The sequence below is a fragment of the Solanum lycopersicum genome, chromosome 10, assembly GCF_036512215.1.
Source record: "Solanum lycopersicum chromosome 10, SLM_r2.1".
Classification (NCBI taxonomy): Eukaryota; Viridiplantae; Streptophyta; class Magnoliopsida; order Solanales; family Solanaceae; genus Solanum; species Solanum lycopersicum.
Genome location: NC_090809.1, coordinates 1256490 through 1535171, shown reverse-complemented (window position 1 = coordinate 1535171; position 278682 = coordinate 1256490). Strand labels below are relative to the sequence as shown.

The 278682-nt window shown below is 33.0% G+C and overlaps 38 protein-coding genes, 6 long non-coding RNA genes, 3 other non-coding genes and 2 pseudogenes across 71 annotated transcripts in view; 27 read left to right on the top strand and 22 right to left on the bottom strand.

Moving 5' to 3' along the window:
- Positions 1-7574, top strand: part of LOC101246187 (myosin-2-like) — an 11552-nt gene extending 3978 nt beyond the window's left edge. Inside the window, exons 10-25 of one of the 4 annotated variants that reach the window (XR_003248359.2) lie at positions 424-527; positions 642-780; positions 1253-1371; positions 1489-1641; positions 1724-1813; positions 2238-2315; positions 2714-2869; positions 3147-3347; positions 3462-3667; positions 3746-3881; positions 4547-4676; positions 5037-5150; positions 5229-5332; positions 5490-5559; positions 6065-6268; positions 6749-7574. Coding sequence is in view for 2 of the 4 variants with exons in the window: in XM_004248230.5 (XP_004248278.1) it covers positions 424-527; positions 642-780; positions 1253-1371; positions 1489-1641; positions 1724-1813; positions 2238-2315; positions 2714-2869; positions 3147-3347; positions 3462-3667; positions 3746-3881; positions 4547-4676; positions 5037-5150; positions 5229-5332; positions 6062-6268; positions 6749-7225 (2414 nt within the window). In the remaining 2 variants the exon portion in view is untranslated. Of the gene's footprint in view, positions 1-423; positions 528-641; positions 781-1252; positions 1372-1488; positions 1642-1723; positions 1814-2237; positions 2316-2713; positions 2870-3146; positions 3348-3461; positions 3668-3745; positions 3882-4546; positions 4677-5036; positions 5151-5228; positions 5333-5489; positions 5560-6061; positions 6269-6748 lie in introns of all 4 variants that reach the window. The other 3 variants (XR_003248358.2, XM_010328845.4, XM_004248230.5) reach the window with 3 other exon arrangements.
- Positions 7575-8006: 432 nt separating this feature from the next.
- On the bottom strand, positions 8007-8080 carry TRNAF-GAA (transfer RNA phenylalanine (anticodon GAA)). The gene has a single exon. It is a non-coding gene; the product is annotated as a tRNA-Phe (tRNA).
- Positions 8081-8975: 895 nt separating this feature from the next.
- Positions 8976-13752, top strand: LOC101243644 (flocculation protein FLO11-like). Its single transcript, XM_010328848.4, has 6 exons — positions 8976-9193; positions 10887-10951; positions 11049-11078; positions 11157-12024; positions 12333-12602; positions 13470-13752. Exons 1-6 carry the CDS (start codon positions 9071-9073, stop codon positions 13533-13535), a joined length of 1422 nt encoding a protein of 473 aa, XP_010327150.1. The 5' UTR covers positions 8976-9070; the 3' UTR covers positions 13536-13752.
- Positions 13753-15172: 1420 nt separating this feature from the next.
- On the top strand, positions 15173-22226 carry LOC101246478 (cyclic nucleotide-gated ion channel 4-like). Its single transcript, XM_004248231.5, has 8 exons — positions 15173-16429; positions 17766-17981; positions 18851-19164; positions 19250-19358; positions 20089-20325; positions 20600-20686; positions 20821-21086; positions 21837-22226. Exons 1-8 carry the CDS (start codon positions 15920-15922, stop codon positions 22084-22086), a joined length of 1989 nt encoding a protein of 662 aa, XP_004248279.1. The 5' UTR covers positions 15173-15919; the 3' UTR covers positions 22087-22226.
- Positions 22227-25362: 3136 nt separating this feature from the next.
- LOC101246766 (uncharacterized) lies at positions 25363-31326 on the bottom strand. Of its 2 annotated transcripts, none has more exons than XM_004248232.4 (5): positions 31016-31326; positions 28593-29949; positions 27442-27711; positions 26647-26802; positions 25363-25945 (listed from the first exon to the last, which is right to left on the bottom strand). In XM_004248232.4, exons 1-5 carry the CDS (start codon positions 31027-31029, stop codon positions 25826-25828), a joined length of 1917 nt encoding a protein of 638 aa, XP_004248280.1. In that variant the 5' UTR covers positions 31030-31326; the 3' UTR covers positions 25363-25825. The 2 variants fall into 2 exon arrangements, with proteins under 2 accessions (XP_004248280.1, XP_069146207.1); XM_069290106.1 differs by having other exon boundaries at positions 28593-29943; positions 31016-31322.
- Positions 31327-32026: 700 nt separating this feature from the next.
- Positions 32027-40655, top strand: LOC101243934 (uncharacterized). Of its 2 annotated transcripts, XR_743404.4 has the most exons (15): positions 32027-32159; positions 33108-33358; positions 33469-33497; positions 33585-33687; positions 34164-34335; positions 34914-35096; positions 35504-35661; positions 36033-36309; positions 36445-36659; positions 36792-36890; positions 36988-37496; positions 37777-38540; positions 38876-39074; positions 39796-40191; positions 40275-40655. XR_743404.4 is itself a non-coding variant. In XM_010328849.4 (14 exons), the coding sequence occupies exons 2-14, from the start codon at positions 33172-33174 to the stop codon at positions 39964-39966; spliced, it is 3066 nt and encodes a 1021-aa protein (XP_010327151.1). In that variant the 5' UTR covers positions 32027-32159; positions 33108-33171; the 3' UTR covers positions 39967-40655. The 2 variants fall into 2 exon arrangements, 1 of the variants encoding a protein (XP_010327151.1); XM_010328849.4 differs by having other exon boundaries at positions 39796-40655.
- A 388-nt stretch (positions 40656-41043) lies between these two features.
- Positions 41044-47400, bottom strand: LOC101247071 (FACT complex subunit SPT16-like). Of its 2 annotated transcripts, none has more exons than XM_004248233.5 (2): positions 46948-47400; positions 41044-44535 (listed from the first exon to the last, which is right to left on the bottom strand). In XM_004248233.5, the coding sequence occupies exon 2, from the start codon at positions 44507-44509 to the stop codon at positions 41327-41329; it is 3183 nt and encodes a 1060-aa protein (XP_004248281.1). In that variant the 5' UTR covers positions 44510-44535; positions 46948-47400; the 3' UTR covers positions 41044-41326. The 2 variants fall into 2 exon arrangements, with proteins under 2 accessions (XP_004248281.1, XP_010327152.1); XM_010328850.4 differs by having other exon boundaries at positions 41044-44530; positions 46948-47183.
- A 1013-nt stretch (positions 47401-48413) lies between these two features.
- LOC101247371 (universal stress protein PHOS34) lies at positions 48414-51537 on the top strand. 2 transcript variants are annotated; one of them, XM_004248234.5, is made up of 3 exons: positions 48414-49389; positions 49912-50000; positions 51279-51537. In XM_004248234.5, the coding sequence occupies exons 1-2, from the start codon at positions 48672-48674 to the stop codon at positions 49953-49955; spliced, it is 762 nt and encodes a 253-aa protein (XP_004248282.1). In that variant the 5' UTR covers positions 48414-48671; the 3' UTR covers positions 49956-50000; positions 51279-51537. The 2 variants fall into 2 exon arrangements, with proteins under 2 accessions (XP_004248282.1, XP_069146310.1); XM_069290209.1 differs by having other exon boundaries at positions 48513-49389; positions 49912-49995.
- Positions 51538-51941: 404 nt separating this feature from the next.
- Positions 51942-52051, top strand: LOC112939942 (U6 spliceosomal RNA; annotated as a pseudogene).
- Positions 52052-55174: 3123 nt separating this feature from the next.
- LOC112940099 (uncharacterized) lies at positions 55175-56369 on the bottom strand. 2 transcript variants are annotated; one of them, XR_003243916.2, is made up of 3 exons: positions 56230-56369; positions 55978-56126; positions 55175-55492 (listed from the first exon to the last, which is right to left on the bottom strand). It is a non-coding gene; the product is annotated as an uncharacterized lncRNA (long non-coding RNA). The 2 variants fall into 2 exon arrangements; XR_003243915.2 differs by having other exon boundaries at positions 55202-55501.
- LOC104649503 (zinc finger protein HD1-like) lies at positions 55786-57319 on the top strand. Its single transcript, XM_026027719.2, has 2 exons — positions 55786-56447; positions 56995-57319. The coding sequence occupies exons 1-2, from the start codon at positions 55912-55914 to the stop codon at positions 57101-57103; spliced, it is 645 nt and encodes a 214-aa protein (XP_025883504.1). The 5' UTR covers positions 55786-55911; the 3' UTR covers positions 57104-57319.
- A 4417-nt stretch (positions 57320-61736) lies between these two features.
- LOC101247664 (uncharacterized) lies at positions 61737-63570 on the bottom strand. The gene is made up of 2 exons (XR_011211940.1): positions 63198-63570; positions 61737-62362 (listed from the first exon to the last, which is right to left on the bottom strand). It is a non-coding gene; the product is annotated as an uncharacterized lncRNA (long non-coding RNA).
- A 5516-nt stretch (positions 63571-69086) lies between these two features.
- LOC101248241 (pentatricopeptide repeat-containing protein At4g22760) lies at positions 69087-72731 on the bottom strand. The gene is made up of 2 exons (XM_004248236.5): positions 70694-72731; positions 69087-69627 (listed from the first exon to the last, which is right to left on the bottom strand). The coding sequence occupies exon 1, from the start codon at positions 72593-72595 to the stop codon at positions 70862-70864; it is 1734 nt and encodes a 577-aa protein (XP_004248284.1). The 5' UTR covers positions 72596-72731; the 3' UTR covers positions 69087-69627; positions 70694-70861.
- Positions 72732-73613: 882 nt separating this feature from the next.
- Positions 73614-78507, bottom strand: LOC101244232 (G-type lectin S-receptor-like serine/threonine-protein kinase At4g27290). Of its 2 annotated transcripts, none has more exons than XM_019215889.3 (8): positions 78028-78507; positions 76858-77745; positions 76422-76547; positions 76198-76322; positions 75908-76118; positions 75470-75707; positions 75230-75380; positions 73614-74315 (listed from the first exon to the last, which is right to left on the bottom strand). In XM_019215889.3, the coding sequence occupies exons 1-8, from the start codon at positions 78395-78397 to the stop codon at positions 74007-74009; spliced, it is 2418 nt and encodes an 805-aa protein (XP_019071434.1). In that variant the 5' UTR covers positions 78398-78507; the 3' UTR covers positions 73614-74006. The 2 variants fall into 2 exon arrangements, with proteins under 2 accessions (XP_019071434.1, XP_025883638.1); XM_026027853.2 differs by having other exon boundaries at positions 76858-77729; positions 78028-78506.
- Positions 78508-82714: 4207 nt separating this feature from the next.
- LOC109121373 (G-type lectin S-receptor-like serine/threonine-protein kinase At4g27290) lies at positions 82715-87887 on the bottom strand. Of its 4 annotated transcripts, XM_026033152.2 has the most exons (9): positions 87254-87389; positions 87031-87104; positions 85190-85947; positions 84933-85079; positions 84663-84820; positions 84010-84220; positions 83662-83899; positions 83431-83581; positions 82715-83207 (listed from the first exon to the last, which is right to left on the bottom strand). In XM_026033152.2, the coding sequence occupies exons 2-9, from the start codon at positions 87066-87068 to the stop codon at positions 82899-82901; spliced, it is 2010 nt and encodes a 669-aa protein (XP_025888937.1). In that variant the 5' UTR covers positions 87069-87104; positions 87254-87389; the 3' UTR covers positions 82715-82898. The 4 variants fall into 4 exon arrangements, with proteins under 4 accessions (XP_025888937.1, XP_019071693.1, XP_069145800.1 ...); XM_019216148.3 differs by having other exon boundaries at positions 87031-87887; XM_069289699.1 differs by lacking the exons at positions 87031-87104; positions 87254-87389 and adding an exon at positions 86659-86768.
- A 2053-nt stretch (positions 87888-89940) lies between these two features.
- On the top strand, positions 89941-90553 carry LOC101248520 (calcium-binding protein PBP1). The gene has a single exon (XM_004248237.5). The coding sequence runs from the start codon at positions 89941-89943 to the stop codon at positions 90436-90438; it is 498 nt and encodes a 165-aa protein (XP_004248285.1). The 3' UTR covers positions 90439-90553.
- A 1867-nt stretch (positions 90554-92420) lies between these two features.
- On the top strand, positions 92421-95664 carry LOC104649504 (G-type lectin S-receptor-like serine/threonine-protein kinase At4g27290; annotated as a pseudogene).
- A 1263-nt stretch (positions 95665-96927) lies between these two features.
- LOC101251823 (calcium-binding protein KRP1) lies at positions 96928-99244 on the top strand. The gene is made up of 2 exons (XM_004248335.5): positions 96928-97410; positions 98399-99244. The coding sequence occupies exons 1-2, from the start codon at positions 97061-97063 to the stop codon at positions 98436-98438; spliced, it is 390 nt and encodes a 129-aa protein (XP_004248383.1). The 5' UTR covers positions 96928-97060; the 3' UTR covers positions 98439-99244.
- A 1365-nt stretch (positions 99245-100609) lies between these two features.
- Positions 100610-105067, top strand: LOC101245803 (probable NAD(P)H dehydrogenase (quinone) FQR1-like 1). Its single transcript, XM_004248313.5, has 4 exons — positions 100610-100808; positions 103084-103177; positions 104263-104525; positions 104620-105067. The coding sequence occupies exons 1-4, from the start codon at positions 100786-100788 to the stop codon at positions 104849-104851; spliced, it is 612 nt and encodes a 203-aa protein (XP_004248361.1). The 5' UTR covers positions 100610-100785; the 3' UTR covers positions 104852-105067.
- A 7613-nt stretch (positions 105068-112680) lies between these two features.
- Positions 112681-116982, top strand: LOC101264865 (transcription factor bHLH123-like). The gene is made up of 7 exons (XM_004248292.5): positions 112681-113389; positions 113528-113888; positions 114553-114666; positions 114845-114910; positions 115189-115254; positions 116190-116240; positions 116463-116982. Exons 1-7 carry the CDS (start codon positions 113040-113042, stop codon positions 116613-116615), a joined length of 1161 nt encoding a protein of 386 aa, XP_004248340.1. The 5' UTR covers positions 112681-113039; the 3' UTR covers positions 116616-116982.
- A 951-nt stretch (positions 116983-117933) lies between these two features.
- Positions 117934-119804, bottom strand: GH3-20 (GRETCHEN HAGEN 3-20). Its single transcript, XR_011211939.1, has 2 exons — positions 119088-119804; positions 117934-118986 (listed from the first exon to the last, which is right to left on the bottom strand). It is a non-coding gene; the product is annotated as a GRETCHEN HAGEN 3-20 (long non-coding RNA).
- Positions 119805-125108: 5304 nt separating this feature from the next.
- GH3-7 (indole-3-acetic acid-amido synthetase GH3.6) lies at positions 125109-127956 on the top strand. The gene is made up of 3 exons (XM_010328855.4): positions 125109-125931; positions 126083-127011; positions 127117-127956. The coding sequence occupies exons 1-3, from the start codon at positions 125597-125599 to the stop codon at positions 127701-127703; spliced, it is 1851 nt and encodes a 616-aa protein (XP_010327157.1). The 5' UTR covers positions 125109-125596; the 3' UTR covers positions 127704-127956.
- LOC101247372 (gluconokinase) lies at positions 127736-130255 on the bottom strand. Of its 4 annotated transcripts, none has more exons than XM_019216138.3 (5): positions 130112-130255; positions 129054-129171; positions 128919-128966; positions 128520-128599; positions 127736-128418 (listed from the first exon to the last, which is right to left on the bottom strand). In XM_019216138.3, exons 4-5 carry the CDS (start codon positions 128584-128586, stop codon positions 128015-128017), a joined length of 471 nt encoding a protein of 156 aa, XP_019071683.1. In that variant the 5' UTR covers positions 128587-128599; positions 128919-128966; positions 129054-129171; positions 130112-130255; the 3' UTR covers positions 127736-128014. The 4 variants fall into 4 exon arrangements, with proteins under 4 accessions (XP_019071683.1, XP_010327154.1, XP_025883483.1 ...); XM_010328852.4 differs by having other exon boundaries at positions 128924-128966; positions 130112-130245; XM_026027698.2 differs by having other exon boundaries at positions 128924-129171; positions 130112-130245.
- A 743-nt stretch (positions 130256-130998) lies between these two features.
- LOC104649506 (uncharacterized) lies at positions 130999-133068 on the top strand. The gene is made up of 2 exons (XR_011211942.1): positions 130999-131664; positions 132699-133068. It is a non-coding gene; the product is annotated as an uncharacterized lncRNA (long non-coding RNA).
- A 1626-nt stretch (positions 133069-134694) lies between these two features.
- Positions 134695-136655, top strand: RPL8 (ribosomal protein L2). Its single transcript, NM_001247186.2, has 2 exons — positions 134695-135266; positions 136177-136655. Exons 1-2 carry the CDS (start codon positions 134827-134829, stop codon positions 136517-136519), a joined length of 783 nt encoding a protein of 260 aa, NP_001234115.2. The 5' UTR covers positions 134695-134826; the 3' UTR covers positions 136520-136655.
- Positions 136656-137304: 649 nt separating this feature from the next.
- Positions 137305-140570, top strand: LOC101251519 (uncharacterized). The gene is made up of 2 exons (XM_004248334.5): positions 137305-139581; positions 140386-140570. The coding sequence occupies exons 1-2, from the start codon at positions 139226-139228 to the stop codon at positions 140438-140440; spliced, it is 411 nt and encodes a 136-aa protein (XP_004248382.1). The 5' UTR covers positions 137305-139225; the 3' UTR covers positions 140441-140570.
- Positions 140571-142677: 2107 nt separating this feature from the next.
- LOC101247665 (probable histone H2A.1) lies at positions 142678-144042 on the top strand. The gene is made up of 2 exons (XM_004248320.5): positions 142678-142962; positions 143659-144042. Exons 1-2 carry the CDS (start codon positions 142774-142776, stop codon positions 143866-143868), a joined length of 399 nt encoding a protein of 132 aa, XP_004248368.1. The 5' UTR covers positions 142678-142773; the 3' UTR covers positions 143869-144042.
- Positions 144043-145786: 1744 nt separating this feature from the next.
- LOC104649483 (uncharacterized) lies at positions 145787-150402 on the top strand. Of its 7 annotated transcripts, none has more exons than XR_011211938.1 (6): positions 145795-146042; positions 146485-146884; positions 147403-147645; positions 148555-148603; positions 148707-149895; positions 150190-150402. It is a non-coding gene; the product is annotated as an uncharacterized lncRNA (long non-coding RNA). The 7 variants fall into 7 exon arrangements; XR_743410.4 differs by having other exon boundaries at positions 146480-146884; XR_743409.4 differs by having other exon boundaries at positions 145795-146689; positions 146812-146884.
- A 2994-nt stretch (positions 150403-153396) lies between these two features.
- LOC101255144 (formin-like protein 5) lies at positions 153397-160820 on the bottom strand. The gene is made up of 8 exons (XM_010328857.4): positions 160397-160820; positions 159427-160303; positions 157650-158322; positions 156917-157562; positions 156627-156829; positions 155434-155669; positions 154098-154955; positions 153397-153717 (listed from the first exon to the last, which is right to left on the bottom strand). The coding sequence occupies exons 2-7, from the start codon at positions 159565-159567 to the stop codon at positions 154104-154106; spliced, it is 2751 nt and encodes a 916-aa protein (XP_010327159.1). The 5' UTR covers positions 159568-160303; positions 160397-160820; the 3' UTR covers positions 153397-153717; positions 154098-154103.
- Positions 160821-163426: 2606 nt separating this feature from the next.
- TRNAA-AGC (transfer RNA alanine (anticodon AGC)) lies at positions 163427-163499 on the top strand. Its single transcript has one exon. It is a non-coding gene; the product is annotated as a tRNA-Ala (tRNA).
- A 434-nt stretch (positions 163500-163933) lies between these two features.
- Positions 163934-166227, bottom strand: LOC101249865 (photosynthetic NDH subunit of lumenal location 3, chloroplastic). The gene is made up of 3 exons (XM_004248328.4): positions 165881-166227; positions 164998-165284; positions 163934-164188 (listed from the first exon to the last, which is right to left on the bottom strand). The coding sequence occupies exons 1-3, from the start codon at positions 166143-166145 to the stop codon at positions 164090-164092; spliced, it is 651 nt and encodes a 216-aa protein (XP_004248376.1). The 5' UTR covers positions 166146-166227; the 3' UTR covers positions 163934-164089.
- An 822-nt stretch (positions 166228-167049) lies between these two features.
- Positions 167050-169614, top strand: LOC101251227 (uncharacterized). The gene is made up of 3 exons (XM_004248333.5): positions 167050-167201; positions 167946-168516; positions 169233-169614. Exons 2-3 carry the CDS (start codon positions 168055-168057, stop codon positions 169383-169385), a joined length of 615 nt encoding a protein of 204 aa, XP_004248381.1. The 5' UTR covers positions 167050-167201; positions 167946-168054; the 3' UTR covers positions 169386-169614.
- Positions 169615-171897: 2283 nt separating this feature from the next.
- On the top strand, positions 171898-175924 carry LOC101264073 (transcription factor ILR3-like). The gene is made up of 5 exons (XM_004248289.5): positions 171898-172303; positions 174315-174377; positions 174966-175043; positions 175126-175288; positions 175432-175924. Exons 1-5 carry the CDS (start codon positions 172173-172175, stop codon positions 175690-175692), a joined length of 696 nt encoding a protein of 231 aa, XP_004248337.1. The 5' UTR covers positions 171898-172172; the 3' UTR covers positions 175693-175924.
- Positions 175925-176942: 1018 nt separating this feature from the next.
- Positions 176943-181626, bottom strand: LOC101262259 (probable galacturonosyltransferase 12). Its single transcript, XM_004248284.5, has 6 exons — positions 180964-181626; positions 179803-179858; positions 179456-179611; positions 178259-178849; positions 177852-178154; positions 176943-177500 (listed from the first exon to the last, which is right to left on the bottom strand). Exons 1-6 carry the CDS (start codon positions 181184-181186, stop codon positions 177216-177218), a joined length of 1614 nt encoding a protein of 537 aa, XP_004248332.3. The 5' UTR covers positions 181187-181626; the 3' UTR covers positions 176943-177215.
- A 1398-nt stretch (positions 181627-183024) lies between these two features.
- On the bottom strand, positions 183025-187145 carry LOC101243746 (uncharacterized). Its single transcript, XM_010328859.4, has 5 exons — positions 186966-187145; positions 186760-186857; positions 185596-185695; positions 183924-184106; positions 183025-183313 (listed from the first exon to the last, which is right to left on the bottom strand). The coding sequence occupies exons 1-5, from the start codon at positions 187020-187022 to the stop codon at positions 183191-183193; spliced, it is 561 nt and encodes a 186-aa protein (XP_010327161.1). The 5' UTR covers positions 187023-187145; the 3' UTR covers positions 183025-183190.
- A 1275-nt stretch (positions 187146-188420) lies between these two features.
- On the top strand, positions 188421-191410 carry LOC101256039 (polyubiquitin). The gene is made up of 2 exons (XM_004248264.5): positions 188421-188658; positions 189894-191410. Exon 2 carries the CDS (start codon positions 189894-189896, stop codon positions 191265-191267), a length of 1374 nt encoding a protein of 457 aa, XP_004248312.1. The 5' UTR covers positions 188421-188658; the 3' UTR covers positions 191268-191410.
- A 1318-nt stretch (positions 191411-192728) lies between these two features.
- Positions 192729-195316, top strand: LOC101247963 (protein translation factor SUI1 homolog). 2 transcript variants are annotated; one of them, XM_004248321.5, is made up of 5 exons: positions 192729-192916; positions 194101-194196; positions 194485-194690; positions 194786-194839; positions 195011-195316. In XM_004248321.5, the coding sequence occupies exons 2-5, from the start codon at positions 194160-194162 to the stop codon at positions 195053-195055; spliced, it is 342 nt and encodes a 113-aa protein (XP_004248369.1). In that variant the 5' UTR covers positions 192729-192916; positions 194101-194159; the 3' UTR covers positions 195056-195316. The 2 variants fall into 2 exon arrangements, with proteins under 2 accessions (XP_004248369.1, XP_025888940.1); XM_026033155.2 differs by having other exon boundaries at positions 192799-192916; positions 194151-194196.
- Positions 195317-195873: 557 nt separating this feature from the next.
- On the bottom strand, positions 195874-201419 carry LOC104649484 (DDRGK domain-containing protein 1). The gene is made up of 9 exons (XM_010328860.4): positions 201135-201419; positions 199779-199925; positions 199025-199130; positions 198330-198433; positions 197610-197711; positions 197374-197535; positions 197014-197070; positions 196396-196432; positions 195874-196281 (listed from the first exon to the last, which is right to left on the bottom strand). Exons 2-9 carry the CDS (start codon positions 199896-199898, stop codon positions 196067-196069), a joined length of 903 nt encoding a protein of 300 aa, XP_010327162.1. The 5' UTR covers positions 199899-199925; positions 201135-201419; the 3' UTR covers positions 195874-196066.
- A 2083-nt stretch (positions 201420-203502) lies between these two features.
- On the top strand, positions 203503-206387 carry LOC101257902 (COBRA-like protein 10). The gene is made up of 3 exons (XM_004248269.5): positions 203503-204236; positions 204373-205815; positions 206078-206387. Exons 1-2 carry the CDS (start codon positions 203645-203647, stop codon positions 205794-205796), a joined length of 2016 nt encoding a protein of 671 aa, XP_004248317.1. The 5' UTR covers positions 203503-203644; the 3' UTR covers positions 205797-205815; positions 206078-206387.
- A 1241-nt stretch (positions 206388-207628) lies between these two features.
- LOC101254845 (rab GTPase-activating protein 22) lies at positions 207629-217585 on the bottom strand. 2 transcript variants are annotated; one of them, XM_010328861.4, is made up of 14 exons: positions 217080-217585; positions 216081-216304; positions 215065-215160; positions 214801-214904; positions 213602-213783; positions 213390-213470; positions 213077-213199; positions 211900-211988; positions 210471-210576; positions 209904-210001; positions 209491-209748; positions 208903-208986; positions 208421-208488; positions 207629-207896 (listed from the first exon to the last, which is right to left on the bottom strand). In XM_010328861.4, exons 2-13 carry the CDS (start codon positions 216192-216194, stop codon positions 208468-208470), a joined length of 1356 nt encoding a protein of 451 aa, XP_010327163.1. In that variant the 5' UTR covers positions 216195-216304; positions 217080-217585; the 3' UTR covers positions 207629-207896; positions 208421-208467. The 2 variants fall into 2 exon arrangements, with proteins under 2 accessions (XP_010327163.1, XP_010327165.1); XM_010328863.4 differs by having other exon boundaries at positions 213390-213467.
- Positions 217586-220019: 2434 nt separating this feature from the next.
- Positions 220020-222148, bottom strand: LOC101252926 (uncharacterized). The gene is made up of 3 exons (XR_011212116.1): positions 221735-222148; positions 220959-221024; positions 220020-220422 (listed from the first exon to the last, which is right to left on the bottom strand). It is a non-coding gene; the product is annotated as an uncharacterized lncRNA (long non-coding RNA).
- Positions 222149-227940: 5792 nt separating this feature from the next.
- On the top strand, positions 227941-232864 carry LOC104649485 (homeobox-leucine zipper protein PROTODERMAL FACTOR 2-like). The gene is made up of 8 exons (XM_026027800.2): positions 227941-228366; positions 229391-229807; positions 229919-230020; positions 230442-230642; positions 230738-230924; positions 231366-231631; positions 231708-231803; positions 232138-232864. Exons 1-8 carry the CDS (start codon positions 228319-228321, stop codon positions 232477-232479), a joined length of 1659 nt encoding a protein of 552 aa, XP_025883585.2. The 5' UTR covers positions 227941-228318; the 3' UTR covers positions 232480-232864.
- A 500-nt stretch (positions 232865-233364) lies between these two features.
- Positions 233365-242669, bottom strand: LOC101253629 (uncharacterized). The gene is made up of 16 exons (XM_004248255.5): positions 242238-242669; positions 241444-241584; positions 240199-240290; positions 239890-239986; positions 238824-238867; positions 236886-236974; positions 236521-236612; positions 236292-236438; positions 235886-236033; positions 235715-235791; positions 235018-235089; positions 234746-234793; positions 234527-234654; positions 234277-234433; positions 233941-234151; positions 233365-233719 (listed from the first exon to the last, which is right to left on the bottom strand). The coding sequence occupies exons 1-16, from the start codon at positions 242355-242357 to the stop codon at positions 233673-233675; spliced, it is 1710 nt and encodes a 569-aa protein (XP_004248303.1). The 5' UTR covers positions 242358-242669; the 3' UTR covers positions 233365-233672.
- A 712-nt stretch (positions 242670-243381) lies between these two features.
- On the bottom strand, positions 243382-247733 carry LOC101256529 (tryptophan synthase beta chain 1). Its single transcript, XM_004248265.5, has 5 exons — positions 247293-247733; positions 245690-246046; positions 244215-244657; positions 243990-244084; positions 243382-243671 (listed from the first exon to the last, which is right to left on the bottom strand). The coding sequence occupies exons 1-5, from the start codon at positions 247626-247628 to the stop codon at positions 243496-243498; spliced, it is 1407 nt and encodes a 468-aa protein (XP_004248313.1). The 5' UTR covers positions 247629-247733; the 3' UTR covers positions 243382-243495.
- Positions 247734-251330: 3597 nt separating this feature from the next.
- On the top strand, positions 251331-259505 carry LOC101248430 (FHA domain-containing protein). Its single transcript, NM_001347204.1, has 11 exons — positions 251331-251434; positions 252989-254021; positions 254633-254661; positions 255563-255629; positions 255875-255932; positions 256715-256807; positions 258177-258291; positions 258380-258427; positions 258524-258569; positions 258664-258734; positions 259124-259505. Exons 2-11 carry the CDS (start codon positions 253026-253028, stop codon positions 259158-259160), a joined length of 1560 nt encoding a protein of 519 aa, NP_001334133.1. The 5' UTR covers positions 251331-251434; positions 252989-253025; the 3' UTR covers positions 259161-259505.
- LOC104649486 (septum-promoting GTP-binding protein 1) lies at positions 259162-264261 on the bottom strand. The gene is made up of 6 exons (XM_010328866.4): positions 263383-264261; positions 262524-262644; positions 262287-262383; positions 261484-261523; positions 260763-260846; positions 259162-260386 (listed from the first exon to the last, which is right to left on the bottom strand). The coding sequence occupies exons 1-6, from the start codon at positions 263677-263679 to the stop codon at positions 260222-260224; spliced, it is 804 nt and encodes a 267-aa protein (XP_010327168.1). The 5' UTR covers positions 263680-264261; the 3' UTR covers positions 259162-260221.
- A 1711-nt stretch (positions 264262-265972) lies between these two features.
- On the bottom strand, positions 265973-269243 carry LOC104649487 (ankyrin repeat family protein). The gene is made up of 2 exons (NM_001347208.1): positions 268959-269243; positions 265973-266447 (listed from the first exon to the last, which is right to left on the bottom strand). The coding sequence occupies exons 1-2, from the start codon at positions 269217-269219 to the stop codon at positions 266190-266192; spliced, it is 519 nt and encodes a 172-aa protein (NP_001334137.1). The 5' UTR covers positions 269220-269243; the 3' UTR covers positions 265973-266189.
- A 96-nt stretch (positions 269244-269339) lies between these two features.
- TRNAM-CAU (transfer RNA methionine (anticodon CAU)) lies at positions 269340-269411 on the top strand. Its single transcript has one exon. It is a non-coding gene; the product is annotated as a tRNA-Met (tRNA).
- Positions 269412-271938: 2527 nt separating this feature from the next.
- LOC101252125 (uncharacterized) lies at positions 271939-275205 on the bottom strand. 2 transcript variants are annotated; one of them, XM_004248337.5, is made up of 3 exons: positions 274918-275205; positions 273289-273339; positions 271939-273202 (listed from the first exon to the last, which is right to left on the bottom strand). In XM_004248337.5, exon 3 carries the CDS (start codon positions 273149-273151, stop codon positions 272651-272653), a length of 501 nt encoding a protein of 166 aa, XP_004248385.1. In that variant the 5' UTR covers positions 273152-273202; positions 273289-273339; positions 274918-275205; the 3' UTR covers positions 271939-272650. The 2 variants fall into 2 exon arrangements, with proteins under 2 accessions (XP_004248385.1, XP_004248384.1); XM_004248336.5 differs by lacking the exon at positions 273289-273339 and having other exon boundaries at positions 274918-275058.
- Positions 275206-278682: the final 3477 nt, after the last annotated feature.

Sequence of the window (278682 nt, the reverse complement as noted above, 5' to 3'; positions counted from 1 at the left end):
GGATGCTGTTGAATGTGGAATACAATAGGTATCTGCTTGGTGCATGAAAGTTTGAGTTGGAAAATTTGGAATTTGAGCATAAACTAGATGGAGTAGAGTAGATTATATCAAGTGACTGGAAACACCTGCAACACTGTCTTTGAATGAAATTCTTTGAGTTCTATGTACATATATGTGTGCTTTTTTCTTTTTGGTTCAAAAGACCACCTGACATAATATTAGGCATTTCAACTTCTTTGGCTTTCGATTATTCTAGAAGTGGGACCACTGTTTCTTGGCTAGATGTGTGATTCAATACTCTACAGCTCTGAATAATTCTTTTTTGTGTCTCTTTTTTAAAAGGAGAGGTGGGTGTTAAACATTGAAGTCCTTGAAAGATTTTGTACCTTCACATTCAGAACATTTGTGTGATTCTTTTGGCAGATAAACTTAAGCTGAAAGGTGCTTCGGAGTACAACTTTCTCAACCAGAGTGATTCGTTAGAGATCCATAATGTTGATGATGCAAAAAAGTTTCATATGCTTGTGGTGAGCTCAAGGGATCAGATTGGTTAATTTAGATTTTAATTCTATTGCATTCAATTCAAAGTAATGTAGGATCATTTTGTTGTTATTAATTCCTTTGATGTACTCCCTTTTCAGAAAGCCCTAAACACTGCGGGGATTTCTGAAAGAGACCAGGAACATACTTTTCAGATGGTTGCTGCAGTGCTATGGCTGGGAAACATAACATTCCAAGCAATTGGCAATGGAAACAATGTTGAAGTTGTGCAATGTGAAGGTGAGCTATTTATGTGAAGTGCAATTTTGCTAATTTTGCACTATAATGTTCTTTCTCCTTTGAGACAGTGTATTGTTTTGTCATTGTCAGTTTTGCTACTTTTCCTGGACTTGTATTTTCAACTGCAAGTTTACTCTTTTGTAATCATCTTTTCTCTGAGCCTTTGAGGTTCTATTTTAAGGTGTTTTTTCACTCTTTTAGGCCATGAGCAGGTTATAACGTCATAAAACCTTTTTTTAGGCTTTATGGGAAATTTTTTTGCTTTCTCAAGATAATTCTTTTCTTTCCCCTTTTTCCTTGTGTTCTTCCATTTATGACTATTTTGATTTTTGTGTCTCTTTCATGCGAGGATTTTGAATTATGCCTTATTGTGCTAGTTTCCTGATACAGTTTTTATAGGTTTTTTATAATTGTGCTTAACTGGAGGTACTAAAGCTAACATGTTTGGTATTTTACTATTCTGGTGTTGCAGCCGTTATAAATGCTGCTAGTTTGATGGGCTGTAGTGCTAATGACCTCATGCTAGCTTTATCAACCAGGAAAGTACAAACTGGCAAAGATAAGGTTGTCAAGAGTTTAACCATGCAACAGGTTCGTTACTCAGTTGTATGGGCTCTGCATCAAATACGTTATTTTTGCAGTTTTGATTTCGGAACTCCTACCTTTTCTTTCAAGAACCATAACGGAATGGTTTTAACTCTGATTCAGGCAATTGATACAAGAGATGCAATGGCCAAGTTCATCTATGCAAACCTGTTTGACTGGATAGTGGATAAAATTAATAGATCTCTTGCAATGGATAAAGAGAAGACTGGTAGAAGAATAAACATTTTAGATATTTATGGTTTCGAATCATTTGAGGTAAATTGATTTTCAAGATGTTGTTACTATTGTAAAACATAAAAAGATATCTGTTATCCCACTTGCCATTTTTTCTTTGCAGAAAAATAACTTTGAACAATTTTGCATTAACTATGCAAATGAGAGGCTCCAGCAGCATTGTTACCGACATCTCTTCAAACTTGAGCAAGAAGTAAGCACATCAGCATGCTTCATAGTTACTGACTTCTTGTTTCTTCATGCATTTTCTTTTGGGATAATGTTCTTATTTCTTTATTCCTTTCAGTTACTCACTTCTTTTTACATAAATAGGAAAACAAAGAACTAGGCTTTTTGCTGACTTTGCATCAGCTGATTATAATATAAGTGGAGTTTTTACCTTGTAAAAGAAAGAGTGAAATTTTTCATGAAAACTGGAGTGAGAAAGTCTGATCTCATATTTTAGGACCTCGGGTGCTGTCTGCAAATGTTGTTATGTTGTGCAGACGAAATAAAGATCGTTGTCAGACACTTTTCTCTCTGATTTGTGGCATATCTGAGCCTTATTCTGACTCCTGTAGATACTTACTACAGCTTATGTCAGATAGTGATCCCAAAACTGATGTATTGTAATTCAGGAATATGAATTGGATGGAATTGATTGGACAAAGGTAGATTTTCAAGACAACCAAGACTGCTTGGATCTATTTGAAAAGGTATGTCTGACTTTTGGGTCTTTTCTTCCACTCATTTTGCATTCAATAATGTTCATTGTCTGCTAAATTTCTTTGCTTCAGATTACTCTTCTAACACTTCAGCACAACACAGTCATTATCTTGTTTTGTTTTCTCTTGTATTGTTCTTACTCTTTCTCATATTCAATTGTTGATTTGGATAAGAAGAGACACTTGTTCCCTTATTAGAAAAGAAGAGACACTTGTTCATTCTGATAATCATAATTTTGATGGTCATCATTTACACACGCTATATTCTCATATTGTAGAAGTTAAAACTACTTCTTGGCAGTGAAGTTGTGAAAATGCTAACATATTCAGTAGACGTTCTTATGATAAATCATCACCTGATCTTTGGATTCTAATGATGCCTTCTGCAGAAACCCATTGGGATAATATCTTTATTGGATGAAGAATCAAATTTTGATAAAGCGACTGACTTGGCCTTCGCCAATAAGCTTAAGCAGCACCTGAAAGCTAACCCTTGCTATAGAGGAGATACGGAAGAATTTGGCATTCGCCATTATGCTGGAGAGGTCAGTTTCTTTCAGAAATGTGTCCTTTTTGGCGTCAGTCTTGAGAACTTGTGCCCTATGATATATATGTAGTCATGAAAGATAATTTCCTTGCTTGAACTGAGACTCGTGTGAGGAAATTAAGGTTTGGAATCTGATGCATTAGAATTTGCAAAAGGGTAACAATTGATGTTTCAGGAAATGAAGATCAATAAGCTTCTTTCAAATATCTTTGGTATTGTTGCTAGCTTTAAACATTTCTGTTTTATCATTGTAAAAGTTTTTTCATCTTGTTTAGGTTATCTATGACACAAGTGGTTTCTTGAATAAGAATAGAGATCCAGTGCATCCCGACACTATTCAGCTACTCTCATTGAGCAGTGAAGACTTGCTCAAGTTGTTTGCCTCCTCTTTTGCTAATCAGTCCAAGAAAACAGCAAGTTCAAGTCATATCAAGATATCAGACTTTCAGAAGCAAACAGTTGCTACTAAATTTAAGGTAGTAATGCCATTTTCTTAATTTCTTATAAGCATTTTATGTTAAATATTTGAGAAAATAACTGTGTTATAATGCTGAAAAAATAGTCAATATTGTCTTTATCAAATCTTGCAGGATGTGTTGTTCAAATTGATGCAGCAGTTGGAAAGTACTGCGCCACACTTCATTTGTTGCATAAAACCGAACAATAAGCAGGTTCCTGGCATGTACAGCAATGATCTCGTCTTTGAGCAGCTCAGAAGCTACAGTCTTCTTGAGGTTGTTCGGATCTGTAGATCTGGGTATCCTACTAGGATGACACATCAAGAATTCTGTATAAGGTGAAATGTGTGCTCCTCGCTGTACTGCTAAGTTTCCCTTTTGGATGCGTTGTGATTTATACAAATGTGGTTATTTAGGTATGGTGTCCTCCTTCCAGAAGACCATGAACGCAAAGATCCCTTAAGCATGTCTGTTACCATTCTGCGGCAATATGACATCCTTCCTGAGATGTACCAAGTTGGGTTTACAAAGTTATATTTTCGGGCAGGACAGGTAAGTTTTTTTTTTCTTAGTTTCTCGAGTATACCTATGTTTTCTTTCTTTATAAAAAAATATTTTGATTGCCATAAATCATTGATGCAGATGCAACTTGTAACTTATTTAATCATAGCTATTACAGAATTAAGCAAATAAAAATTGTAATGTCTCTCAAAAATTAATTAGCTACATCACACGAGAATTTCAGATTTAAGAAGCACATATGACCTCATATATTTCTGCAAATAGTCCCATGATATTAGAACAATGAGAAATGACAAAAGATGTGCTAATAATTTTTCTAGGGAAAATGCACAAGTACCCCTTCAACTACCCCTGAACTTATTTTATAAGTAATTTTCTATCCCTTTTCAGCCTACGTGGCACTAGCTTGAAAAAAAAGTCAAGCAGTGTTGGGCCCACAAGATAGTGCCACGTAGGCCAAAAAGGGGTAGAAAATTACTTATAAAATAAGTTCAGGTGGGTAATAGGACTTTAATATAGTATAAGTGTGTCTCTGACATTTCAGGCATAGGTTGAGGGGGTACTTGTGCATTATCCCATTTTTCTATGATAAGTGCTAAATTTGGACTTCCAATGAGGCAATGGGTGTGCATGTTACTAAAGAATAAATTTCCTAGTCTATCAATTTTCTGAACTTCTATCATGGCGACTTATAGATTGCTGTGCTGGAGGATGTGAGGAAACAAGTTCTGCAAGGCACTCTTGAGGTGCAAAAGTGCTACAGTGGTCCTCATGCTCGTCGTGACTTCCATGAGCTCAAAGGAGTAGTGATCGTACTTCAATCATGTAAGGCTGAACGTTTTGCAGCAGTTCATTTTTAGAAAGAATGTTGTTCAACCTTCAAAGAAGTTATTAATGAACAGAATTTTCTCTCGCCAGTTTTATTTGTACATTACTTCTGTTTATTTCAAACTATTTCTCTTTTTCAGTTAAAAAAAAAAAAATAACTGCTTTTTCAAAATTATTTAGTCGATAACTTCCAAGTTCTTGAGAAACCAGTGATTCCATATCCAAACTCCTTTCTCTCATTTCTTTCTTTCTTCGTTCCTTTCTTTTTAGTGGGAATAAGTTGATGTCATGGAATTTTCTAGAATTTTTAATTCGAGGTAGTACGTGGTGATATGATGTCAAAATATTTTATTGTAGTTGTTCGTGGTGAAATTGCTCGAATGCAGTATAAGGATTTTCTGGAGTCTAAACAGAAAAACGCTAATAAAGAAAATGATGAGCAGCTGGTGGCTGCTCTGCAGATACAATCAGGTAAAGTTTTTTCTTTTGGCATCTAAGGTTACGAATTTCAAATATGGATTTGTTTGCCTAACTTTTCTTTTCTTGCAGCTATTCGTTGCTGGTTGGCTCATAGGCAACTTAATCAACTGCAGAAGTCAAAAAAGTTAAATCAAGACAGACCAAAACCAGCCAAAAAGACTACGGAGGTGAAGGTAATCTGTTCGGTAGATGATCATCAATGTCTTTATGTGCAAGCTCTCTTGTGTCAACTTCTGTTTATCTAGATGGTCCCTAGCATGAAATAGTTTATCTTTTTACTAAAAGCTTTTCCATAAGTTCTATTGTAACTTGTCTTCTTTCTTCATTCAGAATTCTAGTATCTGCTTCAGGATTAATATCTTTAAGAATTTGGTGGCCTGTTGCGTGAAGCCAGTTTTAGGTATCTTTTCCCCCCTTTTAGCAAATCCAACTTTAGGTGTTCTGATACTTTTCCTATATGAAAAATAAAAAAATGTTTCTTAATGTTTTATCCTTTCTCAAGAGGATTAAATACTTAGTCCTGAAATTGTTGTGTGTTTGATTCTTTAAATTAGAAGGTAAAAAGTGAGAAAAATGTCTGTTTCAATGCATAGGAAGGCTCTTTTTTGGTTTAGTTGTTAATCCTATAGTGCATCCCCTAAATCAATTAATTAGCAGCCAAAAAAGAAGGAAAAAGTACAGTTTGTGAAGAGTAAATGGTGGACCCCAAACCCCTTTCTCTACCTTATAATCCACTCTCTTTTTATATGTTCTAACTGCCCGTGGCTGTCGCGCAAAGTGGAGTCTAATTTTAGGAACTAATCTGCACACTCTGGAGGCAACAAAGTAGCATATCTAACACTTCACTTTGACTTTTGAGAGTAAGATTGACTCTGTAGTAAGCCTATTTCTTTTAATCTCAGCAGGACTTGCCTGCAGAAATTTTACCTTCTGTTGTCGAAGACCTCGAAAGGCGGGTTTTGGTGGCTGAGACAACCCTTGAAGAGAAGGAAAAGGAAAATGCTGCCCTAAAGGAGCAAGTGAATCAATTGGAGTCCCGATGGTCAGATTATGAGGCCAGGATGAGGTCGATGGAGGAGATGTGGCAAAAACAAATGGCATCATTGCAGGTTAGTAATATCTCCAAATCCGTGTGATCATAGAGAAGAGAGAGTTTTTCTATTTTGTTGTGTCTTCTTACTAGTGCTGTAGTCTAATGATTCGGGTTTATGATAGAGAGATGTATTAGGTCCATCAGATTCCGATGCAAAATCAGCCATATGAAGCTCTCTGTAGTTCCTAACCATAATCCTGCTTTGTCAATGACTTGAAATCTATTATGATATAACGAACGTTCATCTAGTCATGATGCTTCTTCGGCATTGAACAGACAAACATATCTCCTTAGCCCAGTGGAAGAGGCACTTGGGGCCTGGGAAGCAAACAAATAAATCTGAGCAGAGTGTCTTATTCAGTAGTTGATATTTGGGCCGTTAATGTTATTTTAATTTGCTTTCGGGTGTAGAGTGTATGCATATGTTCTTGATATTCCATATTCATGAACGATAAATCTGCTAACGTCTTATACATCAAATGCTTTGCTTTGGCAGGCAAGTTTGGTTTCAGCCAAGAAGAGCCTTGGTGTTGACAATTCTGCCAGTCACCCTGGAAAACTTGAAGGTTCCCCATCTCCTTGCGGTTATGAATCTGAAGACACTACAACAACTATGGGCACTCGCACTCCTGGGGGCAGCACTCCTATAGAATATGCTAGCAACGGTGTAGATTTTGGAGGTATTAGAGAGATTAATGGTGGTTTATGTGTAGTCAATTACCTTAGCAGGGAGTTTGAGCTACGAAAACAAAATTTCGATGATGAAGCCTTGGCAATTAGTCAGTTAAAGTCAGGGCAGTTACAGTCTACTAGTCCTGCAGAAGATTTTCGAAGACTCAGACACAAGTTTGACGAATGGAAGAAAGACTACAAGGCTCGGTTAAAGGAGACAAAGTCGAAGGTACACAAGCTTGGTTATTCAGAAGCAGAGAAAACTCGTAGAAATTGGTGGGGTAAGAAGAGCAAAAGATAACTACTACTTCTTCTTCGTCGTCTTTTCTGTGTGAAAAATGTATAGATAGAAACTCATTTTCCCAACCATGGGTTCTTAAGCATAGCAGACTTAGCGGAGACCGGGGAACGTAGTGTGCTCCTATTCGAAAGGATCCACTCCCTCCTTAGATAGTTCTAGTCCTGTTTGTGATTATGTTTGTTTGTAGACACTATGTTAGGTTCATGAACATACATGCATAGAGTTTTGCAGAACTTGTGATAGATCAGTTGCAGCTGCAGAAGAGTGATGTATTTTACAACTCAAATGAGTATTAAAAATTGATTGCATTTTGCTTACTATTACTAATATATTTCTGGATCTTCATTCACAGCTATTTTGATTTGATGCACTTGAGTCGAGGGTCTTTTCAAAATAACTTTTCCACCTTCACGAGGTAGGAGTAAGGTTCGGATATACTCTGCCTTTCCCATATTCCACTTCTGGAATTACACTAAGTATGCTGACACCTGTGCTGATGGGACGTAGTAGGTTTCTTATGTGGAGTAGCGAGGTGTGAATAAGGCGGATAAGTTTTACTCCCTCCGTTTTAAAAAAAGAATGCCTTTTTTTGGTCTGTTTCAAAAAGAATGACCTCTTTTTTTTTTGTAACATTTTAAAATCAGTTTTTCACGTGACATGTAAAATTTTCTTTATACTCTTAAACTTCGTGTCACGTGAAAAACTTTCTTTATACTCTTAAACTTCGTGTCAACTCAAACTAGGTCATTCTTTGTGAAACGGAGAGAGTATATTCCATGATTGTCGGTGAATGTGGATCGAACACGTGACCTTCAGATCTTCAGTCTGACGCTCTCCCAACTGAGCTATCCCCGCTATATGTTAGCTTATTATTCAAATTAATAAATATTTATAACTAAACTTAAAATAAATAAGCAAAAATTATGTCATGTCACTTTGAGTTTGTAGTCCTCATTTTTTTCTAAATGAAGATTAAGACGTCTAAATATGAATATATATTTATATATTGAGTTTTGTGATATTTCAAATCAGAATATTAAATAATTAAGACACTTTGTTATTCAACATCTTAATTTAGTCATAAACATTTGGGAGTACAAGTGTATTCTTTTTTCTTTAGTAAAGGTAGACTAAGCGAAAAAAATCTTCTGATTCTCGTTGAGAGTCATTCTGTGAGACGTCTAATAGTCTCTAACCTAATAGTCTCTAACTTGGTTTTCGAATCCTTAATTTCAGCCCTAAGCACAAATAGAGATCTACCACAAGTCTTACTATATAACTGTTGACTATCAAACACGAGCTCAAACTAATTAAAAAAAAAGGTGATACACGAAACTCAAAAATTCGAAGTAGAAATATACATCTTACTTGTTATCAAGCTCATCCAAAAGAAAAACATATGTACCATTTAAAGTAGTTTACTTCATCCGTCTCATTTTATGTCACACCTTTTTCTATTTTAATTCATTTATATAAAAGTGTCACTTAGAAATAATTTAATTGTAAAATTCCTCTTTTACCCTTAATAAAATTATTTACAGCTACACAAATACCTAAGGATCATTTTAGATCCTAAATTTGAAAAACCTTCCCTTTTTTCTTATACAATGTGATAAGTCAAATAATGTCACATAAAATGAGACGAACGATTAATATTTTTCGATGTGCCAAAAATAAAAAAAATAAATAGAACTTTGAAAAAGAAGAGGATTATATTGTACTGTTTTGAAACTTTTAAGGACCTCGTGGCAATTTGCTCTTTTAAATAAATCCCTCCAATTTGAAAAGAAGGCCAAAAAGTTACCGGAGTTGACAGTAAACTGGCCGGGGATTTCACAGATTCCGATGAAGGCTCAAATGGGTCTGAGAAAATCGTCAAACAAACTTCTCACTGCAGATCGTGGAGCCAATAGGATTGAAAATTTATACAAGGAACACAACGAACAGTTCGATCACTGGGCGTTTCTGGTATTTCTCTTTAACGACTTTTTTTTTGTTTAATCCTCTTGGTGTTTGTATATTTTTTTGCTGAAAATGCGGGGTTGAGATCCCATTTCACGTAGTTGAAATGGGTTTGTATAGAAAAAGAGAATTGAAATGTTTTCTGGTATTTCTCATTTGGAACTTGCTTTGATTTGGGGTTTCTTTGTTTGTGTTAGCAGCATTCATAATTTTGCTTCACTTAGCTTATGAATCATTGTGGTTTTAGTATTGAAACCCATTTTACGTCGTTGAAATGGGTTTGTATTGAATAATAAAATGGAATTTTCTATGGGATTTCTCATGGGTACTCATCAACAACAACATAGCTAGTAAAATTCCACCCAAAGTGGGGTTTGGAGAGGGTAGAGTGAATGGAGAACTTACCCCTACCTCGTGGAGGTAGAGAGGTTTTTTTCCGGAAGACCCTCGACTCAAGTGAAGCAAATCAAAGAGTAACGGAAAGGAAAAACGGCGGTGGAGAGAACATGAGAACTAGTTGGAAAGCAATGCAGTGCATACATGCGAGGAATAATAACACCAGCAACATAGGGCAATCACCTAAAACGTAGTAAACAATGGATGATAACACATACCAAAAGCCAGAAACTACATGAATAAGACTAGTACTACGAAAAAACCCGGTCTTTCAGGCTACCGCCAAGCCTTGTTCCGTTGGAAATCAAGCAATCTAAAGGGTACTTGTTTACTCGAAAGCTGTTTTGGCCTAATTAGTCTTTTTTTTCTGGTTGCTAATTTGGGTTCTTTGTTTGTGTTAGCAATGGTTATGTTTATCTCTCATGTACAATAGCTTTCGGAATCACTGTGGTTTTGGGATTAAGACCTTGTTTGGCTTGTTGTAATTGTTGTTGAGATGTATGTTGTGTGGTGGATGTTATGGGTTTCACCTGGTTGAAGTGGGTTTGTATAGAAAAAAAGAATGGAAATTCCTCTCGCATTTCTTATTGGTACTCACTTTATTGAGTTGTTTTGGACCAATTCTTAACTTGTGTTAGCAGTCCTGCTTTTACATCCCTCATCTCTCGGTAGCTTACGTGTTGCTGTGGTATTGGTTTAGGTTTATGTTCAGACTACCTTTTCTTATTTGATTGTCACCAATGGTACCTGTTCATTCAAAACGTTTTTACAAAATTGTTCGTTCGCCATGAACATAGAAAAGAATAATTATTTAGTATTGGGGTGAAATAGGTTCAGATAGAATGGAATGTGGGTATATAAGATGTTGAATGCCTTGAATCGGACCCGTTACAAACAGAAAGGACGGGGGTCTCACTGTGGCAAACCCTATTTTTTGTAATTCTGTTTTTGCCTCTCCATAATAAAACTGCTCCCTCTCTTCCCGTGGACGTAGCCAATTTATTGGTGAACCACGTAAATCTGTTGTCTTGTTTTTCGCGTTTATATATTTTCTCGTATTATCTCAAATTCCGCACAACATAAGATTTATATAGTTAGAGTTAAACCAGTTTGGGATTGATGTGTAGTTGTTTGATTGATTTGTTATTTTGCCATAATTTCTCTTTTTCTGTCACCTTGTAAGTGTAGCTTAATGTGGCCATACTCCATAGCAATTGAAACTGTTACAATGGTTTGTAAGGGCCTTTGGCATTTTAGTTATGTGGTTACGGTTGTGATGGTTTCCTGATGCTGATATCCGCAGGATCAAATTGAGGCCCCTGTGTGGGTGGATCTTACCTTGGAATGTAAGTCCGCCTATAAAGACATGTGAGTGGCTGTATGGGTTTGTTTGTGTTTCTCAACTTTATGCTGGTTTCTTGGGGAATTAGTTTTTCAATCCAGCATTTTCATCTTTTTGTTGCAGGGACGAGGAATGGTTCCACATAAGCCATCCGTAAGCAACTTCTGTTTTTGCGAACTTGTGCAGTTTCACTATAGTATTGTGGTATCTCTAAGTTGAATGAGCTTTCAGGTTTCACCAGGCTTCTTCTCGAGAGTTGAAGTCAGCATTTTCTCACTCTGGAGAAAGTTCCATAAACCTGGAGCATGGCATTCAGGGATCATCTTCTCCTAAGCTCCCACCTTCAGTTTCAAGATCAAGAGGCAAAGATTTCCGAAGCAGACAGTGGAGTCAAGGAGATCAGACTCTTACTTTGGATAAGAAACATCATGTAAAGCACTTAAGTAAAGGGGGTTTAGAAGCTGATAAAGTAGTTGAGCATAAGACAAATAAAAAAAAATTAACAAGCTCTGCAGCTTTAGACTCAGATTCTGCTTGTCAAGCTCTGTATTCCAGGGATAAAAAGATTAGCTCGAATTCTTTGGCTGCCTATAGTGACAAAACCCGCTCAATAAGCAGCAGCATTACATCAGAGCATGGTGAAGAGTGTTACAAGCAAGAGTTATGTGTTAGCGATTCCTCAAGCACCATTACATCTGAAGCTTGTGGACAGAAGTCCTTTGAAGTGTCTGGTCCAATACTTGGTCAAACTACTGGGCTATTGTCATCTCTAAGAGTAAGTCTGAGGAAAAGTTGTGTTACAAGACAAGCATCAAGGATGGAGGTAAATGTTTGCAGGCAACCAGAAGGTCGGAAATCTTCCTCAAGTAAATCGAGTGTAGGATCTTCTTCAATTCCCTACAAAGAAAGGGAAGGCGAAACTGAGAGAGAAAGTAAAGAGAAAACTCCAGAAAGCAGAAATGTAACTACAATTGTAGAAGCGAAACAGGCTAATAAGTCCAAGGTTCCTGTTCAAGCTCATAACAGAACTTCTATCCCTAAAATGGTTACTGGAAGAACTGTTTCTTCGTCTGTTTCCAGTGAAACTAGTAGGCCAAAGGTGAGAAACCAGAAAAGTCGTTCAAAAGCTTTATATGGAAAACTTCCTCCTCTTTCTTTTTTCATCATTCCACAACTTTTATATTTAGAAGATTATGTTTTGGCCAGGAAAACTTTTACCTTCTATTTTACTGCCAAGTTTGGGGATTGACAGGGGTTTATTTCTAAGTGTTAAGCATTGTAGCTGGACAAGCATTTTTATAAATTGACTTCCTTCTTCTTGGTGGGAGGGGTGCATTACTAGCGTTTCTTGCTGCATTTAACCATTGATAAACTGATTTGTTTATTTAATTGTGTGTGTTGTTATAGGTTCATCCGACTAATGTACAAAGAAAAGCATTGGTTCCTCAAAGAGCCAATGGACGTGTGGCCTCAATTTTGGTCTCAAAGCCTAGTGAAAGAATTGGAAGTAGCCATTGTAGAAGGGTTGTGAGCAGTGGTAAGGAGAATGATGTTGTCAGAAAGGGTATAAGCCAGAAGTCAGTTGTCAAAGACAACCAGGGGTGTAGTACAAAATTCTCAAGTTCCAAAAATGAGAATAAAAGAAGCTGCCAGAGCACAAAGTCGAGTGGTTTTATGGTAACGTTTTTACTCATAGCCGCTTATTGTTGCTCAATATTTCTACTTTTTGACTGGTATAAAAGATAAAGAACATTATCAATAGTTTGAACTGTAAATCCAAATTATTGTGGTGGAGCTTAGTCTGAAGATATATTGCAGAACTTAGCGATTGTATTCATCATAGTTTAGTAGCTTCTGGCTTTATTTCGTGTTAAGAGTGCAAGAGTCATAAACATGCCATAGACATTTCTAAATTCTATGACTATAAAATCAATGATATTAAGGATAAAACGAGACATTTAAACATAATCTAAATATAGAAAGGTGATCCGTTTTGGGAGACTATAAAGGGAAGTGTTTCACATAAAATGAGACACGAGGGAGTATCACTTATTAGGGGCTTTTGACTAGAAAGCCTGAAATGTAGTCTAAGAAAATGTTAGATTTGGTACTGGTTTCAATCTCAGCGTTCAATTAAGTCTCTGGGGGGATGACTCACGTAAGAAATCCATTCAATGTCATCGTCAGTCATTCTGTTGCTACGTCTTTTGATCATCAAAGTTCTTTTAGCCTCTTTTCCTTCTCATGTTTTGCTACTATGTTGTTCGGACTCTTCAAAAATGTTGCTGCGCCCATGTCAGATCCTCCAAAAAATGTACTAATTTTTGAGGATCCAATGTGCACTCGGTGCCTTCTTTGAAGAGTTCGAGCAACATAATTTTGCTATGGTACATCCTTTTCATTATTCACTATGTTTTTCCTCCGAACTTTATAATCATCAGCGCCACTAGACATGCCAATATATTCTTGATATATTTCATCCCCTTATCAATCATTCTCACTAACTTTTTACCATTATTGTGATCTGAAATATTTTCAATGCAGGTGAATCTACATAATAGAAAGGAAGTCCCGGATCGTGCAAATGTAAAGAAGAAGGCTTTCTACTGATAAAAGATTGAACCTGTATGTAAATAGTACACACTCTACCTCTTGCATTCTCTGCTAAGTGTGCAATGAAAATGGGTAAATGACATGTATCAAATTGATTTTGTGATGTTCATCTTTTTGCTATGCTGCAATGTTACTATCTGGTATGTAGCATGTTGAGTGACAATTTTTGTTGCATCTTAATTTTTCTATTCAGTGGTTGATCAAAAGCATACAATATGTGTTCCTTTTCTAATCTATATGGTTTGTGTGTTCAATATGGACAAGGGTTGAGAGAGGGGCGAGTCGATTATCCTCTTTAATTTTAGGCCAAATACATAAACAGATTTCTAAATTTGTTGGTTTTTTCCCTCAGGTACCTCAACTATGCTATTTTCCTATTGAATCATTGAACCACCCATAATTTGCTTCTTTTAAACACCGCTGATTGATGTGAAACTAGATTTTGTGAGGGTATTGATAGAGAGGATACATATGATGTTCCAGAACTCATTAGTTCAACTGATAATGAAAATATTCGAGAATAATTGTGTTTTACTTAAGGTCATTTGAAGCCATTAGAAAACAAATAAGACTAACACGTAGTTTGTCTTCATTCCTTCAATCAAAATCATGTACAATACGAACACAATTGAGGGTATTTACAATAGAAAAGTCTATCAAAATCAGCCAACAGTGTTTAAAAGGAACAAATTATGGGTGGTTCAATGATTTAATAGGAAAATGACGTAGTTGAGGTACCTGAGGGGAAAAATCCAACAACTTTAGGGATCTGTTTATGAGTTTGGCCTTAATTTTAACTTTTCACGTAATGTTTGTTAGACCATAAGATTAAATGATGCTTTGATACATTTTACATATTTTTAGTTTAAGAGTACAGGTTTTTAAATGTCATTTTTACTTTATTTAACTCTATATTAAGTTAAATCAAACAAATAAACTAAAACAAATAGATTACTTATTTGTTGCCCTCACTTTGTACCAAATGAAGATCAGACAAATAAATTAAAATGGAGGAATTGCTTATTTATTACTCCTTTTCTTTCAAAAATAGGTGTTACTTAAGTAAAAATAAAGCTTCTCAAAATAAGCGTCACTTTAAAAGTTCCCGATAAAAAAAATTCGTACTACTATATTCTTCCAACTATACCTTTGGATTGAATACTTCCTTTTTTCTTAATAATTCTTAATTTTCAAGAAAAATCTAATAAATAGGGCGATTTTTTTTTTTAGCGTGAAATAAGAAACTTTTTTTCTGAAAATATTAGGACTAACCTAACATGAGAAAATTGAACCAAATACACTCTATACCATGTTATAGTTATAGTTCATGTTACTTTGAATTACACACTCTTAGCGTATATAAGTTAAAACTCACTCGAAAATCTTTAGGTGATCTCTTCAAGTACCTAACGACTCTATAAATAATTGTTATTTTTGTGAAGTGATATTTGATTTTAATAGTAATGTCTGTACTTGTAGTAACGTTGGATAGTGTTTTTTTCTTCTTCTTCATATTAATTGATTTTGCAAACAAACAAAAATAAGGAAATTTCTTCGAAATTGTGTTTTTTCAAACTTATTTGTGAGTATATGACATAACCTCTGCACCTTCCTTCAAATATTTGTTTTTTTATATACAAAAAAATATCCCTATTTTTGTTTCCTTTCCCCCCTCTTTGTTTTTCCAATATTACCCTTTTTCTTATTTTTTTATTCTAGGTTTAATGACCATATATTTGTAACTCACTGACTCGACTAATTCAGATTCGCATTGCGTAAGGTTCATAGAGGGAAAATACTCCAGTACTAGGAGTTTCTCCATTCCCAAGACTCAAACTCAAACTCAAACATCTAATTACGAATAAAAGAATTTGTTTGTCGTATATGTATATATAAGTAAACCAAAGTTTTTATTCTTCTATTTTTGAGTTTCATTAATTGTTGATACATATAGTGTACTACAAATTACCAAGGGTCAGTTTAGGTATTTTATCCAATTTGTCTTCTTACTTTATCAAATATTCCAAAAAAAAAAAACTACAATTATTTGTTATCTTCTTTTTATATACCTCTCAAACTCTGCATAATATTCTCTTCTCTTCTCCGACTCCCAATATTAACCCTTCTCTCTTCAATTCCGCGAATTTTTAATGGACGTTCTTGTCTAAAATCTTGTATTTCTATCGAAAACGTTTCTTAGATTGTATTTCATAAAAAAAAAGTTCACGTGTTTTTAGTAATGACACCCTTTTTGACGCAAGAGAAAAAATACATATATTAATTTCTAGCTAGTAGTACAACGCGTGTTTTTAATAGTGACACCCTCCAAACATACACAAGAGAAGATCAATACACGTGTTTTTAGTAGTGATACCCTAAAAATGTCTAGTCATCACGAACATACATATGATATTAATACTGAAGATGAAGATGAAGATGAAGAAGTGCTAGAAGAAGACGAGTACTCCCATAGTGAGTGTAACAAAACTATTGATCATGAACCATGTAATGATGGTGGTGATAGTCGTGATGACAGAAACAATAGAGTTGGATTAAACATGATATTCTCAAGAAGTAAATTGATAGACCCTAAAGCACAATGGGTTAAAGAATGGAATAGGGTTTTCTTATTAGTATGTGCAATTGGTCTCTTTGTTGATCCACTTTTTTTCTATACAATTTCTATAAGTGAAAGTTGTATGTGTCTTTTCGTCGATGGGTGGTTTGCCGTCGCCGTGACGGTTTTACGGTGTATCAACGATGGTTTACATGTATGCAATATGTGGTTGCAATACAAGATGATGATACATAGAAGAACAAATAATATACCATACTTGAAGGCTAACAAAGGTTTCTTCTTTGATCTCTTTGTTATACTACCTTTACCTCAAGTAAGTTATACACCTCTATCTCTTACTCAATTTTCTCGTGATCAGAAATAGATTCAGAATTTAAGATGTTAAATAAGTTATCGTGTATATATTAATTTTTTTTTTGTTTGTGTATGTTATATGTATTATGTTGTTTCAGTTTATGTGATTATATATATTTTTTTTATTGGTCTAGTACAAAAAAAAAATGACAATTTTACAAATAGTTATAGTGTATATGTTGAACTTTTTTTTTATTTTTTGTATGTGTGTATGTTATATATGTATTATGTTGTTTCAATTTACGTGATTATTTTTAATCTGGTACAAGAAAATGATAATATAGAAATAATTTTATTTAAAGTTACAATTTATACCCTTAACGATAAGCTTTTTTCTTGTATAAGATGTTATAAATAGTTGTCGTGTATATGTTGAACATTTTTATTTTATTTTTTGTATGCATGTATGTTATATTCATTCTGTTGTTTTAATTTATGTGATTATTTTTAATCTGGTACAAGAAAATGACAATATAGAAATAATTTTATTTAAAGTTACAATTTATACCCTTAATGATAAGCTTTTATTATATAGGGACATATGACCATATTTTCTTTTTAATTTGTTGTTTATAAATTTGACAATAAGTTTAGCTTAAATTTTTCACTTTATTATTAACGATAAGTTTTTTTATTTTGTCTATATTTGTATGTAATTCAAACGAAAAATAATAAATTCAGTTGAATAATTTACATACCTTTTAGTTGCAATTATTAGTACTTGAATTTTGATAGCTATGTATATATTTTTGGATTTTAGCATGAATTATTTACTAAAAGATGACAAAAGAAAGTGCATGTCATCCATTATTTTTGTTGCATGTGATATTTTAGTAACTGTTCAAAATATCGATGGATGCGTATATAATAATTTTTTTGAATAATTTAATATAAGTATAAATAATATATTTTATCAGATAGTCACACTTTTATATAACATCAGAACAGATTAGGATATTGAAATTCAAATCTCACAATCGCATGCTTTATTCACATTAAAAAATATAATAAATTAAACTTTTAAATAATATGATTATGATATACTTAATAAAAACGTCCCATATCTAATAGCGTAGCCTTTTAATAGCGATACATCACACACATATATATACCTTATTTGTTCTTTATAATTTTTCAATAAAGAAGATTCACTTGAACCAGATACATGATACAATTCATCGATAACTAGTATACATAATTCTTTATATTATCAATATATATATATATATATATATATATATATATATATATAATTTAAATTTATTACATGATTAATTAATTTTCATTTTTTGCAGCTAGTAATGTGGGTAGGGATCCCAATTCTATTGGAAAAAGGATTAACAACAACAGTGATGACAGTTTTATTAATTATATTTTTATTTCAATATCTTCCCAAAATATATCACTCAATTTGCCTCTTGAGAAGAATGCAGAATTTGTCTGGCTATATTTTTGGCACTGTTTGGTGGGGAATTGCACTTAACATCATTGCTTATTTCGTGGCATCGCACGTAAGTTTTATACACTGACAATATATATTTATGATTTTTACATGCATATTATAATAATTATCGTAAATAAACATGATATCATAATCAAAAAAGATCAAGAAAATAACATGTTATAATAAGTTAAGTTGCTTTTTATTTTTTAAAAGAAAAATCTTATACGTGTATATAACTTAAATTCTCAAACAAAATATAATTATGTGTACATGATAAAAGGAAATTTATTAGGTTCTAAAGTAAATGAATTATTCTTTAAACTATTTAATTAGTGACACATTATGTGGTAGCTAATGTTCATGTGTTTTACTATGGTACAAATAAAATTTTTAGGACTTCTGTTTCGTTTTATATGATATTATTTATATTTTTATTTAAAAATTTTTATTTTAATTTGGAAATTACAATAGAATGTAACCCATGTAGCCTTAATTTCCACTTTAGAAATTCATGAACTTTAAATTAAGTTCTCATTTTCTTATTATAGACTTAATTAATTATTATTTTTTAATTTACAATACTGTTTATATACTCTTTAGTCTCAATTAATGTGATACCTTTCAGATTTCGAGAACTAATTTTTTTAATTTGATCCTAAATTCAAACATATGAAATCTTTTAAGATTTTTTATTTTTTTTTACATATTCAGAAACAACATAAAAAGTACTATAATCCTAATAATTGACGTGATATAAAAAATAATCACAATAAAAAAAATTCATTTGACTCTCGAAATTCATATGCATGTACTTTAGTTTAACTCTCGTACTCTGAACCTGAACATACAGAATTTGACACTCAAATCTATAGTTCTTGAATTCACATACATATACGTTTTTAGTTTGACTTTCGTACTCTGAATCCAAACACGCAGGCTGTGGGAGCATGTTGGTACTTGTTAGGTATTCAAAGGGCAGCCAAATGTCTTAAAGAACAATGCATAGTTACAAAAGGTTGTAACCTAAAATTGTTGGCATGTGAAGAGTCAATATATTATGGAACAAGTGATTTGGTGAAGCAAAAAAATAGATTAATGTGGGGAGAAACAATTAATGCAAGATTAACTTGTCTTAAAAATGAACAAAATTTTGATTATGGAGCTTATAAATGGACTGTTCAACTTGTTACTAATGAAAATCATATTGAGAAAATACTACTACCAATATTTTGGGGACTCATGACTCTAAGGTATGTGCTAATTATTTTATCTGGTTTTGTTGGGACTTTTCAAAAATATTTTTTTAATTCGCGTCGAATTCGAATTATTGTGCAGTACATTTGGAAACTTGGAGAGCACAACAGATTGGCTAGAAGTGATTTTCATAATCATAGTTCTTACCTCTGGTCTAATTTTGGTCACCATGTTCATTGGCAATATCAAGGTAAATTTAATTAATTACCACGATACGCATATTAATTGATGAAAATAATTTTAGAAATAAGTAATTAATGTTAAGAGTACAATATAATTGTTTTTTTACATGTTAAAAATGTGAATAAGTAAAAGTGAATGAAGCCGAGAGTATTTCACCTCATCTCGAGAAATTTTATTTTTATAGTATACTGAAATTACAACAATAGAATAAAGGAGTTTAAGTTTTATGTATTAATATAATAATAAAAGTATTGATAGAACCACACTTTGTAAAATAATTAGAGTAATTCTTTTTCATGATTATAATATAAATACTCTCTTGGTCTCACTTTATGTGACCATATATATTTCCTTTTGAGTTTGTTAAATTGAGAATAATTTAATAAACTTTTTAATTTATTTCATTTTACTTGTAAATTTTAAGAATATCTTATAACTATAAACTTCAAAAATAAATAAATTATGTGTTAATGAAATCACATATCGAGTCAGACCTGATCATATAAAATGAAACAGAAGAATGAGTTACATTATCAGATCACTCAAAGAATATCTGCAAGTAATAACTCCTTCAACATAAAAAATTTGTAATCTTGAAAACCAGACAATTAGCCATATGATTGACATAAAACTTTCTAACGCTAACACGTCCAATGATATATATAACTTAAACTCTTGTAAAAATTTTTATGTTATCGTTTTTCTATCACAACTAATATTAATCTTGATATATGTAGGTGTTTTTGCATGCAACAACATCAAAGAAACAATCAATGCAACTAAATATGAGAAACATAGAATGGTGGATGAGAAGAAGAAGGTTCCCTAGAGAGTTAAAGCAAAGAACTAGAAATTTTCAAAGGCAAAAATGGGCTGCAATGCGTGGTGTTGATGAATGTGACATGATTAGAAATATTCCTGAGGGTCTAAGGAGGGACATCAAGTATCATTTGTGCTTAGACTTGGTCAAACAGGTAACGTAACGGACTGATAACTACTCCTTCATCATTAATCCGATATGAGAATATGACTATCCAACTCATCTTGATACACGAAAAAGATATATATACATATATATGTATGAGTCAATTTGACCTACGTATATACTTCAGATGACTCATGAATATGTATACGCGGGTCAAACCTAAATATTATTGAACGAATCATATTTTCATGGATCATATAGTTGCATATTAGATGATATTATTGATATTATTATAATGATATTTTACACTTTATTATTTTTAGGTCCCTTTGTTTCAACATATGGACAGTTTGGTTCTAGAGAACATATGTGATCGTGTCAAGTCATTGATTTTCACTAAGGGGGAAACAGTAAGTTTGAGTCATAGCAATGAATATCAAATTTCTAATATCTAACTATTTTTTTTAGTTAATTTATCGCTCCAAATAAAATTAATGATAAATTTTACTGTTTAGCTAAAAAAAAATTTAATTTTTTTTTTTAGGTATCTAGAGAGGGTGATCCAGTACAAAGAATGTTATTTATTGTAAGAGGACACCTTCAAAGTAGCCAATATTTACGAGATGGTGTCAAAAGTTATTGCATGTTAGGCCCTGGAAATTTTAGTGGAGATGAACTTTTGTCCTGGTGTCTCCGGCGACCTTTCGTCGAGCGGTTGCCACCGTCCTCCTCCACGTTGGTGACCCTCGAGACCACCGAGGCCTTCGGCCTCGAGGCCGAAGACGTCAAGTATGTGACACAACATTTCAGGTACATCATCGTATTTCAGTTACGTGTTCAACTGAATTCAATATATTATCTATGTGTTTTAAGAAGTATACATTTTATTTGTGATGGAAGAATATAAGCGTAACAAATTTATTTTGAAAAAATTTACCCGCACTAGGTATTTTACATCAAGTCAATATAATTTTTATTATTACGTGATTTAATGAAGTAAAACACATGTCAATTAATTATGATTAAGTAAAATTAACTATAAATTTAAACACGTGCCATGCATGTATTGACTTGATGTAAACACCCGATGCGGATAAATTTTACCCGTTATAAACTCATCTTAAATCTATTGCATTTTTCTTGTAATGGATCGGTCATAATTTTGCTTTTTTTTTTCTTGTTATGCATGTGAAAAATGATGCTTATAAAATAAATTCAGTATTTTCTACGCAAAACATAAAATATATAATTTTTTCACCTATAGATATAGGTAAAAATCACAAAACTTTATCATTTTTCCCTTTTTATATGAAATATTACTAAATATTTTGAGTTATTAACTACGTTGACTTATATAGTTTTAAATATATAACTTATGTTCAACTATACACTTAGAATATGTAGTTCGTTATTTATTGATGGATTTTTCAAAATTTTTATCATTTTTCCCTTCACATAAACTTGTATTAGATTCTGAATTCATAATTTCAAAAGTAAATATATATTAATTATATTTGACGTCAAAAATTTTATCGAGTTTAAATTTTGAATCCGTCTCAGATATACATTTGTGGATGAGAAAGTGAAGAGAAGTGCAAGGTATTATTCACCAGGGTGGAGAACTTGGGGTGCTGTTGCTATTCAATTAGCTTGGAGAAGATATAAACATCGTTTGACACTTTCTTCTTTGTCTTTTATTAGACCAAGAAGGCCATTGTCTCGTTGTTCGTCGCTCGGGGAGAATCGTCTAAGACTATATACTGCGTTGTTGACTTCACCAAAACCTAACCTAGATGATTTTGATTTTTAATTTTTTTTTTTAAAAATAAATAATATAATAATAAGTCATATGTACTTATGTATATTTATAATTAGGTTGTGATTAACACTTAATGAGATACTACACATGATGGTCTCATGATATACATGAATTTGGTTATTTTTTGTGCATGTTAGTATGTTTTGATTTTTTTTTTTTGAGTATGGTTGATGGATTTACTTGAAATTTTGTGCATGATTTTTTTTTTGACAAACCATGATCTATGTCATATTTTGGCCACTCCACAAGAAATTATGAGATTTTCATATTTTTCGTGTGTATTAGACAATGATTTTTTTGTTATATGATCTCGAGGAACATGTTTTTCATAACATTAACTCAGTAATGACTGGGTGTGACAATACATATAGTCTCACCATAATCCACATTATTCTTTTATCATATAAGGGTCGCTCAAAAGGAATTAGGCGATTTTCTCAATTTTTTGTGTGTATGTCAACAATTTTTTTTTGGTGGTATGACTTTCGGAAATTCTTTTAATTTTTTTTATCGGACCCTCCATAATGATTTTGGGGAATAATATGTATGCATGACTTACCGTGATCGACTCCATTTTTTAGCATTTAAGGCCACTCAACAAGAATTAGGAGATTTTCTCAATTTTTCGTGTGTGTTAGTCAATGAATTTTTTTGCCATATGAATTTCAGGACAAAAAATTTCAAAACATTTAAGTACCTTCTATAATAAAATGGGAAATAATACTATAAATTTACCATGATCCACACTATTTTTTTTCTTAGTTTTTCGTGTGTGTTAGTCAATGATTTTTTCAAAGATATGATTTTCGATAATTTTCTTACCAGTGAAAATAATACATATATCCTCACAATGATCAATGCCAATTTTTTTTACCATTTAAGGGCTACTCAACACGAATTAGACGAGTTTCTAAGTTTTTCGTGTATGTTAGCTCATGAATATTTTGGTGATATGTCTTTTGGACGATTTCTTTGTGAAACCTTTATGGACCCATACGTAGGGAGTTAGGAGAGTACTACGAACAATCTCACCATTTTCAGAGATTCAGATATTTAGGGTTCAATTTATAGAAATTAGGCTATTTTCTCACTTTTTCATGTATAGCTCATGAATATATTGGTGATATGGCTTCGTGAAGAGTTCTTTGCAAAACCTTTACGGAACCCTCCATAGAAAGTTAAATGGAATAGTATGTATAGCCTCACCATTTTCAGAGTCCATTTGGCCATTTAGGGATCATGTTTTTCTGCAAAACTTTTATGGAACTCTCCATATGGAGTTGAGGGAGTAGTATCCATAGTCTCACCATTTTTTAGTCTTTTTTAGGCATTTAGGGATGAATTTACAGAAATTAGGTGATTTTTTCAATTTTTTGTGTGTGTTAGCCCATGAATATTTTGGTCATATTGCTTTCAAACGATTTCAATTTGAAACCATTAGAGAACTCTCTGTAGGGAGTTGGAGGAGTAATATGTACAGTCACCAATTCGAGAGTCCATTTTTTATATTTAGGAGCCAATCTATCATGAAAAATTTTGACAAAAGAAAATCTGTAATCCTGAATCACAAAAAATCCATGGACTATAGCACACGAAAATCACTAGAGTGTAGTGATACCTATTTTGGGGCTCATTTGACCTTAAAGATGAGCTAGTTAGCCCGTAGGACCAATTACCTCTATTGCTAAGGTCTTCATGGACGTCCATAAAAAATTTAGACAAAAAAAATCCGGAATTATGAATTACAAAAAATCCATGGAAGCACACAAAAAATCGTGAAATTTGTTTATACCTGCTTTAGAGCTTGTTTGACCTTGAAAATGGGTCAGTTTGCCCTTGAGGTCTAACTGACTCACTTGCAAAGGTCTTAACGCACATCCATAAAATAGTTCGACCAAAAAATCCAAAATCCCGAATTACGAAAACTCCATAGACTATAAAACACAAAAATTAATAAATTCTGCTTTACCTCCTTTGGGGCTCGTTTGACCTTAAAAACGAGTCGGTTTGCCCATGGAGACATCTGAGTCCATCGCTAAGGTCTTAACAAACGTCCATGAAAAATTTTGACAAAAAAAACTAGAATCTCGAATCATCAAAATTCATGGACTATAGCACACGAAAAACAGAAAAATCTGATGAAACCTTCTTTAGGGCTCGTTTGATCTTTAAAATGGACAGTTTGCCCGTGGGATCAACAAACTCCATTGTTAAGGTCCTAACGGACGATCATGAAAAATGTTGGCATGAAAAAATTCGAAATCCGAATTATGAAAAATTTATGGACTTTATCACATGAAAGTCGATAAAATCTGGTCATACCTACTTTGTGGCTTGTTTGACCTTGAAAATAAGTTGGTTTGCCCTTGTAGATTAACTAGCTCTATTGCTAAGGTCTTAAGATATGTCCATGTTAAATTTCAACCAAAAAAATATTGACTCCTAAATCACCAAAAATCCATAAGTTATAGCACATGAAAAACATCAAATTCTGGTTACACATGCTTTGAGCTCGTTTCACTTTAAAAAATGGGTCAATTTGCCCGTAGGTACCAACTGACTCCATTGTTAAGGTCTTAACGAATTTTCATGAAAATTATCTGCCTAAAAGAATTTGAAATTTCTAATCACCAAAAATTCATTGAATATAACACATCAAAATCGATAAAATCTAGTTATACCTACCTTAGGGGCTTATTTAATCTTGAAAATTGATCAGTATTTCCGTGGGGATTAGCTGGATTCATTTAGAAATTGTTCCTCAGATACTTGCAAATGATTTTGTGGAGGTTTTTGAAAAAAAAAATGCTTGAAAGCCATATCATCAAAAAAAATCCAATAATGTAAAAATATATCAAATTTTGAGAGTATTTTATAGAATCAAGTAAAGCTCAAACCTCTAGTCAAGGCATCAATTTAACCCATGAAAATATATATTACTCAATCCACCTGTATGATCAGATTGGACTGTGCATATATATATATATATATATATATATATATATATATATATATATACATACATACATTGGCAGGTCATTTTTGGCCAATTTTATGACGGTAGTGTCCGAATCAACTTTACACACATCTCAATTAATCATCGCACACTTGCTATAACAACAACCAAGTATTTCTATCCATCAAAATTTAGGCAGTTGGAAAGAAATCACCTTGTGCCTTTTCACCTCCACACTTGGATTTGAATATGAAACTCGTGGTTCATCTTCAACTTAATTGACCACTAGGCTATACCCACGGGTCCAATCATTTGAATATATAACTGTTGGATTAATATAAAATGTCCCTTCCAATTCCTTGGGATACATAATTTCCATGCATTATAGCCTGCATGAGATATGGCTCAACCTCTAAACATTTAACTTAGAAGAATCCTGCTAGTTGCTCTCATCAATTTCAATTTTTAATCAATGAACTAACCACACCTTAAATCCCAAATACTCTCATCAATACATTCTTGATAAGTACTTATTATCGTCTCACACTGTGACGAAAAATAAATAAGAAACAATGATATCAAGGTTAGAACTAATCTAATTGTAAAATCTAAAACGAAAAAGAGTGAAAGGTATACAATCCTTATTCTCTAAAGCCAGATGCTGTGTGTATATTTCACTTATCTTCCCTTTACTATATATTACTCCATCAAAATTGTGGGATTGTTTTAGGTAGGCTGGGTGGGGCGGGGAAGCGAGCAAATGAGACACCTTTTTTATGGCGCCATCAACCCTCCAATTGTGTGAAAGAGAGACTCTGCCCAATCGTCTTTGAAAAGCAACTTTTGCAGTGTCTGTAGCACGTCGTATTCAGGGTCCAGTTTCCGCTGCCATCCCTGTAGGAAGACAGAAAAGCATCATGGTATATGTTCAAACAAATTATTACCCTAAGCTTTTCGTTCTATTAGCATTTGGAAGAAAAATAGGGGGAGGATGAATCATGTAGAATAGGGCATGGGAAGAAAAATCTAGAAGGAGAGAGGAAAGAGGAAAGTGGGATACGTTAAATCAAAAGAAGAATAGATCAGAGATAACATCCATCTTTTTTCTTTTAATAATCATGGTATCCGGCCTCAACTAATTCCACGGAAGCCTGCCACCTTCCACCAGTAACAAGTACTAGGTAACTCTGTCCACCAAGGCTAGGACAAATGGGAAGAAATTACCTAGTGTTTTTGTGTTGGGATTTAAACCTGAGACCTCAGGGTTCTCAACCCACTTCATAGACCACTAGGTCATACCCTTGGATGCTTCTCAAGCATCTACTTCTGTGGTTGGGTTATCAATAGAAAATGTAGTATGGGATAATTATTTTGGGCTAGCTTTACTGATAACTAAATTTCAACAATCACATTCGGCAGATTTTTTATCAGAATCCAGATAATACTTGAGAAAGATAGACGCAGACATTCCCAGAACACATAATAGATCATAAGAACCATTAAAACAGGATAAGTTAATATAGGAATATAGCAGACAAGTCTGTGCAGCGCTGAGTTATCAGACGGTAAAAGCATCAAATAAGGCCAAAAGGTACCTCCAACACCAAAGTAGTCACAATCACAGTGCAAATGTTGCCATCAATGTTCACCCGATGACGTCTAACTTGCTCAAGCAATTGTTGCATGCAATCTGCCGGATGAATGCCATCCCCTTCAGCTGTCTTCCAGAAGTCAAAAGTTCCCTCCACATCCTATTACCAAAATCTACATTATGTTATTCAACAAAGACATGAATCTAAAAAAATTTGGGGTTTTTGACATAGTTCACTAAAGAGACTTAAAAATGAGTGTTTGTATCTCATCAGACATATAATAAGTGGGACAAAAGCTTTTACAATTGATTCTCATCTTCACAGTTCACACAAGCAAGCATCATGGAGCTGCTTCACTTGGGACGTCTTTCACCTATATAACTGTGCATCTCCTCTCTTTTTAAAAATTCTATTATTTTTATGGCATATGTACATGCTGCATCAAAAAATTTGCCACAGATACATGGTGGTGTGGTAGCACCATCCCGTGCAAGGAAGACAAACTTATAGAAAAATGAATCACTTGTAAGTATATTTGACATATTCATATATGGACCTAAGACAAGATGATAGAGGATGGCTTTTATGCTTCCTTTTATTATCCCTGAAAGAGGTGTAACATATGCACTGCACTTGAAGTCAAGTTAAACGAAAATGCAAGATGCGAAGTAAGATACCGATTTAGCTTTTCCTTCTTGGACAATTAATCGACTAATGAGAATCAAGTAATCAACAGTCTGCCAACATTGTACAATTATGGACTTCATCATTCTTTTACAGCAAAAAATAAGAAAGCACCTTGATGAATTCCTCTGGGTTCGGACAGCTCTGTTGTTTAGATAGTCCAAGAGTACTTTCTGCAGCAGTGCGGCCATCTCGAAGTGCCACAGCCTTAAAGAACTCCAGCAGGAGGAGTCTGTCCTTATTGGATAGCTCAGCAGTCATACCCACATCAAGGAAGACCACATGAGGTCTCGATTTGAAAAGTCCTTTACCTGAAGCTCTGTCTTGCGGTGATCTAACAAGAATGTTCCCAGGATGCATGTCTGCATGTATGAAATTATCCACCTGGAATTAAATGGTATAGTATCAAAAAGAGAGAACAATTTTAATGACTATGTTGCAAAATTGAGGAATTGTAAGATCCCAATGGAAGAGCATTTTCCACTTCCCTAAATAATAGGAGAAAAGAGTAAACAATCTCAAGTTGAAGACTGTAACTAAGAAAAGATTAGTTTGACAGCTTACGGACTTCTTATACAAAACCAAAAAAAATAAAAATATGAGGCAGCTAATGCATAATTGTTCAACAAAGGAAGATCTTCGCTTTACTGAAAAGCTGCTCTCAGCAATTAATGAGGTCAACATGTTCGATAAATTTGGTGACTAACCCAGAGAGTTTTGCTCATTATTACCATCACAAAAACTCAAGCCACAATTGCAAAGTTGATTTAGGTATTTAGTTTATATCAGAAGTTGATTTACAACAACATAATACCCGAGTAGTCCCATGAGTTGATTTATGCTGTACAAATTTATTAAAGCAATAAGAAATTAAGAGCTCACAATGAATCTAATCTCCATTTCTGAGGAATAGTATGTTATAATGTTCAGATATTCTACATGATGCCCTGATAAAATGACCCTTTTTTTGTTGTTGGGTATGTTAAACCCCAACCCCAACTAATGCTCCTGTGCAAGAGTCAATGGTGGTCCTTTCTACTTGAACATCACGCCTCAATATCGAAGATAAAGTATTCTTTTCACTAGGAGATCCTCCATTTTCTTAGCAACCAATCTTTACCTATGTACTTCGGTAGTTTTACTTTCAGTCACGTTTCTATTGGCATAATCCTTCTTGAATTACTTTTTTTAATCAAGTAAAGTATTTCATTATTAATTAATAACCAACTTCGACTTTACCGTATGGCTAAATTACACAGACATACCAACATCATCTTCAGTAGTGCATGAGTCCCAATGTGAGCAAGGGCACTTCGGATGCTCTCACGTCCTTCAAACTCTTTCATAGGTTCTTCAAGCTCTTCAATGTAGCGCAAGATATTTTCACCGTCTTCATAGGTTTCCACTAAAACTGCAGGATGCACCAAAGGATATAGAGGTCTGGGAAATGATACATCCTTCCATCTGCGGAAGTTGTATATAAAACGACTCAAGTTAGCTGCTTCCCTAGAAAGATCAACTTGTGACATCATAAAGATCGCAAACTGCTGTATGCTTTCATCCAGTCTCAACCACTTCAAAGTTGGGAAGACCTTTGAAACTTTTGCAAACATGTTAATTAGTACAAAATCCCTCCTGATAGATTCACCAACGCCTGGGTGCCTAACTTTGACAGCGACACGAATGGGTTTAACCCGCTGTCTAGGATATCGGAATTTCAAGGTTGCCCGATGAATTTGAGCAATACTACCCGATGCGACAGGCTCCTCCTCAAAATTCTCGAATATTTCAGGCAGCTTCCGTCCAAACGCCTTCTCAATGCTTCTTTTTGTGTATGCATAGCTATGTGCTGGTGCCTTTGAGTGGAGTTCAGCAAGTTCATTACACATATCATCTGGAAACAGATCTGGCCTTGCTGCTGCCCATTGACCCCACTTAATGAATGCTGGACCTGCCTTCTCTAGAGTTCTTCTCACAGCACGAAGCCACGTCTTCCTAAACTCAATACCAAAGGAGTCAGCAAAAGGAGCCATTAGCATACAAGGGGTGAACAACAAAGCTAAGTATACTGCCCTCGAGAGCAATATCAAGCCCTCTAAAAGCAAGAAGATAAATGAAGTCAAGTAGATATGTCCATCCTTTGCATGCATGTAGAGCGATTCTGGGGATGTGAAACCTTCTGCTTCTGCAAGCACACTTTGATTCCATGCTAGCTGTCCAATAAGGAAGGCCAAAATGCCAGGAGATACCAGATGTGAGCGAGACAAAGCAAGGCTCATCACACATGTAACCCTACTTATTGGTGGAAGTATTGTTCCACAGCTTGAATGAATTTGAAGTAGCCGTTTCCAGGCAACTCGAGCATGGTGTGAGACAGTCTCATTCGTAAGGAACAAACAGCTAGCTTTCGAATTGCACGTCTTCCATAAGGTTCCTTTTGCCTCATAGAAAGTGCTGGAGGTAAATCCTCTATGACAAACTCTACATTGTGAATGTAATCTGGAAAAGATAAAAGAAAGTCCGGTAGGGGACGTTGTCCAGACCACTGAGTTCCTGGCCTTGGTGCTGGCAAGAAGGGAATGAGCAACCCTTTCAACACTTCCCTTCACCAAAATTCTGCACCTGACAAAATAAAACTTGTATTAGAGCAGTTGCTGGCGATAAATTTGGAACGATGGCAAATATTTTTCATATAACATGTTCCTTGTTGAAATATTTTTCTATTAGAAATGGTAAGAAAAAAGGAGGATAGGGAGCTCACCCAATATCAACCTTCTTGAAATCATTTCCAGTGTACAGTTACCTTATGGTGTTGAAACTTTTCTCTCCAAGAAAATATTTTCTACCAAAAGGGGGAGAATAACTACATCACTTACTTATGGGCCGTAGTTGTTTTATTTTTTAGAAATAACAGATTCTTACCCCGCATCACCTGCCTCATCAAGACTTGAACATTGTTGTGAACGAATATCATCAACACTATCACTAGCTCTACCTCATAGATTACCATACTCATTTACTTTATTTTGTCTAAATTATGAAAATTGATCAAAAAAGATTTTTTAAGGCAAACATATTTCTCATATCAATCACGATCTGAACCCTTTTTTTTTCTATAACCCTGGTGATATGTAATTACGGTTTACTAGCCAGTGGATTAAGTAAGACTTAGCAAGTGGGCAAGTTAGTTACATGGTGGTTAAAGAAGTAGTTAAAGGTGTTAGAAGGCACGTGAAAACCTCGTGACTGTTCCGTAAGTTAGTCCCCAACTTACTTCATTATCTCTATTTCATTTTAGTTCATATTATGCCGTGTTTGAGCTAACGCACACGCACCTCAACTAATTGAACAGGATACATATGCTATTGAGATAACCCTGTCCATCAAAGACTCAACAAAATGAGAAGAAACCACATTGTATTTTTGCTTCCCTGGGCTATAAACCTGAAACCTCATGTTTCCCAACCCACTACATCACACCCTTAGGTACTAAATGGCAATATGAACCTTATACTCCCATCATCATAATGAAAAACCATAAAATAAGCAATTAATCATCCTTATTAAGTCCAGTTCTAGGCATAATTAGAAATACACAATTATAAGCAATATAAAGAGATCTATAACTTCGGAAAAAAAAACATTTTTTTTAATAACATAGACAAGTGAAGTAATATCAGAAACGTACCTTGATGCGGCCATTGATAACTGATGCTGATAGGTCTTCTACGATACAAAGCTGATTGATACACCCGCATTTTTCACCTTCGACACAAAATGTATCATCGATGAATTTTCGAAACCGTAAGTCGATGGATGAACACTACAATAGTGAAGTAAACGACACCGTATTGACCGGAAAAATCAGCTGCACCACGGTGGTTTTGGGTTGTCGCCGTCGAGGAGAAAGTGACTGAAAAATCTACCGGGTTGTAAGTGTGTTTGGCAATCGACCCGATTCTGAATCCCAAATTTTCTTTTTGAACATTTTACTCAACTAGCCATTTTTAACATTATTTAATTTATATCCGTTTTAATGTCCGATACCTGTATTAAATTTCGATTATTTTAAAATTGCATCGATAGAACCTTAATTTTAAAAATTATTTTAAGTTACGTAGTAAAGGGTTGTTTCATAGGACATATTAGATAAAATATTATTATTATTATTAATCTTTTGACGTATTTATTTAGGATTGTTTGGTAAAAAAAATATCCTAACTTGAAATATATATATATAAATTCATCTTTTCTACTTAAAAATTAAAATCTTCAAACAAAATTTTAAATCAAAATTTGTTTGCACAAAAAATACCAAACCTCAAAGTATATTTACAATTTCAAACACAATTTGTTGCAACTTCAAATTACATATATTTAAAAAAAAATAGAAGTGAAAAAAATAGCCACTTTTGAAGCACCATTATTCGAAAAATCAATATTATTACGATTCACTTTTAATTGTCATGAACTTATTATAATTATTTTAGAGTTAAATTATAATAACTTTAATTTATATTTTATGATGTGTTTTTATAATATGAATTTCTTTTATAATTTATAGTATCTTCTTACAATTTTGAGTATCTAAATTTTTATTTGTAATATCAAATCAATATAATGTAATTTAATTTTAAATTAGTCAAATTAATTTTTTTAAAACGCAAATATATATAAAAAAACCTATGGAGTTAAATTTACAAAGTATTTAATATTTAGCCCCTTCATATAATATATAAAAATAAAACTTTAGAAATATGAAATTGGGATTTTCCAAGCCTATACCCTTCATCAATTGAGCAGTTTCCGGTGAGCAAGAATCACTTTTTCCGGTAAGATTCCCGTCGAAATTGTAATGAAAATTAATGAGTTTTTGAAAACCCAAATGCAAAATACAGTTGTTTGGTAGCATGGAACTTTTTTTTTTTGATTTTGTGATATATTTTTTTTGTCTGTGTTGCTGTATAAATGCTCCTTCATTTTGGGTTTGGGGCATCTAGGGTTGTATTTTGTACTACTTAGTATTTACTGACAGTAGTAAAGGTGTTGGAGTTCTTCAATCTTGGTTTTATAATTGCTTGCTAAGGAAAGTTATGTTTTTATTTTTTGGATAATTATGGTGTTTGGGCAGCTTTCATTTTGCGCAGCTCGACTAATTCTAAGAGCGAAACAGGTATGAAGTAATTGTCTACCAAGGTTAGAACAGATGGAAGAAATCGCCTAGTGTTTTTTTTTGTCTCGGCTCACGGTGCTGAAGTTATGATTATATGGAAAATTCTTCTGTATACTGGATATGAGAAGCAATATTTGGATTTATACGGAAGATAACATTTCTATTTTAGACATATTAGGTTCCTATAGGATTGTAGATTGGTGTGTTAGCTCTTTTCGTTTTTGTTTACTTGTAAATATGGTCAGCGTAAAACCCATGTACTGATTTTTAATATATACAACTTGTTTCCTTCTCATTTAAAAAAAAAAAGGAATTTTTGTTGAATTAGTAACATTTGGTTTGATTTTCTAGTTGGTAATTACTGACATTAATAGAGGCGTTGATGTTCTTCAATCTTGATTGTGTAATTTCCTGATGATAAAGTTATGTTTGGTTTGGAATTGGTCTGCGTAAGAGATATTAAAAGCAATTGTTGTTGAATTTGTATCATTTGGTTCTTCAGACTATTTTTTTTATGTAGTACTGTAGTACATTTGCCACTCTTATTAATATTTTCTGTTCAAATACGTTAAGCTTCTTATAATGCTTGTTGCTCTTGTTAATCCAGTTAATCCTTTCCGACGATCAGAGACTAAACTTCCAATTATTGATTACTACTGAAAACCAGCAAAATGAAAGACAAAACTCCTCTGGGGTCTATGGAGAAGGAAGCAGAATCAAGGCAAAAGAGAGAGGTACTAGAAAAGGTGGGTCAGGTCATTGCCTCAATCAATGATGCCAAACACGTTGATCAAGTCATCTGTGCTCTTCATTCCCTCGCCCTTCGTCTTTTCCCTCTTGACTCCCACTCCCTCGCAGGTGTGTTCTCAGTGTTAAATAAACTTTTATGGTTGATTAATGTCTCAATTTCTGTCTAACGAGTAATGTTATATTTACTTAATCTTCTTCTAATTTTGGTCAATGTATAGGTAGCATTAGCGAGCAGTACAGGGAACAGGTATGTAGCTAATTTTTTCTGGACTATATTGTTATGTTTTCTGGGTTTTCTTTTCGTGTAATGATTTAATTGTTTTTTTCACTCAAGTTAACAAGTACGAGACTCCCGGATACACACGAGAGAGATGAATGGTGGCAGATTTTCTATAAAGGCCCTGCTTTCGCAACATTGGCTAAGATTTTGTTATATGGTGAGGTTGATAATCCTGGTCATTTAGTCAAATGACAGATCTCTTCTTTAAAACCCCAAGAGGATGTTTCTTTGAACTGTTTTTGTTTTTGTTTTTGTATTTCTTTTCTTGGTTTTCAGAATTAATTGTGAGGTGTAACTTCCGTATCCTTTGATTCATGTAGTTCGTTATCTTTAGTTTTTTTTTAAAAAAAAGAGACCCCGGAGAAAAAAATTCTACTTCTGGAATTGGTTTTAGGAAGTAATTGTGAATGAAATTTTTACTTCCTCTAATCTATGTTGCTCATTGTGTTTGTTGTATTCAGTTCACTCTTTGTAGAGTTACATAGACACATTTTTAGAATAATAATTGTTGCAATGATGCTTTTGTGTAAATTGATATGATTCCTTTGACAGAGAGCCTGCTTAGAATTATCATCTTGATGTATTGGTTGGTTTCTTAGTATGACAAGTCTAATCCTTTTTTTTTCTTTTCAGATGTGGCTTATGATTGGCTGACATGTCTCCCCATTTCTGCAAGGATGCACATCTATGATGTGTTCTTTTTGAGAGGCCAAGTTATTGAGGTTGTTCAAAAGTTAGCTCCTTGTCTACAATGGAGAGGTAGTAGTGATGATGACAACTGTTCCGTCCACTCAAATGCTGAAAGGTAGCAAAACATCTTCCACTTTGTGTGTATGTGGTTCATAGAGTACCTATTCAGTACATTCTATCTCTCTTTGTGGCAAGTTCTGGTAAAGTGAGAATGCAGTCTTAACAATTCTATGCTGTCATATACATACACATGAGATAGTTTTTCATTGGCTTTATTTCATTGCATTATGTTTCACTAAGTCAGACTATGAAGAATAAAATCGCTGTCTAGAAATGTGCAGGTGGAAAACTGTTAATATTTAGGCAGTTATCACTTCAGAACTAGCAACATGTTGTTTTAAATTTTAATTGTAGTCCCAAAATGAAATTGGTGGGAAGCTATACTATAAATATTATGTGAGTGGTTTTATTGTTGGTTGTTAGCACATTGCTTTGTTCTGCCCATAATATCTTTTCTGTTCGTATGGTAGTGTTATTCTGTCTCATTGTGGTGCTAATGTGTTATACTGAGCACTGATGTCTAATCATACAAGACTATGTAGACTTATTTGAATGGTGCAACACTCTCCCGTCTGAGATATGCTCACAAAGTAATGGCTTCCTTACTTCTCATCTATTAAACTCTTACTGCAGATTGCTTGTGCTTTGTTTGCTTGACAATATGGGAGTTACTCAGATTGCTCGAGAATTGTCTACCTACTGTCAGGAAGATCTTGCCCATGAAGAGCTCAAGCAGATTATATCCCTGGTGGTCCAGCTCCTTACATCTATACCTGATAAAGCACACGCAAGAACCCCAAATGCATTATCATCATAGTATCCTTTTTATTTATTTTTTTGGGATAAAGTTCCCTCTGACTAGATTGTCTGTTTTCATGCAGTAAGTACCTGTTGAATCTATTATGATGTTAAGTTGAGCTCCTCAAAATGAGCTGGAAGTTTTTTCAATAGTCTTGTGTCATGGTCAGAGAAAACAAAGCCAAAGCTCTCTCCCCCCCTCCCTGTCCTCCCCACGCTTGTGGGTTGTAAGCGGTTGTTCACTTTACAATTTAATTTCGTTTTCAATTCCTCTTCCTTCTGATCTGGCAGGGAACACTACTTGTGCCAATTACAATTTTCTTTGAAGCTTCATGGTTGCATACGTACTGTAGTTTCCTTCTCTTTGCTATTTATTCCTTTTTTGCCTCCTTGGTCTTGTTCCACTCTTTACCAGTGAATTTCAGTGTGTTCTTCAAGCATATCACCGCTCAACTTCTTGCGGGAGCACAAGAATGGGACAAGCTTTTAGATGGAGGAGATCACATTGATAAAAACAACTTAGGTGGTGTCATGCTGTTAATGGGTGAAGCATTTGCTCGCATTAGTCGGCGAGGATCAACAGGTACATTTGATCAACACAAGCAAATTGTTCAAAGAATCATAGTCCCTTTGTCCCAATTTATGTGATGCACTTTCCTTTTTAGGTTGTTCCAAGAGGAACGATACCTTTTTATATATATAGAAACAGTTTAAGTTTAAACTTCTGATTTTACTCTTAGTGAGATGATTTATAGCCACAAAAAATATCTATGGCTTGTTTTAGACCACAAGATTCAAAATTTCGTTGTTTCTTAAACTTTGTGCTCTGTCAAGCGTTTCGACTTGCATGACATAATTTGGGACCCGGGTGGGGGGGGGGGGGAGTACTTATGTATTTGTAAAAATAGTTTGATATATCAGTTTATAAAGTGGAATCAATTTCTGGAACTGTAGATGTGCTGTTAGGTGTAGTGGTTCCTGAAATACATAAACACGTACAGAGCTTCTTACCACCAAATTCGGATGTCCCTATGGATGAAGCATTTCAATCCACGCCTGGTCTGCGATTCTGGTTAAAGATGATGGAGTCAATAAAAGACCCTTACTCCTTAGAAAGAATGACCGAACAGCTACTCAAACAATTAGCAGCTCAGAACACAGGAGATATTGAAGCTCACTGGATTTTGTGGATATTGTTTCATCAGGTTTTCCATCAACAAGCCTCAGTTAGGTTGTGTATATTCACTATGCATTATATTATTATAGAATTTGGGTTCCTCTTTAATGTCTTGAAAAGATTGTTAATCTGGGATAGAACATCATGTTTTAAAATTGATGTATCTTTTTGTTCAATTTTCTCTTTCAGGTCCATGTTTCTTGAGAAATTCTTAGTGTGGAAAGTATTCCCTAGTAAATGCTTGAGATGGATTCTTCACTTTGCTGTTTTTCAGTGTTCCCCTGAAAAGTCCTCATCAGTAAAATCCTGTAACCTCCGTACTCTCTCAGAGACTCTTCAGCGTCTTGTGAAGACTTGGTCCAAACGGGATTTTGTGCAATCAATTCCAATTGAGCAGCAAGCCTGTATTCTTTTTCTTTTCTTGTAGCTGTAAATTTTGCATCTACTTTTTTTCTTTTGGTTGAGAAAAGTTGTAAGATGTGTATTTCCTTTAGGTTCTACTCCATATATTTATGTTTCCTTAATTTAAGATCCAGATATAACTGCTGCCTTAGGCCTTTGCTTAGAGAAGATGTCTAAAGAAGATTTAGATGCAACCAAGGATGCAATGCACTGTATTCTTGAAGGAGTGAGCTGTAAAATTTCGCTCTTACTGCTATTCAACAATATCTTTCTGGATGAACATTAACTAGTTGATTTAATTCTTCTTATATTTTTTATGGTTGCTAACAGGTAGGTTGGGAAGTACTGACCATTTGATTCGAAAAATGGCTAGCAGTGTTGCATTAGCATTTTCCAAAGTAATTGACCCCCAAAATCCTCTCTACCTTGACGATAGTTGCCGTGAGGAAGCTATTGACTGGGACTTTGGTTTATTAACCCCAGAAAAAAGATTATTGGCTAGGCCCACAGACATAGATGGAAATAAGGGTTGTTCAACCACAGCAGCTGGAAAGGTCAATATAGCTGCCAGCAGACATGATAATAAGATGACTAAAAAGAAGAAATTATTTGGATATGAAGCTGTTGATCCAGATGAGATCATTGATCCAGCATCCCTAAATAATGAGGTTGACTCTAGTAAAGATGATGATGATAATGCAAGTGAAACTTCCGAGTCCTCGAATGACTCGTCTTTGCAGCCATATGACTTGTCAGATGATGGTGCAGATCTAAAAAGAAATTTCTCACAGTTAGTGGATGTGATTGGAGCACTAAGGAAATCTGATGATGCTGATGGTGTGAGTTCAAAATTCTTATATCCATATATCAGACAATCTGTAGAGTGTTAATTTTGTCATCCTTCTAAGAAATGAACAAGCTTTGATGCCCTTTTTGTTTCTATGAATGATCTGTACCAGCGTATAGTAGAACGAGAATTGATCAGATAACTATAAGCTTATAGTTATCAAGATTACTAAAAATAATTTGGTCTTTAGTAATACATGTGCTCCGAGGTTATCACTGAAGTAGATAAAAAAGTTCTCTTGTTTGCCATTTTGACGTCTTTCCTCTTAGCAGATTGACCAGGCTATTGATGTTGCTGAGAAGCTTGTACGAGCTTCACCTGATGAGCTCAAGTTTTTAGCTTCTGATCTAACCAGTATCCTAATACAACTTCGCTGCTCTGATTCAACTATTGAAGGGGAAGAAGAGTCTTCTGAAGAGAAGAGACAAAAAGCGATTGTTGCTTTGATTGTCACATGTCCTCATGAATCTCTCAGTACACTAAATAAATTACTATATTCACCAAGTTTAGATATCAGCCAGAGGTTAATGATACTTGATGTAATGACGGAGGCTGCACAGGAGCTCGCAAACACAAGGATTTCAAGACTTAAACAACGGTCGAACGCTCTTGTATCATCCATTGGTGATGAAGCATGGTTCATGCCAAAACCTATTGGTCCTCCAGGAGCTGGCCCTTGGAAGGAAATTTCAACACCAGGGACTCCTTTTAACTGGTCTCATGGTTATGAGAGAGAACTTCCCCCTAAATCAGGTCAGATCAAGAGAGGAAAGACACGCCGTTGGAGCCTTCATTCAGCTTTACCGGTAAACCAGCTTGAATGGTCCCAGAATAAGTTTCCCCAGTATGCAGCGGCTTTTATGCTTCCAGCCATGGAAGGATTTGATAAGAAAAGGCATGGTGTAGATTTGCTTGGTAGAGACTTCATTGTTTTGGGGAAGTTCATCTACATGCTTGGTGTTTGTATGAAGTGTTCAGCCATGCATCCAGAGGCATCTATTTTGGCATCTCCTCTTTTGGAATTGTTAAGATCAAGGTAGTAACTCTTATATATGATGTCAGAGAATAATACCTTCTTACACAACTACCCCTCTAAACTTACAAATGTCTAGGAATAGAAGATGAGTTGTTACTGGAGAAAGAAAAATCTTTTCTTTTTAACTTCTAAAAGAAACTGCGTCCTTTATCCAAAAACTAAAAGAAAAAAGAAAAACTGTTATCTTTAACTGAGTATAAGTGACCTGACTCCATTTGTAATTGTTGGTTGGAATTGGACAATGCACTAGTTTGTCAGTGGGAATTCCAGTTCTGGTTCAATTTTTCCGTGTACATTTAGATGCGCTCTTAAGATTTCCCTCTCTATACTGGCAGGGAGATATCTCGTCATGTGGAGGCTTATGTTAGGAGATCTGTCCTGTTTACTGCTTCATGCGTACTGATTTCTCTTCATCCCTCCTCCGTGGCAGCTGCCTTGGTTGAGGGGAATTCTGAAATTTCAAAAGGACTTGAGTGGATTCGCAATTGGGCACTTCATATTGCTGAATCTGACATTGATAGGGAATGCTACACAGTAAGTCAAACGATCTAAATGTTCCCCTATAACTTCTGTTCTGTTTGCTTTATGCACACCTACAACTCGGTAGATTGTTAGCAGACTATGTTGTAGTCTTGTAGACACCACTAGTACCTTCCCCCCATTTCCAGGTACATATATACATATTTCAAGTCCTGATAGAGACTAAAGTCTTAAGTCTTCAAAGGCAAGTTTCTGTAATTTGTTTTCTGAAGGTGCTCATAAACTGACGGTATGTTTTTTTTTTAAAAAGCAAAAAAAAAAAAAGAGAAGAGAAAAGGCAGCCCGGTGCATGAAACATCCTGTGTTCATGCGGGGTACGGGGGAGGCCACATCCTAAGGGTGTGTTATGTAGGCTATCTACCTTGACGCAAGTATCCGAGGCTGATTCCATGGCTTGAACCGTAGCCTATAGCTCACACAGAGACATTGGGTCTTAATAGTGTGTCTGGCATAAGAATTATCTAGTATTGCTTGCAGGTTACTTAGTTATGATTACACTTTGCTTGTCCGGATAAATCTTCTCTTTTCTTAATGTCATTGCTTTTATGCTCTAACTGATATATCCAAGGTGTAGTTCTTGTTACCATCAATCTCTCCTTTTGAACAGTCTTCTAAACTCTGCTTGGTTTTGTTTTCTGGTCTCATAACCTAACACAATGTTTGAGTTTTTCTTTTCTGCTTTACATAGCCAACCTAATTTCTTCTAATTTTGCAGCTGGCTATGACTTGCCTCCAACTCCATGCTGAGATGGCGCTACAGACTTCTCGAGTACTTGAATCACCCGAAAACTTACACGGATCGAATAAGAGCAGTCTACCATCAAATATATTGAGGGGGGCTATCAAAATACCCAGTTCAAATGGTGGCATTCTTAGTGCCCCTTAGATATTATTGACATGCCTATCCTCCAGTTCCATCCGTAAATATCCAACCTCACCTTCATCATACTTGGCATCCGTCAGTACAAACGATAAAATGACTCTGCCTTTTTTCTATCTTTTTATGGTTGTTGCCATTGCCATGCAAGTGCTTTTACTCAATGAATTTCAGAACCTTACTAGGCCCCTGCTCAAGCTGTCTGATGCATCTCGGATAGTCTGGTTCAACAAGGTAAGTTTCTTGGAATCGAAAGGATGATACATGTTCTCGTTTTCTTTTAAGACCAACTTGTCATTTCGTGCATCAAAATGCAGCACAAAGCTTAGCAATGCTGAAATTCATTGGTTTGAGATCCTAAAGTTTGATAAATGTTGACATGTTAGCAACCTCCATTCGATGTAGCTTGCTGATATGATCCTGGTTAGCCCCGTTAACACAGAAATCATCGCGGAAGGATCAAAACGTCTGTTGTTTTCCTCTGAAAAATATGACTTTTGTGTGTTCTGTTTCCTTTTACCATATTGGTTTAGTATTTGTTTCCTACAATGGATGTCTTGTTTTTCCTTTCTTAGAATGTAATATTTGTCAAGCTGTATTTCAATTTTATGCTTTTCCCCTGCGTTACTCTTTTTAGCTGTTAAATGTAATACTAAAATATTTATGCCATTCATCACTAGTGTCACGTACATTGTTAATTTCAACTTCTTTTTTATACATTCACACTCAAAATTATTAAATCGCACGTGCTTCTATTTATAACAACTAAATGAGATCTAAACATCAAAAGTGAGTATAATATTACCACACTACAACAACCATGAAATTTTCAGACAAACGTCGTCACTATCATAAATTAGAGATTAGAGTGTGTAGTGTTAGCTTAAAGAATAGAAGTGGTCACATTCTAAACATTAAATGCATCGATACAAACTGATGCATGAATTGACATGTTCAAATGTCATTAAAGCTATAGAGCTAATTTCACAATCAATTAGCTTCCCAAATCCCAAGATGTAATGTGCAAACACAAGTAGAGTAACATTTCACTCTGAAATCAAGATGCAGATAATTCATGACCAGAACTAAGGAGAAGTTTCCAGTTGGAATTCAATATGAGAAGTTTGCGCGCACAGCCAACTGTAAACGCATACATAAAAACATGATATCTAGCTGAACGAAGGTAAACAGAAACATTTGAACCTGAACCTAGTCTGACAAACTCCACCGGCGTCTAACAACCCAAAGTGGAGTGCAAAGAGAAACAATTTAGAAGTAATATACAAGAGAAAACTGAACTTGATAACTAACTAAAACTTCCAAGGAAGACCTACTTGTAATGTTCTAAGACGGAATTGAATCAGCAAAACTACCTGAACTTCATTCGCTTAGAACCAGCAGAACTTGGACCGGATCGGGACTTGCCAAAGTTCTTCTTTCTCCTCCTCTCATCCTCACTGTCAGGTTCATCTCCTTTCTCCCTATCTGCGTTGCTTGCCTCCTTCTCCAACTCTTCCCATGTTTTGCCTTTTTCTTCCTCCGAGTCTTCATCTGAGTCTTCCTCTTCTTCCTCGGAATCCACCAGAGATTCACTATCAGAGGCTTCGTCTTCTGAATCTGACTCAGGTTCAGCGTCTGAGGGTTCATAGCCTTGGTCTGACTCCTCCGAATTTTCAGATTCTGAGTCAGAAGCATCTATGTTTAAAAATTCCCAACCACCTTCATCTATAAACCTTTGGGGATCTTCAGTTATGGTCTTCAGTACTTCACGCCAATTCAGGTTCATCTTGCTCTCATAATACTTGATGTCAGTTGTGTCAAGCCACTCCTTGATGCCATCAAGTGCAGAGACAGGAATTGAATCTATGCGCATGACATCACGCTTGAAGTCCTTGAAGACAATTGCCATATCAAAATTCTTCTGCCCAAATCCAACTCTCTCCAAGTTGACAATCTCAATATCACTTAAGGTTATTACGAGAAATGGGGTCTCTATCAGCTCAACCAAACAGCTTGAGGTTGGCACAATGAATGCTGATGATTTATAGGGCACCCCATGGAACCCAAGTTCTCTCAGAGGTTGATCAAACTCCAGGTCAAGTCCTTTAAGCTGGGGCTGGCTCCACACATCATTCACCCGGTTCACAAAATTCTGAAAGTCCATGTTGAATTTGTTCTTCCGATCTCTTTCTCTCTGTTCTTCCTCAATCTCATCTGGGTCATAGGCAGACCGCTTTCCACCTCCTAGTGTTTGCACCACATCCATTACCTCAACATAGAATTGCACATCCTTGGTTTTCTTGTTTCCTACCATTATGTGGTTATGCAGATGAAAGTGAAGAAGGGTAATCATCTCCTTCTCTGCTGGCTGGAAGAACGCATGCTTGATGTTGCCAAACATGATGTCAACACGCTCATCTGGTCTTGAGGTCGAGTACCGGAAACCATTAACATGAGCTTCCAATGTACCCGGAAGCTTTCTTGCACGACCACCAAAAGAGGGACGAATCGATAAGTCAGACAGCCTAACTGGTTTGAATTTATTCCCTGCAAGTACAAGCTTTTCCTGAGTCACCAAAGTTGCCCTTTCGGCTCTCTCAGACTCCCTGGCCATGACATTACGTCTAAGAGTTTTAATCTGCTGAACCACTTCACTTATGTGCCTTGGATCCTTGGAACGAAATGAAACTTCCTTCAGGTAAATAGCACTCTGATTCTTAAGAGCATTTGCATCAACAGGTGTAAAAGGGGTACCAGGAACATTGAAAATGACACGGATATAACAGTTACGGTTGGTATCCTGCTGGCTTGAAACAGTCTTAACAGTAGCCACATGGAAAGGAACCATAGTACCATATATTGGTAGAAGAATGGCTTCATTCTTTTGGTCAACCTGAATAGTCATATCCCTAGGAGGTGGTAGATCATTGATGCTCTTATACGCAACAAGGTCACTTGAGGCCTTAGCAGCACCCTTGTTATTCCCCGTTAAAGCTCCTCCACCAGCAAGACGACGAGCAGTTTCTTCATTCTTCTGACGGGCAAGTTCTGCTTGATGCTGCCTTCGGAGCTCTTCTTGGTTGTTTGACCTAAGTGTTGCCTTGGAATACAAGGCTTCCATCCTGCTTGAATCAGCTTTCACTTTAACGTCTTCCTCATCTTCCTCATCTTCATTGAAAGAATAGGCTACATCCTTCAAGGCTTTAGAGCTCAAATGAGTAACCACATCATGGCCATCATTTGTGACGATAACCGTATCTGCCAACAAAAGTGAAAAATTCTTACTCTTCTCAGTGGTGGTCCCAGCTTGCAAATTGTGGAAACCAAGTGACACGTTGAAAACCATTCCTGCTCTCACCACCTTATCATTCTTAGCATTGATGATCAAGCCAGACTCCCGGAACTCAAGACCAATCCCAGTCCCAGCAGACTTTGTCAGGTTGCTAACAAATTCAGGAGCATCCCTCTCAACCACTTCTAGAGCTGTTTGATACACGGAGCTAAGCTTGTTTCCAGGCTTCAATGCACCAATAGCTGCCTCGTGAGCTTTAAGAAGAACCTCATAAGCCTTGTTCTGCGTCGAAGTTGAATCAATGAGAAATGTTCTGGCAACATTTGAACAGTAACTGTTGTATCGTGATCCAACTGCACATATGATGACACTGGCAGAATCATAGTACAATTGTTCATCATTGCTTGTAGCACTAGGTCTAAGATCGAAATTCCCACCACTCTGGAAGATTGGGGGGTAACATATATCAACATTCTCAGCTTTCAGCTTCACCTTAATTTTTGCAGGTTCTAGAATAGCCTTTTCTGTGTCATCCATTAATAAAGAATGAGTTACTTTCTTCTCCTCATCAATAACTTTCTCAAGCTTTGGAACAACAAAGTTCTTCATTGCAGAAGCAGTCAAATATGCAGCTTTCTTCACATTTATTATCTCATTCTGTTCCTTCACAGCAAAGAGGTCAGCCAGCCCATTTGAGATATCACTAAGAGTAAGGCTTGAATTTCTCATCTTATCGGTCCATATCTCCAGGAGTTTTCCTTCAGGGGCCTCTCTTGCAATATATCCAATGACGACTGAACAATCAGGACCATATGACTTTGGCTGCATACAGATATTGTGAAGCACATTGTCCATTTGAGTAGTCCCATCCTCATTTTTCGCCTTCACATGCAGGATAACGTCCACATCCACAGCCTCTTTAGCAGCAGATTTTACAACACTAAGCAATGAGGCTTTCTTCTGGCTACACAGAAAATGTATTTGCTTGTCTCCGAAAACCATAATCGTCTCAGGAAACTCATAACCTAGCAACCAAATATTTAAAGCTGAGGATTTCAAGTATCTCAGGTCCTCCGAAGGTGGCGGTGTAGCTATAGCAAGGACATCAGAAGAGGCCCAAAGGTCATCCTTATGTTTGTGCCAGTGTGAATACAAGGCCTTCAGTCGCTTACTGAATGTATTCAAGTCAATTGTATAAGCATTTCCACCTGCTGAATTCCCATTTGAAGGTGCTCCATTTCCAGTTCTCTCTTGCACCATGGCCGTGTCAACAATTCTTGACTAACCTAGACAAGAAAAAAGAAAATATTCACATGTAAATTATTTAACAATGAAGAGGCAACATAATATGCACTCACACGTCTGTATACAGTGCCAGCTGATACTATAAAATTGCTGAAATCTCATTACTCTAAAAGAACTTCTCATTCAATGAGACAATTGCTACTATTTTAAAGGAGCATAATATACCCCCCCCCCCCAAACCCAAAGAGCTACCCGCAATGAGTTTAAACCAGCCTTCTTATAGTTACTTTGTTAGCAACAAAAATGACCAATTGATTCTCCACGCACAAGTCTTAAATCCAGGATAAGACGGTAAAAATTACATGGGAACAAAAAAAGAAAAACAGAAAATAGAATTCATTAATTTGACATCACAAAGTCTTAATCCATGATCTATAGGAAAAGCTATTTCTAACTAGTTTATAATTTATAATATGAACTTATGAATACATACATTAATAATTCTCTGCAACCCTCAACTATTCTCCTTGAGTTGTCCAAATGCACTATCTCATCCTTTCTACAGACAAATTTTCCTCCAGAATTTGTCAACTATGATTTGAACAAGATAGGGATACTTCATCATTTTTGATAGCAAACACCGAGGAGTAGATAGATTATTAGCTATATGTTCATTTGTATTATACATTAAAATTCAAAAGTCTATTCTCATTGAAATAGTTCTCAGGCACTCTTGAATATAAGTTTAATTCCGATGGTGTCGCAAGCCAGCTTTTCAGGCATTTCCTAATATAGTAGTATGTCACCCTCTCATTAAAATCTTCCGCATAAAAACATTCATTTGCTTGATCCTGAATTTTCTTTCCATATGCTGGGGAAGGTACCTCACCCTCACCTTTCTAGACATATTATTATATCCTCGGGTCAAGCACAAACAGAAGGAGAGAGAAAAGGTAAAAAAGAAAGAGGGGAAGAAGTCTAGTGATAGTTCTAACTAACACTTCTTTACTTGACTTTCATTTTTTGAGTGCTCTCTTCGTTCTATTGTTTGGATTGAAAGAAAGAAAAAAAATTCCGTTCTTTCTCCTCTTTACTTTTTTTGTTTTATCCCTACGACGAACTTTGTCTATGACCAATGGCCCACTTACTAAATAGGCATAAAAAAGCTATCAGAAAAGAACAAAAAAAATTCACCTAAAATTGAACTCGAGGAATTGCATTTTACCAGAGAGTTTTTAGAAAGGTTCTCCATTGGTATTGTTTATTTTTTTTGAAACTGATACTACATTGGTAACTCAAAAACAGAAAGAATAAATATATGTGCATACACGAGAAGGGCCCAACTACTTCTTCATTACAGGGGCAGAATACCAGTGCAACTTAACTTTGACAGCCAAAATGAATTCTAAATCATATTCTTCAGTTTATTGCCCTTATACATCCCAATTCCCAATCACCTTAAAAGAAAACAATGTGTCGCCTCTAGCACAACGAAGAGGTCCATTGGCACTTTCTTCTATTACCAAAATTTAAATCCTTTAAGTTCCATAACTGTTTATAACAAAGGAAACAAAAGGAACCCAAGTGCTTCTATCTATCAAATTTCTACATCTCAGATTACATATATTATTCTCACAATACCTAATTCTCTGCGGATTCCTAACAAATTAAAACCAACAAACTACTCACTTAAATATTTTAATTATCATGCTTAACTGAAAAAAGCAATTTTCAATAACTACAACAACAAAGTGCCTCCATATAAACCCCAACAGGTGAGGTTTACGGATGTCAGTCTACCTTGCAGGATAGATAAGTTGTTTCAGCTAGACCCTCGACTACAATGGCGGATCTAGGGGACATAAAGGTGTTAATACAAAGCTCCTCAGTAACAAATACAAAGTACATATAATGCATTTCTTCATGTTTTATTTATATAGATTTTGAATCACCTAAGCACAAAACTAGATGTTGACTCGTGGTCCAGGTTCAAAACCTAAGCACTACATTGCCACAACTCAGCCCAAAAAGAGATAAAAATTAAGCAGTAATAACAAAGAAACATAAAAATGAAGCAAAAAGAAGCAATTTTTAACTATATATTAGGAAAAAAATGCATGCAAACACTCTCATTCGGAGAATCGAAAAGGTTCCATCAATCACCGCCTGATATTCTGCACTTCAATTAGGGTTTTGCAAACAGAGACATGAAAGAGTGGTACTCATATCTGTCATGTACTACTTTTGGTGAAAAAACGTTACCTGGTATCTATAACTGATAAAAGACGGCAACAGATATCTAATGAATCTAACAAAAAATTAACCAAGTTGTACGAAAACTGACCTCAAAACCTCAAGACAGAGCAAAGGAAATCGATATGCAAACAAAAAATCAAAACAAAACGAAGGCAAAATGAAGAATTTTGAGCAAAAAAATGGAAGAAAAACCATACCTTGTTCGATGAGAAAGATGAAAGAGGAGAGTTTGCTGCTTCAGTTTTTTTAGGGATTTTTTTGTGAGAAAGAGAAGAAGGCCGACTGGATGCTTCTAGAGTTCCATTTTAATGGCGGATATGTACAATTACTGTTTTGTCCTTCTAGAGTTCTATTTTAATGGCGGTTAGACACAATTACATTTTTGTCCTTAAAAGAAATTAGATTTTGTGAAAAAGCAAAATCGGGTCACGTGGGAAGTGATTAGATATGATTCGACACAGTTTTAATATATCAAGGATATGATCCTAGATATGAAGATGTTTGATGTTGAGAACGGAAATAAAATATCTGAAGGTAGTTGAATGTTGACGTGTTATGTGTGAAAGAGACAAGGCTTAGCCTTTAATTTTCTAATATCACGCTATTGAAGAAAGAGAATTATAATAGATGATTAGGTGTTGACTTGACATAGTATCAATTTATCGAGGACGTGATTCAAGATATGAAGATGTTTGAGGGTTGATAATTGTAACAGAAGATTAGTTGATAGTTGGATGTTGATGCGCTATGTGTGAAAGAGGTAAGGCTTAGCTTCTCGCTTTCCTTGTCACCTTTTTTACGAAAGAGAATGTATGAGAGCTGATTAGATATGACTTGACATGATATCAACTTATCGAGGACGGAACTTAAGATACGAAGATATTTAAGTGTTGATAGTTGGATATTTGATGTGCTATGTGTGAAAGAGGTAAGTCTTAGCCTCTTGCTTTCATTGTCATTTCATTGACAATAAAAAACAACAAGAGGTGTTTAGATATGACTTGGTACAGTATCAACTTACCGAGGACATAATTCACGATACGAACATGTTAAAGAGTTAATAATTGAAATAAAAGGTTAGTAGATAGCTAGATGTTGACGTGTTATATTGAAAGAGGTAATTAAGACATAGCTTCATCCTTTCCTTATCTCGTTATTGATGAAATAGTATTATGGAAGGTGTTTAGATATGACTTGACACAATATCAATTTATCGAGGATAAGATTTAAGATAAGAAAATTTTTGAGTGTTGTGAACTATAATAGAATAATAGTAAGTAAATAAATGTTAGACGTGCTATGTGTAGAAGAGGTAACGCACTCCTTTCCTTTTATTGCTATTGATAGTACTATTACGTCATTGAATAGTATTTTTAATATATATTCAATGTGTGTTGTTATCCGTCGTTTTATTTTCTATGTATTTTGTTATTTGATTGTTATAATTTTCTTACAGTGCTTCGATAATATTCATTTCGAATCGAAAATATGTTTAGAAATAAAATCTCTATATCTACCGAGATAGAAATAAACTCTAGGCATATAAAAAGATGATTGTTGCAATGACGAGAGTCTATTATCTACCACAAGTAGACGTAAACGAGTTTTCGAGAAAAATTAAAAAATAATGTGTATCTTAGTTCAAAAACGATTTTTTTCTTCTAAGAAATAAAAGTGAAAAGTGAGAAATATCATTATATTTTAAAAAATCAATACAATTAAATAAGCACTATTTTAATTAATTTGATTCTTTAAATTTTTTTTAAAAATCGAACTTAATTGATTTGATTTTAATTAAAAACCTACTCAATGAGACCCCTAGTTATTACCATCAAAGAGGGACACTAGCAGTCAACATAGAAAAAAAAGGTCATTTCAATTGTAATTTTAAAAACCCTAACCCTAGCTCCGATCAAACAGAATGCAGAAACAGCCACCGCACACGGCGGATTCCGGCATGCCAAACCTCGCGAACATCAAAATCAAGTGTTCATCACCACGTTTTCCACCACCGACAACTCCTTCCGCCACCGACACTCCGACCGCCGGTGCGCAGCGCAAAATTGGAATCGCCGTTGATCTTAGTGACGAATCTGCCTTCGCCGTCAAGTGGGCTGTCCACCACTACCTCCGTCCTGGTGACGCAGTTATCCTTGTCCACGTCCGCCCTACCTCCGTACTCTACGGTGCTGATTGGGGTTCTGTTGATGTATCCATCGCCGATACTGATAACATAGAGACTCAAAAGAAGCTTGAAGATGATTTTGATGCGTTTACTTCTGCTAAGTCTTCTGATTTGGCTCAGCCACTTGTTGAGGCGCAAATTCCGTACAAAATTCATATTGTGAAGGATCATGATATGAAGGAAAGGCTATGTCTTGAGGTTGAGAGGCTAGGATTGAGTGCAGTTATCATGGGTAGTCGAGGATTCGGGGCTACTAAGAGAGGAAATGATGGGAGGCTTGGAAGTGTTAGTGATTACTGTGTTAGGCATTGTGTTTGCCCTGTTGTGGTTGTGAGGTATCCTGATGAGAAGGATGGTGGAAATGCTGCTCGTAAGGGCGGAGTTCCTGTGGCATCTGCCTCAAAAGAAAACGAGGAGGAAGGCGAGTACCATGATGCTTGTGATGGTCGTCAAGGTATGTGCAAAATTCATCCTAATGTTTGCTTAGTTATTTTCGGGTCTTTATATGTAAATTTATGCAATTTGCTGCTGGTTATCAGTTTGTTCCATTTTCTAATTGAAATGAAAGACCCTTTCATGTTTTATAATGTAAAATGTGGCACACTGCTGTCAACTCTGTGATTTGGCTGTGTGTTATACCAAAAGGAAAATTAGGTGGGTACTCCCCAAAATAGTCACATTCAAGAAAGGTAATGCCTGTTACAGTTTATGCATATGATTTTGACATGCAATAGAGTGCAGGAAATCCGTGATACTTGTAACAATTATGATATGTTTGGCAACAATATCGTTAGAGTATATAGCTTTAAAAGTTCCAAAATGTGAGTGCATTTTTGGAAAATGGAATAAATGACTCGTGTTGAAATGGGAACTTGAACTGAAGCACCCTCTTGAAAACTTAGTATTACAATGCTCAAACATGTGTTCTGAATCCTGAGGTCAATTTTGTTTTAAATTGTCATTCTCCATGAAGCAGGATCACAACCAGCCATAGGAAAAGGCTCGAGAACTGACAATTGACTTAGAGTTGCTTAAGAAGTCCTTTGAAGAGACAGTGAACGTAAGGTACAGTCATTACATTCATCTTAAAGTTCATTACTTTAGTCTTTAGATTATTAAACATTGTACTTTTGATGCTTGCGCCACTTACAAATGATAGTTGTATTGCTTAGGAGTAGAATTTAGGGCATGATTCATTTTTGGGGCCTATCTCTTTTTGTATGAGACAGTAAGGTTCTTGTTCAGTTACTTTTTACTCTTAAACATAAGTTTGTAAGAGGACTACAATTAGATGAAAGTTACACATATTTTCCCATTTGTTTTTTTATTATTGTTTCTCCCTTATTACCAAAAAAAACTTTCTTCCTATAAATAATTTAATTTGGCACCCTAGTGGCTGCTTCTGGTTTTAACAGTTAATGGAGTAGCTTTCTTAGGACTAGGTTGTGTGCTCCACCCTTGTAACCTGTAATAAGCTAAATGCTTCCTTGGTCAATGGATGAGACTATCAACCATGGTTTCCATGACAGATTTGAGGAAGATGTAATTTGTTGATAGCTATCTTTGTTGTGAAAGTTTCACTTTGGGAGAAAATAAAACATTGTATGATGTTGAAATAACAATTTTGACTAAGGAAACCGTAGCTCAACCTTGAACCAATTCATTTTGAGTTCCCAATTTTTGAACTTTAGGTCTTATGGAATTTTTCTAGTGTTCTCCTAAGCTTGATTTGCCTTTTGAATTGGTGGTTCGATGTTTATGAAATGCAGTTTAGCCACTATAAATTGGTTTTTTAGATTTGTGGGTGAACTGTGAAGTCAAATCAACTTTGTGATGTCACCAAAGATTAGATAAATGAGCCATGAATCATTTCTCTTCACTGAGATTTTTTTCAGGGCACATTGTGAAAGATTTTGGAGGAAAACAAACAATTCAAAATATCTAGGTTCGACGTTCCTGGAGAGTCAAATGATATATGAATATGTTACACAAAATCTATTTTGGATGAATGGAATAATAAACAAAGATTGTTATACATAAAATCAAATTGGATGGTTGAGATGTCAAAAAGGCCTTTCCTTTATCCAAGAGATAGTAGGTCTTTCAAGACAATTTGGTTTTGTCTGTGCAGATCGCATGAGAGAGTTGCAAACCAGTGCAACCAAGTAGCTATGTCTTGATATCTTATGAGTTATGCAATTAATATTCTAGCTGTGTCATGCATTATACATTTGAACCTTGTTTTTAAATCAATCCTCTACTCCCTTCCCTATCGACTCTATGGTTATTTGATGGTTCTCTTTGTTAACTGGGACTTTGATACTCCCGCTTCTTTGGTGACAGATTCCAGGTGCGGAAGTTGGGTTAAGCAATCCTTTTAGCCGACTTATGTGAAAACCACTTGGTATTTTGTTATATCCGGAGTCTCATCTTCTTTAACTGAATTGTGGTTTCCTGTCTTTCAGTTTAGTTTACAGTAGTTCGCTAGATGATGTTGTATCTCTAAAGATTGTTGTCTTCATAGAGTTTCACTTAAACCTGCCCCTTTTTATCACTTCTTATCTTTATGGTGCAAATATAAAATCTTACTTTTAAGATGTAATCTCTATGCTGCTGTTGCCCAGAACAGTTGGTTCTTGTTTCTGTTTTCGCTGTTCTGAAGGCAATGCATACTTTGCCTTCCGCAAGTTCTTTATTAAGCTTTATATGAATTTAAGCGTCTATCTGTGTAGACCTAAAGTTGGAAATAATCAAACAGGCTGTCACTAGTTTCTCTAGAATGTACTTCCAAGTAAAGAATTGAGATAAGAAAGGGATATCATCATTTAAGAGAAAGTGCATGGGCAGAGGGGATGTACTTTCCCTAGTTAATAATAACCACAAAGTTTGGTCTGTTGAAACATTGAAGTCTTACACTTGGAAAACAGTGGTCCTATTACTCCTTTCCCTCATACAACCCCCCATCAAAATAAGACAAAGCATGGGGTTTGGTTGGGTGGGGTGGGGGTCGATTTTGATTTATATGACATCCGATAAAATTGGAACGATACAGAGAAGATTAGCATGGCCCCTGCGCAAGGATAATCCGCACAAATCGAGAATTGGTCAAAAGAAAATATCAAACACATTGTTTGATTTAGGCTATCTAATTTCACAAATAGAGTTTAGTGAAGGTGGTGTGTGTGCAGCTTCACTCGTGCTTTGTAAAGGTAAAACGATTGTTTCTGATAGACTTTTCGCTCGACTAATCATATTATTTTGATTATTCACAAAATTTAAGGCAAAATAAATTAGAACAAGAGAGAGCCTTTAAAAAGATGTCATTGTTTGGACAAGCTCCCTTAAAGTAGTTATTAATAAGTTATCCACTTTATACATAAAAGTTGAACATAATCCAATAAGAAATTAAAAGTTCAAATATATGATAAATTGAATTATAATTTGAGGTTAGGGGTTACAAAAATTAGCTCAGAATTTGAGCTAGCGATTGATTTATTTATTTATTAACTTAGATCATTATTTCCAATTCATTCTAACCAATCAAAAATTAGGTTAGAAAAGCAAACTAGATAGAAATAAAATTTATATACATATTATTTTCTTTCGATCCCACTTGATCGTTTAAATTCAGTTCGATCCGTTCATTTGATGTTTTCTAATTGAGCAACACGTGGTAGAAGTCTAAGTGCTATTTTATTCCCAATTTTGTTTTATGCAGAATATAAGGCTCACAATAAATTCAATTGAATGAGCATAGTTCATGTATATGATGGGTTCCTAAGGGACAAAATAGAAAAGTCATTGCAAATTTAAAAAACAAAATCAAATGTGCTTTTTACTTTTCTTAAAATTTTGTATTCAGTTAAATACGATCATATAAATTGAAATGATAAAATAAAATTTATACAGTCTTATATATTATTTCACATTACTTATACAAATATAAATAATGTACCTTATGTAAAATAAATAAGAAAAAATATATACTCTTCAATTATCGTAAATAATGGAGATAGTCTCATTGGTCTTGATGCAAAGCACCTCTTATCCACAAATCAAAGAATAAAATAATATACGAAAAGTGATAATATTTATCTCTCTATTATCAAAAATAAGTTATTTTCAAATAATTCTCAATAAATATATTCATCCAATCATACTTTGGAACTATAATTAACTCTACCTTATCAAAATTAATTATATTTACTCATCACTCCTTTTTAAAAAATACTTTATTTTATTTCAATTTACGTGATACTTTTCATTTTTTAAAAATTAAACAGTTTAAATTTGATTAAAAATTAATTTTGAAATATAAATTATATATTTTTAAATTACGTAAAAAGTACTATAATTCAGAATGATTGATAATTCAAAATGTTCAAAAAATTTATAAAATATTTACTATTAAAGATAGATTTATTCAAATTTTGATATCCGAAAAGTATCACGTACGTAAAATTGAAGTCGACAAAGTTAAGCTTTGTCCATGTCAGCAAGGCTAGAATCTCGAGGAAGGAGAATTATACTCATTTGATGCCACATCAGACATGTTCACGTGGTCTAAAATTCCATGTCATCAATTAAAATAAACAAAAAAAATTGTCCACCAAGTATTTTTTTATTATTCCTCATCCCATACAAATTAAAATCATAAATTTTAAAAAATCTTATCTTGTGACTATATATTACTTTATAATTTCTTCTTTTATAAATAAAATTATTGTACATCATACAATAATTAGAAATAATTTCTTTATCTTCACGAGATAATAATAAGAATGGTGTCATTCTATTCTTTCTATCGATAATTAAAACTAATTTTTTTATCTTCACGAGATAATAATAAAAACGGTGTCGTTTCATTCTCTCTATCTTTTTTTTTTAATTAATCCAAGATAAGATAGAGCATGTAGATTAGGGTTAGATTATTTTGACACCCTTATCCAAGTCAATTCTTTTTCCCTTTTGTCCCCTTATCCAAAACAATTGTTTTTTTTTTCTTTCAATTGTAACCAAAAAAATAAAAAATAAAAGTTTTTTTATTTGGCTAATAATTCAAGAATCAAGATAATAATAATAATAATATAAAAGGCCCATACTCCAAAGATAGATATGAATATATATTTTTTGGATTATGGGTAGAAGGTGGACTTCACATGGTTCAATCTTTTATGTGGACTAAAAATGGCCATGTAAGCAAATGTGACTAGAACTTAAATTCATTGGTTATTATATGTTTATATTATATTATATTATATTATATTATATTATATTATATTATATATAATAATAACTTAGGCTATACATAGCCCCTTGCATTTTAAAAAAAATATATCCTTTCAATTTTAGAGTAATGAAAGCTACCAATTATCTTCTTTTAGTTTCAATTTACATAAAGATAAAATAAAATAATAAAAATAACATACATAGCCTCTCTCACAATAAAGATGATTTTGAATTTTTAGCCATTTTGAGTTATATAATTATATTAAGATAAGGTTTAGGCTGAATTTATTAGATTTTGATTGAATTTATAATTCAAATTGTATATTTGTTTCTGATTTATAAATAGTAAATGTATCTTATATAATCTTTTCAATAGAGATAAAATACGCTAGATGATTTCTTTTTATTTTATTTTTAATTTTGGTGGATAGAGTTATTTAGTACATGTCGCTGATAAGACGTGATACCTGATAGATACTTCGTAAAATTAATCGAGGTATATGTAATCTTGATTGAATAGCGTGATTATAAAAAAAATACCTACTATAATCTTAGTACCTTCAATGGAAGTAAAATAAAAAAATTCTAATACGATTTATTTTGAATGAGCTTTATAAGACACGAGTTATTAGGTAAATATAATACTCTTCTTTTGCTAATTAAATTTATAGTGTATGTTTTGATTCTTATGTCTACTTTATTTTAAAGTTCTTATGAATTGTTTGGTTATTTTGAATTGAATAGAAGAAGCTATTTTGTGGTTGAGATAAGTTTGACATATTCTATGAGATTAACTATTTAACCTTTTTACGAAATAATTAATCACAAAACTGATTAGTATTTTTTATCAAGTATAGTTCAATAATTTTACATTTTATCTCAAGATTGTTACATCATATTTTATTAACTAAATAAATCTTTACTTCTTTGTAGTTCAAATTTTTTAATTCATACCCTCATTAATTTCAATAATCAACACAAAATTGCTAGCTAATAGCATATTCACGATCTGAAATCAAGTCACGAGCGAGCAATGATTGAAATGGAAATGCTAAAATTGACAAATCAATCATATAATTTATTCTTCAAACTGAACGAACTAACTTGCTCAACTCTTGATCTGTTTTTCATTACCGAAAATGATTCTTAAGATCAAAATCACATCTTGTATCTTGTTGATTATCCCTCAAATAGAATGACCATGACCTGCTTAATCCCCGATCCACCTCTAATTACTGAAAGTGATTCATAAAGTCGGAATCACATCTTATATCTTGTTGATTATCTCTCAAACTGAATGAATTTCACCTACTCCATCTCTTATCTCCCTTCAATTACTAAAAGTAAATTCAGAACATTGAAATCATATATTATATCTTGTTGATTCGCTCATTTAACAACTATCGTAAACAAGTACTAAACTCAATATCGAACCCCTAACACGAAAATCTCCTTTCTATATCCCATTATCATTTTCATACTGGCGATAACTCCTTCACGTAAACTCAATAACTTTTTTCAATCTCGAACCAAACACCAAACAAATACTCCATTTTGGTAAAAGAAAAACTTTCATAACCCACCCCACCCCCACCCATGAAAAATATCAAATATATATATACTAGTATAAAAATAGTTGCAATTTTCTCTCTATTCAAAAACTCCAAAACCCCCAATTTTAAACATTCCTTTCAAAAAAAACCCTAAAATTGTTTGAATTTTTTGATTGATAGAAAGAGAAGTGAAGATGATGAATTGTGAGTTATGTGGTGAGAACAAATCAATGATGTATTGTGAATCAGATCAAGCTAACCTTTGCTGGGATTGCGATTCGAAAGTTCATTCTGCTAATTTTCTCGTAGCTAAACACTCGAGAAATCTCCTTTGTCATTCATGTCAAAATTCAACTCCATGGAATGCCTCTGGTCCAAAGCTTTCTCCTACTTTCTCTCTCTGCAATTCCTGCATCCAAAACCCAGATCCAATTGAACAAATTGGGGAAACAATCGAAGAAAATTATCAAACCGAAGCGGATAATGATGAAGATGAATACGTGAGTACTGACAGTGAAATCGATGATTATGACGATGAGAATCAAGTTGTTCCTTTATCTTCTTCTCCGTCGAGTGATTTCTCTCCCTCGCCGTCGCCGGTGCGTTCGGTGAGTTCTTCCGGCAGTTATGGAGATTTATCAGCTATCGGAGATTACGGCGGTGGCGCGACGGCGGCTGATAATTCATCTCCGTGGAAGCGAGTAAGGGAAAGTGATTGCCTACATTTTGAGGTAATTATGTATTTAAAAGAGCGGAACAAAGCTAGAATTTTAAGTTTATAAATTATAGTTTTTACGGGATAGTTGATTTTAAAATATAAATACGAAGTTTACGAGTTATTGAGTTTTGTCGAATGCGTAAGTAAGATTTTGTAGTTCCGTCTATACATCGACGATAACAATATAGAAAGTTTAGTCTCACGAGTGATGTTTGAGAATAGTAAAATGTACATATTATTAGAGAGGTTGTTTTCGATAGACTTTTGAGTCGAATGCATTTGACATTCTTTTTCTTCAAATAGAAAAGGAAGGTGATGTGATTTGGTATTTGATCTATCTTCGGATTGAACTCATTTTGATCCAAACAAATTTTAGGTGAACGAACTCGTATCAAATATCGATGTTTAGTTTCATGTTAGACATCAAGTTTGACTTCAGTTCGTTCAATTGTCACCTCTAGTCCGAGGACATTAATACATGCATGTGCGTTTGCAGTTTATATGTTGAATCCGTCTCATTATTGTGATTTTTCTAACGTTACGATTAAATACGATTACCGGATGAAGAGGCATGTTCGTCGAGTTTGTTGTTGGAAGAGAACAAGAGAACATCTTCATCCATAGGGTTCTTGAGACCAATGAAGGTGCTTCGAACCAATGATTACTAACATACTCAGTGTAATTTCATAATTGAGGTCTGAAATTATATCGTCGTTATTATGCAAAATCTTGTTTCTCTACGATCGATCATTTGACTACAAAGAGAAATACACAAATAGAATTATACATTTTCCTTTTCATGCTTCTTATTTTTTTTCTTCTTGATTCTCTTTGTAATTTTACTTGGAAGAATTAGTGAACCAAGATCCATTCTTTTCTTGGAACTTCCAATTGTGTTTATATTTTTTTCCTTTTCTTATTTAACCGTATCGCGTAGGGGGAATCGGTTCCTCCTACCCTCCACCCCCGAATTGAGATCTCAGGTTCAGAATGAAAGGATCTCATTCATCCACCACAATCGTTGGTGATCTTTAAGGACTCAATCATATTCAAATTTAATGTGTCGCAAGAGAGAAGTGTTTCCTAGCTACGAAGAATGAATTTCTCTATTTTCAAGTCTCGAATCAATAACACAGGGTTAACGATGAAAGAGTCTTATGCATCTCATTACATTCTTAGGTGATTGAGGGTCATTTAGATTTAATCATTATTAAAATTTCTATTTTCAAGTCTCGACCTGACGCCACGTATTAAAAATTGAAAGAATCTCATTTGTTTCATCACATTTCTTAATAATTTTTAGGAATTTAAACTTAATGCGTTTTTCCTATAAAAAAAAAGTTTAAAAGTGGAAGAAAAAATGAATGGTGATACACGGTTTCCCCAAAAAAGATTTTTCGTGGCATAGAATTAGTCAATTTGTGGAATTTGGAAGACAAATTTGATTAGTCAAATTTTTTATTTAGAATTTTGAAATTTCTTTTGGTAGCTTTATTTATCTCAGAATTCAATTAAATTTAAATTTATATGAAAAAAATTTCAATAAAAAAGTAAAATACTTCATAATGATAAAGTAAAATACTTCGTAATAATGACAATTCGTACTCAAAATTTGAATCGGATAGAGTTTCAAAGTTGAAAAACAATATTTGTATGCAAAAGGGGATTCTCTTAATTTATTAGATGGTTATATCGGGCTTTTCTTTGATCAAAATTGCTTTAACGATATTGAATTTTGAAAAAGATCTTTTGTTCCTGTACTATTTAATAATATATTTTAAAGGTATATATGTATCCACATGGACATCATAAATTTGTATCATTATAATAAAAATGTGTCCACGTGGATACATATATATTTAAAATACACTATTAAATAATGCTGGAGAATAAAAGATTCTTTTCAAAATTAGTCGTTACAATAATTTCGATCAAATTTAAATATATTTCAAATTCTTTTCCCTTTAGAGTAGTATAACTTTTAATTATTTCTCATGTCATATTTTACATTTCAAAATATAGTTGGTTAAATTTATGAATGAAACAGAACATCGAATAAAAAACTTTAAAGGTCATAGATTTAAACAATATGATATTTATCCATTTTCTATTTATAAATTCAAATTTGAAATACTGAATTAGAACGGTTTGCCTAAGAGTTAATTAGTAACTCGTTATATATTTATAATCCATAATCAAATATATATATATATTTGGTCGTCTCAACAAGTCTGGATATCTAAGACTAAACTTTATAGCGAGACCTTATTATTTTTAGTTTTCAACTTTATCATTTAGAGTTGATATACCCCTTGTTATAAAAGTGCTCATATATGCCCTTACCGTTATACAAACGGCTTACATATACCCCTACCGTTACCAAATGACTCACATATATCCTTTATTTAACGAAAGTTAAAAATTTAGTTTTATATTTATATTTATTACTTGTAATTTTTTTTAAAAAATTATTTAGGAGTATATATGATTCTTCTATCAAAGTTCAAGGTATATTTAATTATTTTCATACATAAATTATTTTGTGACTTCTTTTATTATAATTATTTGAGTTTCTTATTCTTATTTTGTTTTTTTCTTTCATTCCTTGGTTTAAAGAAAAAAATTTAAATTATTTTTTTTTGTGTATTGTAATTTAATTTTGTATTCAAAGAAAAAATTTGGTTATTTACAATAATTTTGCAAGAATATTAGTGAAACATAAATAAATTTGATTATCATAATAATAAATATAAATTAGTCATTGAAACAAAAAAAAGTCAAAAAAAATATATTTGACGAGTATTAAATTTACTCATATGGGATTGTAGTTTTTAGGAAAAAAAATTAAAAATTTAGATTAATTTTTTTTTTCATTTCCGTTAGAGGAAAAGGGTAACGAAAAAGGGTATATGTGAGCCATTTGTTTACAAGTAGGGGTATATATGAGTCACTTTCATAACAAGGGGTATATCAGCTCTAAATGACAAAGTTTGAGGGATATATTAGACCCTTTTTCCTAAATTGAATAGCTATAACATACTAAATGTGATTCTACGAGTGAAGTTCGAAAAGGTTGAATGTACTTCGACTTTACAAAGTAAGAATATAAACAATGAAAATATCCAACGAAAAAAATTTAATGTAAAGTTGACTCAAAAATTTAAAAAGTTTATATCATTTGATAAGTTGAAGTAACGATATAAACAGCACACAACAATAGATTTTGCATAATATAAAAGGTTTTACCGTTTCATAGACTTTAAAATGTTCAATAATCGTCAAGATATAAGTAAGTCAATAAAATAAGTTGTCACCTAAAAAAGAATGCTATAATTAACTTAACACGCTTTCGTTTCTCAATCATTATAACTATACTTTGCATAATTGTGCTCCATAGCAAAAAAATATGTATATTTAGCTATACATATACAAAAAAAACAGTAATATAATTCGCTATAAATTTACAAAGAAATCAATTGTATAACTCACTATACATACACAAAAGAAAGTAGTTGTATACGAAAAATCAATTGTATAATTTGTGTATGTATAAAACGAGAAAGAGAGAAAGACAAAAGAAAATTGGGCAGAGAAATATTTGTATTGTATAATTATAAATGTATAGAACGAAGAAATATGTATTTGCATGTATATATATAATTTTCTCTCGTTTTATACTTACAGAAACACAATTTTATACATTTCGTTTCTGTTTGTATAAACAAAAGAGATGAGAATAACGAGTGAGATTTAGAAGAGGGAAACGAAAATATATGTATACGGAGATTGTCGAAGCTCTGTAGGGCAGAGTGGGGCAGGGAATAAATAGATAGTTTTCTATGCAGGGCATAGTACAGTTTTTGTGAATGTAAGTTGATTTGCCCCACACCTGCAACATACCTGTGTATATGTCACGAGATGTACTCTCTTTGTCTTAATTTACGTGATATTTTTTATTTTTTGAGTGTCAAACAATTTAAATGTGACTAGAAATTTATACGTGGAATTTTTAAACTTTTTGAAATAAAATTTACATATTTGTAAATAATGAAAAAGTACTATAACTCACAATAATTGACAATTCAAAATACATACATACATACATATATATATATATATATATATATATATATATATATATAAATATGGTCAAAGTTAGACTTATTTGAATTTCATAATTCAAAAAGTATCACATAAATTGAGACGGAGGAAGTATTATTATATTCATGATTACGTGTTTAACATCTGGTGAAAAAATCAACGTATTCAAAACTGAAACAAAAACGGCGTAATCAGCATAGATCGTCGTGAAATGAATCAGATCTCTCTCCTCTAAATTTAACTTGGAGAATAGAAAGAAATCTTTTTAGGAGCGGGTTGTCTCATGAATGAACAATGTTATAATACGTAAATTCGAATTTAATCAAATTTTAATATAGATATTGAATATCGAATTTAAAAAAAAAAATCTCAAAAAAAAACAGTAGTGCTGTTTTTGTCAATTATATTGTCAATCAATCAATGCATGCCTTTTTCCATGATAATATGCTTTGGATTCCAACTTTAGAATAATAATACTAATTTAGGCTTTTGGTAAAGGACATATATGAGCAATTCACATCACATAAAATAGTAGAAAAATTATTTTTATTTTTATTAAAAGACAAACGAAGTTTCCTAAATTAATATTGTCGATTTAAAAAATATTTATTTATTGCGATGAATAATAGAAGAAGAAAAATCTTATTAGCGGCGAACTATCTAGTTACAAATTACCAATAAATTTCTATTTGATATTCTGTGTTAAGTCTCCCATTAGTCGTAGGATGTGAAATTGATTTTTTTTTTTTTGAAAGTTGCTTAAATAGACCTATTTTCTCAAAATTATATTTAAAAAATAGTGAAAAATTTTACTTAGTTATGAAATATATTAGTATTAAATGTAGCAAAATGCACAATAATAGTGAAATACGTTATATTCACGCACACAACGATAATATTATACCTTATATAAGCACATTTAATAAGTGTGTTCCCATAAATATATTATCTCTAACTAACTATATTCATGCAGATAATAAATATATTCACAAATATCAATTATAAAATCCCAAATTATCACTATATTATATAAAATTTAAAAACTACCACTATTTAAGATTGTATCATATAATTTTTTATAAGTTAATTCTCACTTGATAAGCTATCTTTTGTTTACCTAATTGTTGGACACATGCAAAGGAATGTTTATTGGTCTAATCATATAATAATTAAATAAATAACAATATGTACTGAATAAAATTTTAAATTTTTAAACGTTGTTTATTATCAAAAAGAATTTTCACATATTATTACACACTTATTAAAAATCACTCTGAAACAAGGCGGAGCAATTAGTACATGCTCCTTATTTGCTAATAGAAAAAAAAAAAAAAACATAGCTAGGAATTAGCATTATAAATTAATAAGTCCCTAGTCATGTTATACAAATCTTAACTTTTTTTTTTTTAAAATATTAGTTTAAACCAACCACCCAAAATGAAAGGAAAAAAAAATCAGGTTAGGAAATAACTATTTGAATCCATCCATCATTAATCCAGGACTTAATCTAAACATGAGTGAACAAAACTCCATTTGATTGAGAGCTCCATCTCCATCCAAATCTCCTTCAATCAACATGCAAAGAAGTTCTTCATCTTTCAATTCACTTAATCCCATCAAGATTGTGTTCCTTTTCAAGCTTTCAAATGTGATGAGCCCTATACTTACATCCATTAGCATGCAAAAACCATTGCATAGTTCTTCCATGAATCTTTCAACCCCCAATGTGTCAATCATTGAAGGAAAATAATCTTCAAAACCAAAAGGGTCCTCATAATCAACCGCGTCCATGCACGAGATCATAGCTGGTGGTGGAGTTAGAAATTCTGAAAAGAGAATGAGTTGAAACAACATAAGAATGCCATGCCTGGTGAAATTAGGTATTATGTATGACAAGGGAAATTTAGAATTATACAAGAATATCACACTTGAGATTAGAGCAGAGTTGAAAATTCTAACAAGGGAAGTTATGAAATAACGCAATAACATCACACTCAATAAGATTTGACCAGAGTTGAAAACTCTAACGAGAAAAGTCTTATAATAATGCAAGAACAACATCACACTCAATAAGATTTGAGCAGAGTTGAATATTTTGATAAAGAAAGTTAAAATAGTGCAAGAACGTCACACTTAATAAGATTTGAGCAAAATTAAAAAATTTAACAAGGGAAGTCAAAATAATGCAAGAACGTCACACTTGATAAGATTTGAGCAGAGTTAGAGTTAAAAATTCTAACAAGAGAAGTTAAAATAATGCAAGAACATCGCACTCAATAAGATTTGAGCAAAGTTGAAAGTTTTAACAAGAGAAGTCAGAATGATGCAAGAACATCACACGTAATAAGATTTGAGTAAAATTGAAAATTCTAACAAAAAAAAGTTAAAATAATGCAAGAACGTAAGATTTGAGATGAATTGAAAATTCTGACAAGAGAAATTAAAATAATGCAAGAACTCACACTTAATATTTTAACAGAGTTAAAAATTCCAACAAGAAAAGTTAAAATAATGCAACAACGTCACACTTAATAAGATTCGAGTAAAGATAAAAATTCTAACAAAGAAAGTTAAAATAATGTAAATAAAGCTACACCTAATACGATTTGAGTAGAGTTGAAAATTCTGACAAAGGAAGGTAAAATAATGCAAGAATGTCACCTTTTACCTCTGCAATAACAGCTTCCTTTATATCAAACTTGAAATTCGAACTGATCGAGCTTTCTACGAAAAAAAACAACAACATACAACAACCTTACACCTTTTTACTATACTGCAAAAGCTTCCCTTATGTCAACAAAAAAAAAAATTTTGGCCCTTATTGCGATATATGATTTAATTGAACCTCGATAAATGTAAGAGCCAATGTAAAAATAGTCCTTTTATGTGACGAAAGAGATGGTAGAAAAAAAGAAAAGCTGGCAAAATAGACTATATATATATATTGTGAATGATTAAATTTATTGTTACTAACCACAAAATAATTGTACGACAATATATATGATGATTATATTACTTATATATATTTATATATGATTAAATATGTTATATATTTTTGTTGCTTATAATTGCTATAAAGTTCACCTTCCTGGAAGTTACATGGAAATTAGTGGAATCATAGATCATTTGAAAACAAAATTAATTTGTCTTGTGATAAAAAAAAAAGTTTTGTTTTTTTAATTTTTAGTGAGTATTTTGTACTGAATCATTCTTTCTTTTTATTGATTAATTCAAGATGATAAAGATGTTTGTGGACAAAATTATATTGGTCCCTAAGTTATAATTGAAATAGAACGAATCTCAAAAGATTATATTATCTGAATTTGGATTTTTTTTTTGCAAAATATTGATATAAAGTTGAAATCATTATTAATGTATCAATTTATGTGTAACACATGCATTAATAGTACAGAAGTAGAAAATTCTACAATGACGTGTCACAATATAAAAACAGTAGAATAATATATATAGATATAAAAAGATCGAATTCATAAATAAATTTTTATTTTATTAGGTTTTTTTTTTTTATAATATGTTCCTTTTAAACACTGTTGGCTGATTTTGATCGACTTTTCTATTGTAAATGTCTTTAATTGTGTTTGTATTGTAATGATTTTGATTGAAGGAATGAAGACAAACTGTGTTAGTCTCATTTTCGAACAGTTTTACAATCAATTGGACTAATATGTTCTGAACAACATATGTATCTTCTAACAATACTCACAAAATATGGTCCCACATCAGCCAACAATGTTTAAAAGAAACAAATTATGAATAGTTCAATGATTCAATAGGAAAATAACATAGTTGAAGAGAAAATCCCAACGAGTTTAAGAATATGTTTATGTATTTGACATAATAAAAATAATGAGAATCGATCTGTAATATACATGCATAAAATAAAAAAAATCTTGCTTAATTAAATAATGTATTTTTATATATGTATATATAAAGAAATGTCATTTGACACCCCTTACTACTGATTAATTATACAAAAATCATTTATGTAATCGGATCAATTTGTTAAGTATATAGTTAAAGATAATTAATATAGTTCATAACTAGATGTCTTGATAAATTTGCACGCATACAACTCAATTAATTGCACAAGGTATACATATGATTCCTCTAACTAACAAAAATATAAGATAGTTTCATCCCGCGATATTTGGATAAATAATAAAAAATTAATCACACCACACCGTGTTTAAGTTGATTTATAGCGTCTTTGACCAACTCACATTGTAACTAATTTTACGAAATACTAGCCAGTTTGTTATATTTCACATGCATAGGTATCAAATAACTTTATTTCACAAATAAAAAAATTACATTTGAGAAATTACTTAATACTTTTTTATCCCGTGATATTTGAAAGTTAAAATTTATATGATTCTTTAAATCACTTAGATGCAAAATAGAATGATTTTTCTTTTCCAACAAAACTGACAGAATTCAATTGAACAAAAGTGACCATGAAACTAACTGAAATATGAACTAACAAATAATTAGAAGGCAACTTCTTGACACACATGATCATTTTTTTTTTTGATTTGTGTGTGTTATTCTTGTCGAATATCTCAGAAAAAGACTACTCAAGACTTAAGGACACATAATAAAATAATTTAATTTGTTTTCTCTGTATCGTTTCAATTTTTTCGAATGTCCCCAAAGAGACTACATGTGACACTTTGGGACATAGAGTAGAATGTGATTATTTTTGTTTTTCATTTTCTTTTGAAAAGACTAGTAAATAGAATATCTAAATAGTAAAGATTCCCTAGCACAAACTTCTAAAAAATGATTAGACAAGACATCTATTATTAGTTTCTAAACGTCTCAAATTTGAGTATTAAATATAAAAAAATATTATTTTTGATATATAGTGCTTTAATATTAGTCTTATTCCGTAACGTTGATCCTTTAATAGGGATTTTATTACTTTAAAGATGAGATTTAATTATTTGATACAACTAATTAGATCGAATCAGTTAAATTTTTAAATAAATATCGAACATCAGAAAAGAGCAAGAAAACGATTGAATAAGAAATATGGTACCACATCAGGCCAGAGTTTATCATTAATGGAAGTTTCATTGAGGCTTCCTCCATGATTCATTTTTCTAAATAAACACGTGCGTAAAAGTGGATGATAAGAATTATTCCGTAAATTTTGTCTTTTTCTAAAATTTTAGATATCTTAAATTTTTTTGAACCGTTGATAAATATTTATTTATATCGATATTTACATCAAATTGTATTACCCGATAAGCGTGTTAAATGATAAGTCAAGCTATAACTACATATAAATTAGTCGTAGTTGAGTCATAAAATTGTATATAAAATACACTTGTTTTGTAAGTGAGTAAATTTATTTCTATAATACATATATTCGATTTTAAATTTGACCTCAAAATTTTATAGTGCACAAATAGGCACTTTAACTATCCTATCTTTCAATAAATAAACACGCGATTTTTGGAGCCAAAGTGCGTGAAATGCAAGCGCTCCCAAGTGTATTAGTGAGTCAATCAGTGGCTGCCAACTAACTAAACATTTTACATGTCTTTTTTTTAAAAAAAAATAAAATCTTACATGTCATTTTGAAACTAAAAAAAATTAAAATTAATTTTAATCAATATAAAAGAGATTTATTAAGGGTAGAATTGTCTTTTCAACATTTTTTTACCTTTATGGGCCTAAAAAATTATCCCTCACTCGTGCAGAATGCATTTCACGCATTTTGCCAGGTAGAAATCGTGTGTTTATTTATTGAAAGATGGGGTAGTTAAAGTGCCTATTTGTGTACTATGAAAGTTTGAGGTCAAAATTAAAATTTGTAGCCAAGTTTAGGATTCAATATATGTATTCCTAAAAGGTATGTAGAATACTTTTTTCCTTGTCACACGATGGTAAATCTGTTTCTTGAAGATCTCGCTTATAAAAGATGATTTAAAACAAAAAAAAAATTTAATATACTAAGCTTTTACTATGCGCATAATCCAAAATAAAATCCATATCGAGTCTATTGCACCAAGTATTACTTTACATTTCTACGAAAAATTATATATTTTCAATTTTGTAATCACACGTACGACTTTGTACCATTGCTCCAAAAATCCCTTTTTCTAAAAGATAACTAAACAATGATGGAAAAGTAAAAGAAAAAAAAAGACAAATTTACAGATTCAATTGATATTTCTTAGTAGTACATGGATTTGGTTGAAGATAACTAGAATTCATGGTCTTTTTATAAAACTAGATATTCGTGCATTTAGTTAAAAGACATAATATATAAATATATGTCATTTAATTTGACTTTAAATCATATTTATGTTCTTCAATTTTGGGTGTGCATAAGGAGACAGTTAAATTTACGTAAAGTTGAACAAATAGAGACAGATGGATCGCCCATACGCGGTCAACGAACTCATACTAATGCTAGGACTTGTCGCAAGCTAATTCGGAAATGAAAGAAGTCTACCGAAAGCCCTTGGTACTTGTCTGATCAATCATCCTACCTGACAATCCTACCGAAAGCCATTTTTCGTCCTATGTGTGTGTGTCACGTAAGATTCATGTGTCTATTTGTTCAAGTTCATACAAGTTTAAATGTGGACTTGTGCCTATCCAAAGTTGAAGGGCATAAATATGAAATAAGGTCAAGTTACAGAACACGTTTATATATTATGCCTAGTTAAAAGTTGAGTTGTTTAATAATTACCTAGAGAAGGATCAATTTTCGCTAAGTGTATTTTTTCCTTTTTGCAATTATCCTATAGCACTTTGACTAATTTCATAAAATACACGCTAATCTGCTATCTTTATTATATAGCTTTATCTATCAAAACTCGAACATTTTCATCTCCAAAAGAATTTAAACATTAAGATTTTATAATTTTTATTAACCCATTTCATTGATTACAAACTTTTCTCCTAACACAATTGACATAATTAATAAAAATAAACTAAATTGAAATTTTAACTCAAATAAATTGGGAATGTAACTTGTGACATTGTTGAGAATTGGGACAATGAATAAAATGAAATTTCTTTTTGTTCTTTGTTTTCAACAGATAAACACTGAAGATTCCCTGGGACAAACTTCTAAAAAATAATTTGACAACACATCAATCACTATAAACTATAGTATAATTAAAACGTTTTTAGTTTGAGTTTATTTTTTAAACAAAAAATTCATTCTTAATACATAGTATTTTATTCTTAAATAGGACTTGTGTGATATGATTGATTCTTTGATAATGAGTAGGTTTACATTTTTTTTTATAGTCAAATTAATTAAATATCAAAATAGATAAGATTTAAAAAGAAAAATAGAATAAAGAATCTCCATTTTTTAAGGTTCGTATATTACATTATTTGGGTCTAACTAAGCTTCCTTCAAGATTAACTTACTAGGGTTAAATGATAGGTTTAAGATATAACCATATATTAACTAATCATGGTTAAGTCATAAAATTATGTATAAGGATATTTGTCTTTGTATTTAATGTTTGACATAAATATCGAGTGTGAGTGAGTAAAAACAAGTTTATATGAAAGGTCTAGTTAAAAAAAAATTCGTTATTAGTCGACCGCAACTCTTAACGTTGCATTAAGATATTGCCTCAATAAATTGTGGGTATAATATATGAATGTCATTTAATTTAGTCTAAACTGACATTTATGTATAAATATACATTCAAATTTGTAAAAAATTGAACGAATAAATACATCGTTCTATGTGACATCCTACATGACAATTTTGTATCCTATGTGGTGTTTTATGTATATTATGTTACGTTAGATGTATGTATCTACTTATACGGTTTTATAGCACAATCAAAGTTTAAATGTATAGATATTAGTTGAAATTAAATTTAAAAATATATTTACGTAAAACACCTAAAATGTAACTAATTTTTAACTCGAAAACGTGAAGTTGGAATCACTAGTAATTATGAATTAACAAGTGCAACTTATGTTGCAACTTCTAACTAACAGGTAGATTTTAAATTTATTAATTGACGGTATAAATAATATTTATATAATCAAATTATTTTTAAGTATTTAAAGGCAATTAATATAGTTTATTATAATTATACTAGATATGAGAATTCGTGCTAGCATGAATTCAATATATGTTGTTTTTTCAGTATCAATTTATGTAACACAGCTAGAATTCAGAGAATCGTTCAAATCTTTATGTGATTTTTAAATATCATAAATTATTAATTATTAATTATTATAATTTATAGTACTTTCCTTTAAATATTTCAAATAATATAATATTAATCCCTATGTCCTAATTTATATGGCACAAATGAAATTTCGAAAGTCCATCAAATTTTTATATATTTTCCATACATATGAGGTTGTTAGTTATTGTGATTTACAGTGGGTTTTACATCATTTTAGATAAATATTACATTTTCTCAATTTATGCGACACAATTAGAATTTCGAGAGTTAATTGAATTTTTTGTGTAATTTAATATTTTATATTATTAATTATCGTGATTTATAAGACTTTTATGTTATTTCCAAAATATCCAAAAAGACTAAAAAAATAAGATAAAATAAATTAAAACGAAAGAAGTACAAAACTTACATAAATGCCTTGACAAGTAATAGACAGGTCGATCAAGAGGTACCTGCTTCTAGACTTCTCTATATAGTAAAATAAATATTATTTGGATCAACTAGAATACCTTTGATTAATTCTACGAGATACTTGCTTCGTTTCACCGATGTAACACAAGTACAGGGTAACTTTATAGATGAAGAAAATCACCTTGTGTTTAAGTAGATAATTACGATGTCTCAATCATCTTATGCACGCCTTAACTAATTTTACAAGATACCTGCTAATCTATTACAGCCTTACCGGATAACTCACTGCAACAAGAAAAGGGCTTTAGCGGCAACAACAATCGCAACTATATTGTTTACCTTCAACATTGAGAGTGCACACATGAACGTGATATCTCAAGTGACACAACTAAACACTCCGACTCTTCTCTACTGTGTCTTGTGGACATCAGATACTACTGTGATATATAAATTTTGGAGGTGCCTCGATGATTCTTTTGCTGTTGCAATTGAGTCAAAATACAGTGTATCATATACTTTCTTAGGAGGAACAACAAAAAAATATCAAACTCTTGCACAAGAAGATTTGTATCCCAAAAGCAAATGAAAGCAAATAAGTGGTGTAAAATTTAAAGAGGGTGCGGACAAAGAAGGAGCTGAGGGTATATCGGAAACCTCTCTACCTTCCAAGGTAGGGGTAAGGTCTGCATACACGCTATCCTCTCCAGACCCCACTTACGAGAATATACGCTATCCTCTTCAGATCCCATTTATGAGAATATACTAGGTATATTGTTGTTGTGGGCCGAGTAAGGAAACTAAGGAACTCCGAGGGGTTCAACTACCATGTAAGTGGGGATCAAAATGTCAAGAATCACAATCATGTCTTAACAAACAAAGACGGTGCTCTTGACAACTATCAGACTGAACTACTTGTAGTTTTTAGCGCACAAACCCGAGATTATATGATATGAAGATTCTAACTTACATTGATTCAACGCGTCCCTCAGATGACACATCATGTAAATTTTATACATTCAAACGATACTCTTATCATATATATTCAGCAGAATCATATTGTTGGCATGAATGATGATCTATTCACTGATTCTGGCTTCTTTTGAGCAGTCACAAATATATATATGACCACACAGACACACTTACAAAAACTGACACTACAAAGAAGAGAACATTTGGTGGGAAAAGAACAGAAAATGAGTAAAATTATTGCACAAAGAAAAATCTAACCAAAAACTACAAGAAAACTGAGATGTAGGTAAAATTTTGGTTTGAATAGGAAAAACAAACACTAAATTAGCACAACTCAATGAAAATCAAATAGCAAACCCCCGAAATTTTACTTCAGCAGCAAAGTCACAGATGAAATTCACCAAAAAGAGAAAAGGGAAGAAGGACAAGAAGAGACCAGCATGCAAGAAAAGCTAGAAAAGTAAAGGCCTCATGCATATTTACCATGATAAGATTTACTTAACGCTAGAAAAGGACTTCGTAAATAACGATCAATAAGAATGCAAACTTTGAAGATCTATATAGTCAGAAACATACCTCCAATAAACGGTCATCTTCATCAAGTAATTCCCCGTTGAAGCAAATGGTGGAAGGGAAGTCATTCTAACCAGTCATCGCATTACTTTTCTATCATGGATGAAGTTAACAGAGTTCACATACACTAAAGTGATACAGTTGGAATCACGTCATTGCAAAGAAGACCTCCTAAGCTTTTACTTCTTCCATCCAACTGCAACCAGGCAATTTGTTGTATCCCTTTTCTTCAACACCTTTTCTCAACCTCTCAGCATCATCCCACCTTCCCGAAGAAGCATAAATATTTGCAAGAAGAGAAAGATATCCAGAACTGTCAGGTTCCAACTCTATACAACGTGTCGCTGCGATCTCTCCAAGCTCTAAATTGTTATGCAAACTGCAACCAAGAAGCAATGCACCCCACACACCAGCATGAGGCTGTATTGACATGCTTTTAATCAACCCATGTGCTTCTTCTAACCGCCCTGCCCTACTTAAAAGGTCAACTACTATAGCGTAATGGTCAACTGAGGGAGAAAGACCATACTTCTGTAAGGAAATAAAACAACGGTATGCTTCTTCTACCATTCCAATGTGACTGTAGGCAGTCAATATCCCTGTGATTGTGACTATGTTTGGGTTAATTTCAGCATTCATCATCTCATCAAACAACTTGATGGCATCATTAGCCCTACCATTTATTCCACATCCCAGTATCATGGCAGTATATGCTACCAAATCTTTCTTTTTCAAGCCGTGGAACAGCTTGTGAGCTTTATCAATACTTCCACATTTTGCATAAAGGTCGATCAAACTAGTGGCCAAGAAGTCATCCATTTGAATTCCAGTTTCATGAATGAACGACTCAATCCAAGAACCAAACTTTAGATCTCCCAGCTGAGAACAAGCAGAAATAGCACTTGCCAAAGTCATTTCATCAGGTTGCAAATCTAATTGAAGCATTTCATTGAACAGCTGCAGAGCCTCTTTTGCCCGGCTGTTTTGAGCATAACAAGCTATCATGGCATTATATACTACTTGATCTTTCTTACGTAATTTTCCAAAGAGTTCCTCAGCAGATTCAACATCTCCATTTTTTGAGTATCCCGAAATCAATATGATATATGAAACATTATTCTTTTTGTCCATTGCCTCAAAGAAACTGCGTGCAAACTCTATCTTCCCACACTCTATATATCCGCTAATCATTGCATTCCAAGAGGCAGAACTTCTCTCCGGCATCTGTCTAAACAATGCATTTGCCCGCTCTATATTCCCCATCCTCGCATACCCAGACACCATGGAGTTCCACGAAATAACATCCTTCTCCGGCATCTCATCAAAAACACTTTGTGCCATTGTTAAGTCACCAGATTTGACATATCCACCTAACACTGAATTCCACGATACAATATTTTTCTCAACCATCTCATCATCAAAGATGCTCCGGGCAAAATCCATATTACCTACTTTCGAGTAAAAATCTACTAGAGCTGTCTGCACATAAACAACATTACAAAAACCATACTTAAAAACTTGTGCATGAATCGATATCCCACCAGACCTATACAAAATCCTTGCACAAGCCTTTAAAGCAGACGATACAGCAAATGTACTCGGACTAAGTCCACATCTCTGCAGTTCTCCATATAAATTAACAGCCTCCCTGAACTGACAATGCCTAGAATAGAATCGAATGGTAGACGCCACCGAGAACACATCTAAATTTTGCAAATGACTGAGGACTAGTTTAATATAGTGTGAGGTATAATAAGTGCAACTACTTGCAGAGTTGATTATCTGCTGAACTAGCAAGGACTCAAGATCAAAAAGACCATTAACAAGTATTGCAGCATGTATTTGCTTTGTTTGATTCATTTTCATACGCTTAGCCAACAACATAGCAACTTTAGACGCCAACATCGCTAAACATTTAGGGTTTTGGGCAACAAATGCCCAAAATCACAACTTCGAAAGCAGAAAATTCATAGTAATAATTTCGTTTTCCGAATAATGTAAATACTTACATTTTTAGTTAAATCTCTGCCTGGTTGCTTCTCGGAATCTGCAATAAAATTGTCAAAAAACATTGTTGCAGATCTTGATTATCAGATCTGTATTTGGAGCTGTCTGTAATGGCGGAAACATGACGGGTCTGAAATCGGGTCAAAAACGACCCGGATAGAGGTTGAAGATGAACTCTTGGGGTTCCAAAAACTTATATAGTTTTGGGCATAAATTACGTAAGCAAACATATATTAGTTAATTATTTAACATAGCTATAATTTAATAAATTACTTTTCGTCGCTTATATATAGTCATATTTTTGTATGACACGTCTATAATTCGATTATCCATGATTCGTATATGTTTACCCTAGCTATTTATATACGATATGTTTATTTTATCAGTATATGATTTGTAAATACATTTGATTTATACAAGTTCTGATGTATAAAATTTAGAATTTGTATATATACTTACCATGTTTGTATTGGCGAGTGAACTAGACAAACGAAATTGTCTAATCAAACGAAACCATAATTATGAAGCATAATTAGACAAATTATATCTAACGAGACTTATAAAGTTTAATCTCTCTGATATTTATAAAATTTCCTCAAAAAATAATGGGCCATAGTAATTACTTTTTGAGGAAGTTTTGCACTCGTTGTCGTTCAAATGAATTGGTGTTTTATTTTTAAAAAAATACTTGATGTAACACATTAGAGTTTCAAGCGAATGTTAGGGATATCGAAGTGATAAGTATAATTTCATTCTAAACCAGAGATATTGAGTCCAAATCTTGGAAAATGAGACACCTTTGATTGGGAGCTTGTAAACTCCAAAATGGGATTTATCTGATGCAATCAATTCGATTAGCTCTCAAAATATATATCGAATATGAGATAGAAAATAGAAAAAAATTGGACAAGAGATCTTTTTCTTTTAGGTACATCATTCAATTTCTTCTGCCACGATTTAACTGAATTTAAAAAGTATCTAACTATTATAAACCCAATGTTCCAACTCCTCATAATAGGCCAATTTCTTATGTACATTACAATATATAAAGAATGACTAAACAAAAAATGACAATTTGGTGTACTAAGCTACTGTTATGCGTGGAATCTTAAGAAGGGTCAAATCACATTGAGTCTATATATTGTACGCAATCTCACCTTGCTTTTCCTATTTCCATGTTTTGAATCCATGACCTCCTGGTCGCATGACTGAAACTCTTACTATTGCTCCAAACCCCCGGCAAGAGCCTATTGTCGTGACTTGAACCCTTGACCTCCTGGTCACACGACCTTGCGAGTTTATATTTTGTCTATCTTGCTTCAAGAATTGTTAGTGAAAGTTGATTGTCAGTAACACATCTTTCATCAGTTGATTCATTTGATTGATTAGTTGAATCCCTCTCTATGAAGAAACCAGGCTGCTTTGGTTGAGGCAATTCCACACCATCATTGCTTAACCAGAAAACTGCTGATGCCATTGTAGGTCTATCTTCTGGGAGTTTTTGTACACACAATAAACTTACTTGAATACATCTCAACACTTGTGATTCAACATATGAGTCTTTTAAACATTCATCCATTAGTTCCAATGCATTGCCTTCATTCAATAGTAACCATGCCTGAAATGGTTTTTTTTACGAAAAACATAGTTATACAAATGCATTTCGTAAAAAAGAGGCTACAACGTGCCTCGGTCATCATGAATCATACATTTGTATCAGTAAAAGAGAGGCTATGTGGACTAGTACAATGCCTTAGTCTCGTCTGCATTATGAGGATTCGTCATGAATTGACTAGTTTTATAGTGGCTTCTAGGTTCTAGCCTACCGCGATCCTCTTCCTTTATGGGGGTTTGAGACCGGTAATATGAGTAACCTCAGGCAGGTCAAGTTTTCTGATGGAAAACAGGCTATAATATCTACTAGAACGCCTGTGAGGATTCGTCATGAACTGACTCGTTTTATACTGGCTGCTGCTACCCTGCTGCAACCCTCTTTGTGGGAGCTTGGGACCGGCAGTGTGAGTAAGCTCAGGCGGTGGCTACTACAATGCCGTGGTCATCATGAATTATACATTTGCATTAGTAAAAGAAAGGCTATGTTGACAAAAACGCCTCAGTCCCGTCTGCATTATGAGGATTCGTCATGAATTGACTAGTTTTATGCTTGGCTGCTAGCGTATTGTGACCCTCTTACTTTATAGAGGCTTGGAAATGGAAATGTAAGGCTATAACTACTACTACAACACCTTGGCTCCAACTGTATTATGGGGCTTGGGACCGGTAATATGAGTAACCTCAGGCAGGTAAAGTTTTTTAACGAAACAGGCTATAACAACTACCACAACGCCTCAGTTACGACTGTATTGTGAGGATTCAACATGAATTGACTAGTTTATACTGGTTGCTACCTTGCTGCAACCCTCTTCCTTTATGGGAGCTTGGGGCCGGTGATGTGAGTAAGCTCAGACATGTCGAGTTTTTTGGAAAAGAAATGATGCTAAAGGATAAAAATTTAGTGCTATATGTACTTACATGTCCCAAAAGATTATGATGATGACTCAAATGATGAAACTTCCTGTTCTTTCTGCCACTGACAATTTCGAGTAAAAGCACGCCAAGGCTGAAGACATCAGATTTCACTGAATATTTCCCATCGACAGCATACTCCGGAGACATGTATCCGCTGCACAATGCATCAAATTTAAGTTGATCAACTTGTTGATTGTAACAATCAAAAGAAAAAATCTATCACAGATGGTTTATAAAACTTACTATGTTCCGATTACTCTCCTTGTTTTACCTTCCATTTGGTCCGCGCCAAATATTTTAGCTAGACCAAAGTCAGAAATCCTTGGATTCAAGTCAGTATCCAACAATATGTTGCTGGCTTTCAGGTCCCTGTGTATAATTCTTAATCTCGAATCCTGATGCAGATAGAGAAGGCCTCGAGATATTCCCATCGCGATTTCATAACGATTACTCCAAGAAAGTGATTCTTTTCTGTTTGGATCTGCAATATATAAAATGTCAGTGAAAATCCTCATTCATTCATTTCATTAGTAGGTTGCTCAGGTTGTCCAAAGATGCCTCCGCGCCCATGTTGGATCCTCCAGAAGTAGTGCATCTTTTGAGGATCCGACACTGGTGCAACATCATTTTTGGAGGATACGAGCAACATAGTGTAAAGGTGACTAGTCGAGAGAACCGGACCAAAAATGAAATAGTCCAAGCTATTGTTTGGCATATACTCATATATCAGCATCCTCTCTTCTCCTTCAAGGCAACAACCTAAAAGCTTGACAAGATTCCTGTGTTGTAGTTTGGATATCAGTATCAGTTCGTTTTTCAACTCTTGAAGACCTTGTCCTGAGTATTCCGAGAGCCTCTTCACCGCTATCTCAGGTCCATTTCGTAGTTTCCCCTGAATTATTTTTCAAAAACAAAGTGTTAACTATGCCTTTTTTTAAGCTATAAATTCGACGATGGGATAGTTATTGTACCTTATAAACAGGCCCAAAGCCACCTTCTCCAATAATATTAGCAGAAGAGAAGTTCTTAGTGGCGTTAGCAACAGTAACTAAATCGAACAATGGTAACTCCATATCGTCTGCTCCAACTTGCCTACCTGTAAAATGAGCAATCAATTGGTTTACATACATTAGTCTGATACAAATAGAACGTTAGCAACACGATCTTTTGATAACGATGAATAGTAGTTGTTTACCTTTAGTCTTTTTTCTTCTGTGGAATAATGCACACCAAGCTAGAAGGCTGAGGATACAAGTCGCGGCTACTGCTGATACGATTGCAGTCAGCCTTGACTTCTTTTTCTTTCGTTTCTTGTCTTGATCTGTCGATAAGTAAGTACATAATCAATCAGAAAATTCCAACATTTCATAACAAATATGATTCAGATTCATGAGTTCCCAACAGAAATTGTAGACTAAAAGAAACAGGCAACGCTCCGTCTTTGAGTGACAGAGAACAATGCACCAACACACATCCATAGATGTTTTTTCTGTTGACTGAAGATACCACGAGCTAACTATCGAGACTTTTGACTATCTAGATACATACTTGCTGAAATTTTACATACATGTTTTTCGCCACGTTCCACAAGATCAAGTTAGAGAAACGAAAAAACAGTAAGTAGTTATTACCTACTTCTGAAGCAGCCACTCTTACAAACAGGTCCTGCTGATTTGGACTAAGTTCTCTGATATCGATGAGGTCTCCGAACCAGAGTAAGCATCCACTTCCACCATCTCGAACATCCATATTTGAGTAGGCTGTACAGTTACAATCAGCCAAGCACAACTTTCTGCATTCCTCAAGTCCAATGCTCTCGTTAAACCATGATTTCCGCGTATCAGGCACTTTAATCCCTGTAAACTTCCTAAATCCATCTTGCTGACACGCCAACGGAGTCCTCCTAACACATCCACTAGACCAGTCAGCTGCATCCCATTCCTGTGGATACTTAGGCACGAAACCCCTCAGACAGTCACACGGGGGCGAGTTGTTAATAACACATCTTGCATAAGGACCACACAACGCGAAACGATCACAGTTATCAAACTGTGCTGTCAAATAAAGGAACCAACTCTGCGTACGATCGATCCAGGTATAGTGATTTATCAATCCTCCAGGGGTTAGTACCACCCTGGTGAGCATTGATCCATTCTTAAGATCATATCTGTAATATACTTCCTCCTGATTCAGTACAAAACCGAACGTAAAATACGTATTCGGTTGCAAACTAGGACTCCCACTAAATGCTAAACCATTCCAGGGACCTGAACTAAATGCAATTGATGAACCTTTCCATACAAATAACTGTGGATACCCCTGAACATCCATCCTGTCAACAAATTCACCTATTCCAGGATCATCAGGACTCTTCCACGACGACATGTACCAATCCATGCCCGTTACCAAGTTCCGCCCAAGCTTCATTCCAGGTAACAGAGTATCCCCTGGATAATCGAAACTCTGCCAGGCGAAAAACTCAGGCCTGTTTTCATTTTCTTCCCTGATGACAAGATTACCTGATATCAGATTACATTAGTTTAACTCCATATGTTTAAAAGTATACTAAAAGTACTATAAATTGCAGTTCTCATATCAGTATCGTTAAAAAAACATGTTAAAATGTTGATCAAAGTTCATTCAGTTTAATTCTCGAGAAACAAAACATGACAACTATTTCAGGACTGAGCTTCAATTCCAGGCAACAGAGTATCCCCTGGATAATCAAAACTCTCCCAAGTGACAATATCAAATCAGATTAACTCAATATTTTTTCAAAAACGAAACATGACAAGTATTACCTGAATCTAACAATCTTGCTATTGGATTCTTCAAGATTGTTGATGAATTCGCTGACCAAATCGTCACGTTAGTACTATCAACAAGTACTAATATTCCATCAGGATTGATCATCAACACACCTGAACTATCACTCAACGGATTATTTCTATTAGCAACCCAAACAACAGTTCCAGTTGATATTTTCTTGTACCATATACCAACATATCGATTCGTCGAATTTCCAGGCCTGAAAAATCCAAGTTCATAAACACCACCTGATGAAACAATTGTGTCACCATCTTTAATTGATTTATCAATAGTTATGGTGTCTAATGCTAGTACAATTGAAAAAAATTTGAAGTAAATGAATAAAAAAGCTAGAAATTTCATGGATTCAAATTTTTTATGTTATAAAAAAAACTTTATAGTATAATAATTGATGGGACAAAAAATTGTATAGTATAAAGTGTTAGGTTGAAAAATGTTTCATTTCTTGGATGGCAACATGTTTTAATATTATTAGAAGTAATATGTCATTAAGACATGTCTAATTAATATCACTTTTGGTCCCTCCATAATTAATAAATTCTATTTTGGTCTTTTATTAGATATATAACTCGACATATTTAACCTTCAGTTAGTCGAAATGTTTGATTTTGATCCTTTTATGTAGGAAAGACGTTTACTTGGGTTTGATGTGCATGAGCAAAGTTGTTTTTTTTTTAGAAGAACCAATTTTCACGAGGTAATGGTAAGGTCAGTGTATTTGGACTATTTTTACAAGTATACTGCTCTAGATATGAAATAACGATAAAAAGTTTAACATAACGTAGGAGTGATTATCAGAATTTTTACTAATGGAGTTCAAAGTATAAAATTGTAAACACACGGGAAAATGAAAGGGAATTCAGTATCTACTATATATACTTTAAAAATAATTATAATCATATATAAACACTATAATATTCGTTTTGGATGAACCTCTTGGCCCTATGTAGCTCTGCATTTAGTAATTACATGACAAAACGATTAATAATTTTGAGAATTTGTAAATAATTCGAGAGAGAAGAGATCAGAAGTGCATATTTCAAGTGAATATAAGGTTAAATGTGTTTAATAAAGTATTACATGGACCAAAAATAGAATTAATTAATAATTCAGGGACCAAATGTGCTATTAATCAATCAAATATTATACTATATGAATTAAGGTCAATAGCTGCTGCTTTAATTTATTTTTCTTTGATCATTTGAATAATCTTATTTGTATTAATGGGTCAAATTGCAAGTATTATTTTGACTTTGATATTAATGAATTATAACTTTTTAAATTTAATTAGTTGAGAATTGAAGAATATAGTCGGCTATAAAGTTAAGAAAATTAATTTAATATTAAGTTTTTCTTATTTCTATTAGCAATCGTTTAATTAGGAAAAGGAAATTGCTGATAATCGAATTGTATTTTAATTCAGATAGAAAAAGAGAATAGAGGATAATTAAGATGTGAAATTTGTAAAAAAGTGATAGTGACTATGTATTTTGTGGCTACAAAAATACCGTAACGTATATATGTGAGATCAGAAATTTCAAAAGTCTTATTTTTTTTTGTTAAAAGAATGTGTCTATCTGTGTTTAGTAAGTTTTTAAGTCCAATATTTATACGCTAAATTGTCATTCTACTAGAAATTTAAAGACATATTAAAAATCACAAGATTCAAACGATATATTGATATGTAAATAAGCATTCTTTACATTAATATCACAAGTTTTAATATAATTATTATATGGTTAAATTTTGTATCACGTTAAACTAATATAAATAAATCAAACATTATGAATTATTTTTCTTTCTTGATTATCATGTTTCATCAAATAGCGCCTCGTAAAATAAAATAGACAGAATAATTAACTAGTAAAAATCGCTCCCTTCATTTTATTTTAACCGTCATTTTAACTTAAAAAAATATCTCAAAATTATTATCACTTCGTTAATTTTAGAAATAGATGAAATAATTAACTAGTAAAAATCACTCCCTTCATTTTATTTTAACTGTCATTTTAACTTAAAGAAATATCTCAAAATTATTATCACTTCGTTAATTTTAGACTAAAATTAACAATTATATGCAATTATATCCTTATCAATTAATACTACTAACTTCATAAATTATATATATCTCATTTTCATAATAAACATAAAAATATATAAAACCACAATTAAAATGGAACATGAAAATTATTAATTTTATCATTTCTAGTATGTGATTACCATAATGGATGTTTTTTTTCTAACCCAAGAAAAATAATTTCCAATAAAAAGAACATGACTTTTTTCTTGCACACATTTCAAAAAATTTACCTTATATAATCTGTTGGCATATTTTTTTCTATCTTATAATTTTTGGAATAATTCATATTTGACTCTATTTTTCACCTTTTATTATTATTATTATTATTTCAAAGACTAATTTTCTAATATATCATTGATTCTTTTTAATAGTGAATTAACTTAATAGTTAAGAAAAACTAAACTTCCTTCATTTAAAAAAAATAATTCTATTTCCTTTTTAGTTTGTTTCGTACAGAATGATTCATTTTTATTTTTTTTGGCAATATTTTAATTTTAATTTTTCACGTAGCATGTTTAAGACCACGAGATTAAATGACATTTTGATACAATTGACATAACTTTAATTTACAACCACAAAATTAAAAGATCTTTTTTTCTTTTTTTATATTCCGTATCAAATCAAACTAGGTCATTCTTTTCGAAACTGGAATAGTATTTAATTAGAAAAGAATGTGAAAGAAGGATGAAATTTTCAAAGTTGTACACCTTTGACTTCCTAGTCTATACAGTACAAAATCATCCCCTCTAGATCTTATTCATCTTCTTAGTCTTTTCCTCCTCCAACAATCATTTACTTTTTGGAGGCTATTTTTTTTCGCTCGACGTTTGATATTTGATTGATTGATTTATGTATTTGTTCTTTTTAGGTTATTATTTGGATTTTGTTTTTATTTTTAAAAGATACGCAGATATAACGATAGGAATCGAAATTTTGTAGGATTCTGTAAGACGATTTAGATCTATTTTAGTGTTCTTGAAGAATAATCTGCCCTAAACTGAAACTCATGTTTATATAAAAGATAATATATGAGAGGCATTTCAAAAATTTCATAACTTCGTGGATATTCGTAAAGAGATCAAGATATGGCTTCCTACAACTCAAGAAATTCTTCAAATCACGAAAAAAGATAAAGAGAAGTACATATATGATATAGTTTTTGGATGACATGTGCACTAATAATATCGCAAAAATACGATGAAATATCTGTATAATACTATTTACGATAATTTAAGGGCATATTTTTTTTCCCCTATTTAAAATAATTCAACTTTTGATATTTTCCTATGTGTATAGATTGTAGTGCTGTCAATTTGCAATTGGACCAATTTTATTTAGTTGCATCTTTTTGTTTGTTTTTCACATTCTCTTGTTGTCCATACTTGCATTTTTTTTTCCTATTTAAAAAATATTATTTTCATTTCAATGGCAAGCATGACAATTAATTGACACCATTTTCAAAGTCTTTTTGTTGACCAATAATTTTTTTAAAAAAAAAAAAGAGAGAGAGAGAAGAAAACAAATGTGAAATAAGAGATGATGATAAGAAATTATTATGAAATGGATGATAATTATATATTATTACTTTTATAGAAGATAAAGAGGATCTATTGATTTTTAATATTTTAGGTTGAATGTAACTAATGAAAATTATTAAATTGGTATTAGAAGATTGTATTTAAAATGTGGAGTTGATTTGAACTAATTTTGAAATAAAATTGTGTGTGAACAATGCTTCTTTAAAAGTAATATGCATATACATAAATCATAATACACTATAACAATAATTTATCGAGTTCGTAAGGAAATAAAAGTCGAATTGTGACAATAGGCTGATATTGTTTGTGCAAAATCCTGTATACGCTACTGTCTGCATCATGTAAAGTAGAAGTTATGAGTTATGAGTAATTCACAAGAAAGTAAAACTGTGACAATAGGCCGATATTGCTTGTGCAAAATTCCGTGTACGCTACTGTCTATATCGTGTAAAGTAAAAGTTATGAGTAATTCATAAGGAAGTAAAATTGTGACAATAGGTTGATACTACTTGTGCAAAATCCCGTGTACGCTACTGTCTATATCGTGTAAAGTAAAAGTTATGAGTAATTCACAAGGAAGTAAAAATGTGACAATAGACCGATACTGCTTGTGCAAAATCCTGTATACGCTACTATCTATATCGTGTAAAGTAGAAGTTATGAGCAATTAACAAGGAAGTAAAACTGCGACAATAGGTTGATACTGCTTGTGCAAAATCCTATGTGCGCTACTGTCTGTATCGTGTAAAGTAAAAGATATGAGCAATTCACAAGGAAGTAAAACTGTGACAGTAGGCTGGTACTGGTTGTGCAAAATCATGTGTACGCTACTGTCTATATCGTGTAAAGTAGAAGTTATGAGCAATTAACAAGGAAGTAAAACGTGACAATAGGTTGATACTGCTTGTGCAAAATCCTATGTACGCTACTGTCTATATCGTGTAAAGTAAAAGATATGAGCAATTCGCAAGGAAGTAAAACTGTGACAGTAGGCTGGTACTGCTTGTGCAAAATCATGTGTACGCTACTATCTATATCGTGTAAAGTAAAAGTTATGAGCAATTTATAAGGAAGTAAAACTGTGACAAATAGGTCAGTATTACTTGCACAAAATCCTATGTACGCTATTGTCTATATCGTGTAAAGTAAAAGCTATGAGCATTTCACAAGGAAGTAAAACTGTGACAATAGGTCGATACTGCTTGCACAAAATTCTTTGTACGTGCTATCGAGCGTCCAACAAAGTGACGGTTACATCGTTGACAGAACAAGGTGTTTGGTCACTCCAAGAATATCCAGTGGCATCATCTATGTTCCTTTCTGTGAAAAAACCTGGTGGTTTTGGTTGTGGTAAAATGCCTTCATTTGTCAACATCAAAACTACAGAAGACATGTTTGGCCTGTCCTCTGGACTTTGTTGAACACATAACAATCCCACGTGTATCGATCGTTGCAATTCTGATGTATGACATGATTCAACCAGGTTAGGATCGATTATCTCCGATGATCTTCCTTCCCTATGTAGCATCCATGCCTGAAAATTTAACATCCTTTATGTGGCACGTGCAAATTGTAGTTTTAGAACTATATTGTATACACTTATCGTTACATTGTGTTTGATACATACGAGGGCTAGCTAGTGTATTACTCGAAGATCAAATGCTTGCATTCAACCTCAGTCAAGAAAATATCATTGATTCATGCATACTTTCTTGGCTACGAGTCAAATGATGTCGAGAATGAACTATGGTACTTACATGTCCAATGAGGTTGAGATTGTGGTCTGGATGAATGAATCTTCTGTTCTTCTTTCCGCTTACAATTTCTAGTATCAATACGCCAAAGCTAAAGACGTCTGATTTTACTGAGAAAATCCCATCGACTGCATACTCCGGGGACATGTAACCGCTGCATAAAATTATTCATATGATTACATAATCTAGACAACAAAAATATCATGTAATGACCCAAAATTTTGACATTCTTACTATGTTCCAACCACTCGATTTGTATTGTCTCCCGTCTCGTTCCCTCCAAAACTTCTGGCCATCCCGAAATCTGATATCTTCGGGTTCATTTCAAAATCAAGCAGGACATTACTAGCTTTAAGGTCTCTGTGGATGATTCTTAGCCTAGAATCTTGATGAAGGTACATAAGTCCTCGAGCAATCCCGTTGATGATGTTGAAACGCTTAGGCCAATCAAGTAATGTGCTCCTTCTTTGATCTGCCAGAAGATTTACACCGTTAGTGTATAAATAAGAGGTCTCAGTCTCGGATATGAAAACTAGTTGATGCATTGAATGAAACGGTTTGCATTTCATGTGTGAAACTAACCGAAGATGAATAAATCCAGGCTTTTGTTGGGCATGTATTCGTACACCAGTATCTTCTCTTCTTCTTCGATGCAGCATCCAAGAAGCTTCACAAGATTTCGATGCTGAAGTTCCGCGATGCAGCTGACTTCATTCTTGAACTCATCGTTTCCTTGTCTGGACGTTTCAGAGAGCCGCTTGACAGCTACTTCCTGTCCTTCTTCTAGCACTCCCTGAAAACGTGCACTTACCGTTTGAAGTTCCAAGACAGAAATGGAAAATACTTTAATCATATCAAAGTGTATCACTTGTGTTCTATTCATTACTTGTCAATCTATGTTTTCGTAACATCTTGTTCACCAATCGACATAAATTAGACTCACGACTTCTTAATCGATCTATTATGGCACTGGCATACATATTGATATCCGTAATGATAAAAGAAGTGTCATGGATTTTCATATGTTCGATATCCTCTATGCATTCTCAATATAGAGCACGTTCGATAATGATCAAGTGACATTGCTTAGACCAACCAATGACTATTCATGATTCCTTAATTGAATCGATTCAATTTTCTCCCATGAAGTCAATGGATTAGCTAGTTCGACCCAAAAATTGAGATAACGAGTGTTATTACGTAAATAAAATTTGCTTCTTTGTGGAAATTCTTACCTTGAAAACTTTCCCAAAGCCGCCTGCTCCAATCTTGTTCTCAAGTGAAAAGTTATTGGTAGCCTTCATTATTGTGGACAAATCAACGAGTGGTAGCTCCAAAGCTTCACGGCGAATTTGATTGTTTTTATCTTTGTTATTGCTGTCGTCCAATTTCCCTACAACATTTTTCATACAAGTCGGCCATTTCAGACAGCGAAGCTGAAAAGAAGAGCAAATCATAGCGAGAAATGACATTATCTACTTCAAATTTGTTATGTTATAGCTTACTTTTTTCTATGAGCATTGTTTCCGCCCTCTTTTTCTGTCTACGAAGAATCAGGCAGACTCCAACCATTAACAGAATCGCTGCAATCGATAATGGCAAAGCAATTGCAAGTATAATACTTTTCTTTCGACTTGATCCATCGATAGGACCTGCAAAAGTTCCCATCCGAAAAGATTAGATACGTATTCAGTACCTGTTACGATAGCTTTAAAACACAAACATCGATCAATCAATCCAATTGTATCAACGTCTTACTTACTTATCTCGGAAGCAGCCATCCTAATATAGATATCCTGTCCTGATTCCGATAGCTGCCTGAGGTCAACGAGCTCCCCAATCCATAGCAAGCATCCACTTCCTCCGTTTCTGATGTCCAGACTAGTATATCCCATACACGAACAATTTCTCAAGCAAACTAACTTGCATTCGTCGAGTGTCATAGTCTCGTTAAACCAAGAGTACCGAGTATCTGGCAATTTGACACCAGTATACTTTATAAATCCATCTTCTGAACAATTCAATGGATGATTTCGAACACAACCACTTGACCAGTCAGCCCTGTTCCAATCATCCGGATGTTTAGGAACGAATTTATCCAAACAACGACACACAGGATCGCTAAACATTGTGCAAGTGCCATATGCACCACATAATTTGTAAGTGTCACAGTGATCTGCATCCGCGGAATGGTAATTAACCCAACCCTCTCTCTTTTCTATCCAAATCATACGCATCGCATTACCATTAGGCGTTAGCACTAAAGTAGTAAGCAAGGATTTATTTACTAGTTCGTATTTGTAGTAAATTTCTTGATCGTTCATGACTAGCCCAAAAGAGGTGACCGAGTTGTTCACCATGTTTGGTGCTCCACTCCATCTAAGACCATTCCATGGCCCGGCTCTATAAACTACATTAGGACCTCTTCTCATAAGGTCCTGTGGATAACCTGTAGGATCACAATGATATGTATAATCCCCGGGAGCAGGATCATCGTCACTTTTCCATGACCGAAGATACCTGTTGCAGACATAATTAAACAAAGTAAAATAAAAGTGTGAACTCTCTAACAGCTCAACATTATTAGATGTAAAATGATCACAAACTCAACGTTATCAAGGCGGTCAGCTGCCATGGACTCAAGTCTCATGTAACAGTCCACAAACCACTGACAGTTGACCTCGAGAGGAGCCTGGCCAAAGCGGATAATCCATTGACACTTATATCTTAACCATTACAACCTCTCAGACATGTTGAAAATATAATTAAGTAAATAAAACAGTGCTCACACTAAACAACTTAATTCTTCGTCTTTTAAACGAGACAGTCCACACAATTCAAAAACTTACCTTTCCAAGCTGGTCACCCAACCATAAGGTGTCCTAGAAGGTCGGGCCAAAGCAGACAATACCTTGACAGTAGTGCCATTACAAACTCAAAGACCAAAAAGGAAAAAATACTTGCACAAAGCATACTCGCTCTAACAACTTAAAATCTTTTATACGAGACAGTTCACACAATCCAAAATCTTATCTTTGCAAGCCGGTCACCCAACCATAAGGTGGACTAGCGAGTCGGGCCAAAAAAGACAATACCTTGACAGTTGTGCCATTACAAACTAAAACACCACCCATTATCCCCCCCCAAAAAAAAAAAAAACTTACACAAAGGGTACTCACTCTATCAACTTAATCTTTTAGACGAGACATATCACACAATTCAAAAACTTACCTTTTCAAGCCGGTCACCCAACCATAAAGGTGGCCTAGAGAATCCCCACAGTTAGGCTCGAACCTAAAACGCAGAGGTATTTTGCACAGCCTTAACCGCTGAAATTTCAACCCTTATTGTATCAAGGTTGTTCATCGGTTACTATATATTTAAAAAAGAAATTGATATTTAGTAAAAAAAAATTCAACGAAGGTTGTTCATGTGACCAACTTTGCCATGTCATAACTCCGCCCCTAGACAATACCTTGACAGTTGTGCCATTACAAACTCAAAAGACAAAAGAAAAAAGAAAAAACACTAACACAAACCGTACTCGCTCTAACAACTTAATCTTTTAAACGAGACAACGATCACACAAAATCAAGAACTTACCTTTCCAACCCAGTCACTAAATCTCTTCCAAGTTTCATACTTGCTAACAAAGTATCACTAGGATAATCAAAACTCTGCCACAACAACAAATCATCATTTGCATCTTTAATCACAAAATTCCCTGTATCCAACAACTTAGCAACTGGATTTTTCACACTAATTGATGAAAAATTAGTACTCCAAATAGTGTCATTAGTAACATTATTAATCAAAACAAGATAACCTGGTTCAACAATTTTCAAGATTCCAGAAATACCCTTCACTGGAATTTGTCTATTTGCAACCCAAATTGGTGTTAAAGCTGAAATCTTTTTGTACCAAATGCCAATATAACGATTTCTTGATGAACTATTTTTGCCTGCAGAGAAAAAACCCAATTCAAAGGTTCCATCTGATGAAATTATTGTTTCACCATCTTTGAGAATTTGTGAAGTTGTTAAGGTATCACTTTGAGACTCAACTTTTTGGAACAAGGGTAAAATTGTAAAGAGAAACAACAAAATTTTGTTCATATTTTTTGATCAAAGATTTCAAAATATGAAAAATTTTGTTTGTATTAAAGAGGTGTTTGTCGTGGTAATACTATTTTTGGTCTTCTTGTTGGACCAATTGACAAGTAGTTCACACCTGGTACGAGACGGAGCTAGGTGGGGTTTATGAGTTTTGGATGAGCTTACTGATTTTTTCGTAGATTTTATATATATGTTAACTGGTGAACTCTTAATAAGATTGATTGATAGTTTAGTGGTAAGGAAGAGATCGTGAAAATATAATTTTTTTTTCATGCTAAATTTAGAATCTTCAAATTCTTAATCCCCATTTCGTCTAGGACGGAAATTAATACAATCTATTCCACTATTATTATGTGTGAATAAGTGTATTTTATTATATTGATAGTGTACATGCACATGGATTACGATATGTTTTCCTATCTTTTAAAATAAAAATACTATTTTCGTGATGACGTAATATATAAATATATTGTTTAACTTAGATTATGTTGACATGTATGTTTTCTAACTTTGAGTGTACACAAGTGGACTTTTTAAATATGTACAAAATTTGAATAAGTAGTCTCACATATCGTATATGACATTATACACGTAGCCACACTTACATAGAAGATGAAATTTTCATGTAGGATGTCACATACGATGAATCTATCGATTTATTCAATTTTATACAAGTTAAGTGTTTATTTATTTACACTCAAAATTAAAAATACATAGATGCTAGAAGAACATATTATATATCTTTCGTAATTAAGCAAAATCTCATCATTATCTGCAAATCTGAGTGAAAATAACACTATATTTTCGAAATTCTCTTGACTCAAAGATTGCATGAACAACCTTTTATTTTTATTCGATATCTACTATTAGCTTTTCAGATTGATTTATTTAGAGAGATTTCACTTTTGAAATTAAGTTTTTTATATTAAAAATAATTTTATTTTCATAATTTGGAGAGTAAGGGGGTGGGGGTAAGAAGGATTTTGTCTAATTGTGGGTCCAATTGATAATTAAATATGATTAAGACTAATTAAGTTAAAAGAACAAGAAAATGATTACTATTTGAGTCATGACTTTATATTTATAAAATTTTATTAATTCATTCATATTTTTTTTAATAAGAAATAAATGCAAATGACTAAAGTTACACTTTGTCAAAATCATATTTATTCATACGTTGAATTAGCACTAATTGCACCAAAAAGGATTATTTGTTTACTATATAAATTAATACATATTCCACTCATGATAGCAACGTGAAAATTAATTAATATCAATGGAGTACCTTTTTAACTATTTTACACAAATGACAAATATTATATAAATAAAAATATGATAATTTTCTTCTTTTTTTAATTGAAAAAAACATGACGAATGTGATTACGGGGAATTAAATTAAATAATTAATAGTGAAAGAAGATATTTGTTGAAAATTATCCACCAAATTACCTTGACTTTGATTTGGTCAGTAAATTTGGAATTAATATGTGCTTTATATATATATATATATATATATATATATATGTGTGTGTGTGTGTGTGGAAAAAAGTTGATTCAACAAAGTAAAAGATTTCCCATATTATATAATAATCTAATTCAAAAATACTAATTAAATCGAATGTTTGAATTGCAAAATTTAATAAATATTTGATGATAATTCAGATAAAAAATTTATATACTTGATAGTTTAGATATAAAAATATAACAATTCGTGATTCTTAACATGTGTTATTGATTGAGAAAGAAACTAATAGTTTAGAAGATTTGTGGGTTTTTTTATAACAAAAATGGATATAAACACATCACGACTCGTATAATTAATTATCGAAAATCTTCAACCACATTTTAAATATTCTTGCTTAGCATATTTTGTGGTCAGATACATCACTCAATGTCTCGAAACATAGTGTATATTCCAATACATCACGTGAAGAGATGTATCCGACTAATACATCACTCCGATACATCACGTATATCTCGCCCGATATATCGCGTAAAGTGATCTATTCGAGAACACGAGAGAATGAAGATTTTTTTTATAGTTTTGTCAAATGGTAGGAAATTTCAAACAATATTGTAAAATAAGTTGTTTATTTAGATAATTTTCCATAAATTAACGGATTAATTAGCATCTCTTACAAATGAATCTAATCTAATAAACTATTTTCGACGACCTCAAAAGGGCTAATTAGCCCCTCTTTTCTGAATAAGTCATCAAGTGAATTTCGAATATCGAATGATTATATATGAAAATAAGAATAAAAAATAATTTTTTTCAAAAGGACGAAAATACCCCTAATAGGTAGGAAAGGAACAAACTATCGAAATTGGGTGGCAATTTCTTTCAGATCAAAAAAGCAACTTCGCGTTAAGCTCACTGTTTCTTAGTTGTATTCCCATGGCTTTTCCCCTTCCTAGAAGCCCCTCTACACCATCCAAATCTCTCCTATATATTATTCTCCACACACCCTTTTCCTCAAACAAGATCAATTCTTCATTTTTATCTCCAATTTTTTCACTTTCTTCAATGGCTAATTCTACTTCAAGAAAATCTAATTTCAATGATTGTTTGCCTCTTATGGCTGAAAAACTTGGTGGGGATGGTTTAATAGGTGAGTTATGTAAAGGGTTTCAGCTATTAATGGATAGGGATAAAGGGGCCATCACATTTGAGAGTTTAAAGAAGAATTCAGCTTTGTTAGGGTTGCAAGATTTGAGTGATGATGATCTTAAGGGTATGGTTAAAGAAGGGGATTTTGATGGTGATGGAGCTCTTAATCAGATGGAGTTTTGTGTTTTGATGTTCAGATTGAGTCCTGAGTTGATGGAACAATCTCAGTTTTTGTTAGAAGAAGCTCTGCAGCAAGAGTTTGTTGATTCTGACTTTTCATTCTAAATATAAAGATTGTGACTTTATATTGTGTTTTATACTTTAACTTTAACGTAGACATGTAATACATTGCAAAAACATATACAGAAAGTTGAATTAATGGAGAAACAGCTTGTTTTAATCAGTTCTCTTCACAGTACTTTTTCAGTTTTCCTAATTATTGTAATCATGTTCCACTATTTGTTGCGTATTATGGATGAGAAAAACTAGGCGGGGATGGTGGTTCGATTGGCGAACTGTGTGAAGGGTTTTCGGTTATTGATGGATTGGGATAAAGGGGTCATCATATTTCGTAGTCCAGTTTTTGTTAGAAAGAATCTCATCACCAAGAATTCAACTTTTCGTTGTATCTTTGGTTTTATACTTTTCTCTATGTAAACATATAATACATTGCAAAAATATATACAGAAAGTTGTACAAATGGAGAAACACAGGTTTAATCAGTTCTCTCAACTGTCTCTACTGATGAGTGTTTGTTACCTATTTTATCTGAGAAATTATGTGGGGTTGGTTTGATAGGCGAGCTTTGTAAAGGGTTTCTGTTATTGATGGATAGGGATATACAGAAATTTGTGTCTATGGAGAAACAACTTATTTCATTAGTTCTCTCTACTGTCTCCGCCAATGAGTCTTGTTACTTGTTTCCTTATAATATAAACATTCAATATCCGAAGCTCAATTTTCCATAAATTCTAAGCTGGAACTTTTCTTAGAACTTTCCGGTAATGAACACAATGAGGATATGAAAATGAGCTTTAATGAAGAATGGGGGATTCATATAGCTGACCACTTGTTTAGGATTGAAGCGTAGTTGTTGTATGCAAAATCTTTCTCTTTCTTTCTAGTTACGATGCTTCTTATGAAAAATCACTAGTATTGCAAGTCAATGACATTTATTTCTCAGCGTGTGGAATATTGGTATATGTAATTAGAATGAGTTGAGAGTCAATGAGTCAATATCTCACTAGTCACTATCCGCAGAAGCAAAGAACAAGCTTACAATAAAGACCAAGTAAGTGGCATTTCATAGTTGTTGCATTGATGAACTGATAGACATGCCAATCAAGAATAACACTGCTGGTTTAATAAAATGATAGCTGTCACTTTTACACTTCAGTCTGATAAAGTTCTACTCTAAGTGACTGCAAAATCTTGTGGCTATTATCTCACCGAGATAAGAGCAGAACCGCACATTTTATAATAAATTCTTATAGTTATACACTGAAATGTCCTACAAGTTTTGCTCAGCCTTCAATAGTCTTACTAACAAGAATGCATCACTTACTTTCATTGAGTAAATCATTAACAATTCTGTTACTATTAGACTTATTTGAGTCTATGTATTGTGATTGGGAACACTCTATAAACCCATGGGAGTCCTTCAGTATATTCCTATTGAGCTAGTTTACTCTGTTTACTGGGGAAAATATGTGCAGTAGAGCTATTCTTCTTTCTTATGAGAAATCACAAGTATTGCAATTCAGAGACATTTATTTCTCAGCGTGTGGAATATTGGTATAATTGGAATGAGTTTAGACTTTCGAGTCAATGAGTCAATATGTCACTAGTCACTATCCGTGGAAGTTAAAGACCAAGTCAATGGCTAGTTGTTGCAGTGACGAACTAGTAGACATGCCGGTCAAGAATATCACTGTTGTTGAATAAAATGATAGCTGTCAGTTTTACACTTCAATTTGGTACAGTTCTACACAAGTGACAACAAAATCTTGTGGTATTATCTCACCGAGGTAAGAGCATGCCGACACATTTTATGATGAATATCTTATTAGTTATGCACTGAAATGTCCTAAAAGTTTGCTCAGCCTTCAAATAGTTTTATTTACAAGAATGGTTCACTTACTTTCATTGAGTAATCATTAACAATTCTGTTACTATTAGACTTATTTGAATCTGTGTATTGTGATTACATAAAAACTCTTTTAACTTGCTATATGCAGAATCTTATAAAGATTATGATCCAATTTCAAACTGCTATTCTTGTAAGCTGACGTTATAAACCCATGGAAGTTCTTTGGCTTATTTCCTGTTGTGCTTGTTTATACTGTTTACTGGGGAGAATATGTGCAGTGTCCCATTGCATCAGTCGATCTCAAACTCTAATTGATGGCGAGAGCTTAGCTTCTGAAGAGGGAACTTTTGAACTTGGTTTCTTTAGTCCAGGCAGTTCAACACACCGGTACTTGGGCATTTGGTATAAGAATATTCCCATCATAACTGTTGTTTGGGTGGCAAACAGGAAAACCCCATTAAAGATCGTACCGGAGTATTCACGATAAACAGCACAGGCAGTATCGTGGTTACCAGTAGGACTAGTGGTGATATTTGGTCAACAAATTCATTCAAGGATGCTAAATCTCCTGTTTTACAGCTTTTAGATTCAGGGAATCTTATCCTAAGAGATGAGAAGGGCACTAACTCAGATTTCTATCTGTGGAAGAGCTTTGATTACCCTTCTGATACACTGTTACCTGGAATGAAGCTTGGATGGGATTTACGAACGGGTCTTAATCGACAACTCTCTTTGTGGAGGAACTCTGATGATCCCTCCCCTGGAGAATTACGTAATGGGATAGAGCTTCATGAATTTCTCCAGGCAGTTATATGGAAGGCCACCAAGAAGTACATCCGCAGTGGTCCATGGAATGGAGAACGATTTAGTGGTGCTCCTGAATTGAGGGTGGATCCGGTATTCAATTACAGCTTTATATCTAACAAAGATGAAATGTACTACACCTACCAGCTGAAAAACAAGTCTGTCATTTCAAGGTTGGTTTTGAATGATATAAGCTCTTCTCGACAGCAGTATGTGTGGGTGGAAGCTGATCAAGCCTGGAAGCTCTATGCATCAGTGCCATGTGATTATTGCGACATTTATGACCTTTGTGGTGCGAATGGAGTTTGTGTAATCAGTGACTCACCTGTTTGTCAATGTTTGGAAGGTTTTGAAACAAAATCACCAGATAGCTGGAACTTGATGGACTGGTCGGAGGAATGCATTCTTAGCAAGCCATTTAGCTGTCAGAGTAAGGAAGTTTTTTTCAAATTCTCTGAGCTGAAACTGCCAAATACCACCAATCTTGGGTAACTGGTACTATGAATCTTCAAGAGTGCAGGGAAGCATGCTTCAAAAATTGTTCGTGTATGGCTTACTCAAACTCAGATGTTAGAGGACAAGGAAGTAGATGTGTCCTGTGGTTCCACGATCTGCTAGATATTCGGCAGGTTCCAAATGGAGGCCAGGACCTGTATATACGAATCGAAGCTTCAAAACAAGGTGCGTGTTTTGATAAAGTCTTTTTCCCTACTGATAACTTTTCATTAAACAACAAACTTGGTGAAGGAGGATTTGGACCTGTTTACAAGGTAAACTTCCAAATTTGAGTATTCTGGTTGGCAGCATTACGGCCTGAACTTCTGGTTTGGAGGTTTGCTTAGATGCAGTGTTTCTTGTTCTCTCGCTCTTCCTGTCTGCCTTCTTTTTATCTTGTAGAAGAAGGGCTGGGAGTCTGTATGTGTGAGACATTGGATTGAGAAATTCGTCGGGTTTTTTCTAGTCGAAACTTAAATTGGGTAGTCAGTCCTCACTTTTCCAACATATTTGGCGCATTTGACTTTCTTATAGGACATTTATTTTGTGTTCTCCAAGGGAACAAAGAATTCTCAAGAACTTAATATATTCTTATTTTGGACGTTGCCGAGGGAATACTAGTAGATGGACAGGAAATCGCTGTGAAGAGGCTTTCCAAGAGTTCTGGACAAGGATTGAATGAATTCAAAAAATGAAGTGAAGCTGATAGCAAAACTTCAGCATCGAAATCTCGTAAAGCTCGTTGGAAGTTGTATTGATGATGAAGAGAAGATGTTGATCTACGAATACATGGCTAATAGGAGCTTGGATTCTTTTGTTTTTGGTTTGTATCTTTAGAGAAGAGTTCCTATAGCTATCCTGTTAGCCCTGAATGAAAGTTTTAGTTAGAGAACTGGACTAACTTAACTCTAAACTGCTAGAGCGAACAAGGCGTAAACAATTGGGCTGGTCAAAGTTCTTCCAGATCATCGATGGAATTGCACGTGGGCGTCTCTACCTTCATCAGGATTCGAGATTGCGAATTATGCACATAGTTCTGAAAGCAAGTAATGTGTTGCTTGATGCTGAGCTGAACCTAAAGATTTCCGACTTTGGTTTGGGAAGAACCTTTCAAGGAGATCAGTGTGGAGACAACACAGACAGGGCTGTCGAACTTTGTAAGTTTAAACAGTGCCATAAATTACATCCATGACACATCCATATCTGTCATGTAATTTTATTAGCTTATCATTTGCAGTGGCTATATGGCTCCAGAATATGCGCTATATGGTCTATTTTCAGTAAGATCTGATGTCTTCAGTTTCGGTTTGCTATTGTTGGAAATCTAATCGGAAAGAGGAATAGATGCTTCCGTCATCCACATCATCATCACGGTCTTATAGAATATGTAAGATTTGAAGAAGTTGCAGTTTCTTTGTTGTTTGAATAATTCATAAGTGGGAACAAGTACTCCAACTTTGAGAGTATACATCTAGACACCCTTAATTTGGTCTGAACTAATTACTTAAACGCTTCAACGCGTCCTCACTATGTCTCTTGGATACCTGATGTTGCTGACACAATGGACACGAGTTGAAACGTCTAGATGTGCATACACAAAGTTGGAAGGCTTAGTCGCCAGTTGAAGCCAAGTTTGAACGTTTGTTTTTGTAACAAAATATGCTTTCTTTTCAGGCACGGAGAATGTGGATGCAAGGGACACCCCTCGCGTTAGTTGATTCCTCGTTAGAGGACACACACGATCTTATGTTTGAAATATCGCGGTGCATTCATGTTAGTCTGTTATGTGTCCAGCAGATTCCAGAAGACAGACCAAATATGTCGGTCGTGGTTCTGATGTTGAATGGAGAGAGTATACTACCACAGCCAAGACAACCTGGTTTTCTGAAGTTACTTCTATCAGGTCTGATACTGACTCTTGCACTGCAAATGAAATCACATTGTCCTCGTTCGGGGCTCGTTGGAGAACGTCTAACGTTATTAAAACTTGTTTTTTCCCCCTCGCTTTTACTTTATTTGATAACGATGATGACATGAGTTGAGCTTAAATGAAGCAGTAAGGATTCAGATAGTCGATCCTAAGTGTATTCGAATTCTAAATACAATCTTCCATTTATCTACCACTATTGTTCTTGGTTTTCATTGTGCATTGTCAATTGTTGTTATAGTTGGGTGAAAGTCATTTTCCTCATCGACTTTGAACAATAGGTCATTTCTAGTATCGTTTTTTCACTTAAATTTTATTTTCTTCATCGAGAAATGTTTAAATGATCTCGTATGACCACTTATCATTTGAACCAAAAAGAAATTACTCCACAAAGATTTCATGTTTTATTTACATTTATTTATATGTATCTTTTCGTAATAATCTCCTAGAAAAAAGTCGTATAATTACAATAACATTCGTAATGGATTATAAAAGTCAAAATTTTCAATCAGATAGAATTTTGTGCCGTCGACGCTATTGTACTCTTTTCCACAAAGAGTTTCAAAGATGCTGACTTTTGATTCTAACTTTTGTCAATACTCTTCAACAAAGGTTAATGGTGTAAAATATACCTAAAATATCTCGATTTTTTGAGCTTCAAACGTTAACATAAGTGTACGAATTCTCTATCTCAACTATCATCAACTATACTCAAAACATATATCAACAATCACTTATTCCTTTTTTCTTAATTGAAATATCACTTTTATTCAATAGTAGTAAAGAATAATTAATAATTAAAATGCATCTGACAAATAACTAATATCCGATATGAAACTAAAAAAAATATATATAAAAATATTTGGCCTTTCAAAATATTGACTTTTCATTGCTAGATTTTAGTTTTAAATGTAAACATGTATATTGAAGACATACAAAATTCTCTTTTAGACATCGCATTATATTTTGATAATTTCTATTTAGTCGCTAAAAAATATTCAAAATAGAGACGAAGTTAGGTGTAGTTTAGACATATCTAGAAGCTTTTTCGTAGATTATATATTTGTATTAAAAAAATTAAATGAATATATACGTAATTCACTGCTAATGAAATAACCCCATAATCTTATTCACGCTAGAGTTGTGGGTTGAAAGTTGGAACCCCCTTTCCTGGCTCCGATTCTGACTATCAACGCTAGCTGCTATATTCTTTATCACACCGTTTCAAATTTCAACATTTATATTCCTTTTTGTGTAACCGATCTTTTAAGTTATGTTATATTATAGGTTTTTAAAAAAAAAATCTAAATAAATGACGTCGTTATAAGGACAATTTTAAAATGACAAATATACCCCTAGTGTGTGATAAGACCAACATTAGAAATTGGGAGGCAATTTCTTCAAACATACTGTCAGGCTTAAGCCAAAGCAAAGGCAATTTCGCGTTAAAGACTGTATCTTTGCTGTATTTTCCATGGCGTTTTCTTCGAAACCCCTTTGTACCGTCCAAATTTCTCCTTTATATACAATTCTCCACAACCCCTTTTCTTCATCAATCAATTTTCTGACCAATTCCAACTTTTATTTCTTCAATGGCTACTTCAAGAAAATCCAATTTTAATGATTTTTTGCCTCTTATGGCTGAAAAACTTGGTGGGGATGGTTTAATTGGTGAGCTGTGTAAAGGGTTTCAGCTATTGATGGATAGGGATAAAGGGGTTATCACATTTGAGAGTTTAAAGAAGAATTCAGCTTTGTTAGGGTTACAAGATTTGAGTGATGATGATCTTAAGGGTATGGTTGAAGAAGGGGATTTTGATGGTGATGGAGCTTTGAATCAGATGGAATTTTGTGTTTTGATGTTCAGATTAAGTCCTGAGTTGATGGAGCAATCTCAGTTTTTGTTAGATGAAGCTCTTCATCAAGAATTCAACTTTTCATTGTAATTTTCCTTGTACTTCCTCTAGTATAAAAGATTGTGACTTTTTAGCTTTTGTTATACTTGCACATTGAAGATATATATACAGATGACACTTGTTAGTTGTTTGCTTATTGAGTTATCAAATGATTGGTTTACTTCTCTTGCTGTTTATGTCTTTGTTACTTTTGTTGTTGTTACTGTTACTTTTCTGAATGCACTGTTAGCTATGTTTTTCTTCACTGTCGTTTTTCTTTTTTCATAACTACTTTGATTTGCTACACTTGAGACGAGAGTCCGTTGGAAACAACCTCTCTACCTCCAAATGTGTAGGGGTAAAGTTTGCGTACACTCTATCCTCTCTCAAGACGAGTTCATTGGGTATGTTTTAGTATGTCTGTGTTACCATCTGTGTGTTTCTTTTGAGCTGGAGTTTTAACCAAACTTAGGGAACTATAGACTATATACTATTGTTACCTTGATAATGATATTTTGCTAATTGTTAGTATATCATATGAAGTTCTTATGTATTGTTAACGACTATTCTTGTAAGCTAATGTTATAAACCTATGGATGCTCTCTGTCTTATTCCCTATTATGCTTGTTTACTCTGTTCAATGGGGAGAACACATGTAGTGTACTATAGTATCCGTCAATCTGAATCTCTAAGTGATGGTGAGAGCTTAGTTTCTGAAGGGGGGGAACTTTTGAGGTAAGTTTCTTTAGTCCAGGCAGTTCCACAGACCGGTACTCGGGCATTTGGTATAAGAATATCCCTAGTGTTAGGACTGTTGTTTGGGTTGCAAACAGGAAAACCCCACTTAAAGATTGTACCGGAGTATTTACAATAAACAGCATAGGTAATATCATGGTCACCAGTAGGACTAGTGGTGATATTTGGTCAACAAATTCATTCAAGGATGCTAAATCTCTTGTTTTACAGCTTTTAGATTCAGGAAAACTTATCTTAGAAGACAAGACGGGCACTAACTCAGATGTCTATCTTTGGCAGAGCTTTGATTACCCTTCTGATGCACTGTTATCTGGAATGAAGCTTGGATGGGATTTATGAACGGTCTTAATTTCAGCTCTCTTCGTGGAGGAACTCAGATGACCATTTCCCTGGAGAACTAAGTATGGGATAGAGCTCCATGAATATAGGGCTCCAGGAAGTACTTCCGTGGTGGTCCGTGGACTGGAGAGGGGTTTAGTGGTGCTCCTGAATTAAGGTTGAATCCGGTATTCAACTACAGCTTCATATCTAACAACAAAGAAGTGTACTACACCTACCAACTGAAGAACAAGTCTGTTAGAACGTGGGTTGAAGGGAGACCCCTCGAATCAGCTGATTCCTCATTTGAGGACTCGAGCTCTATGTTATAGATATTGAGGTGCATTAACGTCAGTATGTCATGCGTCCAGCAGAGTCCAGAAGACAGTCCTAGTATGTCAGCCATGGTTCTGATGTTGAAATGGAGAGAGTTCACTACCACAGCCAAAACAGCATGGATTTCTGTTAGATGTGATACCAACTGAGTTTACTAGTAGCAGACCTGATTCTTTCACTGCAAATGGAATTACGTTTTCGCCTTTTGAAGCTCGATAAGCTGACCTCTAACAACATCCTCCATTTATTACCATTATTCTTGGCTTAAACGAAGCAACATGGACAATGAAGATTCATATAACCGACCTCTACTTCCTTGGGATTGACGCGTAGTTGTTGTTTGTTATTGTTGGTTTTCATTGTGCATTTGTCATTTCTTGGTAATGTGAAATAAAGGAGGAAACAATACATTTTTGGACCTTCCTATTAATTCACAAGTTAAAGCATATAATATTTTTCTTTCTTATATAATTGCATGTAATATTCTTACCTTTCTAGCATGTTCCAAACACATATAAATGTTGAGTAATAATTTTAACTTCTAGATTTTCATCTTTAACTCTTAATAAGATAAAATTTATAAATTTATAGTCGAAGAACAGTTTTACAACTTATTTTAAGTCACAAGTTTCAAAAATTTGCTCTATTTAATGTGAATTCACGTCCGAAAAGACATCATATGTTGACATCATATCATAATTCAACATGTTTTTATTTTGTTTATCATATTGGATATTTCTTCTTTGACACCTACGATATAGATATGAGGTATTTGGTCTTCAATATGAAATGTGATTTTCGATTGTTTTTATTAATACATTTTCCTTTCTTCTCAAACTGTCATGATTTGGACTCATCATGCTATACTCGTTGAAAACAGAAATGAGATATACTATCACATAAAATAAAACGAAAGAATTTCTATATTTAATAATATTAGAAGTATTTTACAAGTTAAAAAAAGTACAATCAAGAAAAAAAGAAAAGAAATAATTGATAAGTTTGGTAGTGTTGCAAGTGCAAGGGAATAATAAATCATGGGGCATGTCAAAATTTCCATACCTAAAAAAAATCAATTATTATTGCCTTGTTTTTCCTCATATTTAGACTTGGTTGAGCTAGTCATAAGTATCGTGTACTTTTTCGATTTAATTTATTTGATACGTCATTTAAAAAGAAAAAAAAAGTAAGATAAATAAAGTGAAATAGAGAGAGTAATGTAATTAGTTTTAGGTGCTAAAATATAAATATAAAATATATATTTTTCATTTTAACAAAAAACCAAACATATTTATCTATCTATACAGAAAATTATATATTTTAAACTTTTGACCTTGTTTACCTATATGATTCTTTTTTTTAACTTGAAGTTTTGTGCATATGCAAGCTAGGATTAAAAGATAAAAAGATTATTTACTTTCAAAGATTATTTTTGTAAAATCTTGTTTGTGTCATTTTTCTATTTTTTTTTCACTTTTCTCTCCTATTTTCATTTGTGATCACTTAATAACTTTTTTGATTGGTAGTTACATATCGTTTCATAATATATCATGTTTTTAATTGTATAATATTATTTCAATAAATACAAATAAATAATAACATCATTATTATATATTGTCACACATTACCAATCTAAAAAACAAACTTATAATGTCATAAATATTAAAATCATAGAAAAACGAATGAAATAATTAAATAATAAGATGAAATAGGTAAAAATCTCGAATTTTCAACAATAAGAACGAAAAAAGTTTCCTTAAAAATGAATCGTGCAATATGCCAATCTAATTTAAAGGGACATACTTGAATTATTCTTTTATTTCCATCCTAAAATTTAGAACTATAAATTTCTAATCCAACCTTCGATGAGACAACACGAATAAAAATGAACCCCACAATGAATCGAATTTAATTAACAGTCTTTAGCGACCATAAATATAAATATATGAACTTAAAAAGAGAGTTGTGGTTCTACAACTCTTAGCTCTCAAATCTTCAATTCCAAATCGAACATGGCTACCAAAATTTACATAGTGTAAGTAAAATTGCTAAATTTTCAGCTGTTTATTGAAAAAAGTTTGATAATTATTTTGTTTTACATGTTGATTTTGTGTTTAAATCGGATGAACTTCAGTGTTTTTAGTTGATTCGTTTTTTTTTTTTTGTTGAATTCAATTTTGTTACTGATTTAGCGTTAATGATGTTAATTACACATGGAAATCATCGTTTTTTTTCAATTTAGAGTTTTAGTGTATTAATTGAAGGATCAGATTTTAGCTTAGCTGCTGTTGAATTTGGGTAAATTATTTGTTAGATATAGTGAGATGATAAAATTGATTTATTTTTTGAAAAATTAATAAATTATTAATTTTTTTGTAGTTTGATATTAATGGCAGATGTAGTAATTGATTAAAATTGTGCGTTGAATTGATTTTGTTTGATATTAAAGGTGGATGTAGTGTTTGAGTAGCTGATGTGGTTGTACCCTGTGCCTCAGCTTGAAATTATGTGTGAAGTGGCGGATTCGGGATTTAGAAGTTGTAGGTTTTGAGTTTAGGATGTGGGTTTTGGAGGATCCAGGATTTAGACGTTGCCGGATTTAGATGTTGTGGTGGGTTCTGAGTGCAGAGTGAGGGTTCTGGTCTTCTGAAGGATTGAGGATTTAGACGTTATGGGTTTTGGAGGATCCGAGATTTAGACGTTGTAGGTTGTGAAGGATACCGGATTTAGACATTGTAGGTTGTGAAGGATCCGTGATTAAGATGTTGTGGTGGGTTCTGAGTTCAGAATGTGGGTTCCGGAGTATAGAGGATTTAGACGTTATGGGTTTTGGAGGATCCAAGATTTAGACATTGTAGGTTGTGAAGGATCCCGGATTCAGACGTTGTGGGTTCTGAGTACAGAGTGTGGGTTCTGGAGGATCCAGGATTTAGACGTCGTAGGTTTGAGTTCAGAGTGTGGATTCCGAAGGTACCATGATTTAAACATTGGGGCTCTGAGTTAAGAGTGGGGCTTTTGAAATATAAATTTAGCTTTATCTAAACTTGTTTCCCACTTATACCTATTGGGTTTAAAAGGCATAGGTTATGCCGAATCTGTATAATCTTTCTGGATCTGCCACTGGATATACAGAGTTGAAATAAAAAATGATGTATGATAAGCTCCCTCACCGCCACAATGTAATAGCAGGTGTAGTATTAGTCATATTTGCTTGACATTAGTGATCTAAAGATCAATCTTAGAAGTCTGGCTGTTATTTTCTCTGGAGTAGTTCCTGGCTATGTTGCTCGGACTCTGCATAAATGTTACTGGGTGCGTGGTGGATCCTCCTAAAAGAGTGCATTTCTGGAGGATCCGACATAGGTGAAGCTGTTTTTGTCGAGTCCAAGCAACATAGGTTCCTGGTACGTCAAATTGTTTAATCAATGAGGGGATGCGCTACCCCCCATCAACTGTAGCAAAGAAAATAATATATTCAACTAGTTCAGTGTAGTATTCATATATTATAGGACCCATCCAAGTAGCGAACCTACAAAAATCTAGAAAACAAAAGAAGTTAAATTTTTAAACAAAGTCATGTGAAGTTAGATTTGCCAGATAGCTACCACTATATGGGTAATAGGTGTTTAATCTGAGATTTAAAACCATCTTGAATCAAATTCCCTTTAGCATTTTTGTTCGTTTATGGATTTGGTTACCTGAGTGTTTAAAAATGATTGCATAAACTTAACGAAATGTCTATCCTAGAATTCCACATCTGGGAAAGAAACATTCCCATGTTTTCATGGGGATTTAGTGGTTTTCTATTTTTTGGTTCAGTGATTTGATGACAGTCGGTGTTATTGTGTCCACAATTCTACATTCAAGATTATCTTCCGGCAATATATCCCATTCTAATGCCAATGGAATCAGAGTTCTTCGGAAGTTTACTCATGCACTCCCCTAGATATGCCTTGTATCAAAGAGGATATGGCTAGAGTAAATGTTTTTCAGCCACGTGGTACAACAATAATGTCAATATTACCGAGTTTAGAACCTAAGGTTGTAGTCTTAGCTAGAGTTGCAGGGAGGGTTGACTTAGAAAATAGAGATGAATAGCATTTGGAGTAAAGGGATCAGGAACTAATATATGAAGTCCGAATGAGAGCTTTGATGCAACATAACAAGTGTCCGGAGGACAAAACACAGTTTAATCTGAGTGGAAGAGGGACAGATTGCTATCTTCTTATAATTTACAGTAATATGAGTTACTACAAGCTTTATTTCTCATCCATTGAATAGTGATAGCTGAAATTTTATTTCTTCAACAGATATTATTCAACGTATGGGCATGTGGAGAAGCTAGCAGAAGAGATAAAGGAAGGGGCAGCATCTGTTGAAGGAGTTGAAGCTAAATTGTGGCAAGTAGGTGTTGCTTTGTCTTTTCATATCTTTCCGTTTGGAATGGAAAATACATAAATCTGATCTCGAGAAAGTATCTGCAAGTCTTTTGTCATCTAAGATAATGAGCGAGGAAGTACAATAAGTTGGTAATCTTAGTTATCACTTGGGTCAGTTGGACCATTTTTTCTACAGTTAGTTAGAAGGGTATTTTTTATCCATTTTGCTAGTTGGAGGGGTATTCTTTAGCCAAAAACGTAACTGTGGGGGCATTTTTAAGCCAAAAACATAACGGAGGGTAAAACTGAGCCATTTTGATTAGTTTAGGGGTATGTTTGGCCCTTTTCCCTTGATTTGGAAACTAAAGCGGGAGTATAAGAATCAGTTAAATTTGACTAGCTTTGAATTATCCTTGTTCTTTAGTATAAATGTTTTGGTACTGGAAGGTGCAATATTGCCGGAGCTTAACTTAGCATGGCTTTCTTTTATATATACCTGTAAGGGAATAAGCTTTATTGTGTGAAAGTTATTGTAATGGAACTCCATAAAGCTATCGGACTCGTTCTTCCTTGAGTGGTTGTGGACAGGCTGTTTTACCGAACCATGCAAATGAGCAAATCTGATTTCTGGATAAGAAAAGTTTGCTCAACTTTCACGAAACTAAATTGAGGGGCTGAATGTAAGGTCCATATTTGAGTGAACCATATTGGTGTAGGCTGATGAAGGAACAACTTGGTCTGTGCTAATTTTCAAAATTGTTTCTTCAGACTCGGTTCTTATTCATTTTTGGTTGTTTTCTCCCTTTTTCCCGTCTCTGTCAGTAAGGAACTGAATAAGAAGTACACAAACATAGAAATAAGGCAAAGCTTAGAAATGTCCAGTGCCAGTATTAAGGCGACGGAATGAATTGGCCTATGCAATCTTTTACCAAGTTTCTGCCTATAAGTCAGTCGTCAAGCTTAGAAACTGCTTGTTATTGATTTTTGGAGATTTCCCGCTTTCATGTGATAATAGCAACGGGATCATTTTCTATGTCGTCGGAATCCTTAGCTTTGCACATGTCTTAGTTATATTCTTCTGTTAATGAAACATACCATTTTGTGGTACAGGTACCTGAAACGTTGTCAGAAGAGGTGCTAGCGAAAATGAGTGCACCTCCAAAGAGTGATGTGCCTATAATAACACCACAAGAACTTGCTGAAGCTGATGGTTTCGTTTTTGGATTCCCTACAAGGTTCGGAATGATGTCCGCTCAGTTTAAAGCATTCCTTGATGCAACTGGAGGTCTATGGAGAACACAACAACTAGCTGGCAAGCCTGCAGGCATATTCTATAGCACTGGATCCCAAGGCGGTGGACAAGAAACAACACCGTATGATCTTATTTCACATAAATTCATATGACTAAACATGATAAAACTGTCGTTCTCTTCCTTGTTATAGTTTTTAACCCGAGGTACATGATAGGTTGACTGCTATAACTCAGCTTGTTCACCATGGAATGATATTTGTACCCATCGGATACACATTCGGTGCTGGCATGTTTGAAATGGAAAACGTGAAAGGAGGAAGTCCATATGGAGCTGGAACATTCGCTGGTGATGGCTCGAGACAGCCATCTGAGCTTGAATTGCAGCAGGCACATCACCAAGGTAAATACATCGCTGCCATCGCCAAGAAACTCAAGGGTGCTGCCTAATTTCTCCTGCAAAGATATTCTTCTAATACATGATTTATCTGTGTGATTGTCAAAGTCTACTTCTTTTAGTTGGGTGTGGAATCTGTATGTATCTGATTACTCTGTAATTGTGTGTGTCAAAAGTACAAAATATATGTGTTTAATGGTTGCAAATACAACACAACTTGAATATTGTTTATAGTGAGTGATATATTGAATGTAAAGTCTTGTCTCTCATTGCCTTTTGGATTTGATGTTCAGAAGATGGAGTTATGTTTGATTATGAAAACATATTTGAAGTTTTGTGAGAGAAAGCTCGAAAAGTGTTACCTTGTCAATTTCTCATTCGTTAAAAGATTGACTCATCTATGTCATTTTTTGTTTCAGAACAGACTTATTCACGTCATTATTTATTAATCGAAAACAGTTTCGTTTTGCAAAATCATTTTCTACCCGTGGTCAATTATGAATCAGTCATGTCATTAATCAAATCATCTTTTTAAAAGGAGATCATTCAAATTTTGAGAAAAAGCTTATCTATATCCTTCGTTATAAGTTTGGCTCATCTATTTCATTTCAGTTAAATTTGTCTATGTTGTTCAATGGACATAACTTGTTCACTATTTTGTTTTGGTCATAGGGTTACAATTTAATTATCAACCCACAAAAAGGACACTAGATTAAATTGTTATGATGTAGAAGTTTTAATTTAGTTTAAGCTGACATTTATGTTCTTTAATTTTGAATGTGTATAAATGAATATTTTATACTTATATAAAACTTATATTATGTTATGAAGGACGCATATTATGTCATGTTAAATACATGTCTAGTGTTTGATTTTGTACATGTTTAAGCGTCTTTTTTAGTATATTCAAAATTGAAGGGTATATATATATCTGTTGAGATAAGTTGAAGGACACATTTATATATTAGAAGGAAAATAGCCACAGTTAAATGTTAAATAAAATGTGGGCAAAATATTTAACATTTGAATCACATGATATGTTTGAGACAACACGATTAAAAACATTTTGATAGATTATAGATATGCATAAACTACATAAACGTACACTTTAACTTGGCATTAGTTGACATATATGCCTTCCACTGTGGAAATGTATAAGTAGGTACTTTAACTTGTATAAAATTGAATAAATAGACACATTGTTCTACGTGATATCCTGCACCATAATTTGTGTCCTACATAGGACATGTATTATGCCACGTAGTGAGGATGCATGTGTTCAGTTTTACACAAATTTAAAAATCTACTTGTACAATCAAAATTAAAAGACATCAATATCAGCTTAAGCTAAATTAAGTGATATATTTATATATTATATGTGACTTGAATATCGAATTAATAACTTCAAAATAATTAACTAATATTTGATAGCAAAAAGTTTAAAAATGGCTATTTACCTACTTCAAAATCAATGATGAAGATTATAGAAAGGGGAGATTTTTGTGGAAAATAGTAGGCCATATATCCCTAGCTTTTTCTATTTTCTACATATATATAATCAACTTTCATCATGATGATAATATATATCCCTTTTACTAATATCAAAGTAAAACCCTAGATTAATCATTAAAAAGAAGACCTTATACAACTACAAATTTCATAAAAAAATTTATAATATTATATATTAGAAGAATCAACTATATATGTGTTGTGATGATGTCTGAATGAGGTGATCCTCATGAACAAAAAAAAATAATGATGTACTTTTTTTATATTTTTTTTATTTTATATTCGACAAAATTTAAATTGTATATGCAAAGTTTTTTCAGGGGTAACACTTTCAAAAGGATTTTTTGCTCGAACCTAAGATGATATCTACTATTAAAAATAAAAGGATCTTGACCATCTCACCAGAACTGATCATATTGGTGACAAAAGAGTGTTATTATTCCTTATATTTTCTTTTATATTATACTATCATTTCTTGAAGAAAAATAAAAAAATTCTTGTTTTCGTTTATAAATAATATTTTAATATTTTGAATATTAATTATCATGACTTACAATTTCTTTTAATGTATTTATAAGTGTGCATATTCAAATTTTTTTAATGTATTTATAAGTGTGCAAATTGAGGAAATTTTTAAAGATTTTATATCTGAATTCGCACCGAGTAATTTTATAAATATTAGACAACCCAATCATATATTAATGGTTGTCTTTGTCATAGGTGAAAGTTAAAATTACCATTCTTTGAAGTATTTTAGAAATCTTTTGGGCCACACATGTTCTAAGTCCAAAATTTTCTTTCCACCAATTTTCTTATCATTAATTTCTTTGACATATTACACAAATTTCTTTTCTTCTACATAAATTAAGCATGAATATGAATATTGATTGACAAATAAATAGAATTTTGAGAGAAATTTATTTTCTAACTTGACCAAAAAAACAATCAATTAGGATGTCTAAAGTACCTCCCGAGATCATATCCGTAGTTTTCTTTTAATATTACGCTATCAGATCACATAAAAATACAAGTATTATTTATAATAATCAAAATTTATAAAATGAAATAATGAGATAAGTAACGCACTCCGCTACAACAAGTGATTCAAAAAGATTCTTCGTTTTTCCCCAAATTATATTCTACTTTTTCCTAGATAGTCAACAAGACATATTACTTCTTCGTATATTCAAGTTACTTCTATATTTTTCCCTCGAGATCTTTATAATTCGAAAAATAAGCCTACTTTACACACTTTCACACTAAACATAGCAAAGGTATAATATTCACTCTTAACTTTTTAGGGGAAAAAAATATTATTTGCAAAATTCAATTTTAATAAATTTGATTGATAAAAATAAAATTCTCCACTCTCTCCACTATAGTAGAGATTGTCAAATCAATTTTGAAGTACTTAATGGTTTGAAAATATCTTGGCCTTCCTTTTACTTAGCAAAAGTCAAATAGGTACTCATTTATTTTAATTAAGTCTTGAGTTTAAGTTTTAAATATTAAATCATATCATTTAAAGTTAAATTATCGACATAAATTTAAGATATAATATATAAATATATTTTGTAACTTGCCGTTGACTGATATTTATGTCTTTTAATTTCGATTGTGCACAATTAGACACTTAAACTATTCAAAAAGTTGAACAAGTAAACATGCATATCCTACTGACGTCCAATGTGATAATTATGTATCCTTAATTACATCTTATGTGTATTACGTCACATTGTATATATGTTCAACTTTTAAATAGTTTAGGTGACTATTTATACACACATAGAATTGAAAATAAATATCAGTTAAAAATCAAATTAAAGAACATATTTATATTCTACGCGTAAATTTAAATTTATTATTAAAAGAAACAAGAAAAAGAAAATCAACGGATATGTATAGTCTTATAATGTGTACGTTGAAATCATGAGCTGTGTGAATGTGATAAATAAACAATGAGGTCCATTTGAAAATATTACGAATAATTAATAATTGATGGTCAATTATATGACGGTGAATTTATTTATAAAAATTATATGAATGTGCGCTAGCGCTAGCGAGTTAGCCCAACAACTTAGTGTCTTGAAGGGGATATGTTGTTCAGGTCGATTAGAAGGTCCGAAAATAGCTAGAACTGAATGCGGAAAGTATGGAAAAACATCTCGTAATATATTTAACCAGAAAATAGATTATGCTTCTGTGGAAGTATCTACTCGTTACGGAATCTCAGGTGTCTCTACTTGTTCACCTGTGTCGGTTTGGGATACGGTCAGTTCACCGGGAGGATCGCCCTCCGAATTCGAAGTGTTCGAAGGTGTTATCATACGAAGAAAAATGCATAACATATATTGAGACGATTATTGAATTTTAAACAATGTTAAAGATAGTTGAAAACACACACACAAAAAAAAAGATTTAATTAGACAAATATGTCTATCATATTTATTAATTCTTTAATATAGTTTGAAATAGTTATATATTGTCTTACTAATTAATAATTTCACATCAGATATCAACTTAGAAACACGTATTTTCGTTTTTAGATACACTTAAATAAAAAGAAAGGAGAGCGAGACGGGATAAATGCGAACGAAATTCACAGATCTATGTGAATTAAGATATATGCATCCGTAATACAAGACACATGTCTCTGAAATACCAGATACATATATCTAGGTATCGGTATCCAGATACAAGAAGGGAGAGAGGGAGAGTCCCGCGCGAGAGCAGAAAATAGCGAGCAACACAGGAGAGAGGCGAGCGAACGAGCGAAAAAGTGAAAAACATGTGAATCAACTTGAATAAAGTGTATCCAGTTTAAACTACATCTAATTTTTCGATATCTATATATTTAAACGTGTCAAATACATGTATCAAAAGTCGGAGAAAAAGTTACAAGGAAGAATGTTGGAGTCACTATCAGGCTCTGACTCTTAGGTCTTCAGAGTAGGGCCCAATAAGCGTGCTACCGTGTGGGGTCCATCTATTTGACTTAACAAAATTTCAAAATCCTAAAGTCAAAAATATGTAATTTTAATATTATTAAAATAAAATAAATAAAAAATTAGCCATAAGGTATTAATGAAGAAATAGGTAGTAACTTTAGTTTGTTTTTTTTTTTTAACAAAGGGTGAATTTGATGAGGACGGAACAAGCAGAATTTACAGGCTTTTAGGTTGATAAGTTTCTGAAGATTCGACGTATATAACAATTTAGATAAATCTAGCATTAATTATAATAAAGTAAGAAAATAAAAAGTTTTAGAAGTTAACAAATCACAAGTTCACACGTTTTGATAAATTTGTGTTGCCTAAAGCTCAAAACATTAAACAAAATTGATAAACTTTTAGGTTAACAAATTTCTCGTAACCCTACTAATTACTATTGAAGATTCTGATCAATACTTTCAGGGGTGGCTCGACGGTGTTAACAAAAGATATCCGCCTTAGAATATCAAATTTAAGAGGTCTCATTTTTAATAATAATAGGTTATAAGTTATTATTTTTTTTAACAAATATTGAATATTATTTGTAGAAAAAGTAAATTTTTCATGAAAAATGAAGGAATTATTAGAAAAAACTTGACATATATAGAATATTATATCTCATGAATAATAATTTAAAATAAGAATGGTTATATTATTAATTGAAAACTAAGAAATCAATTATATAAAAAAGTTATTAATAATTCAAGTTTAAGGCCCCGTTTTTTATTTTTGCTTTAGGCCACTAATATACTTGAACCTCTCCTGAATACTCATTCTGTTCATTTTTACTTGTCATAGCTTAACTTGATATAACATTAAGAAAATAATTATTGATATGTATTTTTCGAACTATCCCGTGTTAAATGATGTCTTGGAAAATAAGTACTTTAATATTGACGATAAAATATGGAAAATAATTATTATTTTTTCTTGATATGTCTAAAAATGAAAATTTATTTTAAAAATGAGTGACAAATAAAAACGAACTAAAAGAGTAATAGTTTTCTTGATCATAATTTTTTTTCAAATATTTTTAATTTAAAATTAATATATCCCCACAATTTTCTTGAGAAAAGATAATATGTTCACTCTTTGCAATATCATCATTCATTAACAGATTTTCCTATTCGTTCAAGAAAATCAATTAACTCTAATCGAAAATTTATATTGAATAAATAGTTTTTTAATTAACATTTTAATAAATATGACGTATATTATTGAATTTTTTTCATTTATTTATTTTTATATTTTAAATAAAATTTCTGATTCCGCCTTTCATTGTCAACTTCTTTGTGGACTACTAATATTATGTCTTCACTCTTCAATGGACTCAAATTTAGTGGCAAAAGATATTTTGTATTGACTTTTTCCACTATCCTCGAAAAGAATAAATTATTGACTTGTTAATTTATATTTGTTAAGATAAATTTAAAAATTTACAAAAAGTTTTGGCCATAGTATATAGTGGTGAGTTTTAAATTGATCCTTTTTGATAAATTATTTTTTATCAAGTATTTAGTCATCATTTTAAAGGAAATTCAATTATCTTTTATCAAGTATTTAGTTATAATTAACTAATAAATTACATAATTATTTAAAGGGAAAAGGGTCTGATATACCCCTCAACTTTGTCATTTGGAGCTGATATACCCTTCGTTATAAAAGTGGCTCATATATGCCCTTATCGTTATACAAATGACTCACATATACCCCCGTTGTTACAAAATGGCTCACATATATCCTTCATTTAACAGAAGTTAAAAAATTAGTTTTAAATTTATATTTATTACTTCTAATTTTTTTTAAAAAATCATTTAGGGGTATATATGATTCTTCTATCAAAGTTCAAGGTATATTTTAATTTTTCATACATAAATTATTTTTTGACTTCTTTTATTATAATTATTTGAATTTCTTATTCTTATTTTTTTTCTTTCATTCCTTAGTTTAAAGAATAAAAAATTAAACTATTTTTTTTTGTGTGTGTATTGTAATTTAATTTCGTATTCGAAGAAAAAATTTGGTCATCTACAATAAGTTTTACAAGAATATTAGTGAAACATAAATAAATTTGATTATCAAAATAATAATTATAAATTAGTCATTGAAACAAAAAAAATTCAAAAAAGATATGTTTGACGAGGATTAAATTTACTCATATGGGATTATATTTTTTAGAAAAAAATAACAAAAATTTAGATTAAAATTATTTTTTTTTCATTTTCGTTAGAGGAAAAGGGTATATGTGAGTCATTTATTTACAAGTAGGGGTATATATAAGCCACTTTCATAACAAGGGATATATCAGCTTTAAATGACAAAATTGGGGGTATATCAGACTCTTTTCCCTTATTTAAATAGTTCTGCAATATATAGATAGAACTGATTTTTTTTTTTAAGAAAAATTATATTTATAAATATATATAGTATAGAATTTTCTACCACATTATTCTCGATGTTGGAGAAAATTAATAACAAAAGAGTCAAACTAAAGGGAAAGGACAATTATTTTTTTTAGCATATAAAAATAAAAGAGTTTAATTAAATTGTATACGAAGTAGAGTTGTAATTTAAATTGTAAAACAATGACTAATTAATAATAATTGAATTTAAAATTTAATATATGAATATATTTAAAAGAAGAATTTAACATAATTATATTATTTGAACATGAATTATAAGGTTCCGATGAATTCCATATTTAGACTTCTATTAACTTTTTATTTCTAAGATTATAAATTTTAGGGGAAAAGGTCTGATATGTATTTGAATTTGATTGAAATTGTTGCTACGATGTCAGATTTTATAGAGGACATTTTATCCCTACACTATTTAATAATGTATTTTAAAGGTATATATATGTCCACGTAGACATCATAAATATTGCATCATTTTAAATAGTAATGTGTCCACGTGGACATATATATACCTTTAGAATATGCTTTTAAAAAGTGCATGGGGTAAAATGTCAGTCATAAAGTTTGTTATCGTAATAACAATTTCGGACAAAATTAAAATATTTTTTAGACCCTTTTCTCAAAATTTTATACTATAAATAAAATTATAGATATTATACAAAAAAAAAAACACAAGAGGGTTCATATCTTGTTTCCTATTGAAATATATGTATATACAAGGTTAAATTTTCTATATGTATATACAAGGTTAAATTTGATCTAAAATTTTCTTACTTTTTTTTAAATATATATTTTAAATAAAAACTCTAGCTAGTACATACAATAAATATTAATTTTTGAAAGATAATACCATAAAAAAAAGGTAAAATGTAACAAAGAAGTAATTAATTGATGTGTGGCTAAGGATGGAATACAATAATAATTATTTCCTAAGAAAGAATTAAGTCTAATCACTCATCAAAAGTCAATCAAAATTTTGGTCATTTCTCAAAGTCTTTCAAAAAAAAAATTCAAAATAATTTCATCCTATAAATAGCCACATGAATTGAAAAGATAAAACAAAAAATTCATTTCAAACTTTTTATTTTTCCAAATCTTTTATATATATAAATAAATAACCTAAAACCACAAGTGTAAAGCAAAGAGAGAGTTCCAGAATAAGAATCTTGATTCAATACCACAAAGAAAGAAAGAAAGAAAGAAAAAAGGTAACACAAACAAATTTTCTCTTCTTTCCTACACTTCTTTTTATCATTTCTCGAAAATCGCGAAGATAATTTTTCGATAGAAAAGCTGCTATCTGTATTGAAAACGTTGTTTTTGCTATGGCGGAAGAATTTCAACTAGGGGGAGGGAATTGGTGGGAAAATAATACGTCCACATCATCAAGGAATAGGTTCGATAGTAGTGGTTCATCCATTACACCTACAACTTCCACATCGGCCACTACTACTGACTATAGTAGTAATTGGCCGATACAAACTAATCATGTGGACATCAAACCTAGGACTTTCTTGGATTCTGTGTCGGTGTCTCAATCTTCCGATCATGATGATAAGGGTGAAGGAGGAGGAGGAGGTGGCGGCGGCGTTTTATCTTCTCATGATTCAAATTTTCAAATTATGGGTTTGGGCCTTACTTCTCAACCACATGATTGGAACCATCAATCTTTATTGTAAGTACTATTAAATTGCGTGATCATCTAATTTATATATATATATATATAAATAAAAATATATATTTTTAATTACTTAGTTATATTATGTTTTAATAATTTTGTCATTTTTATTTTTTTTTGTTTTCTCCTTTTTAGGAATTATGAGGATTCTTCGTCACAAATGAATATTAGGGGTTTTTCATTAGATCAAAATAATTCAATATTTAGTCATTCATCAAATTACGAAGTAACTGATAATCATCAAGTGTTGCATTCGTCTACGACGAATTCTTGGTCTAAATTTCCTCAATTTCTCCGAGCATCACCTTCGCCGGAGCAGCCTCCATTGCCGCCACCGGCGCGGCCGTTGCCGCCACCTCACAGCCAGCTGCATTTCTCAAATAATACTCCATTTTGGAATGCAAGTGCAGCTTCCATGAATGATGTTCCTTCAAGTTTATTTCCTTCTAATTTGCATAATATTCCTAATAACACAACAATTGATGAGAAAGCAAAGGTAATTTTAATTTTACTTTTTATTTATTTATTTTTTCGATGCGTTCGATATCTATTTTAAAGTTTCGTCCGATTTGAATTTGCCTTGTTAAAAGGGAAAACGCTTTTTATTAGGGTTTTTTTTCCATTCATATGGTTCAAACCCGATAACTTTGACTATATTTCATCACAATTCTTGTTGATAATTATAATTATCATAACAATACTTTAGTTCGATTCTTTCCCTCTCGATGTATATCTGATATCTTTTTCATAGACTAAACACGTTTATATTTTTGGGTGGGATGAGATATTGAACCACTTGTACATTATTTGTTGAATTGTGAAATCATATCACTTATAAGTTTAAATCTTGTACATTCGTAATTAATTCTGTCTCAATATTAAGTAATTCATTACCACATGTGAAAATCTTATAATCTAGAATTAACGAGTTCAGAACATATAAATATGATTTATTGTATATTCACGTATATTTTAAGTTTCATTTTATTTTTGTGATACTATGTATAAGTTATTTGATTCGAAAGTAAAGAATTCAGTTAAATTTATTTAAGATCTAATAATTGTACATATAAAACCAATAAATTTGATTATTTTGTGATTGTTTATTGTTTTTATAATTGATTAATATAATTTTTATTCTTACATTAATTTTGCTACAGAATATGGGAGATGTTAGAGATATAAATAGAATTATATCAAAGAAAACCACCACTATTGAAACATCAAATAAAAGACCAAGGAATGAAACTTCAACTCCTTCTCCGATAATTAAGGTATATATACTGACAGTATAATCTTTTACTTTATATTATTAACAATATTCAATGTGCGATAATAAGTCAATTATTATTTTTATCATATTATTCTGAGTGCGTGTTATGATTAAAAATATCATTTTTATTTTTATAGTACCATATGTTATTTTTTAAAAAAAATAATTTAATTTTTCAGGTGAGAAAAGAGAAAATGGGAGACAGAATCACTGCACTTCAACAATTAGTCTCACCTTTTGGAAAGGTAAAGCACTGAGACTTATTTTATTTTTCATTTTCTTTTAGTATTAAATCAACGTTTGAACGTAAAAATTATGAAATTTTAATTAAAAAAAGTGTAAAATAATATTTAAAATTTTAAAGTTATGTTTTTGACATAAATATAAATTAGAGACATTATTTTTAAATATTTGAGTGATTTTTTTTATAAAATCAGCTTTTTCAAGTTTTTTATAAATTAGTATAATATTTTTTTCACAAAAAAACATTTTATTTTAATAATTTATTTTTTTCTTTCTCCAGACAGATACAGCTTCTGTATTATCAGAAGCAATTGAGTATATAAAGTTCCTCCATGATCAAATTGGTGTAAGTTTTCTTTGTCAAGAGCTTATATTTATTTATTAATTCTTTTTAACGACGTGTTTAGTACAAAGAAAAATATTTTTATTTTTATTTATTTACTTGTGTTTAATATGTAAATAAGATATATTTTATTTTAAAAAAATATTATATATAATCTCGACAAATATTTTAGGATGGAAGGTAGGGTGAGGGGTGGAATCGCCTTAGGCTAAGGATGGTCTGGTGCATACTCTTCGATATAAATTAAGTGGTGTACGTATATTATATGTTAATTATTATGAATGTGTATTTAATTACGCACACTCTTAACACAATTGAAAAGAAAATTTGACTATTTTTCGTTAAATTATTGACTCTGCCACTAATTGACGGGGATGAGGGTTGTGTAGGTGGAAGTAAAGACCTATGATGTGTGTTGGAGAGTAGAGAGAATACGATTAATGTAAAATATTTTATTTGTCGAATTAATTATTTTTCTATAAAAAATATTTCCAAAAGTTTTGACCAATTAAACATAAATTAAACGATTCTTCCACACCAAATACACAAATTTCTCCTTATATTTATTTTCTTTAAAATTTGATATGTGCGTAAAGTGTGATCATCTCATGTAAAAATCTTAATTGTTAGTAAAATTATAATTTTAATAATTTTATCATTGTTATATCAAAATACGTTCTTTTACGTATGCAATCTATTCTTTATCATGAATCAAACACGTGTTTTTTTCATTTTTATATAATTCATTAGTGGAACTATCGGAGTGATCTCAAATTCAATACCTCTATCTTATACTATAATATTACATTCAATTATACGATTGTCTCATCTAAAAATTTAAGCGATTAAAATCTAATTTTTAAATTTATTTAATTATATTATAATTATTGAGTACTTTTTTTCATTTCTTTCTATTTTTTTTTAAATGTAAATTACAGGCATTAAGCGCCCCATATATGAAAAGTGGAGCATCCATGCAACATCTTCAGGTAATTAAAAATATATACGTGATCAGATCATTTATAAGATAATTAAAATAAATATATATTATTCACGTAACAATAATGTAAAAAAATTAAATCTTATACATCATATTATGTTTCTAGGTATATAACTTAAATCTTTAATTACCGTTAAGGATTATGATAAGTGATCAATCACTTATATATATATATATTTCGTTCTTAACCAGACGTTTCGAATTGTTACAGAGTGATAATAAATCCGAAGATATCGGAGAAGGAAGAAATAAAGATTTGAGAAGTCGAGGGTTATGTTTGGTACCAATTTCAAGTACTTTTCCAGTAACTCATGAGACTAATGTTGATTTATGGACACCTACTTTTGGATCAACTTTTAGATAATTTAATTCCGTCGCAAATAGTTGCGACAGACGAACATTTCTGTTGAAAAATTCAACGGAAATATTCGTGGAGGGAAATGAATGGACTTATTAGACGGATCCAGAATATGAAATTGACTATTCATTAGTTGACATCTAATGTCCTTGGCATTGAACTTGTTGAGGTACCCCTCGAATTGCGGATTAAAAAAATAGTAATTTTTTCTTGTATGTTGTTTGAACTCTTCAAAAATATTGTTATATTCGTGTGAGATAGAATACGTAGTGGACAATATTTTTGAAGAGTACAAACAATATAATTTTTTTTCTTTTTAGTTTAAATTGTATATTATACCATCAATATAAGGAATAATTTCTACATTATCGAATCATTTTTATCTGTTACATAACAAGTAACATGTCTTATTGATAATATTATAAATTCCATATATATATATATATATATATATATATATATATATATAAAGAAAAAGTTGAAAAAAGATGATGATGAGAGGAGATTAATTAAAGTAAATAATGGTGAAATTTTTTTAAAGAAATTAAAAGGAATGGCACTTTAAAGTGATTGGACCAATTTTTCAGGCAAAATGATGCAGCTTTTGGCCAATATTAAGGACCATTATAATTTATAGGTATATATATTATTGTATCGTAAAAAAATACACGCCAGTCTCAAATAAGTTTAAAAAATTAGAAGAGATTTTATCGCGATTGATTAATTTTATGTTGTTTAATCTTTTCTATTATAATAGTGCAATCTTTTTTTCTTTTTCTTTTGGAGAGAATTTAAATTGTTGTTTGTAGCTAAATAATATTACTATAGTATGAGATGATTGGCATAATAATAAAAAGTAGCTTTAATTTAATTTTTACCCCTTTTTTACATAAAAGAAATAAAGGAATAATAGAATTTTTCACAGAATAAAGTTGTGTGTATTGATTGGAAATCTACAACTTTTTATAGTTGTTTATATGTTTGGAATATGTTAGTGGAAGTCAGAAGATTTATGGCCCATCTTAAAAAAAAGTAACGATCGATTTGACATGATCACGTCGTTAATTAATTTTTTTAATTTCTTATAGGCCTGTCCTTCGAATTAATAATGTGTGACATACTTTAACGACGTACGCAATACAATCTATGGCGACGTTGAATTCACCAAAACAATACAATATGATGCATTATGAAACTGTAAGTGATAGAATCTATGTCGACATTGAATTAACCAAAGTAATACGATATAATACATGATGAAACTACGTAACAACCATTCAGTTTCCACCAACGCTTCAATTCATGATGTTATTCCATTGCATGCTTCTAGGTATACACGGGAGCGAAGTAGCTCGACACAACGATCAAACTTCTATTTAGGTATACATGGTAGATCAAGAACGTAATCCTGTTGGTGAAAATTCTGTCTCTGTCACGGCCCTGTGGAGTAAGTGACGGATAGTTCAATTCGTGTCGTTCCATGCTTACTTCCAGGAACCCATTTAGGACACACGGGACTAAAGTAGCTCGACACAACGATCAAACTTTTATTTAGGTATACATGGTAGATCAAGAACGTAACCCTGTTGGTGAAAATTTTGTCTTTGCCACGGCCTTGTGGAGTAAGTATAGACGGATAGTTCAATTCGTGTCGTTCCATTGCTTACTTCCAGGAACCCATTTAGGACACACGGGACTAAAGTAGCTCGACACAATGATCAAACTTTTATTTAGGTATACATGGTAGATCAAGAACGTAACCCTGTTGGTGAAAATTCTGTCTCTTTCACGGCCCTGTGGAGTAAGTATAGACGGATAGTTCAATTCGTGTCGTTCCATTGCTTACTTCCAGGAACCCATTTAGGACACACGGGACTGAAGTAGCTCGACACAACCCTCGAATTCAATAGCTCAACGAACGGGGCAACGCATCGTGGCGTCTTGTATTGGTTGATGGAAGCTCCTAATAAGCTAGTACAACAATAGTCCATGAGCTTGTCAAAAGTACCTGTTTCCACTATCCTGATTTCAAGAGGCCCAATGGATTTGTCAAGAGATTCTTCAATGGTGAGGCAACAATCTTCAATGACTGAAGGAGGAATCGGGGCAGAGACGTTGACGTTTAGCTCCAAGAACAGGACAGAATGGCCTGGAATGGTAGCAGTATCCGCATAGCTGGTGTAGTCGACTACACGTGCATCGAATGGCATCAGATTGATTTCTGCATTATCTACTGCATTTTGTAGATCAAATTCATTAGTTTTATCGAAATCAATGGTCAAGATCACATTTTCTCGGCGTATAAAGTTGAATTGAGGCGCGTTGTTCTTGTATCCAGCAACACGAAGCACATAACCCACCCTGTATCTATACAGTCCTGAAACGATACATCCAAGCATTAGCAGACATGTTGGAAAGATATATCGAAAAAAAAAAAGAATGTGTAAAAGAACATTTCATTTGGCAATGAAAATTTACCAGAATACGTGGTAACAACGAGCTCGTACTCCTGGCCAGTCTTGACATCAATCAAATCGACCAATTGTTGTTCGTCTTTCACATTAAGCAGTGTTGGGAATGGAGATAGAATCGATGAATTCATTGCTCCTGTGAATTGGCAAGAACTCGAAATAGGCCATGGTCGGAATGAGTGTGTAAGATACTTCACTTGGCTTACAAAGGGGGGTTCAAGTTGATCCCAAAGAAACATTCGGAGGAAGCATACGTAGAACTGACAAGAGGGAGGCTATTGCTGTAATAATCGAGCATTGGTATATATCGAGACATGGCTTCAGTCACGATTAAGTCCATGTACTTGGTATTAGGCCACAGCCTAGTTACAATCCCTTCCCATGAATCGTTGCTGCATTCAGCCTCGATGAAATCAGCCCAACTCCGAGTCTGGTTTCTCTTACTGAAGGATCAGTAACTTTGTTCGTAATGGTTCCTGTTCGGATATCTTTACATAGTTGAGACCAGTGATCCTCCAAGAATCGCATAGCACGAATGAAGGCAGATGTAAACAGTGATCCAACATAAACGACTTCTCTGTTTCGACAGAGGCCACAAAGCATTTAGGAATCTCACAAAAACTACATATATATAAATCGAAACTAAAACGAGGCAATAGCTAGTAATCTACTAATTTTGATAAGTTAAAAAGGAAGGACCTTAAAATGAATTCAGATACAGGCTGGGAGCATAGGATTGGAGATGTATCGCCATTGGCTATACGATTGATATCGGGCTGAATATCTTCATAGGTGATAACAGGTACGAATTTCTTGAAAAAACGTCTCTCTATCGGTATGACCATTGAGATTAAGGCGTTGCAAGTACTCAACGTTGGCATTTCGAGTGAGGATTTCATGAAGAACTCTCTTTTGGACTTCATCAACATTGGTAGTCACCTCTTCAATAAACTCAAGATTCTTCTTGTTTGCCTCAGCCATGTTTCTTTCAAGGACCTGCATTGTATCGATCACATTAGCGTCTCATGGACTTTTCAACGTGAATTCGAATTTAGTCAGCAATTAAAGTGCATATCTTTTGCATCATGTCAAGCGCAGCGACTCAAGTGCTAGAGGTCAAGTTAAAGAGTACATTTATGTATTATGTTTTTTTATATTTAGTAACAGTTTGTCATTCAACTTTGAGTATTCATAAGTCGACACTTAAACTTATATAAAATTGAACGAATAGACACATGAGTGCTATATGTGGAGAGTCGATCCTAGAATTTGAAAACTTTGGATGCACCAAATATGATCTCTATGTGCTTAAAATAACAAGAGTGATATAAGCTCTAGCTAGATTCCAACCCTAGTATCAGCAACACAAGAACACTCATATGCTCCTTATGGATGTACGATTAGTTTTATCGAACCTACTTTCTGTCAGTTTCTCAAGATAGATATACATATGATTTTTTTCAAACTTGATAAAGATGGGTCCGCCTCTATATGACATAATACATGTGTATTTTTTTAAAAATGTCCTTTAATTTTGGGAAAATGCATAAGTACCATCAACCTATGCCGGAAATTTCAGAGACACACTTATACTATACTAAGTTCCTATTACCCCCTTAACTTATTTTATAAATAGTTTTCTACCCCTTTTCGACCTACGTAACACTATCTTCTGGGCTCAGCGCGTGTTGATTTTTTCTTCAAGCAAGTGCCACATAAGCCGATAAAATTATGCATAAATCGTGTTTAGTGATATCATTTTATGAGTAAAATTATGTTTCTTTCTTATAAATGGTTGAAATTACTATATTACCCCTACTCTTTATGCATCGCTTTCAGTGATATAGTTTTATGAGTTAAATTATGTTTCTTCTTATAAATAGTTGAAATTACTGTATTACCCCTACTCTTTATGCATAAATCACGTTCAGTGATTGCGTTTTATGAGTAAAATTATGTTACTTCTAATAAATGGTTGAAATTACTATATTATCCCTACTCTTTATGCATAAATCGCGTTCTGCGATAGCGTTTTATGAGTTAAATTATGTTTCTTCTTATAAATGGTTGAAATTACTGTATTACCCCTACTCTTTATGCACAAATCGCGTTCAGTTACTATTTTAAATTTGTCTTGATTAATTCTTACATGTTTGTTTATGACAATCTTAATTTTCTTGTCATATTTAGTTGCTCATATATTTGGTAAAATAAATTAAAATAAAATTTGATTTTGACTCTCCTTTATTTAAGAAAAATATATTTTTTACTCCTAATTTTATTTCTTTACTTGTTTATATTTGAAAATGATATAATTCCTAAAATTTTCTGATTTGACTCTACTTTAAAATAAGGAAAATAGTATATTAATTGATTCCTTTAAATATTTCTTTTTCTTGTTTGTCCCCCCACCCCACCCCCTTTGCTATATAAATAGGTTTCCCCCCCCCCCCCCTCCCTTCATTATTTCACACTCTCACATCTTGATATTCACTCACTTCTTTCCACAAGAGCTAGACTCGTTAACTCTCTCATTATCTCATTGCTCTCTCTCTCTCTCTCTTGAAATACTAAATATTACTCTCTATTCCTGAAAAAAAAATTAAGAACTTTAGTAAAACTTTGCATCATTCTTTAGGGCATTGTTGTGTTGCGGTTGTGGATTGAAAACCTCGCTAGATACTTCATTGCTGATAAAACTTTCTGCATAATTGGTTAGCCTTCTTTACTATTTTAAAATTTCGTTCTGCATAATTATCATTGTTGTGTGTTGGAAACAAAAAGGAAGCATCCAAGATAGTTCTCTTATCCTCTCTCCCTATTTGTGGTAATAGGTCTTCGTCTATGCTTTGTCCTTTTTATTTCTTATGTGTGTTATTTATATATGTACATATGAAAGCAATTTGTAACTATGAGCATTTTATATTACAATTATTTTTTTCCATTGTATATGTGTTACATCACCCTTTCTAGCAGGTTTCAAACTTAGAGTTTAAGATGTTGAAGAGTCACCTAGAAGAAATTGTGGAAAAAGTTTAGTCCATTTTAATGTTATATATATATATAAAAAAAATACTTATTTTTCGTTAGTTTTGCTTGTAATGTTTGTACAACTCTTTAACTCCATAAATATAAAATAAGTTTAAGGAATTATATGTTAATTTGTAAACTTATTTGTGTTAGAAAGCATGCCTATAGGATTTTAATCTGTTCGATAAAACGACTTTAGATCTAACTAAAAAGAATTAAACAAAATAAATCATCTTTGTTTAATTTACTTGGTTGATCTTGTCTAACTAATGACTTCAAGTTAATTTCCGCCTTTATTTTCTGCATGTGTTTATCCTTAAATCTGCAAAATAATTAATATTTCTGCATCATAATTAACCCCTCTATTATCTAAAGTTGATACTAATTATTTTCTGCAGCTAATAAAAAAATAATGTTCTAAGAAATAATTTCTGCATCAATAATAAATCTACCGTTGTCCTTAAAATTATTTTTCTACCTCAAATAAATAAAATTTGTTCTAAAAAATAATTTTTGCATTAACAAATAAAATTTGCTACTTTAAAACGTTCTCAACTAAACCTTTTTTTTTTTTGCATGCTAAAGACTTTCTTTTAAACAATTTGTTGTATTTATAATATTTCGCTATTGCTTTTGAAATAATTTTTTTGCATTTTGTAATCACTTTTTTCCTTATTTTTAAAACCAATTCATGACTTCCTTTTTCCATCTCTGTAATAATTTTGCATCTCTAAAATTAGTAAAGAAGTTATTATGTTTGCTCCTTTGTATGCTCACACCCTTAGCATGAAGACCTTTTACAATTATGTGTTGCTTGCAAGCATGTCTAATTACCGTCTTGTTTGTGTCTCTATCAATACGACCATTGAGATTATGGCGTTGCAAGTACTCAACGTTAGATATTTCGAGTGAGGATTTCACGAAGAACTCTCTTTTGGACTTCATCAACATTGATAGTCACCTCTTCAATAAACTCAAAATTCTTCTAGTTTTCTTCAGCCAATGTTTTATAAGGACCTGTAAATGTATCACATTAGCGCTTTACAGACTTCTCTGCGTGAATTCGAATTTAGTTTGGTGTAGGTATGCACATGGTCTAGTAAATTAGCGACTCGACTAAGATAGATTCAATATCGATAACAACATAAGCGAATCTAAAATTTGAACTCTGTGTGTGTTAGATTCTACTTCATGATTCTTATCACAACTCATTCGATTTACTATGTCCAAAATCAATTACTTATGCTTACTTATAGTAAAACTTTCAAACTCATATACAAGGTCCGAGCTAAAGCTATTGAGTTCACATAAACACATTAGTCACACACTAAAAATCACTCTTCGTTTGACACTATTTGACTTCACACAGTATTTAAGAAAAAAGGAAGACTAGAGAAATTTATAGTCTAAAATAATCCTTAGATATTTGTGTGATTGTTTTATTAAAGATAAACTGAGAACTTTAAAGTTACATTGTTTCTAATTATAGTAAGATAACATTTTATTTGGACCAACTAAAAAAGATAGGTGTCACATAAAATAGGACAGTAGGAGTAAATAATAAAATAAGGATTAATCAAGATGTATTTCTATTTGTCCAAGTCATTTAACAGATCCAAACAAACTGACATGAACAATACGATTATAAAACGATTTATTTATAAAAAAAAATTAAAAACAGGCCAACATATATACAATGTAATTTCACAAGTAGAATAAAAAGTAGAATATACGCGAACTTTATTCATATCAAATAAACAAATCTGAAAAGAAAAAAAATGTAAACTAAACACAAAGTTCACCAACTGATCTTCAAATAATGATTAGATTTCAAGTTAACAACAAAATTAAACTGAGAATTAGTAGTAATTTTTATTTTAAACTAAGAAATAAATAAAAAGATTTACCAGGAAACTCTCTAATGGCTTTGCATTTAACAACTTTTTTTTTTCTTTGCAATGAATGGGTTGGTAAAAAGGTTTTGTTTTATTTTTTAAATATATTACTTTTTTTCTTGCAACGTGAAATATGAGTAAAACATCCACATCTCATTGATATTTTAAAAATTTATCTTAAATATCATATATTATATTTTTTTTTAAAAGTAGTTCGGTATATATTATATTTTATGTTAGTAAGATGCGAGGAATGATTGTATATCAAAAGGTGTAATATAGACAATCTAATCTAATGCAAGTATTAGTGATTGATTTTACGATTCGAACTCATGACCAGCGAATAACATTATACAATTTTAATATTATCTAATTAGTTGATTATTTTTGTTAGTTAATTAATTCAAACAAAAATCATTTCTCTTTATAAAATTTGAAAAATTGCTTGAACTCATTTTTGTACATAAACTTTTTTTTTTCTTAGAGGTCTTGAATTTGATGGATTTACTTCTAATTCTTTCCCAAGCATCTGGTAATTTAAAATTAATCAAACCCCAATATGAATATCAATCGCTGAGTGAAAAGAAAAAGACGTAATACATATATTAGACCCTAAACTTTGCTTCAAATTTTAACTTTGACCTCCAACTTTCATAATGCACAAACAGACACTTTAACTATTCAACTTTTAAATAAATAAACACATGAGTCCTACATGACACAATACACGTAGGACAAAAAATGATCTGTAGGATAACATGTAGGAATATGTGTTTATTTGTTCAACTTTTAAATAAATAAACACATGAGTCCTAAATGACACAATAAAATTAAATCGCGTAATTTTTAACCAAGAAAAAAGTACAGAAATTTACCAACCTTTTATTCTCTTTGGATTGAACAGACTTTGCAATGGTACATACAAAGAAGAAAACTCAACAGCTGAGATGTCAATAGCTGTACTAATCATATCACTAATCTAATATTAACATCTTGTAGAGCAGTTAACCACTCAACTAATACACTACACTAGCTACCAATAACAAAATAATATTTTATCTGAAATATGCCATAAATTGTGTATAAAGAGTGAAACACATGATAATGAAGATAGATCTGTCAGGAACATATGTATAAAAAATGAAACCACACTAAACAGATAGGAAATATTATAATTGCAACTGTTGATAATTGTATGATGATCAAGCCATGTTGTTATTTTTTATTCTATGTTGATTTGTGAATTACTTTTCAAGGGTCAATGTTGTATGGCTTTAGTCTACTGGTAAGAGCGCAACGCGTGGATCTATCTGTGAGTTCATCTGTGCTCAAAAGTCCATAATTATCAAAAAGATTATATGTGTCCTTAAAGTTGTATGTCTTTGAAGTTCACTGAAACATATTTTTCTACTATCAGAGACAAGTTTACATACTGAATTCAGTTGAGCCCATAGCCATAGTCAATACACTCCATCCGTCTCTGCTTTTAAAACATCCTCTATACAAAGCCACTTCAACCTTCCTCCACACACACAATATACATTATGTTCACCTAATAGCAAATCTTTGACGCAGTCAGGTCTTTATTAATATGGAAAGAGCCATACCTGAGGCATCAAAGAGCCCGATGAAGGCTACTGAGGGTAGTATAGTGGAGGAAAACAAGAAGGCTCTTCACTTCATTGAAGAGGTCACGACCAACGTTGATGAGGTCCAAAAGAGAGTTCTTGCTGAAATCCTCTCTCAAAATGCCAACGTTGAGTACTTACAGCGCCATGATCTCAATGGTCATACTGACAGAGAGACGTTCAAGAAAGTCATGCCTGTCATCACCTACGAAGATATTCAGCCTGATATCAACCGTATAGCCAATGGTGATAAATCTCCAATCTTCTGCTTCCAATCCACCTCTGAATTCTTGACAAGGTTTGTCTTTTCGAGATGTGCATCTCCGTCTCAATGGTGTATGATTATAAAGTACACAATTCACATTCTCTGTATCTCATTAACATGTTCTCGTTCTTGCATATGTATCCTTTGTCTTTAATTTCTGCTGAAGTGCAATCTTTGTGTGCAGTTCTGGGACGTCCGGAGGGGAGAGAAAATTGATGCCAACAATTCAAGAAGAGATTGGGAAGAGATTTCATCTTCGTGGCCTTGGGATGTCTGTGATAAGCCAATTCGTTCCAGATTTGGAGAAGGGCAAAGGAATGTATTTCTGGTCCATAAAGTCTGAAGCCAAGACCCCAGGAGGATTACCAGCTCGCCCTGTTTTAACAAGTATGTTCAAGAGTCCTTATTTCAACAACAACCGTTTTAGCCCCTATGCAAACTATACCAGTCCAACTGAAACCATTCTCTGCCAAGACTCTTACCAGAACATGTACTCCCAAATGCTTTGTGGTCTCTACCAACGCAAAGAAGTCCTCAGGGTTGGCTCGCCCTTCGCATCTGGCTTCATCCGTGCCATCCGGTTCCTAGAAAAGCACTGGTCTCTACTTTGTAATGATATTCGAACGGGAACTGTTAACGCCCAAATCACAAATCTGTCAGTCAGAGAGTCAGTGATGAAAATCCTCAAACCTGACCCAGAGTTAGCTGATTTCATCGAGGCTGAATGCAGTAAAGACTCATGGCAAGGGATCATCGCTAGGTTATGGCCTAACACCAAGTATGTGGATGTTATTGTAACCGGAAGCATGTCACAGTATATACCTACCCTTGACTATTATAGCAACGGCCTCCCTCTTGTCTCTTCCATATATGCTTCCTCAGAGTGCCACTTTGGAGTCAACCTGAACCCCTTTTGTAAGCCCAGCGAAGTCTGTTACACCCTTATTCCGACCATGTGCTACTTTGAGTTTGCACCAATTCACAGAGACAATGGACTCATCAATTCTATCTCCAAGTCTAAGTCGCTTAATGAGAAAGAACAGAATCAATTGGTCGATCTGGTTGATGTCAAGATTGGCCAGGAGTACGAGCTGGTTGTTACCACATATTCAGGTACTTTAAAATGCCAAACAAAATGCTCGACTCGTTTATTTTTTACAATTTGTCTGTCCAACATGTCTGCTAATGCTTAGTTTGCTTGAACTTGTGCCAATTCAGGACTCTATAGATACAGGGTGGGTGATGTGCTTCGAGTTGCTGGATACAAGAACAACGCACCTCAATTCTGCTTCGTATGTCGGGAAAATGTAATCTTGAGCATTGATTCCGACAAGACTGATGAAGCTGAGCTACAAAATGCAGTGAAAAATGCAGTGCACAATCTGATACCATTTGATGCAAATGTAGTTGAGTACACCAGCTATGCCGATACCACCGCCATTCCAGGCCACTATGTCCTCTACTGGGAGCTCAGTCTGAATGGCTCTACACATATTCCTCCTTCAGTCTTTGAAGATTGTTGCCTCACCATTGAAGAATCTCTAAATAGTGTCTACCGCCAGGGCCGTGCCTCTGACAAATCCATTGGGCCTCTGGAGATCAGGATAGTGGAAATTGGGACTTTTGACAAGCTCATGGATTACTTTGTTAGCTTAGGTGCTTCCCCTGACCAATACAAGACACCCCGATGCCTGAAATCTGCACCCCTTGTTGAGCTATTGAATTCGAGAGTCATGTCCAGACACTTCAGTCCCACATGTCCAAACTGGGTTCCTGGTCACAAGCAATGGTACAACATGAATTGAATGGCTAGTTTCGTGTTCCAGACCACAAGAACTATAATAACGAATTAGCTTTTTTTCATTGATCTTCCCCATACACAAGAATGGTATAACATGAATTGAATGTCTCTTTGCTTTTGCTATAGTCACAACGCTCTTGAATGAGAAACATCATTACTTTCATCTAATTTTTCTTAGATTTGTTGTTCAGATGTATGTCTTGCTATCAAAAATGCAATGAAAAATTTATATTACAATAAGAAATTTTTTTTTATCACAGACTTCTCTTTAAAGTGATTCATCTTCAATTTAATCCATTCCTTGTAGACTTATGATCAGACGACAAAAGTTCGTATGGTTTTCAATATGGAGTCAGGATCCATAGTAGCATCAACCTTAAGTATCCCTTCTGCTTCATCAATCTGAAGCAACTCCAGTTGGGTCTGCAAGAGCGTTGCAGGCATGAAATGCTTTCCCTCAGCTGCTCTCTTGACCAGCCGAGCGGCAAGCACTTCAGCCCCAACGTCCAACAACACGAATTTAACAATACTCGCATAAGAACCTGGTTCATAATTTGGGTCTGCAGATCTAAGGATTTCCCTGTACCGCTTTTGCAGAGCTGAGCAAGCAAGAACCAGTGTTTCATTGTCAACTAATCCTCTTCTCAGTGTATTCCGCAATGCTTCAAGCCATGGAACACGATCTTCCTCTGAAAGAGGTATCCCATTCTTCATCTTCTCTGTTTTGATCAAGCAAATCGTCAATAAATGCACCCCTTGGGAATATGATCTCATTGATCAGCTATGATTTGAATTAAGAAGTCATGATCATAGTCCTTACCTTTGTTGGACTCTGAGTGATAATCATCCGCATCAAGAAAGCGGCCATGAACAGCTCTTCCAAGCATCTCACCAATTGTTCTGAGCCAGCATGCATAAGAATTACTTAAAAGTTCAGAACTTGAAAATTGAATCAGGAGATGTATCAAATCGGAATAACATGTTCAAATAGGCTTGAAGATTTTCTTTTTAGTAAAGGTCTCCTAGGAAGAGTAAACCATTGACTATCATGTATTGCATTACAGTGATCCAAATCATTTTTCCTTGCCAAGTAAAAAAGATATCTTTGCTTCTATAAAGTTATTTGTTAAGGTCTAGTTCGACTCTACAAGCAGTTAGAAACTGATCAATGACCTATACAATTCTTGTGGTTAAACCAAATTAGTATGCAACTTGAAACCTTACGATTTTCCAGCTCCGCTGACACCCATAAGTACAATAGCTTTTCCTGTGAGGTAAGACATTCCATGCAAGAGGAGAAGTTTCATCATATCATCCATAACAAATGAAAGAAGAATGGAAGGTGAATACAAACCTTTGTAGTCAGATGACATTTTCGGAAAACTTACGACACAATTGCAAGTGCTTGATGTTGAAAGGATTAGATGATTAACCCCTTCAGATATTCCAAGGTTTTGTGCATCTCTCTGATCCTAAAATACAGAAGATACCAGCAGTACATCAAGAACTAAGATCCAGTTAAGCTCTACCTTTCTCAAAATTGCCACAAAAATGATGTACTAATATCAGCAAGTCGAAATCAAAGCTCTCAAGAACATTTTAAACCTGATCTTTTTAGGAAACAAAAGGAGAATAATAGCAGCATGCTTTCAATCCAAACAGGCTGTGATAGTAGAAAAAAACTCAGTAAAAAATCACAAAAACTCTTTCTCCGATCAACACTAGAATTCCATGCATTGTACTCCCCCTATATATGCAACAAATGTTTATCTTAGTCACAAACACCTCCATGATAGAGGTTGACACAAGAAAATATACATTTTTACTAATAAATGTGGAGTCCGGACCAGCTTGTCCACACCTCAGACATACCGAATAACTCTATGAATCCTAAGACCTAGTAGTTCTAAACTCACTATATTGATCACCAGGCCTATCGATTTTTTCAGTACCCAAACTTTGATTTTCGACTTGGTGTAGTTCAAAGCTACTACCAACAACAACATACCCAATATATTTCCACAAAGATAGAGTGTACGCAGACCTTACCCTATATCTGACCTGAGAGGAAACACATAATAACAAAAACAACACACAGTAACAAAGTAATACGATTATCGAGGTACAAGGAATCAACCTATAGTAAAAGAAATCAAAGGACAAGAAACTACAGTTCAAAGATTCTAGCTTTGTCAAAATTTCAACTTCAATGATCAATGAAATTATAAAAATTCCCTCTTTTATGGTCTTAATTAGAAAAATATTCAGAAAATATTGTTAAACTGATTAACCATAATGATGTATTTCAACTTGATAAAAATCATAAAATTAATCATAAAAATTGGATTTAATGATTTCTTTTAACAAAAAAAGAGCTGAAACAAAATCCATAACTCGTATAAAAGAACTTACAAACGGAATTTCGCCGGAGAAATGAACGGAGATTGGTTCGCCGGCAAAAGCAAGATCAAGTCTTTCGCCGGCAAATAAAGAAGAAATGTGAAATTAATTTGTATTTTTGGGCCCCTTTTCTATCTAACTTGGGCCTACTATCTTAAATCCAATTGGAGCCCACCAACTTTAAAGTAGTGTTTACTGTCCGAGCAAAAAAAATCTCGTTAGTTAAATTTCACAAAAAAATTTAATGATATTTATGTTCTTTAATTTTACGTGTATTCATGGACATTTTAAACTTGGATTATAGTATTTGGGGTAAATATTTTACTTTATAAAGAAATGAGTCATAGTTTCTAAAAACGATCACAAATATCTAGAAGTTTGTATTGTCATTTTACAATAAACGTATTTCGTGAAAAGTTATAATAGTAACATAACTAATGTATGAATCTGAAAGAAGAAGAAAACAAATTAAAGAAAAATATCATTAATTTGTATTTATATTTTTAGAAGCTACTATTACTAGTTCTAATCGAAAAAAATGACTTCGGAGAGCAAGCTCAAATAAAAAAATCCTATATAAATTTTGTACAATAAATTAGAACTGAATTTCATATTTATAGGTGTTTCTAAAAAAATATAAAAGTTCGGGATAGTTATTAAATTTTTAACAATTTCCAAATAATAAAATTTGGCTCAAATATTACTTCCTCTGTTCCATTTTATGTGACGCTTTTCATTGTTCAAGAGCGAAACGATTTAACTTTGACTGGATATTTGCATATGAAATTTTTAAATTTTTTGAAATGAAATTTATATATTTATAAATTGTGTAAAGATAAGTCACAATAATTGATAATTCAAAATGTTAAAAGGATCAATTAAAAAGTTACGGTCAAAGATACACTTGTTTAAATCACAAAACGCGAAAAGTGCTACATAAAATGAGAAACTTTTTCTAATATTTAAGAATATAAATTGATTGCTGAATAATGACAAATTATATGAACAAAACACGCGATTAACAAAGAATGATAATATCTAACTACATAAATGATATCAAAACCAAAAAAAAATACAAAACACTCTCTCTCTCTCTCTCTCATCATTTCATTCATTCATGGCTTTTCTTCAATATTATCATCAATTTCAACTTATTTTACTCATTTTCTTCTTGTTGTTGTTCATCTCTTTTTCACATTCTTCACCTATCTCTATTCATGATCTTTTAAAATCCAAAGGCTTACCATATGGTCTTCTTCCAAAAGAAGTAAAATCTTATAATTACTCAACAACTAATGGGCTTCTTGAAGTTTATTTAGATGGGCCTTGTTTGACTAAGTTTGATACAATAGCCTTTTATGAGAGTTATTTAAAAGCTAATCTTACTTATGGTAGCCTTAATGGTGTTCAAGGATTTTTACAAGAAGAATTATTTGTGTGGCTACCTGTTAAAGGAATTATTGTTGATGATCTTAATTATGGGATTATACTTTTTGATATTGGATTAGCTCATAAACAACTTTCACTTTCACTTTTTGAAGATCCACCACATTGTAATCCAAATGGTAAATATTCCTCCTCCCTTTGCTCTCTTTTCTTTGTGTAGTTATAGTCGAATCTGATTTGTTTGAAAATGAGACGTAGTTATTATTATAGTTTATCTATTTTACTATTATTGTTATATATCTATTTTACCTTTGAAAATAAGATAGATAACTTGTTATAGTGAGTCAAGTTACGATGATAGTTAAAAATCGATGTGATGTTATGTTTTTATGAATTCGATTGAACTTAATATTTTTTTATTTTTTTTATATTGGATGATGCTTTAAATGCCCTCAACTTACTTTCTCCTTTATGAATCTGGATTTTTTTTAGGTAATTTCGATTTTTGATCATGGTTAGTTTTAGAAATTTAATTTGAATTGAACTTTATATGGTAAATTCACAAAAAATTGTGTATCACTTCTGTAATTGAAAAATAATCACTATTATAAAGTATTTACTCTGTTCATAATTGTTTGTCGAGGTAAGGTCATGTACTCTCATCAAAAAAAATTTAATACAAGGTGTAATTTGACTAATATAATCCTATTATAGCAAGAATATCAAAATTCTACATAACTTTTCAATTGAATAAAATGGAGTGATTATTAAGGATAGAATTGGAAAAAAATGACTAATTATTTCTTTATTGTTTAAATTGACAATAAATTTTGGACATCTACTTTTAGTATACCTGTCAAACAATTGTGAACAGAGAGAGTATCAAATTTCATATGCGAAAATACTCCAACATAGTGAAATTTCCCAAATAAAATTTGAAACTTCGTAATAAATATTATCTTTCAAATTACATGTCTAAAAAGTAGTAAAGTTGTTTCTTATATTTGTACTAGTACAAATTGATTTTATATCATGTGAACTATATTGTTTATTCAAGTGAAATAATACTATGTCACTTATTTCGAAATTTTTTAATAAAAAAAAAAGGAAAAGTTTCTAGTCCAATTGAGTAGTCAATTTTTGTGTTGTCCATTTTGTGTCTTTTTTTTGTGCCATAGACTGAACATTACACTGCATTTTGTTGAATTTACAGGAATTCTGAAAAAGAAAACTGAAACAGGACACAGATTTGAAGCACAAAGATAGAAAATGTTGTCTTGTGATTTAGATATTAACTTATAACATATTAGGCGTGTTTCTCATTTGATGTTTGATATTTATTTTGAAAAAAAATTATAACGAAGGTAAAATATTTAATTTCTTTCCAAAGTCAGACTTCATGTCCTGACAACTACTGCTCAGATCTTATGATTAAGAATGACGGAATACTTAACACGCGACTGTAACTTTTTGATAGTGTATTAGTTACATATTGGTTTCTTGAAATTGTAGGATATATAAGAGTCTCTATTTAGATGAATGGTTGGTAGAGAATTTGGAGATATAAGATCTATTGTTGATTAGATGGAGATATATGCTAATCTTCTAAGTATTAACTTTGTATATCTTTTGTTTATTTGGTTGTTTGGATCTTTTATAGATTGATTAGATAACTTCAAAGCAAAGGATCTCTTAAGATCCTAACTCTCTTAACAATGTTTTTCTATATATGTATTTATTTTTTCTGAAATTTAGCGATCAGATTAATTTGAATTCACATTACATAGATTGACTTAGGGGAAGTGTTCCCGACTAATAAGTTTTTTTTTTGTTTTTTATATTTAAACTCGAGATATATGATGAAGATAGAAAGATTTTGATCATTCCACCACATCGTAGATTGCATTGATACTATGGACTACTAAAAAACCTAAGACACTAAAAACAATGGGTATGGAATTATTGTTATTCTTTTAATTTTTTTATATGAGGTTTTGGATTCGAATTTTGAAATATTTTAATAATAATCTCACTTTACTCACCTCTTTAGTTGATTAATTCAACACAAATTCAATTAGTCAGGTTAATAAATTTTGATCGATCGATTATTAACCCAAAAAATAATCTAAGCTATTGGTAATTGTATTATGTGAATTTATAATTATTAAAACAATGCAAGTAGATGATTTTCTTGGTGTAAATTCTTAATTAACCAACACTCTACCCCTTAAAACATAATTGATTTAAATAAGCACTCTATAAAACTTACCAAAATACACGAAGTTTTAGCATCACAAGCCAACAAAACTTCAAACAAAAATGTAGAAAATTTGCTTACACAATTAATATGTCAAACTTAATTCAGACTCATATACAACAACTTCAGGCATGAATAATTTTTAATAGTATTATTCCCGTTTAATTCTTAAAGGGCTAAACTTACAAAAGTTATATACTACTTCAACTATGACTTAAATAACGATTAAATATTCCCGTGAGTCTTGAACCTGATCGTAAAACGGTTAAATTTACAAAAAGTTGTATACTTTAGGTATGATTTAATAACGATTAAACATTCCCGTGAGTCTTAAACTTAATTCTAAAAGGGCTAAACTTACAAAAAGTTAAATACTACATCATCTATGACTTAAATAACAATTAAATATTCCCGTGAGTCTTGGACTTGATTCTAAAAGGGCTAAACTTACAAAATATTTGAGTCTTGAACTTGATTCTAAAACGGCTAAACTTACAAAAAAGTTATATACTCCAGCTATGACTTAAATAACGATTAAATATTCCCGTGAATTTTGAGCTTGATTCAAAATGGCTAGACTTACAAAAAGAGTCATATACTATTTCAACTATGACTTAAATAACGATTAAATATTCCCGTAAGTCTTGGACTTGATTCCACAAGGCTAAACTTACAAAAAATTTGAGTATTGACCTTGATTCTAAAAGTGCTAAACTTACAAAAAGTTATATACTTCAGCTATGACTTAAATAACAATTGAATATTCCCGTGAGTATTGAAATTGATTCTAAACGTCTAACCTTACACAAAAAGTTATATACTTCGGCTATGACTTAAATAACGATCCTCAAATCGATAACGGTGCACTTGCTCCTTGCCAAAATGGACAAAAATATTGGGCCCTGATATCCCTATATGGGCTCAAAATCATTCTTGGACCAAATTTCTTAAGCCCAAATCATAACTAGGGCAACACATTACCCTCTAAAAACCCTAGTATATCTTCTTCTTCCTATCATTCTTCTCAAAACCCCTCCGGCGAGAGAGTGTAGAGAGAGAGAGAGTAGAGAGAGAAACCGGCGAAATGGGTCGTGTGATCAGAGCACAACGTAAGGGAGCTGGGTCAGTTTTCAAATCCCATACCCACCACCGGAAAGGTCCGGCCCGATTCCGTACTCTCGATTTCGGCGAGAGAAATGGGTACCTGAAAGGAGTAATCACAGAGGTGATTCACGATCCAGGGAGAGGTGCACCACTTGCGCGGGTAACATTCCGTCATCCTTTCAGGTACAAGCATCAGAAGGAGCTTTTCGTTGCCGCTGAAGGGATGTATACCGGACAGTTCGTGTATTGTGGGAAAAAAGCTACTCTTATGGTTGGTAACGTGTTGCCTCTTAGATCTATTCCCGAAGGAGCTGTTGTTTGTAACGTTGAGCATAAAGTTGGTGACCGTGGTGTCTTTGCTAGGTGTTCTGGTGATTACGCCATTGTTATCAGTCACAATCCTGATAATGGTACCACTAGGTATATATTATTACTCAGTTTTGTTTCAATTATATATTTTTGAACCCCTAATACATGAACATAATTTTGTTAGTATGATTGAAAAAAAATGATTCTTTTAGCTAACCTGACTAGTTTAGGATTCATGCAGTGATGAAGCTAGAAATGTTTAATCTATACATACTAAAAATATAATTTGGCTTATATAGTGGCTACCCGTAACTATACGTCACTACGCCTCTCGATTGATATGGTGTAGTTGATTTGATTAATTGACTTGATAAATGCTTCTATTAGTCAAGATGATGGTTAAGTTTCAACTTGTGGGAGAAAATGGTTTGGTGTTAACCCCTTTTATGGTGATATTGCCTATGAAATGTGCATCTGCTTAAGAGTGAAGATATGGTTCGTTGAAGTCGGTTGCTATCCCGAGTTATGTGATACAGTGTTGTGTTTCTATTCAATATGTGGATAGACTAATTTAACGTGAAGGTTGTGCTGTTGGAGTAGGGGAAGAAGGTTAACTGTATCAAGTTATCTTGTCCCTAGTAATTAAGCTTGGTTGGCGATGAGAGAAGCTTTTTGTTTTCCCAAATCATATCCATTGTGTTAAACTATTTTGTAAGTTTGTCATTGAGGTGCACTGTCGTGAGGGTGAAGAAAGACTCGGAAGTGTATTGTGAAACCTGTCTTTGTATGTGTGATATGTTTTATCTGGAAAAAAGAACGCAAGTTGTAATATGTTTAATGGCGTGATACACTGACCTTATAGGTGTTGTGTTCTGTGACTAGTTAGTTTCATGAACGCCTAGCCTAGTTAGATTGTTGTCATGCTACATCCTATCTATTAGTTCTAACAGATGTTAGTTTTATGGAATGTGGTTATACTAAGGCCATGGAATGTGATTATTCAAATTTGAACTCTCGACAGGGTGAAGCTCCCATCAGGAGCCAAAAAGATTGTGCCCAGCGGATGTCGTGCTATGATTGGTCAGGTTGCTGGTGGAGGGCGTACTGAGAAACCAATGCTTAAAGCTGGTAATGCTTACCATAAGTACCGTGTGAAGAGGAACTGCTGGCCTAAGGTTCGTGGTGTTGCTATGAATCCAGTGGAGCATCCCCATGGTGGTGGTAACCATCAACACATTGGTCATGCCAGTACAGTCCGTCGTGATGCACCTCCTGGACAAAAGGTTGGTCTTATTGCTGCAAGGAGGACTGGTCGTCTTCGTGGTCAAGCCGCTGCTACTGCAGCCAAGGCTGACAAGGCTTAAGCCATTCACTTGTTACTTTTCTATCTTGTTATTTTATCCTGATCAATTTTTGAGTATTCAGTTAAAAACCCATTTTGCAGTAAAGTTATAACATGCTAAATTTTGTTGGGATGTTTAGTAAGTTTTGTTTTCATGATGATCCTTGTTTGGTGCATTTTATTACCTTTTCCTCTCATGTGTTTTACAGTTGGACTGACTTTAGTCTGGTTTTTCGAAAACGACTTCTCTATCTTTCATGAGTTAGGAATATGATTTGCGTACACTATTTTTTTCTAGATCATGGAGTATGTGGTAATCCATGGAATATGGACTTTTTAGATCATACTTGTAGAATTATATTGGGTATGTTGCATTTGTGGAACTATGAATTGTTTTGACTCAGCTTAAAAGCTGGTCAAACTGACTTGAAAGTTGGTTTTTGACTTATATAACTATTTGATAATACTCGAAATAACTTATTTTAAGTTAAGAATAACTTATTGCTGAGGTAGGGATGTTTTTTTTTTAGCTTATAAGCTATTTTAAGTTGATCATATTTTTAATTTTTGCCCTTAATATTTTTATATAATCTCCAAATTACCCACATAACCCAAACATATCTTTCTTCCATTTTTTCCTTTTCACGTGTGGATGATAGACAATTACTATTACTAATGAATGAAAATAAAATAAATTTTAAATCTTTCAAGTGATCTATTCAAATTATATAATATTAAAAAATATAAAATAAGTTGCACATATAACTTAAATAAAAATTTATATTTCTCTTATAAATAATTTGTAATAATAAATAAATATGTGAATGATAGACAATTATTATTACATATGGATGAAACTAAAATAAAATCTTAAATCATTCTTTGATCTATTCAAATTATATATCTTTAAAATTTATAATAAGTTTATATTCATCTTATAAATAATTTGTGATGAGAAAGAAATATGTGAATGATAGCAAAATATAATTATTTATGGCTATAAAATATAAATTAATTAACTTTTATTATGTTAACAACTTTTAAGGGTATTTCAGACATTTTGATTTAAAAAGCTGTTTATCAGCATTTATTTACCAAACACATCAATAATTTTACTTTTTTGAAGTTGTTTTTATTAAGCCCATCCTTCTATGTATGTTTCTTTGTATGAACATTTAAGCATAAGGAATATTTTATAGATGAAAATAAATAATTAGCCATGTTTCTTTTAAGTTTATTGGTGATAATAATGGATATTCACTTGCTCTATATAAATTATTATCTTGCACTTTTATTAAATTAATTAATAAGCTTTCTGTCGGCCGGCAAAGTTTATATATAATTAAATTAATGTTATAATTGCATTTAGGTTTTTCTTTTCCTTTGTTTCAAAAGTGGTGTTCAGGTCAGCTTAAACACATCTCAGCTATTTCATCGGATGTTTGTTATCGTTCTTTAAAACAAGCATCAGAAATTGCCATATTTTCCTTTTTAGTAGGTTAGAAATCTCATATTTATTTATGTATCTCTATAAAAAAAAATGATAATGTATATCAAAACTATGTCTAAAACACACTTTTTATGACTACGTGACATACAAAAAGAGAAAAGTGTATAGTCAAGTGACATGTATCGAGGGAAATGTTGCTCGAACTCTTAAAAAATGTTAGCTCCACAACCATTTTGAATCAAAGATCCAACACATATTGACATTTGTGACGAGTCCGTGGTAAGTAAAGTATGTATTAAACCAATAATTTTACACCACAATAAATAATGTTTGGCTGGAAACTCATCAACCATCCTTGTTTATAATGTCTCCACATTTCTCGCACAATCATTTGAGCCAAACTAACATAAACATTTCCCAAATCGAAACAAAGAGAGAAAGAGAAGAGAGCGCGTTGTACAAAGAGAGTCGGAGGGAGGAAGTCTAACAGAGAGAAAGAAAAATACACACATTTACTGCTATCTTTACACACATTTTAACACTTTCCGACAATCTATCATAAGATATTTTATCAAACACCTTTCCGAGGTAATCTATTTTACGCGTTTTTGTCAAACACTTCTCCACCAATCTATCATATACACATTTTATCAAAGTATATATATCTTTCCTGCAACATTTTCTCAAACACCTTTCCCGAGGTAATCTTTTATTCGCATTTTATCAAACACATTCTATTATACACATTTTATCTTTATATCTCTATCGCAAGACATTTTATCAAACACCTTTCCGGAGTAATCTATCCTACGCATTTTATCAAACACTTTTCCGTGCAATCTATCACAAGGCATTTTTACGGCAATCAAACACCTTTCTGGAGTAATCTTTCATACGCATTTTATCAAACACTTTTCCGTGCAATCTATCACAAGGCATTTTTACGGCAATCTATCAGAAGACATTTTATCAAACACCTTTCCGGAGTAATCTATCATATGCATTTTATCAAATACTTTTCCGGTCAATCTATTATACGCATTTTATTCCGACAATCTATCATATTATCGAACACCTTTCCGGGGTAATCTATTATACGCATTTTATCAAACACTTTCCGGGCATTCTATCATGTACATTTTATCAAACATCTTCTGTGCAATCCGTCGCACACATTTTATCAAACAACTTTAGCACAATTTCACTTCGACATTTTATCAAACAACTTGCGTGCAATCATTATTTCTAAGTTCATACATACATACATACCTGGTAAATATGAAGTTCTTCGTTGAACTTGTATCGTGTTGTGGCTGTTCATTAAAACGATCACATCGAACTGAAGAAGAAGAAGAAGAGGAGATCCTTGTACCTACAGCTTCTGTAGCATCGTCTGATATTAACACCATTATTACGTATAAACGAAGGCGACGGAGAAGACGAGGATCGGCGAGATCAGTTGGTTCATTCCCTCAATGGAAACCGTCTCTTTACTCTATATCGGAAGATGCAGATCACGTTCTACCGCCGAGAATGGTGGCAGCTGATTCCGGCACGAATTTGAAGAGGAAGACCGCGACAATTGCTTCGCGGCCTGTCAATCAACTCCCTCATAACCGCAATCGTAAATCCAGGTATAGAGGAAGTTGATTGAAATTATTTTATACATGGATAGAAGATATATGAAATGTTTTGAGTATTTTCATAATAGTCAAACAAAATTAGGATCGGTGTTATAGGTATATACGGTAGATGTTGAATTCATTCTTCGATTATTTTATGTGTTTATTTCTATTGATTTTGAACTTCTTGTCAAAAATTATGGTTTCGCCTCTAGCAACAACTATTGAAACTCGGAATAATATGCACATTTCTTTATCTTTCTTCATTTAAATATGTGACTTAGTTTGTATGTCACGAGAGGGGAAGGAGACGCTATGCTATTAATTAAGTTTGAACCTTTCGCCTTAACAGTAGAAAGACACAATACATAAATATGCCCTTGTGTCTTTCAACTTTGATGTACAAAAATAGACACTTAAACTTGTATAAAGTTGAACAAACAGACACACATGTCCTACATGTCATCCTACGTGTCATTTTCTGTCATACGTGGTGTCATACGTGTATTGTGTCATGTAGGACTCGTTTACTTATTTATTTAAAAGTTGGATAGTTAAAGTGCATAAAAATCGAAAATTGACCAAGTGAGCTGCCCTTAACGTTGAGAGTTAGTTTCACTTGATGCATCGGACTAATGATGTTTTCTCTTGTGTTTCTTTTAACCTAATTAGTCACCCCCGAAAGAGAATGATGATGGAGATGTATTGCGGCTTTCTCTCATTCATTTTATCTTAAATAAATAATATAAATTAGTCGGATCAGTAAAGCTCGACGATTTTTCTAATTTTCATTTTGTTGATTTTTTTTCATTTTAGGTTCTCAAGGATAGCTTGCCTTGCTGCAATGATTCCAGCCCCTTTCTTGATTTGATATTTGGACTAATTAATCCACCTTTGGCTCTCTTTGTTATTGTGAAATTTCATTTAATTAAAAACACTTGTATTATAATTATGGTGTAATGTTTTTTTCCCATTAATAGAAATCACACTCTCTATTTATATATCTATCTATATTAATACTAAGAATGTAATATTTGAAAAAAAAAATAGATATTCCAAAGCTATATTAGTTAATTATATATAAACCTTATTGAGAATATATTGTTTAATAAGTTGTGAGTTGTTACTACAAAGAATATGGTGAAGTCGATTGAGTTATTTTGTTCATTTGTTGATTAAAGATTTCGAGTTTGAGTTTTGAATATGAAAAAAAATAGAGAAAGATTCCATCTGAGTGGATGTAATAATTCAAATTAAATTAAGAAATGAAAACAACAAGCAATGAACAATTAACGATTCCTAAAATGAAACAAAAAATGTTAACAAAAAAGGAAGAAGATTAGGGGGATCAGAAGTTCATACTAAGAATGGAAATGAGAGACTCTTTGCTCAATAATTTGCATAATCCCTGAATCACACATCACTGTCTTTTTTGAGAATTGTTCTCATGTCCATTACTCAATTAAGATCCCAAATTAATCTGGTCCTTATGCTTGTTATCGATCTAATAGCTATTATCAACCTCATAACTACTTATATGATCTTGATATCTACATTGAGATGAACTTGGTTTATCATAGCGAGCCTTACATAGCTTGACTATGAACTAGATGACTTTAATGCAGATACTAAAATATAGAAGAAAAAAAAGGTTCTTGAGTTATTGATCCATGAGTTACATCAACTATTTATATATCCTAAACTCAGTATCATGAAATTCACGTAAAATTATGTGAGATAATTTTATAATGGATGCAGTTCAAAATAATTATTTTCAATGTGAAAAATTCATTTTAGACAAAAACACCTTTTGTTGAAAATGCACCACGTTTCAATTTGCGATATTTTTATCTGAATTTTATTTCTATATTATAATCAAAATTTGAGTAATTTCAACATAGTGAGCTGAATTTCAATGAATTGCAAATGTTTGCTTAGTCTCTCTTTTGGGCTATGTTACTCAGACTTTTTAGAAATGCTGAAAGGTACATGCATTTTAGGAGAGCCTAATGTAACATACTTAAATTAACTAGTTCTTGTGTTATGCTTTCAGATTGAAGCTCCTATTCAAAGCTCGAACGTGATGCTTTACTCGAACCTAGTATACAAGTTTCATATCTTTGTGAAAAAACCCCATTTTTTTTAGCCTAGAGTCTATCAAAAACAACCTCTCGATCCTACAAAGGTAAGCATAAGGTCTGTGCATATATCCTACCTTCCTCAAACCCCACTCATCAAACTGCAATGATTATTTTTGTTTCAAAGGAAAGCTTGATAGACCGTTGGTAGAGGCAAAGTTACGATTTTTCCTAAAGAGATCTGAAACATAAATCTACATACATAAGGAAATAAAGGGGGTTTAACATTTGTTATACGTCAATAAATACATTTTTGACTTTATACGTACTTGTGAAAATGCAATGTAAAGACTGTGTGTAATAGATCCTTGTGATCTAGTTATTTGTCGTTTTGTTTTTCCTTATTATTGAAATGCAATTTAAAATGGTTATTCATCTACGAAATAAACGCCTAAGAAAATACCCAAAAAAATCCAATTTGTTTAGTCGAAAGTGTCTAATAGTAATATGTTCATGTAAATACTCAATCAGAACATGTCATATTTCAAATATCTAAATAAATTTTACTAACAAATTTAAAGAGTTATCGATCAATCCAACCAATTTCTATTTATCTTAACCAATGCAACAAAAACGGACAATCCATCAAGGCGATTAATACTACTTTCTTCATTCCAAAATAAGTATCGTTTTAACTTTTTCAACGTCCATACAAAAGGACACAAAATATCATCACTCCTATCTATCACTACTTTATTTTAGTTCAAGATTATAATTAATAATAATCATAAGGATTTTATAAAACATTTATTCAAAAAGAATTTTCATTTTAATCATTTAATAATAATGGCAAACATATCGTAAATAAAGTAAACTGATAAGGATATATCCGTCTCAATAAAAGCCGAACTCTTCATCATCGATCCTTCTAATCTCACCGTTAATTCTAATCTAATCCAACGGCTTAAAATCACGATCCGCGTGATCTACTCCTATTGGTCCAATTCAAAATCCTCCATCTATATATAAACTTCACAAATTCCTCTCAATTCGCAGCCCAATTTTTGCTCTCAAAATTTGAACCTACAAAAATTTTCTCCATTTTTATAGCAAATTTCTTCCATAAATGGCTGGTAGAGGCAAAACCCTAGGTTCAGGAACAGCAAAAAAGGCTACTTCTCGTAGTAGCAAAGCTGGTCTTCAGTTTCCGGTTGGTCGTATTGCTCGGTTTTTGAAAGCCGGGAAGTATGCTGAACGTGTCGGTGCCGGAGCTCCGGTTTATCTAGCTGCTGTTCTGGAGTACCTTGCTGCTGAGGTTAGTTTCGTTGTTTGATTATTTAATTGTGTAGTTTTTTGTGTGAATTGATTGTTAGGGTTTCGAATTTGTTAGATCTAGTAATTTTAATTTCGGAATTCTCCTGTTTCTAGGGTTTGAAATTCTTTCGTTTTCGGTAGATTTTTGTCTCTGATAGTTTTAATTTTGAAATTTGCTTCTTTAATTGTTCAATTTTTGTATAAATCGATTGCTAGGGTTTGCAATTCTCTCGTTTAAGGTTGAGTTTTAGCTCTAGTAATTTAATTTTGTCATTTGCCTTTTAAATTTTTGTCTAAATCAATTGCTAGGTTTGGGATTTGAGCTGAAATTAACCTAATTCGAGCTTTAAAGAGCGCATTTTTAAGGAACAGATGGTTTGAGAAGCCAAAAAAAATTATAATTCTGAAATTAGTTTCTACTTTTTTGAACCTCAATACAGAAATTGTTTCATTGGGTATGTTGTTGTTGAGATTTTGTTGTATAGAAGATTATTGTTTGAATCAAATCATTACAGGAAGAAAATTGTATTTCTGTCTCTTCATTGTTGCTGCTATACCTGAATAATGTTAGATCTGTTGGTAGTATTTGGAAGCAAATTCACTGGTGTTTGTATGGGGTTGATAGATAACTTGATATACCAATTAGTTTTTCGTTCTTCTTTCGTGTTTCTAATTTTCCAGTGTTTGTTATTTGCAGGTTCTTGAGTTAGCTGGAAATGCAGCAAGGGACAACAAGAAGACTAGGATCGTTCCGAGGCATATTCAATTGGCAGTGAGGAACGATGAGGAACTAAGCAAACTTCTCGGAGATGTAACGATTGCCAATGGCGGTGTGATGCCCAACATTCACAACCTTCTGCTTCCAAAGAAAACCGGTGGTTCAAAGCCATCTGCTGATGAAGATTAAACATATTCAAGACTTGGTTTTTCTTAGTTTATAGCTCTTTGTTCTTTTTCTGGAATAGTATTAAGGATTTGCTAGTGTTTCTTTAGGTGTTTAGTAGATTTTGGGGTTTATGTTTTGTTTTTGTGTATACACAAATGATTTGAGCAATGAATGAAAACATCAATGTGTTCAAGACTCGAATTTCTTATAATTGACGAAATGTGAGTGTATGCATCAAATCGAATGAGTCGATGTAATTGAGCTTAGTTTGATTGTGTATCTTGACATGGTTAATGGTTCTTGTGTTGATGGAAATCTTTCTTTATTGCGATTTTTATCATCCATCGAGTTTTGAAATGTGCGTCAATGAACTTGAGTTTCAAGTCTCTTGATTATATTATCCGCGGTATATACATATAAAAAATTTGAATTGGGGGAGTCAATGAGAAAGAGCTTTGTTCAAGTTTGTATCTTTGACAAGTTTGATGGTTTTTGTATCGATGGAGATATCTTGTTATCGCGACTTGATTGTTCGGCGTGTATGCAAGTTTATACTACTCAATTACTCATTGTAGTTATAGTTTGTTATAATTGTCAGTTACGACTAACATTATACATTAATGACGTGGGATGACCTTGAGTTTGTATAATTAACACATTCGTATATGTATAATTTGCCAGAATATATAAATACATATGTGTAACATACAATGATCTAATTGATACACATCTAATTTACCTCTCTTCCACTATCTATCGTTTTTCGCTCGTATGTATATGTATAATATACAATTATCTAGCTGATATACATATATAATTCACCTCTCTTTCACTATTTGTCCTCTTTTGCTCGCCTCTATCTTTTCTCTTTCAATCTCGCTTGACTCTCTTCTCCCTCTCCTTATCTCGCTTGCCATATATACAAATACGTATGTATAATATGCAATTATCTAGCTGATATACATACACAATTCACCTCTTTTCCACTTTTTGCCCCCTCTCTCTCGCCTCTCTCCTCTCTCCCTCGGGTCTCGCTCGCCTTTCTCCTCTCTATAACATGTAACTACGAATTATAATATCAAACTATAGTTATGGAGAGTAATCAGGATATTTTGAGTGGCTATGTGTGTAAGTTCTCCTTATGTTTTTGTTAATTCAATGTAGTTGATTTTTGTTGGATTCAACAGTCTCATCAAATTATCAAAATAATGTAATGTTGGATGGCCAATGGTTTGTGCTTGGGACTTCCTTGTTGGAAGTCTTAAGTTTGAAACCCATTTCCAGCAAAAGCAAGAGATTCCCCTTCTGGGTCGAGCTCATCGTATCGGGCTTGCCTAGTTCGAATTATCTCTCTTATGTGGTTTGCAAGTTATCTCTCCTATGTAATTTGCGAGCTATTACAAAAAAGCGAGAATTTTACCCGTGCGCACCCAAAGAGTTGCGGTTCTCCATATCACAAAAGAAAAAAATTGTGTATAAAATTATATGAATGAAAAACTTTACTTAAATAATAAGTATGTTAACACAAAAATGGATGTATAAAATATTAAGAAAAGATTGAAATAAATTATTATTTTTTTATTTCAACGTTCAGAGAAGATAAAACAAGTTCATCTTTTTAAGTTTTAAATATCTAAATTATTGAACTCGAAAAAATTACACTACTTATAAAATCATAAATATGACAATAGTGAAACTTATGATTTAAATTATATTTTAGTACAACTATTGACACGATAGTGAAGAATTAGGAGTTCTAAATAAAAAAGAAAGTATTTGGTCATATTTTGAAAATTCGAGAATTGTTTTGTTGTTAATGAAATATTATTGGATGTAACGAAAAATAAAATAAAATAATATAAATAATATTTTGTGAAAAGTAAAAAAATACATTGGCTTACATGCATATATATATATATATTTGTCACTTTGTTCTTTTGTATTACACCATTTTTTCTCCTTTTCTTCTTCTTCACTTCGTTACAACCAAGAAATAGATTTCATCGTTTTCTCCATTGCTAAAACAGTTACAGAAAGCAGAGAAATCAATCGAAAAATTCATTTTTGCCAACTCAAAACCCTAGATTTTACTTCCAATTTCAAATTCTAAAGCTACCCATAACTCCGGTTCAATGTAGAATCATTTACGTCCCCTGCGATGAGGTAGATCGGACGGTAAACAGTCCTTGTAGCAGGTATGCAGTTATTTTTTCAGTAATTTCAATGAAGGACAGTCTGCATTGCTTTCTTCATATAAATTTAGCGAGATTTGAGTGAAAAGTTTTGATTTTGCGAACAAAAATGTTGATTTTAAAAGTACAAATTCGAGAAGGTGGCTTGTTTCTGATGGGATTGTTTATATAAACAAAGAGTTTTACTTCTGAGGCTTTAATTGGATCAAGGACTGGATTTACGTCTGACTCATTAAGGTATGACAAAATGGAAGTTTGGGTTATGTAGTTGGCGGGATGGAATAGTATAATTACATTTGATATTGTGTTAAAATGTGTGGGTTTGAGTGACGAAGATGTGTTTGTTGATGTTATACATGAAGGTCGTAGTGGGTTATTGGATTCTACGTTACTTGTTATGATATGGGTATTTTGATTTTTGGGTGGCTTTGACAATTAAGGACAGGATTCCAGTTGAGCTTAAGTAAGGGCGGAGGGATTGTTGTCGTGGAATGCCTTGCTGGGTTTGCGTCTGCGAGGAAACTGATGTCATTTGGCTTCGTGAAGTTACTGCGTAGGAGGGACGAAAGGGTGTAGGTGAAAAGTTGTACAAAAAAGGTGGAAGGGGGAATAAGGTGACAACTGCTGATTTAGGAGGGATCTTTAGACAGGTACACTACCATTTTGGATTAAAAAAAGTGGAGGTTGTTTATCTTGGAGATTTCACGAGAGTATTTTGTTCTGAAACTATAAAAAGTTGTTAGTTGGCCCTTATTGTTAGCTCTAGTCGCAGGAGAAGCTGCCATACAAGTTTGAGCGAATGGCCCCTACTGATGCAGTGAAAAAAGTTTTCCAAGTTTTAGAAGGTAATTAAATGTCATGTTCCATATTAACTTAGCTTTCAATATACCAAAATGTTATCTTTCTTTCTTTTGAATAACATATTATTTGGTGGCCAAGTAACAAGTAAAGACTAAAAAACTCCACGAGCAGAAAAATAAGAATGGAGTTGCTCGGGAAGTGAAAAATTCATGTTATCTTTGTTTAGTGTCAAGAGGTTGAAAGAGTATCAGTGCCAAGCCCCTTTCATATTCGTTGAGTTCCAGTTTGAAGAGCATGTATGTATTGTCTTGTTTGAGGTCGGATATTGCTTTGTTTAACTTTCTGTCTCTTCTTAAAACAAGTGAAACACATAGAGAGAAGTGGGTAATCTGTTAAAAGACTTCTCTTGTCTCAACTAGATGATTTCATCATCTGTCGTTTATTGTTGCTGCTAGTAGGATATATATATATTTGAAAATGCATCGATTATAGTAAAGATGAAATTTATGTTTCTTATGGTCATGGAGCTAATGTATTGATGAGATTCAGGCATTATTATTAGGTATATATGAACCACAAGGAATTAACATCTCCGAGCCCATCCGTTCAGCTTTGGTTCCTACTCCAATGTGGGTGCATCAGGGTATGACTGACATTTTAGCAGAATCTGCCGGAGAATGAAGACTTCTCTTTGCGCTACCATACCACCATTTCTCATTGGGCTTAGAGAAGCTACAAAGATGGCTGACGACACTAGTGTTAGAACATTGCATTTGAAGGTTGAGAAGAGAAAAACCGAGATAAGGTATACTTCAGATCTTTTATAAGGCATGTCTAATGTTAATTAAGACACTGAACACCAAAATATCATGTTGATTTTAAATACTTGAACTTTATCGTTTATGGTAAAGAATTAACTAATTTCTTTCTACAACCATCTTATTTCTTCATTACATATTGCTCGAGCAAGATTTAGTTTCTATTTATACCCGAGCTATTTTATTAGCTCTCTAAATAGCTATTCATGTCCCTTTTTGGATCAACTCTATAATTTTGCTACATCAACATTGTTTTGCATGGAAATGCTCTCTTAATGCACTAAATGCTGAAGCTGAAATAAGATAAGCAGACCAGACAGGTTAAATGCAAGTGACACCAGTAAGTAGGGGAGTTGGCGTAATGTAATAATCGTGGGCTATATATCCTAGCAACAACAACAATAGGATTATATATCTGAGGAATGTATAATGTACGTATACCTTAAGATTGTTTCCAATAGAGCTATATATCTTTTAGTATTGTTGTGTACGAGGTGAGTTCTTTTGGATGACTCCAAAACCAAAGCTAGACCTATCAAGTCTAGCTTCAATTGTAGTTTGTTCGTTTTCCTTTTTTTTTTTTTGTTTCGCTGTTTACTTGAAAACATTTTAATTATCGTTGTCATTTGTTTTTATTGGTAACTTCATTGTCCATTTTCTGCATGATGAAAAATCTTCCTAAATCTAAGTGGCAGGTCTAACTTCCTATCTTATGCTTAACAATATATTCAGTCGACCTAATAGATTCACTATTCATCAATTTGAGCTTGTAAATATTTTGCCTTGAAGTTTCGTGTTAATCATTACAAACATATTTTGTTTTTTATTTATATCATTTGCAACTGTGGCATATATTAGATTTGAGGCTAACATTTCTTATATTTTGTGCTTAACAGGTGTTATAAAATCAAGAGACATAGCCACTGTCAAGTAAAACATACTCGGGTATAAGTCCTTCCCCACCTCTCTTTAGCTTCCTCTTTCGTATTTCTTTTTCTTGTTTAGAGTTTCAGCTTCTTCATGAATCCCCTTTTAACTTGTTTCTCAGGATGTCTAAAAACTTTGGCTGAGGCAACGGAACCACTTTATCTGCTGGGGATATTAGAACTAATGCAGTAGCGAGCTGCTTTAGCTCTACGCCTCTGGCAAGTAAGAAATTGGCCTTTCTAAAGGGATCTCACTTCCTCCAGGTTTGAATATTCTCGTAATGACAACATTGGGTCGTCTAAACCATTTGGTAGAGGTTATGGATACACCCTTCGACCAACACACTTTCGTCCCTCCAAACCAAATAACATCAGTTGTCTCATAGCCACCAACCCAGCAAGACCTTCCCGGACGACAGTCTCTCCGCCCTTTCTTGGCTCAACTGGAATCTTGTCCTTAATTGCCAATGCCACCCCAAAATCAATATATCCATATGATAACAGGTAGTTGTACGCAGAATCTAATAACCCATTACAGTGTTCAGGTTATACCAACAAACCTATCTTCCGTCACCCAAATCGACACATTTTCATGCCATTTGGTACTAACATGATTTCTGATTAAAATGTAGTTATCCTATTCTATCCTGCCAACTACAGAAACAACTCTAATTTCAATTTCGTCATTCGCTAATGACTCAGGCGAAAATCCAGCCGTTAATTCAATTAAAGGCTCTGAAGTTGGCTCTTTGTTTGTAGAAATTATCTCAACAGAAACAACTCGCCTTCTTGAATATGTACTTTTAACCACCTAAGAGTTGACATTCGTGTTTGCAAAACTGAAACTTTTCAATCGGGGTTTGCTAAATTTATCTGAAGAAGATGAAGACAAAAATGCAGACTGTTCTTCATTGACATTACTGGGAAAATTACTGGATACTTGGCACAACGACAGTTAGTTTACTGCCTAATCCACCTTGTCTTCTCTTCATGCAAAGAGATAGAAATGATTTGGGATTGAACCTAGATTAGGGTGAAATTATCTTTTTTCACTAGTACTATGCCAACTTCCGATTGAGCTGCTATTTTTGCAAGAATCGCGGATGCTGGCTCTCTTAGAGTCATGAACACTGATGTCACTGAGAAAAGCAGTACTAGCAGAGTAGTAACGATGCCCGATTTAATCAGATGTTGAACGTCTTCTTTTGAGACAGACAAGTTATGCAACGCGTTTAGACACGATTGCTCAGCTTCTTGGTTCTCCGAGGTGAACAGGTTGACTAGTGGTTCAACGGTTCCATCTTGTCCCAGGTTAGTTCTATTTTTTTAATCTGTGAGTTCCATTTTTGAAATTACTGTTTCGAATCTTACTCATGTCAGGGCCTACAATCAAACTGTTTATTACACTGCATAAAATTTCTATGCAAACGAGTCTTTTACATTATAAGGAATCAATTTTGATTCTCTTTATCTGCTGTCCATTGAATAGAATGCGTTGTAAAACCTCATGACTCATTTGAGATCTCAGAATGTGTTGTACATGTTTGGTTTTTCTTGGTCTATTTCCAAGTGTTCTCGGATGATAATAGCTTCCGTCCATATCAGGTTTAAACATTCTGCTCATCACACTCCAAAACTAGTTGTTGATCAGGGAGAACTTTCTGCCTTCTTCATAGCGCGCAACAATACAAGCATCCATTGCATAACGTCTATCTTCAGCCAACACCTTTGTGAATTCACTGTAGGATTTATGTTTGGTTGTGTATACAAATGATGAAAGACCAATATCTGTTCATGGGAATAAAATACCTTGTTTCATATTGGTTGTGTATACAAATCAATTTCTGTTTTAATTTGTTTTTTTTTTCTGGACGTGAACACTTTGAGCTATGTTTACCATCAAATTGGTGCTACTTTGATGATTGATATAGCCTGTTGGCATCGACAAGACGATAAAAATCTGCTTGTAATACGATTTTGAGTAACCTAATAAGGAGTTTATCTGCGATTTCAAAGTAATTGTGGTGGAGCGATAAGAATGTAAGGTTTTCGTTTATACATAGAAAAATATTGAAATAAATTAATTTTTTTTTATCCCAACTTCACCTTTTAAAACTCCAAATAATTGAATTCACTTGTATACATTTTTTAAAATACAAGTCACTCTTGAATAAAATCAAAATCTAAACTATCCAACTTTTACAAAATGCCACATATAACTTGAGAATTAATTTATTGGTCAAAATCATCTCCAACGTGTTGATAAATCACAACAATACAATATAAGTATTAAATTAAACTGTGAGAAAATACATTTAATTATAAAACTAATTACATTTTTACTTGTACATATATTTTTTTTCCTTTTCTCAAAAATGGCAATATTTGTTCCTAGTGCTAACAATTTGCACTATGTCCATTTTCCCAATTTTGGATACTCAACTCATGTTCAACCTTGCATTATTGGATATGAATCTAACGTTCACGATCATGATCATGTTCAATCGGTAGTTAGATTGTAACCCTAGGTACATTAGTTGGACTCATTCCCTCCGCCTGGATACATAAAGATCAACACGGACGGAACTTTTATGCAGAATTCAGGTTTAGCGGGATATGGAGGCGTTGCAAGGGACGATAGGGGTAGGTGGCTAGGAGGATTCGTGGGGCCATTAGGTATCGAAAACATGTACGATAGTTTAGTATATATAGCACAAAAGAAAAAAAAATATGTAACCATTTGTTAATGTTACAAAGAATATAATGAAATATATTTTTGTTAATTCATTGTAGGGTTTATGTTTATTTTTGTTTGTGTATATAAATTAGTACTACTTTGATGGTTGAGTAGAAAGAATGTAAATTGTCTCATTCCTACGATTAGGTGAGTTGTCTCGATTTTAAATAATGGAACTAAATTCGTAGCGAGAATTAATAATAAGGATAATAAAATCTAGGCTTAAGTCATATACGACCACCTAAAGTTGTCCGCATTATTCACTTAGACACCTCAACTAAGATTAGTACCTATTAGACACTTTAATATTAATAAATATGTATCTATTGAACACAAAATCGAAACCAACTTTAAAAATAATGTGCGTGTAGTTCACACGCTGTGTCTTAAAAAAAAACACAAATAAAACTATGACATGTGGCACGTGGGTCCAATTTAATCATAAAAATGAATTTTCAAATTTAAGAAATAAAAAACAATTTCTACCATTAAACCTTTGGTGTTTCTTCTTGGTTCTCAACACTGTCACTCCGTTCTCACCTCTTCTAGCAAGATCCATTTTTTTCTTATTATAAACTATGGGATTAAGCATGATATAAATAGTGGAATATTATAACGTATGTGTAGTTTAGCGAAGTGACGTTTATGGAAAATAAATTAATGTTAGTGAACGACGGCGTAGAGAATCTAGAGTACTCAAGTTATTTCTGTAGAATTTTCTCTAATATCACTTGAATAAATTTAATGGGTTTATATTTTAATTTGAGTGGTGATGTTTACTTATAATGATCAGAGATAGAAAACAAACGGATGTCGGCTAACTTTTTAAACTACAATGTCGAAATCTTCTTTCTTCTTACAAAGTTAATCCATAGATTCAGATTTTCTTGATATAAAGAATGAAAAAAAAACTCAGAAGTTTGAGATAAAAAATGGAGAAAAAAAAATAGAAGCAGAGGAAAGAAGTGCAGAAGTTTGACTCAAAAAGAAAATGGAGAAGAAGACTATAATTACTTTCTTTCTGATGAAGAAATCATTTTTAAACTAAAAAAAATAATCATTATTTCCAAGTGTCAATAAAAGAAAAAATGTCCAAGTTTTTAATAAGAAAAAATAATTTAAAAAAAATATTTGGATCTATTCACGCGCTTAACATACGTGAGATCCACATTTATTGCCAAATTCACGATTTGTGTTTAATAGGTTAACGTTTTGTATATTTTAGGTGTCTAATAGGTAATAGTCTTAGTTAAAGTGTCTAAGTGAATAATGCGGACAACTTTAGGTGACTGTAGATGACTTAAGCCTAAAATCTATATACATAATATCGTCCCAGACAGCTATAAGATGATTTTTACTGAATTCACTAGTGTACTTGACGATTTCGTTAAAATATTAAATTAATATTGTAAAGATTTTACATTATGTACAAAAATATATGAATGAAAAACTTTACATAAATAATACATGTGTTTGCATAAAAATTGATATATATATAAATATTAAGGAAAGAGTGAAATTTAACCGAAAATTTGTGGTTTTTATTATTGTTTAAATAATTTAATTCTTCAAATTTGAAGATATATATTTGAATTTTTGTATTTGTCTTTTTATTTATTGAAGCTTTATATTTTTAGGAAATAAACTACACTATTTTTGAAATTATATTTATTATTTAACAAAGACAATGTTGAAATTATAATCAAAATAAGTATTCCCTCCATCTTTATTTACTTGTTAATTATTTCCTAATTTAATTTCCCTTTAGGCTGAACTTTTTTATAAATCCTCGAATGCATTTAGAATTTGTATGCTATCATTATGATAATTTTAGGAATAATAAATCTTAAGTATTCCTATTTTGATTAGAGATTATTTTGTTTAATTTTAGTAACTTAAAAATTACCAAAACAAAATCATATAGTTTTAAAATTAGAATAAAACTTATCAAAATATGATATAAATAACCATGAGATTACCATAAATACTTAAAGTAACCTAACACTAATTTTTTAGTAACTAAAAACTACCAAAATGAGATAAATGGAGAATTATGATGAATAACAAAGCTACCATTTCAATTTGTGAACACCATAGATAATAATTAATATAACTACTTTATTCAATTACATTTAATTAAAAAAAAAGAATTATCAACTAAACTATAAAAAAAAAAAATGAATGAGAATTTTTCCTAACTATTCTTCTAAAGTACAAATGGAAATTCAGTGAAGAAAATAATTGAAATAGAGCCATGTACTAGCCATATCGTCGTCTTTGAGCAACTCCAACCACCTCTGCTGCCTCGAATTGAGATCCCTCGGTTAGCACAACGTTCAAAAACTGAATCTCGTTTCCCTATTTACCATACTTGAGCTCGAAAATGACTCAGATCCCTACGCCAACAAGAACGAAAACAAATTCAACATGTATATACACACAACATTTGGCTTTGACATATATAGTAGTTTCATATACAACATATTGTGTGGTACTAATGACTCAGTACAGTAAAAAAATCGAAAGATTTCAGTTACTAGGGATGTAATGTTCAGGTTTCAGGTCATCTCGTAATCACATCAAGTATTCGATTTGTTACCTGTCACCTCCTACCAACACAAGTACGTAAACATATGTGAGAAAATTTGTAAGTACTTCATTGACTACTAGGCCACACCCTCGGGGTGTGTACTTGCATGCTATGATTGTCTTAAGTAATAGTTTGATCAGTGGATTGTCTCAAGTAAATGAAGAAAAACACAGATGCCAGGTTTACCTTATCTTAAGAAGCATCATCGTCCGAACTAGAATCGTCAATTCTCCTATCTGTGATAGCCGGAAAGAGCTTCTGGCGGAGATCGAGGGACGGTGGATTGCTGGACTCTGAAGTTTTACTTGCTACATTCTCCTTCTTTGGTGTGCCGTTTAGCTTTCTCTGAGCATTTTTCACCTCTATGCATACCTTATCTAATATTATCAGAAAATCACGAACGATAACAAATAATCGTAAACCTTCATTTTTCCCTGCATTTCCATGGAAATAATCTCCTGTGCTTTTAACTAAGGCCATTATTCTTTTTTCTTCCTCGAATAACCACGTGATGTCAAGCTCAGCATTCTGCACAAAACTCTTCAGGGTCTGGTGAAACCTATTTTCGTCATCTACGTTCTTCATTTCTGAATTTAGGAAATCCCGTGATTCTTTTAGAGCACGACCAAGCTTGGATACTGTGCCTGTTAAGCTGTCTGCATCCAAAATTGCAGCTTTTTTCACGTTTTCAAGTTCACTACTCAAACCTGAAACAACCTGTAGACCAGTACTCCGATAATACTCCTCTGAGTCTTGAGACTGATCCTCGGGTAGATCATCAGACTTGATGCTAGACACGCTCCCTCGATCTCTGGCACGGGCAGCTCGTATACCTTCTGAACGGATTATCTCTTGAACAACAAAATGCAACAACGTAGTTTTGCCGTCTATTCCTTTTACATCTGATAGTTTCAGAAGCGTGTCAAGTTTAAATGCTTGAGCACCACCACGAAATGTTCCATCATTCATACGATTGCCAGTTTTCAAAACCGCCTCAAGGAGTTTGTGAAACAACCTGCTCTTCCGAAGTTCTGTGCAAGCAGCCTGAAGCATAAAATAAGATATTTGTTGAAAACAAAGGAATGTTAAGGCTACAAATGTAAGGTGCAACAAGATTCTGCAATGATATACTCCCCTCATAGACTAATAATTATAAACTTGAATGACAAATATATGAACAAAGAAATTGAAAAAAGATTAAGATATAGTGAAATGTCAATTATTTAGTGTCACCTCTTCAGAAGAGGCTTATTGGCAAGGAAAAATATGCCTTTGAACCTTCATGAAGACACTAAACCGCACATAAAGGCTCTAGAAAGCTAGGAGGTGCAGTAGTATAATCCAGAAAATTTGTAACTAGTTGTTTTACTGTTTCAGAGGCTTGGGGATGACTAACACTTTGGTTATGATTCCGATGAGTGCGTTGTAGGTGTAAATATTGGGTGTCTATGGTAAATCTTACGCAGTTTACCAACAAAGAAAATGGAACAGAGGAAATATAAGTCAGGAACATTTATCGCACCTCCAAGGTAGCAAATGATTCTTTAGCCATTGATGCCTCCTCCTCAAGACTGCACATAAAGAGCAAGGATTCTAGTCTCTTGAAGGCAAATGGAATATCAACCAAGACTTTCAGGAATCGTTCCGCAGGCCCAAGCCGAGAGAGATCCCCATTGTAGAGCCTCAGCTTCAATTCTTCATCAGCAGTTGGTGCCATCTTAAGCAAAGTTTGAACGAGTTCAGATGGAAGCTCATTTCCTGAGTCAGAATAAAATATCAGTCACTGTTGTCATAATGCAAATATACAACCTCCTGATATTTCCATTTCCAAGAAATTGACCCAACCAATATACAAGTATACTAATGTTTCGCCACTTGACTGTGAGGGAAGTACAAATTCTTGTTACAAGAGTACAATCATGCTGATCATGATAACAGTTACCTGTCCTGAAGCGGTGCTACTTCCTTTATTTCTAAAAGGACGTTTTTAAGATAATGTACATTTAATGCTAATAAAATTCTGTCAATCAGATTGATCAATGACCATGCAACGTAAGACGCGCTCAGCAAAGCCTCGACGATAATATGATGTTTCAGATAGATAATGCTCATAGCAGGGGTGAAGCTTCTCTTAACGTACACGTGGTTGCAGAACCAAAGATGTAGAAAGGCACAAATAGTATATCAAAGAGACGATGACCTACTTAATGATAACATGAACAAAGACATGAAGGGGCAAAAACAGGAAACAGGGAACAAATATATGGTAAAGGAACATTTATCATATATCTTTTTGAAAGAAAACATGGGTTGGGTCTTCAAGGGGTCCTCAGTCGGGCAGTTCTCTAAATGCTTCAGGGAAAAGACAAACCTAAAACTACTGCTCAAAGTTACATGGAAAAGAAGAAACATATAAAATAAAGTGACCAATATCAATTGATACTACATATTCCTCAATTCTCATATTACCTACATTTACCTATCCTAAATTGACGTCAACCATGCCGGTAAAATGAAAAACTCTTCCTTTTCCAAGAATTCAGAACCGTATAAATTCATACTATCTACATTGCCTTTACCATGACAAGAAAACTTTGCAGGAAATAATTTCACTTTTGGAAAAATTACCACTGTTGAGGTCGACCTCAACCCTAGCTAAGACGATCAATTTTAGTGTTTCTTTATCTTGATATATTGAAGGGAACAAGAGATCACCTTGTTTAAGGGCATCGCAAACTTCTTCAGTTGTCACATTTAAGGCTTTAAGAAGAATAGCTAAATTTTGTGCCTTCTTTTGATCAATAATTTGAACATATTGTTTAGAAGCATCTTGGGACATAGAGTCCTTCTTTGGACCATTCTTGTCTTTATCGGCATGAGCGTATCCAAAGAGACTCTCTATCATATCTTCATCAAATCTGTCAAACAAAATCCACTGACCATTAATCACCTTACTCAATCAAAAGAATCATACAGCAACATCACGCAAGAAAAAATACACTTACTGGAATGATCCTGATTTGATTTGATGCCAAACCATTGAATGGTCAGGGTTTGCTAGAACCTTATCCCAGAAGAAAGGTTTTAGCTTTGTTTTAGAAGGATCACTCTCTGATCCCTCAACAGAAGCACTAGAGGATGCATTTGATCCAAGAGGCGAAGGTCGAGGTGGCTTCAAACCTGTTGGAGGAGGACGAGGTGGAGTAGCACCAGGGCCCGGAGGTGGTGGCGGACGAGGACCAGCCTTAGCACGAACTGGTATGGGTGGTGGAGGAGGCGGCCCTGGTGCAGGAGGGCGTGGACTGCCAGCTGAAGGCTTCGGTGGCGGTGGTGGTGGCGGTGGGGATGGAGCAGCGAGATTGGTTATCTTGGCAGGAGGTAGTGGGGGAGGGGCTGGACTAGTAGGAACTTCAAAAGGATTTACCCTACCGGGTGGAGGCTTAAGCGGAGGCTGTCCCTGCATCCCCATTCTTTCAGGCGGTATCTGCTGAGAAACCCCTGCTGCAGCCACAGCAATGCCCGTAACAGTTCCCAAAGGGATCTCACTTTTAGAACCATTAAGAGTGTTCGACTCCATGTAGAAAGTTTTACCCATTTTATTGTGGGAATCATCACTGACTGAATGACTACCGGCATTACCATGCCTTGAAGCTGAAAGATTGAAGTCTCAGAAACATTAGTATTCCAAAAGCCAAAATTAATATATATACAAGAGAGTAACAAGGAATAGAGATGTACCAACAGAATAGTCACTTATGCTTAGGCTAAGAAGAGGCCTCTCATCATTTTTTCCCTTTCTGTATCCAACCCCACAAACCTTGCAATAGCATATAAAAAAGAGCGCAACAACAATAAATGTGACTGCCGCAGTCACAAGAACTGCAACTAAAACTGTTTTAGTGTTGCTTTTTTTCTTATTTGATTGACCATCGGAAGTAGAGTTTTGACTAGTAGAAGACTGATCACTAGGACCAGAGGTTTTGCTAGAATCATTGTAGTCTCGAGGAAAAAATGGCAGCGTAGGAGGACGGGCAGGTGGCGGAGAATTGGGAGTTTCAGAACTGGAAGTAACTGGAGCAGGAGCAGGAGCTGGCGCATCTCCAACCTGAACCAATTCACGCCGTCTAGGTTCACCATACCATGAAAAGAGGAAGTCCATGCATCTGGTATACCATGTAGGTGATTGCTTCTCCTCTCCCGAAATAAGAAACAAAAGATTTTTCTTCACTAGACAACCCATAAGGGCTTCTTTGGTGAGTAGATTGGCATTTTTCTCTTTATTTTTAGTTAATGATCTTCTGTTAGTGAAGATCCCATTTGCTTCTTCTCCAGGATGACTAAACTCAAGATCTTCAACAGCTTCATTAGAATGTACCAACTCTAGCCTACAGTTCAACCATAACTCCTCAGCCTGCAGCAGAAGATTATAATCAGAGCTGCTTATGAATAGTTATTTTCAAATATGTACAAATCAAAATACTATGTACAGAACAGCCGTTAAGTTTTAGAGACCAACTTTGGATTACTTAACACTATTTCAAAAATAAAAATAAAAAGTTGGCACCGAGGCCTACTTGTGCAACCAATTTTAAACTTCTTATACACCTAATCAAAAAGAAAAACATATTAATGGCGTTTTTGTAACGATTAATAGGTCACTTTGTCAAACTGCAATTGTGGTCCATTGCGCCCCTCAAAGACCGAGTCAATGGGCGATGAAACACATGTCGTAACACCTTGCCTCATGCCCTACACTCTATATGAATTTGTGTCACTCTCTGCTAAGTTCTCCTCTTTGGATTTTTAGTGCGTAAATAGCACACAGTTGAATCACTTAGTTGATCTCAGGGATTAACTCAAGCTCCCATCTAAATGAAGTTAATTGTTCACATTCTTTCACAAATGCCGTATCAAATGCTTCATAAACTAAGAGATCATGCTAAAAGCAGGAAAATTACTACACATTATGAAAATTGTGAACATGGATATAAAAACATATGCTCATTACGACGAACTACTGCTACAAATTTCTTAAAAGTGGTGAGATCAAGTAACGCTAATTTCTCATCAATCTGCTCCATAGAAGCAATCCACGATGTCATCTCTATCCATTTCTTTTTAAGTACAAAAACAACAACATACTCAGTGTAATCCCAGAAGTGGGGTCTGGGGAGGGTCGGTGTATATAGACTTACCCCTACCTTGTGAAGGTAGAGCGGCTGTTTCTCAAGTAAAGCATATCAAAATTAGTAAGAAGAGAAAATACAGTAGTAAAGAAACCATATGGAAGATAATGGAGAAAAGAACAGTAGCAAACACCAATATTACGATAAATGAAGTTAAGAAAACAACACGTAATAGTGAAAAGAATACGCCAGTAGGAGAGTTGCTAAAGTTCATACTGATAAGGGAAACTAAACTATGCTCGAGTACCGGCTAAGTAAACAGAGAAAAAAAAAACCTTTACATACAAATGTTATTCAAGCAGTAAGTCAGCTAAAGAAGAAAGGATTACCAATTCCTGGTTAATCCCCACAGAACTGATTTGATTGGCCAGTAAATGATCCTCTAGCCCATTACTCGCGGGATCTGCTGCCACTATAGTAAAAAGTATAATGATGAAAACAGACAATTGGGCTACTCCTCTCACACCCATTTCCTCTTAAATCAGCATCAACAAAGCAGACAATGCTTCTCATGAATAACGCAAACCTCCCAACAACATCAGTTCACCAAACAAGTGTACACCCTCTTCAGACAATCCCACAAAGATCAAGTCTTTGCTACATTTACCACCAACTCTGTTGCAGTCTAACTGAAGAACACCTTTCGGATATCGAAATCACAAAATCTCCAAGAAGAATCTTACTGGCACAATTCTAATTTTCAAGCAAAAAACTCACGAATCACTTCTATCAAACACCTATAAAACCCAACAGAGCAAATGAGCTTTCACACCCCTCTTCAAAATCCCAACAAAGATCAAGTCTTTGCTGCATTTACCACCAACCCAATTCAGTTTTTCTGAAGAACACCTTTCAAATATCTAAAATCACAAACTTCTCTACAACAACCAAAACACTCAAGAAACAGTGGCATCAAATACCTGTAAACCCCAATAGAGCAAAAGACCTTTCACCTCCCTCCTGCAAAATCCCTCTGAATCGCAATCTCACTGACCCACCTCAGATAAAAACTCAAGAAACAATAGCATCAAACATCTGACAAAACCAATATAGCAAAAAAGAGCTAAAAAACCCACAAAAGATCAAGTCTTTGCTGCATTTACCACCAACCCCAACTGCAAACTTCTCAAAAAAACACCTCCCAAAATATCTAAATCACAAACTTCACAACAACAATCTCACTTGACCCACCTCAGATTTTTCATCCTACAACTCAAAAACAGTGGCATCAGACACACTTCACAAAACTTTAAAATAGACAAAATAAAGAACTCAGCTTTAACACAAAAACCAACTAACCGAATCAAGAAGTAGTCAATTCAAGAAGGCAACTTTCCAACAAAAAAACAAAACAAAACAAGAATAAACTCCAATGAATTAGTCATCAAACCCCAAATTCTTCCAGTTGTACTTTTATCAGATCAAGCTAAAATTGTACTGTAAATACAAAAGAGAATCCTAAAAGGGTGGGTTTAGAGAAGGCGCGTGAGTTGACCAGATAACAATTTTCTTCAGTTGAAAGTTAAAAACTTTTTTTCTTCTTATGTGATGGTGGCGCCGTGTATGAATGCTGACAATGTTTTTCTCCCTATCTTTAATGCTCTTTCGACTTTAGAATTGCTCGAATGATAAACACTCTCTTATATTCTATCTAAAAGTTACGAGTTTAAGTCAATTGAAAAGATCGTAAACATTGTTATATCGGAGTTATAAAGAATCAATTGAGAAAATAATAAAATACTTTCATATTTAACTTGAAGATTATAAATTCGAATCAACTAAAGAAGAATAATAAATATTACGAAAGTTATCAGTTCGAGTTAACTAAGGAAGGGGTGGGAGTTTCTACGAAGAGGTAAAATAATATTTTTTTTTTGCTATCTTCAATTTACGGTAAATACACTCTTATGTTCTATTTAAAAGTTATGAGTTTAAGTCAATTAAAAAGATTGTAAACATTTTTATATCGGAGTTATCAATTGAATAAATTGACAAAATAATAAAACACTTTTATATTTAACTTAAAGGTTATGAATTCAAATCAACTAAAGAAGAATGGTAAATATTACGAAGGTTATCAGTTCGAGTTAACTAAGGAAGGGATGGGAGTTTCTACGAAGAGGTAAAAAAATATTTTTTCTTGCTATCTTCAATTTATTTTTTTAAAAAAAGAAAAATACAAAATTAAAAGTGTATAAATTTATAGATATTTTTGTTCACTCCTTTTCCTTTTTTAAATTAGAAAAAAAAATCAAATATATTTAAAATATTTTGAGTTTTGTATTATTATTGATTATTTATTAACACATATATTAATTGTTAGTTGTTCTTTTTTCCTATTTAGATATTACTATCGTTTAGGTTAAAAAAAAAGAAATTAACGAAATGAGTATAAAAAGACTAATTAAATTAATTAATTGAGTTGTGACAAAACTCTTTTTATATTTCAAAACTTGCTTATATACCTTTTTTGAAGCATGTAATTTATTTATTTATTTTTGCAATTTATAGCATTCTATATCTTATTCTATTCTATATGAATATTTTTATTATTATTTAAAATATGTATATTTATGAGTGTCGATTGCAACTTTGTCAGCTTTAACTTTTAATTAACATTTAAAAAAAAATCTAATATTTAACATTCTCCTTTTCAAGGGTAGTTTTTGGCCTTTTGCATTAAGCCACCTTATTTTTTGTACTTTATTTTAGCAATGTTTCATAAAAAATAATAATAATAATAATAATAATAATATATTTACTATAATTTTATGAATAAAAACTAATATATAGTATATGTAAAATATTATTCCTACTTTATAAATAGAGATTTCTCAAAAAATTATATCGTATACTTATTTCGAAGTTTTGATAGAATCCAATTTAATAGTGGTAGTATAATTTGTTATCACTAAAAAAAGAATTGAAATGTTAAAAAATTGAATTTTTTTTTTGAGAGTTTCAACATTTTATATGTATTTATACCTTTTGAACAAGGATAACCCTTATTATTGGTAATTTAATTCAACATTTTTTGTTAAAAAATTTTATATAACATATATAGGTCAAATATTAGTTTCTAAAAGTTTCAATGGAACTTTTTATTTTATCATTGAATATATATGTATTATTTTCACTTTTTTAAAATTTTGTGTCAAATTAAATAAAATTTTGATATTGAATGGAATTTTATCTCTGGTATTTCTAATTTTAAAGGGTTCTAATTCTTAACTATAGTCTGTCAATTTTTGATGTAAATATTCAATACAAATAATTTTTATCATCACGTATATTTTAATATTAAATTAATTTGAAATTCGTATACAATAATATTTGTGTATTTAGTTAAATATTTTTATAACAAAATTGAAAACATGCCTAAATATATATTATCAAGTGCAGTATTAACAATATATTTATTTTTTTCTTATTTCATTTTACCAAATTCTTTTAAAAGTAGCTTTTTGTATTCAAAATTTAGTGGATTCCAACTGCAATTTAGTCACAACCATAAAACACTACACACCTATCATTTCTCCATTAAAGTTCAAATTTATAAATTATTATTCCACTAGTGAAGAAACTATCTAAACAAAACCAAAGCAAAAAAAATTAATCTCGATTAATGACGGATTCAGAATTTGAAAGTTGTAAATATATATCTATAGAGATATTATGTGTTTTAACATCTTACGTCAAAGCAAGAAAATCTATCAATCTTTTTATTTGATAGATACTTATTTTATATATGCTATTTAATAATTTCTATACAAATATACAAAGTTTGTATTTGAGTCAACAAATGATCGAGCAGGCGCAACTAGCAACTTTATGAACGATGTGTATATTTTTTGGTCATTTATTTTAAAAGCATGTAAAACTAAAGGAAAAACGCACAAGTATTCCCCTATACTATGACCGAAATCCAAGTGACACACTTTAACTAAACTAACCTATCACCCCCCCTCCCCCCGAACTTTTTTTTTTGGAATTTTGTGCACCTTTTTAGCTTACGTGGCATCCAAATATCTGCCACACGCCTCAATAGGTGGAGTCACGGAGTGTGTCACGTAAGACAAAAGGTGCACAAAATTACAAAAGAAAATAAGTTCACGGGGGGTGGGGGGGGAGGATTTGGATTTGGACCTTAGTTTCGTTAATGTGGTTCTCTGAAATTTCGATCATAGTCTAAAGTGATACTTATACATTTTCCAAAATTAAATACAAGTTCATAATAGCTAATATTTAACCTCGATACACCTTTTATAATAACTAAGATCTCAAAATATTTAAGTTAAATAAATTTTACTTGCTTATTTGAAACATGAAGGGGATGTAGCTCAGATGGTAGAGCGCTCGCTTAGCATGCGAGAGGTACGGGGATCGATACCCCGCATCTCCATTTTAATTTTTTTCGATAATATTTCATTATATTTGAATTTTGTTAAAACGGTATATTTATCTTTGTTTGGTAATATTTCATCATATTTGAATTTTGCTAAAACGGTATAGTTATCTTTATTTGATAATATTTCATTATGTTTGAATTTTGCTAAAACATTATAATTATCTTTGTGTGATCTATAAGTCACATGTTCGAACCTGAAATAAGTCTTGGATTATGGCCCTTCCCCCGTTCCACGGGTCATGTATAAAAATTTTGCTACGATGGTACGGTATAGTTATCTTTGTTTGGTAATATTTCATTATGTTTGAATGCTGCTAAAAAGTTATAGTTATCTTTGTTTGACCTATTAGTTACATGTTCGAACCTGAAATAAGTCTTGGATTGTAATCCTTCCATCGTTCCATAGGTCATGTATGGACTCGAGATGCTTCATGCACCGAGTTGTCTCTATTATAAAAATGTGGAAATCAAATTGAATCTCCATCAAAGTGTTATTGACAATTCCAAAATTTACGAAGGAACATTTTGTCTTCTTGTAGTCAAAATGACTAATTAACAGAATATAATTAAAACATATGTTTTGTTTATGCCATTCTGTCCATGACTTGTTGGAGAATAGTAGTTGTTTCTTGATAACATGATTGTGTTTGAGGCAGGTTCTTTTTCTTCACAGCATCTTCAAGCTGCATAAAAAAAAATATTGGAGCAAACACATGATCAAAAACTTTGCTATTTATAATTACGTTGTTCAGACTTTTCAAAAATATTGACGGTCACCAATCATAATGTGTGTCGTATTCTACAAAATCTATACATTTTTGTAAGGATCCGACAATATTTTTGAAGTGTCAGAGGAACACAACACCAGACTTATATTGCTCGGACTTCAATAATATTGCCAGAGCATGTGCTAAGATTTTTGGAGGATCTGATACGAGCACAACAATATTTTTGGAGGGTCCGATCAATATTGTATCAGACATATGTTGCTCAGACTCTTCAATAATATTGTCACAGTTTTTGTGTGTAAGATTTTGGAGGATTCCACATGGGCACAACAGTATTTTTGGAGGATTCGACCAACATAGTTATCAAACCTATGTCGCTCGGATTCTTCAAAAGTGCTTCTATATATGTCCGTCAATCGAGGATCCTCCAAAAGCTATGCAATGGATCCGACATAACAGGTACAACAACATTTTTAGATGGTCCAATTAACATAACATCAAGCCTATATATGTGTATATATATTGCTCAGACTCTTCAAAAACACTATTGACATCACATTGTGTACCGCATCCTCAAGAAAACATGCATTTTTCAAGGATGTGACACTGATACGACAAAATTTTTGTAGGGTTTAACCAAACTAATATCAATCATATATTGCTCAGACTCTTCAAATCTATATATATTTTTTGAACACATTTGGGACAATATTTTTGAAGGATACGAGCAACATATAATATCAGACAAATAAAATCAAATGTACCTTCTCAACGTTATCAAATAATCGATTAGCAAGATCAGTGAGAGGTTGCTTATCATTCACTTGTGCAGCTGTGATAACTTCATCAAAATCATAATACATAAATGTAGATTTAATCCTCAAATATTTCCTCACATAATTCCAAGAATCTGTTCCAATCAAATCCCCTAATGCCAATAAATCAAATGCATATCTTTTCAACCTATGAATTCTCCCTTTTGTTCCAATATTAGCAATGTACATTCCTTTCTTAAGAAATGATCTTGTACCTGTCTCCTTGTTTATAATATCTACAATCAAATATTACAAAAACTTTTATCTAACATATTAAAATTATGGACGATCGACTCGATTCTTGATATCTTAAACTTAAATGCGCGAAAAAAGCTCAATTTTTTACCCTTTGACACCAAATGGGGTCCGACATCACTACAAGAAAACTGTAAATTACATAATACGGATAGGCGTATAGACTTTTTCTTCTTACGATCCTATCATTTCTGCTTCAGCGAAATATTCTGATTCGGCTAATTTCACACTTATCTATGAGCTATGATGGGGATTTTTCTGAGAATTAGTATGAAAATTTATAGGAAAATAAGTTTATGGTGAATTTTTATACTAATTCCAAGGAAAATCCCCATGTATTCACAGCTTTTTCGTAGTGTATAAAGGTAATTTTACATCGAATTCAAATTTTTTTACTCGAATAATTTGGACATGTGGGGTTCACCCATTTCATATTCGTGCTATACATGAACTTTGTTAATGTAGTCTGGTACATAAAACATTTCGCATTAGATGAATTGGGAATATCTATAAATGCAAGTGTTAGTGGCTGTTAAACGCGACGTGATAAAAAAAAATATAGAAAATAAAAACTTACTGGTGGATATTGAAGGGTCTTGTAGTGGACCAGTAATAAAAAATCCATTATTATCTTCAGCAAGTGAAATATCAATTCTTGAATTTGCAAATAAAGCAATTGAACCAATGCTTAATGCTAATCTTCTTGTAATTTTTGGTGGTGAATTTTCTTGAATTTCTTTATTTTTTTGGCTTATTGTTTTTGCTTTTTTCTGAATTTTTTCAATCTTGGGAATGAGGGGAAGAGCTTCAAATATAATGTTTAAATTTGTTGTGTTTGCCATAATTTTTTGGTGTTGAAACTATGAACAAAAATGATAGCCTATTTTTTGCACTTTCAAAAAAAGTTATAATATTATTATCCATTTGATGAAAATCTTGATGACTATTGGCCACTAGAAGGATATCTCAATTGAGGGTAAGATTGTAATTCTCCCCTCTTTTCTTTTCTTTTTTTCCTTTTTATGTTTTTCCCAAAATTATAAATTCCTATGATATTTTTATTTTTCGAATTTGTTACTTAAAATCTTAGCTCTGTCACTGACTTTCAACCTAATTATTTTGAAGAAAGAATCAAATACGAGTGAGCTGGATAATTTATCTATTTTACTTGACTCATTTTCAATCTCTTTGTATCTATAACTCGATTCTCCTATTTGTTACACTTGTATTTTTTTTATATGGTCAATGAACTAAGAACTTATTTAACTATACTTGTTTATGTCTTATATAAGCAAAGTGACATAAGTAAAGATTAATATATGAGTTTTGACTTATTTTTGTTATTTTGTCGTAGCATCAAGTGTTTAATATATGAGTTTTGACTTATTTTTGTTATTTTGTCGTAGCATCAAGTGTTTAAAAATACTTAATATTTTACATGAATGCTATGAAACTGTTTAAATACACCTAAAATAAGTCAATTAAAACATGTTCTAATAATTATTAGTATCTCATAAAGTCATATTTCTTCTTGATTCAATTTCCGTAACGGAATGTTCAAGGAAGAAATGACCGCACGTCGAGTAAATATGACCAAAGTCCATTTATTTGCTCTCTTTATTCTGTAGATACGCTCGTGGAAAGAAAAATCGGAATTGAAAATGTAGATTGATCAATTCCGCCCCGTTCGAGTAATCGTATTGCATATAATGAACTATAAGCCCAATGGGCTTCACTTACAGGCCCAAACTTCTTCTAAAACGGACCCATGCGAGCCCAAAATTTTCACGCATTTTGGGACCGAAGTTCAAATTACACACTCTCCGGCAAGTTCCTCCGGCGAAGTTCTTCTCCGACGAGCCAACTCCGGTCAAATCCTTTCCGGCGATAACACCGCTGTAAGTTCTAACTTATCTCACTTTCTATATATATTCCTTCTTCCATTGCTCTGTATTCATATACAGAAATGTTTAAATTCGATTTCAGATATAAAATTGACTAATTTAAAGAGTTAATGTTTCACAGTAGTAGTTTAAATTAGGTAGAAATCATGTTAAATTGAGTGAATTGTGTAAACTTGTTGGATTAGTATAGAAATATTATCAAATGATTAAGCTTTGTAGCAAAGACATTGAATTAGGGTGGGGATTTTGTGAATGATTGAGCTCTGCAGTGAAAGAAACTTAAGTACATTATAATCATTTTGATGGTCAATTTTCGGAAAAATTGACGTTTAAACTATCTTTGAACGGGAGGTGGAGCAAGGATTTGAACTTCATGGGTTTTGGATACGAAAGCATGGCCTCGAGTACTTGTAATTGGGTCATGAGTTTGATTTTTGTACATATGTAGTGATTTTAACAAATACACAAGGTTATGAATATAGTTATGCACTAGTTTTTTTCTTTTTTGAAGTTGATGTTCCTCCTTTTTTTCCCAACATGCTTTCTATATTATTTGATTGATATGTTTTCCTTGAGCCGAGGGTCTATTGAAAACAATCAAAGTCTGTATACACTGTACCTTCTCTAGACTCCACTTGTGGGATTTGGGATCAAAGCTACTGGTTCTGCCTTCTTGGAACAATAACGACTAATATGTTATTTGTCAAGCCATAATTATAAACTGACTTGTGTTTTCAGATTTGCTGTGTGCATATTGATCGTCCCATTGGTGCTTGTTCCTGCTATAATGCAGTGTGAATGAGTAGCTGCTTGTATTGTGATGTAAACACACATAATTCTTGAAAAGATGGATTCTACTTCCAAGAACTCTCCCTTTTGCTTAAAATGGCCTTGGGATGTTCATAACCAAAACCCAAAGAACCCTTTGCCTTGTACCTTTGAAACTCCTTGGCTATTCAAACCATTCAAGAATCTTGGCTCTGGAGTGTTTAATTTCATCCAAAATATCTCAAAACCTGAACCTTTATCACCCAAATTTAATTTACAGTCGAATGGTGGAGTTAACCAAAATAATACCTTGAAGTTGGTGAAGAAGAAATTGACTCCTACAGAGCAAGCAGAGCTCGAGCAGAGTGCGTTAGCGTGTGCCTTGGCCAGTGAAAAAGAGGCTACTGTAATTGAATTTTACTCCCCAAAGTGCCGGCTCTGCAATTCGTTGGTTAATTTCGTTACTGAAGTTGAGAACAGGAACTCTGACTGGCTCAATATTGTTATGGCTGATGCAGAGAATGACCAATGGTTGCCTGAGGTACTGTTAATACTCTATACATAGCATTCTCACATTTTTCAGAAGTCTGTTTTAACTGATAGTCAGTTGTTGGACAGATACGTCTAGGTTATGCTTAGGGGCCTCATACTTTTGTTGTTTGGTTGTTGATATAGTTCTTTTCCTCCACAAGGTCTGCATACACTCTACCCTCCCCAAACCCCCCTGCGGGGTTTTTACTTGGTAATGTTAAGTTACCTTCATGAATCAACTGACTAGGATATAGTGCATGTTGGCCATAGGATTCGTTTGATAATTGTTTAAGACAACATATCTTTCCAATATGTTATGTAAAACTGCAAACTATTGTCAGCAATATGTTCAAATTAAATATCATCCTTCCGTAGTCTTATTACATTTTAGCCAAGTTTCTTTATACTTAACTTATTTTAGATCCCTTTGTCTTTGAAGTTCTTCCAATGCAACAACTCTAGCATTCATTCTAGGTGGAACCGAAAAGCACTGCACATGCATAGCACTGCCAAGTTGACTAATATAATTGAAAGTTACTCTGTGGTGATAGCTATGTTAAACTATACATTTGAAAATTGTGAAAGTCGAAACAAAGGAATTAGAGCAAAGAACACTTCTTTCTATTGTTTGACTGATCCGGTTATCCATCTACTTCATGTCTGAAATGATTGACTTTTCGCTCTTTTGGTTTTAGCTGATTGATATCCTCCTTTTTGTAAATTCAGCTTCTCCATTATGACATAAAGTATGTTCCTTGCTTCGTTTTACTGGACAAAAACGGGAGGGCACTTGCAAAGACGGGTGTTCCTAGTAGCCGACTGCATGTTTTGGCTGGTGTTTCTCATCTCCTCAAAATGAGACATCCACAACACAAATAGTTCATCTGTAGTTGATACAGCAGCAGGTGAGATTGTTGCGTTGTTGCGGTAAACTGCATGTAATGGCTTTTAGTTGTACGTATCGACATGATTGAGCTAGTAATACAGTACTCAGTAGTTATCAAGTGCAACAAGATCTTTATTTGAACTAGTCTGTAGCTTTGTAATCCTTTTTGGAGATGTTTCAAAAATCCCCTAAAAATGAGGACACTTTTATCAGACAAATAAACTAGTGATATGTCTATTGTCCCTCATCAGCTAAATACAGAAGTATTAATGGGTTTATAGGTTAAATTGACTCTTACACCTACCTACTTATGTTGCTCGGACTCTTCAAAATTATTGTCGCACCCATCGACATTCTTGAAGAGTTCGGAATGGAAGGAAGCTTCCTAGATTGGGAAGTGAATAAGCAAAGAGCACTTAACTTTTTATATTCAATAGGTCCAAACATGCCAATATAGGTCCCCAATAAAATTGTTTTAATTCTTTGCACTTATAAACTTTTTTCTTTCAAGCCAATTATTACACAAGGAAAATTCACAATAATATAATATATTCCAAGACTTTAAAATTTTTAATCAAGAAGCACATGGCAACCTAACTTCAATTATTTAGCCTCAATGCACATTTTGTCATCAAGTTTGGACATGTCCCCTTGTTTTATTAGGTTATGAAGCTTCCATGCAAATTGTGATATCTATCAAAAAGATAAACTATTTAGCAAGAGATTCACAATCACTCCCTTTGTATTCGTATTCTGAACGTTAAAATTTCTGTCTTACGTTATTTATAAATAAGAATGAATCGATTCAAATCAGCTAATGTGATAGGAAAAATAATAGTTTGTCTTATATTTAGTTGAAACCTTATGTTTCTTTCCTCGATATCATCTTTTTTGGTTTTATCAAGATTAATCTAAAAACATCTCAAACTACTTGTGAGAAGTCCAAATCTTGACAGATTAGACTGTAATTTTGTTGTAGTATTTTTATTTACCAACGAATCTCAAGGAGAATATGTTGAATAAATTATAATCACAATATTAAAGATGACATGTTCAATGAACTATCAACTTAATTAGGAAATGAATGAGTAATTAATTAATTAATTCTTGTTTAATTAAGTGGCTTACCTCTAACTTGGACAACTAGACTTAGAATATCTTAACTGTCATCACTATATTGTTGAGTTTGAAGTTTTAACCAACTCTCCCTCCATTTATTAATCAAGAAAAAGATTTACAAACATTTGTTAAATACCATTTGTAACCTCTTAATATTATATTAAAATCTTGTGTATATTTAATGCTTATATCAATTCAATAAATACGTAATACATGTCTTAAAATAATGATGAAATCGGAATATTCATTACGTGAAGTCAAGATATATAAAAAAGTAAACTAAAAAAAAAAAGTTTAGGAGACTCAACATATAATGTATACATAAAAAAAAAATATTATCTATCTATATAACTTAATTTGATTAGGCTAACTCCAAAATTACATTATTTTTTTCATATTAAAACTATATTAAAATATTATGTATATTTAATGCTTATATCAATTCAACAAATACATAATATATGCCTTAAAATAATGACGAAATCGAAATTTTCATTATGTGAAGTCAAGATATATAAAAAAGTAAACATATAATATATACATAAAAATATATATATTATCTATTTAAATAACTTAATTCGATTAGGCTAACTCCAAAATTACATTATTTTTTCATATTGAAATTTTTAATAAATGTGTCATCATAATTTGTTAGGTCAAAAACTTTATAAATTTGTCATTAAATTCGAAGACGAACTCTAAAATTACCTCATTCTCAGGTTGAATATTCTTATAAACGTGTAATCATAGTTTTTAATTTTTTTTTTTTTATAAATGTGCCACTTCAATATTTTAGGTTAAAAAAATTAATAAATATGTTACTAAATTCAGTTAGACTACTTTCGAAGTTACATAATTTTTCATGTCAGAAAATTTATAAATGTTTCATCATAACTTTTTAGATCTGAGAACTTTATAGATGTGCCACTATATTTAGTTTGACCAACTTCAAAATTATATCAATTCATCATGTCAGAAAATTTTATAAACGTGTTACTAAATTTAGTTAGAGTAACTCTAAACTTATATCAATTTTTTTTATTAGATTATATTATAAATGCGTCATCACAATTTTATTATAGATCAAAAAACTTTATAAACGTGTCACTAAATTCTGTTACGTTAACTCTAAAATTACGTTAATTTTCTATTTAAAAAACCTTATAAACGCGTCATCACAACTTTCTAGGTCAATAAACTTTATAAAAGTATATCACTAAATCCGATTAAACTGACTTCACAAAACGATAATCAAAAACCTAAAAACTTTATTTTATAACTCAATACTCACTAAAATATTTATCATTTGATCTATATTAATAATTTAAAAAATAGAGTAATAAATATTAAAATCTCTATAATAGAGGGAACACAATTTTTTTATTTATTATTGTTTACAAATAAAAACATAAAAAAGGGTCCAATTTGTAGCATATTAAAAAAATACCCCCTGAAGTTTGTGTAACTGTCAAATTCTCAATATATAGTTTCATAAACAAACAAGAATCAACAAATTGTCTCAAAATTCCAAATTCCAATCTCTAATCTTTGGTTATTGAAAACCCGTTTGTTTAAATTCTTTCCCTTTTCATTTTTCCATTTCCAACTTTTTTTTCCGGTCACCGGAAATATTTTCTTGAAATTCCGACGGTTGATCGGAGATGGTTCTACCGGAAAACACCAACTGGTTGTATGACTATCATTATGAAGATATAGTCACCCCTGATGTTAATTTCTCAGTTTCTGGTTATTCTTGGTCTATGCAGGGGTTTAATGGTTCAACTAATGCTAGGTACCTATTTACTGTGTCAAATATGACTTACTGATTCTCTGCTGTATTTGCTATATTGGGTGTTTTTACTTTTAGCTGATTGATGAGTTTTTTTTTTTTTGGTTTGTTAACTAAGCAGAATGGATATACAAGATTCATGTAAAAAAGTTGGGTTTTTTTGGCTGATTGATGAGTTTTGTTTCTTTTAATAAAGTTGGAATGTTGATAAAGGATTCAAATTGCTGATTAGAATCAAAATTTGGGATCTTTTAGCCGATTTAATGAGTTTTTGTTACTTCTCGATAGAGCGGAATATATATAGAGGATTCATATAGTTGACTTCAACTAAAAGTTGAGATCTTTTAGCTGATTGATGAGTTTTTTTTGTTTCCTAATCAAGCAGAACTGATAAAGAAGATTCGTATAACCATTACTGAAAGTTGAGCTCTTTTAGCTGATTGATGAGTCTTGTTTCTTTTGAATTAAGTTGGAATCGTGATAAAGGGTTCATATAGCTGATCTCAATCGAAATTTGTGATCTATTAGCTGATTAATGAGTCTTTGTTAATTTCCGATAAAGAGGAATAGATAATGGGTTCAAATAGCTGATCTCAATCGAAATTTGTGATCTATTAGCTGATTAATGAGTCTTTGTTACTTTCCGATAAAGAGGAATAGATATAAGATTCATATAGTTGACTCTACCTTTTAGATTATTAATTAGTCTTTTTGCTTTTGAAGAAAGAAAAATGGTTATAGAAGATCCATATAACTGTTACGAAAAGTTGGGGTTTTCTTTTAACTGATTGACGAGTCCTGTTTCTTTGAATTAAGCTGGAACGTCGATAAATGAATCACGTTGCTGACCTCAACTAAAACTTAGGGGAATAGATAGAGGATTTGTGTAGTTGATTCTGACTAAAAGTAGGGATCTTTTAGCTGATTGATGAGTTTTATTGTTTCTGAATAGATAGAAAGGATTCATATAGTTGTGTCCAACTAAATGTTGGGATCTTTTAGCTGATTGTTGAGTTTTTTTGCTTCCAAGTAGAGCAGAAGGGATACAGAAGATTCATAAAACCGTCACTAATAGCTGGGCTCTTTCAGCTGATCGATGAGTCTTGTTTCTTTGAATAAAAAAAAAGTTGGAATATATATGGAGGATTCATATAGCTGACCAACTAAATGTTGGGATCTTTTAATGATTTGTGAGTTCTGTTGCTTCTGCATAGAGCAGAATGGATACAGAAGAGTCATACAAAGAGTTGGGCTATTTTGGATGATTAATGAGTCTTGTTTCTTTAAATAAAATTGAAATGTCTATAAAAGATTCATACAGCCAACACCGACTAAGAGTTAGGATATTAGCTGATTAATGACTCTTGTTACTTCTCAATATCCCGGAATAGACTATAGAGGATTCATATTGTTGACTCCAACTAAAAGTTGGATCTTTTAGTGGATTGATGAGTTTTGTTGCTTTTAATAGAGAGGGATATAGAAGATTCTTATGACTGTTACTAAAAGTGAGGTTCTTGTTTCTTTGAATAAAGTTAAAATGTATAAAGGGTTCATCTAGCCAACCCCAACTAAAAGTTGGAATCTTTTAGCTCATAGATGAGTTTATTGCTTTTGAATAGAGCAAAAGCAAAATGGATACAGGATTCATACCAGTTGCTGAAAATTGGGCTCTTTTAGCTGATTGATGGTTTTGTTTCTTTGAATAAAGTTGGAATTTTGATAGAGGATTCATATAACCTTACCCCAACTACAAGTTATCTTTTAGCTAATTGACGAGTTTTGTTGTTTCCGTTCAAAGCAACATGTTGTATACAGAAGATACATATAGATGTTACTGAATGTCCAGCTCTTTTAGCTGATTGATGAGTCTTGTTTGTTTGAATAAAGTTGGAATGTCAATAAAAGTTGGGATCTTTTAGCTGATTCAATCCCTTCTCTCCAGCATATACAATATATATTCAATGCCTTTTCGATTGTGCTCTTACCACTTTGCTTTCTATGCCTATTTTAGTGTTGATATTGATGGCTCACTTGGTGAATCAGACTGCGTGAAGGAAAGCGGTTGTAAGAAAAGGTAAAAATTTTTGCATTTAGGGACATCTTTTTGTGTATTTCCCAAGCATAGAGATCTGATGTTGCACTAACTTGTCACCAGTATCTATCAGGTTTGATTTGATTCGCTACTTGGCGCTTACCATTGTTAAATAAAAGTGACAAATTCTCCCCTCTCTATGTTTCATTTCCAGAGTATTACTCTATTATCTCAAAGGCTCAGGGTTGAGAAATTAACGATCTCATTATGCTTTTTAATTAGGATAGCTTTAAAGATTTTGACTTGTTCTGTCCTCTTGTTCTAACAGCCTATATGGAGGACTTATACTCCCTAAACGGCCTTCTGAAGATTTCATAGAGATATAGCTCCCTTCCCTCCATTTGAAAGTAGTTACTATGCTGGAGCAATTCCACAAAGCTAGTTTAGATTCAAATTCTTGTGATGTAATGATGATACACAAAGCCCCCTTATCTTATTCTTAGTTTCATAATTCTACTATTCGCCTTCGAGCTTTTTGTCTTCGTAGTATTGGTTTTGAAAGGAAATCCAGATGCCCTCTTAATGTACCTACATAACATTGTTTACTCATGTTACCGACAATTGTTACAGGACAAGAGCTGAATCATGCACCTCATCAAGTTCCAAAGCTTGCAGGGAGAAATTAAGGAGAGAGAAACTGAATGAAAAGTAGGCTCACTATTCATTCCTTTTAGAACCATTTCACCCTTTATTTTGTTTTATATATTGCTAAATTAAAATATGGTCTCAGGTTCATGGAATTGGCGGTGCTTCTTGAGCCCAGCAGGCCTCCAAAAACAGACAAGAGTGCCATTCTTGTTGATGCTGTTCGCGTGGTGACACAGTTACGTGGTGAGGCTCAAAAATTGAAAGACTCAAATTTGGATCTACAAGAAAAGATAAAGGAGTTGAAGGCAAGTATTTGTTACTTTCTTTCCATATGCTACTAGATTGTTGACAAGTTTTATCAATTTGGAAAAACAATCTGATGACAAGAAAAGCTAAAACATCCCTTTACCATGATTCTCCTGACTTCAAGTATGTTTGACTTGTGTAGGTTGAGAAAAATGAGCTTCGAGATGAAAAGCAGAGGCTGAAGTCCGAGAAAGAGAAGCTAGAGCAACAACTAAAGACTATGAGTGCACAACCTAGCTTCCTGCCTCCTGCCATGCCTGGTGCTTTTGCTTCTCCAGTTCAAGCTGCAGGAACCAAGCTGGTGCCAATCATAAGTTACCCTGGAGTTGCCATGTGGCAATTCATGCCTCCTGCTGCAATAGATACCTCGCAGGATCACGTGCTCCGCCCTCCAGTTGCTTAAATTTGCTGCTAAAACCTATGATAATTGACTTAACTCCGATATGTTGTTCTAGTTAAACGCTCTTTAGCTGTGTTAGTTTATTCGTCGAGTCCTTTTGGTGTATTTGGTGGATAATAGTAGTTCTCTTGTAATCTTTGCACTTTTAATGTGTTAAATGCTGGTTTTATCAACTGTAAATTTTAGCAGGTTCAACCTGGCATTTACATATTCATTCTTTTCTGTCCTGATTAAATTCTTTGTTATTTCTTCCTTCTATGTTGCGTGACTTCAGTTTGTGTGTGTGTGCGTGTTTTGGGTGGGGGAGCTAAGCTGCGATAACCCGGTGACAGTGCTGTCAAAATTTTTCCATCTCAAAAGAGTTGGAAGAAGTGAGCAGCTTTGATTAGCTGTGTGGTATTATGATTTTGAGGAACAAAGAAAAGGTGTGATCTCTAAATGTGTGATAGATGGGGGTTCTAGTGGTTAAATGGAATGTATTAGATACTGAAAGTATAGCGCTATTAGCGCTTGGTATTCGAATATTGGCTCAAGGCATTTTTTTCTACCCCTTTTTACCTAGCGAAAACAGGGATACTTTGTGTTCTTGAATCAATAACCTAACCATTGAAAGACTAAGCTAGTCTCCTGTCTCTCCGGACCAACAAGGGATATATAGGTAATGTTTTTGAGTGTTTGACATTTTCCAATCACAAAGATCACTGAGTTCTTGAAAGTTTAAAAGGTTGAAATGTCTTGTATCACTGCATTTAGCCTTGAGTTTTCTAATTGCAGAATCCACAGGATTATTGGAGGATTTGGTGTCAAATGTAACAGGAAAAAGGTGCAAGCCAACAATTCATTTGAATGTACTTACATTTGCTTTTATCTATATCATGTAATTAATGAGAACTCTCTGAGAAGTTTTTTGTTTGTGTAGCTCCCAGGGATTTGGTACGTGTTATATGTGGATTAAGCGCACTTCATGGTCATTCATGGTAGGGCGGATGAAGTTCATTTACTGCCCTCGTTCTTTCCTTACGTCTGTTTGGTAATTTCATTCTCTTTTAGGACCTTCTGTTCCTTACATACTCTGAATGATTATACTGAAATGGAAGATTGAGACTCCCTCCATTCCATTTATGTGGCTTTATTTCTTAATTAGTCTGTCATTTAAAAGAATGACATCTTACTACTTTTTTTTTGAACAATTTTACGTCAATCTTTTTATCCTTAATGGCATGCTTCTAGATACACAAACTACGCCACCTAAATTGAATTTGGAAGAGTATCCTTTTTTATTATCTTTGCAAGTATTATTTTGGTGAACCATGTACATTGTATAATATCTAACTACAGTATAAAAATACATTCCGGGAACCAGAGATTGTAGTAGCTTTGAGGTGTTCAAGAATGTCAGGCCGGGGAGCTGTTGCCAATCTCGCGTTAGGGAGTGGAGGAGACCTTCTATGCATGGATCACCCACCTCTCTCAAAATTTCGTTTCTTGATTACAAGCAACATGGTTAACAAATCCCTTGCCTTATTTCAAGTTGCTCTAATATGACAGGTTCTGATAAATTTATCGGAGAAGTTAACGTACTTTGTCCACAGGGATCGAAGTTGAGGGAACGCTATATCTAACCAAGGTTTTGCTCGACCGTTGAAGTGGATCACACCTGCACTCTTAGCATCTGGGATGCTCGTGTTATCTTGGTACCCGAGTCCTAGCATGTGCCAAAAGGGATCGATAGCATGGACATGACCATGAAATGCAATTAGTCCCGGAGGTAATGTTCCTAGCTGCCACAAACTTAGATCTGACTTCAAGTTCTGCACAAGAAAAGGAAGATATATCATCATCGATTTTTTCAGCAAGTACGTTCGAGCATTTGCAAAAGATTAACTTCCCCTTTCTATATTTAGAGATGATTAACATTAAGCATCCCATTTTAACCTTAAACGAGATGATCTGTAGTTACGCAAATATCTCTGACTTGTTTTAAATCATAAATTTCAACAGTCTTTCTATGTTTCTTGAACTCCGTGACCAGTCAAAGTTCATCACGTAAATTGGGACAGAGGGAGTACTAGTTAAAACAAAATGCTTGAATGTTGCATATTATGTTCAAAATGCATTTCATTAAATTAACAGTTGATGTCACTTTTAGAGTTGTAGTTAACCTGTTCGAGCCAGTAGTGGTATGCCTCACTTATATTTGTTTCTCTCCATGCTTCTAGATCAAAAATGTTCATGCCATAGGCCCATGCACATTCATTAGGATCAAAGTTGTTCGATATGAGAGGATGAGAAAAATTCAGATAGCTTTTAAAGCGCTTCGCCATCACAAACTTGTCCTCTCCCCTGCATGTCTCTACCGCTCCATTCACCTTCCCGTTCATGTCAATGTCCCATAGAGATGAAAGATCGGTTTGAATGACAATGTCATCGTCCAGGAAGACTACCTTATCAAGACTGGGAAACAACTGCAAAGACATTTCTACTTCTCAGCATTAAAATTTAAAGTTTTTCGTAGAAGGACAGATGAACGTTACATGCAACTTAAGTGAGATTCTAAAACTTCCGTTACCTCTGGCAAGTATATCCTTATGTGGTTCATCAGAGAATTGTATTTGGGACTGAGTGCTTGCAGTTTTGCTGCAATGATATGAGGCTTTTCGGTTGTGTTCGCTACAATTGCTGATGACCCTCCCCTGAATTGTGATCTTGCTTTTTGGTCTTTCTCCATTGCTTCCAGAACTGGGACCTTTCCCTTTGTTAACCAATCGAAATGGTGCAACGCTTTAACCTCGATGATTGCAGGTGTCAAAGAATGTAACGAAAACCAAGCTTGCATCGGTGAGAAGGTTTTGCTATCCGTGATAATGTGAAGGACAACTTTCTCAGGGCGGAAAGAGTTCTGGACAAGCGATGATGCAACAACAGAAGCAGCAAGAATATTGTCAGAGGCTAGGACAAAATGGAAGTATGAATTATCAACAAGGGCGGGAACAAGTTCCGGTGATGGTAACTGGAGACGGGCATTGGCGTTGATGGAGTGCTCATGTGCTAGCTTGAGATCAAGGCAGTGCAGCTGTTTCGGGATGCCACTAGATGCTACATGCCGATAAAGGTATTCTTGAATCTTGGCAGTTCTTGTTCTTTGTTCAAGGAGTGTTACCTGCAAGAAATAGACATTCATTGTTGAAAACGTAATTTGGTAAATAAGAACGTGCTCTCTCTAAAAGTTTAAGCCTTCCGATGAGATGGTCATACAATTCAACACTATTCAAGCCTTAAGTGGTTAATATGAGTACATTGTAAATATCTCACGACTTTTGCTTCATAATCAACTGGTCTGCCTTCTAGTTAATTGTAAAGCCGCCAGGAAAGTTTTAACAAAAAAAGGGCAGCCTGGTATACTGAGCTCCCGCTATGCACTGGGTCTAGGAAGGTCAGGAAGACATTGTGTCTACTATAAGCAATGTTACTCGGACTTCCTAAAAATGTTGTATCACCCATGTCGGATTCCCCAAATATGCACTACTTTTCAAGGATCCGACACACACATCCATTGGCAATTTTGAAGAGTCCGAGCAACATAGACTATAAGAGTCTTATGTTATATTTCCACAACTTGAACCAGTGAACTCCTGACAGTAGTCAAGAAATTAACCAGGGAAAGTTCTTTGTCCACATTTAACTTGTTGTCTACGACAAAATATGGTACCTTAAGTTAACTTTATCGCTATACATGATGGAGAACGCGTGATAAGTACGTAAATACCATAGTTTTAAGCTTGACAGCAAAAGTTTCTGCATCTGGCCTTGTGTCCTTCATTTCTTCCATAAACTCTTCCAACGATTGAGGAGTTTCCGGCCCTTCTTCGATTTCAATCTGGTCTGTAGGTTCCTCCAATACTTGATATATCACTTCAGGTACCTAACAGAATACGGGAGAATAGATATTTTGAGCTAGTGATTTTAAGTAGAAGAAAATGGCTCTACAAAGATCTCCCGTCTTTCATATACTGTTTGCCCATAAAACTTATTCCTCTTAGATGAGCACGGCTCAAAGGGGATTTCAAAAATAATATGCGCAAAAGGATGAAAATAGAAGGCGTAAAATCATACTGTTGATTCGAGCTGTGACCCCAAAATCCTTGGTCCAATTTTTCTCCCCAAGCACCCTGCCTTAGAATGAAATTTAGAGTTTCTTCAATGGCAAGCAGTGAAAATGGCTCTCACATCAAGTGAAAAAAAGAAAGAAAAGAAAACTGGAAAAGAAATGGTGGTATAAGTGTTATATTGATACTCTTTTTTCTGAATATATTGAAGACATAATACATAGATAGACACCTTAACTTGGTCTCAACTGACAACTATACACCTCGACTTTGAAAATGAAAATCTAAACGCCTTAACTTGGTTTAAGTTGGCCTCGTAAACACCCCAACTTTGAGAACTCACATCTAGAATGCACCCCCTCCCTTCCCCCCCAAAGTCTAGATATGTTTGCGAAGTTAAGTTCTTCATGAGATGCACTTGTGTCAAGCTGTAGTATGTATACAGTCACAATGAAAGTTGGTGTGTTCAGTTGCCAGTGGAGGCCAAGTTATAGTGTCTATCTATGTATTATGCCGAAATAGAACAAGTGTTATTCACTTCTATAAGCTTGCTGTCTTAGTATGTTCAATCAATGAATCTGTAGATGTTTTGATTCATCTACATGTTGCAAGAGTTCTCTGGTAAACGTACGAACACAAAGATGATCAGCATAATTTAGTTAGTTTAAGTTACAACTACTTGAGCAGTAAGAATAAGGGCAGACAGGTGCACTGAGTACCCCGTGTTCATGCAGGGTTCAGGGAAGAGCCGCACCTTAAGGTGTGATGTAGGCAGCCTACCTGATGATTGCATCAGTGGCTGATTCCACAGCTCGAACCCGTGACCTATAGGCCAAAAATAAACAACTTTACCGTTTTCACAACGCTCCCCTTCAACAACTTGAACAATAGTGTTCTTGGATATTAAACCTCAAAACCTTTTTTTTGTATTGTGAAGATTCTTTAGTTTCCTGATGTATCTACAGACTGCTATAATATCATGCTGAAATATTTACATAACATTCTATTATTAATGTTTCTAATATCTGCAATAAATCAAGTACTATATTATAAAGATCACATATTACCACAATCTTTTTTTTTTCCTAATACAATTTCTTATACATGCCTCTTGGTAATGGCGAATTCCACTTCTGTTTCAGAGGGAGAGAGGGAGAGAGAAACGTACCTAGCGTGGAACATTTTCGTTCTCCATCTATGGTGTCTTCGGCCGTTAACACGAAGACAAACCTGAGAAGAAACGTAAAAAGCAGAAGCGAATAGAAGACCATGAGGTACGATATTCTCCTCGAACCAACTTTTACTTTGACAAACTCCTTGAATCCTTTAGCTGGGAGGACAGTAACATGCCTCAAACTCGGCGATATAAGGAGTTGCATTGTATGTTTCATTCAACTTAACAGAGAAAAAAGAACACAAAATGTTGGTACTATTTGTGTTCTTCTATTTTTTCATTTGGCAATCAATAACTCTATACTATAATAAGTTGATTGACTATGCAAAGGTTGTTGATGTTCAAAGTTGCTGTCATTCACCTAACCTTGCTTAGCATGAAGGTTAAACATGCATTTTTTCCCAAGTTTTAACATGTTTGCATCAATTTTTGACTGAGAAAGAAGACTCATGGATTGTAGTTGTTGGTTCATTTCAGAGTTTAACTACTATACATTGTCAGCGTATAATAAATAATTGTCTCGTAACTAATCCGATGTTCTTTTTTGGTGATTTTAAATAATACTTGTATTATGTTACGTAGGAATTTATGTATGTGCGGATGATTTTATGCACAATAGAATGTGTGAATGAGGATACCGTTTATGTATGTGTGAATGGTATTATGCACAATATATTGTCAGTGTATATAAGTGAAATCTTCTTTAAAAAAAATATAAGACTAGTAAAGGTGGCAGCTGATTAGTGGATTTAATTTGCTTTGATTATCATATTATTCGTTGTTGCCATTGCTTTTTCTCTAATATTTCGATATAACTTCTTCACTACTGTATTTCCTATTTAAAACTTACTTAAACTTATTTAACCAGAGCCGAGGATCTATCAGAAACAACTTCTTTACCCTCTTTACGTTCTACACATACCACTCTTCCTAGACCGCATTTGCGTAACTACGCTGTATATGTTGTTGGTTTTGATTTTTGAAGGTGGGACTGAAGAAAGTTTTTTTTTTTTTTACAAGTGTTTAAATTAGATTGGAGAAAAATAGTTTGGTGTTGTTTCACTTTGCCTTCATGTGAAGTTATGAAATATTGTAGAATTTTTGGGCTTTTTTCTATGATTTGTACAGAGTTTCTAAATGGACAATGACCTACTGGCTACTGTCTACTTTACTTACTTTCTTGGACTGTCTTTATCTGCAAATCATGGTGTGGTTGGGTCTAATAAACTAATTTAATTTAGATTTATATATACTGATGGTGTAAAGATTTTTTTGGAACGAAATGTTTATCTTAAGATATATTGTACGCCATACGAAATATCTAACAGGTATGTACATTGTGTACTTTTTGTACAATTCACTTGTTATATGTGATTTAATAGTTTTGAGATGCACACAAGTTGCAAGTCTTATTATAGAAGAAAATATCGTGAATTTTACGTTACCGTTTCATGTAACTATATAGATATATGTGATGTTTTATCTGCTAAATGCAATCACTGATATATTACAAAGATAAACACATACATATATAGGACAAATCGAAAAAAATCGTTGAAATTTCAAACTATATCAAAGGATGTAACGCAACAGATTAAATTTCTTCTCCCTTAATCAAAGATCTCAATTTCAAACCTTGAAGTACGGAAAAAAATATAATTCTTCTAACTATACCAAGAATATACCGAGTGGTTTCAGTTTGGGTTGTGCACATCTCAATAAATTTTACAGGATATCGATCGATTCCCATCCATCAACAATAGGTTTCAAGTAACTATGTTCATCAAGACTAGAACGGATACGAACAATGAAAGTTTTACAGGATATCAACCGATTCCCACCCATCAACAACAGGTTTCAAGTAACTATGTTCATCAAACGGATACGAACAATGAAAGTTTCACAGGATATCGACCGATTTCCACCCATCAACAACAGGTTTCGAGTAACTATGTTCATCAAGACTAGAACGGATACGAACAATGAAAGTCGAACCAACAAAAACAAAAGAAGAAGAAAAAAAAGAAACTTAGAACACCTGCAAGAGATGCAAAATAAATTCAAGGTAGCTGCTAATCATTAACATTGTAAGTAAACACTAAAAATAACTGTTTTATCACAATGGAGGAGAGTAAAGGGAGCTTAATATTCCCAGATAACACAACACGATGCTTTAAAATCGAACGAGAAGAAGTAATACAAAATTCATAAGTTTCAGCTGTTACTCGTCGTCTTTGTAAGGATATTCCTCAGGAACTTGCTTCAGAAGTTTCAACTGCAGCTCGAATGCATCATCGCCTCTAAGCATGTCACGGATCCATGTGACTTCAGTCTTCATCGACACCTGAACACAAGGTAAACACAGATAAATTTGAAGCTCCAATAATAGGTAAAATAATCGTGACACTCTCAATTCACCCTTACTGAAGAAGATTATACAGTATTCAGTATAGTATATATTTGCTTCTCATATCCTGCAGCAACTCGCCTACTAAACCCTAACGATTACTAATGGACCAAGGGGAGACAATTCAGATAGATTATAAAGATCCCTATCTAACATTTCTATAGTTAGAGAGACTGCAAGATTGGAAAATAAACTTACCTGACTTAAGTATGACATGAAATAGACAAGGAATGCAATGCACTGCTAGATTGACACTTTGAAAGCAAAGTAAAATGACAACAATGTAACATAGTTCATAATGTTTCTATTTAGGAAAAACACCCTTTTAATTGCACACTTTTCGCCATTTCAGTAGGGAAGACAAGTCACATTAGTAACTCCTATTAAAGCTTGACAGTAAATGAGGACGTCGTGTGTTGATATCTATAAGAGGTGTCTTCTTCTCAGAGAAAGAGAGGGAGAGGTGATCAAAGCATGTATGTTGTGTGAGGCCAACGTAAAGAGAAAATTGGTAATTAGCAGATGCAATAGAAGGGGGGAAGCTCACCATCTCTAATGCCCCTCTGATTACTCCACTTAAGATGTTACAATAATATAGACCTTGACATGTATCAGGGAGCTCAACAAAGTCTACCAAGGGGTTGTCCTCCAGAATTAAACTGCACGTTGTTCCCTCAGCATTCCAATTTCCCACAGTTGCTGTGACACCTAGGAACATTTTGAGGCCAACCTGTTCATATGAGCAGCAAGAAATCATGTTTCCTAAAACAAAAAATTCAGCATAATTTTTGAAAGGGTGATCAACTACGTCTAAGTGTATGTTATTAATAAAATGAACTTGAGAATATGAAGGGTAGTAAGAAGTGGAGATGCTCAGCTCAAATATGACACACAAACAACTATATATTCTGCTCACTGCCAATGAATACTGGCAGAGAAACAACAATATAAACTGATCAACCCATAAAACCAACTAGGAGATTCGTTCCCAACTTTTTTTGCTAACATCTGAAAGACATAAGCTAGAGAAAAAAGCATTTAATACATCCTTCTGCATACTTTTTGTGTATGTGTGTTTGTAGGCATGGACACCATCAATCTTCCATTAAAGAGCAAAGTGTGAAAGGATCATTGGTGGTTGTATTCACAGTAACATTTAGAATTTGAATTAAGGTCCATAAAACTTATCCATCCTTGTAGCGTTCACTATATTTAAATTTGAGGATTCTCTAGGAATAAATATCCAAGAATCATCAGTATCATATCCTAGGGGTGACAACAATCCCTCTAAAAAAGGGGGCAAAGAATGACCAGCCACACTCTCATTCTCTATTTTCCCTTTCTCCGTATTTTCTCTTCTGCTTGCTTAGAAACCCAGGGCAAATCCATGACCATACACCCTCCAGGAAATTCCCGTGGCTCTTCACCCCCCCCCCCCCCAACCACGCACACACTCACACAAATCTCTCATAGTTTCTAACTTTTTTAGTGGTTAACTATATTTCTCAACTTTGAAATGATTGAAGAAAAATGGTGGCATGAATCTCTATTAAAAAAAGAAAGAAGTTATGCTCTTGTATACACCTTTTCTAATTTGATCAACTCTTTGTTTATGTACTATAAAGAGGCTTGAAAAATGAAGAGCTAATTCTGTAAAATTTATATGCTCTTTTATGCATTTTCTCTTCACTTGACATACTATTTACATGACCCCCTTAATAGATGAAAAGAAGAAAGAGTTATTCAGTTGTATAGAGAAACCGAGGATTACAACCACATGACCAAAATTGCTCTTTACTTCGTTGTTCAAGTCAAACTGCTAATTATTTGAGAACAAGGCTTTGGCAGTCAGCATAACAGTACAGCTTCCAGAGCAAGGTACTTGTTTCAAACTTTTGCCTCAATTCTTACTTCAATTTCAAATCTACTGCCACATCAACAACAACAACTCAATCCAAGTAAGTTGCGGTTGACTATATGAATCTTCACTGTCCATGTCATTCCATTTATCACATCTCGGTGATTAACCTCCATAACATTGATTAAAATTTACACTTCCATAGTATTCCTTCTGATACTTTTGAACAACTCGGATTTGTATTGGCTACTGGCATGTGTGGGATATCAGAATTCAGAATTACTATTCCAAAATAAAACTGAAACTTCATAATAAACCAACACACATTAAATATAATGCAACTTGGAGGGGGAAGAGAGACCTTAGCAATGACTTCAGCTGTTTCCTTGAAATCAATACACCTAGATACGTTAGACTTTGCCAGAAACTCATCAATGAGCCGAATTCCAATGTTATAACCCCTGCAATCAGTTAAACTTCTCAAATTTTGTGTACTTCCGAGCCAATACAGTTAAATTAAATTTCCACAGACAATTACATTCGATATCAATCTACTATGCCTCAATCCTAACTAAAGTGAGCTATATATGATCCTCTGGATCCAGTCCATGATTCATCACAACTACAATCATCCTCGATTCTAAAAAAATTGGGGTCGGCTTATATGAACCTAACTTCTTCATTTAAGCTCATTTCATAGGATACATCATTAATAGACTCGACTCACTCAAACCTTGACTCTCCCCATTTTTCTGGATTTCGGATCACATAGATAGTGTTCAATTGGAAGTTCAATAACACTACCAAAACAACTATTACCAACCCACAACCTGGAAAACAAATACTACATTTTAACCATAATTTTTGATGGGGAGAAAGGAAACTAGATAAAGGATTTACATTTGATCAAGATGTATGGTCAGCTCTTCAACCTTCTTCATATCAGCTTCAGATCACATATAACTAAGTTCAACTGAAAGTTCTATAACAATAACGGAACAACGATACCAGCCCACAACCTAGACCAACAAATAATACATCACCTGGTTTTCTCCCCCTCAAATACTATAGTAAACACAATCGAGACGAAAACACTAGGTGATTTCCTTCCTCTTTAACTAGGCATCGAATCACATAGCCGAAATTCAATTTGAAGTTCTATAAAACTAACAAAACAACTAAAAAAAACCCACAACCTGGAAAACAAATAAGCGCATTACCTAGTTTTCTCTCCTTCAATTACTATAGTCAACACAACTGAGAGACAAAAACACTAGGTGATTTCTTTCCTTTTTATCTATGCTTCCGATCACATAGACGGAGTTCAATTCGAAGTTCTATAAGGCTATCAAAACAACTACCTACTCCCTCTGTCCCAATTTATACTACACACTTCTATTTAAAGATTATTTGTTTTAAGTATAGTTGAAACATTACAAAGTCTTACCATATTCTTACGTTCCAGTCAAACTACATCACATAAATTGAGCCGCAACATAAAAAAAGATACAAGTAAAGGATTTACATTTGATCAAGCTGTTTGTTGACTTCCTCAACCTCCTCCAGATCAGTAAGCAGTTGTCGCACGATCGCACCGTACGTTAGGGTGAAAAGTTCAGCATTCTACAGAGGACCCACAAAATTAATCCAACATTTAGTACCACTCGTTCCAATTTAATCGAAAAAAATCTCAAATTTAGTCTGAAAAACTCAAATTGAAGGAAAACTTACCACTCGTTCAACGTTGGCGAAAATGGCGTCGCCGGATCTGGGAGCTACGGGAGCCATTATCAGAGCTCTGAGAATTTGGTGCTGATTTTTTCCGATCAACTATGAGTGAGCTAATGGATTTTGTAGAAATAGAGAGAATATTGCATAAGATAGCCACTTTTATGATGTTTGTTTATATTTTAAGCAAATTATTTGAGATTTAGCCCAATTTTAATAGATGACCACATATTGCTTCTTTTTTTTAAAAAAAAAATTAATCCAATTTAATGTTTGATTAATTCAGATACGCATCACGTAAAGATTATTTGTAAGAAACGCTACACATCGAGTATTCATTTTCGAAACCAAGACCTCTTTTGTGATTTAGGTGTAAAATATAAGGTGGTTAATGTCACGATCCAAAAATGAATATAACGTTACTTGTCTTATCCCACCACGACAAGTTAGCTTAAAATTTAATTTGATAGATAAAACGTGAAAAGCAAAGTCACAATAAGATATATGCGCTTAACTTAACCATACTCATAATATATCTAAAACTTGGTTGTCGCGTGTACAAGCCCTAATGTATTATAATTGTTTTGAAAGAAAATACAAGACTCAAATGACATTTGTCTCTAAACTAGAACAAGATCATAAATATGACTAAGAGGGTCGGATGAAATGACAAACAACTACCTCACAAATCTCTACTCGGACATGAAGGAAGAGAGGTTATCACAAAAATTCAGGTTCGTAACCTACACAAATGTAGAAGAAAGGGGTGAGAAGCAAACAACGCGGTACTAAACAAACAAACTCCTAAACACGAAGTCAAGTAGTGTAAATATATTTTTTTTGTTTTTCTTACCGTGAATGATACTCGTATTGAAGTTCCATTAATTTGTATTTGTGATATATAAAGCTCATTCATGGGAAATGTCACCTATCAAGAGTTTTTTCATACACAACACTTTAGGCTCAAAATCAAGATCTTTGATTAAGAAAATAATAGTTTCGTCTACAACCCACTATCATTTAGTGCTCAAATATTGCTTCTTTTTCTTCTTATCAGTTGAAGTTAGATTTTTCAGTTTAAAATTTTAGAACATCGTGCAATTGAGTCCATTTTATTCAATTCAAAGTTTAAGATTTTTGACTATAGCATCGTAAAGTTTAATTTTTTAAGTTTATACCTTAGAGATATTGTATCCTAAAATCGAGTTGTGTGATTCGAACTTACTATTGGTAGAATAATTATTTTGATTAACCATCAGATGAAGTTGCCCCTTTCATAACACATATCACGATTAAGTACGAAAAATATTTCCTAACATAATTTAAATTAGTCGAATTCTAACGAATATCACACCTAAATAGATCTCACGTGATAGAAATTTGACTTAGTCAGACTCCAATACTCGCTCAAAAATAAAATAAAATAAAATAAATTGATAATTATGTCTCAACTACTTTGGTTGGATTTGAATATTGTTGTTGTTGGATTATTATATAGGAAGTTGCCATCCAAACGGCACCTAAATTTTCTCCACCGATCAAAGAAAAGGAGACGTGTCATACTATTATTGGTTACTTCATTGGCAATTTCTTCACAAATTGGCCATTAACAACTATAAAAGGAGGCTCTCTGTAACCCCAATTCATTCATTGATTTCTCATCTCTTCAAATTCTTCAGAAAAAAAACCTCTCAAGGTATACTTTTCCTTCTTTTTAGTTTTTTTGTTTATTTTTTCTATATTTTGTGCTATTTGTTTTGTTGTGTCTGTGTTTAGAATCAGAATTCTGTTTTAAAAATTCAATTTTTATGTTGTTTGAGTGCTGTGTATGCTTTAATTTTCTGTATTTTTTATTGTGTCTGTGTTTAGAATCAGAAAGGGTGTTTGAATCTGTTTTAAAAATTCAATGTTTATGTTGTTTTAGTGTTCTGTATGCTTTAATTTTCTGTATTTTTTTGCTATTTGTTTATTGTGTCTGTGTTTGGAATCAGAAAGGGTGTTTGAATCTGTTTTAAAAATTCAATCTTTATGTTGTTTGAGTGTCTGTATGATTTAATTTTCTGTATTTTGTGCTATTTGGTTTATTGGGTATCTAAAAAAGTTGGATCTTGATTTTGTTTTCAATATTCTGTATGCTTTAGTTTTCTGTTAATTGTGTTATTTGTTGTGTTTGGGTCTGGTTTTGAATCAGAAAGGGCTTTTTAATTTTGTTCTAAAAGTTAAATCTTGATTTTGTTTCAACCTGGTGTGTGCCTTAGGTTTCTGTATTTATGGACTTGGAAACCTTTTAATGATCTAAAAAGATTGTATTTTAGTTTTGTTTATGAGCTGAAAAACCATACAAGTATGATCTGAAAAGTTGAGTCTTGATTTTGACTCAACTTCTGTATGTGTTGTTTTGGTTATATGATAGCCGCTGCTTCATTTCGTTTTCTGTTTTTTTTTTGTTTGTGTGAGCTGAGTTTCTATAGCAATTTCGCATACACCCTCTCCGTACTCCACTTGTGGGATCACTTGCACAATCTATATTGTTGTTGTTGTATTTTTGACCTGTGTGTTTCTGTTGTTTGTTTGTTTATGATATAAAGAACCTTCCTATTTCTATTTGTAAGAACTCAATCTTGATTTTGGTTTCAATTTTTTGTTGATGCACCAAGTTGAATTTTGTGTGGTTTTTAAAATAGCCTCTGCTTATCCCTTTAAATTTCTGTTATTTGTGTTGTTTGGTCTGTGTTTATGATCTAAAGCCTGTCAATTATTTTGTTTTGAAAAAATTGGAAGCCTTCTTATTGGATGATGATTATGAATGGTGTTCTGTTGGGTTTTGATTTGTGATATGAAATATCAACTTTAATCTGTCATCTCGTTTTATAGAGTCATGTCTGTGTCTATTCGAGTATGTGTGCTTATTTTGTTGAATTTTGTGTACAGATGCAGATATTTGTTAAAACCCTCACTGGAAAGACTATCACCCTTGAGGTGGAAAGCTCAGACACCATTGACAATGTTAAAGCCAAGATCCAGGACAAGGAAGGCATTCCCCCAGACCAGCAGAGGCTGATCTTTGCAGGAAAGCAGCTTGAAGACGGTCGTACTCTAGCTGATTACAACATTCAGAAAGAGTCAACTCTCCACTTGGTGCTCCGTCTTCGTGGTGGCATGCAAATTTTCGTGAAAACTTTGACAGGAAAGACCATCACCCTTGAGGTTGAAAGCTCTGACACCATTGACAATGTTAAGGCTAAGATCCAAGACAAGGAAGGCATTCCCCCAGACCAGCAAAGGTTGATCTTTGCGGGCAAGCAGCTTGAGGACGGCAGGACCCTTGCTGATTACAACATCCAGAAGGAATCAACCCTTCACTTGGTGCTCCGTCTTCGTGGTGGAATGCAAATTTTTGTGAAGACTTTGACTGGAAAGACCATCACCCTTGAGGTTGAAAGCTCCGACACCATTGACAATGTTAAGGCTAAGATCCAAGACAAGGAAGGCATTCCCCCAGACCAGCAAAGGTTGATCTTTGCGGGCAAGCAGCTTGAGGACGGCAGGACCCTTGCTGATTACAACATCCAGAAGGAGTCAACCCTTCACTTGGTCCTTCGTCTTCGCGGTGGGATGCAAATCTTTGTGAAGACCTTGACTGGCAAGACAATCACCCTTGAGGTGGAAAGTTCTGACACCATTGACAATGTTAAGGCCAAAATTCAGGACAAAGAAGGTATTCCACCAGACCAGCAGAGGTTGATCTTTGCCGGAAAGCAACTTGAGGACGGCCGTACCCTTGCTGATTACAACATCCAGAAGGAGTCAACCCTTCACTTGGTCCTGCGTCTCCGAGGTGGAATGCAAATCTTCGTGAAGACCTTGACTGGCAAGACTATTACCCTTGAGGTGGAAAGCTCCGACACCATTGACAACGTAAAGGCCAAGATTCAGGACAAAGAGGGTATCCCACCAGACCAGCAAAGGTTGATTTTTGCTGGCAAGCAGTTGGAAGATGGAAGGACATTAGCCGATTACAATATTCAGAAGGAATCAACCCTTCATCTTGTGTTGAGGCTCAGGGGAGGTATGCAGATTTTTGTGAAGACCTTGACTGGGAAAACCATAACTTTGGAGGTGGAGAGTTCTGATACCATTGACAATGTGAAGGCTAAAATTCAGGACAAGGAGGGAATCCCACCGGACCAGCAGAGACTGATCTTTGCAGGGAAGCAACTTGAAGATGGAAGGACTCTGGCGGACTACAACATCCAAAAGGAGTCTACTTTGCACCTTGTCCTCCGTCTCCGTGGTGGTTTTTGAAGGGGTCTGTTGCTGTTGGTGTTTTGTGTCTGTCTGTTGCTGTGTTTGTTCATGAACTAGTCTGTTTACTTGTGACCTTGTGATGTGTTGTGAACTCATGTTTTTCTTATAGTGAATAATAAGGAACTAGTCTGGTTTAATTATGTTTGGCATCAAGGTTGGTTTACTTATGTTTGTTATTGACTCCTTTTTCTTTTTGATACATGCCAAAGCTTTCCATTTCGCCGGATTGGAAGAGTCATCAATCAATATGATCTCTTTTGTAGGAGGCGTTTGGCCATTTCGACATATTATCTGTGTTGATTTTGTGCTTTTCTTTTCTTTTTGATAATTGAGCGATTTTCTAAGGTAAACACCTGTATGGTTTAAGTCTACTGATAAGAGCACAACGCATGAATGTTGTTTTATTAGGAACACTTTTAGTTGAATCCAATATGATTACTATCCCCTAATGAACACGAATTTAAATCAGTCAGGCTTCCGTACTCAAACACCTCATACAAAATAAAACAACAAATTGAAATTAGTATGGCAACTATGTTTGTTGGTTTTGAATATTCTTCATGTTAGATTTGTTAATTATATAGAACATCCATTGATCTCTCATCTTCTCGGATTCTTCAAAGAAACCTCTTATTTTATTTTTTCTGTATTTTGTGGGTTTGTTTTAAATTTTGAAAAAAAAAAATAAATATATTTATGTCATCACTTAAAAATTTTTACTCACTTAAAAGGAATAATAAAACATTTTTAGACCAAAATATTGACGATTTATACTAAACTATTGACTGAAAACATTTTTGTTCAGTTTCACATAATTTAAAAATATTTCGAACTTTTTTCTATTAAATAACTAATAATTTCTCAAGATATAATTATAACTTTTTTCCGAAAATAATAGGTTCACGAGCATCCCATTGTTCAACGTCGTTGATTGCATTGGATACATCATTCTTATGCGACGTCCATGGACATATATGTAATGTATCAGGATGTTGAACGATGTAACAAGACATATAGCTTATATCAACAAAATAATATATCGAAACGTAATGTACCGAGACGTTGACGGTGTATATGTTATCCTTATATTTTTGGGCAAATGACAACAATCACATACTTTTAAGGTAAAATTACCATTTGTTCCTTATAGTTTATAGCTACAGAAATCCTTCAAACTGATACAATAATATAAGAGACGATACATTAATCTGATACGCGAGATACATTAATCATTAATTAAGATACATTACATTTTATACATGATACACTAATTTGATGGGCGAGATACATTAATCTGATGCGCTGATACATTAATTTGAGGCGCAAAATATATTAATCTGATCCGCTGATACATTAGTCTGATGCACAAAAAATAAGAAATTTTGTGAATTTATAATACTAATGAAAATAATGACAATAAGAAAACTTAAATGTGAGAATTCTGTCATTTTCCTTTAGGGGATTTTTGGAAAAGAATAGGGATAGAGTAAGGCCCAATTAAATATAAATGAGGCCCAAGTCCTCAACCGACATAAGCCCAAAACCCGAAAGCTCTATTAATTTTCAATGTAGTTTAATTTCTCTTTATTTTGCTCGAGACTTATCCGAATCTGTAAAGGGTCTCTCTCAAAACCCTAATTTTTCAGGTAATTTTTAATTGCAAATTGTTTGTTAATATTGATTTTCCTTAGATCTGCTTAAAAAAACTGATTTATAGTCTTTACATGTGATAAAAATCTGATTTTTATGTATTTTTTGGGTAATTTTGATCGGTAGTGATTCGATTTAGACTTTTGATGTGCTAAATTAAAATTTAATATAGAAAAAACTGAATTTTTATTTGAAAGATTTTTTTTTGGGGGGGATTTTGAGCTTAGCGAACATATGTGTCTGTATTTTTTTGATGATCTGCTAAATTAACTGTTTTTGTGGTTCTGTGTTTGGGAATTTTCATTTCGCAAGTGATATGATTTTAATAGATTTAGTTTAGTGTTTGTTAAATTTTAGATGTGATGTAAATCTGATTTTTAGTTGAAAGTTAGCTTCTTTTTTGGGAATTTTATTAGTGATTTGATTGCTATGGCTTTAGCTTAGGGTGTGGTAATTTTTTTATCCTTGGATCCACTGAACTAATAGAGAATCGGATTTTTGTTTGAAATTCTTACCTTTTTTGGGAATTTTATTTAACAATTTGATTTGCATTTAGCCTGGTGTTTGTGATTGTAACGAAGGGAATAACAGTTCAATTTGACATACTTTAAGGGCATGTTTAGGCTTTTCTGCTTATTAATCGTTTAATCAATTGCATATTTGGATTGGATCAACTATTGATCAATAAATTATTAACGAAGGGCATATCTGATCAAGTTTATATACTTTTAAGTGCTAATTCCGCCTGTTTTCATTGCTTCATTGTTGTGAAAAGTTTCTTCGAGGAACTATTATCTTGTCAGTATCTTTGTCTAGTTGTTTTCAATTTTAAAGCAAAAGATATGTTCAGGGCGTCTTTAACTTCTTTTTTTGTGTCATGTTTTTTATTTTAACTCCTTTGATTTGTTGTTGTGATCACGCTTTGAATGAACCAGATTTTCTGTGAAGAACTGTTTCCTTGTAGATTTTTTGGCGTCATAATATAGAACTTAGTAATATTTTTTTTGTTTGTTTTGTTGGCCTTATGTTAGTTGTTGGACAGGGTTTCATGCCTGATATATTGGTGTCTCTGTCCTGCAATATTGCTTGATGCCATCTCTTTAATATGTGCTCCTCTTTGTGGGGAAGTTTGCTTATGATTTCTGTTTGTATAATTGATGAATCTTCTCTTCTACGCTAGATCTGAGCATCCAAGTTTGGTGATTTGAGCAAGTTTATCTTTTTTCTCAGCAAAGTTTCATGTCTGATCTCGACCTCCAAGTTCCCGCTGCTTTTGGTATGCGACTTGTCTGATGTATTATTAATTCTCAGTTGAATTGGTATTTATTTTTTGTAAGATCACTTTAAAGATTTGCTAGTGACAACTTTTAGTTCAAATGGAGCTACATGGTTAGTGTGAACTATATATAGCTGTGCCAACTTGCTTTGGGATAGTGCTGGTTGTCGGATTAGATGCAAATGAAGCAAATAACTAAATCATCTCGCTAGGTTTGGTTGTGGGTGGGTTTTTTCCAATTATGATTCGTAAAGGATTCATTCGTCCTTGTTTTGATGTCTTCATTAGATCCCTTTGCTGAGGCAAATGCTGATAATTCTGGAGCTGGGACAAAAGATTATGTACACATTCGCATACAACAAAGAAATGGTCGGAAAAGCCTGACAACTGTGCAAGGATTGAAGAAAGAATTCAGCTACAATAAAATACTAAAGGACCTTAAGAAAGAGTTTTGCTGCAATGGTACTGTTGTCCAGGATCCAGAACTAGGCCAGGTTCGTGTTGGCGAGATTGATATCTCTGTCTATCAATGTGTTACAACATTTTACTAATGTAAGTGCTGTGTGTAAACATAATCGAACTTTTACAGGTTATTCAACTCCAGGGTGATCAGAGAAAGAACGTTTCTACATTTCTTGTCCAGGTGATTGTTCTTTGCATCAATAATTCTCACTTGTGTTCATATTATTAGTATATGCTACCATCACGAGGATATTTGTGCTAAATCCGTTATCCTTGCATCCACTTTTGATACGTGAAAATATATTTTGATAGTTGCTAACAATTCTTCGACTTTTTAACTTTCTGGAAACAGGCTGGAATCGTGAAGAAAGAACACATCAAAATTCATGGTTTCTGATTTCCTTCATCAATCATCGTGCAGTTCTTATATTTGTCGTGTCAATGCAGAAAATGCTATCCCAAGTAAAATTATAATAAAGTTAACTAGTGATTTATAAAAAGAAAAAGGGACTTACTAGTGTTAGCTTTCTGCTGGTTTTATTTATAGTACTTTGTCGATTGTCGACAACTCTGCACAGTAGCTGTAGCTATGGATAATGTTGTATTTTCCGGAACAACCGGTGTGTGTGCAAATAGAACTGAACTATGGGCTTTACTATCTTTCAGTTGTTGCTTAGCATTTTGTGCATGTTTGATTTTCTTAGGTGGTATGCCTGTTTTACCTTCTTTTTTTTCTTATTGCGTGAACGATAATCGTTCCGTTTGTGGTTATTTGTGACCTTAAACCTTTTTTTGACCAGACCTGATTAAATTTGGATCGAATGTGGTCTGATAAAAAGTCATGAACCAGCATACCAGAAAATTTAGTTCATGAATTCTATTTTCGTACACGAAAAATGTTTTAAGAGAAGCTTGGTAAATTTCTTCATGGAACTCGAAAAATGTATTAAACTTGACTTTCAAAGATTAATACTGGCTTATTAGGTGTGAGCTCTCTATGTAGTTATTACCAAATATTTATCTCAATATAACTGTACCAGTTGTTCAATTTTCCTTCAATTACTGATATTTTAGGTAGGAAAAGTGAACAATAGCTAATTGAGATGTGTTGGTGTTATAAACCTAGCGATGATATAGATAGGAAATTTGATAGTTTAGGTATGAAACTCAACAAAAGAAGATAACTAAAGTGTATATTTGACCCTAGATCCACGATAACCCAAAAAGCCATATCGAATTTATTTCTGTATGGCATTGGTATGACATTTCTAAAAAACAAAAACAAAAATATCGAATTGATCAATAAACACGTCCTAGAAAGGAAAGGAGATGGAAATACATGTAAATTAGGGTAAAGCATGTCTATTAAGCTTTGATTTTTCTTAAAATTAGTCATACAACAAGTTTATTAAGCTGAAGCAACAACTGCCTCCTCCTCGATGCTGCCTATATCCTCAACTAACTCAACTTTTGGTTCCAAATCAATGAATTGATTAGACTTGCTAGCTAAGTGTGAGATACTCACCCTACCTTCACGTCTAATGTAGTCAGCCACAGCTCTCATTTCTTCTAGTGAGATGTATATGTATTTCCCTCTATCATCCATGACACCAGAAAGTCTCCCTGATCAAAACGAAATAATCTATCGTTCAGTCAACGTGGAGAGAACAAGAATTCACGGCTTCAAGAAAGAACAGTAAAATTTGATAAAAAATTTAAGATAAGGTAAGGAGATACCCATTTCTTCAAGTGAGCTGATACGATTGATACACTCCTGCATTTTACGAAATAAACAGTAATGGTAATGAGAGGGCGATACAAGAATAATGGTTAGCTTATCACGAGAACATTACGGGTGTGTTAGTGTGGAGGAAAATGTTCTCCTAGAATTAATTATATAAGTGGTTTTGTTACTTATTTTATGATGTTCAGTAAGCAAATGAACGATACTGTCTCAAAAACATTTACGTATAATCTATGGGTAAATACTACGAGTGGTGGGGCTGGGGGTAAAGGTGTGGGGTGGCACGGGTGAGGGTGGGGAGGAGACGATCAATGTGAAATGTTACTTATGGAACTTGTGCTCCTTACTACTAACATACAAGTCATTTTCCTCATTTTTAAGAAAACTATTTTTCTACAACCAACCATGGGAAAATTAGAAAATATTTCCATTCCAAACACATTCTATATATCCTTGTTTTAAGTGTACGAAGATGACTCAACAATTCACTACAGCAAAAGAACTGGCTTCCTTTTTAGAGAACCAAAAATGCCGAGCACTATTCTATACAATAAAAAAAAGTGACATGGTGACCAACATCCAGAAATGGGTAACAGAAAAAAAGTGATTACCTGAGTCCTCAGCTTGAATTCTGCCGCAAGATCCTCCAAAGGCACACATTTGTGTTTCTGCATGTAAAAAGATTTGACCTACTCATGTCAATATATTTCACCAAATCGCGAATATCTTCTGACCATAAATTTATTGTACAAGCTTAAGTACGTTAAGACGAATGTTAATAATTCTAATGTGAATTAGAGGAAAATGTATTTCTTTTTTTGAGAATTAAGACTGTTAGAGGAAAATGTACTTATCAAGAAAGAGAAGATCTCACCGCAACCATAAGGCGAAAGAAAAAGAAGAGGAAAGATGTAGATATAGCATATGAATCTTTGGTGTGTCATTAGTTAACTGGTATGAACTGAAATTACCTTAATGTATTCCACAAAATCAAAAAGTAGACCCTGGCTTCCATCTTGAACTTCGTTTTCAGTTGTTCCCTCAGCATCAACTGAAATTTCACCTTTCCATTTTTCAAACTCTAATGCAGCAGCTTCTTCCTCTTTGGCCTGTCGAGCCTTGGCTTCTTCTTCCTACACAGATTATCCCAGTTCTCTCATAAGAATTCTGCAATATATAAAGTGATTCCACACAGGCAGATATTTACCAGTGCACGCTCTAGAGCTTCACGCTCCTCCTCCTTCCTCCTCCTGATTTCGTCATAGTGGCTTTGCTTTGTCTGTTTTGATTCCCGAGCAGCTTCTTCAGTCTATATAGTCAACAAGAAGGATTATGACCAACCCTGATATTTTTCAATTTCTAAATGTTGCAATATGCGATAGAAATGCACATTTCCTAGAAAAAATAGTAGTGTTGTTCCCACAGCCTTCCTTGTATCGATTCGAAAGCTAAAAGACAAGTCATATGCAGTATAACTAAAGTCATTAAGATGGTATTCGTGACTCTTAAAGGGAGACTTAATTCTACGGAGAATCCCACTATTAACACACTGCAAAATGTGTAAAATCGTTCCACTCTTTAGCTTTTGCACCCTCAAGATATGAGATAAATTACCCCAACCACAAAGTGACGGGAAGCAACCAGGTAAAAATTGACAATTTGCACACCAAGCAGATTCAGTTCCATATAATTAATTTTCTTCGAAGTATAGTACTGTTCCATTTCTATCTTAGTATTTGTTAAACTTATCTATATTTTTTACCTAATCTTCTTAGTTGCGTCAAAGACCTAACCTAGCAAACTTGAATGCATAAAATGTTGTGTCTTTTGTTGGAAAAGCTTGTACTCTTTATATTTCTATGATTTGAGAGGACTTATTGCAAATGCCTGTACTCCTAAAAAGTAAATGCTTTAAAGTCTGAGATACCTGTCTTTGTGCTTCCCGCTCTTGACGCTTCTTTTCCTTTTTCTTTGATGACTTTGCAGTATAATATCCATCTCCGGGTTCTTCATCATCACTGCCAACCGGTTCTGCACATATTTTAAAAAATATATAAACATGAATCAGTCATCGTGAATCATCAACTCAATCTAGTGCACCTAAAGCAGGGAAAGCAGTTTGGAGACAATAGCCAAGAAGAGCTAGGCCACCTAAAAGTCACTCAAAAATACATCTCTGTACCAAGAAACATAACAATATGCATGATTTTGTCCACGAATGTTAACCCTTCACTTCTCGTTTGATGCAATAACTTTACAAATGAAGTTGTCACAATGAGGATGAACATAAAGCAGCAAAATTATAGCCAAACCAATAAGCCACAGCTAATTAGGCTCATTTTTTAAGAATGGAAGGAGAATCCTCCTGTAGTTTTATCTTTTGCATATTCTACTTTGAAGCAGGGGCTCAAGGTGAGAAATAGTGGCCTATTTCTTTTTACCCTCCAGCTTGAAAGTTGAACCAGAAAATTACTGGGAAAAATCCTGGATAAAGTAATATTGTCTTTCGGATTTCAAAAATGAATAAGTGATACAGACATGGAAAGAAAAACATAATTAGACATTACCAGAAGAAAATTAGACAAACAGTTGCAATAGAGCAAGAAATGAAGGAAAGAATACCATCTATATTGGCTGCAGCTGAAGATGTGCTAGCAGCTGAAGAAGCTGGTCTTCGACGCATTCGACGCGTTCCAGTGGCTCTTACTACAGTGTCCCTCTGCTGAACCTGATATTTAGCCAATAAAAGTTTCAGGTTTTGCTAAATTTAAATGATGAGTTAATTTCTCATTTCTCCAAAATACAATGACGATTAAACAACATTGAGGTGCCTTTTACAAGTCCCTCCATTAATGTCACCATAGTGAGTATATTAATGCTGATGTCTTGCACTCCCTCCGGCCCGATTTATAAAATACATTTCAGGATATCCCAAGGTATTCAGCATAATTACATTTCTATACAATTTTCACACCTTTTAAGAAGTCAAATCATTGAACTATTTAAACTTAACTTTATCAAACTACTTATAACCATTACTCTGATATTTTCTTTCGTTGTCATTCATATAAAATTAGTTTCATATTAACATCTTAAGCTCATCATATCCAGCCACATATTGTTATATAAAATGGGCCAAGGACTACTAAATGGTTATACCAATACTTTAATGCGTTATCAATTCATAATCTTCTCAAACCCTAATGATGGTGTGATACCCACTTGCAGATCATTCTCTAGTTAGGAGGGTTAAAGAATCAATCCCATATTCCTGTCACCTTGTACTGGAGAACTTTCAAGAATAATCCTCTTACGTTACCGCGTTTTTAACTGAACAAGCTGCATAAAACCATAGCAAAAGGAAAAGCATATCAACCTGAGGTTCATCTTCATGTTCTCTGGAAGACTGAGAATTTTGCCGGCGCTTCCAAAGATAAAGCGGAACTAATAGTAGAGCCAGAAGCATCGAGAGAACCACTACCAACATGTCCTCCATTTTTCAATACTCAGTGCAGTATCCTGTCTGATAGAGCAATACACAAGGTATGATAAGTACAAACAATATGCCTCAATCTCAAACAAGTTAGAGTCAGCATAATAAGTTAGCTATGAAAAAACCTTTAAACGCAATTAAGAAAATTCCTTAACGTAGGCCAGAAGAACTGACATTATACAATTAGAATAGAGTGATTTGGATATAGGCAGTCTTCAGATCAGCTGACTGAACATGATTTGAATTTTTAACCAATTAGAAATCGAACACCATCAAAAGAAGTTTCACAATGCATATCCAGTCTGAGGCCGGATAAAGGAAGAGGGTCGCCATAGGTTGATGGCTATTTGATATTGAGGCCATATAGGCTTGAAGAGTGGAATGTAAGCAGATCATTCATACATCCAAACTCAACTAGTTAGAATTAGGCATAATTGAGCAAATTAGCTTGTCAAAATCACAAGGAAATTCAAGAACTAAAATTTCAGTTTCTATACATAAACAGACAGAAAGCACTGTAACTGAATTGCAAATTTCTTAATGTATCCCAGAAAACATGAACAATAAACTATTATTTTTTGATAATCGTGGTGTATAGACCAGCACGCACGCACCTCAACTAATTCCACAGGATATCTTCCACCTTCCACCAACAAAACATGTAATTTTTTGTCCACCAAGAACAGAAACAAATGGAAAGAAATCACCTACTATTTTGCCTCTATCTGAATTATACTTGAGAACTCATAGTGCTCAATCCACTTCACTAACCACTAGGTCACACTCTCGACTCTCGGGTGCCACACTGAACAATTAGGATAGAGTGATTTGGATATCTGGAGTTTTTTCACATAAGTTGACTTCACATGAATGAAACCTCTAAATTTAAAACGATTAGAAACTGAACTCCATCAAAGTAAGCTTCACAAGACATAACCTGTCTGAGGCCAGCTAAACAAACAGATTTGCGGCAAATCATTTACCCAAAGTTAATAGCTTAAATAAATGTAATCCATTCAAAATTAGTATCATATAAGCAGATGATTCATACAGAAAAAACTCAAATTAGTTGGAAATGAGGCATAATTGAGCAAATTAACTTGTTAAAATCACAACCACAAAGCTTAACAATCCGTATTCAACAAATTATACAGGATTATAAAACTGGATTAGGGTTAATGCCTAATTGAAAAATACAAAAATACGATAGTTGAGTGGAAGAGGGAGGCCGAAACCTACCTGAGAAGGAGATCGCCGGCGTTCACCGGAGAAATAAACGCAGAGAAGCAATTTCCGATACGATAATCCGGTTCAATGGACGTGAGGTGAGAGAGGAACTGGCGGGTCGAAAATAGTAATAAAAACTCTAATCTAAATTTCTTATTTAAATTACTTTACTAATTAATATAATTCAATTAGTTTATCACATATTCAATTATTTGATTTAAAATTTATTTAAATATGGTTTTTTTGGGCATAAATATCAACTTTAGACATACATACACAAAATGTTTGAAATTAGGTGTGATAAGATTAAATGTTTTAAGGTTTTATATGGATGAAGATTTTTTAATCTTTCCATCATTAACCAAAAAAAATTATATTTGAGTTCTAAAAAATAGAAATGAAGAATCTCTTGACAGAAAATATTTATCCGTTAATTATTCTACTCGATAAGTCAACATGTATGTATATGGGACGGCATAGAAATTTTATAAATTTATTATTTTCATGCTGTCAAGTTATGTCGATTTTGATTGATATGATAATTTTACCGATATTTATAATAATATTTTCAACACGAGATATAAAAGAATTTTATAGGTCAAAGCTTAGTGCAATGAAAGAATTGGCATAATACATTATTATAGATGATTCTTTTAAATTATATGTGTAGTAATTTGACTTTAACTGAGATTTATGTCCTCTAATTATAAACGTAAAAGTAGAAGTTTATACTTATATAAAATTGAACAAATAGATATATGAGTGATGTAATATATACAATACAAAAAATTATCATATAAAATGTCATATACGAGTTACGACAAATATATATGTTTAGTCAATCTTATATAACTCTAAATATCTATATATACACATTCAAAATTGAAAGACATAGATATTAAAAGTCGATGTGTATATACAATATATCAAACAAAAATGGTAAATTTTAAAGGGGAAATTATGCGGTGAAGCAAACTAATATTATTTAATTACTCATCATAGTTATAGTTTGTTATAGTTACCACTCACGACTAACATTATACATTAATTACATGGGTTGACTTCGAGTTTGTATACTTAATCAAGTTTGTATATGTATAATTTGCCATAATATACAAATACATACGTATAATATATAATTATTTAACCTATATACATATGGAATTCACCTCTTCCCCTCTCTCGCTCGTCTTTCTCCTCCCTCTCCCAATCTTGCTCGCCTTCCTCCTCTTTCTCCCAATCTCGCTTGCCATATATACAAATGCATATGTATAATATGCAATTATATACATATACAATTCACCTCTCTCCCACTCTCTGCTTTCTCTCTCCTCCCTCTCCCAATCTCGCTCGCCTCTCTCCTCCCGCTCCCAATCTCGCTCGCCTCTCTCCTCCCTCTCCCAATCTCGTTTGTCATATGTATAATATACAATTATCTAATTAATATACATATACAATTCACCTTTCTCCCACTCTTTTCCCCTTCTCTCTCGCCTCTCTCCTCTCCCTCCCACTCTCGTTCGTCTCTCTTCTTCATATAACATGTAGCTACGAATTGTAATTATCAAACTATAGCTATGAAGAGTAATTAAACTATTTAAGTGGCTATATGTGAAGTTCCTCAATTTTAAATACGTAATCCATTGATGTGCAAGTTAAGGGTGCATATAGCTAAAGGTATGAAGTACGTTTATATTTTGTCGAATGGTTTGGTTTGATTCAATTTTAAATTTGGACTGTTTTTTTTTTATCTTTATTTTTTTCCTTTTCGGAGGTAATAATTAAAAATACATATGAGTTAGAAGTATTATTTTATTTTTTATATTTCCTATTTGGAATATCATCTATTTAATAAAAAAATACATCTTAATTAGTATATGATGATATGTAATATTCCTATTTTATTTTGTTTCTCATTTACATCAACAAATCATTTTGAAAAAACATCCAACTAAATTAGTTCATTATTTGATGTACGCTTTTCAAAAATCAAATTAAAATTTAATAAAATCGAATCAAAATTCACCCCTATCTATAATACATTTATTTTCTTTTCTTTTCCATTCCCTCCTAAAAATTAGCCAAAAAAAAATCACAAAATCTTCTACAACATTAACCATAACTCCATTTCTAACCATAAAAAAATAATTCAAACATATATAGTAAACTTACTATTTTGTGTTTCCCCCTCAAATATAGTCATAAACTTGAGGAACATATTTCGTTGAACAAGTCATTTAAAATTCGTTTTAATCGTTTGATTCATAATCTTTTATATTTATGTATCGTACATTTTTCTCTCTCCATATTCAACATTAATCAACTTATTTGAAATTGAGACGTAGTTGATCGATTTGATTGCCGTGTGTTTTTTCACGCGGCATCAGTTCATCATCGTTCTCTTCCGTCTCCGCTCGGAAAAAAATAAATAAAAATTTAAAAAATTGAACTGAGATACACCTGAAAAAAAATAAAATAAAAAATAAAGGATCAACTATTTTCCGCCATTGATATTCCTTCAAATGATCGTAAGAAGTGAAGGAATGAAAATACCATGGATGAATTTGATCAATTGCATTGTGCTAGTTGTGTTTTGTTATAGTATTGAGGTATGTAATGGTCAGGATTACGGCGGCGGCGATGAGGCGGTTAAGGCGGCGCCGCCGCCGGCGCAAGAGAATTGCGACGGTGTATTCGTGACGTACGCGTTTGATAATAGGGAAAGGGAATATCCTTTTGTGAAAAACGTAACGGCACAGGCATGGGCTTTTACGTCGATGTTGACGGTGATAAATACAGGTCTATTTGAGCTCAAATCATGGAAAGTTCAAATAGGATTCCAGCATAATGAGGTTTTGATTTCTACTGAAGGAGCTGTAGCTATGGGCGGCGACGGATTTCCGGTAAAAACCGGTAAAAACGGTACCGTTTTGGCTGGGTTCCCGCAGTCTGATCTGAAAACGGCAATTGAAACTGCCGGTGATTTTACTCAGATGGCGGCGCAGGTGAAGATAAAAGGAACGCAATTTGGTGTTCCGGCGAAAGCAACTCCAATGCCGAAGTCAATTAATCTCATCAATGATGGATACAAATGCCCTGCTCCTAAGAAATTCAGTATGTATATTCTTGGTTTTTTTTTTACAATAATAATTGAATTCACGATAACTATAGAGATCAAACAAAATGTTGTTCATCGAATTTTTGATTACTATAGTAGTGTTTGCATCTGAAAATGTTGTGAATTTTGCAGAAACATTTATGCAGATGTGCTGCAAAAAGGATCCAAAGTTCAAGCCGAAAAATACTTCCATCAAGTTTATGGAACGTCAAAATGGAGACCTTTCGTTCACCTATGATGTTCTATCCGCGTTTGAGAACAAGTATCAAGCTCAGGTAACCATCGATAACATCAGTCCATTAGGACGTCTTGATCGTTGGAATTTGACGTGGGAGTGGATGAGGAACGAGTTCATTTATAGCATGAAAGGTGCGTATACTCATAAAAAGGATCCTTCAGAATGCATTTACGGACCTCAAGGACAGTACTACAAGGATTTCGATTTCAGTGTTGTCATGAATTGCCAAAAGAAGCCAGTCATATCCGATTTGCCACCTGAAATGGAAAACAATGACAAACTTGGCAAGTTACCTTTCTGTTGCAAAAACGGAGCTCTCTTGCCAACTACAATGAACGGGACTAAGGCTCGATCTATTTTCCAGATGGAAGTTTTCAAACTTCCTCCTGATATGAACAGAACTGCCCTGTATCCGCCTCAGAACTGGAATATCGTGGGTAGAGTCAATCCGTCCTACAAATGTGGTCCGCCTATTAGAGTTGATCCAACAGGATTCCCTGATCCTAATAAAATCGGAATTACTCTTAATGCTGTTGCTAGTTGGCAAATCACTTGCAACATCACGCGTCCACAGCCAAAACAGGCGAAATGCTGTGTTTCATTCTCAGCTTTCTACACCGACTCTGTTGTACCCTGCAACACTTGTGCCTGTGGCTGTGAACAGCCGTCTAAATGTGACGGGAATGGAAAAGCATTGCCTCTACCTGCACAAGCCCTTCTAGTCCCTTTCCAAGACAGGGAAAAATTAGCTAAAGAATGGAACAGGATCAAGCATTTAGGCTCAATGCCAAAGAAACTCCCCTGTCCTGATAACTGTGGAGTTAGTATCAATTGGCACTTGGAAAGCAATTACAAAACTGGATGGACGGCTCGTATGACTCTCTTTAACTGGGGAAATGACGCGTTTGTAGACTGGTTCACAGCTGTTCAGATGAAGAAGAATATTGGTGATGGCTACGAAAACGTTTACTCATTCAATGGGACTAAGTTACCTCAACGATCCAACACGATTTTTATGCAAGGCTTGAAAGGATTGACCTATTTGGTTGGACAAGTTAATGGAACTAATCCTAATAAGGATCCAAAAGTACCTGGAAAACAACAATCAGTGATCTCATTCTTGAAGAAAAATACACCAAATGCTAACATTGAAGGTGGAGATGGATTCCCTTCTAAGGTGATTTTCAACGGTGAAGAATGCGCGTTACCACCAAATATTCCCAAAAGTCATGCAGCATTCAAATCCCAAGTTGGTTTATTGCCTGCAGTTTTGCTTGCTCTACTCACTTTTCTTCTCTTGACAGAACAATTCCACTGATTTCCCATCCTATCAACTGGTAAGCTCGCATCTTCTTTTGTGAGACGATGTGTTTGGTATGACAGAAGTCATTTTCTCGATGCTTTCTGGGGTTCCATAGTAATAGTAGCAAATTAACCACATAGCATTTTAATGTTTGGTACGACATAAGTCATTTTCTTCATTCACAAGAATCCAATAGCTCTTGTATATGTATTAAAGGACTCACTACAGATATTTGACTCAAAACGTAACTTCAAATCCTGGGTCCACCTCTGATGATCCGTGTTTATTTATTGCAGGGTTTATGTTTCAAGATTTTCTACTAGAGGCAAAATGGAACTTGAAGTTGGGAAGTTGTAAAAGATATGATATGGAAAATACAAAACTTTGTAAACAAAGTTTTTAAGACAAGAAAAAAAAAATGTATAATAATTTGATTGATGTATCTATTTTTTTTAAGAAAAAAAAAATTGCCAACACAAATGAAACATGAAACTTTTTTTTTTCTTTCTTGTGTAGTGGAGTTTGGTGGTGAGAGTATTGAAATTTTTTTTTTATGTTACTTCAATAGGAAGTACATAGAATGGATTATTTATAGGGTTTTAGATACACTATTTGTTCTAGTTCTTCTCACAAGGAGTACTATTTTTAATATTTCTTCAAATTTCTACTTTAATACTCTTATTCAAGTGATTTTTTTTTCTCATAAAATTGGGTGTAAGGAACGGGAATAGGAAAGGGATCATAAGGTGAGAAATCGAATCAGAATCGTAGATTTTCAAGTCTAAGATTGCATACAAAATTAGAACGATCTCTCCTTCCTAATATCCAAACGAGGACAAAGGTTCAGTTGGTTGATCAACACTATCTCGATCCTAAACATACCTAATATTAAAAATATTCAATGTTGTCAATCAATAAAATACAATAAATCAAACTTTGTCTTATTATGACCCCATATGTCCATGAAAGTTATATTTCATTATTTTCAACTTCTAACTTGGAATTAAACTTATTTTCATTAATTTTAAAATCTTTTTAAGAAAATTCAATAGGGAAAATGCACAAGTATCCCTTCAATCTATGTTCGAAGTCCCACAGACACACTTATACTATACTAAGGCCCTATTACCCCACTGAACTTATTTTATAAGTAATTTTCTACCCCTTTTCGGTCTACGTAGCACTAGCTTGAAAAAAAAGTCAACCAACATTGGGCCCACAAGATAGTGTCACGTAGGTCGAAAAGAGGTAGAAAATTATTAATAAAATAAGTTCAGGAGGATAATAGAACCTTGATATAGTATAAGTATGTCTCTGAAATGCCAGACATAAATTGAGGAGATAATTATGCATTATTCCAGATTCAATTGAAATGTATCTCCAAGCACAAATTCAACCCCTAAATATGTTTTCATAACTTGCACTCTTTTTTAGAATTTTTTTTTTCATTCTTAGTGAAAATAAATCAAATATCCTTTTCTGACTTCAAATTTAAAATAAAAACTCTTATAGAGTCTAATCATACTTTTCTATAATAATCATTTTTTCTAACATCATTTTATTTATAACAAACAAATTTTCTCTAATATCAACTTTTATTTTACCTCTATAATAGCTTTATAGTTGTAACAACAATTATCATCATTGCAACAATACACTCTTTCTTAAATTACCTATATAACATCCATATCATTTCTTGGGTAATTTTTATAATCATTTAATATGAATGTAAACTATTGCTATATATGTATAACAACCAAAAAAAAAAAACGATTGTTATAGAAAGATTTGACTATATCTGTTCGTTTTCTTTTTTTCTCTTCTTAATATACAAGTAAATAGCAACATTATGTTAAACATGGCTCTCTAAAAGTAAAATTCATTACATGCTTTGGAAGAGTGTTTTTGTATACATCAACCCTTAAAGGCACATTTTTACTACTTGGGAAAAAAAATTTACATGTACATGATGGTAGTTCCAAAAATGGAACTACAAAGAATGACAATTTACATATTTCTCTTTACTAAATCAGTATCACAGTATACAAAAGCAGCCATTGTCCCTTGACTTGGCCGAAAAATCGAAAGTATCAAACTTGTTAGAGCCTTCTTGGTCTGCATAAAAAATGGTGTTCATTCAGAAAGTCGGAATCCAGAACTCAGACCACAACAACATATCCAGTGAAATCCCACATAGTGGGGTGTGAACCTTACTCCTTCCTCGTGGAGATGGAGAGGTTGATCCTAAAAGACCCTCGGCTCAAGTGAATACAGATTTGATAGTGCATACAAATCAGTTGATCTTGTTATATATACTTACTTACTTCATTCCAATTTATATGACATAATTTGAACCAATATGGTGTTCAAGAAAGAACTGAAGACTTTTGAAAACTTGTGTTCTAAGACGTGCCATAACATTTGTGTGGATATAAAGCTTTTGAATCACGTGGCCTTAAACATGCCGTAACATATGTGTGGTTGTAAAAAAAAAAAAATCATTAACAAGACTGTTGGAATGGACTAAGAAGGAAGTGTCATATAAACTGGAGCAGAGAAAGTACATTTTATAGCCGAAAGCAAGGTGCTCAGAAAGAGAGCCACAAGGTTAAAGGAAGAGGGTAACAAAGGCTACTTACATGAGCTCCATGGTTTATGAATCACCTAGCAGTTTCTTCTGGCTCGGCTACCTGTGGGTGTTCGCAGCCTGTTTTAACCAGCATTAGTATTTCAAGAGGTAATAACTTCTTGCAGAATCAATCTTTCATATATTGTTAACATAATATGTTCCGTAATATGCTAATACTAATATATGACAGTTTCTGATATATAGACACTTGCATGCACCCGTGGTGAAGCCAGAATTTTCACGAAGGGGATTCAAAATATAAAGAAGTAAATACACGAAGAAGCTAAGGGATTTAACAATATAATATATGTACATACAAGATAATTTTGACATTTTAATATGTTCAGTATAATATTTTCGCAAAGGGGAGTTCGGGTGAACCCCTTGCGCCCCTTAGCTCCGCTCCTGGCCTACACGCACTGCTATGTATTGCTTTAGAATTGTTGTTGGATTGACATTTGCATGTAGCCATAAACAGGATTCAGAGATTACCTTTTTAAGATACTTCCTATGAAGTTTCATTGCACCGGTGCAAGCCTTTTTAGCGTCCAGGTTTCCGTTAACATCATTGAGTATCTGGAAATAATAAGCAGACGATTAAAATATGATCCATAAAGGGAAAACAATGAACCTTACCAAGACTGAGTATAAATACAAGTGTATTTAGTCAATGTCATTTCTAATTAAGATGACTTCAGTTCATATGTTTTTCTTGAATTTTAGTGTTTGAAAGTCACTTTCCATGGACTTCTTATTGTTTCACTGAAATCAATCTAAATTCCCCCTAGATTAGTAATGCAAGAAAAAATGCATGGGTATTTTGAAGATTTTTATGGCACGTGATTATTGGCAACGTTGACTTTTACCCCGTTGCTTATGAAGTTTCCTACAAGAAGACATTAGAAAGAAGTGTCTAAGTAATATCCACTGACGGTAAGGAATTTTAACACTATGAGATCACCTTAACCTGCTGTAGCAGCATGTATACTTTAGGCCACTTGGCAGTGTAAAAATTTCTTCACATTGTCCGAGTATATTAGATAAACTTCGAAATAGTACTTAAATTATGTAATTAAAAACCTTAACAACGTCGTCCAGTCCTCTTGCTTCTGTCAGCAATTTATCACTCTTGTCTTTCAGGACACTGGCTACTAGGAAGACGGAAATAGGGAGGGGGGCTTCTGCAGCTTTGCCTGCATTTTTCATGTTTTCTCGCTCAAATTTCCCAACCTGACGTGACTTTGCTTTTGATTTAGATTCTTCAGATTTGTCCGCAGCTAATTCAGGGTCTTCATATGTAAGAAACAAGTCTGGATCATATTCCAGCGCCCACATCATCTGTTTAAAAAAGGTCAAGACGGAGCAAAGAAAATTTAGGAACAATAAGAACACGATTTGATTGTCGAATAAAAAAACACTGGATTGCCAAATAGAAAAGCAATCTGAATAACAGGTCCAAACATGGAAAAGTTTTTTCAGTAGAGAAACCTTACCTCCCAAAGATATAATGAATCACAAAAAGAAAACTCTCGACGGAACAAAACCATGAGCATCCGGACAGCAAACAGGTAATCACCTCCACCTAATTTATCTGTCAATCCAAGTTCAGAAGGAATGCACTATTTATTCACAAGGAGATACGAGGAAGTATTTTTTTAAAAGAGAGAGAGATAATGGTCAAAAACACAATGAACTATCACTTTTTTGCAAGTTTCACACCTCAACTATCATTTGTTCTCTTTTCCTACCTGAACTACCACCGGTTGTTCCATTTTCCTACATGAACTATCACAACAGATATTTGGCCTAATCTGCTTCGAGGTATATTTTAACACATAGTTGGTGATAGTTCAGATAGGAAAAGGGAACAACTTATAGTTGGAGTGTGGAACTCGCGAACAAAGCGATAGCTCAAGTGTGTTTTGACCATTAACTTTAAAAGGAAAGGAAAGAGGACATCATATTAACAACTTATACCAGAGCATCATGTCTTGATAAAAAGGAAGTTATAACTGTCTGCTTAGTGCATAGTATTTAAACATTAAAGTAGACAGAATTACCTAAGTGTTGGTGAAGTTTGGGATCAATAACTTGAGTTACTGAAGCTAGATTATTTAGCTGCGATTCTACTCCGACAGAACTCTCAGTGTACCTGAAATTTCCTCTCTTTGAAGACACAATAGTTGTTATCAGTCACAATAATCGCAAAAGTATACAACATACAGTAACACAAATATCTGAAGATATGACTCAAAACATGGTGAGTAAAGTTTATAACCAAAATGAAATAACAGACTGTAAATCTTCTAGACAAGAAACTTATTAGCTTATGATTGTTCTTGCTACATCATTCTGACTAATATTCTGGTATCCAGACCTCACTGTGATATTATACTGGGTATGTTATTGTTGGTATCATAAATATACTCCACTTCAACTAGAAAGGGTGACGAGTTCCTACATGTACCATATCATATGCAGCTTTTCTCACTACATCATAACATGTGATTATGGGTGCATGGCAATCTTAGCATCTCAACATCAGTTTAAATTAGGATGCCAATTAAGGTAACTCTGCTTTAACATGGAAAGCAAAGCATGTGCACAAACAGGACAACTGCGGGAAGATATTAATAGTGGTTGGATGGTCATATTTGGGATGGATAGCACACTAGAGAAATAGTTATAAGAGATTTCCACCCAATATCTATTGCTGGTCCATTCACATGCTCGGTATAGTCTATGTTGTTGCAATCTGTGTGTGTTGCATCATAGCAAACACCATGGGATGCAATTTCCCGAACTACAAAACCCATTTATGATGACATGTCTAAAGTACAGTCCTATATTCTTATAGTTAACGCTCTTTTCATGGTAAACGTGACCCAATCTTTTAGAGAGAGGTTGGTAGGTAGTCAAATGTTGTCTGACTCCTTTGTTAGTATTGTTAAAATTACTCTCCTTCTATCTTTTTTTTATAAACAATTAGTCTCCTGCTATCTTACTGTTTAATTTTAGTATTATCCATTATTTTCTTTGTTTTAGTTATCGTATTATTTTTCCTTTCTACTGTTCCCTTCTTCATTGTTTTCAGCATGATTTCTTCGCTAGTGTATTTGCTTTACATACTTGATTTTGATATGTGTTATGTCTATCAGGAATAGTCTCTCTACCTTCATAAATGTAGGGGTAAGGTTACGTACACACCACCCTCCCCATACCCCACTTGTGAGGTTACACTGTTCTCGGGTATGTCGTTGTATCTTGAGAAAGCGCACATATCTGGATGGTATCAAAATTCAGGTAAAGATGAGATAAAAAGAGATGCTCTGCAGAATGATAATGTTGGCATCCAGGAAAATTGGGGAACAAGGAGCATCACAATTCACGGTCAATAAGTAATACTTGGAAAGCACATAATTGGGAAGTACTTTACATCATCGGATATGATGTAAGAATGCTGTTTGAGTAAAGATTATAAATATTTACCAGTCTTCTCATTAAACGTTCAAAGCACCAAAATGCATCTGCTTCATCATCGAGAAGAATAATCATTGGAGAGCAGAGATCACTCATCCCTGTTCAGAAAGTTAAGATATTTATACATTTGGAAGAAACAAGAAGCAAAAAGTAATATATAACCATATCATCACATCATTTAAAAAGAGCTCAATAGATACACATATATCAAAAAAACAAGGATGTCACACATCGGATTGGTGCATGGTGGTTGAAATGGAGGCTAGCATCTGGTGTCATATGTGATTAAAAAGGTGTCACTAAGACTTAAAGGTAAGTTCTACAGCGTATTAGTTAGACCGCTTTGTTGCATACGGCGGAGTGTTTGGCCAGTTAAAAACTCATGCCCAAAAGATGAAAGTTGCGAAAATGAAGATGTTAAGATGGATGTGTAGTTTACTAGAAGAAATATGGTAAGAAATGAAGATATTTGGGGCAAGGTAGAAGTGACCTCCATGGCAGACAAGATCTGGGAGGCTGGGCTGAGATGGTTTGGCATGGAAAGAGGAGATGCACTAGTTAGGAGGTGTGGGAGGTTGACTCTGAAGGGCTTGAGAAGAGGTAGAGGTAGGCTGAAGAAGTATTAGGAAGAAGTGATCAGGCAGGCCATAGCAACCCTGCAGCTCATGAGGACATGACCCTTGATAGGACGGTGTGGAGGTCAAGAATTCAGGTAGAAAGCTAGTAAATAGTTTTGCGTCGGGTCTCTCCAACCAATGGTAGTAGTATTGTTTTCCTTTTTTTTACTACTGGCATGTTTCTCGCTCTCAGTTTCCTATTACTACTTGTTGCTTCATATGCCTCTATTTTCTTACTATTTAGCTATTGTGTATGTCTTCATTATTGTTGTGTTTTTCTTTCTTTGAGCCGAGGGTCTTTCGGAAAGAACCTCTCTACCTGAAAAGGTAGAGGTAAGGACTGCATACACTCTACCTTCCCAGACCTCACTTGTGGGACTATACTAGGCATATTGCTGTAATTGTATACCATCATGTTACCTAAAAATATATCAACTGATCTTTATAGTTTTGGAACAAACAAGAAGAAAAAGTAATCAATAATTCATTTTGGCTCAGTAATGGTAGAACCGAAGAGAAACCAAGATACTGAAAAAAATTCATTTCAAGAAGATATTGTGATAGCCCACCTTGACAATAATTAACATCTTTGTCAAACCAAGCATAAACAGAAAGGATATCCCAAAGCTTCGATAGATTCTCTTGATTCTCATAAAAGACCAGTGACCTGTCGGTTCGAGCCACATCGAGTCCTAGAATAAGCATGAAACCAAGAAATGAAAGGTTACAAGACATAAACAAAGAAAATATCAATATGAAGAGAAAGGAAACCGACAAGTACTCTCATATTAATAAGATAAATCTCTAATGAATCTGTCAAATCCATACTTCTGTAGATTGACTAGGAAAATAGATCAAGTGAAATCTACATATAAAACCAACCTATCTGGTGTAACGAGAGTTTCCACTCTATTACTCTTTTGTCATCCTCCTTTACCATTTCATAATCATCGGAAGCACCTGCTACAGCATGGAAAATAGAGGATTAAATTCTACGTCATGAAGCATTCAACGACCTGACAGCCATACACAAGAAAAAAGAGAGAAGAGAATGGAGAGGACACAAGTTGAGAACTCTACATCGTCATGATTACCATTTCCTTGACTGCCTGAAGTAGCTTCTTTTGCTTCTTTTGCTGCTTTTGCCTCTTGAAGTACTAAAGGATCTAGAATAGGATCACCGTCTTCTGTTATTACAGGTGCAGTAATATATCGACCACTTCCAATCACTGGAAACATTGTGCGGCATTCTTCTTTTAGTATAGCATATTGTGTCCTGAAAGTACACAAGAAATGCATGTCCGGATTACCATTTAGAACATGGATAAGTTTCATTTTTGGACAGCGGAATGTCAAATTCTCATCAGATTTGCATACGAAGATAATTTGAGGGTAGTCACTGCATAGTAGTAAAGCAAGATGAGATCTATAGGACTTGCATCTTCAAAAATCGACAAGCTTCAGAATCCCATGCAAGATAGACTAAAGGGTTGTTTAGCAGGATGTATTAGAAGAAATGATACATGTATTAGCTGTGGTATTATTTAATCCTTTGTTTGATAGGATTTCAGCCTATATACAACTAATACATGTATTAGTTTACCCTATTCAGATACGTGGAGATAAAAGGTTATTAATACATGGTTAAAGACAGAACTGCATTTAATACACCAAACTAAACATTGGTGGATAAGAAATAGCCTTTAGCAAAAATAATCTCATCCGTACACAAGTAATACACTCTTTCCAATATTATTCTTAGACACTCTACTGAACGACCCCTAAATGTCTCCTAGAAATGCAACAAGTAGAACATATTCTAGACACAAGCATTAAAGATGAGATAGCATTGTGCATCCTTTGTGATGAGAAGGGCATTCCTACTCGTGAAGAAATGGACCTTGCACGTAACTCAACCACAAAAACAAGCTCATGATACGAGGATTGCCTAAAGACTATTTAAGGAGACCACAACCAATGTGGGACTAAACATTCACAAAAATCACCCAGGAGTGGACAACTGGAGTGTGGATAAAATGACTCGGGAAGCAATTTTGAGAAACATAACGACAAGAAGCAGGCCTAGCTATGATACCACAAAAAGTAATGAACCTTCAGCTTAATCCCAAAAACTAGTCCAAGATTGTATCAGGAGGATCAAAACAGATTCTCTCAACCAATGTGAGACTTGACACTCTGAATATTTAGGCAACATATATCAATCTATACTTCTTTTCTTTTTTGACAAGAAAATTAGCAATTTATGCTTTTGTTGGAAAAGAAAGTAAAGTACCTCCGTTGTTGTCGTATATCCTCTCGCTCTGCCTGTGAGCTCTTTGGATCATAGCAACCAAGTAAGAATTCCCAAACTTCACCTCTAATTGATGGATGAATTCCCTAAAATGTCATGGATACGTGATGGTTACTATATTACTATAATAATCATCTCGCATTGAATTATTTATAAAAAGAGCATTAGCCAAAAGCCAACATGACAAAAATGTTGAATAGAAATATTCGTGAATCATATGCTACATAAACCTTCAGTCAAGCTTACCCCTCTATGAATTCGACCAAGTGTTTTGCCTATATCAAGATAACCTTCTGGAGAAAATGCAGCACGCCATTTTCTTTCACTTAGGGTCTTCCCATTCTGAATAAGTAGATCATTAGATAGTAAACATGAGTACAACTAGAGTTGTAGTGGAAAACAGACAAATTAGAGCAATTTCTTGAGAGCTAAACAACAACAGAGATAGTCAATAGTTATCATCTCCTCTGTGTCATCAAATGCTCGTCCAGCCTCCAGACAACACAGAAGGAGGAGATACATACCTACCGACGACGCTACAACCAGAACAAGAGGCCACTTTTACCTCTTTCATTGTAGTATTTCTTGTAGCACAGTTGTTCCTACTACTATGTATAACCAGGATATGAAAGGGGTTTATGGTTCACTCTTGCTTCTCCAGCCCAACCTCCATAATATACCAAAACCCGTCTTTTTATCCCCAGCAAGCACACCATTCTTCCAAGCGTCAATCTATCTATACTACATGAGGCATAAGCTACTCCATGAATCATTTTATAAAGCCTAGAATGCATACCGGTAATCAAAGGGGGGATGTGCAATCAAACTACATTCTCCTAAAAAAAGAAGGAAGTACTTTTCATTCTTCAATAACCACAAGAGTGTTAACAATCCAAGATTTTGATGGCTCAATAAGTATGTGTTACAGGCTGAAACATCACGCTAAAATCTCAACACAAAAGGATGAAAAAGAAAGGGAAAAAAAAGGGGGGAAACGAATATTTCCACACTTAACACTACGTCCTTGTTAATCTGCTTTATATTTGGAAACAATTTGACTTAAAACTCCCATCGTACCTAATCAGAAGCTTTTGTAGTTCCACAAATGTTATGACATTTTTTAAACCACGTGTTTCAAAACTATTATAGGCACACAACTGTTATGTCACCGAAAACAAGTTTCAAAAGTCTGTCTTTCTTACTTAATACCGCATACCAAATCAAACAACATCAGATAAATTAGAACAGAGGGAAATACGAACCTTGATTCTAAATTTGGACTTGGGAACATCCGTACATTCCGGTCGAACCTGATAGAATGAATCCGCTGGAGCACCAGGATCCCTCCACATTTTTGTAATATCTAAGCTTGCCATCTTTGATATAATAAAAATCCACCCAAATCAATCCGAAAAATCAATCTCAACCCAGCACCCCACCAACAAGAAATAAATATGACCCAGACGACCCTTTGCTCTGCTGGTGGCTTCAAAACAACAAAACCAACAAAAAAAATCAATTAATCAAAAATTCGATTTCAAATAACCAGCACCTATCAGCTGCATCAAAATTTCAACAAGAGACCAATGTGAACCAAATAACCTTTGCCCTGCTGGTGGCTTCAAAGCAACAAAAACCACAAAAAAACAATTCTTTATGAACTAGATTAATCCAAAATTCAATCTTGAAAAAACCAGCATCAGCTCCTTATCAAGATCAAACTTTTAACACGAAACAGATGTACAACAATATACCCAATGCAATCTCACAAGTGGGGTTTGATGTCTTACCCCTACATCGTGGAGATATAACGTTGTTTCCGAAAGACCCTCAGCTCAAGTAACACAAAACAAGACAGTTTGAAAAAAGACAATACAAAGGTAGAACAAGACATAGCAAATAACAGTGAAAGCTTAACATACCATACCAAACACAATAATCTGATAAATGAAGCATAAGAAACAACAGGCAATAGCATTAATCGACAAACAAAGAAACTACGAGCATAATGCTAATACTATCAACTCGCCAAGCCTACCCCACATAATCTTTTGCTCAACTTGTAGCTTCAAAGCAACAACAACCATAAAATCAATCTCAAAAAACTCAACTGCAGCTCCTCACAAAGATCAAACTTTTAACAAAACTAAATATGACCCAAATAACCCTTTGCTCTATTAGTAACTTCAAAACAACAAAAACCATAAAATAAAAAGCACATTTTTTTCATGAAGAATTATAATTCAGCTGCAGTTCCTTACCAAAAAACAAATGTAACCCAGATAATCTTCTGCTCTGCTGGTGGCTCCCAAACAACAACAAAAAAAAATCGAAACTTGGAAAGAAAATAAAAAAAACAAGAAAAGGGACTTTCTATGGGGAGTTCTTTTTCTTCCTGATTTTTTTTTTTTGGCTGTTCTTGCTGGAGGTGGCGTTGTGGTGGTGGGGGAACAAAAAAGATTCCTTTTTTTCTTCTTTTTGTTGTAAATTTTCAGTTTTTATCACACTTTTGTTTTGAATTTTTGATTTGTTCTCTCTAATGGCAACCCCCAACACATCCACACACACAAAATTAGCTGTTTAATGCCTTCAAAACTTATAAATTAGCCTCTTTGTGGCCTTAATTTTTTTGGGTCTTCGTTTTCTAGCCATTGTTGTGGCTTTTTTTTTTTCCTGTAAAAAAAAAAATTTAGCGAAGAAGACGGAGGATCGAAGGACTTGGTACCATCAAATTTCCCTCCATACATGAGTAGGTACTTAATTGAATGGTCATTTTGAAAGGCCAATTTTTCATTTTTATTTTTGAAAAAAAATAAAAAGACAAATATACCCTCGAACTATCGTAAATGGTATGTGAATATCCTTATTCATATTTTTGGGATATTGTTGTCTCTGTCGTCCAAAAACTAGAGCGTATATACTCTTTATACTAAAGGACGTACACGTGTAACAACCTTATCCATCGATCCAACGTTTATCAACGAATAATATTGCGCCACATGTCTCTATTTTAGCCTTTCGTTAGAGATAGAGCGTATATACTCTGTATACTAACGGACGTCTACGTGTAACAACCTTATCCATCGATCCAACGTTTATCAACGAATAATATTGCGCTACATGTCCCTGTTTTAGCCTTTCGTTTAGAGTGAAGGACGACAAAAGTACGACGGATGATATCTACTTACCACTTACGGGGATACATTTGTCCTTTTTCTTTTTTTACTTTTGTTGGGCGAATATGATGATAATATCAGTTCGTTAAGAAGATGATATGAGGTAACGAATGACATGGTAATATTCGATTAGTATGATTAAAATTTTAAAAAGTTTTTTTTATGAGGTAAAGAATGATAATCTTTAAATTTGAAGATATGTTTTCTCTCTTAATCTAAAAAAATTACTTTGAATAGTTTCATTTAACTAGCAATTATTATTTTTCATGGTTATATTTGAGAATCGGATCATTTCCATTCAGAAGTGAATTCAAAATTTAAAAGTTTCATCGCCACGATTTTCAAGATATGTAAATTTTGAGATGAAATTCTCTGAAAATTATTTAAAAAAAGTACTAAATAAAAAATTGGACTATAATTATTGAACGTCATAATATTAAGAGAATTAACGTTTTACTAAAACCTTTATTACTGGAGCTAGAATTATAGCACGAATGAAATTTATATGTCTCAATTAAGAAAAGATCGATCATAAGAATATAACATAAGATCGACTTTTCTTATTGCTATATATGGAATAAACATGTAAAAAAGATAATTAACACAATGAGAATAAAAGAAAAGGGAGGTATCGCATTTAGTTCCTATCAAAGTAATTTTTGATCTAACGATAATATATTTAGTGTAATAATAAAAGTGAATTTTGAAAAAGATGATATATATCTTACTATCATCTCATAACAATAAAATTTTTATTTTTAATAGACCTCAAAATTAAATAAAATAAAATATTTATTTTTGATAAACCTTAAACTTAAATAAAATAAAAATTATATTTTTGATAGACCTCAACTTAAATAAAATAAAAATTTCTTGCTACAATTATTTTATCACATACCAAAACTAAATGACTTGGAAGTTCTTTTATGTTTTCAATTTTATTTTTTATAATTTCTCATGCATTAAGCTTTGAATTTTGTGATATTTATCTCCCCCCATATTTTTATTTGTGCGTATATATATATATATATATATATATATATATATATATATATGTATTATTTGCGAAGATTCAAAATTTTTGATACATTCAACTAAAAAAAGAAGAACAAGATGGACCGTTTTGATATTAACATGAACATAAATTAGATTCTATTCGTCTCCTTTATTCTCAAAAGAATTGATTCTCTTCCATCCGACTTTAATAATATGAGAAAAGAAAGTGTTCGATATAGAATAACTATATTATTTTCTCTTTTATCAAAAAAAAAAATTCACAAATAAAGGGGTAGTTTAGGTATTTCGCCATAGAATGCTATGTTCCACCTAAATCAAGATGACTTTTGTGAAAACAAATTAATTATTTGTAATTTTTTTTTTGGACAAACATTAATAAAATTGTTTATATTAATTATTTATGATCAACAATAATTTATAGGGAATGGATCATTGTAGACTTTGGAGGTCAGCTGCTAATATATATCCATAATTTCTGATTTTCCTTGTAATTAACAAAATCTTAGGAAAATGTCAACTCTGCCCTTTACTATTAAAAGTCAAATTAATTAATTTATTCTTTCATCACATCTATAAAATTCTAATTAATGATATCTCCAAACAAGACTAATTTGTTATAAAATTAATTAAACATATTTATTATATATATATATATACTCTTTCTACTACGAATTTTCCAAAAATTGATTAAGAGACGGAATTCAGATCAAAATTTTATTTCTTTTTTGTCTGAAACCTTGGCATATATCTAAACTGTACCCCTCCCGCAGAGAGCTAATGAAAAAGCAAAAACAAAAAGATGAAGTTAAAAAGGATATTTATGCTCGTCGTGTTCTTTATATGGACATCCGAGACCAGGGGTTCATTCCCTTGATCCGTACTGATGAGAATTTGACAACTTAATTAATGAATTTTAAAAGAAAGATAATAAATATGTCTTGATTTTCTAAAATAAAATAATAGATATTTTAGAACAATATAATTTGTCAACATGATAAACTACACATATAGCAAATGTCAACTTCCATTGCAATTAAAGAGAGTGATATATATATATATAGGTACATAAGTTTATGCATGTCCTCGATACGAATTATGAGTATAAGGTCGTCTTTGTTAGATGATATTTTATTTCTTAACATAAGACTTCTCAACACAAAATTAAATTTTATCGAATTTCTAAACTGATACCTGACATCGAAAATGAAAGCGAAAAAAATAATAGAGAAATATATACATTTTATGTAGGTATACCAAATTTAATTTAATTATGCATGCATCACTTTGTGAACATAGAGATAGGTACTAAGCATAATCCTTTTTTCTTCAATTGTGTAGAGTCATTTTCCTTTGTAGAATTATTCAATCCACTAGTCATCATTTGCTGGCCAGAAATATTATTTCCTTTTCCCTGTTGAAAACAAATTCCAAAAAAAAAAAAAATTTAGCGAGATTCAGAGTACGAAGGTCAAATTATCAGTATAATTTTAACCACATGTAAAAAAATTTAAGTGTTTTTTTTTGGATGAAATGTTAAAAAAGATACATAAAAATGCTATATGTCACAGTAGTTATATATTCAAATGTATTTTGAAGAAATTGCATTCACATAAAAATCTTATTGACTCTCTAAATAGTAATAATATCGCGATTTAAAGTCATATAAGATGAAATATTAATGTATATCTGATTAATACTGGTTGTGGAGAAATGGATATATAGCATTTCTCTATCTTTAATAAAAAGTCTTGAGTTCGAGCTCTCGATATTAAAGGATTGTGGGAGAACACGCTTTTATAATTCTGAATTACTTGGATATCTATTACGGATACTGAACATCGACTAGAAAACAGATATAATTATAATAATGTTGGTTCTTTTTCTTTGTTTTATATAAAAATAATTTCGATAAATAATGACTTGCGTCATACCAAACAAATATTTTACCTCAAAAATACTTGCAGAACTTTTCCCCTTCTGACTATTATTGCACAACTCATTCATATAAGACACCTGAAGATTAAAAGTAATTGGGAAAAAATGAGAGAGATGAATAAAAAACTTAATTACTAAGGTAAATGAAAATTAATAAAATTAATTACTAGCAAGTTAATCATATTGATAAAGTCATCATCAAAAGGTATGATAAAAGGTGATAAGTATTTCTTCAATTCATCGAAGCTTTAGATAATTTGAGTCGTAAAAATCGAGTCAAAGTTAGATTTTTCAACATAAATTCGAAGTATTTAGAGATATCGAACACTAGCCAATAAGTAACCAAACAGTCACCATCAAATGTCATGAAATTGTAAGTAATCATTCTTTCTTAACTAAAAGTATTTGAATCCTATAAATGAAAAGCTAAAGTACGATCTCTTGACACTGATCCAAATTAGTCAAATCTCAGAATCGACACTGAATACGACTGACAGGAAACCTAAAGAAAATCAAAGTTGTCACCACCAAAAGGCATGATAAGTACTCATTCATTCTAAATCAGAGTTTTTCGGTTTAAATTAAGAGAAAGTAGGACCTCTCAACGTGAATCTAAATTAGTCACATTAAACTCGACTTATAGGAAACCTAAAGAAACTAGTCACCACCAAAAGTCATGATATACTCATTTATCCTTAATCAGGGTTCACGAAGTAGAATCTCTAAACGTGAATTCAAATTAATCGAACCCTAAAATAGATATCGAAAAAAAATGATGCTTGACTAACCTTGGGGCTATTGACAGGTGAACTTGCTGTATCTTCAAGATCATCATCAACTTCTCTTGCTACTCCTTTCATCTTTCTCTTCTTGAAAACAAATTTATTAGTATTATTATTATTATTATTATTATTATTATTATTATTGTTACTATTTTCATAAATATCTAAACCATTATTTTTATTAATTTGTAATTCATTAGAACACAATGAATTTTGTTCATTGGAATTATTATTGTTGGACATAAAATCTTGAAAATAAAATGTCCAACTACTTTCTTCTTGAGAATCATAATTAGAATTTTTTGCACTATAATTAGAAAAACTATTACATGTGGAAGAATTATCCATTTGCATAAACAAGAGGAAGAAAGAAGAATTTTTTAAAAATAAAATAAAATAAAAGTTTAGGTTTTTGGTCACTCTCAATAGAGAAAAGTTGGAATTATATATAGTGGAGAAATTGATTATAGATAAAAGAATGCAAAGAGAAAATAACACAAATGGTCCCTTATGTTTAGGATAAATTCAAAATAGTTTCTTAAATTTACTTTTGAATAATTTTAGTCCTAAGTTTTTTTCATAAGTGTGTATTTTTTTTTTAAATAAGAGATAAGAAAACTGATAAGAAGAATAGAGATGATGATAGAGACCATATTGAGAAATATAAGATTTTTTTGCTGGTACAATTTTTATTCGATTATCAAATATTTAACGAAATATGATTCTTTTTTCGAGGTGTTGCTTATGTTTTTTTGTCTATTGATGTTCAACGTCTTATACACTTCTGTTATGGTAATTATTTTCCTATATGAGGTGTTGAGTGCATGTTTGTTATTTGCTAATTTTGATTTATTAATTTTTAGTATCAAACGCAATTATTTAAGATGTTTTTTTTTATTTATCTATCTTTAATATGCGTCTATTATAATTTTCTTGGAATTGTTGAGACTTTCCTAGTGTTTTTGATTTTTAAAAAATCCATTCATAGTTTTTCATTAATCTGAGGACTAGAGTTTCCGATTAATAACATATTTAATTGATGAACTATTTTAAACCTACTCCAAAAATTCGGAATATTTTTGTTTATTTCTTAATAATGCCACAAAATGAGTTTTAAAAACTTAGCAGCCTTGGGTAGGGTGGGGTGGGGTGGGAGTGGGGGGTATGGAATCTTGATTGTGGGCCATAGGAGAGTTGAAGTTTAGAAGATGCAACAGAAAAAATTAGATTTGACCTTTTATGATTTTAGGATTAGATTAGTGGAAACAAAGATTTGCCAAATCTTATTTTCTATGGTGTTATTTGCTAATCTCAATTTAATATATTGAAATGGTCATTATTGAGTCATTAAATTAAATGACTTGGACTTTTTCATTAGTCATTTTCTTCCTTATTTCTTGAGTTTTTTTTTTTAGTTTATACAAACTTCTTAGAAATTCATTAAACAATTTTTATCATCTCCATTTTAATTTATGTGAAATTAAAAAAAAAATATGAGAGTTAAAAGCACTTCATTTTCTATGTTAATAATTCAAAATATTTTCATCTTCTTTTTTTTTTGGAGATATCATAATAAAGAAAAATTATTATCACGAATAGTAATATATTCACGTAAATAAAATGAAAAAATCAATAAAAGTTATGGTGGAATAACAAGTATTATTTCATTCTTAATCAGAGATCTCGAGTTCGGATCTCGAGTTCGAATCCTCTCGATTATGAAATCGTCTTTGCTCGACAGCTTCACCTACATTAAGACTTTTGACGTGAATTTAAAATTAATCTCGAAATTCCATTATATAATTAACACATCTATAAATAAAAGTTTTTTTATCTATTAGTTGACTCATCCTCAATGCCATATAGATGTGTTTGGGTTAAATAATTTTCTCAATGATTTTCTTTTTTTTTTTTTGGAATATTTGAGTGATAATTATCAACTTTGAATTAATGATTTTATTATATAGTTAGTGATTGTCAACTCATGAGACCTTATAATTGGATGTAAATTATATTCTTGACTTCTACAAGAGACAAGTGTATAATACTGTTTGACACAACAATTTTTTCTCTAATTAAAATATATATTTAAGAAGCTTATGACTAATTAAAATTATAATCACCATTAATCAATTAGTTTAGTATGTGAGATGACGTACCAACACAAAGTTTAATTCTAATTATTGTCATTTGTTTTATAAGCATGTCATTATCTTTTCTTTAATTAATACTCTCCCTTGTCCTTTTTATTTGGCATTTTAGCTTAAAATATTTATCATTTTAGAAAATTAAAAAGAGATTAATTTTCACTACCTTCCTAAAAGATATATAATCATTAATTACTCGTTTAGGAATAATTTAATATAAGGATAATTTAATTAAATACATCTATTAACTAAATTTATTTGAAGATTTTAAAAATTAGTATACTAAAACCTTAAAAGGGCAAATAAAAAGGATAAGGAGGAGTATTTTTGGACCAAATTGCCCTTTTAGGTCGTCAAGAGATGCGGTGAGATTGATAGGATTTTTCTAGCTACGTATCTCTAATTATAGATTTCAAGTTCGAATATGTAAATTCTTTTTAACAGAAAACGTTTTTTTTCTATAAATGAATCTTAGGTGGCATAATTTCAAATCAATTAGGAGAAAGGTATATTTGTAGTAGGTGGTGATATTTAATTTGCAAGTGTATGACTTATGAAGGAAATTGATAATAATTATACGTAAGTAATGTATCGATAGTGACGGAGCGATTTTATGTTTAGGGGTTCATCTGAATTTTCTTAAGCGAAAAATTATATTATTTTTATATGGTTAAAATAATTTTTTAGGTATATATAGTAAATGTTGAATCTCTCTTCGGCTATTTCATATGTCTATTTCTTCAAATTTTAAACCTTCTTATCGAAAATTTTAGCTACATTTCTGTGTATCGATGGTGATTAATGATAATAACGGTTGAATCAATTCATATTGTCTCAATCATAGGAGTACTCACATTATTGTAGGACAAAAATTATACATTGAAATTATAAGGTCAAGTATTTATCACTTACCATTTTAGAATTTTCGAGTCAAACATCTTCATCATGTTTTTCCAATGTATTTAATAAATTTTTAATTATGAACAAACAAAAAAATGCAAAAATTAAAGTAGTCTTTGTAAAGACCTTACAAAATTTTCCATTTTTGTAGGATATATTTTTTCTATCTCAAAATTATTTATCGTAATTTTCTAAAATATTTATATATTTTAAAAAAATCTAAAAATATTTTTCGTTATAAAAATCCAAGATGATATTAATTATTTATTTTCATTTTACCATCGGTAGTATTTATTCTTGAAGACTATATTTCAACTATATGGGAAGAGAGTAAATATTCAAAAAGAAATTAATTACTTTCTTTCATGCCAAAATAAGTATCGTTTTAGAAATTCAACAAAAAAATAGAAATTGTAATTTTCCAACTATACTCTTATGTTAAATAACAAGTTATTAAAAAAAAAAAATTCTACATCAACTTTATTTTAAAAATCAAACTCCCTCGTCAATGGACGGTAGACAGTCTCTAATTATTATTTTCTTAAGAAACATATAAAAGAATACGACAAATAATTTAAGACCAAAAGTAAGAAAAAAATTTGTTTTATTATATTACTTATGTAATATATTTTTTTTCAAATATAAGTCAAATAAATAAATAACCATTTAAAGTAGGAGACACATGAGAAAAAGATGCATACCCACTCCATGTTGTGCCTAAAATGTGGTGTGACTCCTCCATTCTCATGTTTAGACAACACATTTTTATTATTTTTTTTTTAATTTGAAAATTTTAATTTTTAATAAATAAAAATAAATTTTAATTGCTCTCGTGATTTTGAGTTAGATGCACATCACGAGTTTAAGATTTAACACAAATAATAATATGATATTTCATTGAAAATAAATATAGAAAAGCAAATCTGTTATTCACGGGATTCATTTTCAAAGAAAGCCTCGATACTTATTATGCAATAAATAAATAAGATCCCTTCATTTATAAGAGTTGAAGCTCTCGAAAAAAAGAGAAATTTATGATAGATAACACTTTTATTTTAATATAACCAACGTAAGGTAAATCTGAATTAGTTCAAACAACAAATTATAGATATCATATAATATTAAAAAAGAAATGATTACAAACTCAATATATAGTGGTAGAAATAAAGTAGATTATTGTGTACATGAAATATCTATTTTTTATTTTTTATTCATATTGTAATTTTGATTTATCTAAATTCAACGTTTAAGAGAAACATCCTCTAATGTAATTTTTTTTTATATTTAATCCAAGATTTAAACTCAAATATCTGATTAAAAATAATTATAAGAAGGTCCAAATGGTAAGAATAGTTTGGATAATGGAGTTATCAAAGTCTCAATCATTAACTAATTATGGAATATTGATTAATAAATTTCATGATAATGACTCCAAACAATTGTTCTTTCACATAAAATCCTCTATTAGTTTCTTTATTCTGAATATTATATATTCAAATCGAAATTTTCATATTCAATCTGAACGAAAATCAAAATTTTCATATTTGATCTGAACAGAATATTTAACTCATTTACAAATTAGGAAAATGGCATTATCCATGCTTCTCAAAGTCTCTCTACTTGTTCATAAAAATGCCTCTTATATATAATATATAATATTATAAATATAATAATTTTGAATTATCTTCCATTATAAAAAAACAATTTGATCATATTCATTACATTTATAGATTGTTGAATTCTATTACGTAACTTAAATAATGATTTTATTGTCCTAAATCAATAAATTTTTTTGTAGGATTTTGATACTATCAAATAATAATAACATATTTAGTATCTTCATAAATAAAATTAAAGAGAGTATATATATGTACACATATTTTATCTCTACTTTTGTCAGAAACAAAAAGTTTTTTTCAATAACACATCAACTCAATGAAATCATTTTTTTGGTCATGATTTATGCAAAAGTAAAATGTTATGAGATAGGTACTCCGGATTAGAATATAATCCGGCTCTATCACTATTATGAACTGAGAAAACGCTCAATTATCTATTTACTGTTAATCCTAACTCTCGACCTTTATGTTGATATTCTATCTAAAATCATGTCCTCGATGAATTGAATAATATTTCAGAAGTATTTAATATTTACTTCCAAATTATTTTTAAAGATTCTACTTGTTAGTAATAGTGTTGGCATTTTAATAAAAATAAATTTAGAAGAATTTAGAGGGAAAATAATAATTTTAAAAAATGAGTAAAGTTGAGAATGAAAGCAAAAGCTTCACTAACAAAGAAATTGCAGGAGATTTAATTAGTAATACCAAACAGTATAAATTAGAGAATATTCCAAAATTAAATAATAAGTAATTTTAGTTTCTGGTCCAAATAATGTATTATTTTAATTAATATAAAATTTGAATAGATTCTATCATTTTTCGTTGTTATATAATGTTGAGCAAACAATTCATTACTATATAACGAATAAAGATAAAATAAGGAGGGCGGATTTGTGTGGGGGCGGGTAAACGAAATAATCACACAAAATAAATTAGTAAAGTTAGAACCAATGTCTTGGAACGAACAACAAGAAAACTCGAATTGAACCATGCGTTCCCAAATAAGCTTTTTATTTAGAATCCGACAACTTCTGCAGAAACTTTTCAACCGTTCGATTTCTGATTCGGCTTTATTGAAAGCTTTAAAAGTCTGAGAGATAGTGACTTTTTTTTAAAAAAAATTTATTATTATTTTGCAAAATTAAATTAAATAAAATAAAAAATAGAGTAGGATACAAATTAATCAATTTAAATTCCGGCCTTCTTTTAACAGAAATACCAATTATTTAGTAACGTAACTCTTTTTTCTAATCATATTTTACATCATAATTTAATAAATTAAAATAATAATAATAATAATAATTAAAAAAAAAAACTAGAGCAAGAGAAGAAGAACATAGTAACAGCAGCCGTATTCAGTGTAATTCATTTCTTTGATTGATTTTGTTTCATCGGAAAAGTTATCTTTGTATGACCTATAAATAACGAGTTCGAGCTGTGAAAACAATTACTAATATTCTACGATAAGTAGGTTGTCTTCATCACATCTGTTTGTATTAGGCTGAGTTCAAATGCGGCTCTTCCTCAAACCCTACCTGAACATGCGAGATTTTTTGTGCATCGAGACTGTCTTTTTTTATATATATACTAAATTGTATATGCATAGGCATGCATTTGCAAATTTAATTTAATTTATCTTCATAGTTCTTTCAGTTTCAAATAATCTTTCCAATTTTGAATTTTTCTTTGTATTCTGCAATTAATTAAAATCCTCTTATCATTATAGTTTGAATCATTATTAATTTACATTTTATTATCGCGTTATCATTACCAGAAACACGCGTATATCTCATAAAATTCATTGAAAATGTGCTCGTTGGAGGCTACAAGCCATTCAGTATTCGTAGCTTACTGACCTGACTAATTTAAATTTGCATCGTGTAGGATCGGAGATTGTTAAAGAGGTTTTCAAAATTACAAGATGTCCCCTGAAGACAAATCAGGGTTGGAGCACTATGGATATTTAGAGGTACATTGACCAAAACTATATCATAAAGTATATATTATATTAATATATGATATGCATTTGGGACAATATTTAGTTGAAGTTGAAAAAAAAAATTAGTTGTTTTGTAATTGATAACCATTATTTCAATAAGTTTTGTCACTATTTCAAATTGAGAAATGGTAAAAACACACACATGAAGTATCATGTTTTTACGAGTTTTCTATTTAATATAGTTCAGGTAGGAAAAATGAACAATTGATAGTTCTGGACAGAGGCGGAGTCAGTATTTTCAATAAGGAGATTCAAAATGTGTAGAAATAGATAGCCGAAGGGTGTTCGACATCTACTATATATACATATAAACTTATTTTAACCATGTATAAATAATATAATTTTCCGCCGATGAACCCCTTTCATACAAGGTAACTCCGCCCCTGGTTCATGGAAACTCGCGAAAACGTGATATTTTAGGTGTTTTTTTTTTATCATTATTATTTTCAAAACACTGAAGTTCAGACCATAGGTTGCAAAATAATTAATTTCAGTATTAGTCTATGTTACTCGAACTCTTTAAAAATATAGCCTAGCGTGTGTTAGATCCTTTAGAAAGCTACACGTTTTTTGAGGATCCAACATTGGCTTGCAAACATTTCTGAAGCGTACGAACAACATAGGTTATTAGCAAATAATGAATAGATAACAACATAGGTTATTAGCAAATAATGAATAGTATCTATCTATAAACATCAATATCATGAGTATTTAGGCAAAATATAGCATATCATTAATTTAGCTAGCTTTTCGCCGTAGATTTTGAGAGTAATATCTGTTTGACCATGAAATTTGATCAGATTTCTTCAACAAACCTGTTTTTGTGAGCCAGTTTTTCGGACTTCCACTCACAAAACTTCAAGTATAATGCATGTCCAAACTCTAAGCGCGCACAGCTTCAAAAACTCAAATTTTCAAGTTTCAACTTCATAATCTACGTGTTGACGATAGCTTGAATTTTTTTGTACATGTTGTGAATTTTGATTTTTCTCAGTCAATGCAAGTTTTGCAAAGGGAAAATATGCCAAAAGCAAGTGATCTACTTTTATCAGTTTCAGTTTGTGCTGAAACATACAAAACCAAAATTATTGATCTTGCCTTAGCATCAAGTGAAGAACTAAGACAAATGGCTCAACAACAAGAACCATTATGGCTATTTGATACAAATAAGCAAACTGAAGTACTTAATGAAGTTGAATATAAACGACGATTCGCTCATCTTGATCCAACTTTGGAGGAAATTATCAAACTCATTGCAAATGGAGGAGGACCTATTGACATGACAAACTTCAATGGAAATGTCGATATTGAGATGGGAAATTCATCGATCCCTTCTGTTATTGAAGCGTCTAGAGCTATTGGGATTGTACTTGTCGATCCAATCAACCTCGTCCATATGCTGATGGATGTTGTAAGTTACAGATAATCTATGTTGCTCGGACTCTTCAAAAACGTTGCTGCAACATAGCAGATAACAATAGTACTATTAACTTTTTTTTTTTTGTGTGTGTGTGTAAAACAGGACAAATGGTCATATGTGTTCTCCAACATTGTTTCAAAAGCAACAAATCTTGGAGTTCTATTGAGAGGAAGAGATGGAGATCTTAATGGAGCTTTACAAGTGGTAATCTAAAATTAACACTTTATCTAATCTTTTCTGAGCTACTAATCCACCTTTTAGGGTGTGGCCGCAACGAGTAATGTTTTGTGCACTGAGCTACTAATCCATTCTGAATCATGTGTAGTAATAATAGTACTATGTAGCTCGTTGCTTCCAGCTCGAACTATGTATACATATAATATGATTACACTTATTCTGAACACACTGACTCTAAATCACAGATTCGTCTTATAGCAACCACACACAAATGAATCCTTCTTACTTCAAAATTCTAGATGTTTGTTATTTCAATCATCTAAGCAAATTAAGAGATCGTTTCTTTACGAATGATATGATACATAGTCGTCAGTTGAGGATTCATATGGCCGACCTTAACTTGTTTGGACTGAGGTGTAGTTGTTGTATGTTTTTTTTCTTTTTTCAGATGACAGCACAATTTCATCTTCCTTCTCCACTTGTTAGGCCTCGGGAGGTCTATTTCGCGAGGCACTCTCGACAAATAGATTTCAACACTTGGCTAGTAGCTGATGTATCCTTAGAGAGTGTTTATCCTAATCCATTAGTACAGTTTAAAAGAAGACCATCAGGATGCCTAATCCATGGACTTCAAAGTGGACTATCAATGGTAAAAATGAATAAGTACTTCTTAATCATGAAAATTATAAGTTCCTAGTTGATTATTGCATTATAATCATAAAGATTTTGATGTGAATATTTTAGGTGACTTGGGTGGAGAATAATTTAGTATGTGATGGTTCGATTCCCGAGATGTTTAGGCAGACGTTTAAATCAGGTGTTGCATTCAGAGCGAAGCGCTGGATGCTAACCATGGAGAGACATTATGACAGATATGCAGTTCTGCAGAAACAACAAAATCAACTATTGGGACAGCCTTTGCTACACAACAGTAAGCTGGTTTTCTGTTTTTTCTTAGTCGTTTTCATTCGGAAAAAAGGTCAAAAATACCTCTTTACTATATGGAATATCTTGATTCTGTTATATATCGTTAGCAGATCATCTCGCATTTGCCCTTGATCCTAACGAACCTCTAACCTGAAGTTTGGAGGATACTTTTAGACCATAGTGAATAATAGAGGTAAGATTTGTGAAGTTCTTTTCCTGAAGTATTTTTTAGCGCACAGAATCCAGTCTGTCGATGCTGGAGCTCCATAAAGAGTAACTACGAGACGATGTGGTAACAGCAAAGGGTATGAATGGCCTCATAGTGTAACAGAGGATACAATTAAGATATTTCGTATAGTAAATGACCTTTCCCTTGTCATGAAGAAAAAGAACTTGATTTGGTACTGATTCATGGTGTTTATCGCGTTATCTTCCATATTTGTAGACATAGGGAAAGGACAGAAGAATTTAATGAAGTTAGCAGAACGAACGATCAAAAGTTTCAATAGTATCTATAGCTCATGCAATGAAAACCAGTGGATGCCCTTGAGTATACAAGGTGGTGAGGATATATTTGTGAAAACAAACATGAATTTAGATGCTCCAGGAACCCCTCGAGGCGTTGTAGTAATGATTTCAACTTCCGTATGGCTACCAATACCACAAAACAACGTTTTTAAGTTCCTTCGTGCAGGAGGAAATCGATGGAAGGTACTGTTCTACAGAGTTCTACCTCAACTTATACTATGTTCTGCTATTTGTGTTCTTAACATATAGTTTTTTGTAGTGGGATTTACTCTCCTACGGGTGTATGACTCGAGATGCACTTCATATTCCCTCAGCAAGAGACCCTGCCAACACTGTTTCACTAGTCATAGTGGAGGTAAGACCCCATTAATAACTTATTACTCCCGATGTTTCAGTCTGTTTGTCTGGTTTTGACTAATCACGGAGTTAAAGTAACGTTGAACTTACAGTCTCAAACTAAAGAAATGTGACTCTCTGACGATGAACCCCCTTCCGCCCTTCTATCTCCACTATGGCAAGAAGGCTTAGGTAGATATAATGTCGTTGTACGAACCCTCTTGCCTCCAAACAGCAACTTTTACCTATCAAGAAGACTTAAACAAATGGGAAGAAATCACCTAACGTTTTTTTGTTTACTAATTCTACGAGGAATAAAGCGAAGTTTCTAATATTTCTTGATCAATATATAGCCTCCCAATGGAAGAACAAACAAGTCAGAGATGTTTTACCTACAAGAGAGCTTTACAGATTCAACAGGAATGTACATAATTTTTGCACCAGTTGATGGTTCAGCTGTGAAATATATAATGGAAGGCAAAAACACTGATAATGTAGGCATGTTGGCTTCAGGATTTGCTGTGTTACCTTGTACTTCTGAAGGAAGTATTCTAACAATGGCATTTCAGTTGATGGATGAAGAGATATCGACCCCGGAGTATCTTCCTCCACTTGCAGTTTCTACAGCAAACAGACTCGTCTCGGAAACAGTTTCACTTATCAAGGCTTCATTGATGTTCAACTCTGCATTTTGAGACATTGTTTTGTTTAGTAGAGAATAGAGAAAGTTCAATTAGGCGCGATTTTACTTGTGTTATTGAAGTTGTTGGCATGTTTTGTTGCTGCTCCTTATATCAACTCTATGATTTCTGTTTAGTGGTAAGAACAATTGTTTTTGGTTCAACCAAAAAGTCGGATCGAGGATCTATCAGAAACAACCTCTCTACCTCTCCCTACCTCTCCCAAGGTAGGGGTAAGGTTTGTGTGCACACTACCCTCACCAGAACCCATTTGTGGGATTAGATTGGGTATGTTATTGAAAAATGAGATAATCTCCACTCGTGAAGACTCGGAATGATGATCCAAGGGTCTATCAGAAACGACCTCTCTACCTCCTAACGCAGGGGTAAGGTCTGTGTACAGACTACCCTCATCAGACCCCACTTATGGGATTACATTGGGTGCGTTGTTGGAAAATGGGATCATCTCCACTCGTGAAGACTCATACTGATGATCCAAGGATCTATCAAAAACAACCTCTCTACCTCTCGATGTAGGGGTAAGGTCACCAAACCCCACTTGTGGGATTATATTGGATATGTTGTTGAAAAAAATGGGATCTCTCTATTCGTGAAGACTCGAAATGATGGAGTTATGCCAACTTCAGACTTCAACTAATGTTGACTTCAGACATTCAGGTCTGAAGTTTGGGACTGTCGAATCAAAATTTCAAACCCTTAGTTTACCAACTTCATACATAAATGTCTCACATGACACAACGTTCTGCCTTTTCAATATTTAAAAGTTGTTACAATCGTATACGATATGTTTTAAACCACAAGACTCAAAGATATCTTTTACTTTCTTAAACTCCGTGTCCAACTAAACACCTTCACATAAAAACAGAGTAACAATCTCTGTACCCAGAAATGAAAAAATTATTGCATTGATGTTGTTAAGGCAATAAGTAAAGCCAGTAGACCTATTAAAGTAAGAAGTCATTTAAAAACCAAAATCATACACTCCAAATAATAGAGTTTATGTACATTTTCCTATTCTAATATTCCAGAATTAAGCAAAAAATCCCTCTGATGAACTAATTTCTTTTTTTTTGGGTACGTCGGGAAGACGAAGAAACTCCATATCTTTGAACAGCACCACCAGATTATCGAATCTTCTTTGCTCAAAACACATGTATCGTGAATTACAAGCAACTCATGGAGATAAACTAACTTCCAGGAAGAACATCCATCAATGAGAAATCATGGGGCGGACCTGCGTATCATGTTTTATACATCATTAGTAACGATTGAAGTTATCTTTTATGAAAGATCAAATTTAGATAACATTAAGTTAACTCAATTGGCAAAGGTTGAGGAACTTGTACATCATCACCGAGTTTCAAAGAATGCGGTTGGCCTAAAGAGTTGGTTCCAGATGGATTTCTCGCTCATCCGAAAAAAAAGAAGAAAAAGAAAAAGTTATGCACAGCTTACCTTCTTGTGCACCTAAAAGGTAAAATGGAAGGTGCGAAATCATTTTAGTTCCCCCTTCACTCCAATTCACTGTGCCAAGTTTCTGTATCCCTTTACTTGGAGATTCACATGGGCCCAAGATAGACAAACATATAGCAGGTTCATTCATCAGACCCAAATAATCACGTGCACGCTTCCAGACCCTTGCATCTGAGATTCGTGAACGTGCAACCTGTCAACCAGATTGACCAAATTATTAAGCTTAATAACCCAAAATCTCTGAGGCATTTTATCGACATGATCAAATTGCTGACATGAAAGCTTATTTATATCTGGAAGGTGATAGATTACACCAACCTTCGTCAAGGATACACGGGCCCTGGGCAACAGTTCCCGGTGATATGTGGCAAGCTTTGCAATGGCAGTCACAACAAAACATAATAGCCTTGATTGTGATGATTTTCTGGATTTTGCGGAATCAGAGCCAAGAGCTGATTCACGCAGACGCACACGGCTTATGAGCAGAAGGAAAACATAAAAATCAGTAAAGAGTGGCATCTTAAAATGAATCTCTGATGTTGTACGAAGCAGTCAATTCACAGTTTACCTTGATGAAAGGTTTTCATAGAGAAGTAATTCCAAGCTCTCAAAGAGTTCACGAGCAGCATCTTTGTGGGCTTCACCACCTCCTCCATGCTCCCCGATTGCCCAGCATAATTGTAATGCCAGTTCAGTCTAGAGAAAAGTTTAACTTCAGTCAATTCTTGCAGGTTAAATAAGATAGAGAATATGTCTTATTGTGACTCGAGAAAGAAGGTCCAGTCACCTTCGACGGACTATCATAAGCTTCTCCAAGTCTGTCCACTATAGGCTTCTGCACAAACATAAGGGTGGCTGTGAGCACATGAAATCGAGGAAAAAGGATAGAATGGGGATAGCGGGGTTTTAATTATAAAAAGTTAAGAGATGAGATATGGGAAAAATCAAAGACACAGAAGATGCGCTGGTGATGCACTTTATTAGCGCTCTAACCATCTCGATTTTGAATTAATATACATATTAAAGGTGAGGATTCGCTAGGTTTAATTAAGACAATACCTTCAGAAGTGCAATGAAACTGGGAGATCGATTAAAGCCAGCAAGCATGAGCTCTAAGATCCTCTTTTGAACCTACAAATATGTGTAAGATATATCACTAATTAAAATTAAGTACACTCAGACAATAAAAACCACTAATCTGATACTGTGCAAAGGTGACATCAACACGAAGGGCACCATCAGTAGAAGAAGGATCCTTCTATAAGAGATGGACCATAACTAGACCGTTCAAAAATGCTACCCTCTTCCTTCCTTTCTTTCCTTCCTTTTCTTTCTAGTATCAGTGAAGTTATCCTCTTTCTAAAATTCTAAACAAGGTCGGAATTATATTTCCATTACTAGACATTGGGGTTCATTGCACGTATATCAGTTTTGATATAAACTTCAATGCCTTGGAACAATTCTCTGACTCAAAGAAAAGCAAACTTCATTTTTAAAAATTAAAAGTCATGAAAAGGCATGAAAAGAAGAAGCTAGGCAATTTGCTCTACTGGAAGAAGCCACTGCACCTCTGCTCTACAGAAAGGGAACAATAATCCAAGTACCTTTAAAATTAGATAGCAAAATAGAAAAAAATGCTTATGTTAATTTATAGAGCTACAATAGGAAATTCCTCCAATAGAATATTGCCTCATCAACGTGAAAATAAATTTGAGAAGGCACTCTTCAATTTATCTATCTATATGCACTTAGATACCTCGTACAAGAATAACTTTTCTGGGAATAGATTGGAATATCTTGCCATAAGTAGGGGAACCAGAGCACAAATAAGAGCTGCAACAGAAACGTTATGAATCAAGCTCTTCATAAAATTGCTTCCTCGTTTATATAGAGAAAAGGAACCCCTGCATAAATGGATGGAACTTACAATCATTGACTTCACGGATCGCTATAGCAGTATACATATCAAGCAGCCGCGGTGTTATTCTCAGTGCTTGTTTCAGCCTATCAGACATAGACGTGCTAACTGCTGATTGTATAGCCGCAGCTACTGCAGGAGAAGCCCAATGACGTTCCTAAGGATCAAAAGAACCATAAACAGTTCAGATTAGACAAACTTGGTAAGAGAACTAACTATCGGATGACCTAGTAGATGATATCATCAGAGAGAGCATCAAAAGAAGCATGGATTAACATATTGGAAATGTGGTACTGTTATTTGCACTTTTTCTAGGTAAATAAGTGATACTGGTTTTACTCCGAAGTCTAATTTCTCTTTTAATAGCATGCAAACCAGCAGCAATCTAGAGCTTACGACATAGAAAAGACCATACAGCTAGACCATCATTCTCATCCTTGAGAAGCTCAAGAAAGAATGGATCAGCTACTGCCATTGTGGAGCTATCCTCAGATTCAGAGTCCGCCCCTCCATCTCCTATAGTTGATCCTGTATATGCTTCATCCATGAGTGCTAGCAACATCTGTTACCAAGAGGAATCTATACAATCATATCCAAAGCTTGGAAATTTCAATAATTCATAATTCACATGACTAAATAATAACCTCTGGAGCTGAACTCTTCTGAATTGAAGCTATGCTACTGCCAACCAGTGATCCTGAACTCTTCTCCACCTTTTCCAGAGCCACAACCAATACTGGCAAAAATGAAGAGAACGTCTTATAATAGCATAAAAAGAGGAACACTAGAATGCACCACTAATGGATCTTTATGGCAACTTGATAGAACAACAGCTTCAAGTACCAATATAACAACTCTTTCGACTAAGTTTTGGTCAGATTTCACTTTGCAAGATCAAGCATAAGTTTGGAACAATTCAAAGAGTATAATCACAACCTGAAACCTTACTGTTTACTTTTTTTTTCTCTTTTTGGGGAGGAGCAAGAAAGACATAGAGTAACACACTCACTAGGAAGGTCTATGATTGATGGAAATAGTGGAAGAAATGACCCCTGGGAAATCAAACCAGGAAATACTCTACGAAATGCTTTTTCCAATCTGCATGGATGATCAAAATTGTTGGTAAGAGCAGGTTCATAAACATTAGGAGAATTAAATCTGTCATACTTTATAATATTAAAAGTACTCCATACAGAAAATTCTGTTAGCCATTGGATAAGAAAAACAAAATAAAATAAAATGATGTTGAGGAGAAACTAGCTGAGGAAGGCGCTATACATTATCCTCTTCCGTTACAGTCTGCCTCTTTTGACAGTTGCTTAGCAACCATATTATTTATCCAAGCATAAGTACAATAGTCCAAAAATTCAGACTTCAAATGTTGCAAAGTGTCCATTCATGACATGGATTAGCATGTCGGAGAAGGTAAGAGGTCCCATAAGAGTCAATTTCTAAAGCTGAAGGACACATGAGAATTCAAGCAAAACTTCTGCAACCATGGAGAGGTCACCTACATCTATGATGGCAAATCAAATTTGGCAGAATTTTGTTAACTATACAACTACAAATCAGAGAAAGCATGAACACCAAATTTTAGATTACATACGGGAGTGTTGTCATACTCAAGTCCAACACGCCAATGGTTAGGAGCCAGGACATGTGGTTGACACTTCCCTATACTTCTATATTTTTATCTAAAAATTTAAACAATTCTCACTAAATTCATACATGTGTAACATTCTTTTCAACACTGAGCACTAGTTCTTAACTATTTCTTACTGAGCACTAGTTCTGAACTATTTCTTCTTTCTATAGGGCACAACTGAACCCTTGGAAAAAGAAAATTTGATACTCCTTAGAATACACAATTATTTCAATCACTTTTATAGGACCAAGTTTCATATCAGAAAAGAAAAGGAGAAGAATTCTGCATTAGATTTAGACATTCAGTCATAATAATGTTTTCCAAAGCACTTTTAAAATTGTTAGACACTTCCTATACTTCATCGTAGGTTTTCATGACTTGAATATAATGTTTGTGATGTTAAAACCTGAGTTCAACAGAGTTCTCCTTCACATGTTGAGCTAAAAATCAATGTCCTTTGATAGCTTAAATTCATAAATTAGCCCATGTGTTATTCTTGTTGTGTCCCCCTTATTTTCAAAGTTTTTCTGGCTTAGTTTCTGCATCCAAACTAAAAATGGTGGTTTGATCGTGTTAGTATCTGATCCTCCTGTGAATATCCCAAGAGGCAAGTGAGGCCGTTTCTAAATTTAAGAAACTCAGAAGGCTAAGATTTTGTCATTGTAACATCTAACCCTAGAAGGAAGACATTAAACAAATTTTTTGATGGCCAAGAAAACAATTAAGGAGTCCCTACATGGGCATTGCCATCACAATTATAAATGAAGTGCCATCAATCAGAAGAAAAGCAACTTTTCAGTCACTTCATGGGAATTGCCATCACAATTATAACTAAAGTGCCATCAATCAGAAGAAAGCAACTTTTCAGTCCTCTATGGGCATTGCCATCACAATAGTAAATAAAATGCCCTCTGCAGGCATGTGCAAGAACAAGCAACAGGTTCTACTATCTGAAAATAAATAATGGCTCACTCCATTTAAAACCTATGCAGTTGCCAAAGTCCAAACAACAGAGCAGCAACCAATCTATTATTATTAAAATGGCAAATCTTGGTGTCATGTAGTGCAATAAAGGAAATCTATTTTCAGCACAATTTACCAACAAAAAAAAGACAATAAGAAGCTGAAAAAAACAAGGATATTGAGCCAAATTACTTTCTTTACAATTCAAAGCCAAAGTTTGATTAGCCAATATAAGATACAAGAGAAATAACATAGTACCATAATCTATCCATCCATTGGCATAATTCTATAGAATTTCCCCTTTTTTATTAAAAATTGAGATATGACAATAAGACTTACTTCTCCCCATTCCATGCAATTAGCTTCAGCAATAAAGGGAAAAACTGCAATGTCATGAGAGATCAGATTAGCGCATTTGCATGCTTCCTAGTGCATATAAACATCCAAACAAATATATACACAAATGGCCAGTATATCAGAAACATTCCATAGATATCAAAACCTTTTATGCAAACATCTTTTGTAAGTACATTTTACGGAACGATCTTGTATAATTAGAAACAGTTTGCACTACAGAACCACGACTAAGAGAAGATTCAAAATTAGTTCAGGTTAAGATGAAATAGAAGGCTAACAAGTGCATATTAGGTAAAGTAAAGGACAGTATGATATGCAGGACTAGAACGAATTTGCATGTTCAGCAAAATTATGCTCCCCCTATTTCAATTTATGTGGCATAGTTTGAACCAACACGAAGTTGAGAAAGAAAGGAGTATTTTTTAAACTTGAGGTCTTAAACTGTCATAATATCTGAGTGGCTATAATACTTCTGAAACTTGTAATCTTAAGCATGCTAATCATTTGGGGTGAATTGGAAAGTTTAAATTAAATCAACTTTAGAAAGTTGTCATTTTTAAACTTATGGAACGGACTAAAAAAGAAATGTTGTCACATAAACAAGAATGGAGAGATTAGCATATATCATATTAGTTAGACAGATAAATAGTGCAGCATATTCAACCCATCATAAGGTTACAGCAATATGATTCAAATAATCAGGGTAAATCAATGTGTTAAAGCTACAGATGGTCTATACTAACATGTAGAACTGTCACATCTACTTTTTAGATTGTAAAATTTCTTACATGCACAAAGGGATGTAGAACAGTGATATCTATTACTAATTACATCTTTTTATCGGTATTAAATACAGAAATAACGGAGAGGGGATGTGATGTTTACTTCACCTGCACTGTATCAAGACCAAAAAAATTACAGTACCACATAATTATATCAAATTAACCCTCTTTCAAAGATGATATTCTACTATTTTACAATTGATGTCTTGAGCATTATACCCCCATAAATTAGAATAAATTAACGGCAACTTGACTTGAATATGTACCTGGGGAAGCAAAGTAGGAAATGAACTTGAAAACTTTTTCTTGTTTGCATTCAGAAAGTCAAGGGTTGCTTCTGCAACAACAGGGTCTGCAAACTCACTGCAGTAAGCATTAAGAATTGCTTAACAAATCCACGAAGTAGAGTGATTTAATTACATTATGTCTGGTAAATAAAAATATATTAATCTACTACATCAGAAGAAGGAATTCTAACTGCATGCTTATAACATATTACCACATTTATGAAAGGTTAGGCTCAAATGAAATTCATCAAACTTTTAACAAAAGAAAAATAACGATATTCTCCCTACCGGCTCAAGCATGACTTAAAAAAGGTCCGTAAGTTAGGATCAGCATCATGCAGGACCACATCTCCAAAGTCAAGAAAAAACTGAAGTATAGCCTATATAACAATGAAAAAAGACATGTTTAGAATTAGTATATACCTTGTCCTGGGAGGGAAAAAAACACGATAGTGGAAATAAATGCTTACTTTGTAAATACAGCCATAAAGTGGCTCGAATTTAATCTTGTATCAGAATACAAGGTAAATTCAAAGCTATAGGAATTGAATTCCTCAAAGAAGTACTTCACATAAAAGAATTTCACTATAGAAAGTTCAAAATTCATCTTTCACATATTAGTGTGACCTTTATGTAAGCAATAAACCGGTTTAATTAACTGCGTAAAGTCCAACTAAAGGTTTATGTCCAAGTGTGCAAACATAGGTATATGGAGATACATGTATACATGAGTGCCTGTCAAGTGTGCAGTATACCCCATATCCTCCTTCAACACAGATAAAGCTAGTGCAGAAGAAGTTAAAATCTAGCTGAAATGATTCCACCAGCCAAGACTGCAGATTTCAAAACCTTTTCACAACTATCTGAAAAGACGGGGGGTTTTACCTCCAAGGTAACTCATGACATAGTTATCCCTATGCATAATTTCGGTGGAGCTTACAACAGCAAGACAGTGAGAGAGATTTTTGCTCTCTCTCATTTTCTTGCTGTTGTAAGCTCCACCGGAATCATGCATAATAAACTCTCTCTTTCCAGAAAACTCAATTATTTGATTTAAACAAGCAGTAATAAAGGAGAAATTTTACCTTCTTCCTACATAAACAAGTATCTGATAATCTCTCTCATTGTGTTGCTAATGTAAGCACCAAAGTTATGCATAATTAACTGTCTCTTTCCCATGAATTAAACTATTTGATTTAAACAAACAGTAAAAAAGGAAAAGATGTTACCTTTCTTCCAAAAAAACAAATATCCGATAGTCTTAATATAAGAACATTCCAAAGTTCTAACAATTTCAACTTATTAATATGCAAAATGCAGTTAGAAGTTCAGTTCAAATAGCACACAAGATAGAGCAATTTAAAATGAGAGATTTACCTTCCTCATACTGAAACCAAGAATCTAAATATTACATAAATGTTATTTTTTTTTAGAATTTCTTTTAGTTTCAACTTATTTATATGCAAAATGTAGTCAGAAGTTCAGTTGAAATAGCACACAGCATAAAACACGAAAGCACGGGAAAGACTGTACCAATAGAAGAAGGCCATTGGAGGTTTGAGACTGCGAAATTGAAGAAAGACATCGCTGAAATATCCTATTCAGATGAGGATAAACTCTAGCAATCAAATCTTCTGATTTTTCACTTCTACATAAATCACAAAGACTTTTGACCTGAAAATGACAACATAATCAACAATTCAACTGCTACACCTCAATTCCGAATAAGCAAACATTGGCTATATAAATCATCTATATCAATAATCTCCAGATTTTCACTTCTACATAAGACTATTGACCTCAAAATGAACAACACAACCAGTAATCAACTGCTACACCTCAATGAGTTAATACTGGCTATATAAATCATCTATATCCACAATCTTCTCACTTCTATATAAATCACAAAGACTTTTGACCTGAAAATGAACAATACAATCAACAATTCAACATCTATATGAATAATCTGCTAATTTTTCACTTCTACATAAAACTTCTAACCAGAAAATGAACAACACAATCAACAATTCAACTGCAACACTTCAATGAGCTAATATCGGCAACATAAATCACAAAGACTCTTAAACCTGAAAATAAACAATACAATCAACAATTCAACTGCTAGAGCTAATATTGGCTAAATAAACATCTAAAAACCAACAATCTTCTTATCTCTTACTTCAACATAAATCACAAAGACTTTTTAAACCTGAAAAAAAAAATCAACAATTCAACTGCTATACACCTCACATCCAAATTAATATCAGATTTAGCGATTGAACAATGTGTGTGTACGGAAAAAAAAGAGAGAGAGAGGCAAAACTGACGGAATTGAGAAGAGAAGGATCAGAGGCAGGGTCGGTGACGAAATTGGAGTCTCTAGCACTGGAAGATAACGATCTCAGATGAAAATCGAACTGTTTGAATTTGTCTTCTCCGGCCATCATCTATTTATCGATACAAAGCAAAGCAGCATCAATGGCGAACTCTTCTTCTTCTTCTTAAAATTGCTATTATTATTATATTGATATTTGGGAAATTTTGAGAGTACAAATTAGAAGACAAAAATGAATAACAATTTACTATATGAAAAAAAGCAAATAAGATTTTTATGATATTTTAGAATTTTAGTTTCGAAGTTCATAATTTAATTGAAAAAATTTATCTGATAATTTTAGTATTTTGATTTAAGAGTTTATTTATTTGGTATTTCAACTTGTTAAGTAATTTTAGCATTTCAAACGAGTTTCATCGAATTTGTTTTATGTTGATACTTTTACGTTCCAATTTAAAAACTTACGAGGTTATCATTTCAACTTAAAAGCTTAATCATTCGTATCTTATCTACTTCTTGCTTTTTTCACTCTCCACTCCTAGTTTTTCTACTTCTTGTTTTTTTTACTTGAACTTTAACGTTTCAACTTGAAAGCTTATTGTTAAATTGAACTTGTTCTAGTTTTCGTAGTTTGGTAACATTTCAACTTAAGAGCTTATCATCTTTTATATTTATTATGTTTGGAGTTTTAACATTTCAACTTTGAGAATCTATCCGTTAAGTTAAACTCATTCTATTTTGATATTATCATTCCGATGTAAGAGATTTCCGTCATCCATAATCTCTTCTACTTTCTTGGACTAATACAATTTCGATCAAAATAGTTACCTTGCAACTTTTAGCTTTATTTGTTTTTAAAATATAAACCATTTGAATCCTACTAAACGACAAGAATAATCTATTTGGACAGAACACATGTATCACATAAGAAACGGCGAAAACGCCGAAAGACTTAAGCAATGAATTTGTCTGTTTCATCATAAACAGTGTGGTACCGCAGAGAGTTTTTAAACATGTAAAACAAAATAATATTGACAACTCCATCTTTGTAAGCTTGTTCATATTTCAAGTTGGGATAAAGGAGGCTGGAATCTCTGGTTATTAAGTTTTTCTAGTGTGAACAAGCAGATCCAATATAAACTTACAAGAAAAATGTTTTATTCATCAGAATGGGCATATTTTTTACCAATACAACAAATTTGTTTCACTCAGTTACCTAAAGTACAAAATGAATCCAAAATGGATTCAAATTAAACCTTCAAATACTTAATAGCTGTCTGAACATCTTTATCTCCTCTGCCACTGCAGTTAAGCACCACCCTAGTTCCATTGGGTAGAGTAGGGCACAACTTCTCCAAGTAAGCCAGTGCATGAGATGTTTCCAGTGCAGGAATAATGCCCTCTAACCGAGACAATCGCTTGAAGGCTGCAAATGAAGATCGACACAGGAAGAGAACTTTAGTGAAACTTGAAACATTACAGGAAGATGCAATGATGAAAGTCAAAACCTATGTCATTAGGTGTGTGTCGGATTCTCTAAAGTTGTGCGTCTTTGGAGGATCTAACACGGGTGGGTGCAACAACATTCTGGAGGGTCTAAGCAACATAGGCAAAAAACATGTGCAAGCCATTTTGTATTACTTTGACTTAATTGTAAGATGAAGTCTAAAACGCGTGAATTCAGATGCAACCGAAGCAGAAACCAAGATTAGAATCAGGAATTATTAGAGAAGTCAACAGTTACCTTCTAAAGCCTCCTCATCAGTAATGCTATAATACTCTGCCCGTCCTAAGTCTTTCAAAAAGCTATGCTCTGGACCAACTCCAGGGTAATCCAGTCTGGCAAGTCATAAGGAGGAGAAGAAAAGAGAAATGAAAACGGACCGGTGAGATGTAAAGATCTGCTATCGAATGACCTGCTAAAACTAACAAATAAGACACTTCCATGACCGAAAAAAGAAGTTATTACCCAGCGCTGATAGAATGGGGCTCAACTATTTGTCCATCTTCATCTTGCAGCAGGTAGCTCATAGCTCCATGCAGTACTCCAACCTCTCCCTTTGTCAAAGTTGCAGCATGTTTTCCACTATCAACACCAAAACCGGCAGCTTCTACCCCAATCAACCTAACATCTTCATCATCAACAAACTCATGGAACAGTCCCATAGCATTTGAGCCTCCACCAATACATGCGACAAGCACGTCTGGTTTCCCACCCCATTTTTCCAATGCTTGCTTCCTTGTTTCTTTGCCAATCACTGCATGGAAGTCTCTTACCATCATGGGGTACGGATGCGGGCCTGCAACAGATCCAAGTATGTAATGAGTTGTCTCAACATTTGTAACCCAATCCCTTATAGCCTCTGAAGTGGCATCCTTGAGTGTAGCAGTCCCAGAGTGAACTGCTCTAACCTGCATGTAAATTATGGAAAATGTAGTCAAGAAATGCCAGCAACTCGATAGAAAAATGGTTTGATATTATTCTTTTTTATCAAATTATAAAAACTGGTCTAATACTCTTTGAGACTCTGATAATCCCTGTTAAATAGAGAAGCCATAGTTAGTTAGACGGGTACCAAAGAGGAAGAAATGAAGCCAAAAGTAACCGTCTGATAAAATACTTCTTTGCATTTTTATTGATACTATGTAAATATTTGTACGTCCTTCAGATAAGTCCCAGCTAACACACTTGGGATTCCACAACTGTTGCAGAATGCAATTTCCAGGGAGATTTCTTCCTTGCATTTGTATCTATTAGGCTCATTCATGGATTTTAAAAAAGGACCACCATATCCTTATCAATATCGATAACCATCCACATGATATGCTCTACATCAAACTCAATTTATCGTATACTCATTCCTCCCATTTACAGTATTGGGAACTTAAGCTTTTGGTTACTGAAACTATGGAGTGCACTTACCACATCAGAATTTCAATAAGCATCAAATGCAACAAAAAATGTACTCCCTTCGAACAAAATTGAATTTCCTAGTTCAATAGACTCGGTTATTGATTATAGGAGTTGTAGGATCGAATTGTTTTATATTGGTTGGGAGAAGATGTCAGATGCTCCCTCTTTTTCAGAAAATATAAGAGAGTAGCTTTGAAAAAGCAAACAATATTTCCTTATTAGCTTATGTTTCCTCCTTATTTATTAGTATAACATGTTAGAAAAGTACTTTTTATGAGGAAAATGAACATTAATGTGGGACAGACTAAAAAAGAAAGGTTGCCATTCAATTTGGGATACACACATATGTATGCACAGAGAAAATGCATCTAAGTGAATATGTCGAAGTCATCACACAATATAAACAGCAACATGACGCTGATGAATACCATAGAACAGCAGAGTTGGTCCATAAATTATTTGCATACTTTACATGTTCTCCATTAAGCAAGCTAAAAACAAACACATAACTCATAATGTAGGAAACAAACCTCAGCTCCAAGCAGGCGCATTCTGAAGACGTTTAGTGCTTGTCTCTCCATATCTTGCGCACCCATATAGATAATGCATTCCAAACCAAAACGAGCACAAACAGTAGCAGTGGCAACACCATGCTGACCTGCCCCCGTCTCAGCAATGATGCGTTTCTTGCCCAAGCGCTTGGCAAGCAAAGCTTGGGCAACCGCATTATTAATTTTGTGGGCACCAGTGTGGTTAAGATCCTCCCTTTTCAAGTAGATCAGTGGCCCTTCGCCATTCGGACGTTTGTAGTGCTCAGTAAGTCGCTCTGCAAAATAAAGGGGACTCTCTCTGCCTACATAATCTCTTAATATTCCATCTAGCTCTTTCTGCAGACAACAGAAATCAGTTAAAAGAATTAGACATTTTATATGGGACATCACAGGCCTTCACAACGAACAGGATTGAAAAAAGAACAAAAAGAGAGTTGTTTACGAAAAGAAAAGGCCATGACAAAAATTGCTTTTTTCAGAAGACTTGAACGGTGTTAAGAATCCAACAAAGGTTTCCCATATTGTAATTTGATAACGGCTATGCTTGAGAAGCTTCTCTTGTCATAGCAATATACCTTCTGTTTCAAGCTCACCACATAAAATACCAGTTCAGGGAAACAAAACTATTGAAGAAAGGAAATTGCAATTGCCAGTTGAATATTCAGCCTTACATGGATCCATATATTCCAGAGGTAAAAAGACTCATATATTACATTATCAGCACTTAGTTAATCAAGGCTGATGACTTGATGGACTAACAGTTAAAGAGGAATTTAGGGCACCCATTGCCCCGGTTCTCAGACCAGATAGTTGTTGGGCTAAACCATCCCACAAATACTCTTAACATGGTGATGATATTGTCCGCATTGGGTCAAGCCTGCGTGGTTTTTCCCAAAAGGACTCACACCATTAAGAGAATCCTTACAGCTTATATGTAGCTTACTTTTCTTTTTAGCAACAATAATGAGAGCAAGCTTTAGCACAATGGTAAAGCTGCTCTTTTGCTGATCTATAGGTCTCCATTCCAGATGTGAGAGCAGACTCTTTACAAAAATGCAAGAGAGACTGCTAGATGCATACCACTTCTTTCTCCCAATCCCAAGCTAGTTAAGGATCCCCTATCTAGAAAAAGGGGGAAGATCTAATGATACAGCACTAAATCCTGAAACTGGTTTTTTGATATCAAAACACTAATTCCTGAAACTATTGCTATTCATTGCACAATCAACCAGACGTCTCCTGTTCAACTTCTCTAACATATTCATTGATAGAATGCAGGGTTTAAGTATAATTAAGTTTACAATAATAACAACCAAGTAAATGATATCAAATATCGCCAATCAATATTAAACTACACTTATCCATTCCACCTTTCCACTCTATAGAACCATTTCATTTCAATACTACTTAACAATTTGTCTTATAAGGCAAATGAAATCAAATCACCAATTCGTAAATTTATGCAACAAAAATCAATAGAAACAAAAATAAACTTCTAGAACCTGAAAATCTACATTTCAATACTACTACAATCATCAATTTGAAATTTATGCAAATTAAAACAAAGTTCATTTCCGAGAACCTGAAAAGCTTCATCGGTAGCGAGTGATTTGAAAGCTGTCTCGAGCTCATCAAGTGCGTGCATTAGAGTTTCAGGCACGTATTTCCCCCCAAATTTTCCGAATCGGCCGAACGAATCGGGACGTTGAATAGCCGCCGGTTCATCAACCGCCTGAGCCGCCATTGATTGCTTTTCTGTAAGAACACAGACAATGGAAGGAGGAAACTTTGAGGAGGAGTGGCAAGGTGTAATGTTGTTGATTTTGAGGGGTATTTGGAATTTAGGAAAGGAGGAGGAGGAGGAAGCGGCGGAGGAAAGGCGGCAATGTTTCGGAGATACGGTGGAGGAGAAGGCCATGTTTGGATGAAAAGTTTTAAATAAAAATTGAATTTCACTTTTGGTATTTTAAATAGGGGTGGTGGGGAGGACACCATGGAATTTTATGAATACGTGGCTCGTTTTGATTCAATGCTAATTTAACTTTTAGATTTATTTATTTATTTTGAAAGGAAAATTTAAAATATTTTAAAATTGTATTTAAACAAGTGTATTTTGTTTTATTAAAAAATTTAATGCTAGTTTGACAATAGGATAAGAGATAATAAATATCGAAATTAATTTTAGAATGACTTGTCTCAAATCAAAGGATAATTTGTTTCGTGATTGGTTATTTTGAGATTGTCGTTATGTTATTTTTATCCCATATTTATGGTGTGATAACTACCTTGAAATAATTTATCTCGAGATAATTAATCATAGAATAATTTATCCTCAATCAACGAGAAACTTTATTTCTTCTCATTCTTCATTTATCTGATCTTTTATAGTAGTTGTACTCGTAGGTTGTATCCACATTTCTAATACAGTTTTATCCTTGATATTATTGATGCATGAGATTACGTATCAACAAATAAAAGATACAGTGTATCGAGTTAATAATCCAATTTTTACTAAGATAATTTGACATTTTTTTTAATTGCAAGTGAATGAAAATTTAATATTTTCTTATTCCGATCATTAATCACTTCTTTTTCTCAATTTTCCATTTCTTCGTTGTTTTCGTCTTCCTTTTTCTTAAACTCAACTTTAAAAATCGACGTGCTGTAAATATGAATTGTTCATTTGAACAATATATCAAAAACTCAAAACATTAAGAAAATCTTATGCCTAAATTTTGAGATCATTAATAGATGATTCGAGATGAATGGATTGAAAAAAAATGCTCAGCAACGTATTATGTACATATAACGCTCTTCAAAATAAAGTAAAATAAATTGAGAAAGTCTCACAAATAGCCACTAAATTAATTTAATTAAACTTCGTAGCTACATTTTTGCTAATGGCGATTCGTAGCGGAAAAATTACATAAATTCGTACATTTTCAATAAATAATTACTGATTTTAGCGATACTTTTTATTTATTATCATTTATAACAATATTATGTAAAATCTGCAATATAAATAAAAAGTGAATTATGTATGCAATGTATATGAATTATAATTGTTTTTTAAAATATGGAAAAGGGCCTAAAATACGCTCGAAGTATTGGAAATGGTACAAAATTATCCACCATCCATTTATTGGCTCCAAAATACCCTTCCTATCAACCTATTGGCTCCAAAATACCTTGTCATCCACCTCTGTGTTCAAAATCGACCACATATTTAGCGATTTTAAAACTAAAATTTTTAAATATTTTTTAAAATACTTCACACTAATTTAATTTATTAATATAATTTTTAAACCAACTCATTACTAACTAGACCACACCCAATTAGAAAATCAATTAATATCAAAATCGCCATAAAACACAACTAAAACACGACGAAATTATAGATTCCTGAAAATGACATCCAAAATTATTCGAGTCCGAATTGAAGCTCCAATTAAATTTAAGTCGAGCCGCTTATTTAGGAGGACACTTTCAATAGGATTCTCTTTCAAGCTTGAATTCGAAATTTATGATTAAAGCTAAAGAAGTAATACATCCCGAATTAATTCATGTATTTTTTCAAATATAATTTTATAAATATTTATGATTTATTAAAATCTTTAATATATTATTTTAAAAAAAGTTATCTATGAAGTAACATCACATAATTGTGACGAAAGAATAATTAAGATGAACATAATCAGACTTTTAAGTTTAACGGTAATTTTTATTGAGACATTTTAATGTATGATAATTACATTTGTAGATATTTTCGACGGGTTTAATAATTTGATGCCGTTTAATTAGTAATGAGTGGGTAGTGGATTGATTTATAAATTATACTAACAAGTTAAATTATATAAATAGTTGAGTGTCAAGTATTTAAAAAAAATTATAAATAGTTTAAATTTAAAACCGTTAAATAAGTGGTTAATTTTGAACCCAAAGGTGAATGACAATGATATTTTGGAGCCAGTAGGTGGGTGGGAAGGATATTCCGAACCTATAGGTGGATGAAGGGTAATTTTGTATCATTTTCAATACTTCAAAAATATTTTAGGCTCTTTTCCGTTTGAAATATATTATGTTTGTTTGGTAAAAAATTGACACATTGTACTATAAATGTATTAAAATGTGTGGAAAAGGTATTATCCATCATTGAAACTTGTATTATATGGAAATAATAAATTGTTCTTTGTAATATGTATTAAACTTGTATTATAAATGAATTAAAACTGATCAAGTGAAAAAAATTATTATTGTTATAAATGGTAAATATTCTTTTATCATAGTATATTTATGTAAATATTTCTTTTTGGAAAAGAATAGGGATAGAGTAGGAAAAATTACATAAATTAATACATTTTAAAAAATAATTACTGATTTTAGCGATACTTTTTGTTTATTACCATTTATAGCAATGCTGTGTTAAATCTGTAATATGTATTAAAAGTGAATTATGTACGCAATATGTATGAATTTTAATTGTTTTTTTTTAAAGATATCATGTTTGTTTGGTAAAAAATTGTCATATTGTATTATAAGTGTATTAAAATGTGTGATAAGTGTATTATTCATCATTAAAATTTGTATTATATGTGAATAATAAATTGTTCTTTGTAATATATATTAAACTTGTATTATCTTTGAAACAAAAGTGATCAAGTGAAAAAATATTATTGCTATAAATGATAAATATTTTTTTATTATAATATATTTATGTAAGTTTTCCCAAAAAGTGTAAGACCCAATTGAATATAAATGAGGCCCAAGTCCTCAACCAACATAAGCCCAAAACCCGAATGGTCGGTTAATTTTCTCTCTGTTTTGCTCGACACTTATTCGAATATGTAAAGGGTCTCTCTCAAAACCCTAATTTTTCAGGTAATTTTTGATGGTATATATTTGTTTATCCGTGTATTTTTTTAAATAAATTTCTATTTTCTATTTTTCGAATAATATTCAAAGCCCAACATGTTACATGAAGAGAAACTTACATAAATATACTATAATAAAAAATTATTTATCATTTACAGCAATAGTATTTTTTTTCACTTGATCATTTTTAATTCATTTATAATACAAGTTTAATACATATTACAAAGATAAATTTATTATTCAAATATAATACTAGTTTTAATATGGATAATACATTCATCACACATTTTAATACACTTATAATACAATGTGATAATTTTTTACCAAACAAACATAATATATTTCAAAAACAATTATAATTCAAATATATTAAATACACAATTCACTTTTAATACATATTACAGATTTATCACAATATTGCTATAAATGGTAATAAACAAAAAGTATCGCTAAAATCAGTAATTACTTTTAAAAATGTATTAATTTATGTAATTTTTCCTTTTCTCTAATTTACTTTCTCTCTATTTTGCTAGACAATTATCCGAATCTATAAAGGGTCTCTCTCAAAACCTAAATTTTTCAGGTAATTTCTGATTGCAAATTATATATATATATGTTTGTTTGTTTATCCGCGTATTTTTTCGAATAAATTTCTATTTTTATTTTTTTGAATAATATTCAAAGCCCAACATGTAACATAAAGTGGCCTAGAAGCCCATTAGAAACTAAAGCCCAAAAACTCGAAGATCCGAGATTTTCATTCATCACTATCCTTTACTCTTCTGGTTTCTGAGTTTTTCTTTTCTTCCAACTTTTCAATGCGCGGCAAACCCTAATCCTCTTCAGCTTTAGGTAAAACTCTACATTTTATGCTTATGAACTATACATGTATTGCAATCTTCATACAAGCAATTAGCTAATGAATTACTTTTTAGCATTTCATTTTTGTTAACTTCGGTTTTCATAATCGATGTAATTTTTGCAATTTGGTTTTCATATACACTGAAAATGTTGTTGTTGTTGTTTTATCATGTGATTTAATCTCATTTGAGTTGAGTTTTTATTGGAAACAAACTCTATCGACTCGAAAGGTAGGAATCTCTTAACATTGGCAATGTTGTTGTTGTTGATCTTTTATCATGTGATTAAAGCTCATTTGAGTTGAGTTTTTATTGAAAACAAACTCTACGAACTCAAAAGGTAGGAATCTCTTAACTTTGGCAATGTTGTTGTTGTTGATCTTTTATCATGTGATTAAAGCTCATTTGAGTTGAGTTTTTATTGGAAACAAACTCTATGTACTCAAAAATGTAAAGTATAAAATCTGTGTACATTCTATACTCGGAAACTCTTAACATTATTGTTTATCATGAAAATTTGATTAAATTGAATGTAAAGAAATTGGCTTGCGCACACGTGCATTAGTTATATGAGGCTTAAATTTTCAAAGAGAAGTAATTACTTTACTTTTGTTTTATTTCTGTGAGGTTATGGAGCTGAAATTGTAACGCATTGATATTTTTTTATAAAAAAATTTCATTTATTGAGGTTAGAATGTTGATTGTTTCAGATATGCGAATTTGTGATGATTATGAAGTATTTTGGAGTGATAGCTCCTTCAGATTAAAGTTTTAGGAAATATAAAATAGATTTGTCAATCCTAAACTTAAAAGCCTTGTTACTTAATTTGAGTTTGACTAAAAAAAAATTTGTCTTACTTTTCTCCTTATAAATTGATTCTATTTGAATTTCTTCAATAATATGTAAATTTGTTATAATTATCTCTTGTACATATATAATCTTGAAGTATGGTTGTCATAAAACATATATAATCTTGAAGTAGGTATCTATTGTTCACCTTTCACATTAGGTGGAAAGCAATGTAGTATCCCCTCCCCCTAATAATATTTTATAATGAAATACAATCAATAAGAAATAATACTGATGTAGGGATTGTCAAACAAAACCAACATCCTATCCTATTCAGATCCAGTTTGTGGGATTACATTGACGATGTTGTCGCTGTTTTATCAAGTGGTTGTAGAAGAACTTATCAGAATAATGGTGCGATGTTGTTTGTTAGGGAAGAAGTGGCATCAAAATATAAAAATGAAGCTTGAAAAGTAGTGAAAGTTACATACTGTATGAGTATCATGTAAATCAAAACAAAAGGAGTGTTATATTTGTTCAGGATATGAAAGCATATTGTGCAAAATGTAATTTGTGCATGTGTGTTAGTTCTTTCAAAAACTTAATAGTGTTAAAGAATTAGTCTTTTTGTTGTTTAATTGCTTGAAATGGATAGGGTGTCTGAAAGAGTGATGGTTTTTGTACTTCTTGTCAAATAATTTTGATTTGATTTTGCTTCTGGGTGTTTCTGGAGTATTAATCCTATATTTTTTTTAGTTTTTGCCAAGATTCATCTGCCCAGTCAACCTCTATAATGGGGCGCAGCGCCTCTAGATCACCTGCCAGGGGTCGTGGATCTCCTCGCAGGAGGAGCCCTTCACGCAGGGAAAGGTCACCTGCTCATAAAAGGAGTTCACATGCTGCAAGTTCAGCTGTAGCAGAGAAGCCTTCAAGACGTGCAAGGTCAAGATCTCCTGTTCCTCTTTCACCTGCTCGAGAGAAGCCTTCTAGTCGAAATAAATCCCCAAAGCGCAGAAAATCAATCTCCCCTGCATCTGACTCCCCAGTCAGAGAGAAACCCTCAAGTCGCATGAAGTCCTTCAAACGAGCTAAGTCAAGGTCTCCGGATTCAAAGTTGTTACAGGGAGAGAAATCTTCAGGCCGAGCCAGGTCTCCTAAACGTGCCAAGTTGCAGTCTCCTGAACAGCGCTCACCCTCACCACGAACAAAAAGACTGAGGAGAGCAGAACGAGAGACTGAAGAAAAATTGAGGGAGCGGGATCCGGAGAAGAATCACAGGAGATCTAATGATAGGGCTACATATAGGGAAAAGGATTCTGACAAAATGTTGCCTGAATCTCGCTCACCCTCACCACGAACAAAGAGACTAAGAAGAGCAGAACGAGAAGCTGAAGAAAAGCCAAGGGAACGGGAGCCTGAAAAAAATCATGGGAGAGCTAGTGATAGGGCTACACATAGAGAAAAAGATTCTGACAGAATGTTACCTGAATCTCGTTCACCCTCACCACGAACAAAGAGACTAAGGAGAGCAGATCGAGAAGCTGTAGAGAAGTCGAGGGAGCGGGAGCCTGAAAAAAACCATGGGAGAGCTAGTGATAGGGCGGCACATAAGGATTCTGATAGAGTGATGCAAATCGAAAAGAGAGAGACAAAATCAGGAAAGGACTCAAAGGATAATGGATCGTATAAGTCGAGAAATGGTCTATCAGCTTCACTTTCAGAACGTCAGCATAGAAGTCGGCACAGATCAAGATCACCTGTAGCAGCTGATAGTAGAGCACATTCTGAGGTGTCTGGTGATATTCGATCGCATTAAGTAACCTTTATTTATATGAGACAAACCATGTCTGCATTTCATTTGCCTATGATTAACCTTAAAAACTAATTATGCTCCTTTGACATTCACTACTGAGTTTTCCTTGCATTTTATTAATCTCCAGTTTAAGACTGGGAAAGCAGGGTAATAATTAAAGATTTCAAGCAAGAAAATATGGTTGATGTTTATCTAATATTCTCTTGTACTTAATCTTCTTGAGGTTTCCTCTGCTCTTGAACAATGATTTAGGTTCCTTTTTTCTCTTTTTTTCTTTTTCGAGTACCTTTGTAAATAGTATGTTGGTCAGGCAAATACATTCAAATGGATGAGATGTTTAAAAAACTAAAATTGCTGTACTTATCCACCTGAACAATATAGCAGAAAATATTTGTAGGTTCTGAATTGCAATAACATGCCATGCCTAATTTCTGTACGAGTTTATCTACTATCTAGGTCTTACACATGAAAGACCCCTATGCAACTTCAGGAAATTTATCATTTAATTGATGCATCCGTGTAATAAGACAGCTTACACTTCACTTTAGTTTTAAAATTGAGTTCTTATTGGGTGCTTCTGTTTGCAGGTAACAAACTTAACGAGAGATGAACTCAGGTGAGTTGCTGCCTTATCTCTTGATCAGAGTATTAATTGAGTAAATTTAGTTTGTAATACTTTTCTTTTTTTACTGTGTTGATGTCATTGGAAGGGACACACACACACATGCTTTGATGAACTCTGAACACTCTGGAGTAAATTATCATTTTTTCTCATGCTTGTTTGTGCAAGATGGGCTTAGACTTGCTCCAATCCCTCTTATGAATAATTTTACTTGCATTCAAGGAGTTAGCACAATTATATTTGTTTTAATAGAAAAAAGGTTAAATAAATTGTTATGTGTCTGCAAGGTTAGTCTGGAGGAGAAAGCATCACAATTACTGAATTACATATTTTCTGTATTAAATTTACATTATCTGATGAATTTAACTTTTGAATCCTGGTGAATGGTGCAACAAATATTCCCAACATACTGGAATGTTTCCTTTGTAGAAAGCTTACATGAATCTTAGTTGAAAGGAGTTTAAATATTTGTACTAGTCTGTTAAACAATGTGAATTTGGGCAGTAAATCTCAGGGTCCTTTTTCCTGTTGTACTGGTGATGGACGGTAGTAATGAATTAATGTTAACATATACTAGGCACTTAGCTCTATAATCTCATTAGTCATGTGACTTTTCAATTTACTACTTCACATATGTCCCCATAGAGAAATTGATTCTGAAATTTCTTTAAGCCATAAAGTACTGTGCTTAGCGGGACAATATAGTGATTTTGTTGTATGAATGCTGCTGCTTACTGCCAAAGTATTGGCTCTCTCTTTAAGAGTTTAAGTTGGTGCAAAGATTTCTAATTCGTAAACATCTGGCTTGTTTTCATGATGTGCCTGATTATAGACTTGAAATTTTATGAAAAATATATATCTTGAATTGCTAATAAGTATTATTTTGCTTGTGCAGGAATGGTGAAGATGACTCCTTATCTAAAATGATGGAAGCTGAGGAGGCCTTGGAAGCTAAAAATAAAGTATTATTTCTTCGCAAATTACCTTGAGTTTCATTACATTAAATTTAGACCCACTATTTCCTTCATTTTTGTTTTAAATTACAAAGAAAAAGGGAGTCCTTTCTTATGTAGGGGTGACGATAATCTATGTTTATTCACACTTTAACTGATTGTTGTTTTGCAGATATGTTTATCTTACTGCGTTCTGATTAGTAGCTTTATTTGATGATTGTAGTAATATTAGTTATTGGTGCTATGATGTACAGGATAAGCCTTCGTTTGAGCTCTCTGGAAAGCTTGCAGCAGAAACTAATCGAGTAAGAGGTAATGGCTAGTAACTAAAGTGCTTAAGTCTTTAAATTGATGAATGAATGTACATTCTTATTGCAGTCACTTCTTTTGCAAGTTATATTACATTTCTCTCCCGAGAGTTAGTACATTCAAACTTTCAGTGGATTTTTGGGTAATCTGCTCAGGGAGCTTATTCCTGTAATCTCATAAAAAGATCTCACGCTGGTAAACAACTCTACCTTGATGGGCTTCATGGCTTTGGAGAATATTTTCTGAACCAAAGGGAAGTTATTAATTCATTCATTTTTCCTAAGAAAAGTTCATTTATATTCTACAAAATCATTATTTGCTGTATGGTATGGAAAGACCATACATATTGATTTTGAAGTGGGTTTTGGTGCTAAACTTGCATAATCTTGATGTATATGCCTTGCTTCCAACAAATTAATGAAAGTCAAAGCTATATTTTGCTGTATGTATGAAGTTCTATCAAGTGAACCCATGAGTCTTTCGAGCGTGGGTTGCTCTAGGCCTCACCACTGTGTAACATTACAAGCTTGATCCCATCAAAACTTAATAAGGTTTGGATTGATCATATTACTGCTAACATGATCTTAACTGTTAAGATACACTATGGATGTCCTTAAAGAGAAGCGGTTGGAAAGAAAATGAAGAACTTGTGTACTATAGGATATTTTGCCCTTCGAGCATGAGAGGACATAAGGCATATCTTGGTTTCGTGTTTGTCAACTAACAAAGAGAATACACCTCTTTATTATATCTACCTTTCCTCATTGTATGCTGTTCCATGCCAGGCATAACACTTCTCTTCAATGAGCCACCAGATGCTAGAAAACCCGACATAAGATGGCGCTTGTATGTTTTTAAGGGCGGTGAAGTCCTTAATGGTAAATTTTCTTGATCCTTCTATTTATTCATTCTTACGTCATAGTGTATCTTTTTTATGAATTGCTCCATAAATGGCTCCATTTCTTTTTATAATTTTATTTTAGTACATCTCGTAATATTAAAATACAACAAATGTCTTCTATGCATATTCACAAATTGTGGTGTCCTTCGCCAGTAACTATCACATTGTACTTGTGCAAATTTGACTACATGTGCTTCTTTCTATTTATTTGATATAGTGGTGGGAAGCCTGCTTATTGAGATGCATTAATCATTATAAGTATCATGTGCACCTACCAAGGACACATGCATTCCTTTTTTTTGGCGGACTGCCTACTGATATATTTTTGTTCTTTATAATGTGGTTGGTAAAAACATAACCCTATAGATGACATCCATTACACCTGATACTGCCTCTTAATTCAAGTGGTAGTCGTAGATTTATGTCAAGTTCAACGTCCTAGCTGACTTTTGCTTGTCTTTAAAGATGAGATATGATAGAACTACATGACATACCCAGTAGTTTAATGAAACTAAATGATCCTCCTCTTAGTTTGTATATTTCCAGAAGCCTGTATTTGCTAGGAGTTGCATAGGATGGTATATTTTTTTGAGAACAAATCGACCCAATCACCCCGATGACTTTCTTTTATGTCTTTTCTTGTATTTTTATAAACTGATTAATGCATTTTATCCAATTATATATAATATGTCTGAGGTTGTGACTTTCCATGATCTTACAATTTTCCCTTCCTTGAGAAATAAGGATAAAGAAACACTCTGGAGTCGCCAATATCTTGGTCCTTATTATCATACCATAAAAAGCTTTGCTATACTATAGCCACATGTTAAAGTAGAAGGGTAGTCTTACATTTCTTAAACTAGATGGGAGCATGACACAGTTACATAGTAACTACAGGAGAGGATGTCTAATTAACCCGAAATATGTTGGCTGAACATGTTTTGTCGAGCTGGAAAAACATTAAGCTTGTGATATACGGATGTTAGTGAGGGTTGGTGCTATGGACTTTTAATTTTAAATCGTAAAAGTGGATTTGTCAGGATCAAGATGGAAACTGTGACATTCTAAATGGAGGTACTATATCTTATATTATTCATTTGGTGCAGTTCTCTGTAAATCGAGAATTTATCTTCCTTCAATCTGTCTGCATATTCAATTGGTTTCAACATCCATACATCCCCACCGCCCCTCCAAAAAAAAAATCAACTTCTGTATGAATATTGTAATGGTGGCATCACTTAGTTCCCGCCATTGGGTTACTGTCCTTTACTCTTATCTCACTCCCCTCTTGGATATTTAGTGGTAATTGTAAATGATCTAGATAATGAATTTTCCATGTGTTATAGATCCTCTATATGTTCATCGCCAAAGCTGTTATCTTTTTGGGAGAGAAAGGAGGGTTGCAGACGTTCCCACAGATCACCCATCTTGCAGCAAGCAACATGCTGTCCTCCAGTACCGGTACGATATAATCTTAAGTACTGATTTATTCAACTTCAGTATTTTACAGTTCATTTGACCTTTTATTTTTTGGTCATTTGGATTATAGGCAAGTTGAGAAGGACAAACCCGACGGTACTTCATCAAAGCAAGTAAGGTGAGACTGTGGTGCTCGGTTGTTTGGTGCAAGTTTGTGACATATATTCTCTACATATACCTCACTGACAATTGCTTGTTTATTGGGTCTATATAGGCCATACGTAATGGATCTTGGAAGCACTAATGGTACTTTCATTAATGTGAGTCATGATTTGCATTTCTCGTCTCTTTGCGTAGAAGGTTATGTAATGATTGGTTTCCATATGGCTCAATGACCCTCACTTTTATTTATAGGAAAACCGGATTGAGCCTGAGAGATACTATGAACTATTTGAAAAGGATACCCTTAAGTTTGGTAATAGTAGGTAAGTTGCTTTCACCAACTTTATCAGTTGCTTGAATTTACATGCTTCATTTTTATCTTCTAAAAGTTATGATTGTCTGGATAAGTTTCTGTTTACTGAGCTATGCTTCAATCTTCTTGCTATTCTTTTTCTTTTAATTTTAAATCCTTGTCATTGCGTACTTCATTTCATATCGATTTCCATCAACATCATGGACTCCAATTGCTAATTTTATCATAAATGCAATTTCTCACAGAACTTAATATGATTTTGGAGTTTGATCACATCAATTTGAATTAGATTGTTTTCTATATTCTTTCATTTACACTCTTTGCCTGAATGAGTTTGCGCTTGATACTTTATTTACACTCCTAGATTTTGCATTAATGTGTTGTTGGAAAAATTTGCAGCCGAGAGTATGTACTGCTTCACGAGAATTCAGCATGATGAAAGTCTCGCTAAAATGCTAGATAGAGGTGTCATTTGCATCGACTGGCTTGATGTTGGACGCGTTCATTCACAAACGATCAAACATTTGTTAGGCCTTGTTTACCAGCACACTAGCCATTGCAAGTTTTCAGCTAAAATCGTGTAATGTGCTCGAGATTTGGGCATTGTTAATGGAAATTTTGGTTCCATAGCCTCCATGATTCTTGGATGGTTTGTTCTAGTTTGTTTATAAGCTCTTAGTTCCCTCATAAATGGGATTGTGTAAAATTGTTTATCAGGCCATAACTAGTGAATGTGCACTCACATTTCCCTCAAGTAATGAATATTTATCTTTTCCTATCATTGTTTTGTTATAAAAACTGAATCTAATGATTTGGTGTGTTGGATTAAGTTCTCATCACTAAAATTTGTCATGTTTTTTTTTTTACTATTTTATGATGGTATTCGAGTCGGTCCTTTTTCACGTGTTGTTTTACCTTGAAAGGAAAATGAGCTTTACTCCTATGGGCTCTAGGCGCTCCTGTGGTTTGAAGGACGCACAAAGGATGTTGTCGATGAACAACGGACTGATAGAGCTTTCAGATTTTATTTTCTCTTTTTTCCTATAAAAGATTTTTGATCCTTTTATTTGAAATTTCTTTCGTTTTACTAAACTCCTACAATTTATAGGAGGATGATATCACACTTGAAACTCAGTAGATAGTGAGTTTGTCTTTTTACCCTTTCTCCACTAAAATATCAAGCTTCCAAACTCGTAACATACACGTAGCATCTAGACCACGATTTGAAATTCAATAGATAATAAGGTCGTTCTCGTTCCCATTCTCTACTTATGTATCAGGTTTTTACTAGTACCAAGATTTGAGCTCATGACATACACATAACAACTAGATCACAATTTGAAATTCAGTAGATAAAAATCTCCTCGCTCTATCCTTCTCCACTTAAATATCAGACTTTTACATCATAACAATCAAACCACAGTTTGAAATGACGATACATGGTCCCACCCGCCTGTCTACTCTTCTCCACTCACACACCAATGTCTTCTTGGATCTCTAGAAGTCAATAATGGGCTCACCAATGGTGAGATTTCTTTGGACAGTCCAAGGCAAGTTAAAGAGCTTTGCCATAATGAATTTGAAGATCTTATTCACATTGATGTTATGAGTTGCACTTGAGAAAAATAGAGTTGCTTTCATTGCCTTTGCATATGTTCTTGCCTACAAACATAATTCAAATTTCATGTTGAAGTTTCATTAAAAATATGAGTATAAACGAACTATAAGTTTAACGATAGATTCGTTAAGAGAAAGTTGTTTCCCGTTAAAAAAAAAATTATTTTCGAATTTGAAACTGGTAATTAAAATATAAATATTAGTACACCTTATCCATCAAGAGTTATGATTAGATGATATGATCATACTATCCTTTATCAGAAGTCTCGACAGTAATCCAAAAATAAATTTATTTTGATAGTGATGCTTTACCTATTAACGATACTTACGCCGTATAAATTTTTGATTAATGATGCTTCAAAGTAAATATCAAACTCGCAACAAACTATACTAAGTGCAACATTTATGAAATTGGTGGTACCTGAGAGACAATAGTCCATTGAATATCTAAAGGAAGTTGAACAAAATCATCAAATTTTGTCCCAATTAGTATGGGAATAGCACTCTGCAAAATAAATAAATAAAATCATCAAACCTATAATATCACTATTTTTATTATTACCACAACAAGTATCGAATAACTCCACGTATCAAGATATTTACATAACAAAAATAAATTACCTTGTAACTTTTTTTTCAACCCTTCGATATTTGAAATGTCTGAATCAAACCCAACTAATTCAGATTCGTGACGTGTAAGGATCTCCACCATAAAATACTCTACTTGTAGGATACATATTGAGACAATTTATTTAAAATATAAGGATTTTGTTTAACTTATCGTATCCAAAACTCACTTGTTCATTCTGGACTAATTTAGATTCGCGAAACCAAGCTCACACACAAGCATGCTACCATGCAAGAGATGTGTAACCGGCTAACTATCAAAGATTAAAGATTTTTTCTTTCATGATTAAAATCTGAGACCTCTTATTAAAAATAGAAAAATCTAAATAATTACATAGTATTCAAAACATGCTATTTAGAACATCCACTAATTCAGAGTCACGATATGTATAGTTTTTTAATCAAGATTTCTCTGTTTTTAAAACTTGAATCTAAGACGTATTACGAATTTGAAAGTTTTCTCTTTTCAAGAAAATAAAAGTAATAATGTGAAATAGAAGTCAAAAGTTTCTCACCTTATTCCATTTTCTTGCTTGAATGTACCAATATTTAACACTGCAATTACCCAAAAAAAAAAAAGGATCGAAAATAAAAAGTTAATTAGTGATTAAAAAAAAGTTTTTAACTAAACAGACATGAAAATAGTGATAATTGTTCAAAAATTGTATTTTTAGTCCTTGAAATATCAATAAATACTATTATTTATTCTTGTAATATTTGACTAAACGTATATGTTATATATTAGGTTTTTACTATTATTCATATTTCAGGGTAAAATATAAATATAAAAATAATCTGAAATATATTACCTTTATTTCAAATAATGTTTAACACTATAATTATAGCCATAAATAAATGTTATGGTATGCTTTTATGTGTAAATGTCAAAAAGTTTTATAATCACACAAATATTATATTATATTTTATTTTTAATCCGAATAAATAAGTAAAAAAAATAAAAATTCTTCTTACTCGTTTCTAAAACTCTTTGACATCCGAATTTAGAGTATATCGCTCTCTCCTCTCTGATCCCTCCTATTTCATTCTTCTGTTAACTCGACTAACTATAATTATAAGTTACACGCCTTGAACTCAAGGCTATAATTTTCAAAATCTTCCTTTTAAAAAAATCATGTTCAATCAAATAAAATTGAAACTGAAGGACCAACATAATTTATACATAAACTGATAAATGTATCAAAATTATATATTAAATTAAATATACTTACTTATATATATCATAAGAATCAAAATAAAAATTTATCAATAATTACGCGATAAAAAAAAAATAATGAGGAAATAAAAATGAAGAAGATACCTGTTCAATGAACTTCTACAATTAAGATCAAACATGAAGAGAATTGCAACAGCATCTTTACAAGCAATTGGAATTATTTCATATGAACTATGATCACCTGTATAATTTATTTATTTTTTGAATTAAATAAACAATTAACATAATATACATGTTAATCAAATATATAATTAAATACTACTACTACTAATACTAATAATAATAATAATGATAATATTAATAATAATAATAATAATGTACCTCCAACATCCCAAATTGTAAATGCAATTCTAGCACCTTCAATGACTAATATTTTTTCCATTAAATTTAATCCATTCATTTGCAAGCTCTTCTTTTCTTGTTCATCACCCACATATTTTGCCTAAATAAAAAAATAAATAAAATAAATCCAAGTGAAAGAGTAAATAAAATATTATATATATAAAAGAATGAAACAAATCATATATAAATATTTATAAAAATGTATAATGGGATAGATGAGATTTTTCCACTCTTGATTTAATTAATGGTCTAAGGTTTTCAAATCATAAGATGAAAAAAAAAAAAACGAATGCTAGGAAGACGTTACAGAAATAACGTTTATTCACTTCTACATATTGTACTGAAAAATAATCATTGTTCTGAAGTTTTAAATATCACAAGTGAAACTCCAAGGATATTATCGAGAATTTTTTGTGAAATTTTAAACTCAAAGATAATGTCTATATGGTGTGAATTTTTCTTTTTCTTTTTAATTATAAAAGGTAGAAAAGCAATTTTATTATTAATTTTGTAAAAAAAAAATAAAATCATTCAAGATGGATCTAACTCTAAGTAAATTCAAATATTCAAGCAAGTAGGAAATGGTAAAACAAAAATAAAAATCTTAAGTTCGAATCAGAAAAAGATAAATTTTTTAAACAAGTATGATACTTCATGAACTTAAATTAGTCGATCAAAATAACAACATGTATCAACTGGTGAAGTAAACCAAGACTCTTAACTAGAACATCTTCGATTCGAATTCATAAAATAGAGATATTCATAGATATAGAATGATTAAACATAAAAAATAAATTATAAATGAAGAAATTAATTTAAAAAAATTCATAAAACTTACCACAAAACTTGTTTTCCCAATTTGACAATCACCCAAAATGCTAATCTTCAATGAAACTAAATCTGAATCATCACCACTAATTACATTTACAGTCTCAGAATTAACAACTTGCAATTCTTGAGAAACATTTTTTGTGGATAACTTCTTGTACTTCTTAAATTTTTCATTTGAACAAACTCTAATTTTTTCCCAAATTGATTTAATCTTTTTCTTAAAGATTGATGCTTTTTTTACCACTTTCCACTTTCTAGGGATGACCTTAATTGTTTTAATTTGCCAAAATTGATGACTCATCATTCTTAATCAGAGTTCTTAATTGGAGAATTTTCGATATGAAGAGACCCCCGCCTTATGCACAAAGATTGATTATCGTGCCATTTGAATACTGAATACCAGATGATTAAATCAAAAAGGGAAATGAGTCATCTATCTGGTGATTAATTTTCCATGTATGTTTTTTAAGAAAGGATATAAAAAGAAGTGTATATGTCGTCTCGGGATTGGAGAAAATTTCGATACGAAACCACTACCTCTTTATAAAAAGAGGAAGAGGCGGAGGAGCACGAGGAGGAGGAAGAAGAGCAGGATGGCAAAAAAATTAGGTTTGGTGTAAACACGTGATAAGAGTAAATTTATATCAAGAGAAGGGAGAGGGGAGGAGTGACATGTACAATTGTCCAATGACGAAAAAGTTCTACTAGCTTGCTTTCTTGATTTCAACGTTATTCAGATATATTCGTAAATTCACGTTATTCTACCTAAAATTTGTATTATACTATCAGAAAATTTCCGTGTCATGATGTTATTAATTTTTTTTTAGTAAGAAGACAAAAAGAAACTTGTTACTTTCATGATCATCTGGTGTTTAATATTCATGTTTGAATTCTATAATTTAAATAAATGAAATAAAATACTTTCTACTTGTATCTTTTAGATTTTTAAGGCTCAAACTTGCGATTCAACCAAAAAAAAAAATGTAAACACATAGTCATTATTTTTCTAAAGTAAGTAAGGTTTTAAATATGTCAAAATATATTTGGTTGGCACAAATTTATGTTATTTATGATTTATCAATTTTATACTAGAGATCAATACCTAGGAATAGAGGAAAAGAAGAAATAACAAGTAATGACATTTATTTATGTGTTTTTCCAAAAGAAACAAAGCACTAAAGAATGAAGTGAGGTTGTTTTGGGCATTACTTAAAGTTATATAGAAAAATTATCAATTTGTTGTTATAATTTTTTTAAAAATTTTTACTATTAGTTTGATTTGTATAAATTCAAAATTTGTATAATTCGATTCCTGATTGTAGAGCTATCAAAATAGGTTGGACAACCCTAATAGGCTAGAGAGTTAAATGAATTAGGACGGGTTGATCCTTTTAATTAAAGGATCAATAAAATAGCAATCCAACCCAGTCCTAAGCGGGCCGCAGTTCGGGATGGGTTAGCCTTGCAATCGAGAAATGGACAATATTGACCTCTTTGAAAGAGTATCTAATGTTGATGTCTGATGAACACGTCACCTTTACATACAAAAATCATTCATGAATTACACATACTTCAGTGAATAGTTACAAAACAAAAATATAATAGTCAAGCTACAACATTCATAAGATTCATTCGAGCAAAAAATTACATGATCACTATTTTCATAGACAAGACAATAAAGGAGAAGTGGAGAATTAGGCGTAAAAACAAAGTAGAAAGGCCAAGATTCATAGTTATGATTTAGTAATGGACTTAAGCTAAAAAAAAATTTAGTGGTCTAATGACCCTAAAATGTAACAAATATAAAAATAGTTAACTTGATTTTATATTGATATTTTTAAAAATATTTATTGGTAAAATCTTAACGAATATATCTTTTGATAATTCACAACTCACGGACTGACCTCTGAGTCTTGCGAGTCGCGCCTACAAGGCTAACGAGGCAAACGAGGTTGTGCTAAAAAGTCTCGTTCCTAAATTGGCTAAAAAAATTAAGCTCAACCATACTTAATTCAAGGGTTGGGTTAGACCGGCCAAGTCCATTTTAATAACTCTATTACTGTAGCTATTAGTATACAATTTGTGAAAACTCATAATAAATTACTCTGTTTGTACATTGGTAAACTAAAAATACAAACGGAGTTCTGAAAAATTCATAAATGTATAATATATAATTTGTATATACTTATCCTATTTATACATTTACAAGCGAAATATATAAATGGACAGAAATATATAAACCGCAACCTTCATACCAATATATCTATGGAGGGAAGTTATTGAAACTACAATTGTAGAGCCTTATTATGTTCATTTTGTTCGCTATTTCTAAAAGTTGTGCGCAGTAAATATCTCTCCATTTCTAATTGTAGGTTTTAGACCGAGGGCGGTAATATATATATATATATATATATATATATATATATATATATATATATATATATGTCATGTTAGATCCTCTAGAAATAGTTCGTTTTTTAAAAATTCAACAATAGTTTTGAAAAGTCCGAGCGATATAATCTTCAACTATGACTATGAACCATTTTTTTCAGCAACAATGCAGGAAAGAACATAGGAAACAAGATTCTAATACTTCACAAGCAAATCAACTTTCATAAGTACTTGAACGAACGTTATAGATCACACGAGGATAGATTAGAAACCTCTGGTAAAATGTCCGCCCGTAACATACAAGCTCTCAAAACAGATACATAATAGAGCTCACATATGGTAAAATGGCGTTGATCTAAAAAAATATGACGGTAATGAGAAGATGAAACTTACACTAATGGTTAATAACAAAACTTGATACGTTTATGCCTTCTGGGCTTTATAGTTAACGATGAAGTCTTTGACTTCATCGTTAGCAGCCCTGTCAAGGGCAGTACGTCCGTCTGCATCTTTGACTGTGTAATCTGCTCCAGCTCTCAGTAGCTCTTCGATTTTTGGCAAGTCGCCTTCAGAGGAAGCCATCAGCAGTAAAATATCGACCGGGTGTATGTTTTGGCTTAAAAGAGCCTCCATCTTGTCATATGTTCCTTCAACTGCAAGCATGCCCATGTAGTTGAAGTACTGCAACAAGTAACACGAAATTCAGAACCCTCACCGGCAAGGTGAAAGTTCAGACATAAAAGTTGACTAGTATAATTTTTCGACGAAGAAGATTTGTTGAAACCCTGCGTAAGACATGGCAAAAACATGTTTTTACCCAACACGGTTTTGCCATGTCATACACGGGGTTTCACAAGACACAGCTCTATCAAGTAGAGGTGTTCAATTGGTCACTACTCACTGGGAAAGTTAAGGTGTCTAACTGAAAATTGATACAAAGTTTGAGGGGCTATCAACGTATTTGGCCCATCATAAAAGTTATCTTGCCACCAGAAATTATCACAAGAAACTATGATTTTGTAGTATATATAGTACCGTTAGCAAAAACCAAACTATAGATTATATACATAATACACTGATCATGAAATGATTCTATTCAGTTAGGATTAAAAAAATGAGCAACAGATCTCCGCAAACCAAAATGAAAGGATTCAAGGACTCATCTATCTCAAGATACCAGGCACTCAATATTGAAATGTTGCACCATGTCAATCGTTGTTTCATTTTTACTTCACTTTAAATTCAACTCATTAGATTCAGTCATTGAAAAGAAGAGAAAACTAACGCACAATCGTTTTGTCAATTAGAGTTTGTTGAATGATATTTCACAATGTAGTTTTGTTATGCATTAAGCTCATGACTTTGCTCAAAAACAGAAAAAGAGAAAACATATACAACAAACCACCATAGATTAGCAATTTAATCACACTCTAAACCTTGAATTCGACTATGCTCCTACATAGAGAGTCTGATGTAAGCATGGCTGCTACGGATTCAAGTGCCCGAACATTTCTGTCGAGGAGTATATATATCATCTATGTAGAAATTACTAATATTTCCAACAAATATTAAATCTTGAACTCGATTATGCCCCTACATCCCCTACAAATCGAGCCAGACCTTGCTTGTTTGCTACATATTATATATATATCATCTGTGTAGAATGTACTAAATTCCGAAAGACCAAAATTTTAAGGTTGAACACCTAAGGCTTAAGACTCGAGTACAAAAAGGACAACCTGATGCATAAAGCATCCTTCACGCAGGGTCCAGTAATGGCCGCACCCCAACTGTGTGATGTAGATTTTAGACAGCTCAATGCCAAAATTTTACTGGTCGAACACATCAAGTTTAAATCTTGAACTCGACTATGCTCCTACTCTCCTACATAACAGAGGAAGACGTAGCATATTTGCAACGGATTCAACTACCCAACATTTCCAACACAGAGTATACATATATATCTTCTATAAAAAGGAGCAGCCTAGAGCACTAAAGCTCCTACTATACATAAGGTCAAGAGAAAGACCAAACCATAAGGGTCTATATAAGCAAAGTAGCCTTACTTTGCATTTCTACGAGAGACTTGAAACCATGACCTCCTGATCACATGATAACAACTTTACCAACTACGCTAAGACTCCACTCATAATTCCAAAAAAAAAACACAATTTATTAAGAGGTCGAACAAATAAAGCTTAAATCTTGAAATCTCAACTAAAAAAAGGGCAACCCTATGTACAAAGCATCCGAAAAAACTGCAACAACTTCTGCTGAACACATAAAGCTTAAATCTTGAAGTCGACTATGCTCCTATTGTCCTACATAACAAAAGCAGACGTAGCATGTTCGCAACGGGTTCAACCACCTCACATTTCCAACACAGAGTATATATATCATCTATATAAAGGGGCAGCTCGTTGTTCTAAAGCTCCGTTATACATTGTTCCGGAGAATGGCTGCACTACAAGTCTATATAAGCAGCCTTACCTTGCATTTCTACAAGAGACTAGAAACCATAACCTCCTGATCACACGACAACAACTTTACAATAACTTTATCAGTTAACCTAATGCTCCACTCGTAGTTCCCAAAAAAAAAAAAATTCTTAAGGTCGAACACATAAAGATCAAATCTTTTAACTCTCAACTAAAAAAGAGCAACCCCGTGCACAAAGCATCCGAAAAAACTGCAACAACTTCTGCTGGACACATAAAGCTTAAATCTTGATTTCGACTATGCTCCTATTGTCCTACATAACCAAAGCAGACGTAGCATGTTTGCAACGGGTTCAACCACCCAGCATTCCCAACAGAGTATATATATCATCTACATAAGGGGCAGCCCGTTGTACTAAAGCTCCCGCTATACATGATTCTGGAGAATGGCTGCACTACAAGAGTACAAGTCTATATAAGCATCCTTACCTTACATTTCTGCAAAAGAATTGAAACCATGACCTCATGATCCCACGACAACAACTTTACCAGTTACGGTACTGCTCCACTCATAATTCCCAAAAAAAAACAATTTTTTAAGGTCGAACACATAAAGATCAAATCTTTAACTCTCAACTTTAAAATAAAGGACAACCCCGTGCACAAAGCATCCAAGAAAACTACACAACAACTTAAATGTATACTCAAAACACATCAAGTTTTAGCATTTAGAGAAAAATTAAAGAAACCCCACCTGCTCAACATCATCTCTATCAAAATCATCACGAGATTGACTACCATAAACTCCAGCAGTTTCAGCATTTTGTCTGAAATTAAACCAACAAGTAGTTCTTGAACCACAATTTGGCCCTAATCCATTTGGTCTACACCATCCTATACTTTTCAATTTCGAAAAACCCATAAAACAAGAATTCAATCTTACTGAACATGATGAAAAAAAATTGGGTCTTGAAGAAGAGAAAGTTAAGTGGAGAGTACATGGAATTGAAGCCATTTTTGTGTTAAAAATGTGATTTTTGAAGCTCAAATATCAACACTACCTTATCTTGATTTTGGATCGAATTGTTATTTATTTTCAGTGACATAAATTTGAGTGTGTAATGTAAACAACAAAATCAGAGTGGCGCAGCGGAAGCGTGGTGGGCCCATAACCCACAGGTCCCAGGATCGAAACCTGGCTCTGATATGTGAAAATAGAGCAAGCTTCCCAACCACTAATTTTTTGTTTAAATTACGTTGAATCACACTAGAAAATTAGTTTAAATTACGTTGAATCACACTAGAAAATTAGTTTAAATTACGTTGAATCACACTAGAAAATTAGTTTAAATTACGTTGAATCACACTAGAAAATTAGTTTAAATTACGTTGAATCACACTAGAAAATTAGTTTAAATTACGTTGAATCACACTAGAAAATTAGTTTAAATTACGTTGAATCACACTAGAAAATTAGTTTAAATTACGTTGAATCACACTAGAAAATTAGTTTAAATTACGTTGAATCACACTAGATACATGTATATGTATGTATTTGGAGCGATTCACATGTAGTTATTATACCATATGCATTTGTGAGTGATGAGAGAGAGACAAGTGAGATTTAATTTTTTGTTTAAATTACGTTGAATCACACTAGATACATGTATATGTATGTATTTGGAGCGATTCATATGTAGTTATTATAGCATATGCATTTGTGAGTGGTGAAAAAGAGACGAGTGAGATTTACTATGTATCTGATTTTTTCATCGAAATAATAGTATTTTTGTTTAGGAAAAACTACGTTGAATCACACTAGATACATGTATATATATGTATTTGGAGCGACTCACATGTAGTTATTATACCATATGCATTTGAGAGTGGTGAGAGATAGACGAGTGAGATTTACTATGTATCTGATTTTTTTCACCGAAATAATAATATTCTTGTTTAGGAAAAACTACGTTGAATCACACTAGATACATATATATGTATGTATTTGGAGCGACTCACGTGTAGTTATTATACCATATGTATTTGAGAGTGGTGAGAGAGAGAGGAGTGAGATTTGGTATGTATCTGGATTTTTTCAAATTCGATAATTAAGAAAAAGATACAACTAATTAAGAGTTTCTTACCATATATTGAAGATTATATACTTAGATATATGCATGTTTGCTACCAGATATACAAAAATAGAGAGAGAGAGGTGAGTGAGATTCATATATATCTCATATACATATGAATCACATAATGTATATATTTGAAGTGATTTCCATATATCTAGAATATCACATACATAAAAAAGAATGATGAGCGAGATTGACTATGTAAAAATACAACAATTATTTTTGTTTAAGAAAATTTACGTTGAATCACACTAGATACATGTAAACGTTTGTATTTGGAGCGACACGAGTGAAATTTGCTATGTATCTGAGTCGTTTCATCGAAATTATAATTAAAAAAAAGCTACGACTAATTAAGAGTTTCCTATCATATATTGAAGAATATATACTTAGATATATGTGTTTTTGTTACCAGATAGGCAAAAATAGAGAGAAAGAGGTGAGTGAGATTCGTATGTATCTCATATACATATGAATCACATAAGATACAAATTAGACGTATATATATTATATATATTTGAAGTGATTTACATGTATCTAGAATATCAAATACATAAAGAAAATGACGGGTGAGATTGTTTGAAAATAGATATAAAATACCTTTAAAATTATTTTATTTTTCTCTCAATAAAAGATAGTTTTGAATTACTCGTGACCCCTCAAGATTAATTCTCCTAACTAATATCAGTTTTATGTGGCATAATTGAAATTTCATTACACTAACATATGAAAATGTACTTATTATATAATTTTTTTAAAATATATATTATTCAACTCAAAAATAATGAAAATTACAGATTTTCTGTTTTGTTTTTATATATATGATTGTGGCCCAGAGAACACAGCTCATTTGCCAGAATTGATAATTAGATCAAGTTGTACACTAATAAAGGGCTAAGGCCAAAGGGTTTAATACCTATGGCAAATTGTATTAATTACACTGTGTTAAATCAGTACTAATTCTTTTTCGGTGAAATATGATTAATTTATTCGTGTGTTTACTTTTAAATATTTAGACTCCCCATATATTCCGCTATTGGTTATAGAATGTTACGTTCAACAGCAAAAACATAACTTTTCTAACAAAAGGTAAGATTGATATCTTCGTACGTTTCCTTCTTTATATTTTGACTCCATAATTTTAAAAAAAATTCAAACTCTATCGCTGGCGATAGAATGTTAGGATCAACAACAAAAACACAACATGGCAAACAAAAGACTAAGACATAACACATAAATACTTTAGCTAACGACCATGTCATCCAACTTTGTATATGCACAAGTACACACATAAACTCGTGTGAAATCGAAGAAATAGACATACGTTCAACATGACATATAATACACATAGGATTCCACATATGACAGAATTGTCAAGTAAGACACCACGTAGAACACATATGTCTATTTATTTAATTTTATACAAATTAAAGTGTTTAGCTTACTCGCCCAAAATTGAAAGACGTAAATATCAGCTAAGGCCAAGTTAAATGACACGATTACGTATTAGGCCAAAGGTTAAAGGACAAACTCATCACCATTCTATTCAAACAAAATATAATGAATTCACAAGTAGTTAGAAGTTGAGCAAATTTAAAGTTTTGTTTTAACAACAAGCACATGAATGAAGTGATCATAGGGGCCTCCCTATCTTCATTCAAGCCTATAGTTTTCACTTTATAACCAAAAAATAAAACCAATTCACATATCAAACACACTTTTTTTCAACTTCATACCACAATTTTCCCTCATATAATGCAAAGATTTGAGTATAAAACTAATGGCTTAGGCTTTACAGTTGCTGCAAATAATCCTCTTGTTGAGATAGGCAGCAGAGGAACCGTTGGATCCCTCGTGTTACGAGAAATAGAGTACTTCAATAAGCTACAACTAAACCAGCACAGATGTTGCTTGAACTCTCTAAAAACGTTGCCTACTACTTTTGAAGGATCTGACACACAACACCAGTCAACGTTTTTGAAGAGTCTGAGTAACATAAATCACAAGTCACGTCAAGTTTCAGATGTGGCTTCTACTAGCAGACCAAGGCTTGGATCGTTGATCGCGAATCCCAAAAAGAAAAGGACTAGTAAGCTGATAATGCCTAGTATGTGTTCAATGGTAGAAGTTGCAGAATGTAATCCACCAGCTGCTATATCAAGATTCACTTACAGGAATCTAAAAGGCTGACTTTTGAAGCTTGTCGTGTACTTTAGATCCTATGTTGCTCCGAATCTTCAAAATTGTAGCTGGATGCATGTCAGAATCTTCAAAAGTAGTGTATTTTTGGAGAGTCCGAGCAACATAGCAGTTACACCGAGCTGTCAGATAGCTTTGTGAAACGGAGCTTCTTTAGGCTATTTTTTATAGGGGTAGCCCAAGTTCTGTCCATACTTTTGCATTTTACATCAACGATTTCCACCATGTAAGGTCCCTTTCTGTCAGGTTTCTTGCTAATAGGAGTTCCATCTACTGAAATGTTTTCTGATTCTAGTATTGGAATTTGATGTGTTTTTCTGTTGTTGTGCTTTGTCTTCCTTAATGATTCGGGGCTTTTAGTATTATGCTTAGATGTTGTTCCGCTGCTGCTTGCTTCATCACTTGGTGTTCTAGTCTTCATTCTCTTTGGACTAGTCGCGCTACCAGCAATGAAACCACAAACAGTAGGAGCTTTATTCCTAGATGATGTTGGTGCCTGAGAAGACGGTTTCTTGGAATGTAATTCTCTTGACATCAATGCACTAACTTTACCTGTAGTTCCCACTTTGATCGAACCTCCACCGACTTTAGTGGCTTCTAACATTTGAGCCATGATTTTTCAAATTTTCTCGGATTGATCTACCAGATAGTATTTAGTTAGACCCTGCAAGGACGTAACGTAGCAATCAGAGCATGAACAGATACATTTATATGACGGAATGAGCTACAAAACCAAAAATGTTGCAGCACCTGTGTCGGATCCTCCAAAAAAGCACTAGTTTTGGAGAATCCAGCACGCACCTGGCAGTAGAATCAGAACAACAAACGTAACAACTTTCAACAGATAGTCATTGGAGAGCAGATTCAACATACAACTTCGACATAATAGTAATCTGGAAACATGATATCAAAACATAACCTTCACTGTCCTCCGAGTTCTACTAAAATGTTCATCGCAATTTCTCAAAATGACAGTCGAAAGGGAGAGGCAAGATGGATTATTGACTACGCATAACACACTACTTTACTTATATTTACAGTTCAGATATATGATATGCTGCCCAAACAGAAAAAGATCCAACACGATAACCAAATTAAACGCAGAATCAGAACGAGATAGTAGATGAACTATATAGTACACAGCAAGTCGAATCACAAGAAATTAATCAACTTTGTTGTGACCTAGAAACCATTAAACCACACAACTTCAAACTCATTAGCACACGAGAAATATACTCGTGTTTTCAAACATTGCTAGCACATATTAACTAGAGCAAATCAATAGATAACAAATCGAATATGTATAAAAGGTTATCAACTTTCTTTCATTTGTTTGCCACCGATGTTTGTACCTGCTTTTGGGGTCCGATTTATCTGGACTCACATCGAAAAGTCCCTACAAAAGCTACTCAATACCTAGATCTCTAGTCAAGGATATAGTAATACTTACCACTAGATCACAATCTTCTACAGTAGGTTGTCAACTATAGATAACGCCACGACGTATACACCAAATCAAATTCAAGATTACAGGAGGACCCCAAAGTTATCAACTTTCTTTCATTTGTTTGCCACCGATGTTTGGTACCTACTTTTGGGGTTCGATTTTTCTGGATTCACATCGAAAAGTCCCTACAAAAGCGACTCAATACCTAGACCTCTAGTTAAGGATATAGTAATACTTACCACTAGACCACAATCGCTGACAGTAGGTTGTCAACTATACATAACGCCACGACGTATACACCAAATCAAATTCAAGATTATAGACCCCAAAGTTGGAAAAAAAAAACAAAGAAAAAATGAAACTTTATAAAATCAACATCTAAACTAAGTGACCACAATGCACTAAACTTGAATCTCAATGAATAACTCAGTAATCAATGAACAACATTAACGATAACAAAGTTCTTAATGAGATTATGAGCATATAAAACCCCATACCCCAAATAAGAAAAAAAAACACATAAAAATTGAAACTTTTCATAGTCAAATGAATAGACAGATCTAAACTGAGATAGACAGGTCTACGGTTCAATCGAATTCAGTAGCTTTAGCTCAAAACTAGTATTTGACTTTAAAAAATTCACTTAATACACATAAATCATACATCAAGAACCCAATAAACCGCATTTTTTAGAATCCGAAACACATAAACTCAAAATCTTAACTCCGCATCTAAACTTAGTTACCACAATGCACTAAAACCCATGAACCCCAACAACAAACTACAAAAAAAAGAGTAGTGATAACAAAGTTCTTAATAAGATTATGACCCAAATATTATTCAAAATTTTAAAAGAACACATAAAAATTGAAACTTTTTGAAGTCAACTAAATAGACAGATCTAAAACTGAGTTATAGGGGCAGAGCTATACCTTCCCTTACGGTTCGACATAATCCAGTAGCTTTAGCTTAAATTCGATATAAATTCAAAAAGCTGCATTTTTTATAATTCAAAATGTATAAACTCAAAATACTAACTCCGTATCGAAATATGAGAAGTGTTTGTGAGAAATGGTTGATATAGAAAGATTGTAAAAACAAATCCCACAAGAAGAGAGAGTTGAAGAAAGATGCAACAAGACCATGTCATCATCAGCCAAAAAATAATAAAATAAAAAGATTATAATATAAAGTATTTATGGAAGTTTTTAATTGACTTCAAATTTTCAAATTTTTGTGTCAATTTCAAGGTATCTACATGTTAGCATCAATCTCTATGCTCTGAATGGGGCCTATGAAAATCACATTTGGACGATTATATTGTTTTAATTTGTTTGTCTGATTTTTTTAAAAAAATTATTAATATATAATTAGATTATATAAAAATTATTTATTTCATTCGTTAAAGTTTAATTTATCTATATTTTTTTTTGTAAAAAAACTCATTTATGTATGCTTAAATATACCATCGAAACTTTGAATAAAAAGTTTTAATTTAATTGTATTTAAAGAATAACGTAAATAAGTCTTTTTTTAAAAATAAAAAAACAACCTATTTGAGCTTTTTCTTTTTTCTTTTTATCTAATTTATTATAATAAATAAATAACTATTTTGATTCATTCAATATATTTTTAATTTTTAATTTTACTTTTTTTATATTGAATTTAAAATTAGAACAATTTAGAGGGTGACATGTCACATCTGACAGGTGGTTAAGCTACCCTTTGATTTTTTCTTTCTTATTATTTTATTATTAATTTCCCAGTTCTTGAATATGACTTAATTTTAATCTATTTTTGTACTTTTTATTTGGAAATAAGTTTAGAGAATTTTTACCTATTTCATATATAGTAGAAATTAAATATACAGTATAAATTGTATAGTATTTTTAAGACTTAATTTGTTATACCGGAAATTAATTATCTTTTACAATATAAGTTAATGGTTCTGAAATTGAAGTGTTGTCACTATTAATATATATTTTTTGTGAAAAAATTAAATTATCTCGTAAAAGACATGACTTATGATTTTAATCTAAACGTTTATTACTTTATTTATTTGATTAACTGGATTGAAATACTAATGATTTTGGTGGTAGTTATTTATTTTGGGCTGACCCGGTTTGGTTTGGGCCTTTGCCGCTTTAGTGACATTCTTTTATGGAAAAATTACGCGGATAAGCAAACTCATATTATTTAATTACTCATCATAGCTATAGTTTGCTATAATTATCACTCACGACTAACATTATACATTAATTACATGGGCTGACTTCGAGTTTGTATAATTAGTCATGTTTGTATATGTATAATTCACCTGAATATACAAGTAAATATGTATACTATACAAATTTTAGCCTATATACATATACAATTCACATCTCTCCCACTCTCTTCCCTCTCTCGCTTACCTCTCTCCTCCCTCTCCCAATCTCGCTTGTCATTTATACAAATGTATATGTATAATATACAATTATATACAATTGTACACAACTATATACAAATACAATTCACCTCTCTCCCACTCTCTACCCTCTCTCTCTCGCCTCTCGCCTCTCTCTCCAGTCTCGCTCGCCTCTCTCCTACCTCTCCCAATATCTCTTGTCATATATACAATTACATATGTATAATATACAATTATCTAACCAATATACATATACAATTTACCTTTCTACTCTTTCCCCCCCTCCTCTCTCTCAATCTCGCTCGCCTCTCTCCTCTTAATAACATGTAGCTACGAATTGTAATTATCAAACTATAACTACGAAGAGTAATTAATTATTTTTAAATGACTATATGTGAAAGTTTCCCTTATTTTATTATGATATGGCCCCTTGAGGTCTTTTTATTTATTTATTTTATAAAAAAAATGATACAAATATAAATTTATGTCTGTTAAAAATTAATTTATTATTTCGATGACAGAAGTACTTTTGACCTATTCAAAATGTTGAAGGACAAAAATTAAATATCACCACAAATAGGGACATTTGTGCAAATTACTCATAGTAGCCTCCAGCAAAAATAGAAACTAAAGTTGATATTTCGAGCAACTTGCATTTATATTATGCTCAATTTAATTTGCGCAACTTTCACATATAGCAAATAAAAAATTCATATTTGTATGTTAAAGCAAACTTTGCATAATTGCGTTCCATAGCAAACATAAAACTGTATAATTTGCTATACATATACAATTGTATAATTCGCTGGCCTATTTCGCTGCAATTGTATAATTTGTTTTGCATACAGTTGAATCGAATTAAAATATATGTATATTGCATAATTGTAAGTGTATAGCAAGAAGATATATGTTTTTTTCGCTCTATACAAAAACAGAAACACAATATATACACTTCTGTTGTATAAAATTAGAGAAAATTGTATTTCACTGCAATTGTATAAATTTGTTGGCCTTTTTCTCTGCAATATTTGAAGTAAAATGTTTGTAAATTGTATAATTAAGTGTATAACACGAAGATATACATTTTTGCATGTGTATATACAATTTTCTCTCGCTTTATACAAAATAGAAACTGAATTATACACTTTTGTGTATAAAAGTGAGAGAGGCGAGCGAGAATGGAGAGTGGCGAGCGAGATTTGTGGGAGAGGGATGCTGACAAATTTTATCTAATGTTTGCGATGGAGCACAATTAAATCAAACCCTAGCTATTCTATTTAATTTAGGTTATTAGTTTGCTATTATATACAATTTTCCATTTAATTTCCAATGGTAGAATTAATTTCGTAGGTCCCTTGCAGTTCTATTTTACTTTCATGTTGACAAAAATAAATCTTATATGTTATAGTCTGATACAAAATAAGATTCCCTGAAGATGGAAAATCATTTTAATTAAATTATCTTAAAGTTTGTTTAATTTATTTATCATTACTATGATTTTAGGTTCTATTTTCAAATATGGGTCTTAAAAATGGCTATTTTTTAAAGCTTATTTTTGCCTCAAGGTTCTTTATTTTGGGCTTTGACATGGGCTGTAGCCTAGGTCGTTAATTAGGCCCTGGAATGCAAACATTTAAACCGGGTTAAAATGCGATTTCAGTATTTAAAGAATTTATGTCTTATTTTAAAAAAAATTTAGTTATTATAAGGCAATTATTTAAACGCAATTTCAGTATTTAAAGAACTTATATCTTACTTAATAAAAAATTGATTACTATAAGGCAAATATCAAAAATCAACCTATTCGAAGGAAAAAACGTGTAATTTTGTGATTACAAATTTAGACGTAAGCTCTATTACTTAAGTCAGATCTTAAGTGGACAACTTTTCAAAGTGTTGCGGAAGTTATCTATCTAAACTATTGTAAAACAGATATTTTATCTTTCACTTTATAAAATGTAAGAAAAACTTTCACTTTATAAAGTACAGAAAAAACTTACACCTTACAAACAGGGCCGACTCCTTTGCCTTAATTTTTTACCAAGAATAAATTATATGGTAACTTTTTTAGAAAAAATTAATTATTTATGATAAAATATATATATTTTAAAAATACTATTAGTTTATTCTCATTTATCCCATTTAAATAGAAGAAATTAAGAAGAAATTGAGCCGCCCCTGCTTACAAAGTGGAAAAAATAGTTCAATTATATATTCAAATATACACGTCACGAGACTAACGGAAAATGTTTGAAATATTGCATAAAACAATTCTTTTTTCTGTCAATAAGTC

Bases quoted from the DNA above. Each gene is read 5' to 3' on its own strand.
- LOC101248520 (XM_004248237.5), top strand. From the start codon at position 89,941: ATGGCTTTTCCCCTTCCTAGAAGCCCCTCTACACCATCCAAATCTCTC.
- LOC101251519 (XM_004248334.5), top strand. From the start codon at position 139,226: ATGAAGTTCTTCGTTGAACTTGTATCGTGTTGTGGCTGTTCATTAAAA. The intron at 139,582-140,385 runs GTATAGAGGAAG...TTTTCATTTTAG, and splicing joins AACCGCAATCGTAAATCCAG to GTTCTCAAGGATAGCTTGCC.
- LOC104649503 (XM_026027719.2), top strand. From the start codon at position 55,912: ATGATGAATTGTGAGTTATGTGGTGAGAACAAATCAATGATGTATTGT. The intron at 56,448-56,994 runs GGTAATTATGTA...AATACGATTACC, and splicing joins AGTGATTGCCTACATTTTGA to GGATGAAGAGGCATGTTCGT.
- LOC101251823 (XM_004248335.5), top strand. From the start codon at position 97,061: ATGGCTACTTCAAGAAAATCCAATTTTAATGATTTTTTGCCTCTTATG. The intron at 97,411-98,398 runs GTAATTTTCCTT...TATCTTTGGCAG, and splicing joins CAAGAATTCAACTTTTCATT to AGCTTTGATTACCCTTCTGA.
- LOC104649487 (NM_001347208.1), bottom strand. From the start codon at position 269,219: ATGGCTTCAATTCCATGTACTCTCCACTTAACTTTCTCTTCTTCAAGA. The intron at 266,448-268,958 runs GTGGGGTTTCTT...TACTTGTTGCAG, and splicing joins ATAGAGATGATGTTGAGCAG to TACTTCAACTACATGGGCAT.
- LOC101247372 (XM_026027698.2), bottom strand. From the start codon at position 129,072: ATGTCATCTGACTACAAAGGTTTGTATTCACCTTCCATTCTTCTTTCA. The intron at 128,600-128,923 runs GTAAGGTTTCAA...ATGCTGGCTCAG, and splicing joins GTCAGCGGAGCTGGAAAATC to AACAATTGGTGAGATGCTTG. The intron at 128,419-128,519 runs GTAAGGACTATG...TGATCAAAACAG, and splicing joins TCACTCAGAGTCCAACAAAG to AGAAGATGAAGAATGGGATA.
- LOC101251227 (XM_004248333.5), top strand. From the start codon at position 168,055: ATGGATTCTACTTCCAAGAACTCTCCCTTTTGCTTAAAATGGCCTTGG. The intron at 168,517-169,232 runs GTACTGTTAATA...TTGTAAATTCAG, and splicing joins ATGACCAATGGTTGCCTGAG to CTTCTCCATTATGACATAAA.
- LOC101243644 (XM_010328848.4), top strand. From the start codon at position 9,071: ATGAAGGCTCAAATGGGTCTGAGAAAATCGTCAAACAAACTTCTCACT. The intron at 10,952-11,048 runs GTGAGTGGCTGT...TTTTTGTTGCAG, and splicing joins AAGTCCGCCTATAAAGACAT to GGACGAGGAATGGTTCCACA. The intron at 11,079-11,156 runs GTAAGCAACTTC...ATGAGCTTTCAG, and splicing joins TGGTTCCACATAAGCCATCC to GTTTCACCAGGCTTCTTCTC.
- LOC101246478 (XM_004248231.5), top strand. From the start codon at position 15,920: ATGTCTAGTCATCACGAACATACATATGATATTAATACTGAAGATGAA. The intron at 19,165-19,249 runs GTATGTGCTAAT...ATTATTGTGCAG, and splicing joins TGGGGACTCATGACTCTAAG to TACATTTGGAAACTTGGAGA. The intron at 21,087-21,836 runs GTACATCATCGT...AATCCGTCTCAG, and splicing joins TATGTGACACAACATTTCAG to ATATACATTTGTGGATGAGA.
- LOC101247665 (XM_004248320.5), top strand. From the start codon at position 142,774: ATGGCTGGTAGAGGCAAAACCCTAGGTTCAGGAACAGCAAAAAAGGCT. The intron at 142,963-143,658 runs GTTAGTTTCGTT...TGTTATTTGCAG, and splicing joins TGGAGTACCTTGCTGCTGAG to GTTCTTGAGTTAGCTGGAAA.
- LOC101244232 (XM_019215889.3), bottom strand. From the start codon at position 78,397: ATGAAATTTCTAGCTTTTTTATTCATTTACTTCAAATTTTTTTCAATT. The intron at 76,548-76,857 runs GTAATAACTACT...ACTTATCGACAG, and splicing joins AGTGGCTGCTTCAGAAGTAG to ATCAAGACAAGAAACGAAAG. The intron at 74,316-75,229 runs GTAAGTACATAT...AAACCATTTCAG, and splicing joins ATCATAATCTTTTGGGACAT to GCATGGTTACTATTGAATGA.
- LOC101262259 (XM_004248284.5), bottom strand. From the start codon at position 181,186: ATGAAACATACAATGCAACTCCTTATATCGCCGAGTTTGAGGCATGTT. The intron at 179,612-179,802 runs GTATGATTTTAC...GTATTCTGTTAG, and splicing joins GGTCACAGCTCGAATCAACA to GTACCTGAAGTGATATATCA. The intron at 177,501-177,851 runs GTTAACTACAAC...TTTCTTGTGCAG, and splicing joins ACCACTACTGGCTCGAACAG to AACTTGAAGTCAGATCTAAG.
- LOC101247071 (XM_004248233.5), bottom strand. From the start codon at position 44,509: ATGGTGCAAGAGAGAACTGGAAATGGAGCACCTTCAAATGGGAATTCA.
- LOC101254845 (XM_010328861.4), bottom strand. From the start codon at position 216,194: ATGGCAAGCTTAGATATTACAAAAATGTGGAGGGATCCTGGTGCTCCA. The intron at 208,987-209,490 runs GTTTTTAATTAC...TATTATTTCCAG, and splicing joins GACTGGACGACGTTGTTAAG to ATACTCAATGATGTTAACGG. The intron at 208,489-208,902 runs GTAATCTCTGAA...TGGTTAAAACAG, and splicing joins ATAGGAAGTATCTTAAAAAG to GCTGCGAACACCCACAGGTA.
- LOC104649485 (XM_026027800.2), top strand. From the start codon at position 228,319: ATGTCCCCTGAAGACAAATCAGGGTTGGAGCACTATGGATATTTAGAG. The intron at 230,021-230,441 runs GTAATCTAAAAT...TTCTTTTTTCAG, and splicing joins TTAATGGAGCTTTACAAGTG to ATGACAGCACAATTTCATCT. The intron at 231,632-231,707 runs GTACTGTTCTAC...AGTTTTTTGTAG, and splicing joins CAGGAGGAAATCGATGGAAG to TGGGATTTACTCTCCTACGG.
- LOC101248430 (NM_001347204.1), top strand. From the start codon at position 253,026: ATGGGGCGCAGCGCCTCTAGATCACCTGCCAGGGGTCGTGGATCTCCT. The intron at 254,022-254,632 runs GTGTCTGGTGAT...TTCTGTTTGCAG, and splicing joins ATAGTAGAGCACATTCTGAG to GTAACAAACTTAACGAGAGA. The intron at 258,292-258,379 runs GTACGATATAAT...TTTGGATTATAG, and splicing joins CATGCTGTCCTCCAGTACCG to GCAAGTTGAGAAGGACAAAC.
- LOC109121373 (XM_019216148.3), bottom strand. From the start codon at position 87,542: ATGAACAAAATTTTGTTGTTTCTCTTTACAATTTTACCCTTGTTCCAA. The intron at 85,948-87,030 runs GTAAGTTCTTGA...TGTCTGCAACAG, and splicing joins TTAGTGACTGGGTTGGAAAG to GTATCTTCGGTCATGGAAAA. The intron at 85,080-85,189 runs GTAAGTAAGACG...GAACTTTTGCAG, and splicing joins GATGGCTGCTTCCGAGATAA to GTCCTATCGATGGATCAAGT.
- LOC101264865 (XM_004248292.5), top strand. From the start codon at position 113,040: ATGGCGGAAGAATTTCAACTAGGGGGAGGGAATTGGTGGGAAAATAAT. The intron at 113,390-113,527 runs GTAAGTACTATT...TCTCCTTTTTAG, and splicing joins TGGAACCATCAATCTTTATT to GAATTATGAGGATTCTTCGT. The intron at 113,889-114,552 runs GTAATTTTAATT...ATTTTGCTACAG, and splicing joins CAATTGATGAGAAAGCAAAG to AATATGGGAGATGTTAGAGA.
- LOC101249865 (XM_004248328.4), bottom strand. From the start codon at position 166,145: ATGGCAAACACAACAAATTTAAACATTATATTTGAAGCTCTTCCCCTC. The intron at 165,285-165,880 runs GTAAGTTTTTAT...ATTTGATTGTAG, and splicing joins AGACCCTTCAATATCCACCA to ATATTATAAACAAGGAGACA. The intron at 164,189-164,997 runs GTACATTTGATT...TTTTTTATGCAG, and splicing joins TATTTGATAACGTTGAGAAG to CTTGAAGATGCTGTGAAGAA.
- LOC101256529 (XM_004248265.5), bottom strand. From the start codon at position 247,628: ATGGCCTTCTCCTCCACCGTATCTCCGAAACATTGCCGCCTTTCCTCC. The intron at 244,085-244,214 runs GTAATAACTTCT...ATGACTTGCCAG, and splicing joins CCCCATTCTATCAGCGCTGG to ACTGGATTACCCTGGAGTTG. The intron at 243,672-243,989 runs GTAACTGTTGAC...CTTCATTTGCAG, and splicing joins TGATGAGGAGGCTTTAGAAG to CCTTCAAGCGATTGTCTCGG.
- LOC101243934 (XM_010328849.4), top strand. From the start codon at position 33,172: ATGAAAGACAAAACTCCTCTGGGGTCTATGGAGAAGGAAGCAGAATCA. The intron at 33,498-33,584 runs GTATGTAGCTAA...TTTTCACTCAAG, and splicing joins GCGAGCAGTACAGGGAACAG to TTAACAAGTACGAGACTCCC. The intron at 37,497-37,776 runs GTGAGTTCAAAA...TCCTCTTAGCAG, and splicing joins AATCTGATGATGCTGATGGT to ATTGACCAGGCTATTGATGT.
- LOC101252125 (XM_004248337.5), bottom strand. From the start codon at position 273,151: ATGGCTCAAATGTTAGAAGCCACTAAAGTCGGTGGAGGTTCGATCAAA.
- LOC104649486 (XM_010328866.4), bottom strand. From the start codon at position 263,679: ATGATGAGTCATCAATTTTGGCAAATTAAAACAATTAAGGTCATCCCT. The intron at 262,645-263,382 runs GTAAGTTTTATG...TTTTTTATTTAG, and splicing joins TTGGGAAAACAAGTTTTGTG to GCAAAATATGTGGGTGATGA. The intron at 260,387-260,762 runs GTACCACCAATT...TTATGTTTGTAG, and splicing joins AATGGACTATTGTCTCTCAG to GCAAGAACATATGCAAAGGC.
- LOC101243746 (XM_010328859.4), bottom strand. From the start codon at position 187,022: ATGGCTCCCGTAGCTCCCAGATCCGGCGACGCCATTTTCGCCAACGTT. The intron at 185,696-186,759 runs GTAAATCCTTTA...AACTGATTGCAG, and splicing joins AACAAACAGCTTGATCAAAT to GGGTTATAACATTGGAATTC. The intron at 184,107-185,595 runs GTCTCTCTTCCC...TCATATGAACAG, and splicing joins CAGCTGAAGTCATTGCTAAG to GTTGGCCTCAAAATGTTCCT.
- LOC101245803 (XM_004248313.5), top strand. From the start codon at position 100,786: ATGGCTACCAAAATTTACATAGT. The intron at 103,178-104,262 runs GTAGGTGTTGCT...TTTGTGGTACAG, and splicing joins TTGAAGCTAAATTGTGGCAA to GTACCTGAAACGTTGTCAGA. The intron at 104,526-104,619 runs GTATGATCTTAT...GGTACATGATAG, and splicing joins GGTGGACAAGAAACAACACC to GTTGACTGCTATAACTCAGC.
- GH3-7 (XM_010328855.4), top strand. From the start codon at position 125,597: ATGGAAAGAGCCATACCTGAGGCATCAAAGAGCCCGATGAAGGCTACT. The intron at 125,932-126,082 runs GTTTGTCTTTTC...CTTTGTGTGCAG, and splicing joins ACCTCTGAATTCTTGACAAG to TTCTGGGACGTCCGGAGGGG. The intron at 127,012-127,116 runs GTACTTTAAAAT...GTGCCAATTCAG, and splicing joins GGTTGTTACCACATATTCAG to GACTCTATAGATACAGGGTG.
- RPL8 (NM_001247186.2), top strand. From the start codon at position 134,827: ATGGGTCGTGTGATCAGAGCACAACGTAAGGGAGCTGGGTCAGTTTTC. The intron at 135,267-136,176 runs GTATATATTATT...AACTCTCGACAG, and splicing joins CCTGATAATGGTACCACTAG to GGTGAAGCTCCCATCAGGAG.
- LOC101247963 (XM_004248321.5), top strand. From the start codon at position 194,160: ATGTCTGATCTCGACCTCCAAGTTCCCGCTGCTTTTG. The intron at 194,197-194,484 runs GTATGCGACTTG...TGTCTTCATTAG, and splicing joins CCAAGTTCCCGCTGCTTTTG to ATCCCTTTGCTGAGGCAAAT. The intron at 194,840-195,010 runs GTGATTGTTCTT...TTCTGGAAACAG, and splicing joins TTTCTACATTTCTTGTCCAG to GCTGGAATCGTGAAGAAAGA.
- LOC101247371 (XM_004248234.5), top strand. From the start codon at position 48,672: ATGCAGAAACAGCCACCGCACACGGCGGATTCCGGCATGCCAAACCTC. The intron at 49,390-49,911 runs GTATGTGCAAAA...TCCATGAAGCAG, and splicing joins TGCTTGTGATGGTCGTCAAG to GATCACAACCAGCCATAGGA.
- LOC101256039 (XM_004248264.5), top strand. From the start codon at position 189,894: ATGCAGATATTTGTTAAAACCCTCACTGGAAAGACTATCACCCTTGAG.
- LOC101248241 (XM_004248236.5), bottom strand. From the start codon at position 72,595: ATGTTGGCGTCTAAAGTTGCTATGTTGTTGGCTAAGCGTATGAAAATG.
- LOC101246766 (XM_004248232.4), bottom strand. The intron at 27,712-28,592 runs GTATGTCTGTGT...ATTTAATTCCAG, and splicing joins CACTACTGAAGATGATGTTG to GTGGATAATTTCATACATGC. The intron at 25,946-26,646 runs GTACCTTTTGGC...GTCTTCCTACAG, and splicing joins TGACTACTTTGGTGTTGGAG to GGATGGCAGCGGAAACTGGA.
- LOC101253629 (XM_004248255.5), bottom strand. From the start codon at position 242,357: ATGATGGCCGGAGAAGACAAATTCAAACAGTTCGATTTTCATCTGAGA. The intron at 234,794-235,017 runs GTATTGTCTTAA...ATGTTTGTGCAG, and splicing joins GTTTCATTGCACTTCTGAAG to AAGCCTATAGTGGACAGACT. The intron at 234,655-234,745 runs GTGACTGGACCT...ACTTTTCTCTAG, and splicing joins CTTATGATAGTCCGTCGAAG to ACTGAACTGGCATTACAATT.
- LOC104649484 (XM_010328860.4), bottom strand. From the start codon at position 199,898: ATGGAGGACATGTTGGTAGTGGTTCTCTCGATGCTTCTGGCTCTACTA. The intron at 197,712-198,329 runs GTATCTCAGACT...TTGACTATATAG, and splicing joins AGCGGGAAGCACAAAGACAG to ACTGAAGAAGCTGCTCGGGA. The intron at 196,282-196,395 runs GTATCTCCTTAC...CGTTTTGATCAG, and splicing joins CAGCTCACTTGAAGAAATGG to GGAGACTTTCTGGTGTCATG.
- LOC101264073 (XM_004248289.5), top strand. From the start codon at position 172,173: ATGGTTCTACCGGAAAACACCAACTGGTTGTATGACTATCATTATGAA. The intron at 175,044-175,125 runs GTAGGCTCACTA...ATATGGTCTCAG, and splicing joins AGAGAGAAACTGAATGAAAA to GTTCATGGAATTGGCGGTGC. The intron at 175,289-175,431 runs GCAAGTATTTGT...TGACTTGTGTAG, and splicing joins AAAAGATAAAGGAGTTGAAG to GTTGAGAAAAATGAGCTTCG.
- LOC101257902 (XM_004248269.5), top strand. From the start codon at position 203,645: ATGATCGTAAGAAGTGAAGGAATGAAAATACCATGGATGAATTTGATC. The intron at 204,237-204,372 runs GTATGTATATTC...TGAATTTTGCAG, and splicing joins CCCTGCTCCTAAGAAATTCA to AAACATTTATGCAGATGTGC.
- LOC101255144 (XM_010328857.4), bottom strand. From the start codon at position 159,567: ATGGGTGTGAGAGGAGTAGCCCAATTGTCTGTTTTCATCATTATACTT. The intron at 158,323-159,426 runs GTAATCCTTTCT...CTTCTGCTGCAG, and splicing joins TGGGGATTAACCAGGAATTG to GCTGAGGAGTTATGGTTGAA. The intron at 157,563-157,649 runs GTACATCTCTAT...TCAATCTTTCAG, and splicing joins CATAAGTGACTATTCTGTTG to CTTCAAGGCATGGTAATGCC.